Source organism: Corvus hawaiiensis, chromosome 3, assembly GCF_020740725.1.
Source record: "Corvus hawaiiensis isolate bCorHaw1 chromosome 3, bCorHaw1.pri.cur, whole genome shotgun sequence".
NCBI lineage: Eukaryota > Metazoa > Chordata > Aves > Passeriformes > Corvidae > Corvus > Corvus hawaiiensis.
This window is the reverse complement of record NC_063215.1, coordinates 50297879-50548100: the sequence shown is the minus strand read 5'-3', so window position 1 is coordinate 50548100 and position 250222 is coordinate 50297879. Positions and strand designations below refer to the sequence as shown.

Sequence of the window (250222 nt, the reverse complement as noted above, 5' to 3'; positions counted from 1 at the left end):
TCCTAAATTACTCCCATTAGTCTTATCAAGCTCAACTCCCTCTTCATGGTTGCAATGGAAAAGAGCACCTCTGCACTGGTTTTCCGCTTATAAGAACCGGACTTGCTTCTTCAACTGAAAGAGGTGTAAGCTGCATTCCTCCAGTTCAGAAAGACACATGGATAAATAGTCTTTTTTATTCTAGGAAAATTCTTGTAATGCCTTTTGTCTCATTGCGGGTGAAATTAATGCTTAACGTGTTGGAGGTCGTGTCCACAAGCAGATCTGCACCTACCCTCCAGGTGGACTCACCTCCCCTGGAGGCTCATTGCCTCACTTTGTGAAACTGAGGAAGTTATTCTGACTTTATGGTTGAACCGGCCTTCTTACAAGTTTGTGAAGCGTCACACAGCTCAGTGGCACCACATAAATCATTAATAGTACTAATACTTAGTAGAACAGCAGCCTGAGAAGTAGCACTGTGCCTGGGCCTGCACAGCTTACAAGCATTTGTGTACATTATACTGCTATTTTAAGGCATTACATTTATTAGCAATTTTTGGCTGAAAATGAGTTTTAGCGGGTAGGAAGGAAACAGGTCTGGAAAACCAAGTGTGGCTCTGAAGGAGGCTCTGACGGGTGAGCTCTGGTACAGAGTCACATAAGCCATGGCACTAATTTTTCCTTGCCGTTACTTACTGCTGCTCTTTTAACACTATGGGTCCACTACAGGTCTCATTTCTGTATGGGGAAGGTCCTGTGACCCAGTCCAAATGTCCTGCAGCAACCAGCTGTATGAGGGTTTTACTGTTCAATCTACAGTCTATATGAGCCATTAATAAACCTGTGTGATTCTGTCTGTGGATTAAGTGACAAATATTTGCTGATCTTATAAGAAAATATGGATAGAAACATAGGATTTGAAAGGTAGAAGTTGTCATGTTTTATGATGAAATTAAGTAGCCTTGGTGAGGCAGATTACAGTTAAGAGTAATCAGGTAAATCACCCTGGGTAGTTAACTAGTCAGTTCTAAGAAAGAAAAGCTCAGTCTTTTTCATTTACTATGGAAAATGAAATACCATAAAATGACTTTGCAAATTTAAGCACATTAAACCCAAATTATTTGTATACTCTTATTACAGATGTTTTGTATTCCATGTGTCCTTGCTTTCGTCAGGTTTTACCATGGCAACTTGCTGCCTTGGAGTTGCTGCACAGCTGAGAGGTCATAGAGTCATAGGATGGTCTTGGTTGGAAGGGACTTGAAAGATCACACAGTTTCAACCCTCCTGCCATGTGCTGGGAACCTTCCACTAGACCAGGGTACTTAGGGCCCCATCCTGTCTGGTCTTGAACACTTCCAGGGATGGGGCAGAACCTCTCTGGGCAACCTGTTCCAGAGCCTCACCACCCTCACAGTAAAGAGTTTCTTCCTGATATCTAATCTAAATCTGCTTTCATCTTAAAGCCATTGCCCCTTGCCCTATCAAACAGATTTGATCTGCTCCACTCTGTGTGTGCATATGTGTGTGTCCTAATGGTGGCTGATCATGTGCTACAAAACATGCTTTGTACTTCTCCATTCAATTCATCCTTCTTTCTCTTTTTAAACTTGAACAAATTAACTAGTTCTTTAGTTTGTGGTAGTACATCACTGTCTCCAGTTTCCCATCTTGGGTTCCTTTGCTGCCAAAACTTTTTCGCTTATAGAATATTTTCTAACAGTAATGGAGCCCAAGAATTAAGACCCTATCCATTTCAAAGTTGTCAAAGAATTGAAAAGTTTCTGGCTTCTGATCCTCAACTTCCTTTGCTCATATATTTTTTCTAATCAATCTAATCTTTAGCTACAAAATACCCAACCTGTTTCAGCTCACCACAACTGTACAAGCTGTGTCAGACTCTGTGGTAACTATGTCTGGCTTGTATTAAAGGCTGAACTCTATTACACTCAACAGCACTTGTATGTGCACTTTCCATTTTTTTTAATGGGAAGATATGATTCAAAAGGAAAGAATGATATATGGGACATAAGGAGAAAGTATTCCCAGTTGCCTATATTTTATGTCAGCAGTAACTTTCCGAGTCTCTCTGTCTGCCCTCATTTATTCTGTAATGTTCAAATACTCCATCATCATTGTCATTTTACTTGCATGGCATTTGCAGCTGTATTTTATAGCATTATTGAACATTTTCTATATTCCTCTAGCTTCCATAAAGGCAGAGTTCTTCAAGTGCCCTCCCAGGGACTCTGGTCATCTGCCCATTTTCCCATTGCTACCAACCTGCAGTTGGGACCACCAGAGGAAACTCCATGACAAATGTAATAAGTGAAAGAATACAATTACTTCAGTTGATCAAAATAAGAGGCCATATAAAAAAGGACAAGCATGAGAGAAGTGAATATAGTTCTAAACTACAATTAATAGCAAAAATCTACTATAACTGCTTTAACATCTTTACTAGGTCATGGAGAAACTTGGCCTTCCCTAGCATGTCCCAAAGAGTTCAGCTTCTCATCCCAAGGATAGTCCTGCTCTTTAGGGATAAAAAGAAATGCATACGCTGATCACTTTTTCCCTCTTGCCACAGGGCAAATTCATCTAGCTCGCTCTCACAGCAGTGTGACAGTGTAGGGAAGTTTCCATGCCCCAATCCTCCTCAGGTTTTCTTCACTGGCATTTCCTGTAGGCATATCCAATGGGCCCAGCTTTCCTGGCATTCCTCGCTTCGTGTGCTACAGTTTTAATGAAGACAAAGTGGGAAACCAGGGGTTTTATGCTCGTGATTTTAGAATAATTCCACCTCCTTGAAGAATGGCTTCAAACTGGTGATAGGTACGAAGCTAGGCTGAGTATGGAATGTTTGGTGAAAAAATGTATGTCAATATTTTAAGGACAGTCATAAACTCATATATACTTGTTATGGATTATTGTTCATGGTAACACAACCCCGGGGGTTGGAGTGGGACAGTTTTCCTCTTGATTGTTCCAGGGTCAGTTAGGAATGAAACCAGTAAAATCATTGATGGTTTTGGGCACAAGTCAAAGGGGGAAAAGGCCACAACATCATGCTAAATGTCTTATACAATAATGCATTTCAGCTAGAAATTTTTCTCTGCATCCTGAACTTCTGGAAAATCATCATAAATGCTATGAATGCTGTTTTTCTTTATGAGCCTGAAGAACCTGGCAGGAAAGGTAGCATCTGGGGAAAATGCTATGCATGCATTTCGTTGAAGAAGTGCACTCGTATATTGTGTCATTTGGTCCAGCTCCCCTGCCTGAAGCAGGTAATCATTTTGTTCCTTCCTTAAGAGGGTCCAGGGCTCTTTTTTTGAAGTGCTTTGACATTATTTGTTTCAAGGTTGAACTTATTTGTAAAACAGTCTCTATACTGGTGACAGTACAGACATATCCAGCACGGGATTTCTGCTGCCGAGAGCTCCTGGAGTCAGCTGCCAAGAAAGGACAGAAAATGACATCTTGGCTTCATTAGCTCAGTCTGACTTACCAGCCTGAAGTTACCCTACTGATTTTAACAGACTAGCCAGAGCAAAGGGATTAAAGTTAGACAAAAGTGTGTTTGATCCCAACTCAGCCTTTTGCAGACCAAATAAATGTGAATGTAATGTCCCGGTGCAGAAACATGGCTATTTTCCAAACTCCGTACTTTCAAACACTGAGAAAATGCTTTTCATCAGTGGAAAATACATAGGCCAACAGAAGAATGTGATGTATTTCAGACATATAATTCTTCAGAGTAAGCTTTGATCTTACAAGTTTTAAGAAATGAAGTAATAAAGCTCCTTTCCCTTTGCTTCCTTGAGTCACAATGATATATATAACATAGACATTTTTTGGCTGGACTCAAAAAAATCATTAAAAAAATCTAAGAACAAGATTCCACTTCCACCCTCAAACATATACACCACTACCTGTGGTCTGAATTGCCATTCACTTTGTTCAGAATACAGTGAATGAACTTTAGACTAAATTAGACTGCAGCCCTGAAATGAAGCATACATGACTGAACAGCAGCTATTGAAGAGAAATTGAGTCAAGTCAGCAGGGTCTCAGATGAGTGTAGGAGCCCACCCACATATACCCATTTCTTGGATAGCCACTTTTTCCTGTGGCCAGAGATGCAGAAAATGAACATTTTCAGAAATGAAAAAGAAGTGGAATAAGAATGGGAGCAGAGGCATGTGCCAGAAACACCTCAGTCTTGTTACTCCATTTAAAATAGGGAGCAAAAAATAGCTTTGCTGCTGGGTGCCATACAATGACATTTCAAAAGTTTGTCAGTATACCCAATCTAGAAGAGCCCAGTGCTAAATGCCTCTACCATGGACACAAAGCTCACCGAGGCTGCTTCTCTCTGGCAGTTCAGATGAAGGATGCAAAGGTGAGGAGAGCTTCCTCTCCTGCATAAGCAAGTGTTGAGGAACACCATTTTTCTCCAGCCCTCCCACAAGCCAAGAGGGCTGTCGGGCTGATCCCATTTACCTGCTCTTCCTCACTGCACCTCCTAGAGAAGAAAGGGCAGCTTGAATTTTTCAGTGTACGCTGCCACCTGAGGCCTTGAACTGTTTCTGTTCTGTGACACAGACATTTCTACCCAACACCCCACTGCCCATGCCACATTACTGATGGCACAGAACCATCTGTTCTTCCATTTGTTTCAAAATCCATTAAAAAGTTACAGTCCTTGGTAAGGAATGAGAGAGACAAGAATGGAAGAAAAGAGTGGAAACAAAACTTAAGTAACCACTGGAGAGGGACTTTTTAAAGGCTCTGGCCTGGAAAAGAATAAGTAAGGATTCTTTTCATATCTAAAAGACAGTCAGCACAATTAAGGCTTAATTTGCTTCTTTAGTTCCCAAACTGAATCAAAGTTACATCTGTGCAAGTGGAGTTCAGAGCAGCAAGTAAAGACAGTCATACACATAAATCCTTAACAGATGCAAACCAAGCACAGGCTGGAAAACCCCTGGATGCACACTTTATGCTTAAATGGGTCTGGTCTCTCATTCAGGAGGTCAGGCTGCTGCATTTCATTTCCCTTTACAGTATCAATGTACACACCATTCATTTGAATGCTGGTCTGCTTTAAAAGCTGCTTTAAGACCTGTCTGTGAGCATGGGCAGCTCTTGCAATCACCTCTTTCCCTTGGCACTGCTGGAAGAGTGCTGAGAAGTGTAGTGTAAATGAGAGCTAACATGCAAAACCATACCTTAATTTCTAATCTCTGCAGTTTCATTTGACAGCTACACAAAATCCCACCCTAGAAATTAGATGCCACACTACAAAGCAGACAGAGAACTGCAGGCACTTCTCAAGTCTTCTAGACTACAAGGTGGCTTTCTGGTTGTTCAAAGCAATAGCAAATTGACATAGGGGAAATGTGCATGGACATGAAATAAACCCTTGACTTTTTGGTGTTTCGTGCCAATAATAGTATCACCTAATACTGAAAAACTAACAGTGTCTTTAAAATTGAACATAAGCCAACAGCTATTTTTGCATGTCTTTATGTCATCACAGTGCAAAGGCAGAAATAAAGAGTTTTCAAGTTATCCACAGCCTGTCACAATTTAGTTGCTTTCAGTAGGCACCACTACCCACATGGACCTATATGGGTGATACTCCCCAGGCTCAGCTCCCTTTGCCATAAGAAATAAAGTGAGTTGAAATAGACAATTAATCATCTCATATGCCTTTAGCAATTAGGGAAAAGGGGAAGGTATGTTTTGAAGGTGTTCCAAGGTCTTACGTGGGCTGAGTTACTGTCTGAATACTCTCATAATCCAGTGATGATGCATGGATCAGAAATTAACTGGGTACCTAAATCTTTGCTCAGATAAAATGTAGCCAATTTCATTGAATAAATCCAGGCATTGGAGACTGCAGTAGAGCTTATTTATGTGAATACAGTGCTCTGAACTGACTCAGTAGCTGGAAGCTAGTGAAAATATTCTGACCTATTCACTGAAGATATTTAGACAAGGAAAGCTTATCACATTTCAACACATAGACTTGCAGAAGGCTTAACAGGAGTAATGTAGAACATACATCTAAATGGTGTAAAGAAGGGGAAACAAAGGTTTGTGGTTTGAACCAAGTGCTGATGAACATAATTACTGTCATTATCAGTAAAAATATTTAAATAAAATAAAAACAACTTTTCCATAGAGATAATTATAATGCTTTTATTTAGCAAATGTACTGAAGAATTGTTTTTCTGTAAAGACATACAGGTATGCCCCAATTCCATAGAGCTTCCATTCTCTCAAATAGCTCTGAATTTTTGAAATTAGTTTAATGAACAGAGGGAATATATGTGGAGATGTCAAACTTATTTTTGTCATAGACCACATGATTCCATTAACCACTAATCCCCAAATAATTGACCTGGGGCCACCAAGAGCTTGCAGAACCCTTGCTGGTACTTTATAGAGAACAGGCTGTTCACAAAATTTTAACTGTCCTCTTTCTAGCCATGTGAAAAGAAAAAAGGCATTAAATACTTCCTTAATACATATTTTTCCATACTGGCAGCTGCTGAGGTTACCGCAGGATTGCTTTGGTTCTTTGTATTTTTAAAATTACATATGGAAGGACATTGATTTAGGATATTATTTCCCTACTAAGACATGCTTCAAACTATAGAAAACTTTCTTGAAACCGTGCCTTGTAAAATGGAGAACAGACCCTGCAGAATTCAGCATTCTACAGCCTACACTTGGCTAAAACAGAAATGTGGCTTTTTTTCCTGAGAATTGCATTCTGTTCTACTTTGAATTAACCCCATATTTGCCTTCTACTGCTTACTAGTGATGTGCCTCTCACTTGGCAAGCACTGACATGACTGTCATTTCCCCACTGAGCCAGACTGTAAAGCATGGTAGAGATGACACAATATAAGGGTCTGCAATAATGATACAGGGGTGTCCCATACTGAGCCATTCTTTGGTTTGGCAGAGAGAAATGAAGTCTACTGCTAAGATCTGCCTCGTATACATACGTTTGAATGTCCTCATCTTAGGAGAATGTCCAGAGACATCCCTAGCAGCCTGAAATGAAAACTCACTACATGGAAATCAAATTCTGTATAAAAAAAGACCTTAGAAACAAACCTACCAAGAGGGCTCTTCTCACCAAAAAATTAATTACAACTTTACATTACTGAACTCTGATGGACAAAGCATAACATTCCCTCAGATGTGAGGCCCAACTCAAAACACGAAGGAGGAGTACTTATTAAGTACTGAGTTTTCGGAGATATTCATTGCTTGCCCTATTCTTTAATCCCTTCTGGTCTGAAAACAATCTTTCCCCAGCTGTTTTTGGAATGTTTCAGGAAAAAAAAAAAAAAAAAAAAAAAAAAAAGACTATATAAACTTTGGCCCTATTAGGGTTAATGCTTTTGCATAGACATATATGACCATAAACTGGTCAACTAGTAGAGGTCTTCTGCTAACATTGTGACTGAGAACAGGAAGAATACAGCCACAATAATATACAGCTGTCTACTAAAAGTATTGCATACAGACATCTTTGGCCATGCAGTCTCTTGGCCTTCTGGAAATATGTGAGCTGCATTGCTAACATGACAAAAAAAATAGCAATGTTGAGAATCAGGAAGAGGCGAGTATAAGAAGCTGATATTGATGGGGCACTACTTCGAGCAGTCGTCACCATCTGTGCCAGCCCTGATCGGCCTTTGATTGACAACCCAGTTTTGTGCTTCACGTAAGTGATATCTGCAAAATCCAGAAGATCTTTCATTTCCTCATCTTCATCTACAGGCAACTCTTTTTGTGCTTGAGTCTGTGCCTTTTGTCGCACTTTTCTTTCATTTACCTCAATTTGTGCAAAAATGTCAGGAACAGCATCAACAAATTTGTAGCCTTTGGCTACCTTTCTGTTTTTCTTTGCTCTGCCACGCTGCTGCTGCTGCTGCCTTTGTGAGATTGCAAATATCCTGTCAATGGCCTCCTCTGTCTGTCTCTTATCTGAAAACCTCAGCAGGCGCTCAGCAGTCTTCCTAAAGCTGGCCGTGTTGCGTACACGAGACAGGATCTGCTTCTCAAGCTGCTGGAAAACAGGCTTAAAGTGTTGCAGGTTCCTCTCCACGATCCCTATGTAGTCCTTCACTTCTGGCACTGTGGAGGTCCTAATGGCAGAGGCTCGGTCAAAGACAATTTTCTGGCGGTCTGCAATAACCTGTGCAAAGGCGGAGCGGGAGCCGTCCTCGACGGGCCACAGGTACACGGCGTAGGCGTGCTCACCAGTGGTCACAAAGACCTCCAGCTGCGGGGAATCTCCATGGACAGTGAAGCTCTGCACGTCCACAGAGGGCCCAATGAAAAGGTAAATGGCCCTCGTGACGGGGTGCCGCAGCAGGGTCGTTACATTCACGTAGTTCGTTCCATTGTAGGGGTAGCCCCGGGGATACATCCGTGAGGCAATGGTGGCTTTCTCACTGTGGCCAGTGTCGTCCATCCAGTACATCTTATATATCCCATCACGGTGCCTAATAAAGGCCCCATGGACATCATCAACAACTGTTTCTTCAAAAGGCACATCCACATTGTGGAAGAAACTGGTTGCTGCCTCCAGAGGACTGTCATCTTCTAGGTGGATTTGGTCCACTAGCAAGAGAAGCTGGGGATGGAGAAGTATGAGGTTTCGCTGTAATTTTCTCAGCTTCAGTTTAGGATTGTATGCACCCACTCCTTCTCCCCTGATAAAAACCACCCCGCTTCTCTCTGTGGCGGCAACCACTCGTCCCTGACAGTCGCCAGCCAAGTCATGTTTATATTTAAGCCACTTTGAGGAACAGTCTTCTGTAATCTGCCCTTCCCATGGGGAGAAGCAGCTCTTAGACACAGCAGGGGAAAACATCAACACATTATTAAAAAAAGTATATTTTGGCCCATACAGAGCTTCTGTTATGAAAGGTACGCCATTGGGAGCAAAAGTAAAGGAGTTCTGGTCTGGGTGCTCATGGCCAGCATTGAAGTTCCTCCACCCCTTGATCCACTCTTTGTACTTGTTCTTATGAACAATATCATATATTGCACGTCCTCCCAGCTTTCCTGACTTGAAGGAAAGGAAAGGCCTGTTGATTTCAGCTGGCAAAGCACTTCCATAAGTTACCACTCCCCAGTCCTCAAAATAATGCAGCTTAGGAACCCCATAGTCTGGTGGAGGTACAGAGCGCAAACTTGCATCATACCTGTGAAAAAAGGTGACAAAAATGCAGTTAAAAATCACTTGGCTGATTCCATTGTCAGCACTTGTACACAACTCAAAATCCATCCAATATTTACATCAAGGAGCAAGCCAAAAATATAAAGCCCACAGTTATGCTTCCTAATCATATAGATGTAATTAGTAATCATCACATTAATTCCTACACAAATTTGTTGTGTGTTTTTTACAGAATAACAGCTGAAAGCATCTGCTCTTCATTTGGAGCAAGCAGTCTTTCTGCAGTTCAAAAAGAAGAGTACCACTAATTTCAAACTACCCATGTTTTGTCTTATATAGTCATAAAACTACTCTGTAACACAGATGTTTAAAAAAGGCAGATTAGATCAAGCTGCAGACACTGCCTATTCTGCACTAGACATCAGCATTTGTGCCTATTTACTGACTACTTAACAAAGAGAAGCAGAGTATCAGTTTCCCCAAAAGGATGATTACAGAAGTCTGTAGTCTTCAAACAGAATAGGCAATAAATTAAAAATTAATGAAAAGGCACTCTAAAGGATAAATGTTTATTATTTATATCAGTTAATGTATGTTAGTGTCTTTCTCGAAACTAGGCTGAAGAAAAATTTTCATGGTTTTTCTTTTATAAATTGTAAGATATAAGACATTTTGTTTAAAAAGAAGCCTTTATTCCAGAAAAGGTTACAATGACTACAATTTTATCTATGGGAGTTAAAACAACAAAAATCCAAAACAAAACTTAACCTTCTGGCATTGTTTTTAAGCAACCAAAATACACAAAACCATATTAAGCCCAGTAATATTTCTGTTAGACGGTTCCGGAATCAGATTTATTCTTACAGCTAACCAGGAGCTTCTGGCAGGCCCTAGAAAGTCCCAGAATTTCCATGAAGAGACAGGAGAAAACAGTGATGGGATGAAGTTGTAGAGGAGAGATTCTGTATTTTGCAAGTAACAAGATGAAGGCTGCCTGGAACCTAACAAACATGCACTCTAATGTGCACATCATAAATGCAAACTAACAGATATTCAATAAGATTTTTCTTGCAAGAGAGAGAGAGAGCTACACTGACTCTTCAAAAATATTCTTGTTATCTCCCCAAACCAAGGGAATTCATATGTGGATTTAAGCTTCTTAAGTCTTTTAATTTCTTACTTTTAGAAGATTGACATAGAAGTTAGCATAGCTGGAAATTGCATGGAAAAATATCCATCTAGCATGGCATTTTTTCCAAGCATATCTTGCAAATTAGTGTGCAAATCCAGTTAACAGTAGCCTTACTGCTTGGATTATTCAGCTTTTAAAAGAAAATTTATACTATTTCACAGAACTTTTGAAAGAAAACTATGTTTTAAATATTTGCCTAATTAATTATAAAAGAACACAACAGGATTAAACCCCATTATAATAGACCAAATTAAACAAAGACTATATACAGGAAAATTTTCGGTTCCTTTGGAATGGTCTATATTCTATGAAAGCAATAGAGAGTGGAAAGAAACCATAAAAGCAGACGTAGATCAAGACCAGGGTGCTCCCTGTGGCAACCTGTATGGTGTATCTGTGCTAAGTGAAGAAGTTCTTCTGTGCCTCATGACCCTGGGTGGCACATGGACAGCCTGATCCTGGCTTCTACGGTGCACATCTAAAGATAATGAACTATCACTAACAGCAAACAGCTGCCAGGTTCCTTTTGAGCCCACTCATTCCCTTTCATACCAGAGAAATTCAGTGTGGAGAGTGCACCACCTCTGCCCTTTGGATGGTGTGCCTGGGCCCTCCACCACTCGGTTCCTTCTGATCTGCTCTGCCAACCAGTTCCCACTGCCATTGCGCATGACAAATTTGTCGAGAAACACCAGCTGACTCTCTGGCCCGTAGAACCAGTTATAGTTGGAATCTGCGATGGCCACAGTCCTCTGGAACCCTTGGGAAAAAGTGAAAAGGAATGTAAGAAAGAACAAATAAGCACACAAAGATGCTTTTGAAGAGCATGATGGTGAAGCCAAGCAGTGCAAACAGAAGCAGCTTTTTCAGATGTTTATAGACCTGCTTGTAAATGAGCCGTAAATAGGTTACACAGGAGCACCTTTCTTCTTTGGCTTTGGGCTACAGACAGCCAAAGTACTACACAAAATGTAAGATGCAATCCACTTCCTCTCCTCATTTAAATCTGGCAAAGGTAACTTTCCCTTTACAGCTTTTATTTTTTTAATGCGAATCTATACTCTCCAAAGGAATAAACCAGAGGTGTCCCCAAAGAACAAAATAATCAGCTTCACCTTGAAACCATCATTGTGAGTTCATTTTGCTCTTAGGAACCTCTTCCCAAAGGATGCCTGAGGTCTCACACGGAGTCAGCACAATTCCTTATGCGCCTTTGCTGGCACACCAAAGCTGCATTCAGCCCCCCTTACATACATGGATAGATCTGGGGTTCCAAGAGAGTAACCAAAGATTTTTTAACTAGGAATTTGAGCAATATCAGTTCCTAATGAAGTGTCCTGCAAATAAGCAACACAAGGGGTAACAGCTTTAGACTGAAAGAGGGTAGACCTAGTTTACATATAAGGAAGAGGTTCTTTCCTGTGGGGATAGTGAGGCACTTGAACAGGTTGTGAAGCTGTGGATGCTCCATTCCTGGCAGTGTTCAAGGCCAGGTTGGATAGGGCTTTGAGCAACCTGGGCTAGTGGAAGGTGTCCCTCATTAGTAGGCAGTGATAAACAAGGATGTTACTGTTTTGATGACTGATGAAGGTAAAATCCAAGGAAATGGTTATTTTGAAAAAAATCCAAGTAGAGTGTTGTTTTAAAATGGCCTGTTTCAAGTATAAAATTTATTGCTGCTTCAAAAATAGAGATTCCTCTTCATTCACCCAAAGGACCTACCTGGCAGGACAGTCCTGTACATAAATGCAAAGTGCTGCTTGAGCCAGGGGTGGCTGAAGTGATTGATGTCAAAATGCCTTTGGACAAGAAACATGTACTGAAACAGTGATCTGGTTGTGTAGCTGCCATATGCCACCCCTTCATAGAGGGAGCCATCTGTGACCTCCTGCAGCAGGACTACTGACTTCTCCATGATTGCCAACACTTGCTTGGTCCACAAGTAAGCTTCCTGAAGGTAGCCTGAAAGAAAAAGTCATTGGCAAAACTAATTACAACACAACAGTTCATAGATGGTGCCATCTGTACCCCCACAGTGGGATCCTTCACAGCAAGGAATCTGCAACCCTAAAGGGGTTAAATACAACATACTGCTAACCCCTTGGTTAAAGGGGTCTATAATACAACCTACTGCTGCAGCATCCCTGTACTTCTAGGGTGAAAAATAAAATACCGTATTTAAACACAGCAAAGCAAGGTCACATAAGCATGGGATAATCTGTCAAACACCTTTCCCAATAATGAGGGACTGTGCTGTTTTACACCTTAAAAGGAAATTTCCTTAATGTGGTCAGGACATGCAAAAAGGGAAGAGGCAAAACCAAGACTATTGCATTTCTAATTAAAGCTCTATGAAAACAAACCAATGGCCCCACTAGAGGGCTCCAACAATGCAACAATTCTGATCAGTCATTTTTCACTGGCAGGATCACCAGCATGATAAGGAGATCCTCAGAGACTAAAAAAGTAAAAAAGTTCACATCTGAGCTGCAGTTAACTGATATTCTACTAACTCATGCTCTATTTTAAGACCTGCTCTGTTCTACTTATATTTTCAGTTTGTTGTACAACCTAAAGGGTTATCCAAATAAAAGCTATTTTGGAAGAGCTTTGCATGAGTCATTGCAAAAGTAGATTCCTCAATTCCAGAATAAAATTAATCTTCCAAGTAGATAAATTCTCAGCCTCCACATATAGAAGCCCTAAGCAGTTTTAGTTTTTCTAAAGAAAAGCATTTCAGAGATTTTACTATTTTGGTCTGCTCTACACAAATCAAGACCCTGGAAGAGGTCACAAGAAACCTCCTCAGTGCCAGTCTGCTCTCACTAAGCACAAGCATGAGGGCCTCAGCACAGCATTTATGTATTGCAGAAGTCAGCACATGGAACCCAGCAGAGGAAAGGCTTCGTGCCTGCTCTTATTTTCTTTCGGATTGAGTAGCAAGAGAGGTAGGACTAAACAGAGATCAACTGCCTCATGCTTCTACATGGCAACTTCGTGTTCTCCCAGCTCAAGGTGTCTGGGCACAGATTTAACCACACTTAATTCCACCCTGTAGCAAAGCCCAGCTGGCACATTACACCCCACAATGTGGTGAAGCAGTGCAGGCTGAATGAAGCACATGTGCCAGGCTAAGGGAGTAGGAGCTACATTCAATCCTGTTACTCAGAGTGTTTAATCTCATTGCCACCAACACTGTATTTATGCTCAGCGGCGCGATGAGTAATTCAGGCATCCTACTAGTCAAGGCTGCCAAATCCTGCTCAGTTAACAGAGAGAAAAAAAATAGCAGTGTCTAAGCAAAACAGATAACGTGAGTCTAACATGGTATTTTGAACACCTGGCTGAAGAGAAAACTGTGATTGGGAAGGCCTGAGCAACAGGGGCAGTGGACTACTTACTTCCACTTCACTCACAGCTATTAACACACTCTTTCATTACTCTTGATGGAGTTGGCAGCACGGTGGTCTATCAGAATAAAATCCTGAAGGTTTCCACTCCTGTTTTCCCTTGTGACATAAAAGGGAAGCTAGTTTTTGACTGCAGCAAGAATGTTATTTGCCATGGTTCAGTACAGTGCCTTTACCACTGTCATGCATTAAGTTCTGTTTACTTAGTGTATATCGATGCTGTAACTCTATACTTGTAGCACACTAGAAGAATAATATATTGAAATGAAAAAAGACTCAACACTCTGTCAGGCTACATGACAAACCAGAACAAATCTCACCTAAATTTAGCAGTATATAAACCATGTATCTATATCAATATCAAGGCCTTACTCAAGTTTCTATTTTGAATACCTGCATGTGTCTAAGTGCAAAGACTTCACCATATGCATGTGCCTAGAATCAATTTCAATTAGTTTCATTTTTCATTCCTATAGCAACATTTACATTCTTTTAAATTGGCTATTTAGTCTCTACAAGCTTCAATAGCTGAATTGTGTTTAAACTTACTAGCTGGAATTTAAACCTTCTGTGAGAAAGGTCTACACTGGGATACATTATTTGCAATTGTTAGGTATCTGATAGAGAAGCATAATATGTTCACCCCTTTTTTTCCTCCCTTTTTTTTTCTCCTTCAGATTATTTTCTTTCATATTGGAATTAGAGGGTTTTTTTAATTTTATACCAACAGAAAAACCACATTTAAGTTGCTATTTTTTAAAAAATAAAGTTGTTCTATATCAAAACCTAAAATTTTAATTTAGAGATGTGCAGTCTGTTTTGACCTATTTTCATTTGAAATATTACTACTATTTTCAAATTGCTCAAGAATTCATGAATTTCCTGCTTTTCTCCTTCCTCCTCCCCCCAAACACCATCACTTTAGTGAAACATTCAATTTGTGGAAGGCAAGACAGGAGGATAGGGAATAACTTCCACACATGCTCTTGATGCTTTTCAACATATACACATCAGTCAGTGTGTTTGTTTTGACAGGCACTTAGCAAAAAACGACCCTCCAAACACAGTAGGTGCCACAGTTTTTTGTCACACTTCTTTCGGCATTTGAAAGCTCCAGTGATGTGCAGATGTGCCTGTGCTTGGCAGGGCTGAGCAGCTTGGCAACACCATCAGCATCTAGAAACTAGATTTTCCTGGACTGGCAGCATGTAAGTAGTTCCATTGGGAACAATGTTTTCAAAATACTTCCAGCACATATAAAATAATCACCTGATGAAATACTGATTCATTCTTATAAAAGCAGAAGCTGGGTCCACGACTTTCATCTCTCAGCTGAAGTACCTCTGGGGTTTAAAGTCAGGATTGCTTACCTGATCTCTCTCTCTGACTCTGACTTGCATTCTCCAGGAGGACAGGGATACCCCCCGATAGATCAGGCAAAAGCTACTGGCCAGGGTATTCACTTTGGAAATGGGAAGGATGGTTTTATGTCCCCAAAGCAAAGAAGAGGAGGACACCAGGCACAAAAGTTGTTTGTGCAGTGCAATGGCAGAGTTCAGAGGGAAGAAAGTACAGCCCTGCTTATCTCCACAGAAAAGGCTTTTGGGAAGACGGGTCCTAAGCTGTGGCATTTGGGTAGATAAAGTTACACTTTTGCAGCTCTCCCAGGTGACAGGACAGAAGTCTTGGATGAAACTCCAGGTTATCCTGTTGTCTGGCTCCCAGGTCAGAGCACTGGGTGTTTCTGACTGCTGACTTTCACAATGCTTTGTGTAAGGAGACCAAGTGCATCGTTCTACATTGACAATCTACACTGAAAGACACTGCCCGTGAATCAGGGCTGGATATGTTGTACACAAGGAGATTTTTAACTCCTACAAACTGTGAGGTGAGAATTTCAGAATCACTTAGAAAACTGAATTTATATACACACACATCATGCCTTGTACATCTGCCCACAGACTTTTGTTCTACTCAGTAAATTAAATTTTACTAAGCAGCAAAAGAGCAAATCCAATACTGGAGTACACTCAGAGGCATTTTTATCAAATCCTGAACTTTGCTGCATAAGTGGCTGATTTGAGTTGACACACATTCCTATGGCTTAGCACATACCTTGATTCATCAGAACCAGGCTTCCAGCCAGCAGGGCCACACAGTTGGTAGGCTGGTGGTTGTGAAGGTACTGGAAGCCCCATCCACGTCTGTATGATGTTTCGTACATATATCCTGAGGCATTGGCAATCACTTCAAGAAATCTCTCCTGTTGAATCTTGCTAAGGTAGCTGTACAAGAAGTCATATGCAGTGGCAAAACCAACCAAGGAGTGAGCAAGAGGGACCTCATCCCAGGGGGCATCCTTCACTAGCCTGTCAATAAAGAAAGATGGCAATTAATTGAGTTTCACCTACTTAGTTTCCCTCCTTACTGTACTGTGATATGTATATGACCTAAAGTCTCCAAAGTTAGACAATTCCTGTTGAATTTTTACACAGCTACTTACCAAGTCTTGAGACCTTTCTTTCCTATCCTAAGTATGGACAATATTAGTCTTCAAAGCTCATGAACTTTATTAGAAAGATTAAGTTGCTAAATATGAGAAAAATGTTTGAAATATTCTGGGTTTTGCTAGGAGAGAGATAGGCAGAATACTGATTGTACAGAAATGGAATCTATTCATCTGAAGAAAGATTCATATAATTTTTGTGATAAAGTAATATGCCATGGTTTATACTCCTCCAACATCCTGTAACAAATCTTTTTTCCTTTCCAAAGGAGTCAGTTGATGATAAATGGTGCCTGTGGGACTAAAGCTGTCTTTAAAGTAAGTATAATAAAGTAACTCACTATACTGTTTCTTCATGTCCCAAATGCATTCAAGGACATAAGTAGGGAAGATGAAACTTTGACTACAGTTCAAACTAACATACTTAATAAACACTGGGGTTTTTTAAATGCTAAAATAGAAAAGAGGTAAAACGCTGTCAATACTCAAAATTATTTTCTAGGAACTACTGGCTTGTATCCAATGGTTACACTGAACTTAGCAAAATAGTAAATTTATACCAAGAAAACTCATAATATAGGTAGTATGGAAGACTTATTCCTCTTAAATCAAGCATCCATTGTGTATCAAAGACTTTAGTATTGCAGTACTTACAGTACTTCCAGGCCATGGTCCTACAGAAAAGAAAATGTGTAGGAATACATAGTGAAAATAAGCTTTTATAACCTGAAAAATCATCAGTTGCTTTCATGCTTGTTCTCCTCTTTCACTTTTTTTCCATATATTTTTTATTACAGAAATGAATTTAAATTGTTGAGATGAGTGTTCTACTACAATCAGCAGAAATGAATTTAAATTATTGAGTTGAGTGCTCTACTACAATCAGCAGAAATGGTGCTGTGCTCCTGAAGGCACACACATTCCAGCTTCAACTATTCTATGACTCTAAAAATATGATTTCATCTTCGTTTGTGTAAGCAGCACTGTGAACAGATGAGGAAAAATCCCCAAAGAGTAAGATGAAACCAAAAAAAATCTGCTACAGAAGCATTTATTAGCATTCCAAATGCATTAATAAACTGTGTAGAAACTATGACTATCAGCCTAAGGCACTGCAATGATGGTAAAAGACATCATGTGCAAGTGAGAAAAAATTACTTTTAATTTTTATTTCAGCATATTTTTAACATCATTGGAAGGACTCAAATTTGGCACATTCATATTTCCATGTAAGGAAACTCTCTGTATGCTTTTTGATTAGCTGAATTTCCAATAGTTTTAACTGTTCACCTTCTCTCAGCTTTGATCCCATCTTCCGCTTCCAGTGAAGTTAAACATTCTTTTTTCCTTCCTTTAAATGAAATATTTGTCTCACAGATTTAAATTAAATACATCAATCTGAGTTATATGGTTATTTGTCAATCTCAATTAATTCTCTATTTCTGCTTTTCCATCTTTCCTTATAATTGAAAAAGCCCTTAAAATGTTGTGGGTCCTATACATAAAACTAAAGTTCCATTCTATGCCAATTATATGCAACACTCTGGCACCACAATTCCTGTCAGGAATCTTTTGACACAGAAACATTCCTTTGATCAGCTATATAATGAATTCTAATTTCCAAAGTATTTTTAGTTTCACTAAACCTTTGCATATTCAGAAATCAGAGTTCAAATGGGTACAGGAAACTTCACTTTAAAGGCATCTGCTTGGAACAATTACAAAGAGTTTGAGGCTAAGCTATACATTAGGGTGGAAGAAAAGTACAATGAAAGAATTTGAGCTAATTTAAAATATTTAGTTCAAAGTTCAGTATCCTTTTAACAACACACAAGCTCCTAGTTAGATTCTGCTTAAACCTATTCTGCTTAAACCTGATCTTTACCCGACTTAACTAAAAATGGGATTTGCCAGTGGAACTGATTTATTGTAACTTTCACTGTTGAGGTGTATGCTAACTTTATGTTTAGTTTCTAACAGAATACTGCATCAAATTCTACAGTGTAAGAGCATATATAAGTCTCCGTGGCACTGCTTCTGACAAAATAGAAAGCAAAATAGGAGGTGCTAAATTGAGAAGTTATAACTGCATTTAGGCTCCCAATCTCTTAAAAAAAAGCAACCAACCAACCAACCAACCAAAAAAAAAAAAACCCAAACCCCACAGCCTTTCAGTGTAAAAACCCTTATGTTAGGCACCCTAATCACACATACTGACATAGTTACCCAGCTTGGGTTAGACAAGAAACTTTGTCATAACTTCCCTCAAATTGCACTTCTGTACAGTTAAGTCTTGTATAAAATTTCACAGAGGAGATTCATACAAGTAATAGAGAAAAATTAAAGATGACGATTTAAAGATCTCAATTTCTAAACACACAAACCCACAGTCAACATCTGTTCTTAAGGTGAAGCTCTTTTGAGGAAACAACTCTTTAGTTGCTATAAATCACTGCACCCCCCCTCAACTTAGTTTCAAGGGAACCAAGCAATGTACACCAAACATGTGGAAAATGATTCACAAGAAGAATGGTCAAGTAGCAAGCATTACATGGTTTTTGTATCTAAATCATGTTCTCATTTTTCAAATGCATCTCCCAGTGTCAGACTTGGTAAATAGCCTAGCTGATAAACTGTGGGAAAGCACAGACCCACAGGCATGCACTGAATGTACATGAAAAAAGTGTTTTCAGGGCTAACAATTAACTATTAAGAAAAAGTGGTATGTATTTATACAAAGATAGGTAAAAACAAGCCAACACTTTGCCCTGTACAACAAGCTACTTTCTAAGCCACTCAAGACTAAAAGTTAACATCAGAGAGTATGAACTTCAGCTTCACAATTAACTGTGTCTGATGACAGCAAGTAACCTCTACCTCAAGGCTGTATTAGCCTTGTCAGCCTTTAAAGGCATCAGATGGTACAAAAACAAATACAAAAAATCCAAAGCAATAAAAGTATCTATAATGCATTCTTTAATATAGAACAACTACTTAGTTGCAGACACATGCACTTTGAGCAAGGCAAGTGTTCCAAAAATTCTAAAACATATTTTAAATTCTAAAACATAAAGGCACCCCTCTACAACACCTTTTTACACTTATATACCTGTATCTGTAGGTATATGTATATTTGGAAGAGGTGCCTATCTGGAAACTTGAGAAGATTTATGAAAGAGCAAAAAGTGCTGAACAGGTCTGCTACCTCATGATCAAACTGCATGAACATCCAAAGCCATATGCATTGTTCTGCACAAAAAACTGCTGTCTGAACAAACCCTGTGAATGGCACAGGATAAATACATGCCTGGGGTGTTCTTTCAAGTTTTGTTCATCTGTGTCATATAAAATATCTTTGTTACATTATTTTAAACATTTACAGTTTGATATAAATCCTCCATGAAGAAACTGGAGAAATAAAGAGATCATGGATAAGACTGGAATTATGGATAAGTAGGATGGTTTTCCTACATGTGTTAAGAATTTTAGCATGGTGCAACGTGGTTTATCTGTTTTAGATTTGCCACCTTCTACAATGAACAATGAATCTGAAGGGGGGGGATTAAGACCCTGTTTTCCAGTGATCAGTACATGACACCAAGAACCATAATGCATGCACTGCATTTGTTCTGTGTATACACAGCACCCTCATTAAATGCAATTCCAATCTCTAAATAAGCATACCATTTGCATAAAGTTTTGGATGGAAAGTAAAAACCACTATCACCAACAAAGCCAAGATCATTACAACCCCTCAATTTCTTGACAACATTCCTGATGCTACTACTGTCTCTTCTCTCAGTAGAAACATGTTTCTGTAATTTCTCTCTACTCACTACTAAATAACCACTTCCTCACTGAAAGCAGGGTCACCTGGGTTTGGGCAATCCCAGACATGAGTACAGACTGTGAGAAGAATTCACTGGGAACAGCCCTACAGAGGTGGATTTTGGGGTTCAGGTGGATGAAAAGCTGGACATGACCCAGTGATGTGCACCTGCAGCCCAGAAAGCCAATTGTCCTGGGCTCATCAAAAGCAGTGTGGCCAGCAGGGTAAGGGAGGGGATTCTGCTCCTCCACTCCACCCTGATAAGACCCCACCTGGAGTGCTGTGAACTGCTCCAGGTCCTCAGCATAAGAAGGACATGGACCTATTGGAGCGAGTTCAGGGGAGGCCACAAAGATGCTCAGAGGGCTGGAGCACCTCCCTGTGCAGACAGGTTGAGAGAGATGGGGTTGCTCAGCCTGGAAAGGAGAAGCCTCCAGGGAGACCTTAGAGAAACCTTCTAGTACCTAAAGGGGGGCATATAAAAAAGAGGGTTTTTGCATGGGCAGATAATTATAAGATATGAGGTAATGGTTTTAAACTTAAAAAGGAGAGATTTAGGTAAGTGTTAGGAAGAAACTCTTGACTCTGAGAGTGGTGAGGCACTGGCACAGGTTGGCCAGAGAAGTTGTGGATGCCCCAAACCTGGAAGTGTTCAAGGCTGGGCTGGATGGGGCTTTCAGCAACCTTGTCTAGTCCAAGGTGTCCCCGCCCAGTGCAGGGGTTTTGGAACTGGATGATCTTTAAGGTCTCTTCCAACCCAAACAATTCTACATTTCTACGATTCTATTAGCATTTCTCTCAGAAATACAAGCCAGGAGGGAAAAATCACTGTCTGACCAGTTCAAGGCAGGATTTAAATCAAACTCTACTGCTCAAGTGAGTTCCTTGATGTGGGATGTTTAGAGTCATCTTTCCTTCACTGTGTATCTAGTTCTTAAAAACAAATTGAAGTAAATAGGAAAATAACCCTCTTTAATCTGAGATACAGAATACCCTTCCAAGCAGTGTGAGATCTGATTTTTTGCCTCTATGTCAACAACTAACATGGTATCAGTGCATGCAAAATGAAGAATTAAGCACATCCTGGCACGTGCATTACACAAGTAACCCACATCCTGAATTTTATGCTCTAAACTTTCCCATGACAAAATACTGCAGAATAATTCCTGGAGGTGGAGACTGAAGGAAGGATGCCAGTACTCCCTCCTCAGTACTAAAATTCACAATCTCACTAGGTGTATGCAAAGGAAATGAGCGAGAACTCTCTTCTAATGGCTTACAGGTGAAAATTAATTCTAAGACAGCCCTGCAGTGCATTTCAATGCCATCTACCTCAAACATGGTAGCCAGCTGAGAGCATAGCTGCATTTCATGCACCCTAAATGTCAAGTGTGGATGCAAATGAGGCACATAATGGGGCCAACTGACCTCTTGGTCACTTGTGTAATTGTACAGCCTTCCCAATGCCAAGGGCAATACCTTGGAACTCTTGCTGTTGTCCTGACCCAATTCTGAGGGAAGCAGATACAGCTTTAAACCTCCCATCAGGCAAGAAAGAAATATTCTTCCATGGCCACACAAAGCATACATACCAAGAGGGAGCACACCTGCCAAGGGGAATGAGACCACCAACATTTATTTTATAAACCAGACCAAATCTTAAATATTTTTCTTACAAAGTCTCCAAAACAAAGTATTTTCTTGTGCTCAAATGGAATATTTTCTTAGTAAATGGAGCAATATTCTACAATTGTCATTTTGGGAAGAAAAAGGAAGACTCTTTGAAAGAAAACCAACCTCTCAGCTTTCACCCTTTCCACATTTTTCTGGTTGGCTGCCAAAACAAAAACCCCATTATCTGCCCAACCTTAGTGCTCTGTCCTTTGCAACAAAAATGTTAAGAATAAAAAACATACTTGAAAAACTGATGATTTATGTTCCTGGTGTCTAAGGTAAAACAGGTTTGCCCCTCTCTCATTACCAGTCATGTTTCAGCAGCAGCCAAAATCACATGCTTGTGTTCATTGCAGCTCAGTTGACAGGAAGAAAGGCAAAGGAGTGGTTAAATGTAAAAGACTACATTCATGTCAGAATGGAAAAAAAAAAGGCAACATATAGACAGAAGTTTTAAGAGCTTACAACAAAAATAGAGTTGTACTGCTTAGGTGCTTAGGGGAGGAAAGTAAAACTTTAGTTCCTTAAAAGTCTTAATCTCCTTTTTAACCTCTTTGCCTCTGTTTCTTCATAGGTCTATGATCATCATTCTGATGCTTCTGAAGCTTCTTTCAGATCTTCTTTCATTTTTGGCTTTGATCACAAGAGAGTCCTTCTCACACAGGGCTTGCTTTTAGCATCCTTCATGTTGCTTCTGCATTGACATGTTAACAAACTAGAACTGACTCTGTTTTAGTTGTTCTCAGTGTCATATTAAGCAGACACAGAAATTTAATTCTGTTTTATTTTTTCAAGAGATTACCTCTGGCTCTTGTTTTAGCAAATTTTTATACCAGTCATGCCACAAAGTGAGCTCCCTGTAGCTACCACAGAACTTCAGCATCAATTTATCTCCTATTTCAATTTAAAACCAAGGTATTAAAGAAGCTCTCCAAAATCCAGCTAGCCATTTAATTTCATAGACATGCACAATTTCTATTTTTAAACACTACATATGTAGAAGATAAAAACAGCATAATGGTTTGATATTTCACTTACTAACATAATATATATTCCAGATACCAAATTAATCCTCCTACCCTTCCTTTACTTTTTCTTCCTCTCTGTAGGAGACAGCATATCAGCATCCCCCAAGCTTCTTTTATACCAACTTTTATTCCACAGTCTTATAAAGCCCCCCTAAGTTTTCTTTGAGTATGACTGCTGCTTGATTATTGGGAGTCAAACAGATGTTATGAATTTCTAGTGTCAGCACAGAGACTTGCTTTATTTATTTATTATATGAATTTATTTTAGTTAAATGGTTATCCACACATCTAATTATTTACATGTATTTATTTTTACTTTGTAATCTGTATTGTTCAACACCTATCACTATCTGGATACTAACAGCAAGGGTCCTACAGGATGCTCCAACACTTTTTAATAAACAGTGACTACAGAAGGCTATGTGATTGCTAGTTTATAAGAAAGCAGCAGAAAGGTCACAGATTTGTTATTCCGAAGCCCCCTATTAGCTTCTCATTAGTTGCTGCGATTTCCCTGGAATGTCTGCATGTGCTTCACAGTAATTATCGGCCCCGTGAAACCCACAGAGCCGCCTTACTGTTAAATCCCACACCTTACTGCACATTGGTAGCATACTTGTCTTTAAAAATGGGGCATCAACTACATGCAAAAAAAACCCCAAAACCAAACCCACAGAAATCTGTTTCTGGCCATTGCAAATCAGGACGTCTCTCCTGCTGCAAGAAGAGTGTGGCATTTGTGAACTCCCAAGGCATTTGTTTGCAAGGTGGGCTTAGCAAAGAAGAGAGTTTTTCGCTGCTTTGTCCGAAACAGAGAATCTGACTGAACTCTTACTTCTGCACAATGTGTGACTCTGATTACATCATTCCGCTCAGTGCAGGAACAGGACGAGCCAGCGGCATATGGAAAGAATCACGAGTACAGATCTCCTCAGCCAAAACGCCCTTCTGGTGGGGAGTGCTCTAGGGGCCAGTCAGAGATAAAATGCCAGAAAACACATCAATATCCTCTGTTCCCTCTAAAAAAAGATAATATGGTTCAAATATAAGGACAAACTTTTTGTAAGATTATAGACATCCAATCCATGGAAAACCAAGGGGTTTATTTAATGCCAGCTTTTAATTTTTACAGGAAAAATCATTAACACTCATCTATTTTAACTAAAATATTAATGCACATTTGTTTGCTGTTGCTAGTCCCTAAACAGTGTCATTCCCATATTATTTTGGGTGATTGTTACAGTTAGCTATTACCCAGTGCCCCTCTGTTTATTTTAAAATGTAAACCTACTCCAGGATGTAGCCATTAGGGATGCTCTGCTAATGAGCAGCACGCCTATCAACATGGGTTGTTATGACAAATGGTTCAACCTCTTAGTTGACACAAATGGGAACTCAGTTAAGGGTGTACTTTATTATGTGACATAAAATGACTATTTTAATAGATGAGAAAGGACAAGAGTTCTTAATTACATGCCCCTTCCATGTATATATCAATTACCAGTAGACTTTCTCATAATTGTATCCTGGGATACTGAACGATATTTAGACTATTGAGGATTCCACTAATGCAAAGAAGAAATTTAAAACCTCAGTCTCCTTAATCTCCTAGCATTCTGAAAACAAATAACCAGTGATATTTTAAAGCATATTTCTTTTATTTAACTACTGCACATGCTAAAAACATACACTTTTGTTTTCTGGTAAGGCTTAAATTTTACTTAACATTGCCACAAAATTTAGAGGGAACTCATTAAGTTGAATTTTTTTTTTTTTTTTAATTCTAAAGCTGTTTTAGAATCAATGCCATGACAGCAGAAGTCAAAAGAAATCCAGATTACACTGCTGAAAGAATCAAGCTGCCAATGCCAGATTTAACTTTCCAACATGTTGATGAATCTGCCAGTGATAAAAAAGTCATTTTTCCATTTACATGGCAGTCTTGGCACCTACATTATTGAGAAGGCTTAAGGAGAGTCCTGTTTTACTTACCTTACTGATACCTCTTTGGAAAAGCCCTCTTTACTGATGAAATAAGGAGTTCTGGCAGATGACTCTCCTAACATCCAAGGCTCCAAAGTCAGGCAACATCACAACTGTTCCTTCTTTCCACCCTCTGCACACGTGCCCTCAAATTATTTAATAAGGGCAACACTCATATCACCCAGAATGGTATTTTCCCAAAGTCTGAGGAAAACCAAACATGCCTAGATAGACTGGAAAAAAAATTTCACCACTGTGACACTGCCAGAACAGCTTATAGAACAGCCACAACTCCTGTTTATCATGTTTATTCTCCTAGTCTTATCCTAAGTGGGGAAGTGCGTGCAGTAACATTTTCTGGTACTTTTGAGTTTCTTAGGAAAAACAGATTTACATAATCTGCCTGCCCACTCCTGCAGCCCCTGAACCTGCTAGCCTATTTGAGCAAAGCCAGACAGTGCAGTATATACCTCAGAGATGTCACATTCCTACTTTTCTGAAAACCACTGTTGGACAAGGGAGAGAGATCTATATTACTGCCATCACTGATGAGGCTATAGTGTCAACTCCATGCTGACAGCATTCAGACATAAGTTCTCAGGGGGAAAACAAAAATGGAAACCAGATCCATGTTTCTGTCACAGCATTTGAAGAGCTGGCCAGCTGGAGGTTATACAAAGGGCAGCTTAGCCCAGCTATATCGCCTATGTTTATGGTTTCCTCCTTCCGCACTTCCACTACTACATTGCAGCCACTTCTCTTGCAAAGCTGAGAACCCTGATTAAACCTTGATTGATTGCTGAATGGGATGTCTACATCAGAAAGGAAAGATGGGAAAAGCATAGCTGCTCTTTCACCAAGGTAATGCAAGATACTTGCTTGAGAAAAAACAGTAGTTTGAGGCAGGTAAATAACATAAAAGCCAAGTGGAAATGGGATATCTGCTTGGTTCTGATTAGTATCTGGTCAGCTGGGACAAAGGAGAGCATTATAACAAGGGACAGAACAACCACAATCAAACCAGGGCAGGAATCACAGGACACAAGGAACTTAAATCAGGTTGGGACAGAGAGTGAGATGTAGGAAACTGAAAAAAAGAGACACAAACAAGTTCTCCTACTTGAAATAATGATTCCTCCTCTTTCTTATTTCATTAAAACAGATGGCCATGTAACTGTACACTACCCAAAACAAGTTAAGAAAGAGTGTGAACAGTGAAACTAAGGAGGAAGGTGTTGACTTTGGAGAGGTCTGTCTCCTACTGGAGATGGTCACACATCCTTGGATTCACCAGCGTAAGCTATATCCCTTTGTCAGCGTGCCAGGAGAAACACACACTGTCTCCAGAGCTAAGACTGAAGCTTTGTATTGCTATGCTTCAGTGGAAGATTTCAGAAATTACTACCACTGTTGAGACAATACTTTTCTTCCCAAATCCCACATGTCCTCTCTTCTGTGGCATGCTGGCAATACATGGCCAGTGTGTCCCTTCTCTCTCCCATCACTTCTTTTGCTCTAGATCATGTATTTCTGTGGCATTCACCATTTTAGTACTCAGTGTGGGGGAACCCAAACACTATCATGCCTTTTTAATCATGCCCATCAGGAGGATATAGATCCCAAGTTATGCTAGCTCAAATCCAGCATAATTCCAGTGATGGTCCATGGAAGGATAACATTTACAGGACACTAGATGGTTACTAGAAGTTAAGGAATAGTAGCTTGAGCAATGAATACTGCTTGAACAGCTAATGCTTCTCTTCCTGTGCTAACTTGAATCTTGACTCACACTTTTACTGAGCTGCTGTCTCCACAGAGCTGTAGAACAGCATCTATGACAGAAGGGAGCAGTGCCCCATCCAGCTCCATCTCACTGCCCTGGGCAGAAGCCACTGCCCTGGGCAGAAGCCACTGCCCTGGCAAAGCCCACATTCCCATCCTCTGACCTATTCACAGTGACAGCAATCCTGGACCACAGTCTGCAAGGTGCACCAAGTGGCAGCTGCTGCAGGGAGGTAAGGGAAATGCATCTGCCTGAGCAAAAAATGGAGATAAATTGAAGGAGGGTAGGAAAAGGATGAGAGCTTGGGGTCTCAATTCTAGAATCACTCCTACAGTGAGAACATTAGCTTCTGTCCCCATAGAAAGAGTGTGGTGCAGAGAGGACAGAGTAACTTGTAGGATGACAACTCACAACCAGGGGAAGTTAATCCAGGAGGTGGTCATCAAAATGCCAGTTACTCAGGCAGTTCCAGTAATCACATGGACAACTATCAAGTCCTAGTATGTCTTAAGGAGAGGCCCAAGAACCATGCAGCCAAGTGAAGCTGTAAGTCTGAACTAAAGCTCAGACAGATGTTAGAGCAGACTGCAAAAACCCAAGAGTGTAACTTTTACTTACACCTAATTATACCTTTTTCATAAGTCCCCCTTTCCTAAATTCTTCCTAAGGAAGAATTACCCAAAAGGTATGTATGAATCTGGGGAAAAAAAAAATTTAAAATTAACACTTTTAGCACTTCTTGCCACAAACCAGATGTGAGACGACTCCTTCTGACTGAGAGTGGGTTTAGATTACTTTTTTTTTTTTTTACAGCAAATAGGGTGGTGCACAAAGAGTCATGCTCCTTTCAGCATCAACTTTCAAGAAGGTAAGTCCACTGAAGGTGAAAAGCTGTGTGTCTCTGCTGGTCCAGATGAGGGTATATGCATTCAGCAAGTTAGTCACTGTTAAAATTAATATTAGTACAACTGACATAATTTAAGCAATTCACTCATCCACTCACTCCTCCAGCTGTAAGCAGTTTATACAGTAAGAACAACTTAAAAAAAAAAAAAAGACAAAAATCTACCAACTAGGCTGAGCCGCCATCCTCTCCATGTAATCCTTGGCCATATTGATGGCCTCGATGTTTTCAGGGTAGAGCACACAGAACATTGCCAGGGCCCCAAGGTTGTTGCCATAAATTTCATTCCAGCGAGCGCTGAACTCCTTTGGGTCCCAGGGAGGAAGGTACTCCAGGGGATTCGACAGCATGGTTTGCACTGCTTCAATCAGACGAGCCGCAATGTGCTGGTGCGTGGTGCTGGCCTGCAGCCGCAGAGACCCCACATCCCCCTTGGAGAAGTAGAGCATGGGGTAGCTGTCATAGTTGGCGTTGACAAAAGGAACCATTGCGTCTCGGTCCTCCCTGGCGCCGCAGGCAAAGGCAAAGCAAACTGCGTTTATGAAAAACACACTTGGGGCTCCCCGTGTGTGAGTCCTCATTGTGGCATCAGATCTCCAGGTCTCAGTGGCAGCCAAACCATCTTTGAAATGTCCTGTGGTAGATGGACATGAGAGAATGGGTTAGAAAATGAATCTGTGAGACTATAATTCAGGAGCTTCTCTAGGAAATATGATTCCATCTAAAGAACCCGATGTATTGTCCAGGTGACTTTCAAATCATTTCTATATGAATACTTCAGTCGAAACATCTACTGAGCAATTCATCCAGAAGAAAAAGCTGTACACTTTGAAGAAAGCCCCTTCCTTCCTTCCCGCATCTTTCCCTCTAGTTGCTGATACCAGGTGAAGGGAGACAACAACAGCTCTTGTACTTGAGATCTCAGATAATTGCAATGGTGCCTAATATGAAGCAGCGCTGACGGTACTGGCAAGAGAAGAAGGGTGGGAAGGGAGGAGGAAGGGGGAGAGCCAGGGAGCTGGCAGCAGCCAAGCCTGCGTGCTGTCTTGGCTGATCTTAGCAGCTGGAGAGGGAAAGATGAGGAATGCTGGAGGTTTGTGCTGGGGTCATTTTATACAGTGCTTATGGCCTCTGGTTCTGACACGTCCTCATTTTAAAAAAAGAAAAAAAAGAGCAAGTCAGGAGTCAAAAAGGGAAAGAGAAAGTGGCAGGGTCTCAGAAAAACAGCTGAACAGCTGAAATACTTTGCCTTCCAGGCATTTAGGGGTTTGCATTACTAGTATTTTTTCCAAGGGGCTTTCCATTTTACATGTGGAGATTTACTGCCAGTTACCAAGAAGGCTGAACACTGAATTAAAATGCATATTCTTCTACCTACATGACTTTTTGAAATGTGCTCAAATGGGAAATCTATGCAGAGGTAAATGCACCTATTTAAACATAGTAAGTTACTTTATAGAAATTACCAACTATGTGGCCTAAAGTCACAGATAAAACATGGCCAAGATCCCCCTGAGGAAAGCCAGCAAATTCCTAGAATTCTTATGAGGGAAAAGGTTACGGAAAGCAGGCTCAAGTGAGACAGTTTTATGTAAATAATGAACAGTAGTTTTCAATTATTAAAAGGAGAAATAGAAGGAAAGAAAACCTAAAAACAGATACAATTTTTTTGTCCCATGGAAAACCTGTTTCATAGGATTCGGTCATAAAACTTGTAGGAAGTTAAAGTACAAAGCAACCTTTTACTTCTCCCCACAGGTCTCTACTACATAGCCAAAATTTTCAATAGAAACTGAGGCTGCTAAAACTTTATTTATAGACCCACATCCTGTTTCAACAAAGTCATTAATATGAGAAAACTTTGACAGAGAAGAGCCCTTCATGACTACTGGGTGCTCAGACCCTCTAAATTTTTGTGCTCAGCTCCTAAAATTAATTTGGGAGCAAACATCTTTGGCCAAGAAATACATAATGTTTTGTGCAGTTCTACCCAGGGCACAAATAATATTGTACTCTGTAACTGCTTAAATTTGTCTATCACAGCAAGTAGCATAATTGCTTAAACAGAATGTAATGGAAGATGACATTTTCATAGTATTTTAATGCATTTTGCAAGTATATTTTGCCCTCTTTTGGACGTGAACCAGTTGTTACAGGACACATTATCACAGGCTGGTTTATTTGGTAACACTCTTACTGCATCTACATAGTGCCTCACCACATACACACACACAAAAAGATACATGCACCACAGTTTATCCAGATATATTCAAATCTTCTTGTATTCTTCTCTATGGTGAAGGAAACTATACAACAGTGTATTTTGACAGGAAGGAGGTAGAAACCAGCCAAACCAGTATATTATGGTTGAAACATGATGTCATTTTTTTAATTGATGAAAAAACTGCTTTGTCATAAAAAACTCCACTTTAAGTTTTTTTAATGCCTCTGTGATCCTTCAGAACTGTGGGCAGAGGAAAGAACCTAAAAAATACACAAAATAAAGGTAAAAATGCTTGTAGCTTCTTCTGTGTCAACCATATATTGAAAAAGTTTCCTGGCTTACACAAGCAGAAAAAAATCCCAGCTAGCAGTTAGGACTTCATGCATTCTTTCCTTTGGTTTGATTTCTGTAAGTACTTCTGCACATCAGTGAGAATTAAGAACATGCATAAATTTTGGGATGGTTTTAAGAGATCCCTAAATTAAGGTATTTCTGACCAACGACTAGGGAATATACAGTAAGGTTTCCCAGAACTTCTCCTTTTCAAATCTGAACACACATTTCTCAGCATTACGCTATCATCAAACATACCCAGTGTTGCCAAAAAGTCATAGTCTGTATTCTCAAGTATTTAATAGCCTCCCTCATTTTCACCCTTCATTAATGTGCACATCTCACAGAGAAGGTAAACCCTTTTTTTACCCTTACATGAGTAGGTAAACCCTTTCTTTTTACCTTTACACTGCACCACATTGTTTAGGCTAACAACAGAATAACTGGAAAACCAACCTATTGTATATTCATAAGCAGCTTATTCACAGTCAAGATCTGGAAAAAAGTAAATAGGCAGTGACAAAAGCAGGAGTACAAAATAATTTATTCTCGGTTAAATTCTACTGACACCCTTCCTATGATATGAAGACCATAACTCACAGCAGCCATGACTCAGTAATGACAGTGAGCCCTGTCCCGTAACTTTGCAGGGCTCAGCCTGGTGTCACTGAGGGATGGGAGGAGGCAGCTGGAAAGGAGTACACCTTCCTTTCCAAGCAAATCTCTGAACCTTGATTATCAGCATAGCTTAGGTGAAGCTGGATCTGTGCAAGTAAGTGTCCTCCAGCTTACCAACTGTGAGTGAACCTACTACAAGTTTGCTTGATACACAGGGCTTGGAAGAATAGGAGTCTGGGCCTTCTGATCACTTAATGTGCGCTCACAATACCATTTTTTAAAGCTAAAGGAATTTCTTACTCTCATATTACACTGCATCTTTACCAGTCACATCTTCCAAGATAAACTTTACCAAGCAATTCAACCTTCTCTGAAAACGAGGGGGTTTTATTCAGTTGGGAAACCGTGACCTGATAAAGTATTAAAAATTAAAAGCAGAATGAAGGATACTTGCCCATGGAAGAAAATGCTCATATACAATGTGCTTTGAAAATGTTGTCATTTAGTCCTAGACTGAAAGAGCATTTTGCATGATTTCCACTCCACTGCCAGCAGAAACAAACAGTAAAAAACACCAATTATTCCAAAAAACCCACCCAAAACAGATTAAATCTTAACTACTTTAGTTTTCCCCATCTTCATCAACTGTTAGATGTTCAGCTGTAGTAAAAAAAAAAAAAAGTATTGTAAAACTGAAACCACTAACTAAACTAAACATTGGTTTATACAGGTAAGTTTACCAAATAAACTATTTAAAAGAAAAGAGAGGCCCATTTACTCCTGCCACATGTGCACAGAAACATCACTTCATCAGTGAGAACAGAGGAGGGAGAGAGGGACAGAGGACGAGGGACAGGAAATGATGGCAGGGTTAGAATCACCAGCTTGCACAGCTGTGTGTCCTTGAAGCAATCTGACCTTCTTGTGAGTGATTAAAAATTAAAAACAGGTAAAGAACTGTGGCTTTCTGTAGTATCAGTTCTGAAGCGCCACTCTGCTTTGTAGCTGCTTTTTACTGGGACCACACTTCTATCACTTCTTAAAAAAGCAGAAATTGCAGGTGTCTCTCATGCTAGCCACGATCCACCTCTGACATGGGCATCTTGTCAACATTTACAATCAGGAACAAAAAAGGTGGGATTTCAGGTGACTAAAACTACCACAAACTGGAGGCATTACACCACCACAGATTACTCAGGTTTCTGCATAAAAGATCTTCCCAGAGCCCAGGACTGGGACATGGACACGTCAGACTCTTTGTCTTCTTTTGGGAAGCTACTATGTTCCACAAAGGCTACAGTTCTCATTATCGTTAACTGAGACACCTGAGAAACAAATGTTTGTGTAAGAAATGTGTTCAAATATTTAAAGGAAAATCTGTTCCACCATACTGACAAAAATCAAATCTTCAGGTTCAGTGTGCAAATTTTGACTTTAGACAATGATCTCTGAGTCAGGACTTAAATTTCATAATTTCTTTGCACTTCATAAATTATTGACAGTGAAAATGAACTTTTTTACTCAATTTGTTTCAATGCTTTTAATATTATAACATGCAGTTTGATTTTGAACAACAGTGTCACTACAGTTTTGTCCCAAATTACATTACAAGAACTGGTATTAAAACCAAAATAAGCAAATTTAGCACCCAGTGCTAAAACAGGTAAGAAAGTCATAGATATTTTACCAATAAATGGTCAAACACGAGAAACAGCTGCTGTCCTACCAAAACTGTGAAATTAATAGGTAACATTGCAATGAGATGTGTGTGGAATCTATTAAATGGAGAGGGATGTGCAACTTTTTGTCCCAATGCTGACCACTGCCAAAATATAACACAAGGAGCAGTAGGTTAGATCACAGCAGAGAGAATGAAACTTCTGTAGGAACTCCTTTTTTTGCACTTTGTCCAAATATCTGAAATATCTTTTCACACACATTGCAGCTGACTTTGTTGCTGATGAGAGGAGCAAAATCTGTAACATGGAACCTCTCAGTTGGAAACTTCAGCAACATTATATAATGGTAACGTTCTAATATCGTGACAGTTACATCAACTGAAGAGCTGTTTTGTTCAACAAAGTCAGTTTTACCACCAATCTAAATATTTTGCAAACATATTTAAAAACGGGAGAGCAATTAAGTCTTCTAACTGAATCCAACGGCGTTTTAGTACTAAAAAATGCAGAGTAGCTCCGTGAAAACAGAGTTGAAAGGGTCAGTAGAGACTAATTCCCATATATACATTACCATTTCGTTCCAGAGAAACGTATCTGATACAGCATAATTAGGTAGCAGATGGAGCAGAACCAATAAAACTATAAGCTTATCTTTGTGCTGTAATAATCACGATGAATCTGTTGACCAAAGTCCCAAGCTGTACAGCTTCTACATCAACAAGCGGTACCGCTGAGACCCTTTCAAAGCTGTGGGGCAGGACACCAAGGTGGGAAACTCCCATGTCCCAAGAGTTAGGAGCAATCAGGAGTCCTTCACCCACCTTTTGGTTGATGAGCTAAAACCAGTGGCTATCTGGCTGTCCAATAAAAATACTAGAAAGGTATAAAAATTGCTGCTTAAAACTTGAAAAATACCTATTAAGACCTTAGCCACCAGGGGACATTACTTCATTTCTTCCTCTGATTTTTTCACTATGAAAAACATGCTACATCACAATTATATAATTCCAAAGGTATTTCAAAACTTAAATACTGAAATCCCAAATATAATTCAGAAGTACATCTGCCATAAATAAAGTACAGCTCAGGTATCCAGGTGTTAGTGTTGCACTTGTTCTGAAACGATCTGAAATACCTTGAAAGAAGCTTTGTATCAACTTTTACGTCTAACAGCTGTGCTATGAAAATCCTAATGGCAACCAGAAACAGCCAGTTCCTATAGAGATTATCAGCATATGACATCAAGTCAGGAGTCAAGATTTAAACTTGTGTCTGTCCTTTGATCTAACACAAAATCAAATGGATCTGTGTAGAGCAGTACACAGCTGTGTCAGGCCATAATTCCGGGAGAATGGAGGGTTGCATTCATTCTCCACCACGCTACAGGTAAGACAGCAACTGCAAAATATTTTTATAAGTTCACAGCAGGATGTGTAAGACAGTTGCGATGGAAGTTTTATCTGTTAATTTCTTTCAGTTAAAAGCTTATTTGTCTATTTTATCAGTGTATATATAAATTAACAGGGCATACACACACACTCTGAATGCATAACTTTCTCTCTGCCTCAAGCGAAAACATGATTGAAATCGTCTGCATGTCCAAACCATAATCTGGGAATTTAGAACTTCCTTCTATTTTACAGTTTATCCTCCTGTAAAAATGCTTTCTCAGTAATTTTTTGGTTGCACTAACACTAGTATTCCTAACCCTTACTGGGATCTTTTATTCCATACTTCATTCCACAGAATGAGTAAGGAAGTAATTTTGATATCTGGAATCCTGCAGACGATCATTCCCAACCAGTACAGACATGCCTGTTAAGGCATCCACATTCAGTGAATGAAAGCCCAGTCACTTTTACCATCAAAGGCATACACCTATAAGCTACCACAGAAAGACCTCCTCTAGAACATCAGCACTGGATCCTGTGCTGACATAATTTCTAAAGGCCATTTCAATAATTAAAATTAGGTTTTGTTTTTTACTTCAGAAATGTTTTCACAGATGTTAACACTAGAGGAAGGCAGCTTGAGACTTTTCATCTAGGCCAAGAGGATATACTCCCTACGTTTAATATCCCAGAAGTCAATCAAACCACTCATCCATGTGTTACACTGTTACAGCATGTAGGGCACCTCTGGGGCTTAGGACTATGACAGTAACAGGCACTTCAGAAACACAGAACAAAGGCTCCTGCACAATGTGGGTGGTGAAACAATATTCCTTTGGCAGCTACCGGGAAGTAACATGTCTTCCTGGCCCTCGCACAGAGACCCACGTGGGCTCGGTAAGGCTGTGAACCCTTTGGTGTGGGGTATTAGGAACAATGTGTAGGGTTTCCTCTGACAGCAGCTCACAGCCCTAAGGCACAACCACCCGTCACAAGAAGGGAGCAAGGGAACAGAACGCCTAGGGCAGACTAGAGCCTCTGTGTGGATCCAGTAGTACAATCATGGAGCACAGGAAGAACTAGAAATACTTCACAGGGTGATGGCAATGCCCAGGAGGTGCAAATAAAGGACAGGAAAAAATAATCATACGTGCAAAAGGGGAAAGCCAATTACTGCTGTCTGAATTCCTCCTTGTGCCTAATCCGCCCCAGGGAGTTGCATGCTATCCATCTTCCCTCACTTCTGAGGAGGTTGATTACAACATCAGAAACTTCTGATACCAAAACAAGTGTTTTCATTTCAGACTTTAACTTTTATCCTCTTTCCAACTAACTCTTCTTTTCTGGCCTTGACCTTTACTCTTCCAAATACTTGTAAATATTTTAAATCATAAATATTTTAAATCCTCTCGTTTGTTGTTCTTGACTATGTATAATTAACAGTTTTAATATTCCCTGCTTATTGTTTTAATTGTCCTTCATTCAATTGTCTTCAAGAAATTGTAAACAAATGATGTGATTCTGGTGGAGTTTTACAAGGCCAGTTCTCACTCTGTATATCTATATCTATCTACAAACTTGAGTAGCTGAAGATATCAAATATTTTTACTTGTAAAGCATTTCCAGAGAACTTCATATTAATAGACAGGAATTCTAAAATGCATCATATCCTTCAGTTGCTATAGGATCAAAACTCATTTTAACTGTTTCCATATCCCATTTCTGACTCAGTGTTGCATACAAAACTATATCAATATTTTATTGTTATTTTTATTGTGATGATTTTGGCTAGGGTAGATTTAATTTTCTTTGTAGTAGCTAGTACCGGGCTATGTTTTGGATTTGTGCTGGAAACAGTGTTGATAATTTAGGGATGTTTTAGTTACTGCTGAGCAACATTTATACAGTCAAGGACTTTTCTCCCTCTCCCCCCACCCCAACAACAAGGGGGCCAAGGATGCACAAGGAGTTGGGAGGGGACAGTCAGGCCAGCTTATCCCAACTGACCACAGGGATATTCCATAACATATGATGTCATACTTAGCATGTAACATTGGGAAAGAAGAAAGAGAGGCACATTCAGAGTCGCAGCATGTCTTCTCAAGTAACCATCACATGTGATGGAGCCCTGCTTTCCTGGGGATGGCTGAACACCTGCCTGCCCATGGGAAGTGGTCAATGAATTCTCTGTTTTGTGTGGCTTTTATCTATTAAACTGACGGTATCTCAACTCACAAGTGTTCTCACTTTTATTCTTCCAGTTCTCTTCCTCATCCCACTGAGGGGAATGAACAAGTAGCTGTGTGGGGCTGAGCTGCCAGCTGGGATTAAACCATGGCAACCATACATGTTAAATTATTCTGACAGCATACAGGAGCACCAGCAAAGTCCAGAGATGCTGATGCAAGTCAATTTATGAACCTAAGGAGTTTGCAATCTAAGCAATTTAAACCAACACTTGCTTTTATATTATCTACAGATAATCTTAAGAGTGTGAGTATGCAGAGCCCAAATGTGTACTCACACAGAACTACTGGTTGATTTGTTACAGGATAAATGTCACTGTGTTCGTAGACCTAAATTGTACCACCCTACCTAGTAGCTGCATTTCTCTACTGATGAGTAGGTTGTTCATTATTATTGATACAATTCTGTTGTTATCTCTGCTGCTATCTCATTATCTAGGGTTTCTCCACAGAGAGAGGGAGCATACAGCTCCTCTCTCTCCCCATAGATACAATATACACTCAGATGCAACTGTTTTTTTCAGGGTACAAACTTGGAGAGAAAATAGAATGTACTGTCCTGTAGTTCCTTCAGGGCTATTATTGTCCTCAGTGCACCCCAGAATACCCTTTAACAAAAGCCTTGATAAAAGTGATGATTACATTTTCAAGGACAGAAGCCTCAACTGCAGATGGAGTTAAACTGCTACATTATTCCTGCAAAATGTAGGTACTCACAGTGTACATGAGCAATCTGTGAGCAGCATCAACACAACCATTAAATTATGGGTTAATTTTGAGATTTACAATCTAATGATCTAATTTCTGACTAAGTTGCACAGGCATGGCTCTCATAGCAGAACTGAAACCAGACAGATCATTTTGGTAAAAAGTGTGATGAGCCATGATTACAAGGATATGATTAAAAGGCTTTAAAGGAACATGATATCCACAGAAATGCCTGTGAATAACTTTTCAAAATACTTTAACAACTCTAGGCAGCCACTTGACTAGAAAGCTGAAAGCAGCCTACCAGGTTTATAGAAAATGTTCAGCATTTTTAATATTTCTGATAAAAACCCCCACAAAATAAAGGCATAAACCAGACCAACTGTGGTGAAAGAACTTGTATGTTAAAATTACATTTCTCTTGTACTGAGATACAACACCTACCAGAGTCAAGTGACCAGGGTCCCTACAATCCTTTGCCTACTCTAAACAATGCTACTGCTGATTCCTCCTGTATACTTTGAGTCTAAGCAAGGAGAAAAACAGAAAGAAAGACCAAACAAAGGTAATTTCAGACTGTGTACATAATAGTCACATTGTGACTGTGCTTTCACACCTGACGATGTCCCAAGAGTTGATGAAAGTGCCATGCCAGTGCCTGATGTGATAATTATTTCCAGTGCTCTGTCCTTCACATGATTCCCAAAATAACCAAACCCCTTTGGTCAGCTCTCTGTTACCAACAATTTACTTCTGCTAAGCTTTTATTGGCAAAGCATTCATGAGAGAGATCTCTGGTGGCATTTGCTAAATTTCCTTTTTCCTAGCAGGCTTCTCTGCCCAGTTCTCATCCTGTGCACGTAATCAAATCTGCACAAAGTGCAGTGCACAAGTGTTTAGGGTTTTACTAATGCAACATTGTCTCACCTCACCATATCCCAGCTGGGCTTAGCTGGGTGAAGAGACACCAGTACAAAGTTTACCCATATAAACAGAATACTGGCTCAAAGGGAATCAAATGCAGAATCCATTAAATTATTTATATTAAGTATGTGGCTACAGTCTTGAACACAAACTGGCACCATGTTTTAACAGCTTTAGGAGACTCCACCACTGTAACTATGCTCTTTAATCTACCTCAGCTGAAAGGAGAGAGCAAAGAAGGTGAGAACAGCCAGGACAAACTTGCTGCTGAGGTACCATATTTACCAATTAAATACATCTTGCTAAGGAAAAGTCAATCTCTTTCACTCACCAGCCACTTGCATTACCAAGTCTGAGCAAGAAAACAATAGTTACAGAAAGTTTTTTTTTCATTATTTTTTAATTTCTTTAATTTTCTTCTTTAATTTCTTCAGCATCTCTCTCCCCTCTCCCCCCCCCCCCCCCCACCCCCCCCACCAGAAGGCTTTATTTCTTGCAAAATATCCAGGAACAATAGCAATAGGAACTAGCTTTATTTATGCTCATTGCTGTAGTATGCTGTGGGTGCCAGATGTTCAAGTTTCCCTACCCAAGCCTAAGAATGTGACTGAATTTTAGTTAAATGCAATCACTTCTGAGAAAAGGGACACTTCAATTTTATGGACAACTACCTTCTCATTTAACCCTAGTTTTCACTGCTCAGACTGCTGGGTACTGATGGATGTGTCTATTTCTCTACTAGGATATAAACTTCCTATGTTCATTCACAACCCGACAGCTGCCTGGTGATATGAATGACTTCTTACCACCACTGATCTCGGTTTTATTTGAATTCAGTTTTAAAAAAGCTTGTGTACTTGGTGTCATTGTCCTTGAGGAAAAGAAATGGTACACACAGACCTCATGAACCTTTAAAAAGTACCAAACCCAAGCTGTCACTCTAAAACAAGCTTTCAGCTACTCCTTTTTACTTACAACTGTATGTAACCTATAAAAATCACATCTAACATTTGGCTAGGTAATTAAATACATTTTCCTCTCCATTGTAGTGCAGATACTTACTCAATATCTAGTTATGATAACTAATATATACAGCGATAAAAACTGAGCTTGCCTAGGCAACCAAAATCTATCGACTCTTACCATAGGCAATCAGTGGTTCAGTTCATGCATTTCTTTCTTGCAACATTCTCTATAACCAAAGGACAGGTTGTAAAGAAGACTGTATATCAATGTGTAGTGGAAAATTAGCACCAAGTGTCTTCTGAGGTCAGTGTCCACAGTAAAGAACACAGACACGTTTAGAAACTATTCTCATATCTTTCTCTTGTATTATCTAAAGAGCACTCAGGTGTTTCTCATGGCAATTCACATCACAATAGCTCAAACAAGACAACAAAGGCAAACTCTTACTTTGAATAAGAAGAAAATGACTTTTTTTAAAGGACCTGAGTAGCTCTGCCCTATTAAAATACATTGTGGTTGCACATCTCAGTGAAGTTCACAGAGAGTCAAGACAATCCCAATCCAGATCTGCTACTTTGTTAACTTCCCCATAACACTTAACTAATTCAGGTCACTGAAAAAAAACACATATAAGCAATGAAACACAGTAAGGAAACTCTTAGCTGAAATAATACTTAGCACTTCTGTAGAAAGATGCACCCAAGGATCTACAAGTAGTTATGAAACTAATTAATTAATTAAACTTGTCAACACCCCTGTGAAGCAAGCAAACACATTTATCTCTTTTACAAGGAAGAAAAGACAGCCATAGAGAGGTGGAGTGACTTGCCCAAGGCTACCCAGCCAGAGTCTTTCAGAGTAATAAACAGCATCTGAATTACTGACTCCCACTGCTGCCCTTCAGCTGAATTGCTCCTTTTTTGAAATACTACAATGAGTTATAATAATAGTTGGCATGATAAACATAATGTGGCAATATTTAGGCTGAGATTTTCTTTGTCTTTGTTTAGACTATATTAAAATTTTAGTGTTATTTAAATTGAAGTTGATCTTCTTAGTGTGACTGAAAAATCTCCAAGTTGAGCAATATTTCTTGTATTTCATTCACAGCTGTGTCTACTTTTTATGTTGCCATTCGTTATGGCTAAAAACCAAGCCGAAAATGCAGGAAAATTTCATAGTTTTATATTGCTTCAAGAGAGAACAACAGAAGAACAGAGAGGGTGGTTACTTTCATTCATACCAAGTTGAATTTTAAGAGTTGGCATGAGACACACCAAGTGATGATGCACTGCTTTCATGCAATACTAGCTACAGCAATTGCAACTCGCTGCCTGGGGCTGAGAAGACTGAGCTCCCCGAGTTGACAGCTCTGGTCCCAGGACACTAAAAACTTTTCAAATAAAAAAAATAAAAAAAAAAAATAAATAAAATAAAAAAAAGGAGTGGCAGGAAGTTGCATCGGGCAAGTCGCTCTGTTCCTGTCTCTCAGCGTGCCTAGGTGCAAGACAAGGATGCTACTACCGCTTACCTTTCACACACGCATGTTTGGGAGGCTGAACTCAGCAGCAAAAGGCTCGGAGGCTGTCACGGTCGCGGTGCTGCGGAGAAGCAGAGTTGTTACCCACGGTGCCCACAGGTGAAGCTCCGCACAGAAAGCGCCACGTCCCTCCGCACGCACCCACCTCCGTCGGACACGCGGGGCCCGTCGTGCGGGTGCCCCAACGGGGCAGAGCCGGGCAAAGCTGTGCCTGCCGGGGGCTGCTCCCCGCGGGACGCCCCGGCCCCCGCCCGCGCCCACCCCGCTGCCGCTGCCCGGCCCCGCGGGCACCTGGAGCCGCTCCCCGGGCGCCGCACGGCCTGGGGACCGTGTGCCGGCGGCAGCGCTGGGACCGACCGCCCCTTCCCAAACCCGCCGGTCACCGGCGCCCCCGCCCCGCTCCGCGCCCGCCCCGCCGCCAGGCGCCCCGGGAGCCGCGGCGGAGCGCAGGGGCGGGATGGAGGCGCGGGAGCGCTGCCCGCTCCGCACGGGCACTCACCGCCGGCCGCTCCTCGCCGGCCAGAAAGTTTCTCCTCCGCAGCCCCGGGCGACGGAGCGGGGAGGGGGGTGAGGGGTACGTTTTTCAACGCAGGAAGAAAGTGACTCCCCCCTCCCGCTCCACCTCCCGCTTCCCCGCCCTCCTTCCGTACCTCTCCCCGTCCTCCTCCTCCTCTCCTCCCCCCGCCGCTCCGCCAGCCCCTCACGCCATGGCGGCCCGGCGCGGTGGAGCCCGCCCCGCAGCTCCCCGGCCCGGCCCGGGCGCTCCTCTCGCTCCGTGCGTGCCCTTGTGTTTGTTTATCCCTGGCGCGCACATCGCTTTTCCTCCCCCGCCCGTTCCTCCGCGGCTCGAACTTCGCGGAAATGCCCTAATTCTCCCTTTCAGCGGGAGGACTCGTTTCTCCGCTGGGAATGTTTTGGTTCCAATCCCGGCGTGTTGGCACAGGATTCCCTGGAGCTGCAGAGTACGGCAGCGGTACCAGGGACCGGGCAGGGTGGCTGTGGAGGTGACAGCATCCCGGCTGTCCATTCATATTCATTGCCCATCCCTAGTGCTGTCACCATACTGCGTGACAGGAATAGGACCTCCCACCCAAAAGTCCCCTCAAACCGGCAAAGAAACAAAAAGCCGATTTGTCAATCTGCTGTTTTAAGAATGGTGTGGCTACTTACATAAACGTTTCCCATGTAAAAGAGGAAAAAAATAAAAGTGAAACGCCGTGACTGTTCAAGTCAGTCATCCCAACATTTTTTGCAGCCAGACAATTGCAGATATTTCAGAAAGTAACATAAAAGAGGATAAAATAAATGATCCTTTGGAACATTCTCTTTTCTTTCTCAGTCTCTATAGCCTATACAAAGTTTGAAGTGAAGAATTCCGAGTGTTTGTTGGGTTTTGAAAGCTGAGCATGTTTTATCGACTATGTAATGAAAATAAAAATATTTACATGGGATAGATCAGGATGGTCTCCAACTACCTGAAGTTTACATCTCACAAAGCGTATTCCTCATTTTAGTAATGCGTTTACTGATATTACTGAGTCAGTCAGCAGGCTCATAAGTGCTCAGTTCCCTGTTTTAAAATGCAAACTCTGTTTTTTTCTGAGGATGGTTTTGAACAGCTTCATTGTGGTTTAAAGTGTGATTTCCCGCTGTTCTATCAGGACTAATAAACTTGTGGAAGCTAGACAAAACTAGAAACTATAAATTTCCCTTCACCTTTTCATTCCTGTTGTATTTCTCAGCAACATCTAGTGACAATCTCAGCCCTAAAGACTAGGGATCCACATGCTGATGCTGCAAACTCCAAGACCAATGCCGGAACCTGGAATGAAGCCTTGCTTTTTTACCAGTAATGACATGCCTAAAAGCACTAAGTGCTTCAGTTTCAGTCATGCAAACACTAGATTAATCATTAGAACATATCTTTCTGAACGCCTATTTGAATGGTATTAGGCTCTACGGCATTGATAGTAGAGTTGTAAAATATTGCTGTTGTGATACAAATGAACATGTGAAGAGCTGCAGACCTCACAGTCAGACCAGATGTGGCAGATAGACTGATTCTACTGGAATTTCTAAAATTACAACGGGTGCCTAAAGTGATCATGAGGAAGGTGTTCAAGTACTTGTCATATGTCTGCATCATTAGGAATGTAAATATATTAAGTACCTGACTCTAAGTTAAATGGAATTAACCCTTAAAATTCTGAAAAGCGTAATGTCTGAATGGCTTTTGAAATCCTGCTCTTGGTCTGTGCATGGATCTCTCTGTATTGTAGAAAAACTGCCCTGTTCTGCCCTGTCATGACGAATACCCAGGCAAAGCACACCATAGCTCCTTTATAGCATAGCCTCTTGGCTTTCTGCCTCAGAAGGGATGAGATTGGATGTGCTGCTTGGATTTTGCTCTGGTGTGCAGTTAGGATGCGCCGGAGATACCAACAGGGTGGAGAGCCACAAATCCTCTCTGCCTCGTGTCCTCTTATGCAAAATGGGGCTCATTTTACTTCCTGGTAACTCAGAGTGCTTGTCAGGATAAATAGATAAATTTAAATTTATAGGATGATTCAGCGATATCTAAGAGAGGCAAGATCTGTCCACACTAGGTTAATTTCAGCATTGCCACTAGCTATTTTGAAATAAAAATGGCCCCAGCTTTAGCAAGCATCATGTCCAGTGAAAGACTGAAAAAATTAGCCTCAGGAATAGAAGCTGGAGCAAGATTGCCTTCAGCTATGTAAAAGCTGCTAAAAAGAAGATGATAATAATCTCTTATCCTCATCCTCTGAAAACACCATGTAAATTGCAGTAAGAGAAATTTAGGCTAGCTAGGATAAAAAAAGTATTTGTAAGAGTAAGTAAAGAAGGAGTGAGCAGCACTTCTCTCCTTGGAGGCTTTTTAAGTGCAAGTTGGACATATATTTGTCAAGAATGGTTCAGATCTAGAAAGTCTGATGAATATTGCCTTAGAGCAAGGGGTGGACCAGATGACCTGTCAAGGTCCTGTTTGTGTGATTATGTTTAAAATGCTACTTGCACAGGCAAGGTTATGGATCGTCTTTGATCTCCTTCTGCCCTTCACTTCTTTAGCCATGGGTATAACTCCTCTTGCTGAGGTTGAGTTTCTCTCAGTGGTTTGCTAGCCTTGCTGCATGCCAGTGAATTCAGTGCTGACAGCAAGAAGAAAACAATTAAACAATGAAACAATGTCAACTTGGAGCAGCAACGTTGGGTGGGATCCATCTAACCTCTGAACATGTCATGCAGTTTTGTTCTATACTTGATGAGTAACTACCTCTGATCTAGTTATGTTAGACTCTTGTTTATAACACTGCAGAGAAAAGTAAATTCTTTTACAGCAGAATTCATCTGACCTGTTTTAGATGTCTTCATTAGGATGTGATGAATCATTTCCCCAGGCTATCTATTCTTGCCACTGACCATAAAGTTGTTTTAAATGACTGACTCAGTAACATACCATCATATATTTTCCATTCCCCTGGTGCTTCTGTCCCTGAAATCACTCATTCCCTCTCTCCTTTCAGGTATCAAGTCCCTAGTTTATTTGTTCCTTTCTTTTTAAAAAATTTTTAATTTTAAATTTAATTTAATTTTATTGGAAAAGTCCCACTGAGGTAAATAGTTTTTGTAGCTGTCATTTCCTTAAATTGCATCATGTGACACTGAAACATACAGCAACCTGACCTTTTGGGTGGCATTGCTCCAGAATGGATTTAGGAAATGAGCTAAATTTACCTGTTGGAGCTAAGACCATTGACTTGGCCAGTTGTGCAGAGTATGTTTCATGGAAATTGTTTGAAAACTTCAGGTCAGACACTGTTCTACTCCTACGTCACATGCTCAGTATTTTTCCTTGGTCTTTATGGCAAGCCACATTACATGCAGTGGCTGGTGTCTGTGTGACTGAGCCAAGCACAAGTGGGAAATGCTGCTCTTTTCCAACAATGGCAAGTTTTTTAGGTCATGTTCATAGAAATCACTGTACACCTAAGTACAGTGCGTGTCTTGAAAATGTCTGTGGCATCAGAGACACCGTGAGCAGCCACCTCTTGGTAGCATCTATCCTTTCTTCTTGGGGAAGGAAAAACTTCCAAGAAAGCCTGGTAGTTATCTGTCTTGCAGGGAAGGGAAACACACTTTATTTTCCTCCTGCACTGCCAAGCTGGATTACGAGGATGTGAAGAGGGAACAAACCCCAGTTGCCTCAGTAGGACAGGGAGAAGGAAGGCAGCAGGGCCACATGGAGCAAGTGATGTAGGGCTCATTCTGGGGGAGACACCAAGTGTCTTTTGATGCTTCATACATTTAAAAGCCTTTGGTTCTCAATTATTAGAGTTTGTATGTTTGGAGGTGGTTTCTCTTTCTTCCTAACTGAAGATACTAGCCTAAAGAGGGAAGCTGTATGTCATTCTACCTGTTCCACGTATGCAGCCTTGGCCATCCTTTTCTTCTTTTCTTTCTTCCTGCCCAGTCTATGCAACAGCATTTTTTTCTTCTTTGAATTTTCCTCTGTGTGCATGGGGTTTTTTTTGTCTTTTTTGTTTGTTTGATTGATTTTGTTTGGTTTTTTATTTTATTTTTTTTTAAGTCCCTGCCTCTCACTAAAGACTCCTGTGTTCTCTATGTGATCTGTTTGGTCTCTAATTCCCAAGTAAGAAACACTTCTACATTTGTCATTAAGTGACAAAACAAATGAAAAGAGAGAGAAACAAAAAATTCTCCAGATTCTTTCACTAATTCTTCAAAACAATTGATTTGGTTATGACCATAACCCTTGTGTTTTCTTTGCCTTTTGTGTCCAGCTGTGATGATTTCTGATCTTAGTGCTGTGAGCTGAAACCCTGTAGGACAAGAGCACTAGGCCAGTCTCTTCTTGTAGCTGAACTGCAGAACTGCAAATCTGGATACTTGCATCTGAGATGCTCTGCCCAACTCTTCTCCTTGGACTTATTAGTGCCACATGAAGGCAGCTTTAATTTTCCAATCTTATCCCAGTTCCAGACACATATGGGAGAATGTTGGCTATCTCCTATTTTCCAACGAGGGTGTGGACCAGACAGTGTCCTACTGTTGTTCCTGCTACATCCTTAAAGTTTATGAGGCTGTTGCATGATTCATTCCATTTAATACTTGGGCATTGGGGCTTCTGGCTCAGTGCAGGCAATGGACAGAAACAGTCACAGCTCCAAAACTAGGATGAAAAGGAGTTGCCTGCAATCAGACCTAAAAATTAGAAAAAGTCTGATTCTTAGGGCTGATTTCCATCAAATTTCAGGAATTTGGAAACTTGGTCTAAGCTCATCAGGATACCTGTCTGGTTGGGACACATTCAGTGTGGCATAAAGCAATTTCTCTCACAGGAAAATCCTTTGACTGCTTCTACATCTACAGACTGGAAATGCTTCTCTCTTTCCCACAGATGCAGCCTTTTACTCTTCTACTTCGTGGTAGCCAAAGTATCAGTAGGGTAGCTGGAAGGGGAAAACACTAGATGTTTCCTAAACAGCTCTTCTTTGTATGTAAATGGGACATCTTTCTCTGCTTTACATTTCCTTTCTTTCACTCTTTCTTGCTCTCACCATGTGTTCAGCCTGATTTAGCCTGAGGCCAACAGACAGAAAGTCAGATGAAAAAAAATTCCTGCAGATTTCTTAAGGGATGGGAAGCTGCAGCATCAGTAATCAGAGGTAAAACATTTGTGAGTGGAGATAGATTCATGGTCCTGAGATGTGTCAGGAAGACAGTAATCATAAAGCAGGTACATAGGCACTTAAATGGGAAGTGTCAAGAAATACCTTGATCCAATAAAAAAATTACTTCCATCATCTGCTCTGTGCCTTTTAACAGCAGAATCCATGTTACTGCTTTTACATTGCTGTAGATGTCAACAGGGTTTAGGTTTATCTTCTTCTAGCAACTGTTCCTCTGCCTAACTGGCCTCCTCATTCTTTAGCACATATCCCTTCTTTTCTCTGCTGATGATCAAAACAGGTTGGAGAGGGGCAACTCTCCAGAAGCATGTGGCTTTTTATTTATTTGAATTGGTTGTTACTTTATGTTTTCAAATGTGTGACCTTTCTCAACATGTATGATGAGAGTCAACTTCTCTCCTTCCAAATTTCTTTGATGCTATAAGCCAAGCACCATCCCCTGGGAGCACAAGCTGTTAATGCTCATACCAAGAGGAACCTTCCAAAGCCAGACTTCATCAGTGCTCTCTTAGAGCTGACTGCCACAACCTCCCTCTCTGGATGCCAGATATGTCACAATAATGTTTTCCATTTGTAGAATGCTGTTTTCAGTGAAAGGCATTTTTAAGGCTAGAATCCACCTATTTTATGGAGTCACTTGGTATGTGGAAAGCCAAGCAGACAAAAAAACAACTGCTGGAATTCATGAAAATCTTTACAAGTTGCTTACTTATCCCCACCCCAGTTGTAGAGTTTCATAGTCCCATGTCTCTCTCCTCTTCCTTAGAGACTTGAACATGAAAAAGGTTTGTCTCAGAGACTGTATTTGAACTTGTCGCTGATTCTCCATTTCTCTTTGTAATCTTCTCCCTCTGATTTACTCCATTCTATTTACTGCAGCCAAGACTCAAGGGTGAGGTATTAGATCAAACACAAAGCAAGGCATGAAAAATTAATTTCTGCTTAAGCATAATACTTACCTATACCTACCTATCACTAGAGTGTACTGTAGTGATCAATTCTTCACACTTGACTCTAAAGCAATGGTGCTCAACAACTGGTGGCTCTTGTTGCAGTCATACCTTCTCCTTAAAGGCAGCTCCACCACTGCTCTTAGTTTTAGGGCCTTCATGAAGTTGTTGCACTAGTCTGCATCAATAATTGGTTATTTTGTCTGTTGTTCTGGGGCTTTTGGGGCGCTGCTGCTGAGTATTTCAGGGGACCCTGTAACCACCTCGTGATGGGTCACTCATAAGCACAATCCATATTTACTGAGCTCCTGGCAGTGTGCTCTGCACAGCAGGGGTTTTTAAATGTGCACACAAGTATCTATTACATACATACGAATACTTTTGCAGAATATCTATCTAACAATGGTCACATTAATGGTTATTAAGTCTATTTTCTTAAATTCATTGAATTGTCTTCAGGTTACTTTTTCCCCCCTCATTTTGTGTATGGATTAATATCAGTAATGTACCAGCTATCTCCAAATCCTGCACAATAACAGGAGGAAGATTAGATGAAAGAGGAAAATCCCACACAGTAGGATATATTTTGGTAATTATTATTTTCTGAGATATACGTGAACTCCTTTCCCTGATACCCTCTGGCCATCTATTGCCCTGTTGATCTATTATGGTCAGCTCATGCTGACCCTCAGCCTTTTTGTCCTTGAGCTCCATCTATACTCCATTTTCCATCACCTGTCCAATACCGATCTAGAGATTTCCCTGGTTACTGCCTAAGAGTGCTTAGTCTATTTAATTGACCTAAAACTCCAGATCTCCTATGAAATGCAGATAATTCCCTCACGTCTGGGTTCCCATGTCATGGTATCCTACCCTTTAATTGATGACTGTTCATGTGTATACATTTTCGGGGCAGCTTTGAGGGAAAAAACAGGGATAGAAGTTCATTGCTGCTGTCTCCAACACTGATGTCTCCAACATCGCTGCAGTTGCTTCAACAGCAGCCCTCCAATAGGTATTTTTGAGGCCTCTGTCAGAACAAGATAAAGAATTTTTTCTCTTAATTTCATAACATATTGTTTCTTTTCACAAAATTTATAGTAGCATCTTCTTTCTCTGGATTAATATAATTTACAGGCTGCTTAGCACCCGAGAGTGCACATTTGATTTCTTATTGAGGTCTGAGGTTACAGGGGATGATAGAGAAAGAAAACTGAAACTCTCAGGTATTATTTTGAGATAAGGCAAGAAAAGAATTGCTATATTCACCTGTACTTTTATTCCTCAGAGATAGTGGAGGCTTTAGAAAGTAATCTTTTAATGTAAATTTATTAGGCACATGGAGTCCCAATTTTTAGAGTTCCTTTAGTGCTGTAACAGAACAAGGTCTACTGAAAGTTAATGGACTTATTTCCTAAAATATACCCAGAAAATACCACTCTCATAAATTTTCAACAAGAACACCTATTTTTTTCCCTCCTGTATACAGGGTAAGATGGTTTATGATTTTCTTCACTTTTAAAAGGAATCTAAGTTCCCAGCCTTGTAAGACGGATTCAAATGGAGTGTTTAAGTGCTTTTACTCAACATTTAGTAGCCAGTGGAAAGCAGAAATACCTTTCTGGCTAGAGGATCTGCTCCAGCTGGGCTATTGGAGCTGCTGTGCACACTGCTGCTCCATTTGTGCTGCTGCCATTTTGCATCTTGCAACCTCTAATTTTCAGAAGGGGCTGGAAGCCATCACATCATTTTGAAGTGGCTGCGATGGTTTCTCACCCCTGTGCAAGTACTTAAAAGTCATCATGGCCATGTGTGAGAGAGCCATGTGTGCGCTGCGGCAGCGGGAGTGGGAGGCATGAGGGATTTTTAGCACAGTTCTGATTAAATCAGTTTCGCTGCAGCGGGGCAGAAGTTAAATGCGCTGCTTCAGATGTTTGCCCTTCTGTGAACTGTGACATCTGGCCAGCTGTAAAACCTCTGTGGTCTTGCCATGGCTGCCAGAGATCGGCCGTGGGTACCCACTTCATCCTGGAAAGGTTTGCCTTACACCTTTGTCCCATATTCAGCAAAATGATCGGTCATGCTGGCCACAGCACTAGTCCTGTAGACAGAAATCCCCAGCTTGCCCTGTAAAGATGCTAGCACGCTTTTAGGGCTGGAAATCTCTGAGTCTGTTTCACTTCCTGGATTCCATCTTATTTTGGCCCTAATCCAGGCTCCGTTTTCCAGTTAAACATTTCTATTTATAATGCTTACTGAAAAACAGGATTTGTTTCTTGCACCAAAAACATTCAGAAGAAAACCTCTTTTAAAATTTTTTTTCCCTCCTGTGACTCACCAAGGGGGATTGATGTTCCACTTACTTAGAATTGCAGAAAACAAAATTACAGGCAACTGGATTTATAATGGGATTGAACCTTTCCCCTGGGGGTTCTGGATCAGCTTGCTGGAAGGGCTGGTTTGTGGCCAATTGTTAGCAATAGATGTCTGTGGCTACACCATTTTAGCCATTATACCATTACAGGGGGCACTCTCCACGGAGGTAAGGTTCCTGTAGCTTAGCCATGTGCTTTGCCTCCTAAATCTGATGCCATGAGGCAGCTGAAATGCTATTTGCCTCCAGGCATGTGTACAGAAAGAGGCATATTTTGTTTTAAAAGTCAGTCCCTTAAATGTACTGTAAAACTTGTCCTGCTCCTTCCATGCTGCTGAGGAGCAGCAGGCTGCCCCATGCCATACTCCCTTCCCAGGGAAGTCAGAAGCAACATCTTCCCGTCAGATCCCTCTGGTGAAGCGTGTGAGACTTCTACCTTCTTGCACAGAGGTGACTTTATTTCTAAACCTGACTTTCTGAGAAACTGTGCTGTGAAACATCAAGTTTGTGTACAAAAGCCTCTTTTACACTTTCTGTGGTTTTGTTCCCTGTGGTGGCAAAAGGGAAGCTCAGATGTCGCCTTCCCGCTGGTGGCATCTCTGCTAATTAACATATTCTTACACTCTGCTGTTGTTTACCTTGGTATGGTTTAATGCATACTTGGCCTCAGAAGGAAAAACTTAAACTAGTTTTGGGAATGCTGGCTCCTGGTGCCTGTAATCAGACAAATTTTCCTGGGAATTCCCTTAAGAATCGCTACTGCATTACCACAGACCTGGGACTCAGGCGAGCTGGAGAGCCCCATCAGCCTGGGGAAGGAGCAGTCTCAGAAAATCCTGTGTCCAGCAGTGCCCCGTGTCTGCCACGGATAATCTGCCCATGTTTGTTTATTTAACTTCTCACTGGGGATGAAGAAACTTTCAGTTCCCAGGAAGAAGCCCTAGTCAGGAAACCTGCACTGAGCTCTGCTGTGCATCAAAGGTGACTTCCCTATCAGTATTAAAGGTATTAATTTACTGAAGTATTTATATGTCTTATGCTGAGCAGGTCAAGTTTTGTTTTGTTTGAGACTGTAGCAAAACCTCTCCTTGCACTGCTTTGAGACAAGCTTATCTCCCCTTTCTCATTTTGCTACTTAGCTATAAAGTAAATTCAGAGAACATTTGTTTTTTTTCCAGAAATAAATTCTCTTTATTCTAAAATCTGGACACATGTGCTTTATACCAAAACAGACACCAAAGGAGACTTGGTATTCATCTCTGGTTTGAAGCAAAACTGTGGCTTTCAGGGCGGTCTAACCAGACACAGTGATTTTAATGAAACTTTACAACTTTATGTCTCCCTGCCGATGCTCAAGATATTTTTGCAGGCACTTCAGAAATCTTTTTTTCAGTGGCCTCTCACAAGAGAATCCAAGAAATTTCAGAGATTTCCAGGGGTTAAAAAAAACAAAGAAGAGAGACAGAAATAAGGAAACAGCAAAGATGGTGTTTTTATAGTGTCATATTAAACATGGCCAGCTCTCTACCAGTTTCCTGCTACGTGCATTTCTTCTCCCTGGTTCTTCATGTTATTTCCAACAGCTCTCCTCTTGCCACAGCACCAACTGCATCCTCATTCCTCCATTGACAATCTCTACTTTGTAATAAGACCTCTATAATTTTCACAGATTGTTGAACAGAAGAGTCTTTAGTAAGAGGAACTCTGCTTTTTGGGTAACTACTTCAGTTATTTTTCCCAAGTTTTCCTGCAGCCACAGACTATGGTGGCACATGGAGTTGTGCTTACAGTATCTTTCTGTTATTCTGTTCTTTCTCTGCTACTGTGAGGTCCTTCTGGCAGCAAATGCAAATGGCTGGTGACAGCCTTTGCCAAAGATGGGCATATGTATTTCTTCTGGTGGGTTTTGTATTCAGGCTGTTCTTAGAATCTGCCACCTTCCCATTAAAAAAAATAATGCTTCTCCACTGAGACACCAGGACCCACGGACTTAGAAGATTTTCAGTATGATTTTCCGTAACAATTTGATTAGTTTTCTTTAGAAAATCAAGAAAAAAATCCCCAACCTAAAAAAATCAGTTCCAAATTTGTAACAAAAGAAGTGTGAGGGTACACAATATGGCTTTGCAGCACAAATTAGTTAGAAATTATTTGCAGAAGATTACTTGATTCAGGCTAGAATTTCAATGATGCTGTAATCAGGAATCTGGGATTTTAATCTGGTTATCTCTCTCCTTAATACAAATCATAGTGCTGTAGTGAGCCAGATTTGCTGCTGAAGACATTGATGCTAATTAAAAAATTTCCAAATTCAACTATTACTAACTGTTACCATCTTAAGTCAAGTATTTTCAGCCTATAGTGTATGAGGAGGAGAATGGCACTTTCATTTTCATTCCTCATCCACCCTGACTTAAAGGAAGTTTTTCTCAGTTTTGTCCCCATTTATTTTATGTTTCCCTTTCAATAAACCAATGCTTAATGCTAATTTGGAAATGTTTATTACTTGCAAGTATACTGGTCCACAAGAATGTAAAAATAACATTCTATGTAAGGCAGGAAAAAGATATGCAGACTGAGGCTGGTATCTCTAAAATGAGGCAGAATGGTGTTTGTGTCTGATTCTGACACAAAATATTTTAACTGGTGAAGCCACAAAGATACAGACTGAGCTGTGGTGACACAAGTTAAGTGTTAATATAACCTAAATCCATTCTAGTAATCGTCTAGGCCTAGCAAAATGAGTTCTTTTCCTTGGAAACAAGAAAATTAAGTTTCTGTTTATTGTTCTTTAAAGTTTGAGGGGAATTTAGCCAAAATTATGCCATCCTAGTGTGACAAAACTGCTGACTAAACAAATATTTGACATGTTTTTGCATCTGCTCACCTGTGTTAGTTACTGGGGGCTCCCTGTCCTAAGTGCTGGAGCACAGGTCTTTGGACCTAAATCCACAGAAAACAGGAGCCCTGCTGCTTAAATAAGCAGGTAAAAAAGCACATATTTTCAGTTCATGCCTTCAGTCCTGGCTGAGGCTGTACTTTGCAAAGATGGCTGGTTGCCATATCTTTCCTACTCTTGGGAGGTTTTCCCAGGGAGGTGAAGAATGTGGGTTTGAATCCACTCCAGAGAAGGGAACTGTATGCAGGTTTCCTTCCTTCTGCAGAAGAGCTCTGATGCTTGAGGTACTGAAGACTAAAAGAGGAAAAGGCATGTAGGGAACCTTATGGCTGAAGAATGGTCTGGCATTTTCAGGGATACAGAGTATGATAAAGGCTTTAAGAATTATCAGTCTGCACTTAGTCGCCTAAATCTCATTCAAATCCCTCTTTGAGTATGATGATCTTTCTCTTTAGGACTCAGTCTTTCTCCATCTCCAAGAACAGTTAAAGTGGGAGAATAAATTCCTCAGAGCCTGCAAAACATGGGTCTATGGTGATAACCTGGGCTGTCCAAGGTAACTGTTAAATGAGATATGGCTGAGGGTATGGTTTGTGTCTTTCCTGGGGCTTATGGTAGAAACAGCATCACCTTACATAGGAATAGCAGCTAAAATGTCCTCAAAAATGTAGAATGTAACTTGGGATGAGCTATTACTATTACATTTCTCCTGAAGGCTGTGGGCAGCGCATGGAAAAAGCCAACTGCACTTTGTGAAAGGTAATGGTGGTCAGAGGACAGAGAGAAGGATGCACTGCTCACCTGTTCTGGCTGGACTAGAGAAACAAGTGAAACACAAGTCTACACAGGAGTCTGCTTTAATCCATCACTCTATTTTATGAAGCATCACACAGCATTTTCACCAATTAGCATTTGATAGCAGTTTAAGTAAGGGCCACAGGGTTATTTAAGGAAAAAGCCGACAACCTATTTCATCGTCACGGAGTCCTCATTTGGCAGCAGTGCTCTTGGAGGGCTTGGGTAGTACCCAGCAGTTGCTGAACTATTTGAGGAAAATCGTGTAAATCTGTAATCCAGCGGTAAATCTGCAAGACAGAAACATACCACATCTGATTAGCAACACAGTCTGCATTACATAAAAAATAAGCCTGTGGTGAATAGCAGTACTTCTTAAAACCTTGAGCTGTTTGCTCACCAGCATCAGAGTTCAATCAGATTGCATGATTACGCATTTATTTGACATCTTCAGCTGTTCAAGGGATTGACTTTCAGAGTTTATTCAACTGCAGTAAAGGATATTCAGTTCCTTGATTGCCGAAATAATGCTAGTCAGAGAAATTGTTTAACTAATGCTTAAATGCTAATAAAAAATCTTCATTGAGCCTAGATGCAGTTTTTCTCCCAGTGCACCTTTGAGTTCTTCAATTTGTTACCCCTCTCTTTTACCTCAGCAATCTACTCATAAGAGGGCTATGTTTAAAACAAAGAATCAGTTCCTTTTTTGGTTTTCATGGCTGTTGAAGCAAGATTCCCCAAAGGCACCCGCTCTTAGACCTTCTTGCAGTCCAGTGTTAACAACATCATTTTGTATCAAGCATTCTTAGAAATCTGCACTTGTAACTTGATGTACTCATCACTTCCATTCTGTAAAGAACACTGAATGCATTAAAATAGCTCTGAACAGTCGAAGCTTTCTTTTCTGTAACTTTTTAAAAAGTCTTTGCTGCCAACAGTGACCCACCCACCCTCACAGCCAGAAAACTGATACTTCCCGTGCTCACCTCATACTCAAAGTTCAAGAAACCAAATTAAAAAAACATATAAATAAAACTTAAGTTCAAGAAACAATTCCCTTTCCAATAAATGAAAGACAAACAAACCAACCTCCCCCCAAACAGGGTTAGCTCCTTTCCAGGTTGTCTGTTTAGAACCGAAGTAAAGCATAAAAGCTATTACTCATAGTAATCTGTACTTATCTGTACAATAAGTCATTAATTGCAAGTTTTATTTTTAATTTGGACTAAATTTGAGGATGAGAAATCCTGTCACTACGTGCTGCAATTTTTTTTTTTCCCACTCAGCAGCTTTTATGAAACAGAAACCCACAATTTTAATAGTTTCGGCACAAACAACAGGAAGTCCAGTTCTATCTCACAAGCAATTCGCAGGCAGGCACCAGGACAGCATCCAGCTTTAAACCCATATTAAACATAATACAGCAAGCAAATGAGTACTTAGATCAAGCTGAAAAAGCAGATAGAGGCTGGAATAAAGTAGGAATAGGAAGAAAGTTAATTGTATGAGAATTATTTAAGTGGGTGATTTTAGCTTGTCAAAGAAGTTAATTTTCTCATTTTGTCTGAGTCAGGGAAATCTCTGGAGCTTGTTGTGAGCACGGCAGAACAGGCAGATGTTTTCCTAGTATGCAGAAGGCCCAATGGATTTACTGGCTGCTGAGTCTATTTATGACGCTCAGTTTAACACAAAGGTTTCAAAAATTACAAAATAAATTGAAAAAGAAAGCAAATAGTTCCAAATATCTTTACAAGCTATAAAAATTAAATGCGATACAGTTACTTTCACAAAAAAGCTTTGACTACCTTAATAGTCTGGCAGTCTGGAATCTCCCAAGAGCAGTTTAATCAAAGAGCACCACAAATAGGGCAGACTTGCCACTGAGTTGCTTATTGCTGAGGAGAAGAACCAGCTGGATCAAAATGGTAATTTCATTGATATTTCCTGGTAAACTAGCTTTACATAATCAGCTTAGACACCCAAACCATTCTATATACAATGCAAAAGGCTCCAAAAAAGAATAATCACATTTTTATTTATTCACACCCCAGTCTATCAATTTAAATATTGCTTTTGTCTCAGCAAGCTGACTTTGGGCGATGACTAGAAAATATCCATATCCATTTTGCAAAAGCATGAAAGAAAAAAAAGAGAGTATTTGATAATAAAGCAATCTCGGGAAAAAAAACCAGTTGCTTATTTCCAAGTTGTTGTTTTCCTAGTGTTTTTTTCCCAGTAAATTCTTCAGGGTTTGCTACTGTGCATGCTCACAGCTGCTGCTGTGGTGGTAGACCTTTACATCTTGGCACCCACTTCTCATCTAACCCTGATGGAGAGTCATAAATTAGGCAGGGGGCAGATATGTAGTCCTCTCTGAGTTACGATTTGACAGCAAGGCTGTACTGAGTCCTAACCTGTGCTGATAATGAATCCAGCACAAAACTCAGCCAATATTGCCACTATTCTAAAAGAATGAACTAGCTGACTCTACCCAACTGCTTGAGAATCACAGTCCCAGAATTTTTCTATCATTCTTAGGTAACCCCACTCAGACTAATTTTATTTTTTTTTTACCCAAGACAAGTAAGATATTCACTTTAAGAGCCAAAGACTCCTAGAAATCAGACATAGAGGGCCCCAAGTGGTCCAAGAGGAGTATAGAGGGTCCTAGATCTACAGAAATGCCAGTTATTACATGTATTGTCCCAAATTCCTGTCCTGTTCTTTTCTGTGCTCCCACACCAACCTGAGTGCAAGTGAGTGATGAAAACTGGTTTCCTTTAGGGTGACCATTCAGTGTTATTAGCATTTCCCATGAGGCTTGGGCAACCCTCACAGGTTATATGCCTTAGCCTGTGCTCGGAAGAGCTCCTGCCCTGCCCTATCTCCCTTACAGGACCTCCAGCAGCCCTGGTGTGAACAAAATAATGATGATATTTGAACAGTAACTACTGTCAGTTACTGTGTTCCAGTTATCCAGATCCAGGATATAAGTGACATTAATTACAACATTGTGTTCTGATGCTTATGTATACCCATATCCATGCATGTACTTAGGAGTTATGGGTGGATTTATATCATAGTTACAAAGCTAACAACATCTCACTGTCTCGTGTGCTGTGCTCTTAGTGTGGGCAAGCTAAATGAATGCCACAAGCTTTTATCAGAGGAAGACTTGGAGTTCCACCCACAAGCAAGAAAGAGAAACCACAAGAAGAAGGGAAAATGTAATATTCTCAGTGAGTGATCAGGAAAGTATTTGAGTCACTGAAGGGAAGACAATTTTAATTTAATCCAGACACAGGCCTGCTTGATAAACTTACTAGTCTAATTTTTTAAAATTTCCTTGAACAAACCAATACATTAAACAAATAAAACCTTAACTAAGCTCTTTAGCTGGATGGCATTGTTTTTCTATTAAAAGCACAGTCCACGACTGAAACAGATTTCTCCCAAAATACACAGGAGAAATGTCAGGAATCATTTTCCAGGATTGACCAACAAAAGCAAAGCCAACATTTTTTCATCATGACACCACAGCAGCATCTCCTCATGACGAGTGAGAAGCTCTACAGAAAGCAGAACTCCCTCTCCCACCCCGAGGTCTGCTCCCTGCCAGTGAGCAGGGCTGCCGCCAGATGCTGCAGAAGCCTCCTAGTAAACAGCAGGGTTGTGTTCTTAAGTGAATCCAACTATATCCTCCTGATTATCACCAAGGAAAAGGCACAAGGAAGAGAACTAAAACCTTGTTAGTGATACCCAAGTTTGAAAAAATCTTTAAACTGCTTAATTGTGGCAAATTTCAGAAAACACAGGCAGAGCTCTATCTTACATCTCATCCAGGTGAGGCAATTATAGGGGCAGAGGGCAAACCATCAGCTAGTATAAATTCTTTTGCTTTTACAGGATTTTCCATAATTAATGCTGGCTTAGAAGCTTTATAATAAATCTTTCTTTGTATTTCAAAGTCGCCTTTGAAAGAAAATATTGATTTCTTAATGATAACAACTCCTAATAATTATTTCTGAGCAGTGGAGTAAGCACAATTGCTGCAGGGCAACTCACCAGTTTGGCTGTGCCTTCGAGTGACCTGACTTGCCAGTCTGTTGGTAACCTGTAATAGGTGTTGCTTTTTCTTAAACACTAAATGTTTTTATCTCCTGACCCATCTCTATTTTGTAACAGTCAAAGCAGCACTTGCACTAGAAGCTCAGGATGTGAGAGAGCGTACTAGAGGCAGAAAGAAAAAAACCCAAGGTCACAAGTGGATTTATCTGATAGTAGTTATTTTTAGAAAAACTTCTAAGGCTGATTTTCCTAAACAGGAGGTCAGATGTTTGCTGTACTAAAGCAAAGCTCCCAAAAGAGTGAAGTCAGCACGAGGAAAGCATTCCTTCTGTCAGTTACATGAAAGTCATTGCTGCTGTCTGCATACTCCATAACTCAAAAGTTGGAGAGGAGGAGAGTATCTGTGCGGTGTCATATGGGAAAGGGGGGACTCCTCAGTATCGGTATGCTCCACAGGAGAAAGCTTCTGAGTTTGGATATAGTTGGTGACATGAGCCAGTGCAGTTTACCCCTGGGCAGGCAGGAATAAAGACTGAAATTAGTCTCAGTAAAAGTGCAGGTTTCCTGCTTTAATTGCACTTACAAAAGAGCTTTTGCCAACACAGGTGTATTGGTTGGGATCATGCCTGTGGCACTGCCGGCAGACATTTGTGGCCTGAGCTTGGCCTGAGCAAGAGCTTCGGTGCCACTGAGGTTTGCCACTGGTTACTCTTCTGTGGTATCTAAAACAGAAGACAGTGCCACTGGAAAAAGCCCAAGTGGCAAACTGCAGGGATATGTGCAGCAGCAGCTCCACTGCCAGGATTTTGCAGATGGATGAGTGCCTGGGGAAATGGAATGACTGTCCCATCGTGGCTGCTGCGATTGCTCGTGGCGTGCAGTTTTACTGCAATTATCTTGGGAATAACAAGTCACATTACCTTGGGTCTACCCTATGGCCAAGAGACCATTGACGCCTTCCTGAACAAAACAGCTGTGCACAAGGCGTGCACTAACTCGCAGCTGAGCCTGGTAAGAGCCTGCAGTGAAGGAAAGCCTTAGAAATTCCTTTGCTGTTTTGGGTTTTTATGAGAAAACTCATTATTTCTGCGTGAGGGAAATTTCTCTCATTTTTGTTTTAGTTTAACAGTGGTTTTTGAAGATCTTGTAAGAAAATAGGTCTGTGTGGTTCTTTGCTTGATCTGGAACTGACCAAAAGAAAATAGTGGACTATAATATTTTTAAATTTCTAGATGAAGACTTAATCTAAAAAAAATCTTGAGAGAATGCCAAGATACTACTAGGAGGTGTTAGTCTTTCAGGGATCTGTTAATTAATTTCTGTGTGAATGACTCATTCTGGATCTTAGGGCAGGAGGAAGGGCTTCTGAAAGAGGCTGAAGAAGTTAGCTGAGAAACAAGCAATTGTTTGAGCTGACAGGTATTTCTGACTGATAACAAAAGGAGTTGCATTTTGAGACTGCAAAGGAGCTATATTAAGACAAATGCAGAGATGATACACCCCTTTACTTTCATTTTGAGGTAAACTCACCAAGATCAACCTTCCTCTCCAAACTCATGAGACAGGTTAATCTCATCATGTTCCCCTCTCTTGTAAAACGAATGTTTTCTTCCCCTTTCCCTGATTTTTTCTCTGGATGGGTGACAAACATTGTTTACCTCTAAATAAAAATCCACACAGACACACATGAAGACAAGGCCTACAGTTTTTTGTGCATGTGTGTCCATCTTAATCCAGAGGGAATATGTTAGGCACCAATCCAGAGTACATAAATGCTTCCAGCAATGTGTTTTGTACATGTGAGGTTGCAGGTTATGTAAAATTTCAACCTGGTCAGACAAGTATTTTCAATACTTGGTGATTTACCTATTTCCACTATTTTTCACACTCAAAAATTCTCAACACTGCATTAAAACCAGGGTTTTTAAAGTGTCAATCTAAACCCACCCCATAAGTCTGGGATCCAGTCAAAACCCAATTATAGCTTTAATTACAGACTGCAAATGAAATTATGCTGCCTGAGTTGAAGGATAACTTTAAAGTAGAAATGACTGAGTGGTTCCTCCCTTTCTAATGAGTTGCTCATGAGTTCTCCCTTTAATCTTTTCGAGGTGGCTGTATTTTGACATCTCATAGAGCAGAATAACGATGGCAGGAACATTTCTGTCAGCTATTGGCTAGGAAGTAATCTTTTGGGTTCTGCATGATTTGACATGGTCTTCAGGGGCACAAGTCAATACACCTTTCTGTAGGAGTAAGGAAAGCCTGAACAAACTGTAATACAGTGAACACTGTCCTTTCTACACTGAAAATTATTATCAAGTAGTCAAATCCTGTGGTAAAGATGAGGTCCCAGACCATTTGGAAAGTAACTAGGTCCTGAAGACTTTTCATAAACTAGTCCTGATTTATTGGACAATAATTTGTTATGGTTAAAATGCTGTTTATGGTTGGTTCAGCTGTATTTTTTAGCTGAAAAAATAAATGGATTATATCTGTTGGTTGTGTTAGACATGTTTTTCTTTTTCTTCCTTAAAAAAAGAACATTGAAACTAGTTTCCTGGAACAGATGAATCAGATTTACATTATCTGATGCTTTTCAACTGACACATAGATCAAGATGCTGCTTATACATACAGAACACATATCTTCTCTCTAGTCAGTTATTTTTGTTATCTGTTTTTTTCCTTACATGAAACCTCAGGACCAGAAAACCTCGAAAATGTTGCTGTTGTGTATTTAAACCAATTTTTCACCAGGCATAAGAATACTTTTTTTGCATAAAAGGTTTAACTACAAAAATGACCTCCTTGGCCTTGTAGTAGCAACTATTGTTTGTAACAGCAAATTCCCAAAGCAGTTGAAATCCTCAAAGAATTTTGATAAACTTAGTCTTTAGATGTTATTGTATAGAATCAGTCTTACACTGAATGTGGCAAGTAAAAGCACAGTTGTGAGATAAGGCATTAAATATAAAAGGTTACTGATAACTAGCAATGCATAATATAGATAGTTCTATGTGTTTAAGGGAATTATGTATTATTGTATTTTTTGAATAAGAGCACAATTATCAGTCTGGTTACAGCAAGGACTAATTTAATTTTAAAAGGAGTTGGATTTGATTTTAAGTGATGTAATGTCAATGAAGAAACATAGAACTAATGTGCTAAAACATGAGGGTTTTTTTTGTTTCACTTCAGCAACCATTACAAATGATGCTGTTCAGGATATAGAAATCAGTATATGGCTACATGCTTACTGAAATTCATGTCTTCCATGATAACAGTTGATTCCTCCAGGGAATTCACCATTAAAATACATGTGGAAGATGGTGTGTGAAGTTTGTGATTTGTAGCTGATCTTTGCTGGGCAGACCTGTGTATCTGCGACCTGCACATTGCTGGTTCTGGAGCCCCAGTCACGGCTGCCTTGAGCTTTCCATTGTGCAGATAATTTGCAGCTCTAAGCAGAAACATGAACTTCTTTGTCATGGTTCACTGGCAATTTTATCATTATATTTATACAGCAAGCAGGCTGGCGACTCAAACTCCCGCAGAAAGTGGCAGGGTACAGATCTGTAAGCATCTTTAAAGAGACAGCTTTGGTAAACTATAATGGAGATTTTTCTCTTGTTCTAGCTAATTGAAATAATAATCAGGCATGAAGAAAAACTTATGCAGCCATATGGGCAAACCTTGATACGATTTCATATTGCATGCAAGATTTAAAAAAATGCATTATCATCATGCATGACACAAGCTTGGCTATCAAATCTCCAAAGTGTGACATGAACTCTGTCTCCATAAAACATTTACATTTGCACTAATTCTTCTCTGAAATGAAATTCTCTTGAGCTGCAACATCACTCAATCTCCTATTCTTGCTTGCAGTAGTTTTTAATCCTATGAAAAACTTCACTATTCAGAGGTTATGAGACAAGTTTAGAACATTAGGTTAAAAATAATGAAATTAGAAAAAAAGTTTTTTATGTTCTCCTTATTACGATTTAGAGCCCACTTTCTTAACCTTTTCTTTGCAATGAAGAAAAAAAAGAACAACTTACCAAACTTCCCCCCATAGCTCTAAAACTCATGGAATTTTTTGAAGTGCGACTTTTATAAAAATACCAAACAGAGTGAGATTGAAAGGTGAAGCATTAGCTTGAAATATGTGCATTGTATTTTGGGATCAAAGAACTTTTAATCAAAAAACCTGTCTGAAATAGTATTTTTGAAATTGTTGAAATTATTGTTGGAATACCTATATGATGCAGGAAATGCAATTATTAACATGGGGATCTGGAAATGTGATCACATGGTCACAGGGTAGTGGTCACAATCTTTGAAGGTAAAGTTCAGATTATTCAGGTAGGAAAGAGTAATCCTCCTCTACTTGGCTCATACCTAACCTTCTGAAGGGGAGAAGGATGTACTAGAAACTGTGGTTTATGCAAAACTTCATTTTTCAGAGAGACCCCTCCACCTTTTAATTTCCATATGGGAGCTCTAAAGTAACATTCCCACGGCAATGGATCCCAGTTTGGAAAATCTATTTTATGATATCATTGTGCTTTAAAATGGTCAAAATCTGTAAGGGAGTTGTAAATGAGGAGAGACTCAATAGCAGAAAAGTGGAGAAACAGATGGATTTGCGAATGAGGCATGTAGAATAGGAGAATTAACCATGTAGTGTCAGTATAACCTTTATCTGACTTCCACTCCAAACTGAGGGAAGTACACAGAAAGTATTGCAGAAGGTCTCCTTTGGGCAATTTTAACAATAAATGAAATATACTTTTTCATGCACAAGGAAAATGCCACATTCTCTTCACGTACTCTCAGGGGAGTTTAGATGATGAGCTGTGGTGCAAGAGTCTGCAATTCCAGTAACACCCTCCTTGCCAGAGGTGAGATTAAAGTTCAGAACTTCTAATGCATCTTTGAACTCTTTGGACAAAAACTCCAACAGCAGCATTCCCTATGAAACCCTTTTCCTACAATGCTCTTTGGTAACTCTCAGATCATTCCTTTTAGTTTAATGCATAAATTCTTCAGGTGAAACTATCAGAAGGCACCTGCACCAAACTTACAACAGGTCGGTGAAAAAAGAGAACTGTCAGAGTTGTTTCTATGCCAACTTCTCAATTCAGTTGTACAGCTCATTTTAATTTTTTTTACATATTTCCTTGATTAAAAAAAAATATAAAGGAAGCAAACAGTCTTGAAGGGTTTTATTACCAAGGTAATTTCTGATAATGCTCTGAAAAGAATTCTCTTAAGAATTTTGATGAAAACTGAGTTATTTTTGTAAACATTGCTAGTACTGACTAACATTGAATAGTTTTTGGAATAATCTTTTTCAATGTACCTTGAGAAGTACACTAAGCTGTTCTTTATGCACAGATACTTGTTGCAGCCAAATGACAAGAATCAATCTCAAATAAGCAGTGCAGCAATCCTCTGCATTTCACCAAATATTTTTGCAGATCACAAGCTGTTGGGATCCTGACTTGTACGTGGCACTTACTACTGCTCACATAGGCGTACAAAAGCCAGGTCAGACATTGTTGGAAGAGAAGCCACTGTCAACCCCCAGCTCACAGGAGGCTGCAGCACACCTCCAGTGAAGTGGCAGCTTGTTTGGCTGGGTCAGGCTGAGCCAGGTGCTGCCAAGGCTGAGCCAGCCGGAGTTGAGCTCACATTGCTGGCTGGGAGCTGGTTTCATGTGGTCAGCATGGTGGCAGTCTGGCTGCACACTTAGGCTCAGGGGATCTTGAGGAAAGGCCTGTGTTTTTGCAGCTTGGCAGTGGAAAGTCCTCTGCTGGTAATTAAAGCAGATGAATACAAAAGGAAAAGCTGGAGTGCATCAAACTCGCATAACCTGTTTCAATCTCTTCTAGCTAGTTATTCCCAAATAGCTGCAGCTAAGATATGACTTACAACTGCAGCCAGATCTTCAGGGCTTGGCAAAGCAGGGGTTCTCACAGCTTGCTGTGACAGGAGTCAGACAAGGTATTCAAGAGGAGTCAGGAATTCCTCAACATCCATAATAATGAACATCTGCTCTTCCACACAAGCAAACAAGAAATACCTCTCTCTGTAAGAAAGCAGAGATGTTCTCGTACCTCCACCTTTGAGTCTGCTGTCTGGTGCACAGCTGCACGTTTAAAACATTATCCCTCCCCTGTCCTTTAGCACTGGGGTTTAACTTTCACAGACATGACCCCCTGCCCCAGCGCTGGTTCAGTGCAGCAAGGGACAGCACACCGTGTCCCTCCTAATGGAGAAACAGGCTTTGCAAGAGCTCCACTGCTGATGACAGGCAGCTATCCTACTCACTAACTGCTCAGATATGCCCTTCTGGTTCTCACCCTTTCATCTGTAGCTGGAAAGCTGGTGGTACATTTGTGGTTGAGAGCCCTTGCTTGTCCTTTAAACTGAGCTGTGGTTGGGGGGAAGCTGGCTGGGAGGCAGACTTTCAGACTGTGGCTGACTGATGTGTTCTCTCTTGGCCAACACTTCCAAAGCAAGCCACAGTATAACCCTGGAAAAAGTATTATTAGATGGGAGTTTTACAAAAGTTATCTTTTCTGTTGGCATTTTCCCTTGGTATATTTGGGCTTTGTCCCTTTAGACTGACATAGATTGCAAAATGGCAAACACCAGAAGCATAAATAAATTGTGGCACTCTATGATTGTTCTGTTTTGAGATATCCAGACAGTGTAAGTACGTGTGTAAAATAGGGTTGCAAAGAAAAGGTCTACCACATGTCCTGCTGTAGAAGTCACTGCAGGGCAAACCTGAAATGCTCTCTTGCAACAAACTTTTTATTCCTCTGTCTTATGCATGAAGCAGGCAACAGACATTGAACAGAGGGGTGAGTAAAGTAAATGCTTCCTGTGTTCTTCACTCATTTAATGATTTGTTCGTTCCTTTAGGTATGGGTATTGACAAAGTTCAGTGATGCAAAATGGTAAATTGAGCGCATGGAGGTCTTCACCACCACTTGGTAATCCACTGGTATGTACTGCAGTTGCAAAGTTACAGTGAGCTGATAGGGGAAGTGTAACAAGCTTTGCACATTGTTCTTTTCAAATGCAACTCACCACTGAAAGTAGAAACAGCAAAACACAGTGGGGAAGTCCAGACCAAGCTCAGGAACTAATCTGGTCTGGTAAATGTTGCACCCTATCTCTAACAGAGAATCAATTAAACACCTAGTATTTGCAGACACAAACCAAAAGCCTGGTGCATCAGGCAACAATTAAAAGCACAAACATCAAAGTAATCAGTCACTTAGGCCACTAGTGCTAAGTGTTGCATCATATGAACAGAGTATTTTGAACATATTTTAGATACATGTAATCTCAAAACCAGATCTACAGCACTACACATTTACTATGAATACTAGATGTTCATTAGAAAATAAAACCAACCAAACATCTTCTTTACCTGCTATTGCTTCCAGACTAGGGATTGCAATAGTGCTGTAAGTGCTAATACATTTACAGGACCACGTGTGAACTAAGGTTTCCTCTGCATTTTCCAGGCCTGGCAATCTGTCCGTGAAGAAAGAGCCCCACTGTTTAGACACAAAGTAAGGAACTTTGAGCTGATCTTCCTGAAAGAAAAATAAATAAATATGTAAGCTTAAAAAAACCCCGAAAAACTCCTTTATTCATCCACAAGCATTAGTTTAAGGAACTCTAGTGTTTATCTGATTTTCTGGGAAACCTATATTGTATCTCAGGAGCAATGCGGCTTTAAAATATAAAGACAATAGCAATCTTCTGCCCATAAGTCCCCAAGTTCCTGTTTATACAATTTGTGGATTCCCTAGGACATAAAAAGTTAACTTTAAACATTTTTTTAAACCTTGTAAGAAAACCCCTTCTATTTTCCCTGTTTTTCTGTTTTTGATAGTGTGAATTGCTTGCTGCCCTTCACTGCTGGAGAGGCTGTGATACAGCTGGGACCTCCTCCTGGGGGAAAAGGAGCTTCCTGGTGCTAGGTGGAGTAACTGCAAAGAATGCATTATGCCACCTGTGTTATCTGTTTCTGAGCTGAGGAACGAGTGAAAACAGAGCCACAGAATCCATGGAGAGACAGTCCGTTGCCTAGAAAATTGTAGAATATTAATTTTTTTAATGTATATTTTCAGACAACATCTAGATTAATTATGCTTTAAAGAAAGCATTGAAGCAGCATTGGGAAAACTGATTTTTTACCAGTTCATCTTGAAGCCTGCTATATACTGCCATGACCAATCAGAAAAAAAATGCTAGGACACATCTACAGAAAGAGGAAAAAATGGGAAACAAAACTACGCTACAGAAAATCTGTTAAAGTCATTTGTGTCCAAAGTAATTTCTCAGACCTGCAGAGCACAGAACAGATACCATAGCGTGTGCCTCCAGATTTGTGAACTTTTGTACTTTATTCTCCATTTAACCCCTCTCCTAACAGTTTTGAGAATCTGCTGGTGTTTATGACAGAGGCCTGTATCTTTTCATCAAAAGGAAGCGGTGGATGCAGCCAGACAGATAACACCAGTAAACACAGAGCTACTCTTTCCCTGAGTCTGAGTTACAGTTTTTCCTCTGAGCATGGCTGGGGGTGGGGAGGAAGTACTGATTTCAACAAATGGAGATATTAATTTCTGTCTTCTGATGTAAATAAGTTGGAAAAAACCTCCTATCTTTTGTTTCAAAATAAGCATTTACCTGAAGTCCTGGGCTTTTTTTGTGGGGTTTTTGGGGCTTTTTTTTGTACCTTACACAAAGGGACAGCATGTTACTTTATTTTTATTTTTACACCATATCTTATCTTTCTATGCAAATCCCAAGACTTTACATCAGTTATAATTAAGTGTAGATGCTCTGATGAATTAAAACCTGTTTGCCAGCTGGATGACAGATGCAGAAAAGTCTTAAGGCTGTTACAGCTGTTCAGGTGATTAATCAGAACAACAACCCCAGCAGTGGCCCACATAAGCATTTGCACAAAAGACAGGGCCCTGTTTATTGACAAGAGAAAAAATGTGAGGGTTCTGCTTTCTGAAATGGATGGTTAGTTCAGTAGACAACTAAAAATGCAACCTGAGGAAATGAACTGATTTTTCCAGAAGTTTGATTCTACGGTGGGAATTTCTTCCTTATTAAGGAGGAGGGAGTTACATTTTGGATTTACAGTCCCAGCCCTTGGTAAAACCAAACCCAGTTAGATATGAGACTTGTCATCAAGTCATCTGATAGAGAACTCACATCATTTTTTTACTGGCTTATCTCCACATGACAGGGCAGGCCTGGCAAGCTAAATCTTGACTTCAAATCTGGAAAGAGCAGTCGAAACTTTGACCACATCCCTAGGAAATATCAGACATAGGTCCTCCTTCCATCCCTAACTGATGCCCTGAAGATGTCCTTATCTCATCTGCATGCAGCACACATCATAGCCTGCAGTGAAGGACAGACCACATACCATGAATCTGTACATCTGAGGCAGAAGTCTCCTCTTACTGTGGCTACTCGCATGTCTGGAGGCACATGCCCAGCAGTGGGGCTGAGGAGCTCTGGAAGATGCATCAGCCACTCCTGCAGTCCTCAGACACAGAATTTGCTCTCACAGCAGGACAGTAGATCCTGGAAAACGCCCAGCAATCCCTCTTTCTCATGCAAATCCCCCAAGCATATTGGTTTGCTCTCAGGCATATTGGTCAGACAGCAGCAGGTCAGATGTTGATTGTGTCAGATGAGGGTACAAAGCCTCATAGAAAACATCTATACTTCAGGGAAATAGGGATGGTACCAGAAATCCCCAAGTTCCAGGGCCTTCCACAAAGTCAAAACACCTGCAATACTTACTATCACCTTTGCTCTGCTAACTGCAGACAAATAGGGCCTGTTAACAGAATAGACAGAATCTGTTAAAAGGACCCTTGGGTAACACTGATTTGTCAGCTTACAAATGACCTTTCTAAAATAGAAATTAGCAGGGAGCTGAGCTCTGAAGTTTTTCTACATTTGGTAAAGAGATGAAAGAAAGAAAGACATAAAGGAGACAGGAGTGAAAGATCAAGCTGTTAGTATTTTTAAGGGCTTTATTTAGATGCAGATTTGCCATCTATGCCATCACCTTTGTACCAAGCAGGAGCATGAGGAATACTTTACTGCATCCAGTATCAGTGATGGTACTGATGACTGTATGCTTTGTGCTGAGGTAGTAACACCACCACTGACTCTTGATGCCAGAAAAAAAAATCAATGCTCAAAATACAGTTTTGCTGGTGTAACAGTAAGTATTTGAGATGTTTCTGTCAGCACAGCTGTGCTGGCCACAACAACGGCTGTCCCTGTATAACACACCCATGCTGGGTGTGCAAATGGACAACTGACCCATTGGTCTGAATTTTGTTGCACAGAATCTGCCCTCCTACACATCATGCAAATATAAAACATTTCACCCATGATCATTGTACCTAAACTACCACAGGGATAAGCAGACGTAAAATAAAATGTGCTGCACTTCAGGGTGCTTTAACTCACCAGGCTTCACACAGCCCATCAGGTTTTTCCTAAAAGTACTGTTAGATTTGTGTCAGATAATCAGGAATAAAGAGACAAACAGAGCCAAAAGGCATAAAGTAAACAGCCTTGTCTATTGTCACACCAAGGGAGTTAATGGAAATTCGGGGTGATAACAGCCCTGACCTCTACAAAGAACCAGTCACTAGGCAATATTGTAAAAATTAAGTTCTCCCTTCTAACTACAAAATTATTGTCTATATCCACCAATTAATTCTTTGATTTCTGCTCCATTCATTCATATAGCCCAAGGTTTTTTACACACTGACAGCTCCTCTGTAATAATTTTCCTCAAAATCCTGGGACAAATTCCAGCTTTCCTTTGAGTGTTCATTGATGGAACTGATCACGCATTTAAAGAACAGAATGCAAAACCAAAGCCTCCAGCCAAACAAACCAAACAAACCAACCCCCAATTCTGGCGGGGGGGGTGTGGAAATCTTGTTTCAACACAATGCTTCATATTTTTATTCATCCTGCATGCTGCAATTTACTTAGAAGCCAAGTAACTACATAAATAGTGTTTAGTTTGCTATTCTCTTGCTTATTTGGTTATGACTCATGCACTTGAAAGAACTGCAGTTGTTACCGTAATTTCACAGTTATGTCTATCTGGCTTATATAATTCATTTAATTGAAGGGAAAAGACAAAAACTGCAAATGAAAATGGAAATTACAAGTCTCCAACTTTGTGTGTGAGGAGGTTGTTTTCTTCCCCTCTCCCTGTTAGTGATGAAACACCAGTCAAACAACTAAAACCAGATTTTTGTAATTTCTTTGTGAAACATGCAATTGCCAATTAAAGCAATACTTTATTACTTTAATAGTATTTTGTAAAGAGTGATAGAATTGAGAGTTACATCATGTATTAAGCTTTCAGTCCCTTTCTGCACACACAGCATGGCACAGAAAATCTACAGTAGTAGTGTATTTTTTATTGCCAATGAATGTTAAGGCTGATTAACCAGATGAAATCTAATCTATTTGTGACTAATTTTCCAAAAACACCTGTCTTTGTACAATCCTTTCAATTGGCTTTTCTCCCTTCTTAACCAAAGGGTTAATGGGAGAAGTTGCTTGGGGGAATGAAAATAAAACTCTCATAGGCTTGTAAAGGGAGTCCCTTTGAACTAGTCCTGTTAAGTTAGTGGTGTCCAGTCAACTGCAGAGATATGGATGTGACCTGTTGTTCAGACTCCAGTGAGCAGCATGGTAATGAAATAACACCACTGACCTGCCACGGCCCCCCTGGTTCAGGTTCCTTTAATCAGTGCGATTCATTTCTCCCTTGCTTGCTCGCTGTCACTTGTAGCGGATGTAAACGAACAGGGGTTGTGTGTGGTAGGGGTGGTGTCTCCTTGAGATACGGCAATCTCTTATCAAGAGTGCTGCAGTGTCAGTGAACTGTCAAGCACCTGTCTAAAAGTCTCAATTTGCTGCTTGACAGCTGCTGTGATAGAGAAGATGGATCTTGCAGGCGCTCGAGCAGAGGTGTTGCAACAAGGGAAAACCACATCATCATCGTGGGCTTGGAAACGCATCAATCCATTACTCTTTGTACTCCCAGGAAAAGAACAACTTCCTATATGTCTGTTTAAAAATGTGTGCTTCAAAAGCATATACTGAACATGCTTAAGAAACCATGTTGAACAAAATCCCCCAAACCTCATAGAGATGTAAGTTTTACGCAGCAATGCAGCAGAATCTCCAGTCAGAGAATGAACAAATTTATGGATGAAAATGAGTTATTTTTAAAGCACTAATTACATAAATTAGATTGTATTAACCTATGAAGTGCCACTAGCTCTTCCTCCCCCACGTCCCCTTCCTACTGAGAAACACATTCTTTTGATAGTATATTAAATTTTTTTGTCTTCATTTTTATTTTTCTACAACCCAGGAAAAATCCTGAACATTAATGAATATATTTCCTTATTTCAGTGACTGAAATATCTTTGTCTGACCTTAGTTTAGAAATCAGGATAGTGGGGGGAAATATGAGATACGTCTATTAAAAATATAAAGATATAAATAGCACTTCCATATTGTTTTAGTCCCATTGAAGATACACTTTCCTCCTTTAAAACCAGGATCTTTTACAACACTTGGATTAAAAACATACCTAGTATAAAAGCACCCCCCAAATCTTTTCTATTGGTAAGTTAACTTTTAACCACAAAGAGTAATTATTTTAAAAGAAAAATAAAGTTTAGTGCTTTACAAAGCAAAGTGTGAGAAGCAAATGTATCTTGCTGCAACTAGAAGAAAATGACCTACTTATTTAGTAGCATATGAAATGAAGAGACACTCCAAATGGAGAGTGAAGCTTCGCTGTAGTTCCTACCCACACGGGACATGCTGGAGGTAGAATGCTGCCTCATCATCCATCTCAGTGCTGTTTCCTATTTACTTTGCTCTTTGGCAGCAGAGGAAAGCATAAACCATAGTAACTTTCCACTTTCTGTGGGAGAATTAAAAGGTGACAGTAGTGCTAAGGCCCTGCTTCCCAACTGTGATCAACCTGAAAATCACGTTATTTATCTGAGATAACTATCAGTAAGTCTGCACTGGACCAGATTTTGAAGCAGTCCCTCTTACCTGAGCACAGCTGTCACCAAAATAACCTGTGAGGGAAGCAGCAAATTAAAAGTTCTGTGTATATAAGGAAAGCACAAATAAACCATGTTTCACACAGAGAAAGCAACCTTTAAAACAATGTAATAAAAATTTGTCCGTGTTTACAGTTGGCCTCAACACACGGGGAAACATCATGATCTTAGCAGAGTTCAAGTGCTGGACTTGTGATAAGTGGGCATGAAATTTCTCCTTGTGGGATGGAGGGCAGGATCTTGTTACTACAAAGGTTCTTGCTAAAGGAGTGCACGTACAGCTCCTTTTCTGAGATCCATGGCTTAGCTCCAGGGAGAGGTGCTGTGCTACCCATGCATTGCTGAGCTGGGACAGAATGGCATCCTCCTGACAAGGAGGATACATCTGTGGGGCATGCTGATGCTGCCAGCACCCTGGTAGGATAAGAAGGTTCATTCTTAGCGCAGGTGACATGAGGCTTTTTGTAATTTATTTTATTCTGTTCCAGGAAACATCTGCAGGAACCCTTACCTCATATTTTCCTTTCTTCTCCAAGGGCTCAGATTCAGCCTTCGCAGGCACTGTACCTCCATCCCCTAGAAGCTCCTCTAGGATGAAGACAGTTTCCCAGTTGCTATAGTGACGAGCTGGGAAAATATCTGAGTGCATACTGTCACCGAAATAAACAACCTATGAGGGAAGAAGCAAACTAGAAGTTCATTGTATTCAAGGAAAACACAAGCAAACTGTATTTCACAGAGAGAGAAAAAGAGCCTTAGAACGACCTAATAAAAATTTCTCCATGTTTACACTTGGTCATGACATGCAGAGATCGTATTAATGTCAAGTTTGAGGTTTATCTTCAACCAGTTCCATAAGGGAAAGGCTGGCCCCACATACGCTCCCTGCTCTTGCCCTCCAGGGGCATTGGAAAGGGATGCCTAACTGGGACCAGCAAAAGGAAGTGTGAGTTTTTTGACTGACAGAAATAGCTTGATGGGAAGCAGTGGAAAGAGTACCAAGAAAATACACTAAACTGGAACAAGTTTTAGACTACATTGGAAACAAAAGAGAACATAAGCACTCCTCGGTGACTCAGAAATCTTCTGTGTCCAGGGAAGAATTTATTCACTACGAAAAATGTTGTCACACCATCTTCAGTGGCATTTTCACCTGTCCAGACCTGTACTTAAAATAACCAAGCCCTAGTCTTCACTGATGCCATCTTTTAATCTATATGATCTGTTTCCTCAGGGAGATTTCCCGATTACAACCTGATTCTTCCCAAAGCTGCTGAAATGCTTAACCATGCATACAGAAAGTTTACATCTAGAAAGTTTACATATTTTACCGGTAAGAAGCCAAATACACTACTTCCAGTTCTGGGCTGCAGGCTGTTAGCAGCAAGCACAACCAGAACAGATGTTTGTGACCAATCACATCAAGAACTTTAATGAAAGGTTGTCTGGTGAATTCTTGACTGAAACAGGGTATTTTCAGAAAGATTTACTCTCACTTATAACATACCTTGGGATCCAACTTGCCAGTCATCTTCTTCAGTAGATCATAAAGCTGGATAGCATTACCTTGGGAATACCAACCAGGCTTGTCCAGTGACAGCAGAGCCTCCTGCTCCTCGTCATTCTCTGAAATCACCACGCAAAATTGCATGCTGTTAGTGAAACCAGCCCATCCTCCTGTACTCGTGACTTGTGTGAGAAGCCGCCTGTGCACAGCTGGTCTATTTTGACATTAAACCAGCCCCAGTGTCTGGCTCAAGTTCCAGTACTGACTGTGGATTCAGTCAAGGTGTTTGGTAGCTGGGGGTAGACAGATATTTGTGAGAAAAGAAGCAGTTGAGTTTCATCAGTACTGGCTACAGAAGACCTAAAGAATTCAATTCATGGGCTTTGCCACCCAAACACTACAGCAGAGAAGGCAGGAGGCCACACAGACCAGGCTGATGGAGCTGCTACAGATGAAGGTGAAACTGTGAAATAAAACAGACTTTAGGAGGCAGCAGGTACCTTGCCATGCATAAAAATGACCCACAGTTTTTAAACACTGACATAAACCCAACAAAGACTGAAGCAGCTCTTAAGGGCGTTCACCGGCCTTAGATCAGAACAAACAATGAGGAGTTCCAGGTATCATCCAGTTTTGAAGAGACGACGAGTGGACAACAACCACAATGTTGCTGGTGGTGGTATAAATCACAGTGACATGTACCCACTCTGGCAGTGTCAGCAAATGAGAAAAATCAGTAGAAACTGAAACTCCCTGGTCATCACCCAACTCTGCCATAGGCTTTGTCTCTGGCTGGTTCCAAAGCATGGATCTGACCTGCTGTCCATATAACCTTGTTGCTTTTTCAAATCCATGTGCTATTGCCAGATGAACTCCTTTTAGCTTCTTGATGGAGCCAAAATAGTAGTCTCAGTGAACCGATAGAGTTTCATCAGAAATATTAATATTAATGTCTTTTGTCTATTGAATTGATATAACAAAAGGTTGATTTTGTTATTTAGTCTCAAACGTGTCTTATTTCATGCTAGAGACAGAAGAGTTAGAAACCAACCCAGTACTTAGATCTGACTTAGGTGTAACATCAGAACTTCAGTTTTTCTCTTGCTTTATAGAATTTTTCAAAGTACTTAAAATGTATTAGGAATAAGAGGAAAAGAGCAACATCTACTTGGTTAGAGACTGCTGAAAGCTGAAGTGCAAATTTTGGAGAATGGTGAAATGCTAAGACAGCTTTATGTTTAAGAGCACTGAAGATGTGTATGGTGCAATACATTGGTCTTTGAAAGAAATTAAAAAAGAAGCAAGAAGATGGAAATGGGTGCGTGGAGAGAGGAATGACACCATTCTTTAATATTATGATTCCATGAAATTGAAGAAATGGAGACAAAACAATTCTATATTAAGGGTGTTTTATAAACTAGGAAAAAACAAGGAAATTCAAAGTTGATGTTAACAATTCATGTGGAACTTGTGTGGAAATGTCTTTTCCTTTGTTCTTCTTCAGGAATGTAACAATAATTACAATAATAAAAAATATGATAGCATCCATTAAAAAAAATCTTAATTTCCTGACTATTAAAACCTTTGATCAAACCACTTTTGAACAAACAGAAGTTTGTTCAACAGAAGTCAAAACAGGAAATTTATTTTATTTTTCTTGTATTTTTAGACACATTTTTGGATGGCTCATTGAACAAGTAGCCACACTCTTCAAATGACATGGACATAGAAAAAGAAACATATGAAAACAACTCTTTTGAGATGCGATGAAGTTTTTTTAAATTTGTGAAGATTTGTATAGCTATCATTGTCTCTCCATTCAGTCAATCAGGAAAATACTGGAGAAAAATGGAGCTTTTATGAGAGGTATTTTCAGAAAAATGACATTGCATTTGCAAACAGGAGCCCTATGTATTACAGCAGCTTCAGGAGGCTCCAGCAAAGAGCAAAACCCTGCTTGCTACCTCTGTGGAATGGCACGAGGGGAAGTCCTGACTGAAACAATTCACTCTAATTACAAGGTAGAAGACCTCTCGCTCTGTGAGAGCTATTACTGTCACTGCTAGCAATGGGATTAATCTCACTTAACTCAAGGCATCCGGAATTTAGGTTTCTAATTCACAGTTACAATCTGAACTAGTTGGCCCTGTGGTAGGCAAACGACAGTGCAACAAGCATTTTTTAGGGGTGCCAAGTCTGGAGAAGGAAAGGATTTAATTAAGTTAGAAAATTTGCTTTTAGACAATGAAATAAAGAGAAATTAATTTCCCCTTTAGAAGGAGGCAGCAAACAGCACTGAGATGTCTAGTTCATTATGGGAACACTTTGATTTTGGAAGGAGCTTCCTAAATTTGAGGAATTAGGAAGGGTGCTTTAAAATATTTGAGTTGTAGGGTCATAGGGATAACAACTCTGAATGGACAAACCTTGCCTTGAACCATCTCACATGGCTGCTTGTGCTCACACATCGAGGGGTGACTGTGTCAATTTTATTACTGTAATCTGAAGTGGAAGGAAATGGATGGAGTTGCAGTTGCAATAAGTCATTAACGAGGACGGTTTCTAATTCGCTTAAATGCTGCATAAATATGATTATGATAGTTCCTAATATATGCTAGATATTCCAAGCCTAATACTAGCTACACTCAGTCAAGAGGAAAACTGCTGCTGACCTTCTTTCCACTTTGCTGTTATTGATTCTTATAAGTTCATTCAAAGGTCAGAAATGCTATAAATATTCTTCCAGCAGGAAGCAACATACATAGGTGGGGGTGCTTTAGGTCTTATAAGCTAGGAGGAAAAGAGATGTCCTGACAATTTCAAACAGACTGGATAACCAACAAGAATTTCTCTGATGATTTAGATGAAGTGATTCTTCTGAAGCCTCACATAACACTGAAACCCAGATTCCTGGCTGTAGACTGAAAACCTGCCACGTCAAGAAATGTAAAGGTACCAAGCAAGTAAAATTAAAATAATTAAACCCAGAAAATCATTCTGTTAAAACACTTGCCCAAACCTAACTGTGATTCAGAGCTGTCTTCCTGAGGGGAAGTTACCGTTCCTTTTTAAAAACAACAAGGAAAGCTTGACTCATGCTGGGGCAATACTATCATTGCTGGGATGGTAATTTCCATACAGCTTTGTCTAACAGCTTGGGAAATGGTTTCTGATTCATAAATATACTTTCATCACCAAGAAAATATAAGTTTTTTCAGAGAAACCAGTTCACTAACAAGACTCAATATCCTTTTTCTTGTGAGAATGTTCTTGCCTACGTTTAAACATGCATTGCAGCTTTAAAACATGGCTTGAGGAACATCTGGTTTCATTCTGAATGATTATGCAAAATGTAATCAGTGAAGCTTATTCTCATTTAAATGACAACTGATGGTAATTTACTTTGGCAGAGTCATTTTTTTGGGAAAGACTTTGCACAGCTTGCTTACTGCCATCTGCTCTGTGTCCTCTTACGAGTTATACCTGCTGAGATGGGAAGGGTCTGAACCTGGGGTCTATCCCCAGCTTGGCTGGTGTTTACACTGTTAGACCCCAGCCTGTGAGATAGGGCTCTCAGCTGGGAAGCCCAAGGTTAAGAGAGAAGCTGAGGCAAGGGTGAATTTATGCTTCAACAGTTCTTCGCCTACAGTGAGCCATACCTACACCCAGGTTAATTTTCATCAGTTCACCACTCCTGAGGCACCACCCTGTGCTGCTCCTCTGGCTGGGTGCCCTGCAGTGAGTGCTGGCTATACACTGGGGCCAGGACCTGCCAGTGACTCACCAAAGAGCCTGAGGACACCTCACATCTACTTGACTGGGCAGAGACCTGGGGAAGAAAGCAATTCCAAGTGCCCAGAGGCCCTGTCAGCTGAAAGTGTGCTGGGTTTAACTACAATGTGCATACAGCTCTCCTACAGCCCCTTCTTCTGCCTTTCTCTAGAGAGCCTTTAACCCATTTCCACACAGACCCAGTTAGACTGGCTATTACAGTTACTGGTATTTTTTTTCCCTTTGAGCTGTGCAGTAGAATGAAAAATGTGTCAACTCTGTCGCTGCTTGTGCCTGTACCTGCTCCTGCCTCTTCTTGCCCATGGGCAGCTCTGGTGGGCTCCCTCTGCCTGCAGGCACCTCATGCAGATGGGCTCACGTGTTCAGCAACTGAAGCTCTGGTTACCAACACGGGGGTTATTGTAAAACAAGTCCATTCTATGGTCCACAACTATCACACTGATACGCCTCTCTGCAATTTAAAATAATGGCATTTCAGACCATGAGGGATTAATATAAAAACTGGGTTATGTTCCAGTCTCACTTGCAAACACAGTCTGGTTCTGGATAGCATTTTGAGCTCACTTAAGAAAGACAAACTCTCCTTTCCAAAAGGGAAATCAGGGCAGGAGAGTGCATTACTGTACAAGGAGAAGGGGACCTGCACAGGTGGATTCTTCCAGTTGTAAAGGTGTAACAAGATGGGATGACTAAAGCTGCAGTTTCCCTGTGGGCATGTTCTCCATGAAGAAAGCAAGTACTTACAAGATTCCTGGAGGTAAAGCTTCATACCTTATGGGCACCCTTTTTAGGCTATCACCAAAAATTCCTGTGTATAGACCAACCAACTGTGCTGTGTGGTTTTCAGGATTCACTCAGGTATTAGTGTGTGTTTTGCCATCCCTGAATTACTTCTGTGCCCTGGAAGCAGCTGTGAAATCCATCTGCTCATGCATCAGCACTTGTCAGTCCCTTGTCTGACTGGATGACTGGAGGGAAATGATAAAGAACAAATTATTTCCTTAACATGATATGCTGAAATGAAAGGTTAAGGCTTCCCAAAGTGACTGGTGATTTTGGCCATCTCCATTTTTGGCTATCCTAGCTGTTATTATTTTTTTTTTCCCCAGGAAATGCCTGAAGATCACCTCCCCTTCCTGCCTTTTCATCATTCTGTGTTTTTTGGGGTGGCTTACGGTTGGTGAGACAGAGGCTGAACTAATCAAAGTAAAAATTCAGTTTTGAAAACTGGAACATGATTTTAAAGTTTACATAGGGAGTGATACATATTTCTTATGCTTAGCAATCCCAACATATATGTGTTCGATCCTACAGAGGACTAAATAACGGTACTATTAAAATCTGGCAATGCTCTGGAAGAGCACCACAGATAAAGCTGAGGAAAAAATACAGATACCACCCTGTGGGAAAAAACCCCCTATTTCTTAATAATTCCTAAGTACTGTTTATCCCATTATTAACAATTACTTTTCTCAGGAAGGACTTCTGTCCTTCCACTGTTTTGTAAGACCTGGTAAGACCAAAGTACAAAATAGTGTATTTTCAAATTGCTCTGGGCATATGTAAAAACCACAGAATCCTCTGAGCAGAAATGAAAAAAAAAAAGAGTTTTTACATTTTTAGTTTTATCAAAACCTTTTAGGCTTTTATTAAAATCTGCCTTACTGCTTAAACTGTGCCAAGCAACAGGCTAGGTAGAGACTAAACTGAAGTTTTACTTGTTTGTAAGAAAATCAGTAGTTCCTTTAGAGATGTCAGCAATTAAGTTTCTCTAGAAGGTTTTGATTGTTGTGTTACAGGAACTGAAAATAACATCTCCCTACAGATTAAGTAATTTGTTTTCAAATCTGTCAAAGCATTAACTTTTTGCCACCCCAGGAACAGTCTGGCTAACAAAGCATTTCTGTTTAAAACACTGATATGATGAAATACAAGCAAAGACATTTTTTTCTCAGAAAAGAAAAATCACTTTTAGGGAAATGATTCTCCTACAAGTTCATTTTTAATTGTAGTTCATGTGCAAATTTGGTGAGGGTTTTGCCATAATTTTATTTAATTGCATTTATAAATCAGAAAACTTCTACTTTGCAAGGATAAGTGGGACATAAATACATAATTTCCCTTCTTCATTGCACATATTTTGTAAGGGTTTTTTGTCTGTTTTGTGTTTTTGAATTGGGATCTTGGAAAGGTACAAAATGGCAAGAAAAGAAATAAATTTCCTCTCTAGAGCAGTTTTATTCTGGATCTCAGTTTTGTAAGAAGATCCAGAGCCCTAAAAATGAGGAGCTTCCAACACTCAGAAAAATAACCATGTTAAAATTAGTACCATAGTCTTCCTAGAGATACCTATATAATTATGGAGAGAGACAGGCTTTTCCAGAAAGCATTTCCAATTAAAATAATTTAAAAAAGGAAGGTAATTGAGGAAAAAAGCCCTGACATAAACATTCCAGGAATATACAGTTCAGTTCAAGTACCTGTCCATAGCTGTTCTTACCAGGGGGTACATGAGATGGAAGCAGAACATGGAGGGAAGCAGAGAAGATGAGATGAGAGCCATCAGACAGTTCTGACCTAACCTGTCACTTCAGAAAAATTTCTCAATTTCCCAATTAAAATCAAAGTGAGACACACAAAGCATTTTCTTTGCACTGTGTAGCCTGTAATCTTTTAGTTTACCCAAACCCTAGCAATACCTACTGAAAAAGGACATATTGAAATTTGCTCTTGGACCATAGTCTTCCCCACTGAAAATTGACACTGAAGTGTAATGTGGAAAAACTCCATGCCATCATTTACCTTGGCCTTAGACTTAAAAAAAAATAACCCCAAGGACCAAAAAAAGAATAAAAGTTCTTTAATCCACAGTTACAGAGAGACTAAGAATTCTTTCCCTGTATCTTATTACTTCAGGTATAAAATATATATGAAAACTGGAATAGACAGTTTGATTCTGAACAAATGTATCCCCACAAAGCAATATAAGGACCCGGCTGCAAGGGGCCTTTGCTTTTCATTTTTTCAAGTCCCTAAAAGATGTTATTTCAAAGGGAATAATGATTGCATAGGAGACATTAGCATGCATAGTTATCACACATACTCATTTGCCTGGAATACACAATAGACATTTTCATTAACTTTTATACGAAACTATTTATACAACAGGTTGATTTATGATTTATGAGTAGTTCCATTCTTTCTTCCTAACTTATTACACTGTCTCAAATCCCTGTTTTAATTTTATTGATTTATTCTGTCTGAAGTTCCAGCTCCAAATATTGGCTGCCTCTGAAGGGGAGCAGTTTTATGTCAACCTTTGAAGACTAACTTAAGATTCCAAATGCAAAAAATAAATTTGGGAATTATAAATAAACAAATAAGCAAACCCACACAGCTTTCTGCTTGTTAGTCATTTTACAAGTAGAGCTGCAGATAGCGGTTATTAGAGCCTTGCTCAGCTTCAGTAATTAAAAAGAAGAACCCAACCCAAACACAGTATTTCTAAGGAAAACTGGATGCCTTAGAATGATCCGTCGTTTTCTCCGGAAATGAAAGCTAACATCTGAGACTGCTGAGAGAGGGGTTCTGGCTCCTGTTGATCCAAGACTTCTTTTTATCACATGGTAGCAGAGAAACATTACGTTACACATGTAAAAATCATACTGATATTAAACCCATTTGAATACAGCTGTCAGTGAAGAGACTACCTTGGCATTGCTTCACATATGTACTAAATAGTGAGTATTTTTATAGATTATTTATAATACTTGGCACTTCAAGTAACAATCAAAGAAAAAATATTTAATTAGAATATAATGCCATTAAATAATTAAAGACCATTTTCTCTTAGAAAATATAAAAACTGCCACTAATAATTTAACATCATAGATATAAAAGAATATGAAACATACCCAAAATCACACTGGGTGGTTTTGTTCAGTAGCAAACACACTTTATTCCTGATATATTTTCTGCCTTATATTTTGTTTCCCTTTGCTCAAGAATATATTCAAGAGATACCAAAAGAGATTGGGACCTAACACGTATTTTAGACTCTCCCCTTGGAGTCTGTTCATTTATCATCAATGAATCCTAATGGTGATTCTGCAATTTTTTTGCAATAAGGATGATTTTATTACAGTCTCTACTGCATTTTATATTATTACTATTCCTTTTAGATAAAAACATTACAAAAGAAGGGAAAGAGAAGTGTGAGCATGTGAAGACAGAGACATGACACGTTCAGTCTTGAGGTCTGGGGTCAATTTCATGGCCCTGTGGATCACAGTCATGGATGAATTCAAAGGAGGGACAAAGAGTATGGCAGGGTTAGAACAACTGGCATAGATTTCAGAAGCTGTTTAAGGTCTGCTTACAGGTAACACCAGAGTGAAAATCAACATGAAACCTTGTTCCTGTAGGATCTGTTGAGATACAGAACAACTTCACATTTAATAAACAAAATAAAAAATGATAGGGAATTAATGTTCTAACAAACAGGAAGAGTTCCTACGTGTGAAACGGTCACTGTAAAACTCAGAACAATGCAACTTGCTGGAGACGGCAAGTAAAAATGGAAATTACTCCTTTCTGGCAAAGTATGTTTAGTTATCCTTTGAAGGGAAGACTCACATGAAAGATTTGTAGTAATGAGTCTTCTGAAGAAGTAAAAGAAGTGATTCCTCTGACACTTCCTAAGGCACAGGGAGGTGATTCCAGACAGCCAGCATGGCTTCACCAAGGGAAAATCCTGTCTGATCAACCTAGTGGCTTTCTATGATGGAGTAACTACAACAGTGGATAAGGGAAAAGCTACAAATGTCATTTATTTGAACTCCTGTAAGGCCTTTGACATGGTCCCCCTAACATTCTTCTCCCCTGAGACCCCACCTGGAGTACTGCATCCAGCTCTGGAATCTTCAGCACAGGAAGGACAGGGACCTATTGGAGTGAGTCCAGAGGAAGGCCACAAAGTTGATCAGGGGGATGGAGCACCTCTTCTATAAGGAAAGGCTGAGAGAACGGTGATTATTCAGACTGGAGAAGAGAAGGCTTTGAGGTGACCTAATTGTGGCCTTGAAGGGAACTTATAGGAAAGATGGGGCAAGAATATTTACAAGGACATGTAGCAAGAGGATAATGGGAAATGGGTTTAAATTGAGAGTTGCTTTAGATTAGATACTAGATACCGTGAGTATGGTGATGCACTGGCACAGGTTGTCCAGGGAAGTTGAGAATGCCCCTTCCCTGGAGGTGTTCAAGGCCATGTTGGATGGAGCTTGGAGCAACCTGGTCCACCTGAAAGTGTCCATGTCCACAGCAGGGGGGTTGGAACTAATGATCTTCAAGATTCCCTTCCAACCCAAACCATTCTATGATTACCTTTCCAGTCCCTTATCTGTGCATGTTGTGTGGTTTGCAAAACCACTTGGGTATCTATATGAAAATGTGCTTTACCTTGTTTCTCAGAACCAAGAGCATTGTGCCAGCTCTCTCTATGCAGGAATTTCACCGATAAAATCTCTTGCTACTATTACTCCAGAAAAAAAAAAGAATAATAATCTTGGAGCATTCAGTCTTAGTCTGGCAGTATCACAGAAGCACCTGGAATCTGTGGACAGTAATAATATATGAAGTGGTTTTACAGCAGGTAAGACTCAAGTTAGAATGAACATGTTTGCTAATGAAGAGAAAGAGTCCTGGGGTCACTCACTCTACCTAGAAAAACATGCAACATACATATTGAAGTTTAAGACATCTGGAGCTCAATGTGAATAATAAAGACAGGCTGAAGAACAAAGAGAGTGAGGAAGAAGATGGTATACCACTTTTGTTTTTGAGCTTTCAGGTTGCAAGAACTAATTCCCTTTGGAACATTAACTACAGAGGACTTGCTACTCACCTAAAGGACGCAGTGTCCCATGATTGCTTACCAGCCAAGAAATGTCCACTTCTTAAATTCTCTGACCTATTATTTCCTATTAGATGCTCCTAAACAATGTGACTCTCTACACACTTGATATTTACCTCTTGCAATAAGTCCACATCTGCTGTTTGTTGTAGATCTCATCTGCCACTTACCACTTTGCAGTTCTCCTGGGTGCTTCATAAACATTGGATAAGCTGCAGTATTTAGAAACTGTGAAACTGAGGCAGAGATCACCTGTCATATCAAACTGAAGCAGATCTCAGCCTAGGCTTTGGTCACGACTCCTCCACATGCTCTCAGCTCATTTCTAGGGCTTCCTAACCATCTCCTTTCGCTACTTGCTTCCAATAGCAGATCTGCAGCAGGAAAACCAAAATGTGCTTTCTGCAAAAAAACAATTCTACAGACTAACCTTAATAAAAGCTTGACATTTTGGAGAACACACAAGAGAACTCTAAAGCTCCTTAATCAAAACCAGCACATACAGATTCATGGAAACTATGCTGAAGGGAAGCTTTCTGCGTCAGTTGCCAGCTATCGCTCTGCCAGGAATGTACCATACACAACTTTATCTTTGCTTTACTACAAACTGCCTCAATTCCAATTTCCAAATTAGTTATGAAGCAAATCACAAGGTTCTCTGTCTAATCATCTACTTCTTTTGAATTCTACAGATGAAAACAATTACGTGGAGAATAAAGATGAATAAAACTCCCAACTTCTATCACATATTGTTTATGCGCATGTGATATATGTCAAAGAAGGTTTTCCCCCCTCAAGGTCATACTGGTAAGTCCCCTGTGTCACAGGTGATTTTTCTTTCTTCCAGGAATTCCATTTGGATTTTGACACTGTTTTAAGAACTGCAATGTGAAGTTATTTCTCACAGGTTTGAACTAAATCTCAGCAGACCAGTAAAATTTACAAACTTATATTGACCCATCCCTCAGGCATCCCGTCTTCCATAGGTCCTGTCCCACTTCTGCAAGACCTTTGGGTTCCTTGGGGCTCTTGATTAGCACTGCAGGTCTGTAATTAAGCAGTGAGAACACCTCAGCTGGGATTCAGACCCAGACATAGAAACACAGTGTGAAGGCTCTACAACAGGAAGCGCAGCACTGGGTCAGTGGGCTGATGTCCTCTGTGCAGTGGAGGCACTGCTGTTTGGGCACTGCAAAGCCCTCCATGGACCAGGCCTGCTGGCCCTTCATTGCCTACAGTGGGAGGTGGCTGAGGATAGATGATAGATAGCCAGAGCAGTTTCTACACACTGTGGTTTCTGTATCTATTACTGGCACTTAATTGTTTCAAAATAGACCTCTGATTTTTGACATATGGCAGCACCCTTACAATGTACTTCTGAGTCAATTTTTGTTTGAGGGAGTGTGCTGGTTTTGGCTGGGGAAGGGTTAATTTTCTTCAGAGTGGCTGGGAGGGGTCTGTGTTTTGGATTTGTGCTGAGCACAGTGATGAAAATAGAAATGTTTTTGTTATTGCTGAGCTTACACAGAGTTAAGGACTTTTCTGCTTTTAGTACTTCCAAGCTGGCTAGAAAGTTGGAGGTGCCATAGGAGTTTGGGAGGAGACACAGCTGGGACAGCGACCCAAACTGACCAAAGGGATATTCCAGACCATATGACATCATGCTCAGTACATAAAGTGAGGGGAGGAAGAAGGAAGGGAGACACATTTAGAGTGATGGAGTTTGCCTTCTCAAGTCACTGTTATGTGTGACGGAGCCCTGCTGTCCTGGGGTTGGCTGAATACCTGCCTGCCTGGAAGCTGTGAATTGTTTTGTTTTGCTTGAGGGCGCAGCTTTTGCTTTCACTAAGAAACTGTCTTCATCTCCACTCATGAGTTTTCTACCTTTTACACTCTGATTCTCTCTGCAATCCTGCTGCTGGGGGAGTGAGTGAGCGCCTTGGCTGCTGGCTGGGGTGAAACCATAAGAGTGAGAGGCTTGCAACTCCATATAAAAAAATAGCTTCTGAAAATGATCCACATTTCTCTGATACAGATTTGGCAAGAAGAAAAGCCAGGTTTTGAATAAGCTACCAAGGGTGTAACATCCTACTTAGAAAGAGCAGTAGAGTCTGGTAATAATCTACATAAATTTATAAGCTTTCCAGTGGGATATTTATTGTTCCATGGACAAAATAAAATGTATCTGTAAATACAAATAAAATGTATTTAACCATCTAATAATAAAAATGCACAAAACAAATCAAAAGGAAGTATATATTCTCTTAATGCCAGAACAGCTGTGGAGTTGTGCATGGTTTGTCTCCCTAGTGTTCCTTTAAGTCTTTTGAAATTTTCAATTTAGTTCTTTGCCCCAGTCATGGACACTCTTGATGGACAGTCTTGTATGTGCTTGGAAATAGAATGCAGGTGAAAAGACATTCATAAACATAATTCCCCGCTTCTAGTCTAGAATTGTTGGTATTGAATTGAATTATCTGTATAAAAAATTGCTAGATGTTCTTAAGCATTTCTGTGGAAGCATAAACATGAGAACTCAAGGTATTATTCCAGAATGGCTGCTACTAATGTTACCACAAGCCTGTGACCTTGGTGTTGTTAGCACCATGCTCTAACCAGCTGAGCTAATCTCAGGGCTAATAGGAGTCAGCTTGGCAAGCACTGCTCATGTATGGAAATGTGCATTTGCTTTTGTCTTCCATACAGAACTGGGTCTCCACATTCAGTGCAAAATCTTCCATAAATCCCAATCATTTTTATGCACCACATATTATTACTGCACTATAAATGTAGTCTAGGTTGAGTGCTGACTGCTTTGCTTCTAAATCTTGTCTGTCTCTTCTTAGAGAATATGGAGGAAAAGATCATCTCCCCTTAAAAACATTTTCATGTCTTAGAGAAGAATTCCCTTATGCCAGATAATTTTTTTGCTGAACAGTTTTGTCTGGAATACAAAGTGGTCATTTAGGCATTTTGGTTTTGGTTTTGAAAACACAGACTTAGGCTATGGCAATTTATGTTCTATGGGCACCCACTGGAGAGAGAAGATTGGGTTGACAGGCTCTTAGCTCATTCTGCTGTGAAAAGAAGCTGCATTTTTTTGATTAATTTGGCTTCCGAAGTGTGGGAGTTTTCCTGCCTTGTCTCTCTGGTACAATCCAGATCAGACTGTATCATGGTTCTACTCTCTGCTAGAGTCCTGAAATAAAAGCCAATAAAGAAACAACACCAGAAAGTGATCACAAAACTATGACTGAGGATTTTCTATAGATCTCGACTTTTAATGACCTCCCAATCATATAGTATATGTGTTTAAAGGCATTTGACGTGATTCTCTATGAAGGACGTTTCTTCCATTAAAATGAAACATAAACATGGCCTGAACCACTGGTATGCAACTGTCTTCCAAAACAAACAACTAGTCGAGCTTATCACTTTCAATATTTTGAAGTAATTACTGGATAACTATTGAATAATTTGATTAATTTCAGTATAGAACACATGAAGTTCATGGGTCCAATTCCTTGAAATTATAAAGGATATATTAATGAACCATAAAAATTAAATCTAGCAGAATTAATTGAAATAATATTAACTATCCCATTATGCTAAATCTTTAAAAAGGGCTAAAAGGATTTTCACAGTCAAGACTTACGAGTCCTTATTCAAACCCGGTTTACAGTTCTTCACTGCTTCTGGATTAGGACATTAGATATCTTAGGTGAATATGCAGATCTGCTGGAGATACAATTCAGGGGAGGTCATTCAATATCTTGGTTCCTTGGCTCAAGCAGAAAAGCCAGTGCTTTTATTTTCTACCATTTGTTTATCTGGTCTGCCTGTGGGTATCTTGAAGACAGAAACTGACTCTTATCACATCCTTGCACAATACCTTAAAGAAAAGAGGTTTAAGTTTTATTCTTCAAGATCTTGAATATAACATGATATAATCAATAGCTGGGATTTTGTAGTAGTGTTACTGTAGTAGTTACTGTAACTCCTTTTGAAAATGAAGACATACTCTCCATACACAAAGAATTCTGTTTTGGAGTACTTGGCAATTATGCTAAACATGTTTTCCAGTTTTAACAAAAGGAATATTGTTGATACCATGCTTTTGAAAGCAGCAGTTTTAACTTTCTTTGAACTAGTTTTCTGTAATATTCTTATCAGCTCTGTGCCAAACACGCTATTTAATATCAAAGGTAATCAGCTGAAGCAACCCCTGCTGTCTTTATGCAGAAGCAAGTTGCAGTTTTTCACTGTTTTGATTTTTGGATGAATAACTTCCTATTCCTTTTATCCTCTGAGGTACTTTGAACACTATGCAAACATATAAAGACTTTGGCCTGACACATTTACTATAATTTTTTTCTTTTAAAGAAGGATGGGCATTGGAGAATGCATCCACAGCTCAGCCTTCATCTCAATGACAAAGCAACAAAGAGATGCCTTATTTCAAAGACTGTTTAATTTTTTTTCTTTTAAAAAAATTTTTAAATAGACAAGGAGTTGTTTGTGAACAACAATGGAAATAATGGGGCCTATCTTCCTATGAAGTTGTTTCTGCTGTTGCATTCACTGAATGTCTAATAGGGTGCAGAGTCTCACGGGTGCTTTTCCAGTAGCTGGGTCATTTGTAGCTAGGCTCTCATGGATGGATACTCAGGTATCTAATCAAGGGGAAGTTTATACTGCAGCCTTTCTCTGTGTTGGCAGTGATAGACCCATCTTTTCCTCTCCAGCCTCTCGAGGCTGTAATATCTCTGAGAATGCTTGGCCAGACTCAAATGTGGTTGAAATTGCAGTATTGATAGAGGTTCGCAGTAGGGGATGGGCGGAAATTCCTACCCGCACATACCATGAGATTGCATAAGCCTCAATGCTTAGGCAAACAGAGTAAATGTTAAAGAATTAGCCTGTGTCCTGGCAGCTCTTCTGGCTAATATGGTTGAGCCAAAGGAGCTCAAGAAGGAGCACCAAACCCAATTTCCATTGGGAGGTTCAGTTGATAACAAGGTACCTCCTACGGCCAGATTCAGGCTGAAATTCTAGCCCTTGGCCCAGGCTCCAGGTTTACAGTGAATTGGGGTAGTTGGGCAATTCAACACAGTGCTCTCCCAGTAGAAACAGAAACAGAGCTTTGCTGCTTCTTACGTGCTCTAAAATGCTTGAGTGAAACCCATCATTAGTATAACAAATTTGTATAAATGATGTGATGACAATCTGGCCTCACAGCACTTCTGAAGCAAGTACCAGTAAAGCCCATTCAAAAAACAACCCCAAATAAACACAAAAAACCACACTCTATTCCTCCTGCTAGGAAAAGGGATGGCTTCTCAGCTCAGATTTCCACTGTAAGGAAAAAGTCATTCTTTGGCTACCATGTGGTCTACCTACTACAGAGTCACCACTTGAAGAACTTACACCAGTTTAACCATGTCACTGTAGTAGTGGATGCACACACCATCAGTGCAAACTGCAGAGTGCCTCTTGCATTTCACGAAAGGTTTAAAAATGATACACTGCCAGTTAGTAATCAACTACGCATTGTCAACTTCTAATTCATTATCTCTGTAGTGGAACAAAATTGTACAAAACATTTGCTTTTATGAGGCAATGACCATCAAATACAGTAGCCAAGGACTTTGGAAACTATCAGAAAAAATGAAGCCTGTGACTTTAACAACCCGCTCTGCAAAAGGATGTGAGTCTGTGCTGGCCCAGCTTTATTCTGCTTTTTGCACCTGTTTTAAATGCTTTCACACAGAACTTTGTACTGAACACATAAAATCCAAAATCAAAACGGTCACAGTCAACTAAGGCTGTGTTTATAAAAAATGAAATAAAATAAAATTTAACTGTTGGAAAGAGTTTGTTAACCCATCAGGACAGTTAAAAGACTCCCATCTAACCTATCCCATAGATAATTACAAACATTGATGACACGATAGGAAATAATCGCCTCTATTCTCAAATGATTCCCAAAGTACTGATTTCAAACTACACACAGGTACTATCTAGCAAACCTTATAAAGATTAATTGGTAAATCCCTTTGATTACAAGGTAACATCTGTTGATTTTCTAAATGTTTGTCTACAGCACATAAATAATATTAGGAAACCAGAAGTCTTTGAGACAGCTGTTTACATTATCAGAAAAATAATCTGTAGAGTGGCTGATACCTTGCAAAGGCAGTACACAGTGGAATAGTTTTAGACTAAGATCATTTAAACAAAGGGTAGGAGGTGAAACAGTCATCCAAGAGGCCTGACATTGTGGATTTTTTTAAACACTCTCTGAGCTTCTCAAGTGGATTATGAATATTTGTATGAAAGCAAACCCTGGTTTATGAGATGAAATTTGTATGTGTCTTCCACTGTCAGCTCTACTGGCCTCCCCTAGCCTGCTTTTCAGAAAGTAGAGTCAGGCATTGATTATGTTGCTAAAGAGGGCGTCAACTGAAGGAAGCATCTTTATAAGGTGCCTCCATAATCCTTCCAGTTTTTTATAATAAAAATTAAAAATGGCCAGGTTATACCACTGAATATGAATTATTTCTATATAATCATCCATACCAACCAGTTGCTTGATAAAATGAAAATCCCTGGCTGACATACGAGTAGGGAATTATTTCTCAGTGGTGGCTTGGGTATAGAACAAGATACTTTATCCCTTTCAACAGTGGACCTCCTACTGCCAGCTTATTACAGAACCTGTTTCTGATATTAGAGCAGTAAGAGACTCTTCATCTTAATATCATCATCCTGCGACGTACAAAAAGATCTAGTTTTGAAAACTAGAGTACAAAAATATCATTACTTGTTAGTTATAATACTTCTTTTTCTTTCCTAAATAGCTGGAAAATAAATGAAAAACAGTGCCAATACACTTTAAAGAATTGCTAAACAGCATTTCCCTAAAAAGAGCAGCATTGCTTTTAAGGGCCATAAGGCACTGTGGGGTGTTACAACAATATAAAGGCAGTCATTTTAGAAGAGATTTGGGAAATGGTTACAGACTTTACACCTCTTGAATAATGCAGTGTGCAGCTAGCACAACCTGTCCATGCCACTCTGTCACAAGCTCCCAGCAAAAATGCATTATTATGTTGTCTCATGTTACAGAATATACCCAGACAGACTGATAGGAAGAAGCACCATCTCCAGAAGAATGGATACAAGCACAGCTGCATTACATAAAGGAACACCCTGAGCCACCGGAGGAAAAGATTACACAGGTGACCTTTGCTGGTGCTGTTGTTATTCTGCTTGTGCCTCCTGAGAGGTGCAAGAAGAGGCCCTTCATGGGCTTCCCTGCAAAAGGCTTCTGAGACCCATGGGAGGATGGTGCTGCATCCCTGCTGTGGCTGGAGGGCCAGCTGAGAGCACCAGTCCGCCCAGTACCTGGGTACATCATTTTAAGCTATCTGACATATCTGACATATACCCAGTACCTGGGTACATCATTTTAAGCTATCTGACATATTAGCCTTATTGCAAAAGTTCTCCTTGAGACAATGGTAGAAGTCAAAAGCAAAGACCTGAAATTCAAAAAGCCCCACCAGCGTGAAATCCCTTTCCTATGTATGTTTCCATGCACCACTCTGCTCTTACGCAGCCTCTTCCCAGGCTCTCCCTTCCCACCACCTGGCTCCCCCAGCCCCTCTCCAATTCATCTTTGCCTCACACAAACGTCCTTGTGCGCCCCTGCATTCAGGTCAGCAGATTTTCCTTCCCCCCCTTGCTCATGGGCAGCCGAGCTCCGGTGATAAAGATGTGCAGGGAATCCACATCAAACAGAAGAAAAAGTCTAATTTAATCCCAGCACTGGCCTGGGTCTAGAGGCATAGACCAAATATGTGGGAAATACGACAGTCTTTGCAGACTGAGGGCCACAACCCATGTATTTGAGTAAGGATTCACAGGTGCAACAGAAGAACAGGTTCCTATTGGGAGAGTGAGTTCTTCACTAAATATCAAGTTTCTGCATAAAAATACCAACAAATGTGCTGTCATATCTGTGATCAGCTAAGGCCTAAATCCAAAACTATTTTAAAAATTGAATCTACACTTAAATATGAAGATCTGATGATATAATGCAAGATAAGATTGGTAAGAAACATAGTTGGAACAACTAAAATAGCAAAAAAGACTAGCTATGCTTTCATGCTTTAACCTCACAGGCTGATGCACAAAAAAAGAAATATCTTTTTCTTATCAAGGCAGCCTTCACTGCGAGAGGTAGTAACTGAGATACCTATTATACCACAATCATAGCTATTGAGCTATATTGTAGATTCAATTCAATGCATTTTCGTTGAAAATTTTAACAGAATTTTCTAGAGGTGGCATTTATATTCTTCAAATGAGTGAATAATGCAAGACTATTTAAATGAGATATATAATAGTGCTATATAATGTTTTAAAAATTCCACATTTTAATATATATTCTATAGTTTTACTAAGGTCTTATAAAATTTACAGGGTAGTATTTTGATATTCTTCTGGTGGTAAAGACAGAAATCGCAAATAAAAAGAATAACCTAAAAAGAAGTTAAATTCCTTACACATGAAGAAAGACACCTCCTTCCTCATCCTGGTCCTCAGGCCTAAATATCCTTAGAAAATAAATGCAAAACCTAGTTATCAGGAGAATCAGCCCTGATTCTCCACCCAGTTCTGTAGCCCATCTCCAGCATAATCAAGCCCAGATGTCACAAAAGATGGCAAAAGAAAACTCAAGTAGCAGACATGGGATCACCCCTCCTGAAGTCTTGAAGTCCCTAATAACCAAAAATGGTCTTCAGTCCAGAGGTATGGTGTTTTATATCCTGTCCCCTTATTTACTTTTCTAATTGGTCCTTTCAGCTTATAGAATTTTCTTGTATTTTTAGAGGGCTAGAGAAGAAGACTGAAAGTGGAAAAAAGATTCTGCACAGAATTGTTAAAATGGCATCATAAAAATTAGAGGACCGAAAGTTTCTTAAATGAGAATGCTACATTCTGCAGCAGAGGCACCTTGAGATGGACAGAAATTTCAATTCAGGAATAAGGCACACAGCCTGGAAGTGTAACTGAAAACAGGCTTCGAAATGTGGCATCCACTGGCACTCCATCAATAGGATTGTTTTCAGCCTATACAGATATATACACACACATATATGAGGCTATACATAAGTTTTTAAGTATGTGTTTCAAATTCAGACACTGAACAGCCAGCAATACATTTTCAATTTATCAAAAAACCCCCAGATCAGAAAAGACAGCTGTGCATGCGCTGAAAATAAAAGATATATAAGCCTTCTTTAAGACCAAGCAGAATTCCCTGTGAATACAGACTTAGAGAAGGCTTTCAGGGAATTAAGGTTTATCTTTATCATTTCAATTATAATTTTGGATTGTAAAACATATATTTGGCAATGATCAGAGCTGGCAGTCAGGCTGGTAATTTGATGTGCATTAAAAAGTGATGCGATAATGGGAAAGCTCTGCTGTCAAATGTTACAGAAATCTTCATGTATTGCAGTATCATATAATTCACAACTGTATTTTCTATTTATATTCCTTCACACCCTTAGTGGAATGATAAATTATTTTAAGCTGAATGTAGCTGTTGAAAACAAAGAAAATCCTTCATTGTCAACACAGGATTTACACAAACATTTTCAACCTGATCCTTAGATCCTGTAGCTCAAGATAATATTAGTACTTTCAAGAACCATAAGAAGTATTTCCCTATGTAAAAGAAAATATAACCTCATGAATAACAAGTAAATTATGGATTATTCATATTATGGTAGCAAAGTCTGGGGGTTTTTTATGTACAGCAGTGTTCTCACAAAATATATCCTTTGCTACATAACTTACCCCTAATTATAAAAACTGCTTTGCCAGGTTAAAATAAATGTAGCTGTCCCAAAATCTGCAAAGATTCACATAAACTGTTCCTCCACTTAACAGAATGGTACTTTGAAAGACAATTATGCAAAATTAAATAATTAATTATTGTGCTTTTCAGTGTCCCAGTCACACAAATCTTTTAGGCTTTCAAACAGTGTTTTGGTTGCTTTAGATGATGCACATCTTGAAACTCAAATGAAATACTGATGCAATTTTAATTGAGCAATTAAAATAATGTTTCATGGTTTCTAAATGGACTGGCTCTAAAATTACTTGTCTACTGAAAAAAAACCATTTTCAGAGCTGTTACCCAGTATCACATTTCCAGACAATGCCTCCTTTGTCATCTCATCCTGTTTCTCATTCTCCTTCAAATGCCTACTGAACACAATTGCCTTTTGAACTTATTCACTGAAAAGAATTTATCCTTCTCTTTAGTAAACTTCAAAACCTTTCCTCTAGTAAATCTGCAGCAGAAGTCCTGTTATAGACAAATAACATTTAGCACCAGCACACAATGAAACACTTGGGATGTTTGAAATTAAGAACACATTCCATATTTTGTGCCCTATCCTTAAGTCCATTTATAACCCAATAAAAGATGGTATCATTAGGAATTTATTGCAGCTCAGACCTACTGATGGTTGGAAGAACATGGCTGAGACTCAAATCTGGAAAAATGGATAGCAATGACAAGCAATTACTTCAGTTCATTTTCTACAACACATTTCTTCCTAGAACAAGCTTTTTTTCCCTAAATTACATTAGCAAAAGTTTAGTCTCTGTGCTTTAAGAAAATATTTATTATGATGTCCACCTATAGTTTTTTTACTTTTTCAAAGGAAAAATAAGTAAATTTTGTCTCCCTGATTTGCAGCACAATGGCCAAACTCTTCTGCCTGAAGTCTGTAGTGCCAACAGGAAGAAACAAAGTGGAAACTGAAATTTTGAATTTTCAGTGGTTCTGATATGAAAGAAAGCCTTAAAAAAAATTCTGAAAACTGGAAAACTGCTCCCCGTCGACATATCAGAAGCTTCACCGTATACTGTTTCAGCTGCTGTGAGGAACACAGAGGGAGGGCATAAAAATAAACATTATAGAAATGTATTATTATTTCAGGCACTTTCTCATATAAATGCCCCTACTTTTACAGTTTAAACTTCATGTACTCTTAAACAAGCTCTATGGTACTTTTAAACACACCTCTAAAAACCTGTCCTATGTGTATCATTCTTTGCTTTGAATGTTGTGGCTGGTCTTTCAGAAGAAACCAGTTACTTTCATTCAAATACAAATATAATAACAAAAAAACCCCCACTCCCAGGTTAGTAGTTACAATAAATTATTTATCTGATGATTGCTTTAGTTACGTTTGTGTCCCTTATCTACTTAGATAGTGAGGTGTCCAGAACAGAAACTACATTTTATTTAGCATTAATAAGGTATTGATGTAATGAGTGACTGACTGACATTTGAGCCCCGTTGCATTGTCAAGATATAAACGGAATGAAAACCACTAAGTCAATAAGAGGACTCCAGATAATGCTGTTCCTGTTTGAAAGCAGAAAAAGAAAGAGCTTCATGAAAATTGGTCCTTACAGTGTAATGTAGTGATTAAGCCAGTGCTACACAATATCAATGGAGAGAGTAACTTGGTCTTCTCCCTCTAGTCTGCCCTTGTTTGCACAAAAACCCCCACCTTGTCAAAGTATCTTGGAGCTTTTTGGCTGTCTATTAAATTTACTGAAACTGTCCAACAGGTTCAAAAGTTGCTGGCTGAATTACTGACAGAGGGACACAGCAGGATTTCCTTAGGAAGTCAGGCTAATCAGATTGTTTAAAAGAAATCCAAAGTGAATTACATTTTATTTTCAGTTTGCCTTATACAAAACTAAATCAAATGGTTGCAGAATTGAGCCTTTTTCACCCTTTAAGATTTTAGTCCCCTCCCTCCTTTCACACAAATAGTTTTAATTTCCCTTCTGAGATATGTTTTTCTCAAATAGTCAACTTGGCAACTATTTGAACTAATCCTTTAAAAATCACACCTAAGATACTTCTTACTTATTTTCCTATATAAATATGTGAAACATTAAAATGTAGTTTCAATATATATTTCTTCTACTTGTTTCAGTTTTACTGTAAGCGTTCCACAAGCAAAATTTCTTTTGAGCTGCAATGCTGACTTTCCTGTCATAAAATGATAAAATATGGTTCAGTGTATGCTGACTTAAGTTATTTTGCCTATAAAATTAATTTTCAGGTAACATTTAACCATAAAGGTATTTACCAAAATATGGAAGAATTAACTGTCTTCAGCAATGTTACATTGTCATTTGTACTTCAATGAACACTGCTCTTATAAACCTCTTGTGTTAAAACCTTAATTACCTTATGGACAACATTGCCAAGTGTTTCAGATTGTTTTAATTATATTAACTGAGTACAGGGGCACTTCCTTTTCACCTACTCCATCATTATTTAGCCAAAGTAAACACATTTAATGCTGTCAGATTTCCATCACAAAACATTTCCTTCAGTTTTGCAATTTTATTTGTACAGTTCTCTGAATTTCCTTTAAATTCTTTAAATATTTCTGCTGTTTTTTTCCAGAACTAAATATTGTTTTGTGTGCATGACCCTGTTAGCACAATAAAGAAAAACATTCTTTTTCATTAATGATGCAGTATTTGAGACCCCACGTAATTTTAATTACTATCATAGCTCTGCCTTTCAATTGTCCTCAATACTGTAATTTTTAATTTCTCAGTGCTTCTCAGTCTTAACAGAATTTTAGGAGTCCACTTCCCACCCCATTGCCAGTGCTCAGTCGCCTTTATTTAATTTCTCCTTTTTTTTTTTAACCACAGAGGTAAGCAGATGAGAAGAGACTGACAGCTGCAACTTACCAAGAGTTCGGAAAGGTCTTTGGTTTGGTGTATGGGAGAAGAAACCAGGTTTCAAAGCATTTGTGATCAAAATGTCAAAATACTCTTCGAAATCATTCCTAGAAAGTAAAGTAAATGTGATTAGCTGAACTAACAAATTAGTTAAATGCCATACAATACTCTTTAAGACTTAAGAAAATAACAAAGTACTCCTTTAAGGCACTTGCTTCTGTCACCTTTTTTTTTTTCAGTGCTTGTTCAGTATCACTATTATTCATATTTTCCTGAGGTAGTCAAAAGGGAGTCACACTTTGATCTTGGGGAACACTCATTATTTGTAAGAAGATGTTCCTTGATCTCAGGAGAACATGTAACAGATCATATATTTTTAATCTGAGATGGCAGCGTATGCATAGACACGCACAGAAAGTTGTAAATGAGGGATATTCTTTTCAAGGAAGAACATATGAAGTGAAGTGATGGGCTAGGAAGTAACTGAAGACACTTAAACACAGGTGCTTATATTGTTGGTATCTGTAGGGATGCACAGGCCTAAGATGCCACTAGCAGACAACAGAGATCTAATTTACAGCCAAGGAAAATTAGAGTGTGATTTCACATATTCCAAAATTGAAGCACCATTTTGAAAGCCGAACTCCCTCTTCAGATTCCACTGGCTGCTCTCACTACATCCCTGCTGGTTACAGGGAGGCTGGACATGTGACTACAAATAAACACCCATCAGCTTTGAGTCTTCATCTACCAGCTGATTCCCACACTAAATTCAGATTTTTCAAAGATCTTTAGGTCCATATATACAGATTGTTATCTGAACTCTGGAAATCCCATCAGTTTAAATGGGTTTGAATGTCTCAGCATAATATATAAGAAAACATTCCTCATCTATGATGTACTTTATTTTATTAGAAGTGTTTCATTGCTTAGGTGACTTCATTGCCTACAACACCCAAAAAATGATGGATACTCTTGCATGGAAAAAAGAAATCACAGATGGCAAGTCCAAGATGGACACAGGCACCGAAATGCTATCAGCAGTAGAGGAAGTTTGCTGGAAGTAAACTAGCTAAGTCTATCACTTTCAAATAATTCATGATCTTCCATAGAACTGAGATATCTTATCAAAAACTGAACACTCTCCCTATGAGAGACAGCTTTTGGGTTGTGCTCAAAATTACATTTCAGCCTTAAAATAAAAGTGCCTTTCTAATGAAATTTTAGATTTGTCTAATTTTTCTCCACTTGTGACCATATGTAAACTTTTACCTTTTTAAGAGAACCATTATCAAATATTACAATGGTATGTTTTTAAAATTTGCTTCCATGTGGAAGATTCCAGACACTGAGCAAACAGGCCAGACTCTTCTGTCCTCAGGTGAAAAGAATTGACAAACTTTTCAAATTAGGGTCTGGTGCAAATAATGCATCCATGGGTAAGTTAAGCTTGAATTCGCAAAACAAAGCAAACGTTTCAGGAACACAACAAAGAACAATTAACAAGTGAGAGGATGAGAGAATATGGCCTCAAGTTGCACCAGAGCAGGTTTAGATTCGATTTTACAAAAAATTTCTTCACATAAAGGGTGGTGAGACATTGAAACAGTCTGCCTAGTGTAGTGGTGGAGTCACCATCCCTGGATGTGTTCAAATAACGTGTGGATGTGGCACTTGGTGATATGGCTTAGTAGTGAACATAGAGGTGCTTGGTTAATGCTTGGACTTGATGATCTTGAAGGTCTTTTCCAACCTAAATGACTCTATGATTCTATGATTTGTGGAAAAAGTGGCAAGTGCTTTGTTTAAAAAAATTGAAACAGACAGAGTTTTCAGAAGATAAAAGAGTTTTTCAGAAGATTTGGTAACTTTTTATTGATCTGTTGAAAAATTATGCTTTCTGTGAGGAGATGCTGTGGCCTTTTTTGAAACAACATACTCAATCTCATGTTTTTATGAGGGACCTTGTGTTATGTTACTATGTAACACTATATACAAATCAAATCTGTTCCAGTTACTGCCTGTGTTTGGTAGAGTGGCCAGTGGTTCCAGTAAATAGCTAACACAAAGGGTAGGATGTATCTCATACATGTATCATAACTTCGACCTCCTAAAAATTGCACACTGAATTCAGACACCACAGACAGAGCCAGTGGAGAAACATCCACATTCTTGAAAGGTAATTCATCCCACTTATTTCGGACATAATTCTACAATGCAGAATGAATTGCCGAGGATAATGCCCAGTGGTTTATTTCCACTAACCACAGAGGGAAACAAAATGACCAGCTTTAAAAAATTCCTCACTTTTGGGTGGCTAACGTTCCTGAAAAAGTGAAATACACTTGGCTTCAGTGACTATGGGATGACTGAGTCATATTTAGGTGTGCTCCTGGCAACACTTAAACATTCAGTTAACTGGACACATGAGGACAGCATCCTCGTGTTAGGTAAGACTGAAAATTCACACCACGATGCTGCTGTGTGGATGAACTGGCACTTGCTTTCTTAGTTTTACATGTTTTATATACTGGTCCCAGCAGTATGTCTGTGCTCTGGCTGGGAAACAGTTCTCATTTGATTTCAAAAGGAAGTTTTTTCTTACACTTCCTCTCCCTACCAAAATGTCTTCTAGTTAAGGACAATTTGGTCAGATGAACACAACTGGGATATTTTGCTCATGAAATAGTAAATGATACACTTAAGCATGAATTTCCAAGCACAGATTTTATGAAGACAATAATTTCTTAGTCAAAAAGGTGCTTCTTTAATAAAGTTCAAAAAACTAAACAGTTACAAGGTAAGGATATTAGGAGTAAGAGGCTAAAATTTCACATGCATCTCTGTTTTCCATATTTATCATAAAGGTTTTTTATTTCATACTATACAGTTTTGGACTTCTCAGTATCATACTGATTACCTGAAAGAAGTAGGAATAGAAATTAATAAAGGACTGTGTAGGTGCAATTCATAAGTGTTGATATCAGGAATAAAATGCAGTGTTGATGTCAAGAATAAAAAGCAGTTAGCCTGGTCAAATTAAAGTTAATGTCAGAGGTAGTAGGAGGGCATCTAAACTATATTCCAGTACAGCAAAAAGCAGCACAGGTATGTAGAGTCTTTCAGTCTGAAATGAGAAGCCTGGAACAAACAAAACCAATAAAAAGTTTAGATTTTCAGGAAAATAACCCCACTTCAGTGAAGTTTAATGGATAGTGGAGTACTCAGTTCTCCAGAAGCTACTTGGAAGCCACACTGCATGAATCCCTGGAAAACATGATTGTAATAAATACCTTAGACCATCCTACCCTTCTGTGGAAAGAGAGAGTGGTGCAGTATCCTTCTAGTAGAATATCTTTTTTGGTGTTTGAAAGGCAACTGATCGTTCTGATACCCTGCTTACTGTCTTCCAGCAGGATTTCTACAGCTGCCTTAAACAGCTGAACACTATTCACCAAGGAATAGAAAGCCAAAATCATTATATGTGGCCAAGAATTTACTTTTGTACCAAATTTTCATTTAGGAAATAACTAGACAGATCTACACAAAATAGCTAATTCACAGGCATCTTGCTCATAAGCAGAATTCCTTTTTGTCAGGAGGTAGATTTGCCCCTCAAATGAGCAAGTGTAATGTTCATGCAAAGCAGTGAGAACTGGCACAGTTGATGCTTCATTTTAGCATTTAGCCTAGAGAGTACAAAAGAGAAGTGATACTGGCAGGACTGGTTTTGGAAGGTAGCTCTGTCTTTTACTTACCCGTGGTTTTCTTCTTGGTTGCTGCATTCGCTCTGATGTTCCCTGGCATATCCTGATAGTCGAGGTTGTCTCACTCTGAACTACTTTGTTTCTTTGATTAATAATAAATTAATAGTCTCACTCTGTCACCTACCACACTATTTGCATCACTGATTTTTTTTTTTTCTAGGGGTGTAAGTGATGGCTCTGCTGAATTTCACTGAATTCGACTTGACCACTCATGTTCTTTATTACGCTAAAAACAGCTGTTGTGATCAGCAACTACAATCTCAACCAGTTGCCAAGTGCAATGAACTGTCTGTTTTATCTTTTCTGCTGTGATGAAGCACATTTCTCATGCACAGCCATCTTTTGGAAACCACTAATGGGAAAAGGAATTGGTAAGCTTTTCCTGCAGATTACTGCATGGAAATTAAATAGTACTACTAATTCCATTCACTGCTGGAGAAGCAAGAAAGGAAGTGGCTTAAATAAGACAGTCTAGCAAAAGTTAATGATAAAATTAGGAATCAGATGATGTTTATGGCCTAAAAAATAATTCCCTGGAATCTTCAACCCCATTATGATGCCCCCAAAAGGATGCAGTGTGCTATGGGTCAGATACAGCTCACAGGCTCACAGATGGACTACTTTCCACAAGTACCCTGTAACAATCTACAAGAGAGGGGCCCACCAGAAAACTCAAAACCAAGTAATTCACCATACATAAACAAAACTCAAATTAGCTTCCCAGTAACTCAGGCTTATCTCCAGTCGCTGTTTGGCAGATATAATTTGAAATGGACTTTGCACTTACCCAAGAACATGTTCACACAGAAGCCTGCAGTAGTCACTGTGAGAACTGGTAATTAACAGCAGAATCTTCCCAGCATTCTTCAGTTGTTTCAGCCACTTTTTTACAGACTCAGGACATCTTTGTAAATATTTGTCTGGATGATTTTTCACTTCTGGGAAATACATCCCACAGTCTTCTAAAAAAATTAAAACATAATTATGTTATCCAATTTTGCTCATAAACCACTTAATCCACACAACAAATATCCTTTTATGTGCAAACAACACAATTAAAACAAGGCAAAGCAACGTTTAAAATTTTCTCCGGGCTGTAACTTAATATAAACCAAAACCCCCAATCAAACCAAGAGGATTCATTGTAGCAGAAATAAGTTTGCATGACTTTTCTCTTTTACTGTGGAATTTTCATAATTATTTTGTTTGATGTTCTTTTGCTCATAATGGTTTATAGCAAAGAAATTTCAGATTATAGTTTTACGCAGGAAATAATTATTTCTTTTTGCCGTTGCTCAATTTTTGGATACTCAGCCTGTGATTGTAAAATGAGCTAAATGTTTAGAAAGTGGTAAGGACCCAAAATTCCAAAGAACACCTGTTCACTTACTTCTGACACTTTACATTAGCATTGACTGATCAGTAACATCCATTTTATTACTTTTGCATTTTTCTCAAGTAGCACTTTATCTATAAAAGGTTGATAAAGTGGCAAAGACTCATAAGTATTTGGAATACTAGGAACAGATGCAAAAACTGCCCTGTTCCAAGTCGAGCTTCAATAATGTTCTTTTTGCCAAATAAAACAGCAATAGAATTTTGCAAATACACTTGGAATGTAAGATTTTTAAAAGTGTGCAAGAACACTAACTTGGCAGTAAAAGTTACCTATTCATTAAAGTCACGAATAAATATTCATCTTGTTACAGCCCATAGCTGCTTTACCAAGATGTCAAACTAACATTAAACCTACCTACATATTTCCTCTGTGCTCAAACTCTCTATAACCAAGGCTGTCAAGCTAGTTAAAGGTTTAAAAAGAAATACAATAATTGTAGAGACAGAAATGATACCAAGTGTTTGGCTCTCAGTCTGTGTATGTTATAGTATAATGAACATCATCATAGATTATTTTTCTTCCAGCACTTGTTCTATATGAAACTGTGGTCAACTTAGCTGAATGATTTAATAAATCCCAGACATTACTTAGCCTTCTGGTATGTGAGTAATGCTGTTCTCTAGTTCGAAAAAAATAAGTTTTAAACCACTTGAACTTCAGCTATTTAATGAAAGAGAACATGCATGTTTGAAACACTAGTATCAAAGAAAGACTGAAAGATTCTGGGTGCTAAACATAACACTATTTCATATACTACACATTCAAACATCTACAGATGGCAGGGAACAAAAGTCTTCCAAAAGAAGTTTCAAATTGGCTCTTATCCCTGGAACCAGACAGGAGGTAAAAATGTATTATTCTGTACTACGGCTTGACAGATTTCTTCCAAAAAGGTGGACTAGTATATCTGAGGAGAGTCTCTCAAGCAAAATCTCCCAACTCACAACCAGGCCACCGTTCCAGTTCTTTGTTGTATTTAGGTCAGGCTGTGTAACAGTGTGTACTAGGGGAATAGGAGCCTGTTCCTGCAGCCGGCATTATGGGATGCCATGACATTTGCCTTGAGAGCTAGCCAAGAACAATGATTCTTTTGATTAAACAAAGCAGATTTACGAAAGAAGGTTTCCTGTTGTGTTTTCCCTCCTTCTTTCCTGGGGCATGAATATTGTTTGGGATGAGCAATAGAGTTTCTAGGAGCATAAACTTCTTTTTTTCCCCCCTCCATATTATAACTAGCAACAATATTTCATATGCTATGCTATGACAATTTTTCTTTTTTGGTGTTTTGGAAAGTGCACAACATTAGATGAGAATGAAGCGGGACACACAAACAAAGCAGGCTTGTCATTAGCTCTCAGAGGTTCAAGAAATTAAAATAAAGATGGCAAAGCTCATTTATATAACCAGTGACCTATCACTCTTTTCACTCTCAGACAGAAAGATCTGTTTTACTCCTGGACACTGTATTTTTCTTTCCTTATGAAATGCCTTCCACTGTCCGTGACCATTCTTTGATGTGCAATTTAAAGACTTTGAGTTAATTTAATCAAAACTGTCTTATTTCTCTATAATCTGTGCAGTATGTTCTACGTGACAAATCCATTATATTTGGCCTTTGAGCTACATCTGCATTGGAAAAGGCCAACAACTCTGGGTTCAATATATGAGCTGAAAGAGGATCTTATTCTAGCTTTCTATCCAGACCCTGAAGCCCAGCTGTTAATTGCAGACAAGCAATGAATCAGTTCTTGACACTGGGATCTGAAATTTGCCCCTGGGCTGTCTGCCATATCAGGCAGAGGCAGCTCAGAAGAATCCTCATTAAAGCATACTCTACTGTAATTAGGCCAGCATGGCCCAGCAAAGTAGAGTTTGACTTAATTCCTAACATACTATTGCATCTGGTGAAGACAGTTTGGTGGACTACAAACTCCTACCAATAAATGAGTTTAACCACCAAAGCTTGCAAGATTTGATTGAAAGCCAAATAAAATAAAAGCCAAAAAACTTGCTCATTATCCCAGAGCAAGAGCCAATTTTGAGGAGTATAGCAGAGCCACAGGCACCTTATTGGCAGAAAGAATTGTGGAAGCTTTAACATGTGATGGAGAAATAGCATCATGTCAAACCTTCAAATGAAGCTTTTTTCCCACTATGGCATACGCTGCACTGTGTTTTTCTAAAGCAAACAAACAATAAAAATAGGAAGAAAACTCAATTAAGCAAAGCACCAGTGAGAAATGAGAAAAGAAATAATTTTATCAGAGCCAACAGAGGAAAGCAAGAATGAGTTAACAGTAATAAGTGATTATACAACTGTCATACAGCTCCGTTCTTGAAAAACAAAAAAGTAATTCTTCAGAATAACACTGTTCTTGAGAAATAAGAAATGTCCCTAGCCTGTTATACCTTCCTGATAATTCTTATGGGCCATCCAAATTGCAAAATACTCTTAAAAATGGAACTGTAAGCAAACTTTAGAAAAGTTTTATTGGTGCACAAAGTCAGTGTATCAAAGTGGGGGACTTATGGTCACTGCCAGCTTTACAACGGACGGTTTGCTGTCTGTACACTGCCTAAAATAAAATAGCTACATTTATTCCTCTCTGTTTTATAAATATCACTTAACATACATATATGGACATTGACATGTATAAATGCACACCCACAAATCAGTGAAAGCAAAACATTAACAAAACAACTATCCCGACTTTCACCTCAAAGTCTCTGTTGTTTTCAGTTGCCTTCAAGCATGCCAAAGCCTTCGTTAGTAACCTCTGGCTCTTTGGCAGTGCGAACACTTACTCAAAAATACCAAGAAGTATTTAATAAAAAAAAAATGCAACAAGAAGACTGTGACAATCAACATAACAATCAACATATTTACCCCCTGTGATTTTATGAGAAAACTTAATCCAATGATGAGGAGCAGGAAACTGAATCTCTAAACATTTTATACACAACTTTGGAATTTATTACATATATGTTACCATGGAAGAAATGCAATTTTTTCAATTTCCATTCTTCTTACTAAACAACTTGAAGTTTATCTCAAATCTCTGAAATGCAGCCTGGAATAGCAAATTAGCAACTAGCCTCTGTAGGGATTTATAATCATCTTCCAAATGCACTTTAAAAAACAATGACTGCCTTTGCAGTCCACTAAATATCCTTCCAGAAAAAAATATACACTTTTTAAGATGAAGATAGAAGCAATTAAAATGAACTGTCTAGAACCAGCACATATTAAAGTCCTGCCAGAGCCTCCTATCAGATCAATGTCCTGCTGTATTTTCAAAGCAAAATAATTTCCTCTATCTATATTATCAGAGGTTCCCTTGTGTCCAGTTTGGAGTTTGTTTTTTCTTGTCCTACCTGACATTTTAATTTAATCAGGATGTTCTTTGCATTGTCTTGACTTGCAGTTTAACTGTGTGTAACACAGTTGTGATACTGTGATGGGAATTATGTAGTTGGAAATGCTGGAAATGCAGAACCCCCAGACCAAATTCAGAAGGAAGCTGTACACTGCTTGTCATGTCTTCCAGCACAGACAATAATCCAGTCCTTAAGCCAATCACCCTCCTCTACTACAGTCACAAAATTACTTTATTGAAGTATACAGTTTGATGTTCTAATATAATACATGTATTTGTGGAAAAAATAATTATGGATTTCTCTTGTGCTCTGCATTACACCACTTCTCCCTGGCAGGGTCAGTTCATGCCCACTGGCTCTGGACTCCTTTAGACTCAGTGTCTCTAAATCCACACTGCCAGGACACTGCAGTTTTCATCCCTTATCTGTTATTTGGATTATAAAGTGGGCAAATGTTCAAGGGGTATGTTTCTGGCAAGGTTTCAGCCCAGAACTAAAACACAGGAACAGTGTATTTCTTCGTATTGTCACTGCTTCTAAGGGGCACCTACTTGATTAAATTAAAAATAATTTATCCGCTATTTATACAATTTAGCTAAGCAGAGAAGTATGAGGCTAAAAAAATCCTAGAATTCAGCCAAGAAAAATAAACTTTCAGCTGCCAATTTGTAGCTTGTATTTAGTGGCTTTAACAACTACCAATCTCTTACAATGAAAGTAGTATTTGGGAATGTGACTTTTCTCTCTTTTAAACTCAAAGGCAATATGATAGCTTACCTATTAATACCCATAGCCAAATTCTCTATAGTTCTGCCATGAGAAAGAACTTATAGCTCTTCCCTAATTTTTGTCTTAATGCCGGCTTGCACGTAACAGTTATTAATTTGATTAACAGAGTAGAATTCCAATAAATGTTACAGTCAGCAGATACAGACAACTATATTCATTGTTTATTCCTATCCACTGTAGGCTTACAACACTTCAGGTTTCTAGAGTGAACAGAGACACTTCTTTCACCATTGTTGCTGTCTTCTTCTCCTGTCTAAATAAACTAATCTAACAACTATCATGAGCATTTAACAGAAACACAAGAAAAATACCTTCATCACAGAAGATTCTGCAAAAGAACTTAAATTTCATCTAATGAAAGCAAGTAGAGGAGAAAGGGGGTGATGGCAAGTTGGCTTTTACTTCCTTTCGTTTAAGCTGAAGTGTGTGTTCTAGTAGGAGCAGCAGAAGCAAAATGAGAGACAGAGGGAAGGAAATGTTAACATAAAGCAAGACAAGAAAAGATAGTGAAGGATGATGCAGGGATGACTGGACAAAATATGGTTACATTCCGGAGGCCTGGGATGAGGCAGATATCAGGAACAGGGAGCAGCAGGAAGAGATAAATCACTCTCTTCTTCCCCCAGGAGATTAAAAACTTTTAAAAAGAGAATAAAAGGATGAAAGTCCTAGAAGATAGGAGGTTAGGAAGAGGCAAATGTCATAAGAGCAAAAATGAGGCGCGACAGATGTCAAATATTCCAAGTTTTTATGTTTTCTGCAATTGTCTCAATTCTTTAGAAAGACTGAGAAATTCTTTAGAAAAACTGTACTGTTTCTTAACAGGTCAAAAGGTTAAAGATCCTGGTCCAGTTCAGGCAGAAAGAACACCAGCTATTTACACTTCTTCGTTTATTAGGAGCAGACATCAAAAGAAGATACTAAGTTTGGAGACAAAGGAGATTTTAATATTCTGGTACCAAATTGCTCATTCTCATCTGAAAAAAGAGAGAAGCAGAAGAGGGGAAAAAAAGTAGTATGGGTGGGGTGGCCAGTGGAGACCAGAAATTCAGGATGACACCCCAATGAATTGCTGCCCATCACAAGGCTGAACTTTGCAACCTGATGAACCTCTCCTTGTTTTAGCTAAGAATTCGCTTATGTGCCCAGATATATGAGTAGCTGCTTATAAAACAGAGTATCTTTCAAACTGCTCTTGTATATACAAATGAAACACAAACGGGATAGAAAACGGGGAAAAACCCCCCAAAAATCAGACAGAAGAGAGGAGGTAGGAAATAGGAGGAGAAATGAAAAACAAACCAGTATTAAGGATAGGTTGCATTCTACTAATAATGCAAACCCATAAATAGGGCACATATATTAGGATGTCAAATCAAATTAAAGAGAAAACTTTTCCTCCTGTGTTCTCAGAAAAGTAGGGATTTTTATGATCACAATGTAAGCACTTTGCATGGGGCACTTGAGTTTTGAACTAATCACATATTACCAGTGGAACTACAAGATCAACTGGTTCTTCATTTGCTGCTTTTCCATGTGTTAAAGAAGATGTTTACTGCCCGTGTAACATTAACATTCTCAGTATTTTTAGCAACATCCAGCTCTGGTCAGGCAGAAATAGATCACATTTCCTAAAATAATAAACAATTTTCCAGTGATGACAACTCTGTGCTCACCTTGATTAATTTCAAGGGGGTGACCATAAGGAAAGGGTTCATGGTGGGCTAGGAAAAACATGACTACTTGGATTAATAGTGGCTGCAGTGCTATATAAACACTTAATACACTGAAGGAGACATTTTAGCAGAACACACACAAAACATCACCTCTGCAAATATTTCATGGGTCATTTCCTCTTCTACTTATTTTCTACTCCTGTGGCCTATGAGAAATTTACTGCAAAATTTAAAATGCTTTGGTAGCTAAAGATAGCTCTCCAACGAAAAATGGTCTGATTGACTAGAAATTTTCCTAAGGAAGTTAAGAGTAGATGTTGTTTCTACTGGCTTGATATTTTAAGGCAGGAACCACCACTCTTCTTCCTTTCTGAGGTGAGGTTCCCATGACAAAGGCTGTTAGGAACAGCACAGAACCTTTAGCTATATTTAAAGGGAAGTCCTAATGTCTAAATTAGAAGGTATTACTGCTCTGACATCTTAGCTGAACATCACCCCCTCCTTCCCCCTGTGTAGCAGGGGGTAGAACCAAAGACCTCTGACGGACAGCCCAGAACCTCATGGATGTGCAAGGTTTAAGGGCTGGCCCTAACCAAAGTCAGCTTCAAGGTGAGGCTGCATAATTTCTTGAAAACCTATCTTATTAACAACTTTTCCCCAAAAATTTTTCAAGCAAGCTTAAAAAGTATCATTTCCTGACACCCCCCACCATTTCCTATCTGGAAGAACCCCATTCAGTCTGCCCCTAACCTTCACCCTCCTTCTTGTTAGCCCTGCCTCATGTCCCGCCACAACAGCAGTGTCCTGGATGCAGAACAGTCGAGACTCCTAGGAGCGCAATGCCACAGCCAGATGCTGGCATGGCTTTTGCATGTAGTGTTACTCCTACTTCTTACTGAGGTCCATGGGCACTGAAAGAGAAATCCAGGCTGTTTTCATATGTTTTCTGTTCTTACTGGTGTTCCCAAATGGCTGATTTAACTGCTCCCAGAGTCAGACCCACGCTGCAGTCTTTGCCCTATCTCATCCCAAGCTTGCAAATCCCTTCCTTTAGAAAAGGGAAACAACACAAATAAAAAAACTTACGAGAAGCACATCTATATCGCAAAGTCTGCAGCCTGACATCACCCTGACTGCTGACACATGGTATTTGTAAGGAAGTTGTCTTGATGTAGGTAGTTTGAATGACCTTCCATAGTTTTGTATACACAAATCCTGGAGACAGAATTTCTTTCTTTCTTTTCTTGTTTTTTTCTTTTCCTTCTGTTTTTATGTTAATATTTATATCAACACAGCAATGTTTCCCCAGTGCACTACAAAGCAGGAAGGATGTACTTTGGAGGTAGGACAGGATCTGTTGCTGTATTTTAGAGGAAATTATTTATTTCTCAAAAGAATTCACTTCCTTGCTTTACACTACCATGCTAGTTTGCAGCATAACAGACCAGATTTATCAAACTGTATGAGACCAGCCAGTTTCTGATGACACTCTGGCAACCCATGGGATGAGCACTAAACTTGTGCAGAGGTAACTACCCTTTGCTGGACAAACATTCAGTTAAATTAGTCTGATTCTCCAGATCCTCCCTACTGCACTGTGTGAACAATTAAAGTGAATAATCTGCAGGTAGAAAAATCTGCTCTATTCCATTGTCAAGAATGTCTTCTGATAGGATTCATGCAACACACTTACCTATGCTCGGAAGGGAAAGACTGAAAGGTGATACAGTGATTGCTCAAGGCAACACAACCAACATTTTTTCCTGCTGTTAAAGATTTATATGCATTATTTGTTATATAAGTATTGCCATTAATATTTACAGGAAGACAACCTATCAGTGGGAAATTACTATAAAAATTCTGGAAATCTCCATCTATATTCAGCCTGCTAAAGGTACTGATCCTTATACACATATTTGTCATACAAACTTGCCATAGAAGTATATTTGAGATTTTTCTTTGATATACATGACAACTATTTGTGCTCAGCACCTACTTTCCCGACAAATTTTGCATACTTAGATGCCTGTTAAACTCTACCTGTTGTCAATTCACCTTTAAAACACATCCCCTGGTAAAGACATCCTAAAAAATCCTGCAGAACAATTTAGGATGGAAGGATGAAATTGTTTTGTTCAACTGAATACAGCTAAGTAGGTGGGAAATGGGATCTCTTCAGGATGCTGCTGCAGTCTAATTTAACAGGAAGTCAAATATTCAAGTACCGTTTTATTTATGAATCTGATGAAGGTTACTTGAGTACATTGGCTTGTGTAAAATGTGCTTTTATGCTTGGTGTGGAAATGAAATGCATAATGAAGAAATAAAATACAGTAGATAGATATTTTACAATGACACACAGACTACAGTTGCTGATAAACTAAAAATCCTACTCAGATGTACTGCTCCACCAAGAAGACATTACAGGTAATCCCTGCTTCTGAGATCTCAAATTCAAATAGCTCTGGGGAAGAGATGAAACTCTTTTTGAAGCTTTGAAAGCATCAGCTACTTTGAGGCACTTGTTCCAGTAAGAAGGAAGTTCAAGTTCTCAGAAATATTTTTCCTGGAAGCAGCATCATCATCTACCTCTTAATATGCACATGCACATACTAACACACAAACAGAGAGATATATGTATGTATATTAAAGAAAAACAATATTTTTTCTTTAAACAAGAAATAATCCTTTTCTGTCTCCCAAGAAACTGTGCACTGCCAAGGACAAATGGTGTTAATTCCAGCCTCCTGGTCTGCAGTTGCAAACTTTCCAAATGGTACAGATGGACCAAGAGCTGCAAGCAGACTCCAGTTTTACTTCCTACATAACATTCTGATACAGATGCCACATCCACAATTCAAGAACAATCTGATGGGCAGTGGGAAACTGCAAGCAACAAGCACCACAAGAATGGGGTAGGGAGAAGAGCTATGTGTAAAATGAGGCATTTAAAATGTATCAGAAAATAAGACACTTCAGAAGAGTGTGACCAAGGGAGATTTGTAACAGGCGATTCTCCTTTCACGTTTATGATTACCCTGTGTATACAGAAAGTTACTGGTCGTGTGCTTTCTGTGATCTCATTATTTTTATAACTTACCAGTAGTGTTCAACAATAACTACTCCTCCTGTAGGTGATGTACTACCTTCTGTTATGCTTACCATCACATTTTAATACATACAATGAAAGCCTTACTCTTCTTACCTGGCATCTCACCCTAGCTATCCTGTTAATACAGCTCTCAAATCACACACATACCAAGTGCTTTTCATGGTTCTGGCCTACAGAGCTACATGAATCTGGCTGAGGCTGCGGAAGTATATTTCCAGTCCCCATGTACTGAAGAAATATTAACAGGAAGATGTACCAAGAAGGGCCATCAGGATAAGGCTCCAAGAGCTCAAATGACAAGGACTCAGGGTGCATTCAGACCGCGCAGTTAGACGCAGTATAAAGGGATTCATTGATCTCTAAAAAGCCGGCACAGCTGGAGGAAGCAAGGCCTCCATGTGTGCGTATTTGCTCATCTCAGTAGTCCAGCCACACGGCACTGGAAAGAGAGAGAGCAGCTTCCCGGAGCAGGAGCTCGCCCTTCCAGGCGCTGCCTCCCTGCGGGTCCATCGGCCCGCTGGTGCCATCTAGCGAGGGGGGCCCCGCTCGGGACCAGCGCCGGCACCGGCACCGCGGAGGCGGCTGCGCCGTCACTTCAAAGCACCGCAGCCCCCCTGCTACCGAGAATCGTCACGCCGTGGCTGTCAGGAGCACGGATCCCAGCTATGAGTTTCTTCCCTTTTCTGTAGTTATTGAAACCTTCTTAAATTTCTAGACAAAACTTCTAAAAGACGGAACAGAACTGAAACGTGCAGTTCCACAGAAATGACCCCACATGGCAGTGGTCCTCGAACAGCAAGTGTCAGAGGTCAGGGCATGGGTGTGGAGGAAGGCTTCATGGAAAACACCGGGTGATTTGACAGCTTAAACATGAATCTAAGAGGGAAATAATAGCAGTCTTCAAGCATGTAGAAAACTCACTCTTGGGGCAAAAAATTAAAAAGGAATAATCTGTCCTCTGAGATCAAGGTCAATGAGTCAAGTAGCAATAATCTTGCACTTCTGTAAACCTAGATTAGAAATAATAATAAGGTTTCTGATTTGAATGGTACCAACACTGGAAAAGCTGCCAAGAAGGTTGTACGATCTTTGTCAGTGCAGGTCTTCAAAAAGAGGCTAGAAAGCCATCTGTTAGGAACACCTAACCCACCTCTTCGGCAGTGGTGTGCTAAATGCAAGTTATCTTCTATAGTTCCTTAAAGAACTGCGATTACACATTACTGAGGAATGTGCCCCCCCCCACTTCCATCCATTGCTTTAATGAGTGATGCTAGTGTCCATGTTTATCAATGTGATATGGATAATGATACTTTGGGTCACATCAGAAAAATTTACTAGTAGGCAGTAAGAGGAATGAATTCAGGAAGGAGCAGCAGCACAGCTCTGTTAATAACAGTTTGCTAACCTGAACAAAAAGTCTGAAACTTATCCAAACAAAAGAGAGAGATACAGACTGCTGACTTCATGCTACTTTCATTGCAGACCATCCCTTTCCTATTTGTACCAGCTCATTTGCCGCAGGAAGGTTGAGAGAGGAATGCTCAATTTCTAATGCCATTTTCATGAGCACAAAGACTCCATTTTTTATGGCAGAGCGATCAACTTGAGAACAAAGAAAAAATCTGCTTTCCAGAAATTTAACAAGATGTACAGTCTCCATTAAGAATGCTGAAAAAATGGCACAATGAAATTAAATTATTTTATGCAAAGCCTGTGTGTTGAGTTCCTCACTCTCTTGTGGAGAATGGAAAAGAAGAAATTAGTTAAAATTATACCGAAAGAGCTGTTGGAAAGGTCATTGCTGGTCAATCTGTCAGGAAGAATTTTGGAGTTTATAGTCCAGAGAAATCTATTTAAAAGTTATGAAGAACATTTTCCTGGGTGCTTTATTTGTGATTCTGTATTCTTATCTCTCCTGGTTTGATTCTTCATCTGTTCTATCATTATCCAAACAATGGCAAACAGGTGAAAAGTAAACTTGATGTAAAATAAAACCCAAATCAACAATGACTAACCCAGATTAATTCCAGGAGTGAGCATGAGGAAGAAAAACGGTTTCTGTAAGCATAATTGTGCAAGAAACAGCTATTTTTTTAGCTCACGAATTTCTCCAGGATTCCAGATTTTCCCCTGTCCTGCATCAAGATTAAACAGTAGCCCTTCAAAAAAGAATTAAGTGAGAAATACACTTGCACATGGACTGGCACCTGCTTATTGCAAGTCCATGTTGCAAGGCAGGCAAAAGTAGTTTCTGCCTTGCTGGAACACGGTCTTGCAGTGGCTGGCAGTTCTGGCAATGGGTGGCTGGGAACCCACCCTGCTCATCACAGCAGTGGGCACTCCTGAGCATCCTTATGCTGTTCTCCTGGGTGGGTAGGCTGTGGAGCAGGAGGGTTTCCACATACCTCCACCACCAATGGCCCTGCTCCAATTCTCTTGCCCTCTCACTACAACTTCAATTAAACAGTTTGATGAGAAAAAGCAGAAAGCAAGAGCCAGGTTGCCACTCAAACCCTTGCTAGGCTGCACAGAAGGAAGTCCTGCCATTCAAATTCCACTTACATGAGGCTTAGCCAAACAGGATAGGGTATTTATGAAAGCAAAGACTGCATGAACAATTCAGATTTATATATTCAAAATGTTTGTAGAGGCAGTTTTCACAGAAAAACAAAAGTCTTCCCTGAATATTTATGAAGAAACCAGATGATGCACAAACAGCTCTTCTGTTTTCCAGGTTGTGGGATTGGTTATTAAGTTCCAAGAACAGACCTGTAAGGAGACCCACTTCTCCTTTAGTCTTTAAATTACCATTCCTGCCAAAGGCAATGAGATATGCACACCATGTTTTCATTCAGCACCTCACATTCTGCAAAAATGAGACATTTTAATCCTCATTCACTTATTTTTTTGGACTGACATCTGAACATTAGTGTCAGATTCTTGTGTTAATATCATGTGTTGTATGAGCTTTGTTTTATTACTACCTTTCTGCTGAAAGAAATTAATTGAGTATGGAAATGTCTCTCGAATGAATGCTGGTTTTAGACAGTTTATAGTGATATAGGACACAAAGTATGTTTTTTTCATTAAAATACTCCTATCAGGACCAATGTTAAATTATATCAGCAATAGTGGCTACATCAGAACTGCTTTTTAAAAGGAATTTCTCTTATGTATAAGGACTCATGATAAGCAAAAAGAAACAGAAGTAAAAGTAATATTTTCTTTTTCCTTTTTAAGTGCAAATTTTCAGGCATTAGAAACCATTTGATTATCAAAGACAACTCTGTCTGACAATAGTATAGCAGATATATGAAGATCTCTCAAGAATTTGCTCATATCTGTATTCATTGCTAAAAGCTGCTATAAAACAAAATCCAATTTGCACATATTACATACATGCATGTAAGACGTATTTGTAGTGAAAGATAAATACACTTATATGGAAAATGTCATTATTACCATTATAGTTACAAGTTTATGGGCTAGTGGATAGAATAAAACAGTAACTATACTTAGAGAAACTTTAAATTATACATAAAGACTTCAAGAATCTTCAGAGAAAGGACTAAAAATTCTTATGTGCTCATTTAATTGTTAGGCATTTGAATTACTTATGTTTTTTTCCACATGTATAATCATTCTTCTACAGAAGTGCATTGTTAGAAAGTATGAGGACATGCTGCTATAAAAAGAAAAATAAAGAAAGTTTATAATAAAAGTTTTCCTGGAATTTTTATTTAACCTCATGCTCTTTCATGATTAGCTCACCAAAACATTGTGGTAATAAAAGTTCTTGGTTTATCCAGGATCTGTGGTTGCATTCTGCCATAAATGTTCTTGCCCAAAGAATGGCAGTGCTATATAGAAACAAAAGGTAACATGCATTAGGCTGTCTAAACAACTTCTATCTGATTCCTTCGAACTTTAGACACTTTGATATGTGTGTAGCTGTTGGTATTTGACCATAGCTGACTGTGTACTATAGTAAGATATTTTATAGCCTGAGAGAAGTATGCCTCTTAAGGATTTGTTCATAGTCCCGTGACAAAATTCACACTGACTTCAGTGGCAAAAAGGTTTACAAGGATCTTATTCTCCTCAATATAAGAGACTGAGCATCAGCTAATAGTACTTTATACACTCAAAAGACACAAGCTGATTTTGCTTCTACTCCTTCTCTCATTTTAATTTCTGTTGCAGGTGATTACCAGAGATCAAATAAGCAAACCCAAGCATCTGGTAGATGAGAACCTGTACCTGCTTTCTTTACTCCCTCATTTAGGCAAGCATTTTATTTCACTATGGGGACAGGTTTAATGTGCACATATACAGTCACTCTGTCTCACCTGACAGGCAGTAACTTTTTATGCCATCTGCAAGCTCAGCAACACGCCCCATGTAACATGCCAATCTAAAAACACCTTTCACACTGCTCACCTGGGAAGTTTAAACTCTTCCTTTCCAGCTTGTTTAAAATATCCTCTGCTTGAGCCAAACAAAATGGATATAAAGAAGACTGCAGGAGTCCTAGACTGGGAAATGTACTCCAGCTTATTAAGTGCAGAGAGCTAAACCAAACAGGTGGCAGCATTTCCCCACAGTGCAGTAAGAAGCTCGTCTGAGTGACTTACGATCTTAGGCATGCAAGAAACATTTCAATTGCTATGTACAAATTTTGCCTACATGATAGGTGCCTCGTATTTTATCCAGTCAATCTTATTTGAGTAGTAAGAACATGTCCAAATTCTAATACAGCAGAACTGGGAATGATTTAAATCAGAAGCATGCTCACATGCCTTTTTTTTTTTTTTTTCCTAGCTTGATAGATACAAATAGCTTTACATTATAAAAAACCCCAAATTACAAGTGGTTTCTACATAAAGGTTCCAAAATCAGACAAACTATTTTTCTTTAATGCCAAAAACCTTGGAAATGCAATGAAATAATATAGTAAAATAAAAGGATTATAAATAGGGATTATAGGGATTAAAGGATATAAATAGGGCATTCAGACCAAGATAGGAAGATATGTGTGTGGCTCTTTGCATTCACTGCAATGACACCTGAGTGTCTCTATAAAAACACTGACTGAAGTAAGTATTAAATTTTTAAGTAAGATACTGTAAGTTTTTATAACAATTTTACAGATTACAGATGCCCTCACTACTACAATGTAATGAAATTCTAACTCTGGATTTGAAAGTCACCAAGCAGTGGCTCTGCTGAAACACCAGAGGGAGCAAGTTTCACAGAGGAGTGAATGCTTTTATTGAAAACTCTCCCGGTTACTGTGTTTCATCATTTAGTAGGATGCAAAAGAATTTAGTCAGATTATCTGGAATGGCTGGGAATGCACCCTTCAATGCAAAGCCCTTCAGCTTGTGATGAAATGTGTAAAAAGGAGCACCAAACGGCAGAAAAAGTGAGCATGTGCATCATTTGGGCAGTTGCAGGTTTTCATTCACAAAGCTGAAAACTCTTCTGTTACTGACTATGGGAGGAAAAACTAACAGCCTTGATGTTTTTGCCTAATAAAGATTATTTTGGTACTGACTGATTTTTTAAAAATTGACTCACACTCCTCCTTCACAGCACAAATCACAGACTCAGTTGTGACAGACTCCTCTAAAAGACTTTAAAAAAGAACAATAGCTATGATCAAAGTCAAACCCACCCTGCAATGAACTGAGTTACCTGGAAAAACTACGTTCTCTTGTCCTTCATTAGGGACTAAACCTAGGCAGGGCTCAAAGAAAAAGCCCTCCAAAATCAGTTGTCTTTCTGATAACTCACATCTGAAAAACCTAGACCTGACTCAGAAGTGACCTTGTTGCTGAGTTTTAAATGGGAATTGAAACTTTTCAGCTGCTCTTAAGGACTGATCAAGTGGAAATGTACACCTGCATAGTTAATACAGTCTAAAATTTAGCAGTGATAAAACCCTCTTATGTCATTACCCTGGGCCCAGAAGACATTGCCACCCACTACACAGTGAGATCCCAAGGGATTCTTATCCCAGCTCATGTCCTGTTGTAGGTGCCCTGCTCCTGAGGGACCTCTGAAGTAAGGAGTAGTCTTTACATTAAGATTAGTGCAATTTCTCCTCATAAAGAATTTTTCAGCATGCATGTCTTAGTACTTCCTGCCCTCTCCAGTGAATGGTGCCTGATCTGAACTGCTAGCAAATCATTATGTATACACAGAATGCACAGAAAGGGCTGTTTCAAACCAAAGAAAACAGTTTGTGGTGCTTTTGGTGTCTGCTTTCAACCTAAGAACAATGAGTTTCAGAAAAGAGGGAGGAGGAGGAGAGGAGAAAGTCATCGATCTAAGCCAGGGAAGGAGAGGGAGAAGGGGAAAAAAACCAGCCTCTTTGAGTGAGTAGGGTTTCTGGCCAGGGAGCAGTAACAACAGCTGAAAGAGGAATTCACAACAGGTTTTTTTGGACCTGGTCTGATTGGTACTGTTGTAGCAAACGGGCTCATATTTCTTTCACTCCAAACACATTATGATCCCATGGGAGAAAGGCATCCCAGGGACCTGATCACCACAATTACTACAAAAAACAAAGATCTGGGTGCAAGGAGCAAGCAAAAAGAATGCCTAAAAGACAGAACTTCACAACATACCCTCCAGCTGTATCTAAGTCAGTTAAAAGTCTGTCAAACAAAAAAAGTATCAGAGAGTTCTTTATTGCCCCTGGCCAACTTCGGGCAGCATTTGGAGGATTTCTAATGCCTAGAAACAAAGTATTTTCCTGCTTCTAAAGTACACTGTGAAAAAAGGAAAACTGTCACAGTGAACTTTTAAAAATTGGAGGGTATATTTGAGAGAAGGAAATATAACCCTGATTTTGCAAACTCCCAGAGTGTTTTCCCCTCCTTCTGGTAAGCACTGCAATTAAGGAGTTTGTACTTCACCTGACCTTAATGGATAAACTTACTAGCTGTTGGATCACTTCACTCGTCCATTTTAAGCTCCAAGGAAGAGGCTGTCTGGCACCTCAGCAGGCTACTGAGATCCAGCAGCGCTGTCACTGCCTCCCAACTTGAAACAATCCTTTCCAGCTCTCTCACATACCACACAGGTCTCATAGTTCAACTCTCAAGCTCCTGGAGACCACAAAATATTTGGCAGTGCAAGAGGTCTATGATCTTTCCTGTTCGGTTTTACTCAGAGCTCTATAAGGCAAACAGTTGGTGCAAAGGCACAGGAGACTTAAAGGATTTCTGCAGTGTTCTCCCCTTGGGTTTTGGTCTCTCTCTCTCTGTCCATGCAGGCAGCTGGCTGGTATCCTTCAGCCATTTGGAAGTTAGTTTGCCTCTGAAATATACATTAGTGCCACATACTGGATTTCATGCTGGAAGGTGGATGCATGCCATATGGCCAGTGACTGGATGTATTTCACTCAGTTTTCAAATCTACCAACAAGACAGTTCAAACCACCTTCTAAGACTGATGTAAGTTACCAGAGTGATAATTCTGTGTTCAAGTAGTTATCTGGCTTCCTGACAGATTTATTTGATGCTTATAATTCTCCAAAAATAGCACATGATCATGTATTATTTTTTTTAAGTTTTGTCAGAAAATTGGTTACCAGCATTAAAAACTGCACACAAAACTTATGCTTCCTTTTCCTCTTCAATAACTTCCTAAGTATTTTGATTTTTTTCAACTTCTTTTTAAAAAGAAGCTGATCTCTTTTTCCTGAAGTTTGATAGCAGTTACAAAGTGGCTGGCACCACACAGAATTAGCTAGAGTATCCCATCAGCATTCTTTGTTTTACATCCTCATTAAAAAGCAGTACAATAATAACACTATACATTCAATTTCAAATAACTTCATACATTTTACCATAAGAATTCAGTTTTATTTTTAGCAAGAAAACCTATATTTAGCAGGCAAGTTTTTATTTAGGAAATCTCTGCTTTGGACTTATAAAGCAGTTTTAGTAACTTCAAGCCAGGTAAATGCAAAAAATAAATGTACCTTAAAACATCAATTTGATAGAAAAGTTGTATGCAAATAACACTTTTTTTTTTTTTAGGAGGGGAGTTGTTTATATTGTTTAGCTTTTCTACACCAGTTTTCCTACTTTATTAATGCAGAGACTGAGGCAGATCCAGGTGGGTGATTTAGAACAAGAATTTAACACAGGTGCTAACTCTGTGGAGGGAACATCACAGAAAGCTTATTGCTAATGTTTTACTGGCAGCTAATTGCTTCTGCTTCGGCGAAACAATTAGCAAACTGAAGTGTACTGAATAAATAAATGTTTTACAATCGAAGCAAGTCACCTTTTAAGTTACTCTGTGCATCCCAAGAAACCCTGAAACAATTCACTGACAAAACTTACCCAAGGACAACAGAAAATATTTTCCAGTTCATGAGGTCAGGAGCAAGTTGTTGGTGATCAAACAAACCTTTCATTATTAGTTTGTGGAATCTAGTAAATATATTTTTTCTTTAGTGGTTTTCTTTTCCAGAACTGGGAAGTACTGGTTTCCTTCTCTCCCTTGCTAATGACTAAGATGCAGTGCTATGCTAGGCTGGCCAGAGGCAGGGAGACAAGAAGAATGTGTGTTGTCTCCCAGAGAGATTCTTTTCTCTGGGCAATTTCAATGTGGCATGAAAGCAAGTTCTGTCCAGGTCAGCTTTAATAAGAAAGAGAATTCTCACCAGGGATTGTGGTTACCCTCAAGGCTTCATTTAAATCTCTTGGGACCACAAATATAAATTCCATTAACAGCTTGCTATATTTTAGCTTTCAAAACCAAAGCACTAGTGTGCTTTATAACACAGATGAATAGCCAGGATATTGAGAATATTACTAGTTTTTTAATTAATGAAATCGACACCAGCAAGAAATCGGAATATTGTTTGAATCACAAAGGGATACTAAAGGCTCAGTATGTCTATTTTTTCTTGATTCTTTTTCTACTAGGAAATATATAACTAAAAATTAATAAATCAAGCACTAACACTGTTGTTTTATTAAAATGATTTTTTGTCTTTTTATTTTTATTTACGATGAGAATATCCCCTTTTTGTTATTCCTGCCAGGCACCAGAACACTTTACTGTTTTCCTTAGAGGAAGAGAATACTACTGCAGTTGCAATACGAGCACCTCTGTCATCCTAATACCTTCACTAGGTGTTTTATTATCACCATCTCTTTATTCTCCTTGGAACAGGCAGATAAGTTCACGTAAGTGTGATGGGATAAAATCTAAGCTCCACAGACAATTATATCAGATCTGTCCTCTGGCAGATCACCCAATAGAATACAACTTTGAAGCAGGCCAGGTGTGGACATAGTCACTTTTTTTTTCACATTTCCAAAAGCTCACTGTAATAAGCTCTTTATGCTGACATTATAACTTCATGCTGGTTTTATGCTAAATGTAGATCAAATACCTGATGCTTTATAAAGCTGAAGTGATGGGAACCTCAAAGAAAGTCTGCTGGGACAAAGTTAACCTTGATGATATTTTTGGAGAGGAATCTTATCAGCACCAGTGCTTTATTTAAAAAATAAATATGTGTTATCCTGGATGAGGCACTAGGAGCCTTCAGCCAGCATCAGTTCATCACTGCATGTGAGCACATCCATTCAGGTTCAACTTAAACATAAGTGTTTGAAGATGTTCATTCTCAGCCACTAAGGATGTTTCTAAATGCTCCCTGCCTCCTACAGTTGTCCACAATTACACCAGTTTTGGAATATCGACAATGTTCTACTTACTGCAAACATTGTTTCTGTGAAAGCTTTGCTTTGTTTGAGTTTCCATATGGATTACCCCAATTTCTTTCCCTTTGCTGTGGGAACATTTGCAGGTGCAAGTGGAATGCTGGCAAAGTCCTGAAACTGTAGGAGATCACGGAGAAGGGCAGTGCTCTGAATTCCTGCCTGTGCCCCAGGTCTTGCAGGGCAGATTTCATTGCCTTGACCCCAATGCCATGAAAAAGAGCCAGAACCTCCCAAAGCAGTTAATGCCAGCACTGAGGGGTCCCTTCCAGGATTGGTCCTAAACAAGAGCTCTCCCCTGAGTTACATACACAATCCCAGCTACATAATGTACAGCTACGCTGTAATTGCTGGGTAAGCAAAGAGGGAGAGTGAGAAGTTTTTCTCAGGGACATGGAAATTTCCCGACTCTGCAAGATGAGGACAGGACTTCATCATGAATCACTGTTTTGGTAAAAACCTAGCCTAGTAAAAGAACAGTCTTTAAGGATGAGAATCACCACACCTAAGGTTGACAACCCCTAAATCTGTGCAGGATGGCAAGGCTTCTTTTACAGTTGATGGAGACAAACGGGTGTCTCTAGCATGTTGCTCTTCCCACTTGAGTGTACACAGATGTCTAAAATAGACCATGTGAGTCACATGCTACAAATGCCTGTTTCTTTCCTTTGCTTCAAAAGAGGAATCTAGACAACAAATGCCTAATTGTCAATGTCCTGTGTTCAGTTGCATGAAAGCCAGTCTGGCTGGAGTGATGTGATTTGTTCAGCTGGATTAATTAAACATGAACATCTCTGAAGCAGGACAAACAGCAATGATTAGAATTAATTGGATTGATAAATACCGAAGGACTAGAGGCATAAGAGTGTCTGAAAATAAATTATTTTTTATCCTCTTCGTCCTCTCTTTCATGAAAGATGAAAATTGACTCTGCAGATAAAAAGGACATGCCCCAAATCTTGACTGTCTTCTGCAAACATCCATAATCTGGGGAAAATGAGATGTCTTAGCTTGAATACAGCCAGTGTCAGAGGGCATGGGGACAAAAGAAACCCTTGAACTAACATTTATGCTAAGCAAAGTTATGTGGGCTTACTCCTTTTACTTACATTCACTCTTCTCATTAAACTTTGCACTATGCCTTTTACTGCAAATTCTGCAAGTAATTATCTTTTAGATAAAATGAAAATTTCTCTAAGAATAGGTCAAATTGAATTAAAAAAAACCCCAGAGTAACCAGCTGGTCCCAGTCCTAAACATCAAGATACCACAGCAGGTAACAACAGCTCTTTCTGCTTCATTCCATAACCTGGATTAAGAAAGTGGTGATGTCTGGCATGCAAAACCTTTTGCAGACAGCAAATGGTGCAGCATACTCCCAGTGGGGCACATAACAGCCTCCTTTAACATTTGCAAAAGAGAAGACTGGCTTCTCTACTTCATTAGCAACTTTCCAAAACCTCATTGACTAAACATTTGAACAAACTAGGTAAATAGTTACCTTTCTCCCCACTTGATACAGAAGTAAAAATATACAGCCAAGGGTCACTGACAGTGAGGTATTTTAATTTCATAAGAAAATATTCAGTTGTGATAGTCTTTGTAACTGTATTGTACTCCCTTATTTATTGAATTAGCTTGCTTGGATCATGGTCCACTCAGTTATGAGAAACAAATGAAGGAGCTTCAGTCCAAAATGGCATTAATCAATTGCATTTCTCCTTTCCTGTAAAGCAAGTGGCTCAACATGCTGGCATCTCAAAGCACTTCTAAATGTAGACAGCCAAAGACCTCATGTAATTGCAGAACCACATCCACGGGCATGGGGCATGTTCTTACAGGCACTTGCTCTTTCTTCCTTTCCACATCCATCTGGAGAACCTAGAGCACAATAATTCTGTGATTGTTACTGAGCAATGTGGTGCCACTGCAGTATTACCTTACATTTCCTTTGCAAAATGTCTTTTAGTCCATTACGTTTTAATGACTTAAAATAGTAATTTTATATCTTAGACAAAGTGTTTTGTAAAAGATGTTTGGTCACTAATATCAAGGCCTTTTTCTTTCCACTTAAGGAATGATATAGCCACTGGAAACAAGCTTTGGTTAACCAGAAATTCTCTTAATAGTGTGCAAGTAATATAAGCTTGTTTTTACTATTAAAAGTGCATAGCTATTTATTTTACCGGGAAAATAAACTACTTGGCAGAGAGGACATACTTTAAAACACTTTTCAAGAGCTCCCTTGAGATTTATTTGAAAATATTAGTCCACTCAGACAAAAAAAGAAAAAAGTAAAAAACACACTGATGAAGGACACCTGAATTTCTTTATAAGAAATATTCAAGTATTTATTGGAACTTGCATCTCAGTGTAAGGGAAATCCCTTTATATCATGTCTCCACATTCAAATGGACAGATAACAATATTTGAAAAAGCAGAAAGCCTAAAATGACTGGATACAAAGGAAGAATTTAAATGCCAAAATTAATTTCTCCCTGAAGAAAAAAAAAATGCTCAAGGAAGTGCCAACAACTTTTTCACCTACCAGGGGAATAAAAGTAGCTCTAGTAAAGTAGCTGAAATACCACAGTAGAAATCAATGTGATTCCCAAATTAAATGGAAGTCTTCAGTGAAGTCAGAGTGTGAGGCAAGTATATATCCATAATCATAGTCAAGGAACAAGCAAAGCTTAAACAGCTTAATGCACTTGAGCCTACTCACAAGCTCCCTTTCATCTCAGAACTCTGAAAAATGGCCATATAATTAATACCAGACCCAACAGAAAGATTTTTAATGAAGATGTTAGGCAGAGCTACAAAATATGTCGAAGTCATAATAGGATTTGTGCCAACTCCGAAGAATAAAAAATTACCCAAAATCTTTTATCCTTTCACACGTCAGGCTCCATGCGAATCATATGATGAAATTTGAAGGAAAGAATAATTAATGGCTTGAGGTAAATGGACAATAGAATAAAATGTAACACGGCTTTAGTAAAGGTAGGTCATGTCAGACCAGCCTGATTTTTTGATAGGATACCTGATTTTCCAGACAAAAGAACTGCACAGAGAGATTAGATTTTATCTGAACTTCAGCAGAACATTTGGTAAGGTGTCACAATGGAGATTACTTGATAAACTCAAAAAAAAGGTCAGAAAAAGACTGTGAAGGTGCTGACTAAAGTGACTGTTGCAGAGGAAGTGCCAATGAGCTGTGCTAAAAGGGGAACCTCTGGGCTAAAAGAGATTACTCCAATAGAGCTTCTCCTGAAGCAGTCTTGATATTAATTTTATTTATAATTTTACTTTTGTGAATTTGCCCCTAAAATAGGAATAAATACAAGAAGTTAAAAAAAAAAAAAAAAAAAAAGAAGCACTGTCAGGGAGAAGAACACCAGGCAAAGGAAAAAATAGAGCAGAATATTACTCATGGGATGAAAGTACAAAGTACAGTGTTCCCCAGCTGAGATAGGATTCAACTCATCCAATCCACCTAAAAACTTCATAACTTCACAGTTCTTTGTATAATCAATAGCAAGATGTGAACAAATCCACTTATATTTTATATTATCTACTGCAGATCCACGTCTAAATGGGATGAATGGAGATTCTCTGGAAATTCTTCCATCTTTCTATAGTCATTCATAAGGTATATTTGGAAGTCTTCCTTAGGTGCCTAACTTTAAAACAAAAAAAATCTCCCCAAGGACTATTGCAAATTTACTTTTCAGTAGCTCATCAGCCAGAAATCACGTAAGAGAAAAACATGCATTTTTCTTTTCTGACCCAGGACTCTATAAAACACAAGCAACTTCTTCAGACATACTACACAAGATAAATTCAACGGAAGCAGCAAAGTCAATACAAGTATATTAGTGGGATATACTAGATATACTAGTGGGATCTCATCTGAGGCAGTATCTGGCTGTCCATATTCGGTAAGACTCTTTCAGAACACAGCTTGTCTTGCAAGAAAACACTCCAAGAGCAAGAATTATATGAATAGTCAAATACATCATATCATTAGACCCCCCCTCACAAGAAAGAAGGGCAGTTTAATCTTAAAATCCACAATAACAGCAGGTTAGAAATTTGCCACAAACAGATTTAGGCTGGAAACTTCCTCAAACATGAGAACAGTGAGGCTGTTCGAGTGCCTTCCAGAAGAGCTACTGAAGGCTAGAAACCTCAAGAGTTTTAAGAGACCTGGACTGTTTTTATGAAACAATTATATGATGCGGGGCCTGAGAAGAAGAAGTGTGCCAGAAGAATCTTGCTAGCTTTATTTTGGCTTGAAAGAAGACCCCAAAAGCTAAATTCCTAACTATAATTTGGAAATTGGCTGAAATTCCCTGAAACCTTTATTTTATACTTTAACAGAACCCAAAAGACATCTTCCAAGCTCTTAAAATATTTTTCCAGTGTACCCTAGTATATTTATACAGATTTTCAAAGGGAAATGACAGATTTGTCAATTCTGATGACATTACCAGAACTAAATGTCTGAATTCAATGCTAACATTCCTTTTTATGGAGGCATATTAATTTATTCATATCAAATATTTGGTTGTTGGTTTTATTTATTGATTTATCTCTTTATTTATTTTTTAAGAAAGAAACAAAGAGTCATTTGAACAATACAAATGAGAAAAAATTTTCATGTGGACGGATCAAGCACATGGACTTTTTACTAAAGAGCTTTCTTCACTTTTTTTTTCTTGAGCTTTTCTGGTATATACACATTCCTAAACAAAGTAAATAATTAGTGAAATAATATATCATAATTAAAATAAGCACTACAACTTTATTTTGTTTCAGTAACTTCTTGCAATTTCATATAAAATAGAGGAGGTTTAGAGTTCATTATGACATACAGCTACCTAATTTCTGATGTTCTTATGCAAGTTTGAAAGAAAGCTTGAAGAGTTTCATCAAAAAACATTTATTTACACAGACACCTGATGGTTTTGTAGCATGTACAGTTTAAATCATCACAGTGTAAGTAAAGAGTAAATGACTGTGAATAATCAGATTTTATTTCTTCCCTTAGGAACTGAAATCTCGCTTTGTCATTTTGCCATATGCCTGTCATAATTTTAGTAGTATAAAATATCTGAGGACTGAATCTATTCTTCTCTTAGTCTTATCTTCTTGTAGTACAGATCTGGGGAAGCACATGCTGAAACATGCATTTATTGACGAAAATACTGGAACTATAAAATAAATGTATATAAAAAAAGATAATTGTTAGTCTTTAATTTCCAACCTTATACTACCTCACCAAAGAAAAAGCAGACAGTTAAGAAAAAGTTAACAATAATACATTACACTTCGTATATTGTCTATTCTTTCATGAATCTTTGAAAAGTCATTTGAAGCAAATAAACATTATCTCAAATTTATAAAGGAAATGGAAAAATGAAAAGTTTAAGTGGATTATCCAAAATAAGGCTTATCCAAATAAGCTTTCCACAAAAGCAAAAGTACAGGTAGAAATCGAGACATCTTTTGATTTTTCTGTGCTGTTGTAACAAAGAAAAAAAAGTCCAACAAACCAAGGATTATCAATTAAAATATTCACAGGATATGTACATCTTAAAATTAATTATTTTAGCTGTATTTTCCTACAAACTATTTCAGTCTGGTCATAAAAAACCCCAAATCTCTTGATTTCTCTCTTTATTGTGGATCTTGCCTGCCCTGTGCTGAGATGCAGTAACACTGCGTAGTCAGGGCTGTGTGGATGCTGCAGGGACTAGGCCTACCAGCTCTAACTGCAGCCTGAACCTTTGCTCTCATGCAATAAAGCTTTCTCTATTTTCATAACAAAGTTTTTTAAGGAACCTTATTACATTTGAGATTGTAAAACTCCTTTGCAATTTCCCAAAGGTCTTCAGTTTACCCTGTGACATGGACACAAGCTACCCTTTTGTGTTCACATAGATTCCATATGTGTTTTCTTAGAAAGTCAGGCTAAACATTTAAAGATAGGAGAACAGACCTCAAACAGTGTCATCCAGGATTCCTTTGCCAATCTCAAAAGATGCCAAGGATCAGTATAATAGTGAAATTGTGATCTAAAGCCAGAATTGTATAGAAATGTGATATCTGCATATGATGATAAAGAGCAAAGATTGCAAAGCAGGGCAGAATAGTAGGCAGAGGTTCCCTGAAAAATCAGTGTGAAAGAATTGTACTTTCAGAGATCAATAAACAGCAATTTAATGTTTTGCAGCTAGACTGTTTTTCCACACTGCATATTAAATAAAAATAACAAAAATGTATCACGTGAACATGATACTGATTGAAGAGGTAATAACTGATTTTAGAACAAACTTGCTGTGTTCCCTTATGTGAAGCTACGGTGTCATTTTTCATGGTAAAGACATAAAGATAATACATTAGGGGCAATCATACCCAAAACAGACAAAAAAACCTATTTAGACAGTCAGTTATTTGTAACTAGGTGTATTATCTATTAAGTGTATCTTTCAAAGACAAATTATTTAAAAATAGAGCCCATGAGAAGCTGTGTCAGAACAAATCACAAAACTACAGAATGTTCTGAGTAAGAAGGGACACATAAGGATCATCGAGTCCAACTTGTAAGTGAATGGCCCATGCAGGGATCAAATGCACAACCTTGGTGTTATTGGCACCAAGCAACTGAGCTACTCTCAGTGTGTCAAAGCTTAGCTGTAACACACCAAGTGAGTATGGATTTACGATTAATTTTTGAAGAAAAGCTGTACATTTTCTAGGAGAGCAGAAAATCACTGCAAGTGTCAATGTCTTCATATTTCATACTCATTCAGGAAAAAAATATAGTTTGCATATTTTAAATAAAAATATATAGGAAAATACAGGAATAATGGAACTATACATGCCATTACTATCTCATTCCTGTCTGTATACCTGCCTGTATTTTCTAATTAGTTTCACGATGCTTCAATATCATGTGGTAGCTTACTCAAATGGTTTAAGCCTCAGCTTTAAACCTCTTTACCATTGACAAAATCGGTTTCAAGCTTCATGTGCTTTTCTTTCCTCCTGCTTATCTATCTGTATTTCTATGGAGAGTCTCACTGAAATGTCTAGGTTTCTTGTGAATGTTAATGCATTTATTTTCCAAACTTGTCAAGGGCTTTATGGGAGTCTGGCTGGTAAGAGGCACTGGGACCCTTGGGCTAGAAGTATTTACTGCCATGGTTGTAAAACGGTCAGCAGCCTGATCAAGAGATGCAGAGATTCTTCTCCTGAGATTACAGTCTTGCTCTTCCAGCTTTTGTAAATTTGTCTGAACCCCTGTTAAAAGCTTATCAAACTTACAAGTTCCAGCCCAATATTTCCTTATCTAAGTGCTCTCATTAAGCAAAGCAGAAGGTCAGAAACATTTTGCTGTATCATTCCCTCTTTGCAACTTTGCTGTTTGTAGCTTTTATCATTATGCAACTGGAAAGGATGAAAAGCAATGCTTGCACCAAACCAAGATTTCTTTTATTTTGCTCATTTCAGGTATTGGTTGTATAGTCTTTCATTCCTAAGCACAAGACTGTCCCCCACCCCCAGCTCTGTTTATTTTTTTGGAATTAATTGCATCTTTTTAATGGCATAAAGAATTAAGAACCTGCATAGGCCAAGCTAAAGCCTGGGATCAAGTTAAACCATTCTAAATTCTAGGATTATCTACGGACCTAAAATATTTTTTCAAGCTATAATTTATTATGCATTTATAGCTTGGTGCTTGTTTGAAGGGGATATGGTTGTATACAAAGGAAATAAGGACATACATAAGGGAAGACCATATCTGATGGAATAATGAAGTTGCAGTCTTCAAGCATATGGATGAAAGAAGTGTCAGTTAAGTACAGGAAAGTGAAGTTAGAGAACAAAATTGCAACCAGAGCTTTAGAGAGACCACAAGTTTTTCCACTGTTGAAGAAACACCCAGTTCTCTTCCCCACAGAACAGAACATTAAATAATCTTTATTAACATGTCATTTCAACTTCTGTGCAAAAATAAAGACTCTTTCTCCACTGAAACAAAGAAGATACAAACCCAAGAATATTTGTATCATGATTCAGAAGTTTATTAAATCAATATTGTTTTGGTCTCATGGCTTTTTGAGATGTTAGGAATAAATGTTAACTTTGGGATAATGTTACTGCAAAACAGATAAAGAACTGAGTTTTGCTGCAAACAGTAAGAAGTTGTAAATATTGTTTTCTTAGACTATCTATAAAAGATAGTCTGAAATGACTTACTGAATAAAACACAGGATAAAGATGTAATTATTTGATAGTTTTAGACACACGGATTTTTCTCTATTTATAGAAGGAGATCTAGAAGACACGTGGGTAATTTCTAAGAAAAACCAAATCTCTATTAAAGTAGTCTACTGAAAAATATTTAAGCATTTGAATGAAATACCATCTACTTGAAATAATTACTATAGCTAAAATAAATACAGATGATGGCAAGGGTGAAAGACAAAACTGTGTACCTCAAGGACATTCATTTGTGAAAAACATTCTAGAGGTACTCTGGCTAAACTATCATATGATGGTGCAAATAGGCATGATGCAAAATATAACTAAAGAAGCAAACTTGAAACAAAATAAGTTCTTAAGCAAGAGCAACATAACCAAGACAGGAAAGGATATATAATTCTGGTATCTGCAGAAGACATAGAATCACAGAATCATAAAGATTGGGAAAGACCTCCAAGATCATCAAGTTGTGACTTTGAATGTCTTGTTTTGCTTCATTCCAGTTTCCCTGGGAATCCCTTAGACTTTCAAATGACAGATATTATGGAAAACTCATGAATAGTTTATATTAAATGTAGATGAGATATGAGGGAGAACCTGTAAGCAAAAGGTTCATCAGCATCAAAACTACAATAATCAACAATTGAGAAACCAATTAAATACTTCAAGTGGATTGATAAACTACAGAAAGGCTTTTCACTTGCTTTGGTTGCAGAAGAATTCTTATGGCAATACATTGTACACAGAAAAGAAATCTATTCATAAAATTCCATGAATGCAGCTCTGACAAAACAAAATCACTAAACTGCACTTCCCATCTGAGAACTTATTCAGAAGTCACGAAGAGAAGGACTGGAAGTTCACCAAGAGTAACCTCTATTGTCAAAACCCAAAAAGGTAGAAAGGTCAGAACAAGGGAGAGTAGTTTTACTTCCAGGACCCCTCCCCAAATAAGGAGACCACTGACCCAATTCAGAGAACATACCACACATGCTTAATGACTTTTAAGATAATTACCATCCGAAGCGGAGAATGGGAGGTGTCGATGTTAAAAATGTGCATTTGTATTTTGAATATTCAGAACTTTTGTAGATAAATATGATGCCTTAAGAGGCCTCCCAAACACAGAGACTATACAGGAGTAAAGGATTAAAAGTAAGTATTTATTTGAAAGGCCTTCAAAGGTACACCCTGGGGAGCCTGAAGCCATTCTCAATATGGACCCCAAGATGGACCCCAGGTCACAAGTTCTTCACCCTTTTATAGGTTTGGTTCATTTGCATAGCAGGGTTAATTCTCCAATTAAAGCTTCAGTTTTCCCCTCAGCTTGCCCCCCCTTAGCGGCTCTTTGGTCTTAGGAGAGTCTTGGTGTCGTTGGAAAGCAGGGCCGGAGAGGCTTTGTTATGTCTACCCAGCATGAGAGAGCAGAAATCAACAGGCTACAAGAAACTTCAGACACCAAGCAGTACAGAATTTGAAACATATAAAAAATATATAAAAAATATAATAAATAAATAAAATATAAAAAATATGAATAAAATATTTAAAAATATAAAAAATATAAAAGTTAAAACCTAAGGCCTCAAATAGACTTTGTATTGGCTTGTAACTTTGCACTGCGTATTAGGGAGCTATCCCACGGAGCTGCCCGGCGCTGGAATAAACACACACTTTCTAACTCTAAACTGTTAGAGAGTCTTTGTCCGTCTTAGTTGGGTGTCGATATTAGATCAATGCCCATATTTTGGTAAATCAGTACAACCACTGAAAAAATGGAAACTCTCTTATATATCTTCTATACTCTGTTATATTTTCTCTTTCTTGTCCTGATGAGGAGGGGAGTGATAGAGCAGCTTTGGTGGGCACCTGGCATACAGCCAGGGTCAGCCTGCCTCATACTGATATATAATTTAAACGTTGAAACTAGTATTTTGATTCTTGTCTAAAAGAGTGAATTTTTAGACAGGAATCAAGATTGAAGATATAGAAAATGATGTATCAATACATCCACAAATCAAGTAAGAATCTCACTTTGAATACAAAGTTCATTGTCCAAAGCAGACCAACATGACTCAGACAATACACAGAATTCTACAATGAGTAGCAGAATCCAACCTCTTTAAATCTCTAATGGAAACAAAACTAAAAGCCATTAAATTCATATAATCAGGTCAGTAACTAGGTATATGGAATAAAGAAGCACAGATTTCACATGGGGCCTGTGTGTTTGTTTTATGGTACTGATTTCGTGTTGATCAAAAGGTCTAATGATATATAGAAATTAAAGCAAAAAAGAAAATGTGTGGTTAAATGTCAACTAGAGTATGGACTGAGAAAAGAAACATGCTAGTACTAAAGAAAACATGGTTTGATTTACGATAAATAAAAGCCTATTAAAAAGTAATGCAGCTGTGATTGTTAAAATACATTTTACTGTGTGCAGGATTTACTGCAATGAAGTCTGCTTGCATCAATGTTTTGATTTTTGAAGCCCCTCCTAGTATTACAATGACAAGTAATTTAAAACAAGAACCCAGGTCTTGTTTATATTCAGAACAAGATTTGTAAACAGGATCAAAAATATTTGTTCTTCAAGAATATCCTTTGCTATGCAAAATGCATGAATAGAATAAATCTACAGATAAAGCACGATACCTACAAGCTAGGGTGGGTTGGCATTTCCACACTTTAACTGAGTGATTCCTAAACATCTACCAGTGAGTCAGTATTTTCCACACCAGATGACTGCATCATAATCAGTTTCTTAATCTTTTGGAATTATTTTATTTGTAGCTAGTGTCAGGAAAATAGTTTGGCTACTGCCATGAATGCAAAGAATAAGTTGTCTTACACATAATAACAGGAACAGCAACAACAACCACCAGCACCTAAAAGTAATATTAATAAAAATCCTTTTTATAATACAAATCCTTGAAATTTATGTAACAGCACAAGATGTCTCCTGGTGTTAAAGTGCTCTGGTTTTACACTTCAGTAACAATCTAAAATACATGCTTAAATTTGCATTATGGATTTAGGTAATAAAATTCTTCAAAGATTCCATCCTTCCTATGTATTTTCTATTCCCACATAGAGCTGCTGTGCCAGTAGGATTACATAATTCACTATTCATGCCTAGAAACTCTCCTTAGCATGAAGGGGATTTCATCTGCAAGTTTGTCCCCCAGCGGAGAAGCAGTCACAGCTGAAAGCAACGAGCTCCTCAGTTCTCAGCTCCCTTGATTTACAGGAGAGGAAAGTCTCCCAAGATTACAAATCTTGCATTGAAGTAGAGTGAAAATTTCTAAGAAATTTCTAAGAATTTTCTAAGACAGTGGGACTAGGAAAACACGAAGGGAGAGGAGAAGAAGCAATGATTTACTGCATAGGAATGATGGTTTATCCTGTCCTTATCCAACCCATATTAACTACTCAGCAGTGATGGGTGAAGTAAAAGTGCATTCAACTCAAAACAATTCACAGCAGACATAGACTGAACTCAGAACCATATACACAGAAACTATTTTATGAAAATCAAGAGTTCATCTTCTGCTAATTTCTGTCTTTACCAATACTCCTGCAACACTTACCATTCTGGACTGTAGATACTGCAGTCCTAAACTGAATTTGAAGGGATGCATTAAGGAAGTTCAGACACATGCCAAATAAATACAGGACAGGAAATGTCACTTTCATTATAAGACTTATCACAAAAATAAAGGCATGTATCCTTTAAATAACGCAAACTCCTGAGGCTGAAGTTCCAAAAAAATGATCTCACATTCCTTCCTCTTAATATGTCAGGTTCACTACCTTATTTCCATGTTTTTTTACATGCTCACATATACTTTGCACACAAATCTGTTAATATTGGCTTTCTATGACTGTCAGCACTACCACCCATAAGTTTTACAAACATTTATGGACATTCATTGCATTCCTATGAGATACTGGCATTTTATTACTCCCATCCTACAAAAATCCCCAGTTCACTGAGGCAGAGAGATGTTGTGGCACATATATCCACTAATTCTGGGTGCCCCTTTGATTGACATTTTTTCTTTTTTCCAAACTTATTCATTAAGAGAAATCCCATTCATGGGTACTATGACCTTTTGTTCTGCCCTTCTGCATGTTGAGCCCTCAGTCCCTGAACGATGATAAAAGGTACAGCAGAAAATGAAGGATCACCTTCATTTGGAAAGAGATGTGCCTTGTGACAACCTTGTGCCTCTAAATGAAGCAGAGAAGTTCTGCAGTTCAGGAAAAAGCTTGTCTCTCCTGAACTCAGTGTCAAAAATTCCACAGAAGTGAATGGGATCACTGCCTCCAGAGCAGCAATGCTCTAACATTGGCATTCCCACTCAGTCTTCTCTATGGCACTAAACTAGAATTTTCAGTCAAATGAGAGTTTTAGGTTTAGAGTCGTAACTGACTCTCAATTTGAATGAAATTAATGTTATCTCAGAAACTGGCTCAACCTTCGAGTGGGCAGACTCATATTAAACTGAACTAAATCAGGCAGATTAGTGGCTCTCAAAGAACAGATTCCATGTAGCAGGAGGATCAAAATGCACAGATAAACTAGTCTCATGATTTTGGCTACTTTCCAGAAAGAATCAACAGTAAAAAGTATTTCCCATGTCATTACAGGTAAAATCCAAGGCCATGGAGCTGACTAAAATTTTAATACTTAAAATATGAAGTATTCTGCACTAAGTTTTGAAAAATGTTTTGAAATATCTCTGAAGCTAAGGTGCAGGGAACATGACATTTAGAGTTGTCTATATATATTAATAGAAGCATATAACTTCTGACATTGCATTTTGAAACAACACAATAATGGCACACGTCACGTCATAGTTACCTGTCTCACATCACAGAAATACCAAAATGAAACAGTGACTGTAAAAAAGATGAATCTGCCTCAACCAAGGGATATGATGACAATTAGCATCCTGCACTGTCATCTTTAAGATTTATACTTTTCTCATGTTTTTTTCTCCCAAGGGCTATGGCAGTGATTGAGTTTACTCCAAAGGCAAGGTTTTCATCCTTTGGTAACAAAGAACTATTTAGGCTAAATTAAGTAAAATATCAGCATAAGAGATCTTACATGAACTCAAAAAAGCACAGCATAGTAATCTTTGAAAGTCAGGTACAGGATATCATAGCCATGAAACCAGTGTTCAGAAGATGAAATTTCCAAATCATCCAAATTCAATACCGGAATTAATAGATTCAGAAGTGGTGAGGAAAAGGAGGAAAATATCTTGATTTGAGATTACTCTCTTGGATTCCAGGAAACACTAATACTTTAGACTTACCCTCATTCCTTAATATGGAAAAAAAAAAGAAATCACAGGTATTGCTATCTGACCTTTACATTAACAGAAGCAGAGAAATGGATGACAGACATAAAGGCAATTGTGTAAGATCTTCCAGAAAGCTTGTTTCCCCTTTCTGAAATCTGAGTTTTGCTACAAGAATATGAATAGACTGAAAAACTCAGGAAAATGCTGTAACTTTTTCTCATAAGAAGGCATTTTTATTGGTTACAGAACATAAAGGAATTTGTTCTCTACTCTCAAAAGAAGCCAATCCCATTAGAGAGACATGTCAAATGAATTTCACACTCCTCTTTAACATGGATAAATGAGAACGTGGAGGTTAAACAAGTGAGAATCCCTAATCCCCTTCCACCTCTCATATGGAGTCATTTTCTGCTGGGAAACAAAAAATTATTCTCTCCTGGAACTGAATCAGAAGGCAGACCCATCAGTCAGTAGGCAGTATATGATTCAGCTCAGCTTTTCAATAAGTTAGAAAGTCCAAAAGTCACCAAAAAAGGGTTTTTGAATGAGAGGGCTGCTTCCTTCTAACTCTTTTGAATTGCCAGCTGAGCACTCCTGTGAATCACGCCTGATGCAAGAGGAACACATCTGAGTTAAGAAAGCAGGGATTTTCGGTGACAGCTGGCAAGCAGACACTCCCTCTATTGAGGGACAGCTTTCATTCAACTAAAAGGTAGGACAAACACCAATTCCTGTAGCTGGACACCAAAAAGAAATTAGATCAAAGATTAAAACAGATAGCAATTACAACTCTCCCTCAATTATACTGTTTTCTGTAAAAAGAAAAATGTTGATTATAGATGCTTCATAAAATATGCTGATTTTTGCTTATATTTTATAATTATACTAGCAAACACTGAATAATTGAGAAATAAACACTATTGCAAGTTGGAAAAAGACATTCCATTGAAGTGTTGGAAAATGATACAAAAGGTTAAAATAGCACTAAGTATTCCACATGTTAAATTCAGTAGTTGAACTGCAGAATGATTTAGCTGAGCCTTGAAATGCTTAAAATATTCCTTCATGCAATGTACACAATCAGAAAACTATTTCTGCTGTAGTTCACTCACATTTCCAAGGCGATGCATTTTGAATAAGGGTTTTGTCCTACTTGTTAAACCAATTTAAAGAAATACTACTTGGCTCCCAGATTAATCATATGCTAGATTTTTACTAGCCTGATCATTTAACAAATTACTAACAATGAACATTTCCTGTGTGTTCAAAAGACTTCTGTTTAATATATTCCAAAGTAGCCTTGTAACACTTAGAGTAGCAGCAGGCAAAACCACTTGAGCTTTACAAAAAAGTGCAAGTTGCACAAAAGCAGGGAAAAATTGGATTGAAAACAAATACGTAATTTTCTTTCATCTGCTTTGATGTCTGCTCTTGTTTAAATACATTGGAAAAGTGTCTGCATGAAAAAGTGTAAGAACAGGGTTATAAAAACGAGCATCTTTTTTGAGGGGAAGCAGCTTACCACAGCTTTAAAACTGAGGCTACAATAAAAACTGTATTTAATTTTTTTTCCTTTAAACAAGATTTGAACAGATACCTTGCATAAAAGTTGGGGTTTTTTTTTCTACCTCTCAAGACTTCCTTTAAAATGATTTGTCTATTTTTAGGGGGAGAGAATGCTTCAGGTATTTTTCAGTCCGCACAGTGATTTTTAACGAATAAATTTTACTCCATAATCCTACTTTGAACTTAGGCTCTCAGCAGCCAGTTCTGGTGTCTGCCTTATTTTACTTAAAAGTTTAAGATTTGAAAACTGTCTTTTGAAGTGACGAAAACTAACTTTCAATGACTATTCCAGATGACCCTTACCATGCCAACTATTATTGCTGCAATCTATGGACACAGCTAGACTAAGCTGAAATATTTTCAAAGCACTCACCTCAATAAAGTAAAAAAATCCTCTTATCAGAGGGTTACTGTGTTATACATTAATAGAGAAGGGCCCAGATTTGGCACAGGAAACCACCAATACAACTTCTTTTGTGCCTTATCTTACAGCTCATATTTTAAACTGCAGGTATGGGCTTATCTTTGCCAAACACCTTCTTCATACCTGAAATTAAATAATGCATGGTGATAACTCAGAAGAATTACCTTGCTCAGTATTAACAAGTGTACTTCACACCTAATCTCCCTGCAGATGATTTTACTTTTTACTGTGTTGTATCTGTAGTGTATTTACTTAAACACATTTGACCCAGTTCTACTACAGTTTTCGTTATCAGAGGTTCTCAGATGTATCTGATTTGCATGCAGGAACATACACACAAGGAAACACATAAATCAACCTGCCCCAAAACTCATCTATAAAAGCATAAAAGCTGTCACAGCTACAGCTCTCAATTGTGCTTCATAGACTTTCTATATAGGAGGAGTGAGGAAGGACAATACCAATGTTGGGTTGGTTTGTTAACTTAGCAGTTTAAGGAAAATCAGGATCTTAAAGCTGTTTGGTGTTTGTTTCAAGCAAAAAGTCCCTGAAAGTTGAAATATAGGGGTTTATGAAGGCAAAAAGTCAGGACAAAGATACTTCAAATCCATGCATATGTCTGGGAGAGAAAAACGGCCTCTGGTACCAGAAGCTGATATTGACTTGGTCTATTTTGGTGCAGAGCCTCCCATCTCTCCAGTCTTCCTCCCCTAAAGCCTATGGCTTTAAATCTTTTGTTCTAGTTCCTCACAGATCTAATCTTCTCAATCCCAGAGTGTCAATGCTTTACCTCCGAAAGTTCCACTCTCCTAATGCTCTCCCAAACCCTCTTGCTCTTCCTACTCTACATCCAGTTACTTTCCAATCCTTTTGGAATAGAGCAGAACTTACTACACTAGACTAGGCTAGTTCAGCTGATCATCTAGTCCACTGCTTTATCACTTCAGATCTGAACTAAAGTTAAGCATGTTATTAAGGGCATTTTCCATATGTCTCTTGAAAACTGACAGGTTTGGGACACTGACCATCTTTCTAGGAAGCTCATTCCAGTACTTGACTAACTTGGTAAAAAATGTCCTAATGTTAACTCTACATCTCCCCTGAGGTGTAACCATCACTCTCCCATGGAAGTTTGTGGCATTCAAGTTCCCACCCAAAATTATTCTTTTCCTGATCCACTCCTTCCAACTCCACACTGCACCTGAAACCTGCACACATCAAATCTCACCTTTCACCAGACTGGTCTTGTAGCCCATGACACTGGAATTACTCAATATTGCTCAATATGCTCACTACTTTTTGTGTTTTCACTTCTGTATAACAAAACAAAACCACTGAAGACACTTTTAGAAAGTGATCAACACTTCTAAAGTTAGGCATGTCCCTAACCTTAGTTGGGCTGATTCAGGGCTCAAGACTGAATATTAGTATTCGTGCTTCAGAAAAGCCAGTGAATAGTCTTTTTTCCAGACATTTGTAGTCACATTGATAATATTAATTCTGTAATTGCTCACAATCTCTTTGAGGAGGTCTGTTCTATCAGGTCATCCTGCATCCCAGCACGTTCTTAGAAACTCCTGAGTTATGAGGTGGAGGACCCAAGAGGTTTGCTGCAGGTAGTCATCACCTGCAAAGATCTACACACTGACCATGAGCCCTACTCCCATGCTTATCCTCACAGACCATACCAACAGAAGCAGTACTAAAATCAAAGAAAGCTGGACAGTACACCAAAGAAAATGTCCTTTCTTTATGCTTAAATTGGTATTGTCTTCCCATAGCATTAAGAATTTAAAAGCACTTACTTTTTAACACATTTTTGCATATAAAGCAGGCAAATGTATTTTCAAATCTGACAAAAAAAAATTTATTTGTGCAGAAGACCTAAGCAGTTGTTACAAAGAAAAGTCTTCCTTCATTTTAAAATGGATGTACCAGGAATCCCTAACATCCAAGGTTCAAATCTTCGTGGTTGGTAAAAGAAATCAGCATGGCTTACCATGAAAATTGGTAATTCTGCCACTTAAAAGCAGCTTGGAAGACAAAATTATGCATTTTGATAGCTGTGCCCTAAATTACTTTGTGACAAAAATCACAGGAGAATATCTTTAATAATATAAGATAGAGTGAGAGAGGAATGTACTAGACAATATCGTTTCTCCTAAAGACAGATGTTGCTGATTGAGCTTTATTTTCCCATAATAGTCAGTTAGTAAATACAATTTTTAAAGATTCAGCATAGCTTTCATTGGTAGCTTAAAGGACCTCCAAAGTGTATGAGGGCATACATGAGTCAGAACTTCAGATTTTAATTTATATTTCTATTCTGCCAAGACCTGACTCATTTACAGTGCACTACAACTTCAAGCTATGCTCCCAATTTACTTCAAGCTATTATATGAGGATATAATGAATAAAGTCTTCTAATATATTTATGGAATGGACTGACATAGTAAAATTAACCTAATAGGGAGCTGTGTTTAGGAATCACCAAATTAACATCACTCTATCAAATATTGTTTGGCTTTGGACATCTTTTTTACATGACAACATTTTTCATTAAAGTACCTGCTATCTGGTATCCCTGTATTTTTTTTACAGCTTCTTTTCAAACTCAGTGACTTTCTGCTAGCATGTGGGAAATTGCAGATCTCTATCCTTTTCTTTGTTAATTCCATTTTCCAATGAACTTATCTTTCAGATGTAAATTACTTATTAATGCCCTACATGTAATTCCTTACAGGACAGTTTCTTATTTATTACCAAGTAATTTTCTGGAGAAGTGACAGTATTGAAAAACTGACCGTAGCCTGGAAAATGGTTCCAGAAAGCAAAAATAATTCAACCAGTAAATTCTGCAGCAGTACCTTATATTTACATCTTTCAGTATTATCTGCTCCCTTGCAGTCCAAATGGCATGGCTGAACCACATCAGCTGTGGTACATTTCTCCACTCTCCCACCAGAGGGGAGAAGCACTGTCACTGATGACTCCAGTCTCTGCACTGGCTGGGCATGGATACCAAAGACACACAATGGCCCAGCAATAGTCATTTTATCAACTTTAGAACTCTCCTCAGCAATTTACACCAAGAAAGAAACAAAGAGCAATGACAATGCTGGGGGAAACAGAAGACATCTAGACCTTAAATGAAGAATATCTGCCTTTTGCAAAGACAAGCTTTAAACCTGTACTAAGTGATCCATTAGGACATAATCTTTTAAGACTCAGGCTATAATTAGGAAGTAATTATGGGGAGGTAATATTTCACAAGTAACACTGCTCACAGTTTCCTACCCCAGCATCAAAGGATACATGGATTCTTTGAATAATAGAGGTTGTCATCCCCCATTATGTGGCAAAAAAGGTGAAAGGAAAAAGACTATACAGAGTGGATTCTTTTAACAACAGAATAGGCCAGGGAGAGCAAAACTGCAAGCCATGATCAACCCTTGAGCAGTCAGAATCAAAATGAGCCTAAAGTGATTCATTTGTATTTTAGATGATAGCTTGGTGTTTATTAGGAAGTGCAGTAGGCAGTGCTTGCAGTCAATGTGCTTGAGGCATTACCTTGAGTAGCACTGTCTGGTTATTTTTAGGATGGGCACCCTGATGGGTGGCATTAAGGACATCATAATCCTCTGTTAGGCCACTCTGCAGATGGCAGTGTATTTGCAAATATAATACACAGCAATTGGCAGGTGCTCTTAATTTGGGGTGTGGATGAATAGAGATTGATAGCTTATTCTGTTCTCAAAATGGGCAGTAAATAAGAGGCAGACCCCATTTTATGGAACAGAAGAAAACAACAAGCCACTGCGTCAAGGTTGTCTAAATATAATCTATGTAACTGAAATAAGACTATTACATCCTTATTAGCGTATAAACACATCAGTTACCCAAGCATCAGATTCCTTTCAAAAAGCTGCAAAGGAAAAGACACAATACTGAAGTTAATTAAGCAGGTTTGCTCTTCTGGTAGAAAAAGTATCCCAATGTTCAAAATCTAAGACAGGAAAAATGCTTGACTCCTTCCTGCAACACACACCTCTCCAGTCTTGTTTTCCACTATGAAACAGTTTGAAATTGATTGGCCATTACACATCTGAACCAGACCAGTTTGATTTCCTGCAGAACATAACCTTTTAACTCAAGATGTCTAAAACTAGTAAGTAATCCAAAGTTTTCAAATATCTAGAGTGCTCTGATATAATCAACCTTTTAAAGTCATAGAAGATAAATTGCAACATAGCTTGCTTTCAGGACTTCAGTTTACTTTTAACCACATAAGGGAACAAATGTCTCTGTTTCATACACAAGGTGCAGGTTTATAACAAAAAAAAATTGTGTTCATGGCTAGAGTCAAATAACTGTATTAAAAACATGGACTGTGGAACATTCTAAGTGATTTATGGACCTGTTCCTCCTCTGGTCACTCTTACCATCTAATGCTGATGGAACATCCCTATAATGATCTTTCGATTTTCTAGAATGGAAGAAAATTAAACCAGTAAAAAGATTTGATTAGTTTTATCTATCTCAGCTAAAGCAGATCCAAGAAGAACCTGACAACTGCCACACATGGCAGAAGGAAGTGAGGAGAGCACAGGAGGGGGACTAAAGGACAGAGCTAGGGCAGAGAAGCTGACCTTTGGGTGGCAAGCAGCCAAGTAGATGAGCTCAGCTGTGAAACTCTGGCTTAGCCCACAAAGACAATTAATTATTCTCATAATTCCACATTTACCATAGACTACTAAGCACATATACACACATTGCTATTTTGATGCAAGATAATTCATTACATGGTATGTCGTAGACTTAAAGCCCAGAAATAGGGGGATGACAATCAGCGTTGTGATTTGGGCTTTATCCACATGTGGCTTATCCTTCTGCCTCCAAATTACTTTGAATTAACAGACTGCAGTAGCATATATTACATATAAAAACTTAACCTCCAAGTACCTACCCTTGGAAACACACATAAACCATTCCAATGGCTGTAACACTTTGTGAGGGGGGAAAAAAATTAGGGTTACTGAGTAAGAAAGAAGTACATATCTTGCAGAAATATAGGGGATACAATTTAGGAGGTATAAAAACATGGATTTGACAAAAATGCTGTGTAACATCTGGGAAATTATTTAACGCCATTGCTTAAAAATAAGAGACAGATGTCAAAATTGGAAGGAAGTTCTCCTCTTGGCATTTTAGATGCTAAGGTTAACTCTTTCAAAAATGTCTTTCAGTGTTACAGATTTCTTAGGTTTATTCCAGTCATTTCTTAGGCCAAACTTTATCTTGAAAGTTATTAAATTAGGAAGCAGGATTACATTACAAAGAAAAAGGGATGGAACACTTTTAAAATATGAAAAGTAACTTGAAAATGCTGCATATGCTGAAGATATTATCTCCTTTGGCTTCTGTTCTTTTCTTTTTTTTTTTTTTTTTTTTTTGTGAAACAAATGGCATTACTACAATTTAAACTGTGAGCCCCCTTTTCCTAGGAGCAAGGCTAGTACTACTCACAAGAATAGTCACTGGGAAAAAAAGGGCAAGAAGCAAGCGGCAAAATTTCTGTATGCAGTCTCTCTTGTCCCATGTAGATGACCTTTTCTGTGCTAGACTGAACACTTAAACTATTGTAGTAAAACATATGAAATTGTAGGCTGAGTTATTAAAGGTAACCATAATGTATCTGTGGGAATTGCTCAGAGACACCTTTGGTTTTAAATAGAAATATTAGAATACTTTTAGCACTCAGGTATGTATTATTTTTACTCTTTACAAACACTTTTTACTTTAGGAGAGATTACTAGTCTGGAGGCAGGAAGATAAACCCTGTCATGTTTGTCCCATGAGCTGACCTATGTATGAACACATCTTCCCTGTTCATTTCTCTTACTATAACGAGAAAGAATAATGCAAAGGAATATAAGGAATATTTTTTATGTTGAATATGAATATACGAATGCTACTGGACAGTGCTGAAGCTGCCTTGGTATGATGGCTGGGGTGCGCTGCCATAAGCAAAACCTCTTTTCAGCCACGGCAATCTTGGTTCACTACACGCCTTTGTCCAATTGAAATAAAGACATGGACGTAAGGTGTTCAAAAGGTCATGCAGAGAAATTGTAGTGTTAGATTGAACCAAGTTAAACCAAAATTTCATATCAGTTTCAATCTCTCAAAAACACATTGCTCTTCTGATTCTTCAAAAGAGTTAATTTTCTGCTTTCATCAAAATATCTCTTGTCCATTACACATAAACCTTGACAATTAAAACCAATGGAAAGTAGGGGCAAAGTTCTCATATTTGTAAAAGTGCTCCACACACAATTCCAAAAAGATGCCATTTCCATGCTACATAGTCAAATGGATTACAAGAGATATGCCGTGTTTCCATTTTTGAATTAAGCAGGCACGAACAGACAATGCAGTAATTACATATGTAATTATGTGACACCAATAGAAATATCCTCACATATGGAAAATGAGAAGAACAAATGTAGATTTTAAAAAAGGCTATAGTGAACTAAGTTGCTGATAATAAAAATTATAATCTGAACAAAATTAGGAAAACCAGAAGGAAAAAAGATTAACAAGAAATGAAAGGTACATAAAGTAACAAAGATGGACAAAAGGATAAATAGTGCAACTGTGTTACTTGGTTTTTGACACAATGCCTTGTTTCTTTTTATAAGGTGCCTTGTGAAAATCATACTTTTCTCTATTTCATCACATCATTGTTTAACATTTAGGTTGAAACTGAAAATAAAATGATAAAAATACCAACTTATTCATGAAGATTACAAATTAAAAGCTATTTGTGATCTGTTGAACTGCAATTATTTGTGGGCTCAATCCTCAGGCAAACAGAAGAAAAACAACTGCATTCCAACTGCAGAAAAACCAGGCTAAACTCAAATGACTGTTAATAATGTCAACATTTTTTCCCTCCTTAGCATTAATATGAATTTTACATTTTTTCAAACTGCTAAATAAACAAATAGATCTCTAGATAGTATAAGATAATGATTTCTTTTAAGTCTACAAATAATCAACATCTGCCAATGTTATATCTCATTCTCAAGTAGGAAAAAGTATGCTTTCTCTACTACCACAGAATGCACTTCCATGTTTTAATACTTAGAGTTCAAATAAATAAGTAGCATTGTTCCTCCTTGGCCACTTTCAAATGTTTTAACAGACTTTTCAATTAACTTGGCACTGTCTGCTTCTCATACCACGTCTGCCTAAAGGTTCTGTAGCCAAAGTAAACACCTTGTGTTTAACTAGCAAAGGCCAGTTTGGAAAGAGAAATTTACTAGTTGACCATAAGTTGGAATGGCTAAATTAGTGATGGGGAAATAGTTTGGATTTATTTTTTTAAAGTAAATCTTATCAAATTCACTCTTAAGTCCCAAAATTTGTCTTTTAAAATATCTCTGTAGATGCCACTACTTCTCCTAACCCATGTTTGGAGGTTCCTCCTGCCATAAATCAGCCCCAAAATAATGCTTCTATGAGTACATCACCAAACATTTTTTAAAGATAAGTTAAACTGTCTTCTGTAACTCCTGATCTTTATGGAGGGAAAAAAACACCATCACACTTACCAAAAAGATAATTGTTTTGTGAATCATATGAGCAGTCTGTGCAATTCTATGTGGCTGTTTGGGTGCTGTAAGCAGAACCTGCTCAGCTGAATCAGTAATTAAAAGCATGAGTCAGCTTTTGAGCTAAAGAAGGTGGCTCTTACACTATTATCTGGACTAGCCTTTATAGGAGACAAAGACTAATACTACCTAATGTCACTTACACAAATATTTAGCTTTTCACATTGTCTACTTTCTAAAGCAGGTCTTTTGATACACCTACATTTCCAGAATACTAATACAAACTACATCTGTTTAAAATGAGGAAAGATAACAGCTCTGGAGTACTTCATGGGAATGGGGCTCTGTAGTCTTTTTTGTTGTTATGGTTTTTTCAATTTCTTCTTTTCTGTAAATTTATGTGAATCAGAGATTATGGATATGGTAATTTCATATGCTACCTTGACATATGAAGTTAAGGTAAAATCTCTCTTGACACAATATAAGTGTTTATATTCTATATAGAAGGGGACCTTTAATACATAAGTACTCTTGTCATCTCTTCAGTCTTTACTGTTTGTAAAAACAGCAGTTGCTCTGATTCCTCAGAAAAAAAGTGTTTCATATATAAGTTTAACTACAACAGATGTTCTCTGCTAAAAGGAAAATATCTGCTTTTCCAACGGGTGTGGAAGGATTTATCTTTCGCTTTCTTTAAAATTGCTCAATCACCGAGTGAAGTTCTAGGAATGCACTGTAACAGACACCGAAGCTGCTCTCTCTCGATCCACTGCTTCACAGAATACTCCACAACTGGTTATGCATATTTGTTACACACCTGACCATTTGCCATACACCAACCACCGTATTTTGCTGTTCAGAAGGAAGAAGTTCTGTTCAAAATCATAAGCACACAAAATAGGATTTCCAGCCTCCTCACTCATCCAGCTCCAAAGCCACTTTCCCCATAGCATCCAATGGAGAACTGCTGCGTGGAAGAGGCTCCTGCCAAATCCTAGTTTTGTGTACTCTGGCATTTTGATGGAAATAGTTTGGTGTAAGAAAAAAAAATTCTTTTCCTTTTCCAGCCGTGTTCTTTTTCCACTCTCCTTGTATTCTGCAACAGTACAACTACTTCTTTTGCTGTAATTTGATAGTTTATTTTAGGTGACCAGAACTGGCAGTTCTAGACAATCTGTTGGACACAGCAGTGGTATCTGTGCCGGCAGGTGCAATCAGACTCTGCTTATACTCTGGTCTGGCTGCACACAAAGCTGCATTAGCATGGACGTCCCCTTGCAAATACATGTCTTGTGCTGCACCACTCCAGGATGGTCACATAACTTCCAGTGAAGGCCTGCCTCACATCCAGCTGGCTTCTGCAGGATTGCAAAAGTCTGGTGCCAGCCGTATAGACATGTCCAATGTGCTCAGAGGCTCAAATACAAAAAAGCAGAATTTGCTTTGTGTAGCTGGCCAGAGGCATGAACCATGCTGAGGAGCACCTTTCTGGAAAGCTGCAGCTTCTAGAGAAAAGATAAGCTCTCAAGAACTCAAATGCAAGTACAACAAATCTTCATGGGGTCAATTAGACATTAGCAGTGCAGTGGAAGATGTAACACAGCACTTGTGAAGAGTTAGTAAATGACAGTCAGAGGAAAAGTACAACCTGCTACCACGGACTCAAATAGAAATTGGCATCTCAAATTTGCTTGTGTACATTTGGCAAGTCACAGAAAGGGTTTTATATCCACTCTTCTGGTCAATAAAAAAGGAGCTGCTTTGGTGTCTCTCAGCAGGACTTGCCAGATGCAAGTTCAGTCATGCATCTGTCAACAGAAACATTCTGAAGGGCTTCACGTAGGTCATGTAGGCTTTGGGCCTGCCAGGCCTGCCAGAATTCCTTTGTTGACTCATATTTGCAGTCACAGCCTTATTTCTACTTTAGCCTTTCCTGTTTAAAGTCATTTTCTGGCTTGAAAGACACACTTCAGACTAATTTAGCAGACTACCCCAACAGAAAACCTTTGACAAGAGCAGGGCTTTTGTCAATACGGATGAAGTTAGGATCCAACAGACTCTACTTACAGATGCAGGGGACCAGTCCAGACATTTGCTCTGGTGAACAGCACAGTCTGTCATTCTGCTCCCCATCATTTCCAAAGGAGATGAATGCTGTTCTGATGCATAACATATGAGTTAATTGAGCTCTATACATAAATGCATCAATTAATATTTCTCAAAAGATAATTACAGTGTTTAAAACTACTTTGGAAAACAGGAAATTAAAGACACTTGAAAAAGTAAAGATTTTCATGCACCTAAAGTCTTGAGAACAGTTCAAGGAATGTTCCTCCTCTGATAAGGAAATAATGCTTCTCCTTCTTTAGAATTTGCAAAGAATCATATTTAATAGAATTTTTACAAAGATTTGCTATAGCTTACCTAATTCTGATAGATATCTCTTGGATGTCAATTAGTATAAAAGTTGAATTTTTAAGTCAGGAACTAGTTGCATTCAGAGATTGGAAAAAAAATGGTTACATATTTTCATAAAATTTCATAATTTTACCTGGATTAATTATTACATTACGTTTCAAAAATTAATGAGTATTTTGTAATAAAACGTATGATTTTTATGTATGGCCTGAAAACTCTGTTGGAATTAAATTCTGAAAATTAGGTGATGCTAGATAACTTTTTATCTCCAAATATACAAAAGATGTCTTACAGAAAAAGCATATTTTTAAACTTTATTTGTTCAAGTCTGTTATCCAACTAGTGAGGATATGATACAGTTTATGCATTTATATGCACATATATGTTCGTAAGAACATTTGCTGTATCCAAAAGACAGAATATATATCATATCCAAACAAGCAAAAAGATGACAGGATAAGAAATTGATCAAGAGAAAAAGAAAGATACGAAAATAAAACCACTGAACTGAGAGAAAGATGTTCTCGAAATACAAAACTAAAACTAATCAAGTTCTTTTGGAGATGTAGGAGAGATTGTGTCTGCAGTAGCCATCTATGACAGTTCCTGATGCTTAGATTCTCCCAAATCAAAACAAACTAATATAGCTCCTTGCATGCTAAAGTGATATTGCACAACACTCCAGTGCAGAAAAAAAAAGAAATAAGGGAAAAAAAAAAAAACCAGAGGGAAAAAAAGACAAGAAAAAGAAACTTCTGACAAACTGAAAGATGTGATAACAAAGGGAGTTCTCCTCTGTGGTGTGAAGAAGGATCAGGAGCAGTCTGTGAAGTAACCAGAGAAACCCACAACTACATAAAGGCCAGGATAGAATGCTACATCCTTGAAGATATGCTTTGGGCAGAAACAGAAGCTACTGCGCAAGCTTCTTTGGCTTGTACTATGACAGTAGGAATGAATTATTGTAATGATCCAGTTTGGCTTTAGACATTGAAAATTTATAACTATATTTTGCTCAAGGAGAATAAGCTGTAGACACATGTCAAGACTCCAGAGAATTATTTGAAAACCTGGTATTGATTTCTCGGATAGCAAGAAGACTCTTCAGTCTCAAAGAGTTTAAATAAAGTTGAAGAAAACAAGTACTGAGCAACGACAAGAAGGAACTTGAAACGAGTGGCATATCATAAAAATATCCATATTTGTTTCCTGCTGTAAAAAGCTCCTTTCAAGTTCACAGACACAAACAAAAGAGAAGTGCCCTGAATTCCAAACCTGACCTGATGGAGTGGACAGCATTCTTGGGCTGTCACCACAGCAGGATTTCATCACCAGCCTGAGTTCCTCTGCAGCTTCTTGGAGCTAAGAGCCATGAAGCAGGTTTTTCATTTTGCATCTATACATATAAAATGAATGGGAAATTTGAAACTTTTTTTTTATTCAGCATGTCCAGGCTAGGACTCAAACTCAGATGATCTTCAGTTCTGTTGAATAAAAAATATTGTATTTGCAATGAGACAGATTGAAAATTCTGCTCTCAGACAGCATGATAGGAATCATAATAACAAAATTAGAAAATCCAAAGCCTTCACCAAGAGTAGATGGTGATTCTGTCTGAAGTTTCAGGATTGCTGACTTTTGTCTCAGGTTGCATTTTTAGAGGAATATATTTTAAAGTGAGTCAATGGACAGACTACCATTTTTGGTGGTCTAATACTAAATATTGAGTTTTGTATATAGTGCTTTTGAAGAGAAGTAAAATATGACCTTAATTATGTTCTAGTTAAATTTTTCTATTTAAAAGCAGTGATTCTACATCAACATGGTTGGACAAGTTGCAGCAAGAACATTTTGTACAATGCAGCAATTTTGTGCTACCTAAAGACTCTGTTCTAGCCAGCTTCATAAATGTATTTCCTTTTCTATTTTGGCCTTATTTTTCTAAAAAGGACTCATCCTACTTATGCTGCTTGGCTCCATGGAACCTCTTCTTGAGCACCAAGAGTTGATATAAGGAGCAGCAACAAGTACTCCCACCCACGCCATGGTAAATATGTAGATAGCCCACAACAGCACAAGCAAGCATCAGACACACTGAGGAGCAAAGCTAAAGATATGGAAATTGGAAAGAAATGCATAGAAAAAAAATCGCTGAAAAACTGAGATAAGCATTCAATTCTATATGTAGTTGCATGTTTTATGTATGAAATGTGCAGTGTTCATATTTCTAGCTACAAGCTGTCTTCTCCCTTTACACCCACTTCCATCAGACCAGAGAATCTTCAGGAGAAGAAATCCTGCAGCTCTAAAGGGAGCAAAACCACCTCCTGATGTGGTATTGGAAAGAGGATAGCCTGAAAGCAAAACAGATTTCTGTTGTTGTTTTCTTATGGTTTGCCATTTTGCCTTTTTGCAAACTTTGGAAAGCCACTTTCCAGCACTGACAGGCTGAGAAAAAAATCAGCAGTAATAGAAGTAAAGGGGGCTATTCTTAAAATGTATTATTTTAGTATAATTATATTCCATTGCCCCCCTGCCCCAAACTACAAAACTACTACCCGACATCATGCTGAAGTCCAAAGATATAAAACTAACCCCCCTATCTTCCACTGCCTAACTGTTCTAAATAAGAACTATAATACAAACGTAGTCAGCGGTACGATCTCATCATTCTCCATCAATGAAGGTACTTACAACTGCATTTTAGGAAGGTTTGACTAAAATGTGGACAGCACCTGGCCTGATTTAGTCCTTTTGGCTGGTTCTGCCTACAGGGAGTAGATGCCATTCATCATCATCAGACACTAAGGGCCAGATGCAGAGAGATGCAGGCATTACAGAGCATTCAGTACTGAATAATAACAATACATATAGTAAGTACTTAAATAATGGACACAATCAGATACCTAAGAATGAATTTCTAACTGACAGTATATTGAGTGCCAGAATGCATCAGTCAGTCACTGGAGAAAATCATGTATTCTTATCTCCAGCCTCATCTGAGGACAGCAGTTTGTTGCTGCTACAAAAGCAGCATTCAGAGGATGCCTCACCTAGGATGAGGCTATCTGGGGCATGAGCATCAATGTCTCACTGCCTAAACAGAGCTAATTTTGTGAATACTTCAAGCACCTTCAAAACTTAAGCCAAAATGTGTGGTGGCTAGCAAGGCATTTTCTAAAGGAATCAGTTTTACTGATGTGAGACAGCACTCTTTGCAATAGCCATACCTACTCAAATCCCTTTCAGTATTGTACTTTCCACTAGAAAGTAATCCTCACTTTGTTTCCAGAATTAAGAACTTCAATGCTTAGAGGAAATAATTAATGCCTACACAGTGAGTTTATTTTTATGAACATGGGGCTGAAAATTGTCTTTTTTAACCTTCTCACAGCCTGACCAAACTAGAGTTGATTTTCTTTTTAATTTCTCTTCTGCTTTTACCATTTATTGCTGAGCAGCCAAGACTCATGCTCTTGGAGTGACACCCGTTGTGCTATACTGTAACCTTTGACACTGGCTCCTTTGTGACTGGCAGGGGAGGTAAAACATATCCCTGATTTCCTGAATTACAGATCTTGTCTGACAAATCAGACTGTAGCACACAGTAATGCCAAGGTCTCTAAGAGAGGACCCTCACTTCAGCTTCTTTAGGAAAGAAAACTTCCTGAAAGTCATCACGTTTACTGCATATGAGCACCATGAATCCATAGTGCACAGTATGAAGGCAGCAAGGCAAAACCTCTTTGGACAGCAGTGGACTTGTGGGCTATGTCTAAGTAAACTAAAAAGATGACATAAGTAACTGAGCACACTGATATATGATCATATGTATTTGTATTTACCATTTTAGCTACTGCCATTTAAACAGCAGCAAACATACATATCTAAATATATATACGTGTGTGTGTGTATATATGTATGTATGTATGTATGCCTTTGGCAGGCAAGGTTGCTGTCATGAGGACACTAAGAAAAGCTGGAGGTTTGTGCAATCACAACAATCCCTAATACCTGCCTAACCACAATATCCAGAAGGAAACAAAGAGCAGGGGGGAAAAAACCCTAAAAAAGCCCTAAAAATAATTATCTACACACACATATGCAGCATTTAAAAAATCTAATCCTCTCTCTGTACTTCCATGTAATAACTAACCAGTTTCAGAAAGCATCCCCACAGGATGCACCCCGAAAGATCTATTGATATTCTTAAACATATTTATAGTCATCTACAGATTATTGGGATATACACAGGAGGGTAACATTAACAGTCCAATCAGCTCCAAACCACAAAGAATACAGAAAGTTTTTCTAAGTTTTTTGTCATCTAAAATGACAATAACTGAAATTCAGAGTAAACATTCTGTTCTAGATTAATAAAAACAAAAGACTGACCTTGGGAAAACAAAATTTACAAAAACAGTTCTTATGAACTTTGCCACTGTTTTTTATACTTCAAAAGAAAAAAAAATCCACTCTTTTTCAAAAAGAGCCAGGAACATTGCAATACTCATCTTTAAAAGGTTCTCCAAATGAAAACTTAATAAATGTCTGGGATGAAGATGGGAAGAAATCCCTTTGGGAAGAGATGGCAAGCCTGAAACTAGTTTAATTGTGAGTTTCAAATTTTCCAAAGCACTGGTTTCTTACTCTTAGAATCTGTCTAGCAAGAGGATCTCAGAGGGACACAGTTACCAGTAAGGAGAGAGAGAACACAGAGATAACAAGTGATCATGCTTTAAATTACAGTACTATAAAGGACACATATGAAGCACTTGCATTCTTGGCTTTTTTTTCCTCGGGAAGATTTCATTTTAATCTATAGCAATTGAGTGTTAGTAAACAACTTTCAATACTAGATTTGTAGATCAAACAGCTTTTAATAACAATATGAAATATTATATCTTTAAAAATAAAAAGCAAAGACTGTGAAAATAGTTTTTCTTAAAACAAAAAGCTGATGCCCTGAATTGTAAAAGCATAAAAGAGCTTAAACATTAAAATAATTATCTGATGTTATAACATGAAATATATATAATTCACCTTCAGTGTGAACTGTGAGGTTTCATTAGGATTAGGTTTTCAGACAAAATGCTGCCAAATTTTCACCAGTCCAACTGCAATTTCTTATACCTCTTATACCTCATGCTTTTGCTTTTTCAGAAAGATTTGTTTAAAACTGTCTGTTCATCCTTTAATAAAAATATCAGGAAAAAGAATCTCTACCCTAGTCCTGTACATACATCTTGCAAAGCAGCTTCAAGGAATTAACTCTTTACATAGGTTTGGAATTTGGGACATAGTGGTACAATGTGCAAAATATCCATCTGCCACTGCCACGAGGTTTTATACAATTATTACAAATTTCTAATTGCATTTGCACAATAAAGGCTTGTTAGAGTTTGGCAGTTAAATGCCCCGAAGAGCTTATCTACACCTTCTGCCTCAAGATCTCACACCTACTTAGTTGCTTAACAGACCACTCTCCAAAAGAAACAGACTGTGTTTCTTTTGGAAGAGGCAGTGGCAGAATATAATCACATATGCTTTGTCCTCCTAGCACAAGAACAGAAACTTGAGATGCTTCCTATGTGCCTTCCAGGCATGTGGCATAAATGCAGAAGTTGAGGAAAAATGCTGTGTTGTAGGGGTACAGGGAGGTGATTAAGCTTTGATGGGCCATAAACTTGACTGCAAAAACTCAGAACTTGGTTGTTAGACTCTGTTTATAAATTCATTTTCTGTTAAATACAGACTTAGGGCATTTATCTCCTTGAAAAAATATCAGAGGCCTGACCCACATTTGCATAAACCAGTGCAGGCCCCACTGCCAAAAATGGAATATTTTACTTCACAGGCCACTGTGCAGTCACCTTAAACGTAATTAGATGCCATGAGTCCTTGATTATAAGATATTTGTCGAGACTTGGACAGCCTAAAGTCCTTTCCTGAACATTAGTACAACTTGGAAAAAACATGTTTTCTTCCAGCAGACATTGTAGATTAGGCCCTAAAAGAACTCCAAACACAAAAAGCAATCTTGTTAATCATAGCTTTTTTGCAGTTGTATGCATGTAAGTATGCAAACTAACTTCTCCCAACTACTAGACACAAAAAAGCACCTGCATCTGAGATGTCATATTTGTTCTTCAGGTAACTTAGGATGAAGGATTCCAAGGAGCATTTTAACAGCTTGGGAGAGAGGCTTCTCCCAGGGCTTTGAACAACACCATGAGGCAGTTTTCCATCAGAACAGCTGGATGGTAGTGCATCCTGCATTATTATTCCATAGAAAAATGGTTTAAAAATACTGGAATTTTAACTTGTTCTCTATTCCTGGATTTTCCAAGTCTCAACAGAAACAGGTCATTTACCTCTATGACTATATTTGACTTTCCTTGCCAAAAGACCAAGATCCTGTGTTCCCATGAGACCATTTAGCCCTAACTGTGAGATTCATAGGTAGCATCACTGTGACAGCTTCTAATCAAATTCTCTAGAAACTTCAGATTGTTTTCTCAGAGAATACAAATTTTTGCAGTGAGGTCTTTCTCTGCTTCTGAAAGATGATCTGGTAGAAGTTTAAATATTCCAAAGCAGTTTTAGAAATATTGTAACAAAACTGTGTCCGCTATCCCAACTAACTTTGTAAAATAGATCTTGCTTTGTCAATGCAAAAGTTCATCTTATCTTTATTTGGCATTTTTAATCTCTAGAAACTGGTAAAGGTAGTAAAATTATCCTATACCAGTATTAAATAGTTTGTAAGGTTGACCCGAGATTATTTCACATATCAAATAAATTCTACTCATGCTCCTGCCAGCTCTGTTTTCCAACAGTATTGGCACTCCCTATGTGACTAGCCTAAATATACTTTCCCTTAAAGTACCTGCAAGTTATTGGTGCACAAACAACAAAAAACCCTGCTCTAAATGATTTGTATGTCTCAGGGATATAGCACTGCAGGAAGGCCTCAGAGGGAAAAGTCTTCCATAGTTCAACATCCTGCGGTCATCGGCACAGCCAAAGGTGGAATCCAACTCTGAAACCCAATACAATTTATGTACACAGGACATACCAGAAAAGATCTGGATTTAGACAGGTACAAAAAGGAAACAGGAGGAAAATATTCTAGTGTTTTAATTTTACTTTTACTTATTTACTAATTTTAATTTTACTTACTTACTAATAGGTAGGTAAGCAAATACATCTCACCACAGGTCTATAGACACAGGAGGTCTATTTTCTGAAACAATAAGCTCTCTCTGAATGACCTAACATGCATTCCTGGTGACCTAATATTTCAACAGACAAATAGTGTTATGTTTATGTCCTGAAAAAAGGAGAATGTTTAAAGATGTTCAGCTTTATATAAAAATATTTCAAGCTGGCAAATGAAAGGGTTTCAATCAAAAAAATCAAATTCTAAATCTCATTCTTGTAACTTCTAGTGAATTTGCAGATGGATCTTCTGTATATAAGGCTTCTTTTTGAATCTAATACATCTATATCTAATACTGACATCTATTGTTGGAAAAATGTGAAGTACCTTTAAAAAAAAAGAGAAAGCTAGCATGCAGAATGAGATTGCAAATATAAAGATAGAACCTTGCCTTATTTCTAGTGCAAAAATGGATAACCAGATACTGATTGGATAAGCCATGGAATTGGCTCTACCAGATTTAACGTTAAATGATGTGATGAAAGTAGCATAGCTGCCATATCAAGTAACAGCACTCATTTTAGCCATAGCTTCCCAGACTCCACACTTTTTCTTTTGGTTGAAAACTAATTTAGAGAAACCCTTATTTTCTAATGTTAAAAAGCCCTCCCCAAGTCATCATATGAAACCTTCTTCCTCTGCAGACAAACAGATATACTAGCTCTCAAACTGGAATCTACAGTTTGTTGGAGGACAAACCCAAAGGTTCTACAAGACTTCCTTGAGAGAAAGGTGTCATGAGATAATCATATAATTCAGAGTCCACATCACAATTTGGACTATGTGACATGGAAAAATGAGTCTTTCCCTCCTTATCCCTTTTCCTATCCCACTTCTGTATGCAGCAGAATTCACTATCTGTGATCTGTTTATCTGTGATCTGTGGAGATCACCATCAACGGGTGCAGAAGTCATTTAACACCACCTCCAGCAGGAGTCCAACCTTCAGATTTGGTTTTTCACCATTTAGTACAGTAGCAGCAGGGGCAGCAAGTATCACCACTGGAAACAGGATGATGTTTGGTCAGATTGCCTGTCATGAGTTTAGGAGTCCCTATCTTTCCTGGTATCTCCATATGTTTTTGTATCAGCAGTTTGGGAAGTATCTATCTGCTTCACATATGTCTCTTTTATATAACTATCTTTTGATTCTCTTTTGAATGCAAAAGCGTACTAGTTAAAGTTCATAAAAGAAGATCATCCCTCACATTCATGTGTTTTTCCTCCTATGAAATACAGGAGACATTGAAACTTGTGATTTGAGTCAGGTAATATGGCAAATATCACCTATAAAACTTTGTAGCCATGATGCATTTTCTGTAATAGTAAAAGCTGCAACTGCATTAGTACTTTATTAAAAGCAAGTAATTATGACTCTCCTTTGTGACAATATAATGCTTGTAAAAATTCAATTTCAACTAATTGAAATGAAAACTAGTCCTATTAATAATCATCAGGAACATTTAGGCTCCGTGGATGCAAGCTTATTTCGCATAAGTGAGAGAGTATAAAAAAATGTATACAGGATCATAGAATCATTTAGATTTCAAAAGACTTTAAGATCATCAAGTCCAACCATTAACTCAATGCTGCCAAGTCCAACCATGTCCCTAAGAACCACGTTTACAGGTCTTTTAGATAACTCCAGGAATGGTGACTCCACCCCTTCCCTGGGCAGCCTGTTCCAATGCTTGACAACCCTTTTGGTAATGAAATTTGTCCTAATATCCAATCTAACCATCTCCTGGTGCAACTTGAGGCCATTTCCTCTTGTTGTATCATGCCTTACTCAGGAAAAGACACTGGAACCCGCTCCAACTTCCTTTCAGGTAGTTTTAGAGAGATATAAGGTCCCCCCTGAGCCTCTTTTCTCCAGGTTAAACAACTTCAGCTTTCTCAGCTACTCCTCAAAGCACTTGCACCGACCATATGCACATGCACCCACCAAAAGAATTTTCCAAAGTTTCAATTTAAATAAATTAAAACAAAACAGCAATATTTTAAATGCCAGACTTAATAAAACAAACAAATCCCTTATTTTTAAAATGAACTCAGACAACTTTTATTTGTTCTGGTTGTAAAAGTCTGGATTTCCCCCTTTGGCACCTGTTTTTAAACATGGGAGTTTAAAAACAACTCTGTGCCAATTGTCCAAACCACAGCAGGTAGTACAGCCTGTGAATGAGACTATTCAGCAGGCTGACTACATACTCCACTGGGTACACTTGAAAAAGCAGCTCAGTTACACCTATTTTTCTTCAACTATTTGGAAGATTCCCCTAATTATGGGATACCAAAGGAAGCTGCATGAACTTTTTCACCTTTGGGAAAGTAGAAGTGGTTCCCACTCTTTTTTTTCCATGGTTTCTACTTTATTCACTGTGGTTCAGGGCAGTCCGACAGAAACCTTGAGTCCAGCAGGCACAGAGGTAGAGAAAGATATTAAATAATCTAATAAAAATCAGTGAAAAAAATAGAGCATGAATTTAAAAAAAAAGTGAATAAAAATAGTCCTCGCTGGGAAAATATGACTGCTTAGCATTTTTACATTTCTGTGTGAATGCTCTTTTTAAACAAGAATATCAGGTACTTACTAAAATAGAAAGAATACTTGCAGTAATTTTTAAAGACCAATGATCTATTTAGTGTGTTAAAAAAAAATTTTCAACATACTGTGAAATGACACAGACCTACAGAAAACAAGCCTCCATCCTCCATCACTCCCAGAAAGTTTGATTGATTTTAATCCAAATCAAATTCTTAAAGAAAAGCTTCATAAACCATTGTATTGACCCAACTAGGAGTGGAATCAGCATCAATCAGAAGGCTGAAAATGAGCATCTTCAGCTAGAATGAATCAGAAAACTCTTTATCTGGTTATGTTTAAGTAGCTCCAGGAAAAGTTTTGTGGTACTCCACTGTCAAAATCCAGAACAAAATCTTTGCATTTACTCAGGATATTTAGTGACCAGGCACCTGGAAATTTTATTTTCCCGAACTGTGCACAAAGTTAATTGAATACTTCCACTCTTCCTCTCCATGGAAGTCCTGCCATCAGCTGCATGTTTGCACTTTTAAATATAACTAGTGAAAATACAAAACTTCATATAATTAAACATTTACACTACTTAATCTGAAAAGCATTTGTGAAAGAAAGGATGAATATTTAATATATAAACCCAGCTTTGTGTTTTCAGTATCTTGAAACTGATCGGTTTTCAATTAAATCCACATATCTGATAGGAGTTTCAAATTAATACATTCATTTAAACAGTAGTTGTTGTTTTTACTTTCAGGAGCAAGGGAGGGAGAAATAAAAATGAGGGAGGAATAAGGTCAGGCCAACAGCATACCCAAGGAAAACATCTTTTCTAAAACCAGTACTTCTGTTTGGTATCTTTTACTCAATTACCAGAAATTCTCCAAGATGGGTGAAGATTATCTTATCTTTATACAAGCATAATGAACATGGTGATAAACAATGTAGTACTGTTAGAAAACAATAATCAATAATACTTTCTGTCTCAGAGGATTGTTTCATCAAAAATTCATGTCAGTCTCAAAGCTTTCTCTATAAGCTATGTGGAACACATCTTCTCTTGAGGTTTCAACATGGTTGTTCAGTGTCCCTGCAAGTTAACTCAGCCAGAATACAACTACAAATATTTAACTGGGTGTCATCTATTTAAATATACTGCTATACTAAATAGAGCTCTTGTGATCAACAGTTACTTGAGCTGAACAGAATAAACTGGTCAGCAGTCAGTTTTGCAGTGCCAGAAAAAATACAGACCATCTTTCCATTACTACTTAAAAGGAGGACATTTACTCAACCACAATTACAAGTGTTAAAAGAGTATAAGGACTTATAATCTATAAAAAGAGTAGTACAGGACTGTAGGAATAACAGAGTTTGTTTTGGTTTGTTTGTTTAAAGAGAACTCTTTATTATATCTCAAAATATGGATACAGATAGGGCTCCACAGCCCCACACATTACCTCAACAAGCCTCTTAATTAAAAAAGACAACATGCATTCTGAAACTCAAAATAAATCTTATTTATTTTTCAATTAGCAAGGTAAATATTTCCTTCAGCAAGACATTTTCTAGTCCTGTGCAGCCCAAGCAGCTAGTGTTGGAATAGAAAATGCCCTCCATGTAACTAGAACACTACAATAATTACAAAACAAAACAAACAGCAACAAAACAAACAACCACCCACCCAGATTTCCCACAGCTATCGAGTTAACAAATTTTCCCGTTTCCTATTCCTTTGGGTCCATTTGACTGTGAGTAATAAAAAGCTGAAACCCCTCTGTATTAGTTTGGGCTGCCAGCTACAGTGGAACACTTTGTTCCTCTGCACTCCCATTGAGGACTTACCTGGCTGCTATCGTGGGAGCATGAGAACACACTTCACCACCGTGTGACAGAAAGGGATAGAGGACAGCTTTAAACCATGGAGTTGACATGATTTAGGAGTTTCCAAAGTGCCATAAAGCACACCACAAACTAGGAAACCCAATTATTCCTTTAATTTCATGGCAGGCTTTTGAATTCCTCATGGAAACTCTTAAGCACCTTTCTCTGAAAACTTAAAATTGGAGACTGGAGAATTCAAAGCTGTTAAGAGTCCTTTGCTGTTAAGAGTCCTTTCCAAAACTACCATGAGTTTTGGGTATAAGCATTTTAACTTGTCACAGACTAGGGCAGTCTTCAAAGTTACTTCAAGCAGGTAAGAAAACTGGACCTGAGCCAGAAGCAGCAAAATCATTGGGTCCTGTTGTTGACAGTGTTTTGGTTTTATATCATCAATAACAAATGACTCCCCATTTTTCAGTCCACTTTTTAAATTAAAGGAAAAGTCTCCCACAAGCACATTCTTGACTCTTTCTTCTCAACTGAGCTTACCTAGCCAAACAAAGGAAGTAAACACCTCTCCATACACCAGGCTCCTTGAGTACCATATTTTACCATAAACAGTTATTATAATCCATATAATCCATAACAGTAATTTTAAGAAAAAAATCAGGATTAAGACTAAAGGCCAATTATTAAAAATAAGATAAATTTCAAGTTAAAGCTGTGAATTACTACTTTCCGAGAACTCTGTTATTTGAAACTAAACCCATGGTTTGTGCTTAGATGGTGCAAAAATCAAGATCACAGACTCCTTGTCAAAACAATAAATTAATCATATTCACACTGAAAATTGTCAGCATCAAGAACATAACTGGCCAGTTCCCAACTACTGCAAGGACCTAGCACAGCCTTTGCTGGAGTTTTGCTTCTCATCTTTTTTTTTTTTTTGAGGTGTGCATGACAGGGAGTGGTTTCTTGTTTCATTACAATTTATGTTTAATTAAGATGTTCCATGCTTCTTCCTTGTAAGCAGTTACTTAGTGTGGGACTCACTCAAGTCACTTTGTGAGTAACTTGCAGGCTTGTGGTGAAAGTCAGTTGCCATTTCCCAAATCATGGTGTCCCTTCCATGTTACATGTGTTTTCACCGACTCTGTAGGAGTAAGAGACTGAAGCAAAAAGGGGTTTTGGAAAGCATGCGTAAGAGCTTGCTTTCCAACAACATGCAACAACAATCTGAACAGCCAGTCAGCAAATATGATGAAACACTGCAGACTGCTGCAAATGGCACTGGAGGCTTTGACTTCAGTACCTAATTCATGAGGTGCATAGAGACTCTATTTTGAGTCTTTTTACTGCAGTTAAGCTTAGGAGTTAAGCTATTGCATTGCCACAACATGACTACCTTTAAATGGGAAGATGCAGCCAGTACACTACTAAAAAGCAAGTTCTGGAGTAGCAGAATGGATCAAATTTTATTCCTGACTATTACATTTGTGGGGAGGAGGGAGTGAAGACACCTTCATCTGTAAGTAAAGACAACTTTCTAAACATATAACTATAAAACAAAAGCATCTGAAGGTTTATATTTTGAAAACAGTTTTGCAAACAACCTTTCTTGTGTACAATGTGCTGTTACTGTAAATAGATACACATGTGTGCCTGTTGCATGTATTTTTGCAAGGGCAAATAGATACCGCAGCACACCTTTCATATGCACGCTACAGCAACAGGGAGAACATACAAAAGCAGTGAACTCCAATTCTACCTCAATTTCCCACACCCACAAAAAAAAAAAACCTCAAGCCAAAGAAGTGGCATAAGATAGCACAATAGGGTGGAGCTCAGGTTAATCACAAGGACAAGGGGTTTGCCTGTATATACCTTTTGACCCCACAATCATCTCTATTTATGCAGAGACACACAGAGATTATTCACCTTCCTGCCCAGAGGGAGCCAAGGCAGGAAGCAAGGCTGCTGGGCAAATATCAGTGTAAATTATTGGTGCTTTTGTAATATAAGCGTGCCTGCTTTGGGGGTATTTATGAATTAGGTAAGAAATTAGCACAAAACTGTGTGTGCATAAAACTGTCGCCTGCTGTACTTAACCAAATACTGTCAAATTAGCAACAACCACACTTCCCACTGAGGGCTGTATATTTAAATGCTTTAAAAAATCGAAAGCTATTTTTGGATTTATATGAACCAAAAAAGGGGCTGCAGTTGTGTTTTTTCAAGGAGGAAATAAACTTTATGTCTATACATTTGCTACCTCTGTCAAAAGTGGATTACTGGATTCTCATTTGAGTTTATAGAGACTAATTTTTTAAATAAAGTACCTTGAGAAGTTACACAAAAAACTGAGGGACAGTATTTCCTTTTCTGAAAGACTAAAACAAACTGAATGCATATTTGGGGAGTAGAAGTGCCATCTCAGACATGCAAATATTCTCTGAAAATCACTGACCAGGTTAGACATGCAAGCTTAATGGAGAAAGCAGGCTTAAGTCTGAAGACCCCTGCAGCGAAAAGGGTTATTTAAAAAAATAGAACATAGTGCTGTTTAGAGGATGGCTAGGAAGAAGAATAGAAGAAAAGAACTGTTCAACAATACATTGAATAAATTATTGCACCAGTTTAAGTTAAAACATTAATCCAGTCCTCTAGTAAGCAAAGGTATTAGCACAATTGGAAGCAGAACAGACTTGATGGTCCACTGGTCCCTTTCAGTACAGTAACTTGTGTTCTAGGATATTTGCCATAATACATAAAAGCCAAAAAAGCTGAAGAGTGTGGACTTAAACAAAGACACATAGCAGGTAAAACTCAGCCCACGTTAACCTGTCATTCCACAGGACAGCCACAGGGTTCAGGGCCACCAGCTCAGTCTTTTGGTTGGAACAGTAACAGGTGTTCCTTCTGTACCTACCATGCATGAGAACTGACAGTAGTATGCATTATTTATTAGTATTCTTATAACTTCTACAAAATTGAATACCATACATGAATATCAAAGAAGTCTGCAATTGGCAAAACAGTTTTAATACACAGATAATTTATATGTAGGTATTTTTTCTGAAAGCAAAGTGCACTATATATTTAATTCTACAGTTTCACCCTAAATCAGAGAAGTTTGTTTCTTGTCTCTTACTTTGACCTTCAGTTTTAAACAATTTTCCAGAGACACAAACAATTCAAGGACTTAGAGTTACTGCCTACTTATTACTGAACTTCAATAAAGTGATGCTGAATCACTGTAAGATTTATTAAAAAAAAAAAAAAGAAGTTGCAATCTGTGGATACAGTCCATTAGGCAAGACTGGTTTAACAAAATCTCTTAAGAGCTAAAACCATAACCAAGTTTGATCCATAAATAGTAAAACCAGCAGCAGTTTAAATTTACTAAACTGAACCCCCCAAATATCACCCTGTGTTAACACTTGCAAAATTAAGCAGTGTGGATTTCAGTACATTTGTTATAACTGGACACAATGAAGTTCTCATTTTGTAAGGTGAACTTGCATTTCAAGACTTCAGAACACAGAATTATTACTTTCATTATATGTGTAGTAGCGTACCTCCAACATCAAAACAGAAGTCCAGAGATATAACATGAAGATAATCTCCTAAAATAACTGCTTAAAAGTAACCAGGTTCTCTCACAGTTCACTTATTAGCATCTTAATTGATTCAAAGTTCTTCACTTGTATCCCAGTGAACAATTACTCATGTAAGTAGTCTCTGGTTACTCACATAAATGGTCTCTACGAACTTTTAGTGGGGTTACTCCTGAAAGTAACAGCTCAACAAAGTTCAAAATGTATAGGTCTTTCCTTAAAAGATTTACAGAGAAATTTAAACAAACACTTGGAATTACTAACCTTACTTACTAGTTCTTGGTTTTTCCCAATGTTACCTGTATCAATTCTAAAAACAGAGGGGCCATAAAATTTTAGAAAAAACAAGCTATGAGCAATACAATCTCATAAACAATAAGAAATCCAGAAAATAATAAGAAAAAAAACCTAACAAAAACCCCCTTAAGAGAATCTAGGATGACTGCCCAAAATAGCTCTCCCCCACCCCTAAAAAACACACTTATACACACACAGATAATTGCTGCTTACTGATTTTGGGGGAGGAGCTTATGTCCAGCAGTCACCCAGCTAAGGGGAAAACCAGATAAATACTCAAGGGTGGCACTTGAAATCATCAGCTTCTGCTCACTCACCAGTGGCAGAAGAACTCCTCAATAGAGGAGGATTCACTCCTCTACCACTGCATTGGAGCTCCACAACATTTTGGTATGTCATGATTCCATTTTATTCTCTTTGGTTTTGATGGTAACTTCTTCAGGATGCCTGTTTTCTGTCTGGGGAGGGAAGAGGGTTGATATTTAAGAGCCAGTGACAGCATCCTCACTGCCACTGGAGCTATTTGTAAGGCTACGGGTAAAAACCAGGTTTCAACCTTGGTGAGATTTTTGCCACTGATGCTGAAGCAGCCAGGACTTCATCCTTCATTTGCTATAGCATTAGACAGAGGCAGTAAGGTCATGGAGGTGTTTATGTATTTTCAATGAAATCTTTTCTTCATTTCAGGGGTTTTGATATATGGAACTCCTGAACGTACTTTGGAGCTCTAGTTTAAATAATCCCTGTTTCTGAATACTGTTGTCTTGAATAGGCTGCCATCCAATCAGAATTATTCTTTTCCTAAGAGTGAACTATTGCCTCTAATCTATGTATACAACAGCTCCATCATTCAAAGTGATAGCAATGCTGATTCCCTTTTTCTTAGAGGATTTTTCATAGCTAGTGAAAGCAGATGGAAGTAAGCACAAAATAATGTTACTTCTAATACCAATAACCTAAGAAAACTCATTTATTCATGTTCCAGAAATGTAACCAAACAGCTTTTCCTTAAAACAAACTTTCTCTACCTTTTCTAACACAGAACAGATTTGGAAACATGCATTTACAAATATCTTTACTGCTGCTGTTTTGTCTGAACATTGTCCATGGCGGTGATGGATATTTTTCTGAGAGATATCAGAAACAATCCAGCATCAAGGGGCCACATTTTCTACCATACAATGTAAAGAGTCAAGGTAAGTTTACTATTTTTTCATAATAAACCAACACAATTATTCCTAGAGGGTCAATACATGAACAAAACCTCTTGCCTTATGCTACTGGTAGTCGAATTTCACTAACAGTTTAGGTTTACTAAAATAATTTTACCACTGCAGAAAGAATTTGCAGTGGCTCTGGAGTTGCCTCCCACTGACAAAGATGCACACCTGTCAGAAAAATTTTTTACATGATAACTACCAAAGGCATATACAGCAGAAACAAAGTAACAGCTCAAAGAAACAACTCCGTTTCAAGAGTGGGAGTAACACAACACGATTGTGTACATAATGATGTACAACATGTTAATTATCTTCAAATTTCTTAATTCAACCCTGGGGTTTCTAGCAACAGGCCTGTCACCTACAACCTACCTACATTCAGGAAGAACTTTTACATATTTTGTCAGGTTATCTGTACTCAAAACAGATGTTAGGTGTGAATTTAAATATATTTATGATACACATGGGCAAATGAAGACCCATTTGAAGCCTAAAAAGACAAAATAAAATGATATATAGTTGTAAAAATGTGCCATAAACTTCTACATAGTTTTTCATGAGTGATTTAAGCTTATGCTTTAATTATCAGAATTAGCACATAGTAATAGAACAATTCCAGCTTTAGGATATAAAAACAAATCTCTTCATTGCATAAATCAGTCTTAGGGCAGCTTGTGTAGGCAATATGTAACCGCAATGCTACATTGTGGCATCTTATTTCTGGTTATCCTCTCTGTCCCTTTAAGTCAAACTGGTGGCTATCCCTAATGTTTGAAACTATTTGAGTTCTGTTTTATTTTTCCATGCCTAGGCCAACATCTTTTTAAAAAAACTTGAAATCAAAGCATCTGATCCATAATGTCTACTCAAAATTGTCATTACTAAAATTAAGAGAACTGAATCTTCCTTGTAAACATCCTGCCTTCCCCCCTGAGAATAGCATTATTTTCTTTCAGACATCATCAGGATATTCAAAATAGCATTGTTTTTTGCTGTATCCCATCTACTTTTAGTTGTAATAATCACACTTGGGCAGAAATGAGGAAACTGAATGAGTGGCTCAGAAAACAGCATTAGCAAAAAAGCTTCTCTTCACCAGAAAAAGGACAGGGACAAATCTGGAGAGCAGAATTGCTGCTCAGGGCATTGCATACACATTACCTTCATTCAGGGAGTTTTTTCAGATTAGGTCTGCAGACTGATTCTCTGGACTGTCTGATCATGAGCAGCACACATGGAGCCCAAAGAGACTCTGGTCTCGTATCAGCTGGTGTCAGTGCTGGCCCCATACCAACCAGCTCTGACACACATGCTCCAAGAATCTCTGCAGTAAGAACCAGCTGAAAGCAGCATGGCTGGGAACCTTACCCCCAAAATATTCTTCTGGGCTGTACCAAAATACTATCATAGTTTCATCCCTTGTCTTCAGCACAAGGACTTTCTGGAATCCTAACAGCATTCCTGGATTAAATTTAGGTACATGCACATAAACAGCCACTCTGAGGACTCACTAACTAGAATTCTCACTGAATTAAATGCTGCATTTCCTCCCTCCTTCCTCATTAACTTTTCATAGTGTTTTTCTATTACTTTATTCATAATAATTTATATATTTATACTATTTTAAAGTGAAGTATAGTATTTACTTGGCTATCCTCTACCATACTTCATTTACTTCTCCTCATAGTGTTTCTTCTTTCCCCCTCTATAGAAAACATCTGGGAAGGGGGAAACCAGCAAAAATTAAGCAAGAATCAGGGTAGACAGAAAATGGCGTGAAAGGGGGAAATGAATTGTCCTGAACTAAGTTTTCACTTTATATACTAACACAAAATCTAATGTGAGTGAAAATCCATATTTAGAATGAGAATGACTATATCAAAACCTGAGAAGTATAAGATGCTCTCGATTTAGGAAAGGTAACAGAAGACTATATACTAGACCTCAAAAGCAGAAACAGCCTACAGTTATATAGACATGTGACTCCAGTCATTCAAAAGTGCTTTTACAAATTTTCATTTGGTGAACAAGCATCAAAATAGAGGACTGTTATTCTTGCATCCTATAGAGAGTTTTTAGAAGAATTTAAAGAGGAAAGACTGTGAGAGATCATCACTCCTAATCTGAGATTATCTCAGAAGAATAAAACAGGAGCCTACAGAACCAAATCAATCCAGCTTTTGTCTAGTGAGTTGTTCCATACGCAAACAGCTCAAGTAGCAATGGCAAGCTTTTCATCATAGCTTACTTTTCCTATTTGATCACCAAACATTGACTTTTACAGATACAGTTACCAATAAATTATCTTTTTGCTTTGTTCAGCTTTGTCAAAAAGCAGCCTGGGACTGAAATTTCAGTCTAAACACAAACCGGTGACTCATGGCAACATATAACAGATCACACAATTTCTGTTGACAACCAAAGCCTATTAAAGTTTGGTGAAATTGTTTAAAAAAATCTTGGTCTTGACAGGTCTCCAGAACACAATTTTTTAACCAGTATGTCCTTGGCTTGAAATATTTAAAAAGTCCAAGTTGAAAACAGTAATTGAATGAGGTCTCACTATTCAACAATGTTTAAATAAGCCATTACTGCAGGTTATGTTAAAGTCTACATATTTAATTCAATACATATATGGGGTTTGACTGCACTAGAGAATGTAGACCAATTTTGCATCAAGGTATGTGCTGAGACATGTAAAAGAGTAGCCAACCAATACTTCAACGTTCTTGGTATAAATTCTACTTCATTAATGGATTTAGCAGTCCTTTTCTCAGAGGAATAACCATTGCTTTTAGACAGCACAATTAAAATTACGATTTTAATCTAAAAGCAGCACAACTTTGGAACAATATAGCTCACAGAAAGATCTCTATAACAACATGAGCGCTGACAATGCCATTAACATCTTATCTAAATTGGCAGATACCCCGACTCTGTGAACCTAGGACCAATATATTTGCATCTAAAATATGGTAAAAGTAATAAGGAGATGCACTCTGAGCTAAAGTCTGATGCAATCTGCCACCAGAAAAACCCAAAAAAGTTTGTCTATATATCACAAATAAATCACATGCTTGTATCCTATGTGTAGGATTTTAACAGCTATCTTCCTTTTCATGGCCTTAAGAAGGATGAGATAGGAAGATGTGCAAAATAAGTTGATATGCATTTGTGCTGATTTTATGCATCAGCAGAAAATGCACTCTCTGCACTTTCTAGGTAAGAGCAATTTCCCTGTCAATACAGGAAGAAGGCAACCTTGCAGATCCAAAAAAAACCCAAAATCAAATGTATTTCATGAGCATACCTCCATTATTTTTTTACAACAAAACAATATGTAGAAGAATAGTTTCCACCTTCACCTCATTTTTGGTCCAACACAGACTGGAAAATGCAGTTTATTATCTAAGAGACAGCAGAATAGCAATTGCATAAACTTTCATGTGTATATATGTAATACATACACTGGTCTTTTTGTGAGAGACTGAAAGGAAAAATTATAGCTGATACAATTGTTGATAAATTATTAACCTTTTCTAAATAATATGTTGCACTATAAAAAACAGAGTCTAGGCTCTTTTTGCTTCCTTCACTTTTTATTTTTAAAATTACTTTTAGAATTAACATCCCTCACAGATATGCCATTTTGTTCTATAATGCTGCCAGTTGTTGCAAACTACTGAAGTAGTCTCACAGTATCTATGTTAATCTTATAGGTAATGTCCAACAAATCAGCATTCTAATTCCAACATGAAGCTGAAGGCTCCTCTAAACACACAGGAAACTAAGTAGTGAGCTTGTTCGTTTAGTCCTCTATTTGTGACATTTGGTTAAGTGGCTCCACCTGCTGTTTTGGTAACCAAGAAAATGAAGTAGTATTAAAAAAACCTGAAACAGTGCCAGAATTCTGACAGCAGTAAAGTGAATTATCAGTTGTGACCTTACCACTGTGTGGAATTTTTATGACAGACAGAAGTCTTTCAGACAATATTTGAAAATACAACAGGCATATGTTTACAAAAGAACCAGTGCCATGGCCCACTTTTGAAAGTAGGGGAGAGGGAAGAAGAAAATTCTCACTACTTAAATGTAGCACCAAGTAGTTTCAGGGAAACTGTTACACCTGCACAGACAGCTTTCTGCAATTTCATTCATCAAACTGGTGACCTGCTAAATCTGTTACCTGGCTGGGGATGTTCTTCCTTACTTAATAGTCTGCATCTGCCTGCACAGCATTTTTTAAGCTCTCTGATGACCCTGAATCAAAAGCAAAAAAAATATAAAATTCTAGGGACCTTCTATTTCTCATTTCCAACAAATTTGCACTTGTTACTGGTAAGGGCTGTGAAACACTTTTACTCTGAATGTCAGGTTCTCAGTGACCAACACAGCAGCTGAAATTTGACTTCTACCATGTTCAAGTTAAACTAGCCCTTCATGCATTTCACCACCATGCTACATTGCCTGCAAGTATGTTGTAGATGCCCTGGTTGATCTGGTTTCCTCTCTCTCACAGGTGTGCAGGTAAGGGGGGAACAAGGACCCCCTGGTCCCCCAGGCCCCGCTGGACCAAGAGGACAACCAGGTCCTGCAGGAAAGCCAGGGTTTGGAAGTCCGGGTCCCCAAGGCCCCCCTGGTCCCCCAGGACCACCTGGATTCTCTGCGGTTGGAAAGCCAGGAGTGCCAGGTCTACCAGGAAAGCCAGGAGCCAGAGGACTAAATGGTGAGAAAGGAGAACCTGGACCTGTTGGACTCCCAGGAGCAAGAGGGCCACAGGGGCCCCCCGGCACTCCCGGCCCCGCAGGACTGACTGTCCCTGGCAAGCCAGGACCACAAGGTCCTCCAGGAGCTCAGGGGCCAAGGGGACCCCCTGGTGAGAAAGGAGAGCCAGGTATCCCTGGTATAAATGGACAAAAGGGAGAAAATGGATTTGGCATTCCAGGCCGTCCGGGTGGCAGGGGTCTTCCAGGCCCACAGGGACCCCGGGGCCCCCCTGGTCCTGCTGGGATAGGGAAGCCTGGTGAAAATGGCCTGCCAGGTCAGCCAGGTCTGAAAGGTGACCGAGGTTTTCCAGGTGCACCTGGAGCAGCTGGTCTCCCAGGTCCCCAGGGCCTCCCAGGTGAACCTGGTGAAGTTGGCATTGGCAAGCCTGGGCCAATGGGACCACCAGGAGCAGCAGGCATCCCTGGAGCCAAGGGACATCCTGGACCTGCAGGGTTGCCTGGATCCCCAGGACTCCCAGGTTTTGGAAAGCCAGGATTGCCGGGGATGAAGGGACACAGAGGGCCTGAAGGTCCTCCCGGCCTTCCAGGACCTAAAGGAGACCAAGGTCCAGCTGGTGTGCCAGGAGAACCAGGGCCAGTCGGGCCACCAGGGAACATAGGCCCTCAAGGACTCAAAGGTTTGCCTGGTGAAAACGGCCTTCCTGGGCCCAAAGGTGACATGGGCCCTGCAGGCCACCCGGGATTCCCAGGGGCCAAGGGGGAACGAGGCCTACCAGGATTAGAGGGAAAACCAGGATACCCAGGTGAGCAGGGTCTTGCTGGTCCTAAGGGACACCCAGGTCTCCCAGGTCCAAAAGGCGACACAGGCCCTGCTGGGCTACCTGGGCTGCCTGGTCCAATGGGTCCACAAGGAGCCAAGGGAGTGCCAGGGACCAATGGTGAGCCAGGCCCCAGGGGGCCCTCAGGAATACCTGGGATCAGAGGCCCCATTGGCCCCCCTGGCCTGCCAGGAGCCCCTGGTGCAAAGGGTGAGCCAGGAGCACCAGGACTGCCAGGCCCAGCAGGCATTTCCACAAAAGGCTTAAGTGGACCCATGGGACCACCTGGACCCCCCGGGCCCAAAGGCAGCAATGGTGAGCCCGGCTTGCCAGGCCCCCCGGGTCCTCCTGGTCCCCCTGGCCAAGCTGTAATCCCACAGATGCCTGAAGGCTATGTTAAAGCAGGAGAGTCTCGGGAGCTGTCAGGGATATCTTTCATAAAAGGAGGAGTAAATCAAGCTCTGACAGGGATGCCGGTGTCTGCTTTCAGTGTCATCCTCTCAAAAGCCTACCCTGCAGCAACAGTCCCCATCAAATTTGATAAAATCTTGTACAATAGGCAGCAACACTATGACCCCAGAACAGGAATCTTCACCTGCAGGACCCCTGGACTGTACTATTTTTCCTACCATGTACATGCAAAAGGAACAAATGTTTGGGTTGCACTCTACAAAAATGGTTCCCCACTCATGTACACCTATGATGAGTACAAGAAGGGATACCTTGACCAGGCTTCTGGCAGTGCTGTCATCGATCTTATGGAGAATGACCAAGTATGGCTTCAACTGCCCAATTCAGAATCTAATGGTCTCTACTCCTCTGACTATGTTCACTCTTCTTTCTCAGGTTTCCTGTTTGCTCACATCTAATATCCCACTTACCCTGTCCTGACACACTCTCCTTCAGACCATTATAACCAGGTACTGATCTGATTTATCAATAACAGGTCATGCAATTTCAGTGTTGCAACAGGAGGAGGGAGTGAGAAGGTGGAAGAGAGTGGTTCAAACCTAGTAGAATGATATTGTGTGTTTTTAGAAAATTGTCATTAAAAAATTGTTTTGAATGATGATTGTCTGACTGAATGCAACATTAAAATTTTACGAATTAATATAATGTACCAGTCTCCGTCCTTTTTTCTTTTTTTCCTTTTAAAAGGAAAATCAGAATTTCTAACTATCACACTGGGTTCCCCAAGGCCCCCCTGGTCCTAATACAATAAAGTATGCTAGATCATACTTCACTATACTTGAATTACCTAAAGGTATTTTATTCCAAGTAAATGGTCTCAAATACACCACAGTCAGCTCAACAGCTGGACAATACACTTCAGGAACATTCTACATCCAGCTTCATCTATAAGCTATCCAACAGAAGACAAGAATGACAACTCTATTAGAGTGCATATCAACATTGCAGTTTTTGTTTAGCTCTACTGTTCTTATTAATGAATAACTACCTTGGACAAAGGTAGATTTACAAATTATTACATGTTATTGAAGATCTACAGTTTCACAATATGAAAAAGCAGCCCAGTTTGAAGCCTTGAAATCCACTTGGCTTTCTTTAATGCACATTGATGCAACAAACTAGTTCAACATTTTAAAATCTCCTAATATTCTGTAAAACTACAATACTCAGAGTCCTATAAAACAATATTGACCAAATCTAAAATTTAAAAACATATCTTCACACGATGCAGACACTTACAAAACCAGAACAGCTTTACCACCCTAAACTGGAGATAATACTTGCCTGGATTTTTCCTGAACAGTTCATTCCTTTAAAACACAGTAGTGTGAGGAATTTATTTGGTAAATTTATCAGATACGGCAGTAATTAGTCAGTAGACATAACCATATTTACCATATCTACATACAAACATGTCTTACAAAAATTAGTCATCTCTTTCATTAGTTATGCTAAAAGTTAGCTTATGAATTGTTATGAAACCGTAATAGATTGATCACACATTTCTTCCAATGACAGCTGCCATTCATGTGCTTTAAAAGTATCATATATATCAAAACCTTATGAACCCTTAAAGCTACTATTGTTAGCTTCATTTTTTTAAGCAGAAGCTTTTAATCACTTGCACTGAAAGTCTGTAGGCCTATGCTTAAAATTTTTGTGATATTATCATTTCTTCATGAAAGCAGAACTTGAGGCTTGTTATGTTGTGTGCATTTGAAATCAGCAATGTCCTAAGTACTTGATAATACACTGGGATTAATAAAAAAAGCTAGGATACCTTTTGCTTGATGGTTGATCCATCATTAGGAAAACTATATAATGTTTTGGAAACTGTAAAGACCTACCATGAAAGCAACTTTAAGATTTTTTTTCTTCCTCTTTTTAAGTGCTGCTGGATAAGGAAGCCTGTGGTTTAGGCTATAATTCAGTGAAATAATAAATGCTTAAATAGTGTAACATGAGATCTATTTATTTTAGCAACCAAGTAGACATAGTCAAGAAAATTGGTGCTACTATTATAAAAACTACACACAAATGTTTGTATGGAAATAATACAAAGAACAGTACCACCATTTATAAATAGCAACTATGCAATACTTTTCTTTCAAGCTAAAATAAAACTCCAGACACTTGAGTCTGATTGTCTACTCCCACTTTTCTAGCTTAATGTTTTAGGATAAATATTAATTACAGATCTTTGAAGAATAATCTCCTTTTTGCACTAAAACTGTTTGCCTGTGCAGTCACTCACATTAATTCAACAGCACTTCCCAGTATTCAAACATGTGCTGCTGCCCATCCACTCAACCAGCCTGGAACTTTTGTTCCAGAAACAAATAGAGGGACTGGATATGGGAGCTGGAAAATACGACTTGGTAGTTGTGAGACTCTGGTCTCAACATCTGGTCTCTTTCACAACATGAAATGTATACCAAAGCACATGCTTGAAATTGTTGTAGATGCTTGGTGCTCAGCAGTATACTACTGCCCTGTGATTCCAATGAAGTCAGAAGAAACTGGGCCCAGACAGCATTGTTAAAAGCATAGTGCACTAACCCTTATCATCCATCCATCCATCCATCCATCCATCCATCCATCCATCCACTTTAAATCAGGTTTTGTCCTTCATGTCTTTATTCCTCGAACATGTGGGGCTTCAAATAAGTCTACAGCTTGGTACCTCATGCCTGGTTTTTTTAAGTCACTAAGTTTTTCATAATTGCTCACATATTAAGTCACCGAGAAAGCACCTCTTAAAACTGATAAGCTAGAGATGATACAGCAAATTGTGGCAAAAGCACAACTTATACTTTGATTTTAGCTTTGGATTTTCAGTTTAGAGGGGACCTTGAGATGGTCTGTAGCATTCTAAAGCTTGTTTTTTAATATTTCCTCCACATGAATATGAGCAATCTATCTAAAGATAAAGCCCTTCCAAAAACCCTATTTCTTCTGGATCTTGGATATCAGAGGAACGAAAATCCAACATGAGATTCAAAGGAAAACTTAAAGCTTTAAAACTTAAAAAATAGTACAAAATCACTTCCAAAGAAGTACTGAAATTTCTGAAGCCTTACGTGATAAAAAACATGAAGCACCCAAACAATCCCTTCTGTATTTAGCTGGAAAGCACAGCAAAGAAATGTAACAAATTTACTTTTTACTTGCTTCTTTGTTGCAGTTTTCACAATTAAAACAAATAAAGATATCTCATCACTGCTACATCAGCATTAGGAGCTACTAATATTTTGCACAACTTTTGGAAGATTGGTTTTTTTGGCCAGAAAAGCATCTTTGCTTTTTGTTTCTTATATTTGAAGTTGCATATAAAAGATAAAACACACATATCACAGACATCTAGATTCATTATCTTTTGCCAAGACCATAAACTTGTGATCAAAAACATGTGTATCAATCCTTGCTATGGGCAATTTATGAAGTCTGCTGACATATCAGCCATGATTTTTTTACTTCTGAAATGAAATATAATCTTATAAACTGGCTGAAAATATTGCAGATATATAACTTTAACTATATAGCCACAGATGCTACAGTTTTCAGAAGTCTCAGGAAAATTACAAGGGAAGACAAGTCTTCAGAACAGAGGAAGTAGCCTTTAAGATAAGGAATTTTACAAAATTCTGCTTTAAGAAGTTGTATTTGGCAACATTTCCCTCAAAAAGCTATTGAATTTTCTGTCAAGAAAAATCATCAAATCTGAAATTTTTCACAAGGAAATAATTATACAGTACTTCAAGCTCTTATTAGTCCTCTGAACAGCACACGTTGTTTCCACAATATGCCAACAGTTTAATAGTGTAAAATACATTGCCCCATGATGTTTTCTTTAAAATTGCTCTTTAGTAATATCTATAAAACATTCACTAAATCCAACACAGTCAAAGTGATGTTAATCACCTCACAGTTGCAAAATATTCCAGTAATAAAAATAAAATATTGAGAATAAAATGGATTCTCAAGTAATGTAATTCTCAGCTTGGATATCAATTGCAGAGAGCACCCTTGCAGGTGTTACTTTGTAAGCAATGACCACATAGCAAATATCTGTGCTCATTACTATCTGACACCACGCTTTTCTGATAGTATTTTTTCATAGATTTTCTTTTTCTTTCTTTTTTTTTTTTTTTTTGAGTTATTTTTCACTATGGAATGTCTAAAATAACACAGGGCTATTTGGGAACCCCCTTAATTTCCTTTTGCAAGCCTCAATTCTTCACTTCTTTACAAGTAGAAGAGTGGGTTAATACCCTTCATCAAGCTGAGTCAGGACAATTAGGCCTATCTGAAAGAGCCATCCAAAAAAAATAACATAAGGCAATTATCTAAGGCAATTACCATAGCTAAGACAATGAAAAGGAAAATCCGTCAGACACCTGATTATGATCAAAAAAATTATGTGAAAAAGAGAAGGGACAATGAGACACAAGGGCACACTGACAACAAATCAAAGTGAACTGCAAACACTCAGTGGATTTCAAAAAATAAAGCGGTCAGTCGTTCTGCTCCGCCACTGACAATGGCACTGCTAAGATGGCGTTTCGAGTTGGGAACTTTGCGTCCCCTCAACTGACCACTTAATAAGTTTGCTTTTGAAACTTTACCTTGACTAACTGTTAATGAGCACTGCTTTTCTCTGAGGGGTTAAACCCTCTACAAGACATGGAGTTAAGTCAAAAGCCTGTGGTTTTCTGGCCAAACTCTGGGCTATGAAAGACACTGGGTCTTCCTGGTATGTAGATGTTGGGAGCCAAGTTTAGGAGTTTCCTCAGGAAGTTACGTTAGATGTGAAACTGAGAAAAATAAAATCTCTTTGTCAGCAGTCATAGAAGATTAGTACCATTATTCTTATATCACAGAGGGGCCTGAAGCAAAAAGAGATGCTCCATGGGAATATCACTGGTAAGTGATACAGGAAGAAATTATCTCTGGTTCTTCTGACTCATGTTCAGTGCTTTAACTACTGGACCATGTTATTAAATGGAAAATAAAAACACTGTGAAGCCTTTAAAAGTGATTAATGACAGAGTATATCACTTTCTTATATTACAATATTTAAGTGCATATAATTTGTATTGTTTCACTTCTAATATTACAGAGCTTTATCCAATAAAACTCGTGCCTCAGTTACTATACTTTTCTGTATTTTTAACGCTCTTATGCATGTGCACTCTGACAGAAGCTAGAAAGGATTAAGTCATATCACAGATTTTATTTGCAGATTCCAGATTTACATATAGAAATAAGTACCTGATAGGTATAAGTGTCCAAATGTACACACAAGCAGACACTTACATATAAATAAAACTGAGTAATTATTTGTATGACTTCAAAGTTCAGACTACCTTTTTCCTGGATCTCATTAATTTCCAAAGAACACTTGTAAAAATTTTTTTTTTTGCTTCATGATCCACACCTTTTTGAAAAAAGAGTTGTCATGGTTTGAAGAAAAGAATTAACAAAAATTCTAAAAATATAGTTACAGTTGATTAGGGTTGATTTCATATCAGCAGAAAAGAAAGGATATATTTATTTTGTGTACGAATGAGTTCCTAGGGAAACTCATATCTACCAATCACACTCTAAGCTCCAACAGAAACTCAGCAACAACAAACAAAGCACTTTGGGAATATCTTGCTGGTTTTTACCATTTGCATCCTGGTATCAACTTCCATTTTTGTTTGGAATCTCTGAAACAATTTTGTCAACTACATTTGAAAGAAATACAGCAAGTAGGACAGCTCAGGTGAACAAAAAGTAGGTTTTAAGAAGGCCCAAACTAGACAGGTGTCTAGTGACTGTTGCATCAACCAAGGTAATTCTAATAGTAGTTCAGAATTCAGAACTGAGCTGCATATAAATGTTTTACAAGAAATAAGGTTAAAAATAATTTCAATTAACTGTGTGCACCCACAATGGTTAGCCTTTATTATCAACTTATTATTTTATATTATATTTAGTAGTAACTCTGAAGTTATGTCCGTGAAGAAAGGAAAATAATTTCTTGGTGAAGGGTATCCAAGATGTTTTCCAATTCTAATTTATATTACAGTATTATAAGGTTGGTTTTGGTAGGAGAAACACTATTATTTAAAAAATGGTCCCCTGCAATTGTTAGGAAGTTCAAAATTGCCTCTGTATTGTGTCAATACCACATGAGGAATTCTAATCAAAACTAGAGCACTAAAGAAATTCATCAAATATTAGTTAGTACTTGAATTTCTTTCCCCAATGTATTTCTGATTTTATATATCATTACAAGATCATAAGGAATAGATTCAAAACACAGTTCAAGGATGTCCACTTTACCATACCAATCATGGTAAGAAACCATTTTTCTTCTAAAATGAGTGAAATAGCACATCACAATTGTTATTAAAGACATCAAAACAGTGAAACGAATCAGAAATAGTAATGATAAAGATGTTTTATTACAGGAAAAACATGTGTTTACTATACAACTATTTATGAACGTGAAAAGTAAAAGCTGTGTTGAGTAGCCTACAGCGTACTTGCAAACATCTTTGCTCTTGCAAGCACATGTAATACTTTCAGCTGTTATAGTGATTCTTCAGTGAACCCACTTACCTTTAAAAGCTGATATTTTATAATTATGTTGGATAGCAGCCACCATGTCCTTCCAGAAGTCATACTTTTTCTGACCATCATGCTGTAAATGTCAAAAGGAACCTAGTCATTATATCAAGTATCAGCTATTACAAGCTTTCATAGTGAAACAGTGACAGAAATGCCATGAATAAAGAAAATTATATGGATTAAGACAATAGTAAGACAGCAGGATTCAGGACATCAAGGCTCACTAGTACCCAGCTTAACTTTGGGTAACTGCAGACAAGTTATGTCCCTCTTAGAGGATTATGATGGGAGGAGGAAGGGAAAAGGAGAAATGATTAATATTTGAGAGGAACTCCAAAACATTAAAGCAAAGAGGGGCATCAGAACAGCAACTTACAGAATGAGCATCCCACTGACATTTGGGAAAAAGAAGTGCCTAGGGCTGCAGATACGGAACTTAACAAGCATGCTGACATTATGCACAGCCTGGCATTGATACCACCTTCCACCTTAAGGACTGGCAAACCCTTTGCTATAATTTAGAGGTAATGCCCTTCTGCCAAGAACCCTACCCCAAACATGGTATAAAATACTCATCCAGAAGCCTGGCTGAGCAGCACTTGATTGCATTGTGCTCTGAAGACTGCCAAACCCCAGCTCTGGCAGAAGAACAGGGGAAGGCAGTCCATGATTATGAACAGTCTCTGGCTATTCCCAGAAAGCTTCCCCAGCATAGCAGAGCTCCAGTTGACCTCAGCTGCCCCTTCAGAATCTCACATGGGAGAGGAAAACCTTCTCAACCAGCTGAGCCCCACAGCACTCTCAAACTCCACAAATTTTAGTAGTGATGAATGAAACAGATGCAATTACACAGCCAGCCAGTATTACAGAGCAGAGGATTAGCTACAGAGCCTGTAGCTCTATAACTTACACAGTATCCTGGCAGCAGTAAAGCAGGTGGTATAGTCTTTATGTGTCATGGAAAGTATTTCTGTAATGCTGTTACAGGCCTTCCACATCTGCTTTAGGATACATTTCAAGTCAACTGTTAGCAGGTTTCAGGGCACTGCTGCCCTCTGTGTATTGATATCTGCACCGATACCCGAATAATGACCCATTTTATAAGCATAAAGCGTTTTGTAGAGAGGGAAACATTCAGAAACTGAAAAAAACCCAAACTCAAACCCTTATCACTGCCAAACCAAAACCATGTATTTTATATATACTGAAGCAAACTGCTATTTCAGGCCAAATCTGCCATGGAGGCTTCCAGAGAACAGTCTGCTTTTACTTTCACAATCAGCAAGTCACACAAACAAGGTCTTTTGTGCATAACTGACAAGCACTATGGCAGTTTGCTGATAGTCCATCAGCTCTACAGTTTAAGGGCAGGAAAGATATGGTGCTGTGTGCCTTTCAGAGGTTTTTTTTTAATCCATTCCTACAGTAAACTGCCACAGAAACACATAAAAGAGCTAATAAAGAGAAAAGGTTTCATATGTCAGCTTCAGCTAGCCAAGGATGCTAACCAAGGGTGATTATTCAAAGCCATGTACAGGAAATACTGGGGACCATCTGTCTAGCAGCAATGTAAGCAGCCTAAGCTAGCACTCTTCTCAAGACAGACTCAACTGTCTGCTCCCCTCATACTCCATGTGGCTGGCTTAGTCCTTAGTTTGGAGTTTTGGATTTTTTTGCTTGTTTCTCCCACAAAAACCCCCAAAAACCAGTGCACTGAACAGAAAGTTCCTCAGAGTGCTGTTTTGAGGACAGATGGATACTAGTTTAAAACCGGGTACACTTCCTTCAAAACATTTGAGCTCGGGGGAGACTAAAATAACTTAAACAAATTTCTTGCAAATCTTCAGGCATTGCACACAAGATGTAAAGGAAAACTGACTGATTCCCGAAAAGCAGAGAGAAAACTGTATGCATGGCCATGCAGTCCACCATGATTTTGGTATGATTACAAAATGTGATTTTATTAGCTGAACCATCAAAACAAAGCAATGTGTTGTTTAGCTCATCAGTGTGAAGATCAAAACCACTAACCAGCTCCCATGCTTTGTCTGAAAACACATTAAGAGTTCTGGCTCTGGACACAGCAAAAACAGACACATTTTTAACAGTGCAGGGTAGTCCAGCATCCAGCTCATGTGTAAACCTATGTTGAACCCAAACTTAGCAATTCTTGCATCTGCTTCCAGTAGAAAGCTTTCTTGAACCTAGGATGGTGTCTGAAAATGGTAAGAAAACAGCACTTACTAAGCAGGCTCACAGAACAGGACACAGAAGGCTCTATTTTATTTTAGAAACGTGAAAGAAGAAAATGTAATGGTTTCTAACCCTTAGGATGCAGCATTTTGCAGGCATGAGTTCTGGGCTGGAGAGGCTGACCACCTCCTGCCTTGCATCTTTCTCAAGTGGCTGATGCTAACCTTCCAGGGAATTGCTGTAGCCCTCCTGTTGAAATGGGGCCGACATCCAGAAAAATACTCTAGAACTGCTAGGAGATGAAGAGGGTGCATGACCCACTTCTTGTAGCTCTCCGGAGAAACGGCACAGCTTTTAATTCCCTTTGGCTGAAGATGGCACTGACCCAGGACCAGTGCTCCAGCCTGCAAACTAGTAATAGGATGTGAAAGCTTATTACACACATTCTATGATGTGCTTTCTCTCTTAATAAGTAGGTGATTTGTGCTGAGTCTAAATTAAATATAAAGTAAATACAATACAGGTGTCACAACTGCAACAGGTTTCTAAGCTGTGAACAGCTTAGAGGAAGGAGATTAATCAGGCAGAAAGTTAAGAGTCTTACTGAGCACCTGTCCTCCATGCTTCCCTGATAAGCTAGTTTTAGCTAACTCTTCATGCAGCACTTGGACTTAGGCAGCAATCTACTCAGCATGCTATTTTGGAGTGAAGGCTAAAGCAGCAAGTCACCTAATATCCAAAGAGACCTCAGATACTCATCTCACAGCTCTGACTTTCACTCTGCAGACAAGGTTAAGTAATTTTCAGGCCTGCAGTGCTTTGGTACCTCTGGCCAGAAGACTGCCTCAGTACTCTTTTGACACCAATATAGTTACTCTGTGAGAAGAACTCTCTCCTATCTCCAGCTGCACACAAATTAAACATTCAAACCTACTTTTATACAACAAAACCATTATCATCAAAGTTCAGAGGTAGAATCTAGGAGATTCTATCTATTTAAAAAGCACTGAAAAAGGTTCAAGTATTTTCCACCTTAGGAATTTGACCTATTGTTTATCAGAGGAAAAAAATTTAAAAGATACTATGCCAGAGGTGTATTTATATCTGTGTACACAGATCAACATATTTAGGACAAAAACAAGCTTAAAAAATGATGAAACGAAGCTTTCAAATCATTAACGACTTCCAAATTAGCAAATCGAGTCATTCAGAAAACTTACACTCTATTTATTTCAAGTACCATCAAGCATAATTGAAGATAATTGAGACTTTAAGAACTGCATTCTGCATATCACAGGGTAAACTTGAGGAAACAGCACATTTCTATTAGTATCCTAGTTATTTGTGCCCTCTGGTGGAAGCACTTTTATTTTGAACATGCCATGTAGCTCATAATTATCTTCAGAGACAACTTTAATACAGTAAGTCCAACATGGAACAGTCCAAATAAGAAAAAGACCTTGATGCTGTTCAATACCCAAATCATATGCATTTAATAATGCATGCAAGAGATGTGGTGGTGAAAGAAAAAGACAATGCAATACATAATTTTCAAACAATCCAGTTCTTACCTGATCTAAGCTGTCCACAACCCTTGCACACAAGAGAGCTCCTGGCAGGTCAAAATAATTATCATACAAATAGTATTTAGCTGGAAAAAATAATTTGAAAAATATACTTTAAACACCCCTGTATTGTATGCTTTAATCACAAACAAAAATTACTTTTGAATAATAATATAAGCTCCTATTTGGATTTTACTGGTAATAAGCATTATCTGTTTCCCAACCTTTGTTAGCCTTTTTTTCCACTTCTGATTCTCACAACTGGCAACTAAAAGTTGTTTATCTATATGAAGACAGTGAGGTTTTAATAAGACATTTTAAGATTCTAAAATCCCAAGTGTAAGAAAAGGGGGAGAAACCATGAGTTTTAAGTCAGGATGGTATCTTTCAACTCTTCCAAAATACCTTTTTCCCTAGCAGCGAAAACACAAGAGAAGTGTTTGAGAAGTTCAGAGACATTTGGACAGGTCTGACACAGTCATGTCCCTTGCACCCACATGCTGCGGACAGTGCCTTGGACCAAGGGGAAGTGTGCTCACATTACTACACGAGTCCGCAAAACAGAATTGTATCAGGAGGGTGCCAGTGTCCCCCCAGACTAAGGTCATGCTCAACAACTCTCTCCAAGGAGTGAAATGACTTAACCAGTGATTAATTTTTTTTTCATGATCTTGTGTGTCCTGTCTCTCAGGTATATTCAAGAACAAGTCAGCAAAATGGGGATTAACATCCACAACAGAGACCAAATGCATGTTTAAGGAAAAAAGAAAAGCACATTTCCTACATGACCAAAGGAAACCTCTCTCTTCCTGCCTTTTGCAAAAGATTACCTGCAATTTAGAATAAGCCTTACATTTGCAGTCAGAAAAATCTCAAGGAAAGTATCTCCATTACATAAAAAAATGCACCTTAAGTGAGCACTTCCTGTGTGTTATTTGCAACTGCCAAGATCAAAGTAAAGCAGAGAGGAAACACAGAGCAAGAACACAAACCTAGCCACAGTTCCTTCAAAGTGACTCCTCTCTTAAACACAAGGAACTTCAACTGCAAGGGGAGAAGTTTTGTTTCCAGACCCACATTGTTCTTTGCACCTGCACTGAGACCTCCAGTAACAGCACTGATGGCAACAAGTCAACAATTAAGAAAAATTTAAGATTTATCCTGAATGAGATAGGAGATCAGTCAGCAGGTATTCAGTAATTTACTGTGCATCAGCTGTTCCTCTTGGGTTCTGAGGCTCTGTCTCCTTATCAATACAGTAATTATTAGTAGTATTATTAGTATATTTATTATAATATCATTTTGTTTCAATTATAAGTTGTTCTCAACGTGAGATTTACCATTCTTTCTGATTCTCCTGCCCACTGGGCCTGGGCAGGGCGGGAGGGAATGAGCAGCTGTATGCTCCTCAGCTGCTGGCTTGGGTTAAATCATGATACTGGCAGTATCAGTCTCTTTCATCAAGGGACAGTGTGCCCACCACTATAACCAAAACATGCCTATAATGTCAGCTCATTTGTCTTATCATGAAATAAATACCATGAAATAGATTTAAGGTGAAGTCTAGTACTAGAAGTTAAAAATACATAAAAATCAAGTTTCCCCCAATACATTTATCTATTCTGGCAATTTCCAGTTCAAGCATTTTTACAAATCAGTGTTAAGAACTAACAGTATGAGGCACTGAAGTGACCAGAGCAATTTCAAAGAAGAGGACATGCTAAAGCATAGCTACCTGTGCGTGAAACCATTCCACTGACTGTATTAAAATGCTTCCACTCCCTCCTTCCATAGTTCTCCAGGATCTCTTCGAATGTCATGCTCTTTGTACCATGGCTTGCCCTATTCGATGCATTAAGTTGTTTATTAAAAAACAAAACAAAACAGAAGAGGGTTGAAAACATCCAAACATTACTACCTGTGCAAAGTAACACACTGCAACTGGATATTGCAGGGCATGCAAGCTGATCAAAACTGACTCTCTTTACAGCTTAGAAGTTTCCCAGGACCTACTAAGCTTTTATCATATACATTCCAGTTCTTGATAAAAGCCTTACTACACAAAGGTTTGGTTGGCTGGGGCACAGCTACCATGCCTCACCTGCTAACACAATCACTCTGTGTTGCTCGAATGTTTTCAATTGTGTGAGGACACTCACTATACTTGAGCTATCAGTATACACTGCACAATAAAGCACAGTGCAGAAAGCCTATACATCATTCTGAAGCCTGGTAACACTCACAGAATGCAGGGCAGGACTATGGAAAAGTGCTAGTTTGAGCCCTGCAAGCAGCTCTTTAATACATAAGTACACACAAGCCTTTTTAGGCATTAAAAATCAAATAGTTGGGACCATCAAATTGGGTCCCATTTTGAAGCAAACACAGGCAACACCAGAAGAAGTAACCCTGTACCACTCTTCCCTTTAATGAGGTATATATATCCCTTAATCTTGAATTCTGCATTTAGTACTCCAAAATTCATGCTATTTAATGAATTTTGGGATACACAGAGATGACTCAAAAGTATTTCTTTCTTCTTTTAATGAGATCTGATTTTCCTTAGCATCTTCAGGCTCCTTCTCCCACATGCTATCAGAAAAAAAAAAAAGTAGAGTCTGTCTTGCATACTGAATTACACAGATTTTCATTCTGGAACAAAATTAGGCAGAAATGGGACTAAGATTAATATACTTTAGATATATTTGCTTTTCAGTTTTTGATTCAAAACAGCAGTCTTCTATATTAAAAAAAAAAAAAAAAGGAGGGAAAGAAGAACTAAGGATGTACTGAAACGAGGACTGAAAGCAAAACAGCTTTTAAGAGGAAACCCCCTACAATTCTGAAAGTGAATGTATCAGTTTCTGTGTTTATCTCAGGCAATTTAAATTATATGTTGTAAACTTGCAGAATTTTGAATATCTATGGCACAAAATAATAGTCATTCCAGTCATTAGTATTAGTCATTAGCACTGCCTCCCAAGCCAGGTTACTCTCAATCCAAAGAAATACTTTACTCTGGATTTTAGCAGAACTGGACAAAGAGTACATTGGTAGCCACCAAAGAAAATGAATTCACTTTCAAGATCAACATGTCCTCAGAGTCTCAGATTTTATTAAAAATGAGGTATTATTTACTACCAGCTAACACCAAAACATCCCCAAAAGATTCCATACATAACATTAACAAAAACTGAGCACCACATTACCAAAGAGTATTTAAACTTTTACATCTAATAAATTAATGCATGCTTAAATTAATATTTTAAATATTTATAAAATTGAGAGATGGCATTTAGAAAGGGGATAAAATGTTAATGTATTTAACAATATAACTTATATTTAACAATATAGATTTATTGTCAATATTACCTTAAAACTGTTCCATCTTCTGCAAGTTTCAGGAAGTTTCCTTCTTCAATGTCCAACACCAAGCCTTTGCAACTAAGAATAAATTAATTTTACAGAAGAAACAAAAAATTAATGCTTTCAGAGGACTGTCTTCATATCTATCAGTGATACGCAGTTACAGAAGCTATGGTGCTTGTAGCTACGATGCTACAGAAAACCAAACAAGTCACAACCCTTCAAATACCTCCATGTTTGAACAATGCTCTCTATAAGAAAGTACACATTATTGCAATGAGGACTGGATTTTCCTTACATAGCAAAATCCTACTAAATAAACCCAGTTCCATGTCCAGTAAATTCAGTGACCGTTCATATAGATTGATTGGAGGTTTAAGGCCCAAATAGTTAAAACTAAGAAATGTGATATTTAAGTCACTTCTATTAAAGAATTTTTTTTTTTTTGGTGGCAACTCCTCTAGCTATTACTAGACTGGTAACACCAGTTACTACAGAAAAGAAGGGTAGAACGTCACTCTAAATGAGGCAACTGAACAAGCAAAGAACACATGAAGCAGAAACATTTCCATGTTAGTCATCACTAACAAGGGAAGAGTTGACAGCATTGGAGACACTTGGCAAGAGTTTCTAATTCTCCCTAATAAATCTTTATCTTTTGGACAATTGAATCTAAATTTGCTTAGGTTCTTTGAAAAATTAATTCAGAATTCAGTGGTTAGAATACAAATGAATAAATGAGACTGAGGAAGTAAAGGCACCTTCATCCTCTATGAGGCACCCAAAGGAAAGAAGGTATGCCATGAAGGCAGCAAGCAGATCCCAACCTTTCGTGAATGACTCCTGGGCAAGTAGCAATGACACACTGTTACCAGCGCTGTAGGCATGCAGGTCCACGTTAATGAACCTCCTGCTTCAATAGGAGACCAAACCCAAGATCTCTAGAGCTGAACAAAGGATTTCTTGCACCATAGGCCTCAAAATATAATAAACAGATACAGTGCTCATCTCACAGAAGTTGAAATCAATCTCATTGGAAACTGTCCAGTCAAATATTGAATTGTAAAAACGATTACACAAGAATGCACATATTATTTCAAAAAAAATCCGTGTGTTTTCCCCTAAAAATATCTAGTGATTATCTGCCCCTCAAATCTCCACCCCCACGGCGTAGATAATAACCTACTGAAGTTAAAAGATAAAGGTTCAAGTTCCTGCTCAAAGACCACTGAGTTCAGAGCAGGAACTTGTGTTTCAGTCTTTTTTATCACAGCTTTGTGCCTAATGTGCCACCCAAACGCTACCTCCCGGCATTTAACCTTCTTGTGGTTTCTCAGAAGGCTGTTGGGATTATTCTACCTTACACAAACACAACAACATCTGTTGAGAGAAAAATGACTAAAATCTGATGGTTACTGTTGAATAGAATGTAGAAGACAAGATATATAAAATAAGAGAGTGAGACTAAAAGGCTCCTGTCCAGACAGCTGGAAGCACAGACAAAGCAAGCTTGGATGCTCAGTTCTCTCTTCGAAATACCACGTTAGAAGTATCTCATAACAAATACTTCTTAGAACAAGTATTTAAAACTGTAATTTTTGATTTGTCCTTTGGACTTGACAATCATGACACCAACTGCCTAATAAACAAAGCTATTTTCCGGGCTTTGTAAAAGTTACAGCTTAAAGGAATGATGTTATTTTCAATGTACTCACCAGAAGTCTAAGCTGTCTGGTGCTAGAATCAGCAAGTCTTCGTCATAGCCCTTCTCCGTTACCAGATACTGGGCAAAGCTATCATATATTAGCTACAAATGAAAAAAACATATGCATTCATTATATCGATTAAGTGAGATCAAAGACACTGCTTCCTTGGGAAGTGGCAAGATGCGAGTGTTAGCGCCTCCTAAGTGAAATCACACCAGGGAGCTACGGGCCCTGTCCCACTGCCTCCACTGGGAAGTAGTGCCTGAAGTTATTTCTATCACAGCTGGAAAACACACAAGAGTTCTGCTGCAATGTGTCCAGCACAGCCCAGATTACAACATTTTACTTTACAGTCCCTGTGCTTCAAGACTGTTGGGAAATCAAGATAGCAAGTAGTTAAAGACTAGTCACTACTTGCCCCTCCCCAATCCTTTTTGTTTTGTTCATTCTTTTAAATTTTAAATGTCATGGTTACTGAGATTCAACAAGCAGCTTCCAAACCAATAAATATTTATCTTTAGGGGGCATTTTAAAAGTATTTGACAGAATTTATTTTGAAGAAAATCAGCAACTACTGAATAAATGGTTATTATTTCTAAGTTCAGAAGACTTAGCATGACACTCAACAATTTATTAATGTACTGTGCTGGTAAAGTTTTACAAGCAGATCTACGGAGATGCTGCCATGTCCTTAAAGACCATCCAAAAATACTAATTGCTCCCTTTTTCTCAAGGTTCTTTTATTGAAGTTGTTCCCTGCCCTTTTTTCTTTAATTACAACATATGGTCTTGGAATTAATATGATTGATATCTGAGAAAGACAAATATGAAGGCCAACGCTGAAACAGTAAGAACTAACTACATCTTCAGCTGGGCCTGTCAGCCTTTTAAAGTACTTTTTATTTCCAATAGGTAAGGAGGCATGCAATGGGCATGTGTCAGTCTGCCTCTGTCTTCTGTGAGAAGATGAAGAGCGAACCAAGTTTAGTAAAAGGTTTTGGGATTTTTTCTCCATTTTGTTCATTGGTTGGTTAGCGTTTTTTAAAAACTCTTATAGTTATCAATTGTCTAATGTTTGCCATCATCGGACAAAATTTTTATCAGCAAGAACGTGCTTGTGTAAGATGTGATGTGTGTGGCACAACAGAAAGAACATGGAAGGTAAACCTACTGTTACACAGTTTCCACCTAGAAATTTAAGAGCTCATGCATTTTATTGCTACTGTTGAACCCTCTTTTGTAAGGAAGATGCTTCTCCACGCAAGTTCACACATAGCTAAGGGAAGCAATGCACTTTTTCAACACTAGATGCACTGCACCATGCCTATTAATAAATGGGACAGCTCATAAACATTTGTTCCTATACCAAATTCTGAAATATCTTGCAATTAGCGTGGGAGTCCTGTGCAGTGCAAAATGTACTGTAGGTGACTGTAGGCAAAGAATAGGGGAGAGTGAGACACCAGGAGCATCCACGACACAAGATAGCTCCTGGACAGAGTCCTGACATCAACAGAGAAGGACAAGTCAGTGTAAGATTACCAGGGGGTTTAAAAAAGAAAGTGCCAAGGGCGGGAGCGCACAGCACAGGACAGCACTTCCTCTCCGAAAGAGACCACAGGGCCAAATCAGAGGTGCCGCGTGCCTCTAAACTCGGCGTTTTACTGTAAGCACCAGAAAGTTCGCAAAGGTCTCCTGTCCAAAGTGCTGCGGACTCCTCACTCTGCAGCATCTCTGGATTTGGCGGGGAGGCTCTACCTTTACCTCAGCGCCGCTACGGCCAGGAAAGAAGCACCATTTTCAAGGAAGGAGACATGGCTGTCCCCTTCGCTCGAGCAGAGGCCTGCTGAGGAAGCGCCCAGCGAGAGATGCACTTGCGTTTCTCTTTTCTTCCGTGGATGTCTGAGCCAGCCGGCGCAGGGCTCGCTGCTCCCGCCGGAGGGGTCCCGGCCCCGCGCCCCGGCGCTTTGCCTTTGGCTGGGCATGCGGCGGGAGCGGGGCGGAGCGGGGCCCCTCCCGCGGCTTTCCCGGCCGCCCGCGCCGCCCGCACTCACCCGTGCGCTCTGCGGGAGGTGGTACCGGCAGAGCGTGTGGTCCAGGTCGAAGCCCACCACGTCGCAGTCAGCCAGGCAAAAGTGCTGCTGCATCGCCGAGCCGCCGCCGCCGCAGGCGGGCGGAGGAGGAGAAAGAGGCGGGACGAGGAAGGAGCGCGGGCGGCGCTTCCTGCGGAGCCGCGCCGGGCAGAGCGGAGCGGGGCCCGCAGGACAACCTCGGCCCGCCCCGCCCGGCGGGGCCGCCCTCACCTGCGGCACAGCCTTTCGGACAGCCCGGGGATGGAGGGGCGGGCACCGGGCGGACGGCCGGAGGCGTGTCCAAGCGCTCGAATTCGAAAAACGCGCTTCCCGCCGAGGCTGTGTGTGCCTGGGAACAGGCGTGGGAACGGTGGGCTCCTGCTCCTCTGACAGACCGCAAACGCGAGTCATCGGGGGTGTTTGGTGGGACCTGGCGAGCAGAGAGCAGGCGGGGAACAGGAGTCAGCCTTGGTTAGTGACAGGACAGCCAGTGCCACACCGCAAGGACCCTACAGGGGACAATTAGCATATGTAAGTAGACAAACACTACTTACTACCTCATTATGCACCCTCAGCACGTTTGCGATGATACCAAGCTGTGTGGTGCAGTCGACGCGCTGGAGAGAAGGGATGTCATCCAGAGGGACCTTGACAAGTTTGAGACGTGGGACTGTGCAAACCTCGTGAAGTTCAACAAGGCCGAGTGCAAGGTCCTGCACCTGGGTCGGGGCGATCCCAAGCACAAGTGCAATGGACAGAGAGCAGACCTGAGGAGAAGGACCTGAGGGGTATTGGTGGATGAGAAGCTCAACATGACCCAGCAATGTGTACATGCATCCCAGAAAGCCACCTGTGTCCTGGGATGCATCAAAAGAAGTGTGGGTAGCAGAGTGAGGGAGGTGATTCTGCCCCTCTACTCTGCTCTTGCTGTGCCCAGCTCTGGGGCTTCCAACATAAGAAGAGTGTGCACCTGCTGGAGCGAGTCCTGAGGAGGGTCACAAAGATAATCAGAGGACCTAGAGCATGTCTCCTATGGAGACAGGCTGAGAGAGCTGGGGTTGTTCAGCCTGCAGAAGAGAAGGCTTCAGAGAAACATTACAGCAGCCTTACAGTACCTAAAGGAGCTTATAGGAAAGCTGTAGAGGGATTTTCTACAGAAGCATGTAGTGATAGGACAAGGGCTTTAAACTGTGGGTAGGCTTGGATTACATGTAAGGAAGAATTCTTTCCTATGAGGCTGATGAGGCACTGGAGCAGGTTGCCCAAAGAGTTATGGATGCCCCATCCCATGAAGTGTTGAAGGTCAGGTTGGATGGGGCCCTGAGCAGCCTGCCTAGTGGAAGGTGTCCCTGCTTATGGCAGGAGGGTTGGAGCCAGATGATCTTTGAGGTCACTTCCAACGCAAACCATTTTATGTTTCTATGCATCAAAGTCCCTGCAGGGTATACTGTGTACAGTAGACCACACTATGCTGTGAACCAAAATTCCATAGGTAATTCCATAGGTAACTATCTACCTTTTAATTTATTGACAGTTTTGGTATATTGACAGTTTTAGTATAACATGCATAAACAAATGAGTTTTTGATAGGTATCTGCTGAATAAATAATGCCATCGTGCAATTAGAAAGGAAGTGCTGTCTGAAAGAAAGTATTGTATTTGGAGAAAAGCACACAGATGAGAGTTGCATTGAGGTAGTCTTGGTCTCTGTGGTTGAACTTGAATAGTGTCCAGCTAAGGCTGGACTCGGGATGCTAAAACAACTGGGCTTGACATCCTTGTTTGAAGGACCTCCTAATTCTTCAGTTCTTTTCTCTCAGTAGACCAATGACACCATCAAAACTTTGCTTTGATTCAAAAATATGAAAAATTCTAGTTCAATATATTGTGAATAAATATATTTTCTTTTAAAATTCTTGTATGGCTATAAATGGAATACTATAAAATGTATTTGAATTGAGAGCAATTGTTAAAAAACATTTAATACAAGCCTTCTTTTCCAGTGTTGCCTACCTGGCAACAGCTATAAGTGTTGTGCTTTGTAGGTGGATAAGCTGGAGTTCAGAACCATAGCAGCAGTGTGCAGCAGAAATTTGGATTATATCAAATTATGATTTGATTTTTGCAGGATGACTCAATGATAATTTGGTATTACAGAGCAAAATGCTTTTGAAAATACATTTAAGTAGTTGAAAGAGATAAAATGTACTTAATATATTAAGATTCAGTTTGTTATATTCATGTAGTCACTGAATGAGAGGAATTTAATCTCATGACCTGTCACATGCATTTAAAAATTCTACAGAGAAGTTTAGTATCAGATTAGGAAGTGGACTAGACAGGAAAATACATAAAATTAGGAATAAAATTTAAAAATGTTAGTAGTAGGACAAGATGAGCATTTAAGGTGTCAGAGCAAGACAGAAATGGATTACATAATTTTACCAAATCCCATTGTACAGCAGCTTCTTTCAACAGTTCTCAGTATCTCCCATAGACATTAATATACTTTTTAATGTTGTATATATATATATGCATACCATATATTATATATACATTGCATATTATACACAAACCATACATTATATGTATGTACACACCATAGATTATGTATACCTAATGATACATACATGTGTTTTAGATATGTGTTAAAGAAATACATATATGCCTAAATACATAAAAATTAACATGTGAAACCTGAGCATGCAAAAAGATGCATCCTGGACCTCACACACAACAGGGATGATAACTATCCAGATGAAGCAGCAGCCTGGGAACTAAGAGCTCAAGATAATTTACCTTTCTAAAGTTGCTCACTTCAGAAAATACAGAGCAAATTCCTGTCCCACTGAAGTTGATGGCCACAATTTTGATTGACTTCAGAAAGTCCGAAAGTTCACCCACAGTTGGTGTTTCATGCTATTTTCACATAAAGTTTGTCTGCCTTGCAGGTTATAGCAGTACAGCTATCTTATTCCAGTTACTTTTTTATTTTTTCCCCTGAAAAGGATTCACGTAGCTTCCAAAACAGGGTTTAGGTTATGGCATTTAAAAGGTATAACTTTTCTTGCTATGCCAATAAAACATTTAATACAAAAACTCACCAGAAAAGCAACTTAACACACTGAAGTATTGAAACATCTGAGCAGATATTGAAAATTATGTATTCATTGATAGAATAATGGGATGGTTTGGGTTAGAAGATCAGCTAGTCCAACCCTCTGGTCACTGTATTCACTGCCAACTAAATGTAATCTTGAACATCCAGATTTTGTGAATACTGCACAATTATATTGATAGCAATGACAAGCTATCATAGAATTTACAATACAGAAGTACTAATCATACTTATCTTAAACCACTTTGTGTAGGGAACAATTTTCACCCACTGAGAAATTCAGTAAGTTAAATTTCAGGTATGTGAAGCTGAAGATTAAATCAGAAGTTTGGCAACAAGAAATAGAGAAAATACTGATGAAGAAAATTGGTTTTCAGTTCTGGAGAAAGAGAAGATAAATGAGAATAACACCTTATCTTCAGTATTCGCAGCACAAGCCTGGTAACAGGAAAGTTTTGTCAGTCTACTTTCAGCACATATACCCCACATTATATATCTTTTTCTTTTGTCTTAAAAGTGTTTTGTCTCTCAGTTTGTTCCTTTCAGATGAATCCTTTAAATATACTGACATCCCATTCTAGGGACTTTCTCAGAAAGGAGCTGCCTTTAATGAAAATCATCTGCAAAAACTGAAGTACCTTGTTGTGCTAACAGCACTCTTTCAGCCCTGTCCTTCAGGTTTGATGGCACCATGAGCCACTCAGAGATGTCCACATAACTGAAGTTGAACTGTTGGGCTATCAGCTCCTAATTGAATTTATTTTAGGTTTCCCCACAATTAATTTATGCATCACAGTAATTGCTTTTATGTTGTAAATACATGATAATTGGCAAATTTGGAAAAATGATAAATCCTGTCCTAGTAGGGGAAATTTCTAACTAGTCTAACTAACTGTAGGAGATAGAATTGCTTGTGGTGTGGCACACCTGAGGCTGCAGGATCCCTCAAGCTGGGGCTACAAGGCTGCCCAGAGGCACATTCCCTCTCCGGCCCTCAGCCCCTGGCACACAGACACTGATGGAGCCAGCAGGAGAGGGCAGCGGTTTCTACACGCCCTCAGCCCCCTAATGTTTAGTAACCTGCAGGAAACATGTGTGAAGTGGGAGATTTGATGTGTCAAAGCCTTTTAGAAATACGGAAAGGAGCATTTTGGTTTCCATCGTGCCTCATCATGCCGGCTTTCCATGCAGAACAGGCTCCTAACTCCGGGTAGTTTTGCAGCACAAGAGTGTATCAACATGCCGTGGAGAACAAAAGGAACATAACTGAGTGCGGTAACATACATAAAGACGTGAGAACCGTGTCAAAATACCTCAAATGTATCCTAGCTGTCACGCAGAAGTGGCAGGCCTCTGGGCAAGGCAAGTACTGCAGCTCCTCGTTTTCTTTGTCCTTAAGGGGGCAGCAGTACAATACATTGGAGCATCTCTCTGAGTTAGCTGTGAATCACCCGCACCTTCGTCTATTTCACTTTCCCTAAACTTCCTACTGTCCTAAGACTGTACGGCTTTGTCCCAACTACGCAGTTGTAGCCTTTTGTCTATATTTGGCAAGGGTTATAAGACTTTTTAGTTAAAAAAAAGGAAGGGGATCCTCATATTGCTATGGAAGGTATGCAATAGTGATACGTGAAAATAAGAATTTGAACAAATACAGATAGTTTTCATTTTAGACAAGGAACACCCTCTTATGCAGAAGTAAGGTCAGAACATTCTCGATTTTTCCCTGTTTCTTTTTAAAAACAAATGAAAATTACTCTGAAGTAACATCAGTCAAACAAAAAAGTGCTGGGTGGTGGTTTTTTTGTTTGTTTGTTTTTAAATATATTTTATTTTAACACACTGCTAAGAGATGAGTCTCGGGGTTGCATTTGGTTTAGCTTTTAACCCATGAAGTTATTCAGTGCACAGGTATAAGATTGCCTCACAGCCCAGCATCCTCATCCTAAACCATCCTATGGTGCTTCAACGGGATTCTTCATGCATTTAAACAGGATTGATGGATTTGCTTCCTTGATTTCAAGTTTAGGACACTAGGAAGGAAACATGTTTGTTTAGGAACCATCAGAGGAATAAGCTCAGGATATACAGAAGTAGGGCTATGATTTATTACAGAGTGATACTTTGGGAGACAGATCTAGCAACACTAATTTATTTTAAGGATAACCTTTGTCTCTGCAAGACAGTGAAATCTGTCAAGAATATATTTTCTTTGAAAAACAATCTCTAGCACTTAGTATTTTTTCAGTAGACTTTTAAATGTTGAGCAAAATGCTAAATAATCTTCAAGGCATCCCTCTGTGGCACACAGGATACCTTGTTACGGGGTAGAGGAAGCTGTAAGAATATCATTAAGTATTGATCAGGATTTAAGATTTGATTAAATTCCAGCGATTTCAGAAGTTTTACTGTTTATTGGGATGTTTAGGAACCTTTTTATATGGTACAAAATATGGACACGTCAACTTTTTAGTGGAATTACACACATAAAATTTATAGTGTCCTGCTGGGATTAGGACATTTGATTGCATCTGGCACCTCAGTACGATTTTCTTTACATTCTGTCTCACCAGCATAGAAACAAGACTCAGGCTGCTAAAGACACAAGCTTCCCAAAACTAAACCCAATAGCTCATCAAAAGGTTAAACAGACAGTATTCCACTAGGTGCTCAAAGTCTCAAAATCCTTCTTACTGTCCTTATCATCTCTCAGATCTTGTAATCTACCTCAGGCTGTTCCCACGCAACATGAAAGAAGGAAACGAAAATCAATTTTTTTTTGTCAGAATGATTAATAACCAAGACTGATTACTGGACCCTTGGTGAGTATATATTTTAAAACTCTGCAGAGTTGTTTAAAGGTACTTGGAAAGATTTTTCTTTTTTGACCTCGATGAATGTTACATTTAATCAAAAGAAATTGCACTAAAAATATGGACTTTTGGGGAAACTATGCTTCCAGAGTAGACCTTTTTGTATTTAATAGTGAGAGAACAGTGCAGTTTCTATGATCTATGAGACACTGTCTTATTTTTCCTATGTTTGGGGTTTTTTTCTTTTTCTTTTGGACCTGCTGTTATTTTATGATTACAATATTAAGCATAAAATCCAGAGGACTACTCAGTTCTCAGTCCTCATTTCCTATTCACTTGTAGTGTATTCATGGACAGATAATATAAATTGCTTATGGCTTCAATTTCTTCATGAGTAAAACAGGAATATGTCTAATTCAGACATTCTGAAGATTTTGGAGTTGTCCAAGTAGGTTACAGGTTTGCATTTCAAGCCTGACACTTGCTGGTGATTGCATAAAAAAAAAAAGTCTAATGTATTTCAATACACAGTCTTCTCAAAAGAGCAGACCTATCGAACAGCCGGTGGGAAATGCCTCAACTACAAAACTGCAGACTCGAGGATAACAGAACTCGGAAAGACCTAACAATGGCCATCTTCTGCCCTGGGGCAGGATCAATCCAACTACAAACATCCTTAAAAAGTCGATTGTCTACTTCTTTAAAAGAGCCACTGAGGCAATTTCTTCCAGTGTTTAAGAGTCCTTACATGAAGAACAGTTTTCTCCCTTCCTTCATTTCAAAACAAACTCTCTGTTGCGCTAATACATCTTTTTTTCTTGTGTTGTGTCCTATTCCTAGAAGATGTGAGAACCACATCATTATGCACCTGACTTCTATTTATTTGATGGCTGCTACTATGTTTTCCCACAGACCACTTTTGTTTAATTATTTAAGGTCTTTCCTTAAAGGCTTAGGGGTTTTGAGCCCGCTTATTTTTGATTCTCAATCTGGATGATAGTCATTCATCACTGCTTCATTATCAAATTGGTCATTACCAAATTTTCTTGGAAACAGGATCAAAAACTGGCACGTTGCTCTAGTTTTGGTCTTACTAGGACTAAGTGTAGAAATATTTAACCCACTGTAATGTAACACAGAAATTTGAGTTTTCAAAGTAACATATGAGTTACTTAATTAATTACAATCCTCACCATGTTAGGATTTTCAAGATCAAATTTTATCCTATTGCTATGATGAGTAGAGAGATCAGTTTTTTCTTTCTTTAACTGTAATCCATTTTTCTAAAGGACTGTTTGATCTTCTATTCAATACATATTTTCTTCTGTATGTGTTCATTGCTGATTATAATGAGAGTTATATTCCTTGGAGCTGCAATAAAAAAACCCCTAATATTAATTCTTACACATCTAAAATATAAGAGCTTATTTTGAATATTAATTGCATTTGATATTTACTGTTCTGCTTCTGCCTCTAGAGGGTGTCTAATAGTGGTCTGATGGAAAAGTTTAAAAAAAGTACGCTGGATTTTGAAAAGAAAGAAGTGATGTGGAGGAATATATACTAAGCATCAAGAAGAGCCCATCATGCTGATATAACTGTTTAAATATCTGTACTTTAAGTATGTCTGTGAAGCAGGTCAGAGCAACCTCTTCTGTTTTGAAGGTTGTATGTCTGCATTTAGCTGCTCTTGACAGGGAGAGAAGCAATTCTGATAAGGCTTAAAGCTGTGTAAGAAAAGACAAAGGAATGTGACTTTGGGGAAATTTTTTCAGAGAAAGGAAGTGAATTATTTTGTCTGCAGCAACAGAATTCTGTATCAGAAGTCCTTACTGAAACTGAGTATCACTAAAGCTGCTGGCTTCCTATCCCCTTTCCCCATGTTTATAAAGATCATGTCTTGCATGTTGGGTAACATTCTTTGTACAGCATCTCATTGCATAGCTGTGAAAGACATGGAGCAGAAAGAAAAGAGGATGTAGGAAACTATATAGAAACTGTCTACATCCTTACAGAGAGAGAAGAACACAGAAACAAAAGGAAAGGAAGAAGAGTAAAAAGATACATATTTGCAAGACAAGTTGCATCAGTTTCCTTTGTGAAACTTTGGATTTTGAACAAACAGAAACAGGTCAGACTGATGCTGAAACACAGTAAAGAGATAACTTCATATACTCCTGTTGCAGCCGGGATTTCTGCAACATGCATCAGACAGTAAGGCCTGTGGAAAGAAATAGGGAGTGACTCTTGATCGAGGTTTCAGAGATCATTATTCTCCAGCCACATGGCCGGGGGACTGCCCAGGAACTGAGCAATCATGGGACAAGCAGGGTCTGAAGTGGTCAGGGAGATGATCATTGCAGGTCACCCCCAGCTGAACTGTTCTATACTGTTCTGTTCTATTCTATTCTAAAATTAACAGCTAGTGTTCTTCTATTGGTTTTACATGTCATATTTCAGTAATCTAAAGTAATTAGTAAGACATGTTCCTTTATATGGTATATCAATATATTCTATTAGTAAATTTCAGCTTCCTGTGAGATGCTGCCTTTTTGAGGTACAGTGAAGGTCAGGAGAGTGTGTTGGTTTTATTTTTAGAAAAAAAGCCCTGAGTACTTTCACTCACAGGTGAAACAATGAGTACAGTACTTTGACACACTACTCCTTTCAATCCGTCTCTCTTTGGATTTCTCTGCTTCTTTTGATGCAATTCCAGCTTAAGATAAAAATGGTAAATCATGTTCACAAGTCATCTACGTCCTAGTATGCAGACTTTGATAGAGTTATGTGAGAAATGATCTTGACCCATCATAAAATCTTCATAAATATATACACATTCTAAATTTAAAAACTATTCATAACAGGGTCAGGTTTGGAATGCATTTTCTTAAAAGAATGGCAAAGTCATGTTTGCTGATAATTCTTTGTCATCCACTTGCCATATTTTTTCCCATACAGAGATAGATTTGATTAGAAGTATTTTTCATGCCTTAGAGAGCTACAGCTCTCTGGTTTTATTCAGAGAGGCTGCTTCATAGAAAGCAAATTAAGTTACAATTTTTAACACTGCAGGCTGTATATCATTTAGAATAATGTACAATGAAATAAAAAATAATGGTTGAGGTCTGGTCCCATTGCAGATAATGGCAAAACTCACATTAAATTTGAGCAAAGTGGGATCTGTTTGTTTGAACAAATAGAGAAAGTCTCTATTCTGTCAATCCTTGACAGAACCTTATTCCTCTCTGTTAATTTGTTGTCAGATGTAGTGTGTTGCAGGCCCAAATTTGGCTAATAAATAAGCAGCCCTCATCACCAAAGCACTTGAAAGTGTACTTTTAATGTTTTCTAGGGTAGAGATGGATTACTGGATCAGCCTTATGGAAATAAATAGCCAGGGTTTTCTCATTACAAATGCAAAAAAATTTCAAAGTTGGAAAATGCAGAATCAAATATAACTCTGTGTCTTTGTGGATTTATGGTTTAAGATAATAGACAAAACCAGGAAAGTGATTCATCAATAAGAGTAAACAATTTTGTCAAGAGTAAAATTACACACATAATTTATTTCCACTGAAAAAATGGCAATTTGCAAATTAGGAAACAAAATGGAAGTGCTGATTAAAAGGAATATAAAAAAGCTACAAAGTGGTAGTAATGTGTTCCATTTTAATGTGCAAATGGAAAGAAATACAGCTGAAAAGACAGCTGTAATAAAAAAACCCACTGTGCTTTATTTCAGTTTGTTACCTTAACTACATAACTTTAAAATGGTTAGTCATTTAAATTATTTCCCAAGCACAGATTCAAAACAATATGCTTTTGGTTTTCTGCTAATTTCTTTAAAGATCACATTATTTGAATATTTTACTTTGCTGAAAGATTTGACTTGCTTTATCATAATGCATTAAGAAGGTTTTCTAAGCAAGGTATATAATGTCAAATATTTAAACTAGCATACATTAAATGCAGCAGTATAGCTTCTGGCCTGGAAAAGATTATACAATATAGAAAGTGATATTACAGGGATCATAGATTATTTAATTACAATTCTTGTGTTTTATAGCTTAATTTCTCATTTCCTTGCATAGAGTTTTTTCCTTTTACAGAATTCAACACAGTTATGAAGGAAAATGTTTGTTTCTGTTGTGATCTCATTAAGAAAAACCACGCTCTTTTTCAATTTCCAATTTCAACTGACTCATATATCTTAACAAAACTGTTGGTGGATATTGCCTTGGAATATTCTTTTTTTCCCCAGCAGGGCGCTGTTCAGACTACAATTCTTCTCTGCATGATGTAGGGGAATGGTTTCAAACACCATGTATCATCAGTACCGAAGACTGAGTCTCAGTGATGTTCACTTCTTGTCTCTGAAATATGGACCAGCATATTTATGTGTTGAAGGAGGGTTCATTTTTTCTGAAACTCCAAGTTTTTATGTATTTATGCCAATAGTTCTGTACAGAGCACATACAAACTGATAATCATAGGAAATATCTGTAATGCAAACTCATACAAAATAATGAGCATGGAACACAAATAGAACTCATATCAAAACAAGACTTTTGAAATATTATGGATTCATATCTTATCTGTACTTATTTAATACAACTCATCCTGATACCTTAATTCATGCAGAGCAGGACCTGATTCCAAGATCACTTCAATTTATATCAGTGTTGCAGATTAGTTTTGTACTAAGTTTACTAAAGGATGTAGTGCTAACACATTATTTTTCTGTCCATTCAGTCAGCTAAGAGAAATATGTTTCAACACCATGTTTAAACATGATTGTTTTGTAGAATAAACAAGGCCTAAGGGATATTGACTCTAAGTTAATTAGAATTTGATTTAATGGATTTAGAGGACTTCATATTAATCCTTTAAGCAGGTCTAAGGCTCCTTGCAAGAGTCTTACTTATACCGGACTTTAAAGGCAACGTATAGAATATAACAAGTAACTTCAGATATCTGTCATCCTCAAACCTATAGCATCAGTGTACACTCTTTTCTTTATGGAACAAGGAAATATACATTAAAAGCAGTGGGAAATTACCTAGTTTGAAGTGGGAGTACTACTTGACTGAATATATTTGCTCTCTCTAAAGTCTAAGTTTATATAGTCCTGTCAGACACAGCTTTTAAATGATCAATCTTTGTTTCAAGGAGTTGCATATTTTAAGAAATTACTTGCAATATTAGTGTTTGGTGGTTTTTTATAATATAGGGACCAGAGTACTAAATTTCAGTATTCATACTGTAAATGTGCCATTCTGGTTATAATAAATTCATCTTTCTCACTAGCTAGTGCTGGCTGTAAGAATGAGGTGAGACCCTTGTATCCTTCTTAAAGCACTTTTGCTGATAAAATTTATCAATATCTCTGATTAAGTTTTTTACAGTCACTTTACATCCAGTAGCTTATTTTTTTGAACAATTTCTGCTCTGATATTCAGACCCCCCAAAAAATTCTATAAAGATACAGAAGGCCAATAAGCAATGCAGAACTGCTTGGCCTCCTTTTGCAAAAAAGGAAAATATAGTGGGATGCAAGACAAAAGAAATAAACCAAGGAATAGGTAATGCAAAGGTTATTCTATTAGATTACATGTAATACAAATGCAGAGGACTTGGACAACAGTTTATATTGAAAGCTCCTGAATATACATGATTATCCTCATTTGTTCCAAACTGTGAATATGAAAATCAGGATTATGGGATTTATCAGATTTTATGTTTTTCAGTAAAACCAGCAAGAACGTTTTTATTACATGCTAATTTTCTTTTCTTGCCTGTGATAAAATTATATAGTCTCTAAACCATTAAGAGTACTTCTTTATTTTCAGAAATGCAGTGAATCCTCAATAAAGTCACCAGGATGGGAGCAAAGACCCTTGCAGTAGCTGCTGCAGTGTGGCCACCACAGCTCACTTACTCCCCTTTCCCACATGGGATAGGAAATCTGCTCAGTGGTTCTCAGCAACTCCAATCTTCTCTCTTTTTGAGAAGACTTTTAAATCTGATTAATTAATTTAATGGCTATTTGTTAAAGTCTACTTGTTTAATACATAGAACTGGTCCTGAAGATCAGGATGAAAATAATCTGATTTATAGTTATTAATCACTTCAAGCAAAATTCTTTCCATTCTTGTAAAGCCAAGGGGCACAAATTGAGAGAGAAGATGAATTTAATGCCTGGTGCTCTTTGAGATAAGGTAGTCATATACACAAATATTTGTAGGCTTAAACCCTGTTGTAGCTACAGTTATAAATACTTATCTGAGTGGTCTCAGTGAATGCAGTGTGATTTCCAATGTGTTTGTGTATTGGTTCCTGAGTGTAAAGGTGGGACTTGATACTGAAAAGAGTTGTGCATTTTACAGATTGATTCTGTGTGATGCAAATGGCTTTGATGAAACTATTCTGGGCAGTAAATGTGTTTGCAAGTATTTGCCAAATCAATGCCCAAGTAGCCAGAACCACAAAATATTACAGGAAAAGTCAATCAAATATGCAAAATGAAAACTACCAGATTACTTAGTAGTGGTTTCTAATATTCTCTGCTTTCAGTAAATGTAGACAACTCTTTAAACAAGACTAATGAAGATAGTTTCTTTATCAATATAGGCTTTTCCTTCCTTTGGATATTGTTTTTCACACCTAGGAAAAGTAAATATCTCTTGGATATTTGTCTTCTTACTATTAAATGATTAATAACTCCTGGCAAAAAATCATCTCCAGTGGTGCTTCAGAAGCTAAATACGATTATCATAACCTGCAAAATCAGCATACCTTTTCTTTATCAGACCCAAAAGATGATGAGGTTTAGTGATAACTTAATGGCTATGGTACTTTAATGGGTATGGCCTTTATTTAATTTCTTTTTCAGTGTTGCGAAAGTGTGTGCAAGCAGTTCCCATTCCTCTTCAGTGGAGATGCACCTGATGTATTAATACTATCACTTTCAGTGGAGCTGTCTTTTAGTCATCCCACAGTGCCTAGTTCACCAGGAGCCCTCTGCCTCTGCCACTGGTCTCCTCATTCAAATGCATGAGAGCCATGATGAAAGCGAGTTTGGTTTCTGTTACTTAGTTATGTTCTTTCTAGTAAAGTAGAACAGAAGTCAGCAGCTCTAAATGGAACGGAGAGATGTATAACTGGTTTTGGAAAACAGCACCATATTCCTGACCAAAAAAAAAAGAAAAAAAAAGAAAAGAAAAGAAAAGAAAAATATTTGACTCAGGTGTTTTGATCACTGGGAAGTTATAGGTCTATGTGTGAGTTTTGATTGATCTCAACAAATAGACTCTGATCTGTAAAACTTTGTCTCTTACTGAAAGGCCACCACTATGTGCAGACAGGCTTTCTCCTGCACTTCCTGCTCCAAGCACTGCGTGTCCTCGAGGCTGTGGCAATTTCCAGGAGTTACAAATCTTGGGTTGCACCACTGAGATATGGCAGCCAATTCTTCAGCCTGCTTTGCCACAGCAGTATCAGACACCCATGCTTGGTCTATATGCTGGGTTAGAGATGCTTTAGAAATGGAAATATACTGGTCAATGCAATGTCATTGTTTACATGGTGACCAGAAAACAGCCATTATTTTTATATAGGGTTATCTAATTAGCCACCTAGAGAAATGCTTTCTGCTAGTGCCTTGGTTTCCTTAAAATGCAGAATAAGGAATGCATTAAAATATACTGCTTTATTACTGTAAGCCACAGGTATTTGGTTTTCTTTGTAAAAAGAGCCCATCCCAGCTGAATAAAGAAAAGCCAGGGGGTTGGTTTGAGGGGCAGGTATTTGGCAGGGAATGTGCCCAGGTGTGAGTGAGGGCGGGAGCCACAGGTGCACTCCCGGTGAGGGCGTCTGCCAGTCTCAGGTGAGCAACAGCTTCCCACTGCAAACTGAAACCAATAGAAACCAGGAAACAAAAAGAAATATTCATTCAAGCTGTCCACGTCAGACTGCTGAAGAAGCAGGCAGGTCAGTTTGGTTAATCATTGCCAAGACAGACATTCACCACTGATCATATGACCAGACCACATCTGAGATAAGAAAACACCCATGCCCAGCAGAAGGAATTGAAAAGCCTCCCTTATTTACATGTTTTGACGTTATTATTTTGCTGTAACAGAAGGGGCTCCACACTTTCCTGTTCTCAGAGCTCAGCACAGCTGTTGTGTTGCTTTCCTGTTCTGAAGAGGAAGTGAGAAATTCCCTCCACACGTGTGCTGGCACTTGAATGCTCAGGTTTCACTCCCTAACTGGGAGTCGTCTGTAATGAGCTCTCCGTGGGACCCAGAGAGGAGCTTCCAGCTGTGCCAAGAGCTGCTTCATTTTGTGCCAAAGGAGAAGGAGGAGAAGAAGTCTGCAAAAAGCTAAGATGTGGATGGGGCAAAAATTGGTCTAAAGGTCTTGAAACCAGGAAAAGCAAAAGAAAAGCAGAAGCAGAGGAAGGAACAAAGAATCAGGATGGGAAACTTTTGCCAGAAACACTGTCCCTGTTTGGAGCCTTACCTTTCCTGCTTATTCTTTGGGAGAAATGGTGAGCAGGAAGACAAAGGAGGCCAAGTCTTTGCCAACCTTGCTGTGGTAAAACCTGATCTCCAAGCAGGACAGAAGGAGCTAGAGAGTAAGATTAAAGAGAAACCTTTACCTCCGCTGCCTGGCCAGGATCTAGCAAACATTTGCAACTTTGTGGCACTGTTCGACTACGACGCTCGCACTGAGGAGGACTTGAGCTTCCGAGCTGGCGATAAGCTGGAAGTGCTGAATGCATCCCATGAGGGATGGTGGTACGCCAGGCTCCTCCTGCCAGCGGGGTCAGTCTGTCCTGGCCACAAGCTCACGGGCTACATCCCTGCCAACTACATAGCTGCTGACCAGAGCATCGAAGCTGAGCCGTGAGTAACCCACAGAATGTGAACTGAGGCTCTTTTCTGTTATGTTAGATAGGTTTGGGACAGGAGGTCATGGCCTTTTCTCTTGCTGTGCCCTGCCACATTCAACCTCTGGTGGTCCTAGAGGTAGTAGCACTAGTTGGTATGTGCAAGGAAAAGACATCGTGGTCACAGGAAAATAAATTACCAAAGGAAGAGTGTGGAGGGGTTTTATTTTGTTTTAAATAATTTCCCTCTGTGGTATACCCTAATCAGTTGTTTAAAAATCATCTGGGAAGGTCAAGTTGGTTACTGCTGTGATGGTTCATTATTTTTATTTGTGCTACCCAGAGAGTGAAAATATATGACCCCTGCCCTGAACAGTGCTCAGTTTAAACAGCTACAAAGTTACCAGTTAATCAGTTAAAGCAAGCTACCTTTGCACCTTTCCATTTTCTTCTGAATGATGGGTGAGTCTCTAAGAGATAAGTTTCTTATGGTTTCTTCTAGACTATGTGCATCTTCCCTGGAGGCAAATCTCTACTCTCAGGACAAACTTAACTAGAGCAAGTATTGCAAAGAGCAAAAGTTGATATAGCAACAGAGTACAAATGAAGTTGTTAAACTTTTACAGAGTTTAATTATCCATCCCATGTTCTTCTGCCCCTTTGAAACATGCCAGATCTTATTAAATATTCTGAAATAGATCAGGAATCACACAGAATCAGTTACTTGGCTCCCTGGTGATGATGAGTGAGATCTGAATCAGCCTGGGCTGCACAGTTACTTCTGTGTGTTGCAGTGAGAAGCAGTGTTTGCTGAACCAGGTCTGACTGTAGTTCCAAAGGTATGTTTTGGCAAAAATTTTCACTGTGTAAAGAAACAGCATAAGCGACATTCATTATTAGTCTCAGAATTAATGTTGGCTTTAGAGGGATGATGATGCAGCTTTTTAGTTAAATCTCGTTTGGACCTGGAACATCATCTCTGACCTGATCTGCCCACTGTACTGCAATGGGCTAGGAAAATTGGCTCAGATATGATTATGCAAGTCTTTTATCAGCTGTAGGATTTGTGCTAGAGGCATTTTAGGGCAACTCTAAGATTAATCTCTAACCTGAAGACCTTAGTTTCTAGAGTCTGACCAGCTGTTTCTATTTCTGTATTCAGCCAGACAACATTTTCAATGGTCATGTTCAAAAAAATTCTTCCAACTGGAGAAATTAATCTGCAGAGAAGGCATTTTCTGAATCACTAGATAAATGGCGGTAGGCTCTAATTCTGCTCAGCTTGGCCTTTGCTCTCTTTCAAGAGCTAGCTTTATTAGAAGTCATCAGATTTCTTCATGCTGTTAATACTTTCAAAGTAATTTTTCTCAGTTTTACAACGTCTCAGCTCCTAAGGTCCTTATCTTTCTATATCTAGAGCTTCAAATACAAAGTTAAGTTTGCCAAAGTGCATTGTTGTATAACCTCTGGTTTTTTACTTGTTACTGAATCAATTTTATTGTTTTTTTACTTTTTTATATACCTTTTTCCCTTTATAGTAAAGACTAAGTTACAAGAAAACACTTTTCTCTATAGATTGGTAGAACACTGGAGAGGAAAAAATGAAGAGTTTCCCCAGCTCTCAGATGAAGTAATTTCTCCAAAATGAGCTTTTAATTTCACAGCAAGCCTAATCTGGCTAAACATGTTGTCTTTTCTCAGATTTCTCTCTAATTCACTTGGCTTTAGTGATCTACATATATATATATATATAAGACTTTCTGCTATCAGCCCACACACATATAACAATAATCTAACTGAGGTTAGAAAGGACCTCTACAGGACATTTGGAGAGTCATCCCAACTCAAACATGGCCAAAATAAAGATAGACCTCTTTGCTTTGCTGAACATTTCCAGTTGAGCTCTTCATCCTCATGGATAGGATTTTTATTGCCTTGTATTAAATTGGAAGATCCCTTGCTACAATCTCCTCCAAGAATTCCCTTTCACCCACCCTCTGTAGTTCACACCTCTGTTATCCTAGTGAAACAGTAAGAACAAGAGTAATGATGGCTTAAAGAACTACCCTTTGTTTTCCTTAAAGATTACAATTAGAAAAAAGTTGTTCTAATGTCTCTTTAATGAAAATTCAAAGCTTAAATCATACTCTCTGCCCTGACCTAAGTTTATCTTCTCTCATCTATTTTGATTTTAATTCCCCTTGGCGTTGGCCAATTTTTCATGGCCATGATATAGCCATTTGTGGAAATAGGCAAAGTTTCTAATGCATCCTTGCATCCTGTATAGCAGTCCTTTGTGGTTCCAGCACAGAACTGACAAAGAATGGAAGACTTACAATCTTGCGTTCACCTGCCAAAATGCACATTTACCATATATTTGCAGTGTATTTTTTATGCTTTCAGTATTTGCCAGGCACAGTTGATCAACAGTCTTTGACCTAACTGAATGCACATTTTGTAGCACCAGCCAGCTTCTGTACATCTGCAGAGACAACAGGAATTTTATTTCTGGATTGCATCTCCATCTTATTAGACAAATAAACACTGGCTATTCTGTTCTGAGAAACAGACTTTATTCGTGGTGTGACTCTTAGGAAACTTGGGAAGAAAACCAAACCAATCACATTCTTTAGCAGCTGATTTCCGCATGTTTGTGTAGAAACTATTTTAAATATTGCATTCATATGCATGCATGGCTACTCGATAAAGTCACTGAAACAAAGGAATAGAGGGGCACAAAAGGTTCTACAGTGAGAGATGACAGGGCCACTCTTTACGCTTAGCCAATAAAAACTTGAAAGCTGCTTGCAGGGTAGTCAAATTTCTTTTGCCTGTGACCTTCAGAGGTATTAACAAGCAAATATATCTGGCCCTCTTTTATCAACATATTGACATGGTCTTTATTATAGGGACAGTTAGAGATCAGATAGTCCATCTGGGTCTGTGTTATCAGTTCTGGCAGAGAATAATGCTGGGTCATTGCTTGTTCTCAGCAAGTGCTGCAGCGGACCAGTTTGTCTCCTTGCTGAAGTTTCTGTGAATTTTTATCAGGGACAAAGGCATGCTTTTTTTACTTTTCCTTGGTAAAAAAGACAATGAAGTAAAGCAAGAAGGAAAGTGAGAAAATTCTTTAGATAACAATTTTTTTTCCTGGATATTTCTGACTGTCCGGTACGACTGAGGTAGAGCTGATAAGGTCGATCAATATCTGGGGGAAAGGGCAGAAAATATTTGCAACATCTCATCTGGGGAAAACAAAAAATAAACACTATTCATAACAAAGGCCATTTTCATGTATCCTTGGCTGTCAGAACTGAGAAAGAATGAAATTTATTTACTGTGTTGCTATCCTCAGACCAAGGGTTATTGGTAGAAGTTGTATGCTAAAGTTGAAGGGAGAATTTTTTATATTATGTTTTGCTAGTATATTTATATTACATAATAGAACTAAATTGTGCCAAGAGTCAAACACTTCTTATTTGTGCATGATTTCTTGTTTAAAAAAAGGTCATTTTACTTCCTTCCTTTGGCTTGAGCAATCCCTTCCTAGGTGGATGACTTGGATGAAATTAGTAACAATCTGTGTGAATAGAGGATAAAAATGGTAAATCCATGGGTTGGGTTCTGTCTGCTGCAGCATTTCAGTCCCAACATGTGCTGCACAAGATTAAATACATCCAAGAAGTACACACCTGTCAGGTGGAGAGATTGTGAAGGAATTGTCTGTAGTGTCTCTGGAGACAGGTGTGTTCTCCTGGCCCCACCTGGGGTAGGTGGGACAAGGCAGTTGGGGAGTTGAAGTGTTCATCTGGCAAACCCTAGTCACATAGTGAACGTTCTCTTCACAAGGAAATAAATCTGGTACCATGAGAACATTATTTTAAATAATATCTGACCAAAAGCAGACACAAACTATGCTAATGATAAACTAGCAACTGTAAGAGCACTTGGTACTTCTGTTTTCTCTGCGTCACAGGTAGCAGTCAAAACCATGAGCCAGACAGATTTTTCATTTCTAAGGTAGTTTGAATGAGGTTGTATCTGCTGCATCCAATGAATTTGGAATGCTCTTCTTTCTGTGTTTAGACACATAACACTTAGAAAAAGGCAAACAAAAAACGCTACTGGAGATAAAATCATATAATTTAATTTGCATATCCAACAAAGGATGATCAGAGAGAATAACTTGACAAATACCAGAATTGGAATTAAAAGATAAATCGTCTTGGCAAAGAGTGTGACCTTCCTGTCTCTGTGCTCTTTTTCTGTGTCTGTTATTCTGCACTACAAACAGGAACCATAGTAACACATTCACCTGCTCTTGTTTTATTACTGCCAGTTGTTTAAACTAAACAAGAAAATGACATAGTGCAAATTGTTCTGGATGAAAAAATATAGCCCAGCTGCACAGTTAATTTTAATGAAGCAAAAATAAAAGAAAACACCTCACTGCTGGAGTGACATGATTTTTTTTTTTTTTTGTTAGAGGAAAGATGGAGTGTAGAGAGGGCTGTTGCCTGCTATCCTGATGGACCTGTTGGCTCTTTACTGAAAGTCAACTTACAACCATAAAATCACAGAATCACTGAGGTTGAAAAATACCTCTAAGATAATCAAGTCCAACTGGTAACCCAACACCCCTGTGTTTCCCACTAAACCATGTTCCCAAGTGCCACATCCGCATGTCTTCTGAACACCTCCAAAGGTGATTCCACCAGTTCCCCAGGAAGCTTGTTCCAATGTTTGACAACTGTTTTAATGAAGAAACTTTTTCTAACAGCCAATTCTCTTCCTTAGTGCAACTTTTCCTCTCTTCCTGTCATTTGTTTTTCGGGAGAGACCAACCCCCACCTCACTACAATTGCCTTCCAGGCAGCTGTAGAGAGCAATGAGATTCCCTCTGAGCCCTTTTTCCTCTAGACTAAACAACTCCATCTCCCTCAGCTGCTCCTCCTCCTTCTGCTCCAGACCCTTCCCCAGCTCCATTGCCCTTCTCTGCACATGCTCCAGCACCTCAATGTCTTTCTTGTAGTGAGGGAGCCCAAAACTGAACACAGGACTCACCAGTGTCGAGTACAGAGGGACAATCACTGCCCTGGTCCTGCTGGCCACACTATTGTTGAGAACAGGCCAGGGTGCCATTGGCCATCATTCATTCCATGTGTTCATGCCAGCATTACTGACACAAGACTGCTCTGCTGAGGGAAGCAAATTCATACAAATTCCTAGTAGATTAGGTCAAAGGAGATCATAGCAATTACTTTTAACTTTTGTCAGTTTCGAAAACATTTCTTATCTCTTATACCTTATGTAGGTATTTCCCAGCTGGTGGAAACTGAGCCCCAAACCTAATCAATGAAATTTCACCAGTCAATTCCACAGTGAGCTTTTTAAACAACCTTTTGAAAGTAGACGTGTCTTGTAGGTTATTTTTTGTCAATCTCCTTAATTCCTTCACCTCCTGTTGCCTGACTCAGCTTTAACTATTTCATACATTGACTGAATCTCAGTTACTCTAAGTGAACAATAAAGCTTTCATTGGGCTGACTTGTTTTAGACTTCCTGCAAAGTGAGGTTTTTGGGGTTTCATTGGTTCGTGTGGGTCATTTTTCAAAGTGGTATTTACAGTCAAAATATCTAGAGGCTTTTTTAAAAGTGAAACCTTAGATTCTACTGAATACCTCAGAAAACTGAATGTAATCCACTGTGGTTTCTGTGTGCTCCCTCTCTCTTGCTCTCATAGTTCTCCTTTCTGTCACAGTACAAACTCCTAAGGACACCACCAGAATCACCACTAATCCTTGTACTGAAATGAACTTGTAGAAGTTGTTCACTGCTAACCTCACTACACAAAGTATTGGTAGATTGTTTGCATATTCTTGGAACCTGTTAAGTACAAAAGTCATTCTTTTTTTTTTTTTTTTTTGTAGAAAAAGTCTCTATCACCAAAATATGTATTTACTATGAAACATTGAAAAGGCTGCATGTGAAATTCCATCTTTTCTTTCAATTGATATGCTTTATCTCTGGTGGTTTTTTGTGTGTGCATACATGTGTACACACAGGACATAAAGTTTATAAGACTGATATTTTTAAGATCATGCAATCGTCCCATGAGACGATGTGTGTATTGCAAAGCTAGATCATGCTTTTGATTTTTTTTTGACTTGGAAGTACCTTTCTTGAATTTGAATGATGGAATACTGCAAAAAGGCCATGAATGTATTGACTTAATTTCTTTAATTATGGTTGAGCATTCCAGTGCTGTCTTCAAGCACATATCAAACTTTGACTTAATTTCTGTTCGTTTCTTAAATATTCAAAGACTATACTGAACACAAAAGGAAATTGTTTACCAAACTGTGAAGGGTCAAATTTTTTCAAGTGCCAGTACTATTTATACATCCATGTGCATATCCATGTCCAGAAAATGTGTCTCTTAGAAAAGTGGAAGGAATTATGGCATTGTAGATGAGCAGTTTATGAACACTTGTCTAATTAAGGTCACCTATTTTCTGGCAATGTGGTTTTCTAAATATATATGACTTTATCCATTCAAATTCTGAGAAATTAAGAAATTTTATCCTACCTTGTCTTTGTTTGACATTAGTGTGAACATTATATATTCTAATCATTATCTACTAGTTTTCATTACCCTATTATGAAATTTCTGGCAATGAATCATGTGAAAACCAACATCCTTAAAACACATCCTGCAAATACAGCCAGTTAGCTTTCCCTAAGACTTGGTGAAACTCAGTTGGCCTTTACAGTACCTTTTAGAGGAAAAAAAAAGTCCACATACTGGTTGTAGCAACTCAAAAGTCCTGTTTGGTGAGTTTTTTTCCAACTCAGTAAGAATAAACATTCGACATGCTAGCATAGAATAGTTGTGTTTGAGTAATGTTGTTGGCAAAAACATTCTCCAGGTATTGTACAATGTTTGCTCAATAGTTGCCTTTGATGGCTCTCCGCCCAGGGCAATACAGAGCCGTGCAGAGCTGAGTGATCTTTGAGCAGGTTTAGAACTGAGAAATAGTAGCCAGCAGTTCAGCTAGGCTAAGAAGTCCTAAAGCTGAGCTCATTTTAAACAAACTAGGTCAGGTATCTCTGTGAAGAATTATTTTGTCACATATGAAAAGCACTGTTGGTTATAGAAGACTTTCTTTGTGTAAGATTCTATCATACTGAAGAGATTAAGACGTAAAAACATAAGAGATACCCTACAAGGTCAAACCAATGGCTCCCTCTACCCCCATTACTTTCAGATAGGATTTTGTGAAAAGTGCACAAGCCCCTCTACTTTGGTCTCTTACTTTTGTACTTCACCAAAGGCTGGAACTATTGTATAAGCAATATCAAGGGTACATCACTGCCATGTCTAATTACAGACCTATTGTAAGTTTGTTTAGCAAAACCATAGGTGCTGACACTGTACAATTCTTTATTTCTGTCAGTGGGCAAAGACCAAGCTACTAGGACAAAAAACAACCCCACAAAAAACCCTCTCATCTCTGCAGGAAGTTTTATATTTCTAAACAAGTGTTTGGCTTTTTTTTTCTAGATGGTTGACTGCTTACTCATGAGTGGCACAAAAAAAAGACATGCTGAAAATAAATAGACACAAAAGGAAGTGGTAGTACTGCACAGGTCCCTGTGCCATTCAGGAACTGGTCCTTTACGCATCACACCTATCTGCCCCATCTACACTAATGCCTCTAAGTCAAGCCAGGCTGCAGGCATCAATGACTTTACCCTCACAGATTTACCCATCTGTTAATTTTGCTCCCTACCAAAGATGCAGTGCTAAACCCAGGATATGTCCTGTTATTATCCTGCAGGCATTATGTTCTAACATGAGGCTATAGCAGATATTGCAAACATTATGATGCTGAGCAGCCTTCCAGCAGCATAGTTTAGATGACACAAAATTTACCTGCACTTTAATTTTAAAAGGGGTTAGTAGAGAAAATATGTTTCATCAGACTCAGATGTTTTTCTATAGTAAAATGTTTTGTTCTTTTTCAAGCTATGTAAGCAAGGTATGCATAGCAGAGAAAGAATATAATTTATTGGGTGATATTTAAAAAAAAAGACAAAATATTATTATATATTTACTACTCTGGGAATGAGGAACTGTCAATTTTCAGTTATTTTTAAACAATACTATACAGGAGATATTTGAAGGCCCTTCTTGTGTTAAATCTTTAAAATTAAACTTCTTTACATAAGAAGTTTATCCTTCATCAGAATTTTCTTAAATGTTGACATTCAGGTTTTCACCTCATATCTGTGTAAAGAAAAACATGAGTGTTATAAGAAATTAGAATGGAAATTTACATCTTTGCAGTTTTCAGTTCTCTAGACAGGCCTAGAAATCATCTGGAAATAGCTTTTCAGAAGATCAAACAAAATATTGATCATGAAAAAGCATTTGTTTTCTCTATCATTTAAACCACATAGCAATACATACTTTATTTCATGTTGGTACACTAATCCTAATCAATAAAAACTGGAAAAACAAAGCAGTGATTTAAGGATAAGTGATGGCTCCATTAAGGGTTGCACTAACTGACATTTCACTACTTCTATGCAGAGTACTCTATAATATTTTACATTATAAATTTATCTGCAGTAATGTTGGTAAGCATTTTTCCTTAGCTTTCTCTCACTAAATTAGATATATTTCTAGTTTAATTAATAATATTTTTTTCTGTATTTGTGGCACAAACAATTTTGCAGCACAACTTTTCAAACCTCACTGCAAAAGAAGAGAAAAAAAGAAATCTAAGACTGACATATTGGAATGAATATGTACCATGAATTTCAGAAATGTTGAGAACACACCAACCTCAATTTTCCTTTTGAAATTACTGATCTTTTCAGTTAGTGGAAGTCTCTGTAAGGGAATATGGAAGGAGTCTTTGCTTCTCTAAAGGTGTGTAGTGAAGGGAGCCATACACACGGACACGCAGAGAAACCTGAGGGACACACGAGGAGGGTGGTGGTGATGAGGACGAGCTGATCAGTTGCACTCATAGAGATGGGTACGTGGAGTGTGGGAACATTTCTTTTCAGGATTATCTGAGGACTTTGCCAACAAGGAAAGGGAGGGAGACACACAGGCACCAAACCTGACAAGTTAATGTTAACAGAGACAGTAACCAGAAATAAACTCAGTCACACTAGCTGATGAGCTATCAGGAAATGACAGGAAAACTCAGACTGTGCAACTGATAAGAGTGTAAACCTGGGTGTTTAGGATGTTATTCCAGAATAACAACTTGATTAAAATGGAAAGATAATTATTAGTTTTCTGAATATCTGTAAGGAAAGAAAAGAGAAAGTGAGATCTTGTTCTTATTACAGAGCTAAAATGCTTGAAAAATCACCCAGAAACTTCCCGTGATGCCGACATACCTTTCTGACATGGTGGTGTGATCTCTTGCAAAAGAAATCCTGTGTCTTGGGCTGAAAATACACACACTGATATGGAGTTCGATGTGCTCCAGCTTTACTTCTGGAAGTCAAAGGTATCTTTAGTATGTCACCCTTCCCATCTGTCACCCTGACAAGGTTAGTCTGAAAGCTGAGAGACCCTTTATTTAAGAAATGTGTCCCTCCATGGAAAACCATTCTGTCATTTGGCTTAGAGTCACCTGAGGATGCCAGACTGCACAGTTCCTTTCGGAATCCCTCTGAGGACAGAGTGTTCTGGTTGTCCTCCACTGAAAGTTGACCCAACAGATCACACAAATCCACCAGACTGCTGGCAATAGTCTGAGGAGATGTGAACCCAAGTGAGTGTCCAAGAGAGAGCTCTGCACAAAATGGATGGAGATATCTGCTCTGCCACCAGTGTCTTGGGCAGGCACAGGGGGGCTTTTGCTTCCCAGGGTTTGTCTATTACTTCTGTACTGAGGTGAGTTTCTCTGTGAGAAAAGAAAATAATTTCTCTGGAATGACTTTCTCAAGAAAATCAATTGAGTGCTTTTGGAAGCTGTAATGGTTTAAATGAATGTATGACTAAAAATTTTCTTGTCTATTTGAGTTTCCCTTAGTGTTAATTCATGTTATTTGTGTTCTCTGTACCGTGCTAACATTAAGGCTACCTCAAGATTTCCGCTTTGTTCCTCGGTTATGAACAGCACAGTTATTGCTACTTTTACAGAATATTATGTCAGTATAGAAGTACAAACATATACAGGTACTACTAACATTGTTGCAAGATTTTACAGTATTATTTGAAAGACTCTATGCAGCAGAAATAGGATCTCAAGAACACATCTTAAGTTTGAGGGTTTTTTAAAGAGGTGATAATATGGCTGTATTTCACACCCTGAATCCCAAAGCAATGGGTGTTAAAAACAGTGGTAGCCTTTCATTGACTCCAAATGCAAGTAGTTGTATCAGAACAAGCTTTAAATGCAATGAAACCCTTACCCAGGTGCAAAACTACAACAGAGAACAAACATTAATGATTGACTTTAGTCTCTTAAATTGTACTTATGTAACTGAAACATCACAAAAAGTAATGTGATATCATTTTCACCTACTGTTTGTTTTCTCATATGGAAGAACTTCAGAGCAGATTAAATAATATAGCATGCAGATGACTAATATTGTGGAGAATGAATACAAATGTTAAAATTAATTACACAGTAGTGAAGCGGGCACTCACAAAATGAGATTAATTTATGGATATTTCCGCAAATTAACCTATCAGATTGTGATTTGGTTACTGGTTTATTATCTTTTGCTCCTGTTGTGCAGTGAAACCAGTATTGGGTGAGCTATTCTAAATTCCACAACTTGTGTGCTTGGCCTTGTAATACTACTCCTACAGAAGAAACAGTCACTTCCAGTCATTACTGAGTGCAAGAGTAGCCAAAGGTGCAATGGTTTGTCATCCTGCAGCAGACTCAGAGCAAATCAATTTCTGTTTGTGGCACGGTCAGCTGCCATTATCAACTACTGAAAAACGAATGTAATGTTGCGCGTAATCCCTTACGACACAATCAGGTGACAGTACGGTCATGGCCCACCAAAGTCCTTCTGGGAAAGGTTTACGCACAACGTGTCACAGATTTTTAGACTAATGCACAAGTAATCTTGGTATTTACGTTTACAAGACAGTAAATTTGTTTTAGACTGGAAGAGGAAATGCCTGCCATTGTGGTCAGTTTAAACTATCTTACTCACTGTTGAATTTTCCTTTATCTAAACAATCCCACACAGTTACTTTATTGTAAAAGCCTGTGAAGCCCTGACAGGCCCTTTATTTAGGGCACAGCTTGCTATTTCTTATAAAAACAATGGTGTAACACAAACCAAAGATACTTCTTGGACCAAAACAGGCTTTAGGGGCTCGGAGTCCATTTTGCCCTCTTTACATGAGACAGTAATCTCCTGCAGTTTCTTCATCTCCGCCCCAGTGATTTTTTAGTGGAACCTGGGGCTCCTTTTGGGTCTCAGATACACACAAGGTCAATCTGCCAGGGTAGGTGGGAGTTTTACATTTGCTATGGTAACCTTGCAGCCATTGGGATTGTGTGGAGTAAGCTACTGTTCAGTGTTACAGTCGAGTTGTCAGTGATTAGTAAAATTGAAACCATCTGTTTTTAAAGGCACTGCATAATGAAAGTATGGTGAATCTACTCCTTCAGTCTAGAAGTATAAAGACTTTTTTCTGGCAATAACCTGAAATTTCTCATCTTGCTACAAAGAAATGGTAGCAAAAGTTCTGCCTAATTTTGGCAGTAAGCTCATAGACATTCAGTCCCCAAAATATTACCTCTGTTTATTAAAGTGCTGTTTTCCATATTACTGTAATTAAGCATCTATGCACATTGTAAATTCCAGCAGGATAGTGACTATAATATATTACAAACATAGGTTTAAATCGCCTCTTTCTAGCTAAAGGTCCCCTTTTACGTGGATGAACCTATCACTTGTGTTCTAGTGCACACATTCATTATCAAATAAGTATGGGACAGGAGAAGGGAAAAATGTCTTCTTTCTCCTGGAAGAAAGAAGCAGAGAGGTTTATCAAGAGTCTTTCATTTTAGCTTTGCGTGAAATCAAAATATTCCCTGAAATAAAGTGAAGAGTATTGCTTGGTTTTATCTTGTGTTCAGATAATGTAATCATTGCTGAACAAAATTAAAATAAAAAAAGTGTTATGTATTTTTGAACCTCCCTTTGAAAATAGAAACAAAAATCCTTTAAATTTTAAAATTATTCAAATTGAGTACTTTCCCAAATTAAACTGTAATATTTTGTTTAGAAAATAAGTGGGGAAGTATAATTTAATTCTCTTTCCCTTTTTGCTTCTATGCCTCTTCTCATATCTTCTCTTATATTCTGCCATCTCATCAATAAAACTCTCTCAAGTCTAACATAAATTTACTGTTTCTGGAAAAACATCAACCAGTCAGCTATATCTGCTAACAAGAACGCTAAGAAAACGTTATCCAAAAGCCAAGAGAAAAATGGGATCTGTTATTTTCCAAAACTGTGTTTCACACTGTAATGGTTATTCAAAGAAAAATCACAGTGTTGATCTCAAAGTATGGAAAATACAGCGAAACTTAGAGCGTATTGCTACAGACAGTCACTTTCAAACATACAGACAGACTTTTAAAAACATAAACTAGTGCTGTTCTGTTGCTTTGATAGATCTCTGCTGCTTACATAGTGTAGAAATGAGCCTTTTTTTTTACACAACTATTTGATACACAACTATTCACATGTTCTATGTTTTTCTCTTTAAAAAGAAAAACAAACTTAATCCATCCACTGTGACCGTGAAAAGACTCAGAAGCTCCAAGTCCCACACACAATGAACACAATATAGTCTTCCTTTTAGTTTGTGATAAGTTATTCAACAGGGTTCTGAGCATTATACATCACTCAGTTCTCTCCGTATGAAGAAAATTCATTGTAGTTGCCAAAGGTTAAGGGTGATGCCCTGACATAAACATTCCTGAAAACCTGAATTTCTGGTTTCACTTGGAGGGAACTAGATTCTAATTGAGGTAAATAGGTAATCAGAACTGTGCTGCGTCACTATACATAAACAATTTAAACAATTTTTTTATTTCAAGTCCAAGTCGGGTATTGTCTGCAGTGTGTTAAGATCTCAGATAATTTACTTATGTAATAATGTATTAAGATAGAGAAGGGTGTTGTTACATAAACGTTTTTTAACAACTGCCCCGAGTCACTTTTTGCTGATCGTACTTTGGTGAATGAGGTTTAAAGCAATGATCTCTAGACAATATGTGATGAAAACTAATGTTAAAGTATTCTTTTGGCAAGTACGAGAAAGAGTGGTGTGATGAACTGAGAAAGAGAAAAGATCTGTATAGAGCAATCCTCACAGTGAGAGTTAGTCTGTGAAATTGTTTCAAGAGATGTTCTGTAATGTTGTTTTCCCAAGTAGGACTAGAATGGCTGCCAAAGGCCAGACTTTCTGTGGGGGCAGAGTAAGATGAAAACCAGCATTTGCTGAGCAGTGCAGCAGCTCAGCAGCAGGCTATAGCCCTTGGGCACTGAATGCAGTCCTCAGCTTTGTCCTTCTTTTCTCATCATTGCCTGCTAACTCTGACTTTCTTCTCTCAATCCATCCACTTGCTAGTATTCTATGGTCCTCACAGCTTTGAATTTTTACTGTCCTGTTTTCTCCCTTCCTCCTGCAATGTTCTATGACTTCCCTTACCATTTATCATTAACTTTAAATTCCTTCCTCTTAAATTTTGTCCTTCCATGTATCCTTCAGTATCTGATAATAAATGACAGTGAGAGACAGACAGAATTAAAAATGATCCCAGGCATGCCTGTAGAAAGAAATAAGGAGGAAGGGCTCTGCCTGAAACCCAGTCTTAGGTTTTCTAGATTCTGCCCAATTGAAGTCTGGAAGCCCTAGACAAATCCCTGACTTTTCACTGCGTAGATTCTTATGCCGTACCTGGGAAGGTTTGTGTTTTTGAAAATGCTCTTGAAAGGAATCTTGCTTGCAAATGTTCTTCTTCATGCTTTAGCCAGACTAAAGATTTTTCTGGTTTTGGTATGTTTTACCTCATGTGGGTTTGTTTTGTTTTGTTTTGTTTTGTTTGGGTTTTTGTTTTGTTTTGTGTTTTTCCTTGGTTTTTGGTTTGGTTTGGTTTGGTTTTTTTCCCTGAAAACTGTCATCATGTTCACTGTAGACTATACAGGGAAAAATTGAAGCAGCCAGCGCTCATCTCCCACACTCTCCTTAATGCGCACAGCTCATCATTTGTAAAGCACATCTGTTTCTTAACTATGTTATATCTGGAAGGCTTTAATCTCTGCAGTGATATTTCCTAATGTTTTTAAAAATCAGCTCTTGAAGAAATGCTATTACTTCATTAGTCTTATAATTAAAACAACCTAATATTTTCTATCAGAAGAGCCTGTTTAGTTGCTTTTAACTTTTCCAGTCTTTGCCTGATTGGGTGTGAATTTTCCAGGGTTGATACCAGGCATGGGCTGCCTCTTTCTCTGCCTAAAAGCAAAAAACGTGGCTCAAAACAATACAAGAAATATTTTGTTCGTGTACATTGGAGAAAGGGCTTGATATTTAGTAGGGAAGATCGCTGCACTAAAAGTTCATGCTTTTTTGCTATCTAAGAAAACTTTGCTTCAAAATAACCAAGGTTTTGAAAATACAATTAGACTTTACATGTAATAACTGAACATATTCATTAAAATGTGACAGTTGCATTCTCTATTTCTGGTATTTTGGGAAAACCCAAAAGTGCTTGAAGCCTTCCTGTCAGCGTAGAGAGGACTTGCTGGTGGCTCCCTTGGTAAACTTCTGCTCCAGCTTCTGCACTATTCTTTACCCACAGCAGACTGCAAACCTGGCATGGATTAAAGCTGGTTCAGCAGTCCTCTTTGTCCTGCATGGATGACAGCAGTGAAGAGTGCTGCACACAAGCCTGTTCAGGTTTCCATGTGCTGAGTAAGGGAAGTGGTCACAGGATGGTCATATGATGAAAGTAATTGAGTAAGACCCTGGAGGATCTCCCTGTCTCTTTCTCTGTCTCTTTAACTTTCTGTACATCTCTCCTTGTCTTCTGTGGCACAGAAGTTAGCACCTATTGCTGTCCAAATAAACTACTACATACTGCAGAATGTTAAATTCGCTGAAAGGCAGGTCCTGGACTTTTCAAGTTAGAATCCAAAATTAGTAGAAAATACTTATAATATTTTCTTATTGCCTTAGTCCCTTTCTGGGCTGTTTCTCCACCACAGAAAGTATATTACAAGGGAAAAGCACCATAAAAAGAATTTAATGAATATTTGTAAAGCATTTGGATATTACAGTCATGAACTGTAATAGAGGCTGCTAGGAAAGAATCCATTCATGTAATTTTGTAACTGGCATTGAGAGCAGAGTCTAAACAATGTAAACCGTTTACAACAGTAAATGAACTCTATCTATGCAATGACGAAACAAAATAGAGTGTAACTTAACTATTCAGTGAGCAGCATTCATATTAACACTGCAGGGAGCACTGGATATGGTCATATAATTAAAGATGGTATCACACTGGATCTTCTGTAAATGGCTGAGTGGATGCCCATGAAAGCAATATTAATATTGTCATCTCCTAAATTCAAAGTACTTGAATGTGCAGTTACAGCTTTCTATGACAGTAGATTTTGAGGCATTTAAAATGTAAACTTCATAATGCTGTTGGAGCTTTTCTTTATTTGTTTTAACTCTTACATAAGCTTTCTGCATTCCAGAAGAAACTACGATATATGTGGTTTTGGTATAGATATTATCTGGGGGTTTTTTGTCCTCACCCAAGAATTTTGCTCTAATTGCAATAATTCTTTGCTCTTCTCAGTTGAGAAAACTGTTCTCCTCAGCCTAGTACTACAGACACAGTTAACACACTTGAGTTAATCTTCTGGAGAGCCAGCTAACCTTTTTGTCATCACCATTTGCTCCCTAATGGAGACTTCTGGTTGAGAACCACAGGAATCTCAACAAACCCTCTCAGCTGTTGACATTTAGCAGGCTCGTGAGATTTACCCTAGCATGAGAAAGTAAATCCCAGTGATAAGCACTTCTGAAAAGTGAAAAGCAAGGTGCCCTTATGCCACAAAGTGCTGATCCAGGAGTGCTGATCCAGGGTAGGATTATGCTGTCCATTTTAACATCTTCAGTAATTTTTGAAAATAAATGTTATGTGACTGATATGCTGTTATTCATCCTGTTATTTCTGCATGCTGTTTCTCAGCATTTTTTGTACCCTTTCCTCCCTCTTCATTCCTATTGTAATGATCACAGTTTCTATACGTGGTTGTACAGCTGACTCAGCCCTCAGGATTTTTGCTTTTAATTGAACATTAACGAAATTAAGAGTATGTTACAGACCTCTGCTTTTAGCCTTGTCCTACCTCCAGTGTCCTGTAGCTTCAATGAGAAACTGAAATAATCCCCCCATATCCCAGCTACAGCTAGTTATTAAAGCAAATTCAGTGACTTCAGGTATGACATTGTGGGGTTGTCATGGAGATTCTGACTTTGCTCTTGTACATATTAAATCTAAGTAATGGTAGAGGATAAAAGTGGGAAACTGTTCTCTGGTGAGCCTTAAAGGAAATGGATAACAAACTGCCACATCATTTTCTCTGCTGGTTTTCAGTGGGGATAACAAAAGAGCAGTGAGAGATCTACTGAGATTTCCAAGAATGTTAAAGATTGCAGGTGTTATTTCAGAGTTGGTGTTTAGCTTGGTGTTTAGTTGGTGTTTAGCTTTCTTTGCAAAGGAGCTGCCCAAGGACTGACATGTCCAAAGAAGTATTTTGTCTAGCTCATGACTGGGGTGCTTTGGCTAAGGCTCAGCACACAGCTTATGTTAGAGTCAGGATTTAGCATGTTAGGGATTTAGGAGAGATCAAGAGGAGAGGTCGAATGTAGGGAGGTGTGGGGTCTGTAAAAGCGGTGTCCAAGGAATGGCAGGCTGCCAAAAAAATATTTCCCCTGAGAGCATTTTCATCTGGAGCATGGCTGGGAATCCTTTTTTTTGGGAGGGGATGTAGTTATGAATGTTGGATAGAGTTAATTTCAGGACAGAAAAAGCCCATAGTTCCCAGAGTAGTTGAGATCTGTAAAATCTTCAGTCTCTATCTCAGATATGTGCATTGCACTGATTTGATCAGAAGGGGATTTTGCATTAATGAGAGGGAAGAAAACTCTTTTTGCATACTCTTTTTTTTTTGTTATGGGGATATTTATGGGTTTTGTTTTTTCCACTGGAGCTTTTGTTCTCTTCTAAACATGTTACCAGGCACTGGAAATGTTGCCAGTGACATAGCATTGGGGAACTTCGCCTCGACATTTTTCTTTGCTTTAGCTCTTGGCCCATGTTACTCTTCCTCTCTTCTACTTTCCAGTATGAAAGTTCCTGCCATATCTTCCTGCTATAAGAAGTGCAGAAGTAGGAGTGACTATTTTTATTTTAGCAGATTTTTATGTAGCAAAGCACAGGGGGACAGAAAGCAGAGCCAGGTAAATGGGGCTTTGACATTTAGGTGGAGGTCAGCAGTGCATTGCACCCTGGCGGACAGAAGGCTTCTCAGGAAAGGGAGTGGTAGAGCCAGGTGGAACTACCAACTTTTTCTGAACTCATGACTCCATTGCAACTCAAACTGGGCTGAATAGGTAGGCAGGAGTGAGCGTAAGGTGATGTGATCTCTGTTTCTTAAAAAAATTGCCCTTCAAGTATAACCACCAGCATTCAGCTAGATGAAGGTTTCCTTTGCTGGAAGAAGATCTTTAGAGGTCTCAGCAGTGATACAGTGACAGTCAGGGAACATGCCATGACAAAGCCTGCTGTGATCCATGATGTGATAGGGTGATCATAAACTTGCCAGAGGAACTGATGGCAAATGCAGATGTGATTACTATGCTATCAATAACCACACCAAATCTCACTGGTATTCCAGTATTAAGAATCATCTACAACAAGTGAGGACTGTGTTTGTTATGGACCTACATGAAGGTCATGTTTTCTTCCTCCAAAGTCCTCCTATATGTGGTGGCCAGAAGTAACCTGTAAGTACCCTGGAATTTTTAATGACCATATTCCTGATGGCTATGAATGATAGTGTAAGCAAGGGATTCTGAGGAAGCTGATAGAAACAATCCTAAATAAACAGATCCGGCATCCTACACTTAAAAGGGAGTTGGGGTGTTGGATGCAGTGCTGGCCAAGAAAGCATATTCCTGGGTCTTGCTGACAGAAGAGCACTATTGATGTGCTACCTAAACATCTCCTGCTAGAAATGGAAAATTGCGCCCAATTCTGAATGCACTCATTTGTGCCAGACCTGGTAATCTACTGACCCAGCACTGTCAATCATGACCCAAAGTGACCTGGCTGTGAGCCGAAGTTCAGATTCCATGTAAGAATTGCTATGTAAGAATTGCTGGTTCAAATTTCTCCTGGACTGTCTGGTGCCAATACACTGCACTGCAGTCAGTTACTTACCTTGTGCAATGGAGAGTGTTTCATGTTTAGTTCTTGTTTTCCTAGTGTTCTGTTTTAAAACCTTCATCTGTCTTTGAGCTATAAAGCATGAATAGATTTACTAAGGATTTGGTGTTGTTTTGGTCTGACCTTCCTATCCTGCAGAGCAATATCTCGTAGTGAGCAATTACTTTGATTCATTATTACTTTTTAGAGCACTTTTCCCTCTAAGATACACACTTTTGGATGAAGTAAAATATAAACCTTTTGAAGCATAAGTTCAATTGCTAGAAATCAAAATAAGCTCTTCACGCTTTATAACAGGAATTTAAACTTCCATTACACTGAAAATAGTACTTTAAATTCAGATGTGCTTTTGTTAAAAAAAGAGTGAGTAACAAATTATTTGCTTTGAAGTTAAGAGATTGTTTTTCCACATTCAATATTACTTTTGGCACTGTATAATTATTATTACAAACCAAATGGCTTTGAACTAAGAATCATATATTCAAGTGCTATTAAAAGTAATTTTCCCTGTATTTTTCTGAAACATTATTCAGATCATATAAAGTCAGACAAATGAGGTAATACACAATATGTGTCCACTTTTCACCTTCCATAATAATCGCTTCAGTTACACTTACCTTCTCTAATATTGTTGCTCTAATTATCTTATTTTGAAAGTTAGGATCTTTTTAACTGCTAAGCTTATCTGGAGTCAGAATATACATATTATATATCCTGTATATAATCTTTAATGGTAATTTCATATCGATTTAAGTGAAGTTTTTCCAGCCTAATAAAAATAAACATATACATTGAAATGTTTTGAAATCAAAGAAGCAGATACTTATGTCTAAATGCAATGCACTTATGTGCATATTATTTCCCCAAATCATGGTTTATATTGTAGACATGGTTCCACATACACAGAGTAATAGTATATTAATTTATAGTTCCAAAATAAACTAATAGTTTCCTCTAGTTGCATAGATTGTAATACTGCTCAAGTTTTCAGCTTTAGAAATTTCACTTATGAACAGTGTATGTTCAAATGTTGAGTCACATAAAGACTATATTTTGACTATCCTGGCCATAAAATCCAGTCTTGCTTACAATGCATTGGAAACTCTTTTGAGTTTTGTACAAAATTAAGTTCTTTTGAAAAGATGCTATCCTTGTAACCCAAGAGGAAAGGGCACAAAAAATAAAACACCTCTTCTTACACACTCTTACGAGGATCGGTCACTTTGAACACTATTGAGTGATGTCTAATACTTCAAGGGGAAAAATATTCAAATTTTTTTTTTGGCTCATATAGTTTGTTAGATTTCAGATGTTATTCTCAGAGCAGGTATATTTAGAAATTTCAGAAAGATTCTAATTCAGATTTTAGGGCAGACCAATTTTCTTTGGGACTTGAATGCAGTTGAACTTGTACTCTCGTTCCTTTGACAAGAACCTTAGTCAAGGATTTGAACATTTATTGATTACTTAGTTTTCTGCACTCGAATGAATTAATTAAATTAATTAGTTGAATTAATGAACACATTTAACTAATTAAAATTATTACTAACATATTCCAGCTTTCTAGTGAAAGTACTTTGCTTGCCAAATATGTATCAAGACCTGTTTTATCCAAATCATCTTCAAGTCAGAGGACAGGAATATGGTCCAGAAAACCTGTCTTTGATTTTCTTTTGTTAATAAATCATATTCAGTGTGGGTTAGTGCTGTCTGTATTTTCCTCTTTTTATTTCCTCTTTTTTAATACAAAACCATTTATCAGTCCTCATGCTTGATCAGCTAAGGTATCACCCAGTATTCTCATTTATTTCCTCCATTCCTCTTGATGACTACAATCCTTGCAGATACTAAAATTGTTGATGACTTTGTCTGTACTTTTCACTAGTAATTGACAAATCAAGTAGGCAAATTACTTGTGGTGCATTGATTTATAGTTGAAGTTTGTGTAATAGTTTTAGCTATGATTAATTTAAAAGGAGTTCTACTATGAGTATATGGCATATTTCTGATACCTATTTATCATCATTTGCTTCAAATAAGAGGTGGAGCTAATCTTGGAAAGAGCTTTGCATATTTGTTGGAAGAAAGCTGAACGCCACCCCAGTTGAAAGTGCTGACTCATTTCTGTCTTATTTCCATTTAATTTTAACACAGCACAAAGCAGCAAGAGAGCTAAACCTTATCTCCAGAGCAGCAAATTAAAATTACTGCTTGAACAAGCCTTTGTGAACTACAGGGTTTAGTGAGAGAGGAAAAATGTTTTAGAAGGCATAAGCAGGAGTAGATTTTCACAGAACACAGGTGATGTTTGTAGTGACTTGGAGGATACGCTGGTTTTGTTTGTCAAAAAGCAGCAAAGCTGAAAAATTGCCAGTAACTCATCTGAGATATTGACATGGCAGTGGAATGCGGAAGCAGGGTGTTTTAAACCTTGGAACCCAAGAGCCCATCTGCAGTTTCAGAGATCTTTTGGTTTTTAAGATGTCAGGATATAATCACATACCCTCAACTCTACATAGTTCAAGGGGCATCATTGGAGTTGCCATCAATTTCTGGCCCTGTAGCCTGGGCAAAATTTCTTGGTGATTTTTTTCTGGGACAAGACCAGTCAGTCACTTCTGAATGCTCGTTGCCTTGAAAGCAGTAAGACTTTTCGTCAGCAATAAAGTCCAGATTTCACTCAAATGTATAAGTGATGTTTTCTAGCAATAAATTTGTTCTGTGGTTCTTGTTGGCTTTTTTCCCCCATACTATTGATGTTTAATTAACATAGCACAGATTATCTCTTAGTAAATATGCAGCATGTTTATAAAAGCTAAACTGTCTTCCTGGAATGTTTCACTGAATGGTAAAATTAATGGGTTTTATTTGTCCAGATGGTTCTTTGGCCCAATCAAACGAGCAGATGCCGAGAGACAACTGTCATACCCTGGAAACCAGGAAGGAGCCTTCCTAATCCGAGAAAGCGAAAGTCTAAAAGGCGAATACTCTCTCTCAGGTATATTCTAGTTTTTCATCTGAAGCAATGTTTTAAAAATTTCTCAGGTGATCTGGGCTTTTTAATCTTCAAGAACAATAAACTGTGGGCATGAAAATTAAATTAAGTTCACAATAATATTTTTTTCCCGGTAGATATATAAAGAAAACACGTAAAAAGTAATTTGAGCTTATAATTTATAGAATTTGTTTATCAATAAACTCAGAACGGAAATTAACTTTTTTATGGTCAGTACTTCCAATGTTCTAGCTGCCTTAAAATAGATAGTATTTTTGTGAGCAAAGCATAAAAAATGTACATTACAGATGTACACTACTGCTCTGATTAGCACGCAAAACAAAACTAAAAATAAAAGCATGTTGACAGATACCTGCAATTTAAGAAAAGGAGATTTCTGTTAGAGCTCACACTTAGGTTTTTATTTATTTGTTTTCAGGGATAAAATTCTAGGAAGATCTTCAAAGCTGTACTTTAGAATCAGTGATGTTTCATTGAAAATTTCACTGTAAACATCAGTAAAAAATTAGATTGATGATGATGATTATGATGCATTTTGAAATGTATTCCTTTATTTGAATCTGAAAGGTTATCAAATTAGGACACTTATTTGTTAATAATTTTGCTCACTTGCATCTAAGTACATAATGTTTTTTCATGCTTTAGATATCTACCATTTTAGATAGTAAATGTGATTGTTCATTGGTTGTTTTTTGTGAACATTTCCCATCAAACTTGTCATACAACTGTGAGCCAGGAGTATAGTGTTGTCCTTGAGACAACAGAGCTATATACCCCAACTTCCTAATGTGCCCTACCTATATTAATTCCAGAGACCAGGAAAAGCTTTTGATGTTTGTGAATAAACCATGAGTAGTCATCTGCAGAGTTATGTCAGTAAAATGAGAGGTACCTTGTCCATAACCAGATCTTTTCATATTGACTCCTCTTTTGCCCGGATGATTATGTGTCCTTCACCTTCTAAACATTACACAGAAACACAACTTAATGAAATTTTGACACATTCTTGCTTTCACTTTCCCAATTATAAGTAAAGTGTATATACCTGCAATGTCTTGTGGTAAGGGGAGGAATGCTTTTTATTGCCAAGACAAAGAAATATGGAGTGAAATACAGGGAATTTTCTTGAAATAAATGTCATATTTACAGTTCTGGGAGAGTTTATGCTACAGCTTTCAGTTTGTCCTCAAGGAAGCTGGTTCTTGCCATGAAGCGCTTGAAGGAAAACTACCATCAGCAGGGAATCAGACTGCTCCCGAGCTGGGACAGAACTGACCCCTGTGCATGCACACTTTCATCCAAGGACTGCATTACAGCCACAGACCTTTCAAAATGTTTTTGCTCCCTGTGCCAACTTGTTGCTGTGTTACATGGTTTCAGCTTCCTCCAAGTGTTCTTCATCAGTGAACTGATTTCATCCAAGGACTGGGCTAGACTGATAACAGGGTGGTGATATGCAGGGAAGGAAAGATAGGCTGGTATTATCTTCTTAATGATGGCACTTCAATACATGACACATTACTAAAAATCAATGAAAAATCTTTTGCTTATGCACCTAGGGGTGGAAATGCAATTTCTTTTTATTATTCTCTAACTATAGCCTTTTAGAAAAGATTTAAAATATTGATTATTTACGCTGCATCCTCACCACTTCTCTAACAGGAAAACAGCAGTATCTAAGTTAAACTATGAGATACTACAGAGAAAAATCCAAAAGAATGAAAATAAATATTAGGCCAGCATTTGTAGTAGGATAGGATCATCCTTTGATGCTGCTGTTTGTTTTTTTCCTTACAAACTTTGGATGGAAAATTTATTCTATCTGATTTAGTATACTTGATTCAATTACAAAAGCTTGTGGTAGGCATTTTTTACATTTTTGTATAAGCTTATTTGGGAACAGGAGATTTGATGATGACTGATAACAGCAAGGTATGACACAACAGTGTGGATTTGTTCCATGGTGGTTTGTTTGATTAGTGAAGGTAAGAGCGGCACTGAAGAAAATAATATACACAGAGGCAAAACTCCAGCTGCAGGAGCCTTCATGCACAAACATGGGTTGTCCTCTGTGCATGTATGCATGAATGTACGTATCATCTCAGATTTATTAAACATTTGTGCTCTTTTAGGCAAAGGAAGAGGATAAACTCTGAAGCAATCTGTAGACACTATTGGTGGCATCACTTCCCGGTGCTGCTAGATCTTTTAGCAGCTTCCCAGAGTTGAACATAATTTATCCTTAACATGCTGCTTCATCCCAAAGAGCTAAATATTATTTCCTGCTTACTGTATCAGCTTAGCTGAATGGCACCTGTTTGTATTGTGCAAGATCTTTTACTTCCAACCTAATAGTACACATCATGGTCTAGATGTTTTATGTCCATAATCTCATTACTTATTATCTACTTGGAAAGCTAGTGCACTCTAAAGCAAACGATGAAAGGGTTTGTATTATGGGAAGCATTAGTGGGAAAGAAGGTTGTTTAGTTCACCAGGAGAAGGCAGTTTTCCTGCATCTCTCCTGTTTGTGCCATCAATAGGAATTATGAGACACTGAAGCTGAGGCAGAAGGATGGCTTCTATCTCCATGGTAGCTGATACTCTGGCAGGGGAGAAGTCACAACCTGATATTTTGGAATACGTCCCTAAATTCTATTTCCAATTTTTTTCAGTCCAGAAACATTAGACCTCAAAAGTCCCATCTTCTGTAGGTCTGATTGGCTTTGCTCTAGCTTTTGTTGCTGTTTTGGTTTCATTGCAGAGTAGATGATAATTGCTAGAAGAGTGACAACCTGGCTTTCAGAATTAAGGTCTTTAAGAAAATATTTTGATTCTCTGTCCAGCATGCCATTCAGTTAAAAAAGAAATTGAAAAGGAAGAGAGTTTTTTACCCAAGAACCCATAAACTGATTTTATAACTTTCATGCTTGATTTCATACTCATATGGGCAGGGAGATATATAAGAGATTTAATGTTAATTAAGGAGACAAATGATCTCCGTAGTAAGAAAAAAAAATTTAAAAAAATTTCAATCGTTCATGAAAATTACACTTTTTACTTCTAACTGGCCTTTTTGGGAAAACTCTCAGTTTGTGAGATTTGGATAACAAATAATTATTTAAATTAAAAACAAAAATTCATGTTCAGAAAGGTTTTTATCATTTGTGAATAGTTAAATGGAAAGCTCATCAAGCCAGATAGGCCACTGAGATATGTTGCTATAAATTTAGAGTGTTTGACATTTTAAAAATAGGTTTTCCCATTTTAAAAATGCACGTTGTCGACAGATTTTTATGTTGATGACTCCAGCATCTGGTGTGAAATGCATTAAATTTTAAACATGTTGGTGCCATCTTAGACGTTGCCTCTTTTTAATTAAAAGCCATAATTTAGATGTGCTCAGCTTAATTGAGTGTCATTGCCAATGATAGCAGGAGGCTCTGTACTTAGCCCGTCACTGAATAATGGTATCTGAAAGACTTATTGCATTAAATAACAATGTAAATGGTTTGTGTTTTCTTCAGCTGTTTTTTCCATGCTCGTAAAAGAATATTATGTGCTTTCCTCTAGGCCACACTGGGTTCCAGCATAGGAAAAACAGGTAGTTGTTCAAGGCAGCAGAATCATCAAATCAGCAAAATCATGGCCATACTAAGGGGACGATTTTGGATCTGCCTCTGCACCCGTTCTGTGCTGGTGAGAGTGACCTCATGAGTCACCCTCCTCCCACATCCACGCTGGGTGTGGGGGCAGAGCAGAGGTGCTGGTGGCGGTGCTGCATGGCCAGTGCTGGGGGAGCACTGCTCACAGGAGCCATGTTAGGACACATCGTTTTTGGCAGTAATGGCACATTAGCGTCTTCATGATTCATTTGGTGAAGGTGTTGATTCTGCTGATGACACCATAAATTTTTGCGCCCTGGGGAAGGAGTAGTAAATTATTTTATTCACGTTTTTCAGGTGGCAAAATCTAGTTCTGCTTAATCCAATCATGTGAAGATGGATAGCTGGGAGAGGATAATCCTTCTGCTAAACTGAAACCATGTAGAAATCTAACAGGGAGCCATAATTCTTTTGGAAAGGGCAAGTTGACGAGAAAACCTCTGCAGCCTTCAAACCCAGCTACTGTGAAGCTGTGTGAAACTGAAGTTACAGTCCTGTCCTGGTTAGTAGTCTGACATGGATGTAGAGATGAATGGAAGGGGTTATGGATAGCTCTTTCCTGAGTGACATGTGCTCTGTATAATGTAGGCAGAGGAGCCACACTGTGCTGCAGAGCTGCAAGTGTGTGCTGCAGGACCTGTACAGCCAGACTCAGCCCTGAGATACAAGTAAACAACCCCCTGTCAAATACTGCACTAATTTCAGCTACTTATTACAAGATGAGATGGTATCAGTGCAGAAATTTTCTCCAGCTTCTCCACACACATCACCATCTGACCTGGATGCTGTCAATCATAAGGCTTTGTAAAAGGCTCATTTAAGAAATTAGAACACATCCTTCAAACCAGCTCTTGCATTATTAATGTTAGCTACTTCACAAGTAATAGTTATAATACTGCTAATAAATAAATCACGTAGTCAAACTACTATTACTTGTGATATACAACTGAGACTGGATTAACTCAGTCATCCTGTTGGCCTTCTGTTCACTGCATCATAAAGACTAATTAATTTATCTGGATTGATTTTCCTGTGAACTTTGGAAAAGTCATTACATTTTCAGTCCATTGTTACTGAATTACCCTTTCCTTCATTTTGCTTCAGCTGCATTTCCAAATGATACATCACAAAATCGTCCATAAATTTTATAGTTAAAAAGTAGTAATTATGGGTGTTCATTAAAAAATAAATATAATTTGAAAAGCGCGATATAATACGGATTTTGTTTACAAATAATCCCATTCCTGTCCTCATGCAGATTTGTAAGTTCTCAGGTCCCTGAAAATACTGCCTGAGGTGGAGTATTTTGAGCAGCTCCTGTCTGCTCTCTGGTGGTCTGGGATGACAATCACACAGTACAGTGCAAAAATATTTGATCATCCACGATAATACTTAAGGAAAGACAGATTTCCCTTCTAATTTCATCACTTAGATGGTGAGAAAAATTGTTCTTCATATCAGCTTTGTTAATTTCATGCAACCAATTCTGTATGTTTTCTAGATACAATATGTAACCATGCATTCCTATGTTATTATAACCAAAATTATTGCCGAGTCCATGCAGTGGTACAGGATAAAGAATCTATCTTTTAGGTTTATTGTGGAACACTTTTAGTGTTAGAGCTAAGAGCTGTGGCCTCCTGAGGAGCTAAATCTGTTACTCTTCTGTATGTAATATAAACTCTCTACTGCCCATTGGACATGCACAGTGATGTTTAAAGAGTGGAGTGTCTTGTAAATGACACCCACATAAGCGACTAAATACCTTTTCAGCTCTTCTGAACTGCCCTCTCTGATGATTCTGAACCTACTATTGCTTCTACTGATATTACTTTGTAAAGGAAATCTCTATTGATCTCCAAAAATTTATTTTATTTTAATTTTTTTTTTTTTTTTTGGTGAGACTTATATACATTTTTTGTCTCTCTCTGATCTGGTGTTGGTCCAGGTCTAGCCCCAGCATGCAGTAGCTCAACTTTTTTGCTGACACATCTAAAGAGTGTTCTGATGTTCACAGGGAGGGACACTTTGCGTGTCAAGATATGCAGATAAGTAACTTACAGGAGGTGAGGAGTGGTCTTATTGATTAAGAACAACAGATTAGAACAAAACAGATTTAAATGGAAATGAATTAATCAACTACTTGAAACAGAGCATTATTCACCTGATTTTTATGTGTTCCAAACATGCACAAAATTCAAAAGACCCGTTGGAAGATGTGAGTGCTTTTCAGAGAATCAAGGCCATGTGGAAGGTATATCAGCTTCCTCTAAAATTCCTGCCAGCCCAGCAGCTGCTGTTTGGACTGTTAACACTAAAATAAAGGAGGATAAAGGAAATATTAAAAACTGATTGCTGTCAATTAGATGCTTTTGGCTGGTTTTGGTGTCTTCAAAGATAGGAAACATGAGCTGCCTCACAGAAGATGTATTTATGGACTTCTACATCAGTTCTAATGGTGGAGAATCTACAAATAGCTGAAGACTAATAGAAAAGATGCATTAAGCCATCTGAACAATGGGCTTTGGTTTGAAAGAGGCTTTTTATAGTTGTCCTATTTGAAACTAAAATAATTTATTTTAAGGTACTCATAAATATATTTAGGATTTTTATGATGGTTTGGGCATAAATGATATTGTACCACTGCAGTAATTCCTGGACACTTAATATATTTAAATCTTTTTAGTTTTTGATGGTGCATCTGTGAAGCACTACAGGATCAAAGAGCTGGATGGTAGCTTTTTCCTAAGCAAAAGGAAAACTTTCAAAACTCTGAAGGAGCTGGTTGACTATTATAGCAAGAACAGTGATGGCCTCTGTGTGTTGCTCAGACAGCCATGCCTAAAGGTAAGGAGTGGATGCTACACTGTGCAAAATATTTTTTGTGAGCTAACTCATCACATATCTGTCAGAAAATGTTGACCCCTTGTCTGCTTCTGCCATTTCAGAATGTTGATAATCTGCTTGTTTTCAGGAAGTTCAGGGTAGTGTTATAGTTCCATTCTTGAGGTTGACAAATTAACAATAAAATATCATGCAGTTTTAAAAAATCATTAAGTGTCTGGGGTGGAAAATATGCCAAATCATGATTTGTGAATACCTTTGTATAAAAATATATGGAGATGAAATCTCCAACTTCATAACTCTAGCTATCCATAAGTAATTACTGAGACAAAACCACAAAGTTCTGGCAAACAATACGTCATTGTTCAAAAAGCTTGCTAGAAGGATGATTTCTAATTTTTGCTTTTAATGGAAGGATATTTTCTTTAGCATATGTCTTATTTCTAACAAAAATCATCCAGTATGTGGGTTATACTTTATGTTCTCAGCTCACTTTATCGCATGTTTTTACTCTAAGGAAACATTATTTACATCTGTTCCAGTTTTTAACAGACACAGTTAACAATGATTTGTATATGTTGTTGAAAAAATGCTGCAAGTCTCAATTATTGTATTATTTATTTTCTTTTACCAGATACAAATTCCAGCTACTTTTGATTTGTCTTATAAAACTGTTGATCAGTGGGAGATAGACAGACTATCTCTGAAATTTGTGAAAAAATTAGGATCTGGTCAGTTTGGTGAAGTATGGGAAGGACTGTGGAATAATACCACCCCTGTGGCTATCAAAACATTAAAACCAGGTATGTGCATTATTCTTAAATGTTAATAATAGGAAATATTAGCAAGAGTGCTCCCTTACTTTTTAAATGTTACAGCTATCCATATATGCACTCATTCTTAAAATCCACACACCTAAACATGAAGATTAGTAAAGCTCTAGGTCCAGATATTCTTTTGGTATTTTGAACTACAATTTTATACAGATTTCTGTTTCTAGACGAGCTGAGTTAATTCAATATCTGTCTTCAATAAAAAGGCAGCTGCAACAAGGGTTGTACCTATTTTGTACAGTTTTGTTTGTACGGAACCGAGTAACTTTAGATTGAGTAGTCTGTGGGTGAAGTAATTGATTTACTACTGGTCTGTCATCTGTAGAATTTTTCTAGTGATTAGGTGATATAGTATAGTGATTTCTTTGGTAATATATAATATTTACTGTGCTAAGTTTGTCTTGAGGAAGTGCTTTAATCCTAGTGTTTCTTAAATAAAATTTCTCAAAGTTTTTGATACACAGCATTTATACCCACTATTTGCATGTAATATAAGACTGTCTAATACAGCTTTTAGCATTTTTCTTAATTATGTTTCATTAACTTCAAGTAATTTGTGCATTTTAAATTGACAACATAAAATATCTGCCAGCAGATGGCAAGAACTACATAGATAAGGGAGGTAGCCTGGATGATATACATGTTTTTTAAAAAAAGATAACAACATGAGCTGTGGTTAATTGAAAAAGCTTGTGCTGGGCGCTAATGAACATGATTCAGGAAGCAGAACAGATTCAGACCTTTGATTCAGAATAACATCAATATGCTTGAGCACTGCTTGAATGGTTTCCTGAACAAGGAGGAATTTAAGCATGTGTTTTAAGGCCCTCTTGTATCAGGATATTGTTTGTGTTTTGGGACATGCAAATTGAAAGAAAATAAGCACCTTTTTTTTCTCTGCTTAACTAAAAATGCAAAAACTTCTCAGACTAAAGACCTTCTGTAATTCATATGAAAGACAGAACTTTTTTCAGTGAACAGGAGCATGTCCCTAGTGACTCAGTAAACAGAAACCATCTTGCAATCTCTTTCTCACTGGAATAAACACAAGACCCACTGCAAACTTGTTATCACATAGAGACTATCACAGTATAATGGAAGAAATTCCTTCAACTGTGATTCTTTTTATATATCATAGTTCACCTGGGAAAAGGGGCTCGATTAATCAATACTTTTTCTATCTCAGTTTTTTCCACTCTATTCTGACTCATGCTAAGGTCAACAGCAGTAGTCTCACTGATTGCATGGTGGGTTGTATGCAGTTAGGGCAGACAGAAGCCCCATCCAGATGCTATGCCTGGATAGCAGAGAGTTTGTGACCTAATACTGTGATAAGGAAGCTGTGCATTGCACGTAGTGCTGCTCAGAATGAAGACTTTGATTCCCAAAGCTGTCTTGATAAATTATGTAGTTAATGCTGAATCTCTTATCACTGTACTTTGTGAACTATCTCATTCTGCAAAAACAGTTCAAACAGTCAGAAATGTAAGCATTTAACCTTGTAGTATTACTTCTCCAGGGAATTAGCCTCTTCTATACAGGTTTTCTCACCATTTGGAGGGCCTTACAGTAATCAGCACATTGGTTTTCCATAGCTTGTTCTCATTGTTACTCATGAGGAATAACACTTTGCTAATTAAAGACAAACCACAATACCCTCACCCTAATCTGAGTAATAAATGATTACCTTGGTACTAATAAAATTTCGCAAAGGGTAGGGCTGGTAATTTCATTCACCATAACATAAAGCTGATAAATGAATCGAAAACATAATAGTTAATGAGTAATCAAGAAATACATTGTGTTGATGACTGAAGCTTCCAATATTCACATGAGCAATGTTTCAGGCTTCAAGTGTAACACACTGTAAAATGATCCTCTCCTGTTGCTTGGCTCAAAGATCTAAATCACTTGTCTTACACTGTGGCAGGAGAGGGCATATTTTAAACAACAGACATTTCACTAAGCTGTTTTACAGTGTAGACTCTCTGGACAAGAAAGTCATCAGAACAATGGAGAAGTGTGTTAAACTTGAAGTGATCTGGCAAATATAGGGGGATGAGATGGAAAGGGTTCTGTTAAAAAGGCTTTACCACCAGAAAAATTGTGAAATGGAGCAATGATCTTATTACCAAGCAGGAGCAGGTTGATCAAGTAGGGTAATCACATGGTGAGCAATATAGAAGAGCATGATGCAATCAGCATGTCATAGATTTATAGGCCTGAGGGCCAGAAAGGATTTCTGTTATTTTGAGTTTTTCTGTTGAGCATTTTTTTGCAGTGCGCATCTGTTCTAGACCATATATAGTCTGAATAATTTGCTGTTATATGCCATTACACATCATCCCTCTGCTGAGATCAGTATTTATATTTAATCAAAACACAGATTGTTCTCGACTAGACAATAATGTGAAGCCTTCTAGTCCTAAGTGGAAGGCACTGTAAGAATGTGGACCTAATTTCACATTTGAATTTGCCTGATGTCTTCTCTTTAACCCTTGCTATGTCTTCTTGTAAAAAAATAAAAAGCCTATTTGTATGTATTAGTTTTTCTTTCCATTCTGGAGATACAAACAGAGTGAGTTAAACCAATTTTAAGCTGTCTTTAGAAAGGCTAAATGTAGTTTCTTGTTATATAGTATCCTTCTCATTTCTCAAACAGTTTTTTTTCTGGATTTAAACTAATCTCTAGCTGTTGCTGCTAAAAGGCTTGAAACCAAGTATGCCAATGGCATCCTGGCCTGTATCAGCAACAGGGGCCAGCGGGACCAGGGCAATGATTGTCCCTTTGTTCTTGGTGCTGGTGAGGCTACACCTCAAATCCTGTGTCCAGTTCTGGGCCCCTCAGTACAAGAAGGACATTGAGGTGCTGGAATGAGTCCAGAGAAGGGCAATGGAGCTGGTTAAGGGTCCAGAGGTTAAGTCCTGTGGGGAGTGCCTGAGGGAATTGGGGTTGTTTAGTCTGGAAAAGGGGAGGCTCAGGGAAGATCTTATCACTTTCTACAGCTGCCAGAAATTAGGTTGTAGTGAGGTGAGGACTGGTGTCTTCTCCCAAGTAACAAGCAATAGGAGAAGAGGAAACAGCCTCAAATTGTGCCAGGGGAGGTTTAGATTGGATAATGTGATTTTTTTTTTTTTCATGGAAAGGGTTGTCAAGCATTGAAACAGGCTGTCTGGGGTACTGATGGAATGACCATGCCTGGAAGGGCTCAGAAGACATGTGGATGTGGCACTTGGGGTTGAGGTTTAGTGGTGAACATGACAGCGCTGGGTGAATGGTTGGACTCAGTGATCTTATAGATCTTTTCCAATCTTAATGTTTCTATGATTCTATGACTCTATGACCTTCCAATATATAGGAAAAAATTAATCTCCCAGAATTCTGGTGAGATGGCAGTAATGGGTTTTCCCCAAAGCCAGTTCTCCCTTGATGCAAATGTGTGATTCCTGACTTGTGAGTATTTAGGGTATTCAGAATCTGTTTCCATTTCAATTTGGAGCAAGAGCCAATTTTTCAAATATTTTACACCAATTGAAAATTTCACAACTGCTTCTTTCAAAAACATTGATGTGCAGCATACTAGCTAATTTCCCCTCTTTTTAGGTATCTAGCATCTCAGATGTATCAGGATTTTTAAATAATTAGCAGGAAAGAATAAGCACTCACATATCAGATAAAACATATTAGAGATTAAAAATGCCCATTACAATGAGAAAATAACATGCTGTTAAAGCACATTTCTTTACATTGATTGTAAAGTCTGGATTCCAGGAATCCAAAAATCTTAAAACACCTTCCTCCCCACCACCTTCTTCTTGGGCTTAACTTCACTCTCATACTCTCTACCTCCTCCTCCACTGTGGTGCAGGGTGACAGGGAATGAGGGTTGTGGTCAATGCATCACATGTCTCTGATGCTCCTTCTGCATCAGAGGAAGGGCTCCTCACATTCTTCCCCTGCTCCAGCATGGAGTCCCTCCCACAGGAGAGTCCTCCACAACCTTCCCCAGCTTGAGTCCTGCCTCTGGGCTGCAGTTCTTCACAAACTGCTCCAGTGTGGGTCTCTTCCATGGGATGCAGTCCTCCAGGAGCAGACTGCTCCAGTGTGGGTCACATATATGCACTCCTCTCTTCTCTGGCTGTTGCTGTGTTGCACAGGTTTTCTTTTCCCCCTTTTTAAATCTGTTTTCCCAGAGGTGCTGCCACCATCACTGATGAGTTTGGCCTTGGCCAGCAGCGGGTCCATCCAGAAGCTGACTGGCATTGGCTCTGTCGGACATGGGGGAAGTTTCTAGCAGCTTCTCACAGAAACTACCCTGCAGCTCCCCATTACCAAAAGCTTTCCACTTAAACCAAATACATTCTGCACCTCAGCTCTCTGTATCACATATGTAAGAGCTATCATTAAAGTCCATATTCGTCACACAAACTTCATAAACTTCACTATCAAGAAAAAGAATTCTCGGCACCAAAAGCAAAATACCACAATCACAATACCAAAGTCAACAATTTGCACACAATCCACCCCTTGTCCCTTCAACACAATTACAACAACTGAAATTCCCTGTGATCATTCCACTCTTTGCTCTCAAATATCATTCTGTCAATATCTTGCCCATTACCTCTCCTTATTCCCTTTACAATCTGTTGATCAGTGTGACTATAAACAAGAAGCAGTAGTTATGTGATGCCTTCGTTCAGATAATTCTCTTATTTGTTCACTGGTTCACTTGTCTCTGCTTTGGAGACATCTATGACATTTTACCAGCCCAAACCATATCATGAATGTGTGAATGATAAAACAAAACATAAGAATATCTTTTCCTTAAGGAACATCTCTGAAGTTTGAGCTCTTGACCCACAGTTTTCAAAGAGGTATAGGGATCAGTGGATAGAAAAATAGTCTAGAAACCAGCAGCTGTTATTTCTGGTTTTGGCTCTGCACAGCACTGTCTTGATGCAGGTCCCTGAACATGTCATTTTACATTTCTATTTTTATTTCCTCACTGAGACATTGTTTTTTCTATTTAAGTGGAAATCACTGCAGCAGGGATTTGCACTTTGTCCTATGTTGAGTGTGATGGATTTTCTAGAACCTGTTGTCTGGGCTAGCTTGCTTCTTCAGCTGTCAGCATGTGAAGCAGACATCTATCATCACCAATTAATTGTATCTTATAAAGTTCCTTATGCCTACTGAAGTTGACGGATACATTTGTCATTATCACGTTGTAAAGCTTCTCCCAAGCTTCTCTCTGCACAAAAGCTGCCCAAGCATGATTTTTTTTTCAGGAGACTTTCCCAAAACAGTGTCTGGATTGGTACTGTCAGTGGAGTTTTTAATAATATTTTCAGTTTTTCAATATACCATCTCTTTAATCCATGTGCAGTGTAAAAAGCTTTGCACTCAGGGAAGTCCCCCAGTTTCCCTGAAAAAAAGAGATTCTTTTATTCCATTTAATTCAGTATGTGACCTTATACTAGCTTGTAAGTCTACTTCTGTATGGTGACAAAGTTGCTTGAGAACATCCAGATACATATATTATTCATCTGTTAATGTGAATAGGTTTTCTTAGTCTCTTGTGTTGCCAAATACTTGGTTTTTTAAATGTTATTTCTTTATTACTCATAAACTTCTCCAGCAGATCATAGTTATATGCTTAATGTAGTCTCCATGTAAATTAATCTTGTATAAGCTTCTTTAGAAAATTAGGTTGCGCTGAAGTACAAGGTTACTTTGAAGCAATTTCAGGAGGTTTATTGAAAGTTGCAAACAAAGGGTCTTGTGAGGAGATTACCTAGTATTTAAGGGCCATTTACATGTAGGCCAGTGGAATCTGGAAAATAACTGGTTTTATGACCAAGTGGTTTCTTTCAGTAACCTGCTCTTTATCCTGTGTTTACCGCTTACAGCTGAAAATGTACGTTTCATTAAAAACACACATATTCAACTACAAGCTAGAACCCCCTCAGCTATTTGAAACTCCATGTGGTATGTGTTTCCTTCCTCAAAAGGATGCACTGTAAATTCTTTGCCACTATTGTGACAGGCTGTATCCAACTAATTTGTAACAAGTGTGTTTGGTTGCTTTTAGAGGCAGTTTTTAATTTGCTTATTCAGTTGCTAAAACCTAATCTTAGGCAGAACGCTCATAAAGACACATTTATTTTTTTTTTTCAGTTGGCATCCAATCTTCTTATTAAGTACAATATAAGATCTACAGGGCTCTGGGGGGTTGGGGCACTGTCTGCTACTTGTACTATTTAAAGATATAAACTAACTAAAACTGAAGGTTACATGTGTTCTTCAAAATATTCAGGAAATATTTATTGATCTTTTTCTGGTTTGTTATCATTATTATCACTGTTATTTTCTATTACAGTGTAGAAAAGGATTTGCAGCTATTCAGCTAATGGAATACTTCCCTCCTGATCAATTTGTTGAGAGTTATCATATGTGAAAAACATGTTGCTTGGTTTCAGTTTGTTGGAAGAAGTTTATAGCATGATTAAACTGAGAAATTCCTTGTAGGCAAACTTTGATGGTGGGAACAAATCAGACTGTCATATGCTATGGTGTGAAGAAACCCTGTATAATGATCCATAGAGGGTCCATGATTTGGTAGACCCTAAGGGACCAAGTACTTTATCCTTTTTAGGATCAACTTGTCAAATTTTGGCGCTGATGCTAAATCATTAGCCACACTCATGTTTTTGCTTTTGGAGGCAGAATGCTTCACACCATGCAGCCTCTCTGTAGATTTTAGGCTGATTTTTATCACAATGCTTATATCTTGAAACAAGTAAGCAAATGGGGCACAATTTTATTAATATATTCACAATATTAAAGTGAGTGTAAACCTTATAAAGACAACCCAAGACTTTTAAAAATTCTTTTTTAATCTGGAGTTGGTGAAAAGTTCAAGTAAATCTGTAAAGATTGTGCTATTGTAAACAGGAAAAGGACATAGAGTAAGCATTACAGATATTTGGTGTTTTCTCTCTGCCATAATCTCTGCTTTATCCAGATCAAGGATGATCATTTACTCTTCGTGAAGGCCCCCTCTTCCTTCTGAGAGTGAGGGAAATGAGAAAATGAGAATAGCTTGTACCTGTTGAGGAGTTGTATTATTGGCTGCTTGCCACTTATTGATGGCATGGAAATCCGTTAACTTTGACCATTACTCCTAATGACATCCTATAAAGTGTTGCCAAATTGGGCAATATGGGATTGCCAAGGGAAGTATGGGGACACAGAAGAGAGGAGTACCTGTTCCTTGCAATGTAATCTTTGGTCTCCCAAGTAGCAATGTCAAGTGGCTCTTTTTTCATAAAATCTGTGTCAGGAGCATTTCTGAGTCATTCCTCTTGTATTGATGTGAGGATATGAAATCACACATCATTAATATGTTTTGGGAAATAGCTTGGAGCATTTTTCAGGAGGTGGCATTCAAGGTAGGATTTGGGTGGGTAGGCTGATTTTCTAGTTCGTTTTGTAGAACAGATTTTCTTTTGGAATTTTATTGCTGAGCTATTTAACATCCTTCAAGAATTACTTAATTTAAACATCTGTGTTTGGAACAGTCAAACTCCCAAATAAACCTTTTAGGTTACCTAATATTAAAAAAGACTCTTATTCTTGCAGCCTTGGCTTCTCTAATTTCTCAGTCTGCTTACTGAGGAAGTTGAGTTCGTTTTTAAACATGACATGGAGCAAAATAACTTGGATAACTAGATTTTTTCCTCCCCAGTCTTCACTGTAATATTTTTTAATTAAAGTGTTTTGATTTGGGAGGAACGAGACATTTGAGTAGCTGAATAATTTCACATTTGTTTGTACAAGCATTTTGAAACAGATATTATTTCCCAACTTCCTCAAACATCTGACAATATCTGGTCACTACTGAATCATTCATATAAAAAGCTTTGCTTTTTTATTTGTGCATGTTTTCCTAATCAATCCCCGATTCTGGTCATATGAGCTTTAATCCTAAATTTGCCATGACTTTACCTTCCTGTGCCGTTCCTGATTGCTTCTTTGACATAGTTTCTGCATTGGTTCACTATGTATATGAATAGAATTAGAGATGTCATGACTTCATGTAACACTTACAAAGTTGGCATCATTTGCTGTTAGACACTTTGGTATTTAAGAGATTGTAAAATTAATGTTACATCTATGCATACATTGGTATTTCTAATAAGGTTGCTATCACATGATCATTATAAATAGCTATTTGTTTTTGTATCTATAAAATGCACACATCTTCTCTGCATATGCTAAACTGATTTCAGTGCTTTCAGGCTTTGATTGGCGAAGCCGAAAATATAGTGCAACAAATTTTGATTGCAGCACTAGTTTTCTCTCAGAAATTTTATGCTCATTACCTAGACAGTCTCACCTCAGTTTCAGATCCTTTTGTTAACCAGTTGTTTGTTTAAAATGTATCCCTTAACATTCTAGCCTCACTTTTTTTCCTGTTTGGGGGAGGCCTGGGGATTTTAGCCTTTAGATTTCTGGTGGCTGGGACACATATGTTCTCTGTCCCTATGCAACTGGCATGTTTCACTCATTAACTGTTTGTTTCAGCTGCACTGTCTGTTTTCCATGGAACTGTGAAGATTTGAGATGCTAATGTACTTTCAAAGACAGAAAACAATCTCAGTTACTCCCTTAAGACTGCTAGGCTGGTAGGAAGGCCTTTAATAACCTCAGCTTATGTTTTGTTATATGTTGTTTTTTCAGGTTCAATGGATCCAAAAGACTTTCTGAGAGAAGCACAAATAATGAAGAACTTGAGACATCCAAAGCTTATACAGCTTTATGCTGTCTGCACTTTGGAGGACCCAATTTATATTATTACTGAACTGATGAGATATGGAAGTCTTCTAGAATACCTTCAAAGTAAGCAAATGACTCTAAACTCATTTTAAGAGTGCTGCAGTTTAGTAAATACACTAACATAAAAGACAGAAATACAGCACCCTGGTTTAATATAAAAGCTGCATTATTTTTCGTGTGTGAGGGTGAGAAAAGCAGAAAGAAAGGTTTATGAATTTTTGACATGCCAAAATATTTGAGAAGTAGGAAAGAAACACATTCACAGTCTGATTCTTGCCTTATAATGGCCCATATTTTATCACACAGTTCTATGAGTAGATGGGAACATACACAAAGGAATAAAAATATAAGTATCCAGAAGGATAGGTCATCATATTTGACATGAAATAGAGGCACTTCCACAAAATTGTACTTAACAGCTTTGAAAACTATCACTAGTCAGGGATATCTTTTCCCTACAAATTTGTCCCTTGCCTATCCCATCAGGGCTTTTATCTCAGCAGCACTTCAAAGTGCTCTTTTGAAGGCAAATAATAATTAAAAATAAAATTGTACAGCCTGGAACAGACTAGCATAATGACTGCACTCTTTAAGTTCACTCCTGTTCTTGGGAAATGCTTGATTCTAGTGTTGTTACCCATTTTCAGTTTAGCAGATGTCTGTGAGATGCTAAATGTCTTCAAAGTTGTAAGGATCTCTTGAAGACAAAATGTTTGCTGCAATTGTCATGCTGAATTTCTTCTCTGTTTCCAGCCCATAAAGCAAAGCCCTGTGTAGTACCACAGACATCATTTACCATGACAAGTCTTCCCCTGTCTTCTCTGTGGAACCATTTTTAGATTGGGGTCTGTCCACACACAATTACAGCTAAAGAAATATCTGACACAGGCACAGCTGTACCAGAAACTGCCCAGAGTGGGTTTGCCATGACCTTGGGCCAGATCATCTACAGTTTTGTAGGCATTTACTGGCCAGAGGTAGCAAGGCACAAATTTCCTGTAAATTCTCATCTTTGGTGCCTTTGTGTACAGATTGCAACTTATCTGATTGAAAGAGCCTGGCACATCAGGAAATGATTGCTGTGCATGGAAACATTTATTGCACTGGAGAAATAGCTTTGAGAAAGCCAGGATGAGTCACAGCTATTGCAGAGGTGAAAACTGGCCTGTTAGTGTGCATAGATTAAACATGTTCAGGGCACATAAGTGCTGCAGCCTGTGTGTGGATCTGTTGCCAGCATATGCACAGCACCCTGCTCCTTGCTAAGTGTTCACTCCTGTAGCTCTTCATCAGAGACTGTGGAAAGTCAGTTGGCTTCCAGGCAGCCATCAAGATATCCGTAATAACGTCCGGTTGAAACCCAGCCTAGAGGTATCCCTCCTTGTCTGATGGCCAATGCACAGGGAGGTGCACAGAAGTAAGAGGTGGAGGCAGAGATCCAAGGGATTTGATAGGTATTGTGGCCAGAGAAAAGTCTTTGCTATCAGTGAGAGTAATAAGGAAAGAGATTTGAAGCTTGTATAGAGCTCTGTGACTGGAAGTGATCTGTATCAGCTGGAGTGCACAGCTACTGATAAGTTTTCTTGAGACTCAGCCTCTGCAGGGAACATGAAAATATTTCCAGGCTTCTGCCTCTGTGTGCACTATGGGTAAGTATGGCAAACTAGAGCAGAAGAAAGTCCAGAGATATTCTTTGTTCCTATTCCCCTCCAAGAAATGCATGGTATGCTTTTCCAGCTTTAAAATATTTTATTCACAGTTACTATCACGTTTTCCCATAATGACAGCTACTTAATAATGACAGACATGGGAATTCCCTGTGCACACTGTAAACGTACTTTGGGAGAGTTCATGATAAACACTGCTATGCAGAGTTATTGACCTGCCACCAGTACAAGGAAAACGCACCTGAAAAGTTTTCTTTGTTATTGGAAGTGAATGAAATTGTCATAAATGCATGAGTGCTTTTATCAATTCTGATTGACCTGGGGTTTGTTCTGGCAGGAATGCAGTCTTGAAGTTTGGTGAATTATTATGGAGGCAATGCCCTCACTGGAGAAAGTGCCACTTATTTATTTTTCACTTTTTTATTGTCAGTTATCTGTCAATGAGAATATTTTCCTGTCTTTTCTGTATGAGACATTGTGGTTGATTGCTTAGAACAGGGTACAGACCCCAAGACTTCTTTAATATTTCCTCTAATACATTTTTTATATGATGTTGAGGCTTTTGTCAAAAAATATTAGTAAAAAAGGACATGGAAGTGCTATGCTTTCTTTATCAGTTAAACAATAATCCATGGGAAGTAGTATATATATATGCTTCTAGCAGCCTTCCAGTACCTAAAGGGAGCCTACAAAAGAGGTGGAGAGGGAATTTTTACAAGACCAGGTAGTGATAGGATAAGGGGGAATGACTTTAAACTGAAAGATGGTAGGTTTACATTAGGTAATTCTTAGAAATTCTTCACTGTGGGGGTGGTGAGGCACTGGGACAGCTTGTCCAGAGAAGCTGTGCTTGAACTTGTGTGCTTTGTCTGGAGTTTTTTGCTCCAGCCTGGCGTTTTGGAGGTGTACTCAGAAATCTTTATGAGACAGACATACATGATTTACACTTCAGATCCCAAAGAGACCCGTGATTTCATCCTCTGCATTTGTGCACAGGTTGTAGCTCCTGGTCAGCTGAGGCTCCTCCTTAAAGCTTTCCCTTCTTTAGCTCCAGAACAGCTGCAGTGCAGAACCATCTTACAGAGAGAGATCATCCAAGATATACTGCGGCAGCCAGGGCAGCAGTGGCCTCTTCCCCTACCTCAGCCCACAGGCTAAGGGCAGTAGGTCAGCCCAGTCTGGTATTCCAAACAGGCTTCAGTGAAAGAAATGGTTTTTCAGCTGCCACTCCACTGTTAGAGGTGGATCTCATCCTTGTCCTTTAGCACGGTGCCCCTGAGAGTCCTGCAGGGAATAAGACAGGGAGGGTTTAGCAGCTCCAACTCCTATTCTGCACTGAAAGCAGCTCATTAAACACGAGGCTGATGAGCCAGCCCTTCTTCCCGTGGCATTGCCTTATTTTGTCTCTTGGAGCAAGCTTAAGTCAGGCTGTCCTGGAGCATTGGCAGACCAGTGACAAACCTGTGCTCAGGTTTGCCAGCACCCTTGTCTGCTCTCACCAGCAGGCAGTTCACAACATGCACAGATGAAGTCACGTGAAAGGGAATATTTGAAGCTGACTCACCTAGGCTAACTTCCAAAACCCAGGTACTAATGCAAGCTGCTTGTACACACTTAGTTATTTTCCAATTAAATACAACATGAGTGTCATTTGTGGACTTCTATCTTTGTCTGGCAAGATGAATAATAAATGTTGATGCTTGTCAGTTATCAGAACTGAAAATCTTCAGAGTGTGGTATTATTCTGGGGACTGGATGGATTTTCACAAAGCCCGATTTTTGTCCCTCTCTTAAAAGTTCAGGCACCTCTGAAACGTATCTGTAGGAGAGGAAAAAACATTCTGAGTCAACAATAGAAGTAAATAATCTCAGTGCTGAATTATCATGACAATGAGTTTAGCCTCAAAAAGAAAGTAGGGCAAGACACATACAGGGCAAGTTTAATAATTTAATTTTTTTTTTTTTTTTGGCCTAATTGTGTCAGAACATTCAGATGAGCAGGAAATTCAAGGCCTGGAGATTGCAGAATTGATTAGTAAACAGTGGCATCTCACACTCTTCGTAAGGTGGGATTGCAAGGTTACATCAGATAAAGTGCCAGAACTGGAGGAAGCTATGCAAAACAATGCTAAGACACACTATTACTGCAAATCAATTAAAAATAAACAACAGAAAGCTGCCAGCTACAACAGTTTTGTTTCTGAGGCAGTAAGTAAAAGTCACCAACCTGATGAGAAAGAAGAACTGCCAATAAGCCTAGCAGCAATGATTCAGCTTTTTGATATTAAGGTTCTGAAACAAAAAGTTGAAACTGTTTTGAGTGTTAGAGGCTACAGGGGTAGGAACTCAGGCTTGAGTGCTGCAGCATTTGGGATCGGGTGACAGTGGTCCTCGAACATAACAGTGATTTGGTTTATCATCGATTACCTCACAGTTTAAATCCCACAAAGGCCCTGAATTTGTACTCTGTTATACTGAATTTTTTTTTGGTTGCCTGTCTTACAATTTTTGGCTGCAGTTTTTCATGACCTAAGACTCTTTCCTTCATTTGTGGAGGCAAGTTGCTCAGCTCAAAGTTCTTCTACTGCATTGTTTGAACAATGATCTATGACTGCCAAATCTCAGTTTCTGGGATTTCCTTATCTTAGTGTGGTGGGAATGACATGCACATTGCTTTAAAAAGTTCTACTGGAGAAGCAGGCAGTTTGAAAGCATCTCAAGGAGTCCTACTGTTGAGTAGCAACCACAGAGATAACAGCATGAAGCAGTCAAGTGGAGTGGAAAGTGAAAATGAGAGTTACACTTGATAGCAGATGGTAGTTTTTCCTAATAAGAATCATCAGAGAACAGGGAACAAGGATAATTCTGTGCTTTTCCATCTTTAGTCAGCTCTGGCTACAGCCACTGGGTACTGGCATTAGCTCTTGCTCACAGTTTGGAACAGCTTTATGAACCTGTCAGAAAGGTACATACTATGTTACTGTCAGAAGATAAAAGATTTTCTCTTTGGACTGTGTCAGCAGCTCCTTCCTGGCCTAGATCAACTCCTGCATTTAGTATCTACTGTTTTAGAGAAGATGGGACAGGCATTGTTACTCAGTTATTGTGAAATAAGTAATGTCATTCACTAATCCCTGTTATTTGGCTGGGCTGTTACTTTATTGTATTACATGGTTTGGTTTGTTCATGTTGGCTGTTTGAACTAGTCAGATTTTCAGTTATTTATGTCTGAAATCTGCACATTGTTCTTGTTCTTATGTTGTTCTTGTCATCTCCTTTTTAAACAGAGGATGGAGGCTCTCAAATCTCCCTGAAACATCAAGTAGACATGGCTGCTCAGGTGGCTTCTGGGATGGCATACCTTGAATCTCAGAACTATATCCACCGGGATCTGGCAGCCAGGAATGTTCTTGTTGGTGAACACAATGTTTACAAAGTGGCAGACTTTGGACTCGCAAGAGTTTTCAAGGTAGGTTGTGAGAGGGTTAATTGTCTCTGCTTTTAACTCTGGAGAACAAGGTGGAAGAGGCCAACTAAAGAATGAATTGTAGCCCTGAATTGCTGGATTCAGAAAAAGGCAAACCCAGGGAGAAAAGGACCTATAAAATGTTCATTTGTATCTTCTACCTGCATTATCCCATATAAGGTTAGAATTTGTCCTGTGCCTTTGTGTCAATCTGAAGAATCCTGGTGTCTGCTTCCCACCCAGCCACCCAGGAAGGAGCCTGGCAAGCAATACCCTTTGTTGGACAAGCTTTATCCACAGCATCTGCAACATGGAGAGGAATGATGGAAAGATTATACACCTGGGCCTGTAAGGGAAGGCATATAAAAATGTCTTGACACCTATTCTCCCCTTGTTCCCTTCCCCACTGCCTCCATGATGGTTGTGAGCACAGGCAGTAATCATAAAATGACCTTATTCCTCTCCACAGCTAACAGCAAAGTTCATAAAGTGAGCTCTCAGAACTTTTATATCTGATGCGGTCACAAATTCTTCACCACTGCACTGTTTTGTTTTCTTTTCTCTAGTCCTTGAAGGCAGAGAATGCCAAGTATCATTGACCAAAATCTCCCTATGAAAGAGTCATGGTTTAGAAATGAGATTTCCTACCTCTGAAAATGATTTTATCAGTGTTGGAAAGATTTAATTTGCCATATTTTATGGATTTCAATATGAAATCCGTAATTTGTGAGTCTGTGTTTGTTTGGCTTTTATTATTTATTTATGTTCTTGCACTGAGAAGGAAAAACGGAGAAAAAAGTTCTCTGCTTCTCATTTGGTTTTTTCATTCAAGCAGCAGAAATTGAAGTTCATAACAGAACTAGATTTATTACATACTGAAGTATAGAATAATGGCTTAAAAACGGCATCAAGGGATTTTGAAAATTCTTTTCAGTTTAGCTTGATTCTTCTATGTATGCATTAGTTCATATTGCAAGTTTTTAATATAAAAAAATATACATTTTTAAATGAACAATGCTCATAATGGATATTTCTCTTTTGTCCTCACTAGAGAGGGTAATAATTTACAGCTGTTGACATTTCTTGTTAAAACTGAACTTTACTAAAATACTCAGTCATAGAGTCATTTAGGCAGACTTTCTTAGGAATATTTTGTCTCCTAAGTGAAAACACTAACATGGTCACATACAAAGGATTAAGTGTGAGAAATAAAATCTGTATTTTCACATGTGTTATTTATATAATGAAATAATTTCTTGTTTCTAAAGATGAGTGTATCAGTATCAGTATAGAGATACAAATCAGTAACAACCAGTATTTTCAAAACTACAGAGCATTGCAGCTGGGAAACATACATTTTGTATTTAAACAATCAAAAAAGCAAAATCTGGTACATGTATGCCTGGATTTACATGTGAAAAACTTCACCAAGGCTTGGGTGTGACTTGTGTACACTAAATTACATGTAGGAATTAAAGAGGGAATAAATGTTCACAAAATTTAGATGTCTGTGCTATAAACCTTTAAGGACATGATTCTACAAATTTGCAAGTCAACAGTTTTTCTATGTGTCTTTCACCTACACTTTACATTAATTAATTTGACTCACTGAGAGCTAATATGTTAATTTGAATCAGCCAGAGTTTATTCTTTTGTCCCCAAAAAAACTGCTTAAGTGACTGTTATCAAAGTCAATGGCCCTTCAGCACCACAATAAATCACAGAAGAAAGGTTCTGAAATTCATTAGCTCTTGCTCCTGCCTTCTCTGTTTACTAAAGACCAGATGTGGAGACATTTGGTCTCTAGTGTCAGCAGGATGCTTACACTGCCACTCCTGACAGACTTCTGAAATCTTGCATGCCCAGTCCAGAATTCACAGTAACAAGTCATAATTAATCAGGAGACACTCCAATGCTGTGTGCTTGCTTGAAATGATAAATGTGTTAGAAAAGCCTCTGATGAAGCCTCGGCATTTCTCAACTGTGAAGCCGAATCCAATGATAGACTTCAGATAATGGGTACTTTAATGCCATGAAAGACACGAGTTTGGATAAAAGATGATAAGATAAAGCACGTACTGAGCTTAGTCAGATGCTTAAGTGCTTTGCTGAAGCAGATCTGAAACCAGGCTTGCTTCGTTTTACCCATGACAGGTAGAAAATGAAAACGTATATGAAGCTAGGACTGAAACAAAACTCCCAGTGAAATGGACAGCCCCGGAGGCAATCCGCTACAACAGATTCAGCATTAAATCAGATGTCTGGTCATTTGGGATACTTCTGTTTGAAATAATCACCTATGGGAAGATGCCTTATGCTGGTAAGTACTTTTACCTAAAGAATGATATCTAATTTTTTCTTTCTTTCAGAATGACACAAAAAAAAGAAGGTTGAATGCCTGTACTACAGGCATTTTAAAAGGTTAAAACTTTAAAGAGAGAAAGAAGGCTGTACAAATGAGGTGAATTTAGTGGGTCAGATCTTCTGGCTTCCCCAGGCTCCCTGGAAGCTTTGCAAAGGCTGTGATTAGCACACATTTAAGCTTTCTCTTGCTGGAGTCAACCTGCACTGCACAGGCATCTAAGCCAGATGGCTATTTTCTTCCAGCATCAGATCAAAGATGCCAATTCTTGGAATATGAAAAAAGGGAAGAAAGAAAGGAAGGGGTTTTTATTGCCCAACCTTTCCTTTTTTACTTTTTTTTTTAGTATGTCCGATGGAAGAATAAATTGTATGAAGCGCTGTACAGGCACTTCAGGAAGAAGGTGTCTGAAAATTAAATCAGGGTATTTTTACCCCCTTCCCTCATATTTGACTATTGCAGTGAAAAGTCTTCATAAAGGAAAGGATTTTAAATAATTAAAAAATGAAATGTCACCAGCCTCAAAGTAGATATAGAAGTCTGAGAGCAGCTACTATTTCTAGTACTGTGAGAAATGCTCAAAGAACTGTGGCTCCAATAACACAAGGTATCAGTGAGATGATTGACTGTGACTCATTTTGTGCTGGTGAGTAGAACTCAAGGGAAGGACTAAAGCAAAGAAAAAGTTATGTTGCATCTATACAGGCCTGAGGGGTGGTGTGTTCACCATAAACTACATTTCACAGGGTCCCAAACTGATATTTTCTGTAAAAGGAAAAATTGATTTTGCTTTTTGATTCCCATCCTCATCCCCTGCAAAACTGTTCTGAAGAAAAAAAAAGAAAGCAAAATATCCTGAAGTCTTATATAAACTATAGGTGTGTGCATGTGGACACACATACATAAATAAATCATTTTAGTACAAAAAAATATGTAACACTGTGGCTCTGGATATTGTCTGAAAATCTATTCCGTATTACCCCTTTGCAAAGTTTATCGGTATCTTGAAAGTAGAAAATGTCCTTTTGCCATGGTTATTTGCTTACTTGGTATTACTTCCAGGAGTTTGTTCTCAGTAATCAGCTAGGAGAAGAGGTTGTGTTGATTTGTGGTGGCAGTGGGTAATGTGCAGAGGAAACACCATTCAGAGATCTAAGGAAAAGAAGTTAACACAACTCAAAATTTAACTTAACGAGTGAAAAATTGGAAGGGAACAGGACAATAGTATACTCTGCAAGAGTATATAAAGGTGTAGCAAAGATAGGGGAATGGTTGCTTCTCCATGACTGGTGGCGATGTAGCAGGCAGGATGCCATTACCCAGATGTCCTTGAGGAAAGTTAGGGTTGACTTTAGGGAAAGCTCCTGAATGTGAGGAAAATTCAGCAGCAGGACAGGTTTTCTTGGGAGATTTTGCAGTCACTGAGACTAGAAGGATTTAGGAACTATTTTAGCTAAATAGATGACAGAAAAATTTTGGCAAACCCAAATAGTGGAGGAAAAGCCTCGCACCCAGACAAACCTATTTGTGATGCTTTGCAGGTGGCGCAGTTAGGGTGAGGTGGTTGGGAAATGTTGAAGGTGGTTTTTAATTGCTGATAAACAGAAGAGATGAGTCCCTGCCCCTGGAATTTTTCAAGGTCAGGATGGAAGGGGATTTGAGCAACCTGGTCTAGTGGAAGGTGTCCCTGCCCATGGCAGGGGTTTTGGAACTTGGTGATCTTTAAGGTCCTTTCCAATCCAAACCATTCTACTGTGATTCTATGATGAAGAGAGAGAGGAACTAATGGCATCCCTAAGTAAGCCCTGAGTAGCCTGATGAACTCATTTCGGGTTGCAGGTATGCCAGGACACCTGGTGATCCAGCTGCTGGACAACGGGTACAGACTTCCTCAGCCGGAGAGGTGCCCAGTGCAGCTCTACGAGATGATGCTGCGCTGCTGGAGCGCAGAGGCCGGTGGGCGGCCCACCTTCGATGCCCTCAGCAAGCAGCTGGAGAGCTACTTTGACATCGAATCCTATTCCAATGCCTAGGCCCAGGCCATGGGAAATGAACCCTCAGGAAATTCCCGAAGGACATGTCCTAGCCAACATGGCTAATAGGGGGCTGTGGAATCAGCCTAACCCCAGGTGTGTAGGTTATTTGGGGGTGCTGAGAAATCCTGGTACATTTAATCCCTTCTCTGATCTTAAAAGACTCTTAAAAGTTTTGCTGCTGGCAAGTGTTTTGCAAAACAAAGCAACAGGAAGCCGGAGAAGTGGGTGTTTCTAAAAAAAAAAATGTGTCTTCTATTTATTTTAAAATGACAGATTGGAAGAATAAACAAATTAAACGAGTCTAGCTAAACAACTATTGTAGCTTTTTGTCATTTCTTTATTGGAATAATTACTTGCTGTTACTTAGATTTTTCATTCCTATCAATTTGTTCTCATGAAGGAATGTGATGGCTCTACACAGCAGGATCTGTGCTCCCTGAGTCCTCTCATTGTAAAAAATAATAAAAGTAATCCCGTGACTGTGATGACTCTGATTTGGCAGAGTCCAAATTAATTGCCTTGCTTAGACTTGAAGTACATGTGCTTTTGCTATATCTGAAAATAAACAGATATTCATGGGAGAAAAGGAATTATTTTGCTTTGTGGATGCACAAGCTGATCTTTTTATACTTTGTCTACTGTATTTCTTTTACAAGAATAAACAAAATTATTATTAGATTTTTGAAGCTGTTTGTTCTTAAGATCATCAAATAGTGCTACAGAACCTATGAGTTATTGTCCATTGAACTGTAAGGATTTATTTTATGGCTCTTAATTGTAGAGATATTGGAGGAAAAGATATTTTAACATGAACTCAAGACTGTCTCAGTGTTTTAGAGTGACAGCCTTTTCAATCCTGCTCCTCCAGATCATGAACCCACTCCAACAGGGCAGGTCTATGTATTTGACAGAGTAACTAGCAATCTCTTCTTCTACCTTCTCCAGATTCAGCTCTAATACAGGAGACTTAAGTAATAATCCATTTTATTGTGTTCCATGGAGAAATGGAGCCCAGGTGCTTCTTCTAGCAGTCTTTATAACTAGAGATGTTAAATTTTTTTTGTCCTTTCCCTAACTACAATATTGGTTCTGTTAAAATCTGGTATCACTGTGACAGTTTTATATTCTCATTTGTGAGGTTTACAGAACCAAGTTTTAATTATTTACTTATGATTCATCAGTTAATTATTTAACAGCATAATTCAGGAATTAAGAGCTGTATTGTGTTAACACAGTGTGAGGTCAGTATAAGTGTGCTGCCATTTTCCTCTAATATCAGAAATGTTCATGACTTTAAGGTCTGGGTGGCTTTTATTACGTCTTTTTCATATTGTTTTCTTTGCTTTATATTTCAAATCTATTAATCTCGTTTGCTTGTCTTGCTTCTAATTTTTAATTTCCTTTCCCTCTCTGCCTTTGGAAGGCAGAACACTGCTTGTTTCTTTCATACACACCTCTTATGTACTCATTATTCAAAAGCCCTTTCCTTATTTATTGTTTTTCTCCTCTTTCTATCTCACTACAGCATCTTTCCAGCACTGTGTCTATGTTCAACTTAATTTTCTGTGCAGTGTTTCTCTCTACTAACCCTCTTTATACTAATTAAATTTGTAAAGCATAATACGGCCATAATTAATTAGTTGTCAGAGCATCCATGTGATTTTGGAAAGTAGTCATCCACTCTGAAAGAAGAAGAGGTTAAATGGCTGGCATGGAAGGACCTGGGAGATTCCCAGGCAGTTTCCTGCTGTCCTCCATCCATGCTTGTTTTGAGACTTGTGCTAGCTACTGGCTCATGGCCTCAACAAGATGTTATTTATGATTATCAAACCTCCATCAACCCGTGCGTCTCTCATCTAGCTAGGAGCTGTGTTTAACACTGTTGCAGTATGAGGTTAACAAACCCCACAGAGTGGGTTTTATGTAATAAGAATACTAATGCTGTTATTTGGAAAGATCTCTGAGTCAAACTTGTGATCTTCATGTTCAAGTAATATTTCTAACATGATTTTTCAGATTTATAACATTAAAAATGTTGTTAATAAAAGTTGAGTTTTCCCAATCAAAAAAAACCCCACCCAAAACTGCTGATAAAAGATATAATCTTAAAAAGCACAGATGTGTGCATTTCACAGGAGACAAATTGCTAGGAAAAAAAAATTGACAGCAGGGAAATAGGAAAGTTTTCAGAATTTCAAATTACACCAACTGGTCCAAGCTGCTCTCTGCTGACCTCTGCCCTTGGGTGGAAGTCAACAGGATATTGCAGAACCCCACTGAATTGACACCAGTAATTCTGAAGAAATCCCACCTGAATAATGAATATATTCCTAAACCAACATTTATGCAGTAGAAAGTCTATGTACAGCTAAATTGACTTCTTTGTCTCCTTAATTTCTTCTATATTCAAAGGAGAGAGAAAAAGGGTCCTTGAAACGATGAATCAGTGCCCCAAAACTGCATTTCTCTCTGAAGCACCCTTGACAGCATGCTCTGTGCTTGCTGCTGTGAAGGAATCTGGCAGAGACCCTTTGCAGACGCGTGTGTGTAGTCCACATGCTGCAAACTGCAATCAGCTGTTTCAAGCTCCCTCTACCAAGTGTGGCCTCGGCAGCCACCTTAGGCTGAAAGGAGCAGGAGCTGCAAGTGAGCTGCGCCCTGCTGAGCTGTGTGAGGGGCAGGCACCTGCGTGTGATGGCCTCCAGGTGATGCAGCCCGGCACTCGGGACTGCTGCTGGCAGGCACCTTTCCCTGCTGTTGCATCCTGCCACTCCACTTCTGCTTCCTCTTTGCGTGCTTGCACAGCCGCAGCTGGTTAATGGAGTTTGGGTCTGCCAGCTGCCTCTCCCATGTGCTGGCCTGGGGTGGGAGACGTGCAGTGCTGTCTGAAAGCAGCAGGGAGGTTCACTTTGGTGTGTCTCACTATAGGCACTACATCAAGTAAGTTAATTTTGAGTTAATCTTTGAGGCAGCCTCTGCATTTCTGGCCTCCCCAAAATGTACTGTAGGTGAAAAGGTGCAGTGAATCTTTGTCTTCCAAGCATGAGCTCCGTTTCCACCTCACTGATGTGTGTCCTGAGACCAGTGCACTTTCTTTTCATACCAAACTTGAAAGCAAGGAAAAGCAGGAAAGTAGGTTCATCTTTCCCTTTCTCTGGGTTACACTAATTCTGGTGCCTGGTAGAGTCCCTTTGCCACTATGAACAATACAGTGGAACAATCCAAGCTTGGAAATCACAGATGCTGATCTCAGATCCATTGGTTCCTCTTTCTGGCTTAAATCCATGCGCTTGCATTCATGCCCTCATTTTGCCTGTCTGGAAACTGCTGCTTACAAGGGAAATGCTGCCACTCTAATATGAGGTCTAATTTTGGATTTTTGTTTTTCCTTGGGCTAGCAGGGGAACAAAGGAGACAAAAATCACTAAGTGCAACAGAATCAGTAAAGCTCTGGAAATAAAAAGTAATATGGAAAATTAATCATTTGTCAGCTCTTTCTTTCCATATTTTTGCAGTCAAATGGATCCATTATTAAGAAAGACTGGAGGAAGAAGGCAGCAAAGAGTGATAAACCTTCACAGAGTTCACTTTGCTTACAGGCAATGCTACAAGAAAACTGTACCTTTTCAAGCGCATTTCCATTTTATAATAATTTTATTTATATGACAGATAACAATTACAGTCAGAAGTCTTTGCTATGACTTGTTTTAAATTAAACCTCAAGGTTATCATTTCCAGTTACAGCGCACAGCAAGATAGGTTTAACAGATCTCATTCTATTCTTGAGGCATTTTATGTTCAAGGCTCTGCTAGAACTCTCTATTGCACTTGTTTTTACCTGCTGGATCATGGAGGGAAAATAATGGATTCAGTTATGAGAAACAGTAATAGATTTTTTTGAACTGACATAAATTTCTGTGTTTAGATAGAATAAAAGGACCAGGAAGAGATAAGTTGAATTTTCTACAATAGACTGGTCCTTGTGAAATTCACTTCACATAAATTGTGCTGAGATGTCTTTTATGTGATGTTTTATTTATGTAATTCAGTTATTCTTTGACAACTAAATCATTTTATGTGGTTTTACAAATGATAACTTAAAGATGTCCAACCATAAAGAAAGAACCTCTATTTTTTTTAAACTCTCCATTCCTCAGAAAGTTATGGAACAATGCAGTTGAGCAGTAAGTGTTAGAGAGTCCCTGGTGTTTATTTTTTTACCTCTA

General features: G+C 38.6%; 4 protein-coding genes across 12 annotated transcripts; 2 read left to right on the top strand and 2 right to left on the bottom strand.

Annotated features, from left to right (window-relative positions):
* Window positions 1–6172: 6172 nt before the first annotated feature.
* DSE (dermatan sulfate epimerase) lies at window positions 6173–43660 on the bottom strand. Of its 7 annotated transcripts, none has more exons than XM_048298439.1 (7): window positions 40788–43660; window positions 40129–40198; window positions 27674–28142; window positions 15917–16170; window positions 12114–12353; window positions 10944–11151; window positions 6173–9224 (listed from the first exon to the last, which is right to left on the bottom strand). In XM_048298439.1, the coding sequence occupies exons 3-7, from the start codon at window positions 28087–28089 to the stop codon at window positions 7460–7462; spliced, it is 2883 nt and encodes a 960-aa protein (XP_048154396.1). In that variant the 5' UTR covers window positions 28090–28142; window positions 40129–40198; window positions 40788–43660; the 3' UTR covers window positions 6173–7459. The 7 variants fall into 7 exon arrangements, with proteins under 7 accessions (XP_048154396.1, XP_048154394.1, XP_048154399.1 ...); XM_048298437.1 differs by lacking the exon at window positions 40788–43660 and adding an exon at window positions 40637–40768; XM_048298442.1 differs by lacking the exon at window positions 40788–43660 and adding an exon at window positions 40637–40768 and having other exon boundaries at window positions 10974–11151.
* A 9273-nt stretch (window positions 43661–52933) lies between these two features.
* NT5DC1 (5'-nucleotidase domain containing 1) lies at window positions 52934–184045 on the bottom strand. Of its 3 annotated transcripts, XM_048297803.1 has the most exons (13): window positions 183888–184044; window positions 181843–181934; window positions 180134–180205; window positions 178497–178603; window positions 176768–176847; window positions 172995–173076; window positions 98719–98893; window positions 94174–94271; window positions 71655–71773; window positions 70659–70817; window positions 64408–64576; window positions 54199–54291; window positions 53089–53177 (listed from the first exon to the last, which is right to left on the bottom strand). In XM_048297803.1, the coding sequence occupies exons 1-12, from the start codon at window positions 183978–183980 to the stop codon at window positions 54239–54241; spliced, it is 1299 nt and encodes a 432-aa protein (XP_048153760.1). In that variant the 5' UTR covers window positions 183981–184044; the 3' UTR covers window positions 53089–53177; window positions 54199–54238. The 3 variants fall into 3 exon arrangements, with proteins under 3 accessions (XP_048153759.1, XP_048153761.1, XP_048153760.1); XM_048297802.1 differs by lacking the exon at window positions 54199–54291 and having other exon boundaries at window positions 52934–53177; window positions 183888–184039; XM_048297804.1 differs by lacking the exons at window positions 54199–54291; window positions 64408–64576 and having other exon boundaries at window positions 52934–53177; window positions 183888–184045.
* On the top strand, window positions 159444–166996 carry COL10A1 (collagen type X alpha 1 chain). The gene is made up of 3 exons (XM_048297801.1): window positions 159444–159539; window positions 160192–160345; window positions 164889–166996. Exons 2-3 carry the CDS (start codon window positions 160207–160209, stop codon window positions 166781–166783), a joined length of 2034 nt encoding a protein of 677 aa, XP_048153758.1. The 5' UTR covers window positions 159444–159539; window positions 160192–160206; the 3' UTR covers window positions 166784–166996.
* Window positions 184046–197899: 13854 nt separating the features above from the next.
* On the top strand, window positions 197900–246577 carry FRK (fyn related Src family tyrosine kinase). Its single transcript, XM_048299830.1, has 8 exons — window positions 197900–198745; window positions 220145–220266; window positions 226636–226796; window positions 227428–227596; window positions 236370–236528; window positions 241420–241601; window positions 243753–243918; window positions 245800–246577. Exons 1-8 carry the CDS (start codon window positions 198315–198317, stop codon window positions 245991–245993), a joined length of 1584 nt encoding a protein of 527 aa, XP_048155787.1. The 5' UTR covers window positions 197900–198314; the 3' UTR covers window positions 245994–246577.
* The last annotated feature ends 3645 nt before the right edge of the window (window positions 246578–250222 follow it).

What these genes read in the sequence shown, in the direction of transcription:
- COL10A1 (XM_048297801.1), top strand. Translation starts at nt 160,207, where the DNA reads ATGCATTTACAAATATCTTTACTGCTGCTGTTTTGTCTGAACATTGTC. An exon ending in ATACAATGTAAAGAGTCAAG is followed by an intron (nt 160,346 to 164,888) that starts GTAAGTTTACTA and finishes TCTCTCTCACAG; the next exon opens with GTGTGCAGGTAAGGGGGGAA.
- FRK (XM_048299830.1), top strand. Translation starts at nt 198,315, where the DNA reads ATGGGAAACTTTTGCCAGAAACACTGTCCCTGTTTGGAGCCTTACCTT. An exon ending in CAGAGCATCGAAGCTGAGCC is followed by an intron (nt 198,746 to 220,144) that starts GTGAGTAACCCA and finishes TTATTTGTCCAG; the next exon opens with ATGGTTCTTTGGCCCAATCA. An exon ending in TCTTCTAGAATACCTTCAAA is followed by an intron (nt 236,529 to 241,419) that starts GTAAGCAAATGA and finishes CTTTTTAAACAG; the next exon opens with AGGATGGAGGCTCTCAAATC.
- DSE (XM_048298439.1), bottom strand. Translation starts at nt 28,089, where the DNA reads ATGAGGACTCACACACGGGGAGCCCCAAGTGTGTTTTTCATAAACGCA. An exon ending in ATGGCGGCTCAGCCTAGTTG is followed by an intron (nt 16,171 to 27,673) that starts GTAGATTTTTGT and finishes CTTTATTGACAG; the next exon opens with GCTAGTGAAGGATGCCCCCT. An exon ending in CCTGGTTCTGATGAATCAAG is followed by an intron (nt 12,354 to 15,916) that starts GTATGTGCTAAG and finishes TTTTTCTTTCAG; the next exon opens with GCTACCTTCAGGAAGCTTAC.
- NT5DC1 (XM_048297802.1), bottom strand. Translation starts at nt 183,980, where the DNA reads ATGCAGCAGCACTTTTGCCTGGCTGACTGCGACGTGGTGGGCTTCGAC. An exon ending in AAGACCTTTCCGAACTCTTG is followed by an intron (nt 71,774 to 94,173) that starts GTAAGTTGCAGC and finishes TGGTGATTTCAG; the next exon opens with AGAATGACGAGGAGCAGGAG. An exon ending in CTGGCAAGTTGGATCCCAAG is followed by an intron (nt 70,818 to 71,654) that starts GTATGTTATAAG and finishes CTTCCCTCATAG; the next exon opens with GTTGTTTATTTCGGTGACAG.